Source organism: Homo sapiens, chromosome 6 (genome assembly GCF_000001405.40).
Source record: "Homo sapiens chromosome 6, GRCh38.p14 Primary Assembly".
Taxonomy (NCBI): Eukaryota; Metazoa; Chordata; class Mammalia; order Primates; family Hominidae; genus Homo; species Homo sapiens.
The window spans coordinates 170,513,721-170,745,979 of record NC_000006.12 but is presented as its reverse complement, the minus strand read 5'-3'; the positions used below and the strand labels follow the sequence as shown (position 1 = coordinate 170,745,979).

Sequence of the window (232,259 nt, the reverse complement as noted above, 5' to 3'; positions counted from 1 at the left end):
GATCCCAATTTTGTTACAACATCGAAAGCATCATAATCAGGAGCAAGTCGAACATATGCCTTGTTCTCTTTATCAGGACAAATCAGGGTGGTGACCTTGGCCACATCACTGTCATAGAGCTTCTTCACAGCCTGTCTGATCTGGTGCTTGTTGGCTTTAACATCCACAGTGAACACAAGCGTGTTGTTTTCTTCTATCTTCTTCCGGCCGACTCAGTGGTCAGCGGAAACTTGATGATAGCATAGTGGCCAAGCTTGTTTCTCCTGGGGGTGCTCTTCCGAGGATATCTGGGCTGCCTCCGGAGTCGCAGTGTCTTGGGCCGCCTGAAGGTGGGTGACATGCGGATCTTCTTTTTTGCGTGTGGCTGCGGACACCTTTCAACACTGCCTTCTTGGCCTTTAAAACCTTCACTTTGGCTTCGGCTTTAGGAGGAGCAGGAGCTTCCTTCGCTTTCGGTGCCGTCTTGTGAAAAGCGAAAAACATTATTTCAAAAATAATTTGTCTACAGTAAATCTGCCTAAGAATAGTTTCCAAAGTACTTTTGGTAATTTTTAACCTTAAAGTTAAGCTAAGTAAAAGATTTGCATTAAATATCTAGACCATTTATAAATAAGATACAATACTAAAACATTAATTACTGAACATAAATAATTCAAGTTTATATACTTTTGGCTTCCTGTTTTTACAGAGAGACTAAAGATATTTTGGCCCGTTAATAAACATGTTTTTTTCTGCCACACTGAGGAATTGTATTATGAGGAAACACATCCCTCTAGATGTTGGGAGATGGTATATTCATACATTTTCTAACCTACTATAGAATGCTAATATATGACAGTTTATAACTGTCTACTTCCTAGTTTTCTCTGGAAAATAAAAGATTACTAAGTATTAAAATTATAATCAATATATGTAAATAAAACTACTAGAAATAATAGAATAACTAGAAACAACTCTATGCAAAGCATGCAAGAAAAGTAGGGCATGTTTCGCAAGTAAAGTAGGTTGCATTTTTTATAAGGAAAACCATACAGAAGATACAAATAAAAAGAGATACCTAACCTTCCCTGTGTTATATTTGTATGGGTAAAATGTTATGTTTTCAGAAATTATATAAAATTCCTGGAAGTTTGTCAATGTCCTCCTTATCCATGCTATGTGCCACTATAGAGTAATGAGTCATAATTCCAATTATTACTTTAAATGTTGTGCCAGGCACAGTGGCTCATGCCTATAATCCCAGCACTTTAGGAGGCTGAGGCAGGTGGATCACAAGGTCAGGAGATCCAGACCATCCTGGCTAACTCGGTGAATCTCCATCTCTATTAAAAATATAAAAAATTAGCCGGGCGTGATGGCAGGCACCTGTAGTCCCAGCTACTCGGGAGGCTGAGGCAGGAGAATGGCGTGAACCCAGGAGACAGAGCTTGCAGTGAGCCGAGATCGCACCGCTGCACTCCAGCCTGGGCGACAGAGCAAGACTCTGTCTCTAAATAAATAAATAAATAAATGTTGTCTGCCACAGAAAAAATCGAATATTTTGGTAGAAACCCCGTCTCTACCAAAAATACAAAAATTAGATGGGCATGACGGCATGTGCCTGTAGTCCCAGGTAATCAGGAGGCTGAGGAGGGAGGATCGTTTGCACCCAGGAGGTAGAGGTTGCAGTGAGCTGACATTGCACCTTTGCACTCCAGCCTGGGCGACAGAGCCAGACCCTGTCTCAAAAAAAAATTTTTTAAAGGAAAACTATAGCCATTGAGAGTTATCAGATTCTAGTCTTGTTTCTTGTTTCTGGGCTATTTTTACCTCTTTGTAAACTGGATCCTGCCATCTGATGAATTTTGTCCCACAATGATACTTGGGGAACAAGAAGCCAAGTATTGTCTCTCCTACTAATGTATCTATTGTCAGTTAATTTGAAGGTCTCCAACCCTGGAACAAAGTTAGAAGAGGAAGGTTCTACTCCCCAAAATGCATAACCAAATTGTGCTACATTCATGTAATGGAATACTATTTAGCCATAGAAAGGAACAAGATATCAACACACACAAAGACATGAGTGAATCTTGCATGCACATTGCTAAGTGGAAGAAGACAGTCTGAGGAGGATACACACAGTGTGACCTCATTTAATGAGACACTGGGGAAGGCAAACTACACAGATGGGAAGCCATTGGCTCCATGGGGTGGGGGTTTGAGGCATTCCATATGATACTTTAATAGTGGGATATCTGCCACAATGCATTTGTCGAAATATGCAGAATTTTACAGCCAAATGGTTAAAGCAAACTCTATTCAAATTAAATCAAATTACTCAGGATGTGGAGTATCCCAGGACAGAATACATCATGTGAAAAAGAATTTATGCTACAAATTACGATGGTTTGGATGTGGTTTGTCCCCACAAAAACTCATGTTGAAATTTGACTCCCACTGCGTCAGTGTGGGGCGGTGGGGCCTAGTGGACGGTGTTTGGGTCATGGGGACGGATCCCTCATGAATAGATTAATGTCCTCCATGGGGGTGAGTGAGTTCTGTTCTCACAGGAATAGATAATTCCTGCAGGAGCAGGTAATTAAAAAGAGTCTGGCTTCCTTGGCTTCCCTCTTGCTTTCACTTCTGCTATGTGATCTCTGGTGCACCCCTTGCTCCCCTTCCACTTTCCACCATGAGGTGAAAAAGACTGAGGCCCCGCCAGATGCAACTGCCCAATCTCAGACATTCCAGCCACCAGTATTGTGAACCAAATGAAACTGTTTTACTTATAAATTACGCAGCCTCAGGTATTCTGTTACAGAAGCACAAAATGGACTAAGACACAAATCTAGGTAAAAACTTTGAAAATGAATAGAATCTGTAGGCTGAAGGCACATGAACTATACTTCATTATTGGATTCCATTTTATAAAGTTCTTTCCAACAGAAGTAATTGTGAACAATTGTAAAACCACAGTGTCTGTATCTGGAGTAAAACAATGACTTACATAAGTCGCAGATGGTGGGAACCAGCTTTCTCACTGTTGAAGTGGGAGGTTACAAATTAGCAAGACGAGAAGGCTAGAATGATTCCTGTGATAGTAGATCAGAGGTGGAGACATCAACGTAAACTTATGCTTAGTTTAATATAGATACACACAGTTCTACATAGAAAACTTTATAATTAGGTGTGTGTAGGTAGGTTAGACACGCACATATGCTTCCTAGCATTGCTAATGAGGGACAAGATACAATGTGCATTCAGCAGCCACATGTAAGTTTTCCCACCATTCTGAAAGGAATCAGGCTCTTTGAAGAAATGTCTGATACTAGAACTGGGACAGTAAATATAGGAGCCAGGATAATCTGGAAGTATCAGAAAGTAAGTACTAAAAAAATTAAAATATATCAAACAAAAATAAAAGCCAATAAAAACAGCTACCGATGGCCAACACAGGAAGGAATTGTGCAACATAATGCTATAGTGTCGAATAATAACTAAAGCTTAAAGTAATTATCTAGGTGTCTGTATTTGTATACCTAGGTGAATAAGCAAATGGAGTTGCATAGAAATCTCCTTTGCAAAAGAATTCCAAATAACTGATGTAGACACTCAGCCATCAAGAAGGTGGAGCCAACTCCTCACTCCGTAAGTGTGGGCTCTGCATAGTGACTTGCTCCAAAAGAACACATGCAGTATGGACAAGGAGGAAAAATAACTTCACAGTGGAGAAATCTGACAAACAGTAGCTCTGCCAAATGATCCAAGTGAACATCAAAGCTGACAGTTCACCTTGAGAACATGAAGTGACAATGGGGGACATTCTACAAAAATCCTGACCAATCCTCCTCAGTGCTATGAAGGTCATCATGAGATGGAAAGCCTGACACACTGTCACAGCCAGGAAGAGCCTATGTGATGACTACATGTCATGCGGGATCCTGGATGGGATCCTGGGTCAGAGTAAGATAGAACTAAGGGAATCCAAATGAAATATGAACTTTAGTTAATAACAGTCTATCAGTATTGGTTCATTAACTGTGGCAAATTATGTAAGATATTAATAAGCCATGTGAGACACACTGATAGAATATGTTAATAAGAGAGGAAACTAGGTTGCGGCTACATGGGAAATCTCTGCTTTTTTTTTTTTTTTGACGATTTCTGTGTAAGTAAAAAAAAGACGTAAAATAAAACTTTATTTAAAACACTTTTTTAACACTTCCTTGTTTAATTATTTATACCATGAATTACTAGTAATTGACACTGTTAACTAGTCCTGTTTTTTAAAATAAGAGCAATTATGACACAAAAAATTAAACAGTGCAGACTGATATATAAATCAAAACAAATGTCCTTTACATGTTTTCTGTTACAGTAGTAACAATATGTGTAAACTTAATTATCATATTTTTTTCTTGTGCTGTGGTTGTGTCCTGGGTTCATTCTCTAAAATGCTGTTCACCTTAGACCAGGAAAAATATTAACCATACAGACTCTGTTTCAAGTCATAGCTGAATATTTTCAAAAGAGTGACTTTGTAAAAACATGTTCCAATGGCAAATTGATTCATTGTGATGGGATCAATTATTCCAAAGACTTCTTGTCTTTATTTTGTTCCCATGCCTACCTTTTAGCCATAATACAACAGAATCAAATATTGGCCACTGGGAAAAAATATTCAAAGAAAGAAAGAATGTGAACGGAACTTATGACCATGATGATTCAATGTTTTACCACAATGCTTTCTAAAACAAAAGAGTCTAAAAGGATATTCAAAGTCAATTTCCTCAGCGAGGATTTGCAGAAAATGAGGAAACTAGAAAAACAAAAATGGCAGGACATTCTACGGGTGATTTTAAATGTTGCTATGTTTTATGGGAAAAAATACTTTACCTTTTAAAGAATCACAAAGAATTATTGGAAACCCAAACTCTGGAATGTTTGCAAATTTAGTTGAGCTTCTATGTAATTATGTCTATATAGGTAGCCATGAAGTTGATGATTTCTTAAAAATCTGTGCCTTATTTGTGTAATAAAAGACACAATGAATAATTAATACTCATAGGAACACTTATGAAGGGAAAATAAATCTTGGGGACTCAAAATCACTAAGCTAAAGGGAAAAGTCAAGCTGGGAACTGCTTAGGGCAAACCCGCCTCCCATTCTATCCAAAGACACCCGTCTGATCACCTAGATAAATGCATACCTGATTGCCTCACGTGGAAAGGGTAATCAGCAATGCAAAAGAATGAAACCATTTGTCTCTTACCTACCTGTGACCTGGAAGCCCCCTGTCTGGCCTTCTCACCTTTCTGGACTGAACCAATGTACATCTTACACATATTGATTGATCTCTCGTGTCTCCCTAAAGTGTATAAAACCAAGCTGTGCCCCGACCACCTTGGGCCCATGTTGTCAGGATCTCCTGAGGAGGCATCACAGGTGCACATCCTCAAGATTGGCAAAATAAACTTTCTAAAAAATCTGAGAGCTGTCTCAGATTTTCAGGGTTCACACATGTAATGTAAGATGTCAAAGTTTATAAAAGGGATGTTATTCTATCTACTATTAGAAATATGCTGTCAATTAACCTTAAACTTTCTCAACAAAATAAAAAATGATGAGATACAAATAATGTATCTAAGCTTAAATAGTGTTGCAGGTTTTAATATGCCTACTTTTCAATTTTTCAATACTATCTTTACTAATTTAACACTGTAAGAAAAATGAGTAATTAAAACATGAATAAAAGTGTTTACAGGGGATGCACATGTTTCCTCCAGCCTCTGCCTATACCCAACTTTCATCCCAACTGTCCTGATGGTGGCTCTAAGCATTTCTCCTTTCTCTATACCAAGATCTCTCCCCAGAAACAAACCCAAATCTTACTATATGTTATGGCACGCTATGATGATGAGCAGCGATGAGCAGCCGAAGCCTCAAGGAAGGGATGCTTTTGTAAAACAAGACTTGTGGAATATAACATGTGAAAGTAAAGCCCACGGCAGAGCTCCCTCCTCAGCACACGGGGAGCAGACAGGATGTTTTTCCTCACCTTCCTCAATGGCCTGCAGCCACGTCTCCCCAGGTCAGTCTTAAGGACAACGAAACTCTGGTCTTCACTGTGGACACGCCACACTACCAGGTGCTCCAAAGCCATGGTGACCCACCCTCGGGTGGGTCCTGAGGAGAACAAAGCTCTGGTTCTAATCCTAACCCTAACCCTGTCCCAAGACTTTGACCCTGAACCTAAACCCTGATCCCTACCCTGGTCCCTAATTCTGACCCTGACTTTGATCTCGACCCTGACCATGACCCCACCTCTAACCATACTTCTGGCCCTGACTCTGACCCAGATCCTAATCCTATCCCTAACCCTATTATTATCTTTACAATCTATGTCTAATCTTACCCTCTAGTGCTAAATAGCTGTACCCAAAAGCACTTTTAAATTATTTAACTTCTTTTCCTTGAATTCTCTAAGGACATCCTAAAGGAGATGTCAATATGTATTTTGCATTCCCTCTGAGTGGTATGGCTTCAGATAAGAAGTTCTAATACTTTTCAAGACATAAAAAGTTTGGAGGGTGACAGCACTGGGTTGTTAGGGATGCATGTTGGCATTCGTGGTAGTCATAGGTGCTGTTCTCCAGATATTTTCAGTTCATATTTTATGAATGCATTCTGACTGTTCCATCCCGCCTACTTACATTTTCACATGGCCACATGACTTTTTTTTTGCCAATGGAGGTGAGAAGAAATAACATGTGACTTTTTCAGGAGAAATCTCCAAGAAACAGAGTTCTATTCCGCATACTTTTTTCTCTTTTCTATAGCAATGGGGATCTTATTGATTGTCCCTCCTTCCGTCTGGATCCCTGTGTTAGGATGACACAGCACAGAGCTACCTCTCACCTGACCCATGATGAAATGTAAATAAATGAGGAAGAAGATTTTTGAGCCACTGAAATTTGGAGGTTGTTTGTCACCACAGTTTAACCTAGCCCCCATTTACTGATGCACGGCTGAAGAATGAGTCCGAACTGGATCTGGACAAGACATGTGAAGAGCGCTCCAGGCTGAGTAAAATTCAAGTGTTGTCTCAAAGATAACACTGAGCACGATATGTTATTGGGGTGGGTGTGGGATAAATAAGGTATATCAGGTGAGAATAACAAGAAACTCAACTTTAAAAGACGGTGCCGATTTGGAAGACACCAAATTGGAAGACAGCAGGAGCTGCCCCATAATACCAGTAAAGTGAGAAGCAGAGATAAACTAGTCCTAGACAGCTGACTCATGTTGGGGGCAGCCCACTCACAGTGGCCCTGACCCAACTCTGACTAGAGGCCACTTGCTCTCAACACCAGGGTGCTCAATGGCCCGTCCTGGTACTCTGCTCTACACTGGTTGTAGGAAGGAATCTACAGGTTGAAATAAGGAGATCATTTCCCTGAGGTTCCGAAGCTCATATTTACTCACCATTTGTTGTTTACTGCTAATATTGAGCACTGTCAGTAAAATACATAAAACCCTTTGCCAATCCAGGAAGTGAAAATGACACTTTACTGTTTTAGTTTGCATTTCTCTGCTTACAAGTGGATTACACACATTTTCATGTGCTGTTGGCTACTTATTCATTCATAAAACATACTAAGTGCTGGCTCTTTTTCATGTCCTTTATCAAGTTTGGATCATGTCATTTGCTATTTTCTTTCTGATGTAAACTCTCAAAGTCTGAAGGGTATTGTCTTTTCCTGACACATATGTTGTAAATAATTTTCTGGCTTACATTTTGACTTTTAATTTCATTCACGATGTTTTTAATGAATAATTTTAATTATTATGAATGCAAGTTAAAATAATTCTTTCATTGTGGTTTCTGACATGTCATGCCAATAAGGGTCTTCTCCTCCAAGAGCACAGAAATATTTGCCAATACTGTCCTTAAAATCGGTCACAGTTTCATTTTTTATATATGCATTTTACTTCAATTGGGGCTTCATTTTACTGAATGCCCTATTTGAAGCAAGTTTCTCAGTTAATTCTTTTCTCAAAGGGCTAAGTATGGTAGATTGCAAACATAAGTGGCCACATAATGCTCTCACCTCCTTTGCCTCCTCTCCCAGGAGGAGATAGCATCCATCTTTCCACTCCTTAATCTGGGCTTGGCCGTGTGACTTGCACTGGCCAATGGGATATTAACAAGTCTGATGTGCACAGAGGCTGTAGAATGTGCACGGGGGCTTGGTCTCTCTTGCTGCCCTAGAGACCAGCTGCCCCACGAAGGAACCAGAGCCAACCTGCTGCTTCCTGGAGGAAGACAGTCCCTCTGTCCCTCTGTCTCTGCCAACCAGTTAACCTGCTGCTTCCTGGAGGAAGACAGTCCCTCTGTCCCTCTGTCTCTGCCAACCAGTTAACCTGCTGCTTCCTGGAGGAAGACAGTCACTCTGTCTCTGCCAACCCAGCTGACCGCAGACATGCAGGTCTGCTCAGGTAAGACCAGCACAGTCCCTGCCCTGTGAGCCAAACCAAATGGTCCAGCCACAGAATCGTGAGCAAATAAGTGATGCTTAAGTCACTAAGATTTGGGCAAAAGCTGAGCATTTATCCCAATCCCAATACTGTTTGTCCTTCTGTCTATCTGTCTGTTCTTCCCTGCTCATTTAAAATGCCCCCACTGCATCTAGTACATTTTTATAGGATCAGGGATCTGCTCTTGGATTAATATTGTGTTCCCACCTCGAGGCAGCTTTGTAAGCTTCTGAGCACTTCCCAATTCCGGGTGACTTCAGGCGCTGGGAGGCCTGTGCATCAGCTGCTGCTGTCTGTAGCTGACTTCCTTCACCCCTCTGCTGTCCTCAGCTCCTTCACCCCTGGGCCTCAGGAAATCAATGTCATGCTGACATCACTCTAGATCTAAAAGTTGGGTTCTTGGACCAGGCGTGGTGGCTCACACCTGTAATCCCAGCACTTTGGGAGGCCGAGGCGGGTGGATCACAAGGTCAGGAGATCAAGACGATTCTGGCTAACATGGTGAAACCCCGTCTCTACTAAAAATACAAAAAAATTAGCCGGGTGTGGTGGCGGGCGCCTGTAGTCCCAGCTACTCAGGAGGCTGAGGCAGGAGAATGGCGTGAACCTGGGAGGTGGAGCTTGCAGTGAGCCAAGATCACACCACTGCACTCCAGAATGGGAGAGAGAGTGAGACTTTCTCAAAAAAAAAAAAAAAAACTTAGGTTCTTGGATGTTCGGGAAAGGGGGTTCTTTATCTAGGATCCTTGAAGCGCCCCCAAGGGCATCTTCTCAAAGTTGGATGTGTGCATTTTCCTGAGAGGAAAGCTTTCCCACATTATACAGCTTCTGAAAGGGTTGCTTGACCCACCACAGATGTGAAGCTGAGGCTGAAGGAGACTGATGTGGTTTCTCCTCAGTTTCTCTGTGCGGCACCAGGTGGCAGCAGAGGTCAGCAAGGCAAACCCGAGCCCGGGGATGCGGAGTGGGGGCAGCTACGTCCTCTCTTGAGCTACAGCAGATTCACTCTGTTCTGTTTCATTGTTGCTTAGTTTGCGTTTTGTTTCTCCAACTTTGTGCCTCATCAGGAAAAGCTTTGGATCACAATTCCCAGTGCTGAAGAAAAGGCCAAACTCTGGAAAAAATTTTGAATATTTTGAGCCAAATGTGAGGACCACAACCTGTGAGAACGGAAAATAAATCCTGGGACCCCAGACTCACTAAGCCAAAGGGAAAAGCCAAGCTGGGAACTGGCTTATGCAAACCTGCTTCCCATCTGGTTCCTAAATAAGATAGCTATTACACAAAGATAAAAAAGCTACATCCCTGCCTCTACCTCCATCGCATGTAAAATGTGTATTCAGTGAACACTGACCAAAGACAGAAGAATGCAACCATTTGCCTCTGATTTACCCACACCCATTTTTTCCACTTCTTCCCCTTTCCCCAATACCCGCACTTTTCCCCTTTACTTACTGAGGCCCCCAGACAATCTTTGGGAAAAGCACGGACCACAGTTTTTCCTGTGGTTCTCTGTTCTTTTCTCAGGTGTGTCCTTAACCTTGCAAATAGATTTCTTGAAATGATTGACACTCACCTTGGTTGTGTTCTTTGATCAGCGCCTGTGACGCAGCTTCAGGAGGTCCTGAGAACGTGTGCACAGTTTAGTCGGCAGAAACTTAGGGAAACGTAAGACCACCATCAGTACGTAGGAGTTGTGCATTGGTTTGGTCTGGAAGGAGGAAAATTCAAAGTAATGGGGCTTACAGGTCATAGATAGATTCAAAGATTTTCTGATTGTCAATTGATTGAAAGAATTATTATCTACAGACCTGCTATCAATAGAAAGGAGAGTCTGGGTTAAGATAAGAGACTGTGGAGACCAGGGTTCTTATTATGTAGATGAAGTTTCATAGGTGGCCACCCTTAGAGAAAATAGATGGCAAATGTTTCCTGTTCAGACCCATAGAAGGTGCTAGACTCTCAGCCAATGTCTTCAGGATCAGAGAAAGACCTGGAAAGGGAAGGGATTCTCTACAGAATGTAAATGTCCCCCACAAGAGACAGCTTGGCAGGGCCATTTCAAAGTATGTCAAAGAAATATATTTTGAGGTAAAATATTGATTTCACGGCCTCTGTCTGTCATGTGATGCTGCACTGGAGTCAGGTTGGAATTTGGTATCTTATTGCTAGAGAGCCTTGTCAGTCTTCAGATCTCTGTTTTAATGTTGGTTCTGGTCAGTTCTGCCCAAATTCCAAAGGGAGGAGGGTACAATGAGGCCTGTCCAGCCCCCACTCCTCCTCATCACGGCCTGAACTAGTTCTTCAGGTTTCTCTGGAATCCCTTTGGCCCAGAGGCGGGGTCCACGCAATCGGCTGTGGGGCTTAGAATTTTATTCTTGGTTTACGGAAGCTTTAGGGAGGTGCTCTGAGACCCGAAACTAGACTCGACTTTAACAGACACAGACGACCCTGAAGGTGAGACTGTCTGCTGGTGGGATGCTGGGCGAGTTGCTTAATGTCCCTGAGCTGCTATTTGCTAACTGTGAAGTGGGATCCTGGTCCCTGACAGGCAAGATTGTGGCACACGGAGAGCTGGTGCACGTGGGCGGCTGTCCCCTAAACTCGCGTCCCTTCTTTTTAATCATACCCCACTGGCTGCACCTACACCTCCTCCCAGGCACACACCGAAGAGGATGAGCTCTGGTCCTCGAACCTCTTGTCTGCTCCCACCAGGCAGATTCTCTGTTCCCCGTGCCCAGGCAGCAGTGGTGGACACCAGCATCCCGGAATGGTGTAGAAAGGCTGACCCCGTCATAGCCAAAGCCTGGGGTCTCCTGTTTCCCTCCTCCTCCTCCCCACTCCTCCCCCAACCCCTCCCTCCTCCACTTACCCCCATCCCCTGCATAATGGGTTTCTAGCTGCCTCCTCTGCCTGCCCAAACAGGACAGGCAGGAAAAACTGGCTTGGTTCTGAGTAGGCAGTTTCAGGGCCTTAAGGAGAAATTCATCGGCCATTAATCAGGACCTTCCCTCCGGGGAGTTGGCAGCTTCAGGTGTGGTCTCTGGAAACAAGCCCCATAAATTATTATCAGAGAACCTCTGTCTTGGGTGGCAGAGGCAGCCTGGTTGGGGTGGGCACCCCGGCTACGGAAAGGAGCAGCTCCCTCCACTTTCCTTCCGGCTGCATGTGGAGAGGCTCGAGCGGGGCACAGTCCATGACGAGATATTAATCTTGTGTTTGGATTTTTCCTTTTTTTTAATAAAGAAGAAAGATAAGGTATTGTGCTCATCTTGTAAAAATCAAGCACACAGTACATCAGTCTATTCTACAAAGAAACACAACCTAAGCAAAGATTTGTTATAGGCAGTGGCCAGTTACAGAAACAGTAGGACTTGCATTAGGGGTTTTGTATGGGAAAGAAAGGGAGTCAGACACAGACGTGATGGTGGAGACAGGGGCAGGAAGACAGAGCAGCTGACACTTCCAGAAATAGCTGGCCAGAGGCCAGCAGGAGGGAAACACCGACCCGAGGAAAGAGAGACGGGGATTGGGAGAGAAATTCAGAAAAGACTGAGGCACGCACACAGACAGACACACCCACCCACACACAGATACGGATTCAAAGAGACACGCACACTCTGAGTTTCTGAGAGTAAGCCACTGTCAGTTCCTGGGGTGAGCCACCAGCCACATGGACACAATTTCCTCTTTTTGGTAAGTTCTTTGACCTGTCTGAACCCCCTACTTAATTACCTATAAAATGAGTCATTGCAAGGATGACAAAGACGCTCTCCTTGACCAAACTCCATTCAGGCTCCTTTGAGCCTTCTCCTTGATGAAGCCTCATCCTTGGCCTGCTGAGCTCAGTGCTAGCAAGGAATGCTGCTAAGGTCCTTAGTGAGAATCTTCCCCACCCTTGCTAACTAACCAAGCTCCTTTCAACAACTTTTCATCACCTCCCTCACCCTGCTCATTGGCTATCCCCACTTGTCTCTGTTGTATTGAGAGTTGAATTCAGTCTCTCTCTCTCCTCTTGCAATAGTTTTTTTTTTTTTTTTAAGAGACAGGGCCTTGCTCTGTCAACCAGGTTGGAGTGCAGTAGCACAATCACAGCTCACAGCAGCCTCAAACTCCTAGGCTCAAAGGATCCTCCCACCTCAGCCTCCTGCGTAGTTGGGACTACAGGTGTGTGCCACTGCACCAAATAATTTTTTAAAACATTGTAGAGATGGGGTCCTGCTTTGTTGCCAAGGCTGGTTTTGAAGTCCTGGCTTCAAGTGATCCTCCCACCTGGGCCTCCAAAGGTACTGGGATTACAGGCATGAGCCAACCTATCAGCCTGGTAATCACGTAAAACAGACGCATAGACCAGTGGAACAGAATAGAGAACCCAGATATAAATCCACACATTTACAGCCAGCTCATCTTCAGCAAAGGCACCAACAACATACGAGCGAAAGGACGGTCTCTTCCATAAGTGGTGCAGGGGAAACTAGATAAAGATATGCAGAAGAATGAAACTAGACCCATCTCTCTTACCATACACAGAAATCAAATAAAAATGGATTAAAGGTAAAACTGAGACCTGAAAGTATAAAACTACTGGAAGAAAACATTAGGGAAGTGCTCCAGGACATTGTTCTCAGCAAAGACTTTTTCAGTAGGACCCCAAAAGCACAGGCAACCAAAGCAAAAACAGACAAGTGAAATCACACCAAGCTAAGAACCCTCTGCAGATCAAAGGAAAAAGTCAACAAACTGAAGAGACAACCCACAGAATGGGAGAAAATACTTGCAAGCTACCCACCTGACAAGGGATTCATAACCAGGAGCTCAAACAATAGCAAACAATTAATCGAATTTTAAAATGGGCAAGAGACCTGAGTAGACATTTCTCAAAAGAAGATGTACAAATGGCCAGCAGGTACATGAAAAAATGCTCAACATCACTAATCATCAGAGAAACGCAAATAAAAAACTGCAATGAGGTCTTATCTCACCTCAGTTAAAATGGCTTTCGTCAAAAACGCAGGGAATAAGGGATGCTAGCGAGGATGTGGAGAAAGGGAGACCCTCACACACTGTTGTGGGAACATTGATTAGTACAACCACTATGGAAAACAGATGGAGGCTCCTCAAAAAACTAAAAGGGGCCGGGCCCGGTGGCTCACGCCTGTGGTCCCAGCACTTTGGGAGGCCAAAGCAGGGGGATCACAAGGTCAGGAGTTTGAGACCAGCCTGGCCAACATGATGAAACCCCATCTCTACTAAAAATATAAAAAATTAGCCAGGCGTGGTGGTGCGACCCTGTAATCCCAGCTACTTGGGAGACTGAGGCAGGAGAATCACTGGAACACAGGAGGTGGAGATTGCGGTGAGCGGAGAGTGCACCATTGCACTCCAGCCTGGGTGACAGAGCAAGACTCCACCTTAAAAAATAAATAAATAAATAAAAGTTGGCCGGGCGCGGTGTCTCACACCTGTAATCCCAGCACTTTGGGAGGTGGAGGCGGGCGGATCACAAGGTCAGGAGATCGAGACCATCCTGGCCAACATGGTGAAATCCCGTCTCTACTAAAATACAAAAAATTAGCTGGGCGTGGTGGTGCGCACCTATAAATCCCAGCTACTCGGGAGGCTGAGGCAGGGGAATCGCTTAAACACAGGAACCCGGGAGGCAGAGGTTGCAGTGAGCCAAGATCACACCACTGCACACCAGCCTAGTGACAGAGCAAGACTCCATCTCCAAAAACAAACAAACAAACAAAAAACACCTAAAAGTAAAACTGCTGTATGATCCAGTAATTTCACTAACTGGGCATATAGTCAAAAGAAACAAAATCAATATATCGTAAAGACATCTGCACTCTCATGTTTACTGCGGGACTACTCACAATCGCCAAAATACGGAATCAGCCTCTGAGTTCATCAGCGGATGATGGATAAACAGAACGTGGTGTGGATACACAGTGGAATATTCTTCAGCCATACAGAGGAATGACAGCCTGTTATTTGTACAAGACGGAACTAGGGATCATTATGTTAAGTGAAATAAGCCAAGCACAGAAAGACAAACATTGAATGTTCTCACCCACCTACTAAAAAAGTAGCTCTCGTGAAGACAGAGGGTAGATGCGTGGTTACCAGAGGTGGGGAAATGTAGCGGGGAGAGGGGGAGAAAGAGAAGTTGATTAAAGGGTACAAATACGTGGTTTGATAGAAGGAATAAGACGGGCCGGGTGCGGTGGCTCACGCCTGTAATCCCAGCACTTTGGGAGGCCGAGGTGGGCGGATCACGAGGTCAGAAGATCGAGACCATCCTGGCTAACACGGTGAAACCCCGTCTCTACTAAAAATACAAAAAATTAGCCGGGCGTGGTGGCGGGCGCCTGTAGTCCCAGCTACTCGGGAGGCTGAGGCAGGAGAATGGCGTGAACCCGGGAGGCGGAGCTTGCAGTGAGCCGAGATCGCGCCACCGCACTCCAGCCTGGGCGACAGAGTGAGACTCCGTCTCAAAAAAAAAAAAAAAAAAAAAAAAAAAAAAGAAGGAATAAGACCTAGTGTTACATAGATCATAGTTGACAATTGCCTACTGTATATTTCAAAATAGCTAGGAGAGAAGAATCGGAACGGTTCTAGCATAAAGCAAAAACAAATATTTAAGGCGATAGATATTCCAAGTAGGCTGATTTGATTTTCACAATTATATAAATGCATTAAACTATCACATGTACCCTGAAACTATGTACATCTATTATGCATCAATAAAAAAGAAAAAAGAAACAAGAACTTAGATTTTAAACTCAGCACTCTCCTAGTGGGCTCCTTAAAAATATTTTTGTTTGGGAGGACAAAGTAGGAGGATTCCTTGAGCCCGGGAGCTTGAGGCTGCAGTGAGATCGTGCCACTGCACTCCAGCCTGAGCGACAGAGAGATACACTGGCTCTAAATATAAATAATATAAATATATATTTATGGAATAAATAAATGAATAAAATATCTTTGCATGCTGGTGAGCCCAGGGTACAGTCCGCCCTTGGCAGCTCGGTGACACAGCCAAGGCAGCTGAACAATCCTCGCCCACTAGACAGTGGAGGTCGCCCTCCAGAGGACCTTATCAGATGTACGTGCAAAGCAGTTTTCAAGACAGTTTTCTATTCAGAGTGTGGTTTGGCCGTTCAGGGAGAGAGATCACAAAGGAAAACCACCTTTAGGAAAGCAGGTGAGAAAGGTGTAAGTTCCCAGGCTTGGGGGTCCTGGCCCAGCCTAGCTGTGGGCAACCCCGGGAAGGCTGAGCCCCGCAGGCTGTATGGACAAAGCATCTCGCTTTCCACACTGGCCACAGGTCTATCCCTGGCAGTAAACAGGTCACAGGTGGGCAGCAGGTCTAACACCTGTAGCGAAAGAACGCAGGAGAGGAACTGAGGCTCTGCTACCAGCAGATGCTCCAAGCACATCCCACGGGGAGGACCATGCACAACTCAGCTGGCCACAACCAGGAAAAGGGTGTCCAGGGCCTCAGAGCTGCTTCAGTGGGGCCATTTCCAGGCTCCCAAGCAGTAATGTGGGTGCCCTCTCAAGAACAGAAGCGGAACAGCCTAACGCTAATGTTTGGGAAGAAGAGAACAGTGATCCCCCTGGTTACCTCCCATCTCTCTCTGCAGTTCTCATGCATCTGTGCACACACGCTCACACACACATATGTCCATCAATCCACTCACAATGTTTGACTTAAAGCAGAAACCATATAAAGGGCAGGATAAGGAGAAAAGACGAAAGGAACTGAAAAGATGCAAACAGCCACTAACACGCCAATTTGCACCTTGCACAGGGCCTGGGAAGTAATGACACGGCTTCTCGTTATGCATCAATGATCTCATGTTTTCATTTTAACAAACACCCTAATACAAAAATAGGCTTTATAGGGAGGAGAGAAAATATGTTTTATAGGGAGGAGAGAAAAGCCATTCTGAAGAGCTGGATAGGTTGCCTTTGGCCCACATGGAGTCAGCCCCCTGCCCACGCCACCAGGCTCACGTTCAGGGCCCTGGCTGGAGAAACCTGAGCTGCAGGACCCGCTGCCCACCAATGCAGAAGAGAAGGCAGTATGCTTTTTGCATTGGGTGGAACAAAAACAGAAGAAATGGGAATTTGGTGAGAAATAAGGGAGGTGGTCCTCAGAATCTGCAGAGCAGTGGCTTCCAAACTCTGTGATGCAACCCCAGCCAGAAAAACACTTTACATCATGGCTGAGGGCACATACATGCACGCACATATGCACAATACAGGAAATCTGGAATACAGAAAGCCCTGGAATTCCTAAATAACATCCTGCCCACATGGGAATTCTGCCCTAGCTGATGGCTTCTCCGAGGCCTAGGCCCAAATCCACACCTGCTGTTTAGCCCAGAGCCAAGCCTAGGAGTGTAGGGTCCCCTATGCATGGGTGTCCAACCCCATCCCTGTCCGGAATAGCACGGGTGCTTCTCGGTGCCACAAATGTTGGTGGCGGCTGGGGAGGAGTGGTTCCTCCAAGGCTCCATGCCTGCCTCCACCACTGAGGCCAGCACGGTGGGACTGGGCTAGGGAGACAGGCAGGCTGGCCTACCCACTGAAGGAGCCAGTCTGCTTCCACCTAGTCAGCAGCTCCAGGGAGCGCATCTCCCTCCAGGAAGGGCAGGAGGCCAAGAGGAGCTGGAAAGGTGGGCATTTGATATCATGAGGTATAAAGAGAGCTCCTAGGGGTCCCAGACATCAACTAATAAAAGCACCTCAGAAGTTCATAGATGGGGAAATAGCTGTGTGAATATACCGTGTTATCCAAGTCATGCGGAGAGGAAGGGCTCGAACCCATGGCTACTACTCCCCACCCCCGTCCTCCTCCTCCTCTTTCCATTAAGTTTTTGTGATTATGAAAGTAGCTTACATTTGGTGTAGAAAATATGGAACATATGGAAAAATTTAAAAAGACTCAGGCAAAGGGTCATGTGTCACTTATGACCAGAGGCCCTTGCTCTTTATTAACAGATGGAAATGTTTTCTTCCAAATTGTGCTGCACGTTTTTGGCGAGAGCATGGGGCTGTGCGGCGTCCCCTCCCTGGTGCCCACCTGTGCCCTGCACACTGGCCTGCACTGTGGTGATCTCGCTTGGCCCCCACCTGATTCCCGACATACAGCAGAGGAAGCTTAGGCTCAGGTGGAACAGCCTCAACTGATTCTGTCCCTGAACTTCCGTACACAGCCCTGGAGTCGTCTTAGAGCCATGATTTATTTAACTGTTCTTTCATTTTACAGAACATAAAATGTATTGTTTCCAACTTTTTTCCTATGGTAAATAATACTAAAGTACATATCTCTGTGCATGAATCTTTTTGTATATGTTGGAATATCCTTAAGATAAGGCCCCAGAACTAAAAGTACCCTGTCAAAAGGTGAGCATTTCCGGTTCCCCTGCTGTGCTTTGCTGCGTTGTTCTCTCCTGCTGCAACGTTCTCACTCCACAATCCTGGGGCAGGGAGGGGAGGCCCAGCTGAGTTTGGATCATAATCCTGAAAGACACAATCCCAAGCACCATAATGTGGAATGTTGAAATCCCTAAAGATCAAAATCCCTCAAGTCTAAAATCCCTGATATTTCAGATGACCACAGCTACAGGGCTAGGTGCACACAATTAGTAACCGTAGCGATATACGTGTACACGTTTCTCTTTTGACTTATTTCTTTATGGTCTGTCTTCTTATAACTGCTACACCCATGCCGCCGTCGTTAGTTACCTCAGTGTTTATGCAAAAATACCTGTTATCATTGCCTATTTTATTGTGTAAAGTGGCCTATGAAATGTTCTGTTGTGTTTTTATGTTTCTCAAATACATACCTTTTAAAAATGTAAATAAATAACATCGACATTATTTTTTCCAGATTTATACTTTTGGGATTTTGATCTTTGGGATTTCAGGATGAGGTATTCGGAGCTGTGTCTTTGGGGATGATGACTGGCTCCTGTGCCGTCCCACCCATCTTTGCGGCATGGGACCTTGGCATCCCCACCTCGGCCCTGGCTCTACCTGACCTCACAATGGACCAGGCCAACTCAGTCAATGTGGAGGCAGCATCAGGTAGACCTGGGGCTGAAACTCAACACTGGTGTTCACCTTGACCTAGCTTCTCTGAGCCTCAAGTTCCTCATCCGGACACCAGTGGGGTTAGGGGCTGAGGCACATCAGCACTAAGCAGGAGAGCTCATCGTTGCCATGCATCAGCTGTGGCTCTAGAGCCGAGACGCTCCCAGCCGTGTAGGCTTCCCAGCAGTGCAGGCCCCTCTCTAGAGCTGAGATGCTCCCGGCAGTGCAGGCCCCTCTCTAGAGCCGAGACGCTCCCAGCCGTGTAGGCCCCTCTAGAGCCAAGACGCTGCAGGGTTAATCAGGGCTGCCCAACAGTCCATCCCCTCTTCTCTCTCTGAAATCAAGAAACATTCCGAATTCCAAAATGCAACTGGTCCCAAGTGTTTCAGTTAAGGGACTGTGGCCCTGTGTAATGCCAGGCAGTGACAAGGACTGTGACTGGGAGCCATCGTAAGTCGATGCTGAATGCCAAAGGGAGGAAAGGAGGCAGCGGTCCTTAAAGGGCCCACTGAGCTCAGATCCCACGCCTGAGCCTCCGCCTCTCCGTGCAGTCCCGGAGATGGCACACAGCCTTCTGCACGAACCGCAATGAGCTGGGCTCCCTCATCACCGCTAGGAGCACTCTGAGAAAGCAGGGCCATTCCACGGGGTTCTGCAGGAGAACGGCGAAGGGTGCTGTTCAACCTGCTCAGTCAGTTGCTAGGTGAGGAGAATTTAGTATTCATAAGTGAAAATTTCTAAGTTACTGGAATTAATTATGGGGTTTGATTCTACATCATCCAGAAAAGCCTGGATGCCACACAGACTCAATGCTGAAAGCTCCCAGTGCACCTGCACAAACACACCCACACATGCACCCATATCATATACACACGTGCAAACATGTTCACATTCACACTCACTCCTACATACTCGGATCATATACACATTTGTGCACACGTGTTCATATTCACACTCCTACACACCCAGATCATACACACATACACACACTTGTGCATACACATTCATGCTCACTCCCACACACCCAGATCATATACACACTCGTGCACACAAGCTCACATTCACAATCACTCATACCCAGATCATACACACACTTATGCACACATTCACACTCACTCATACATACACAGATCATATACATACTTGCGCATACGTGTTCGTATTCACACTCCTACACACCCAGATCATACACACATACACACACTTGTGCATACACATTCATGCTCACTCCTACACACCCAGATCATATATACACTCGTGCACACATGTTCACATTCATGCTCACTCATACACACCGATTGTACACTCGTGCACACATTCACACTCATACACACCCAAATCATATATTCATGCACACATGTTCACATTCATGCTCACTCATACACACCCAGATCATATATACACTCGTGCACACATTCACACTCATACACACCCAAATCATACTCACATTCATGCACACATGTTCACTCATGCTCACTCATACACACCCAGATCATATATACACTCGTGCACACATGTTCACATTCACTCATACACAGCCCAAAATATACACATTAATGCACACAATACATATTCATACTTGCACACACCCAAATCATATACCCACTCACACACACATGTTCACATTCACACTCATACACACTCAGATCATAAATACATATGTACACATTCACATTCATACCCCCAAATCATACGCACACTAGTGTATACATGTACACACTCACACACACAAATCATACACACTCATACACACAGTCATACACACTCACACATACCCCCAAATCATACACACACTCATGCACACCGTCACACATATAATCCAAACACACAAAAATATATGCATGCGCTCATACACAATCTCACACATACATATACAGCCATGTGGGATTTTTCTGCCATTTTCAGAAATGTAAATTTTGTAGTTCCTGCTTTTTAAAGACTATAAATTATTTTTAATTTACCTTCATTCTCAATTTTGTTTGTTATAAGTAGCTTGATTGTCATACAGCATCCAACGACGCATATTTCCTTTATTTTTTTTGAGATGGAGTCTTGCTCTGTCACCCAGGCTGGAGTGCAGGGGTGCGATCTCGGCTCACTGCAACCTCTGCCTCCCGGGTTCAAGTGATTCTCCTGCCTCAGCCTCCCGAGTAGCTGGGATTACAGATGCCCATCACCACGCCCAGCTAATTTTTGTATTCTTAGTAGAGACGGGGTTTCACCATGTTGGCTAGGCTGGTCTTGAACTCCTGACCTCATGATCCACCTGCCTCGGCCTCCCAAAGTGCTGGGATTACAGGTGCGAGCCACCGTGCTCTGCATATTTTCATGTTAAAAATGTTTTATTTAAAAAAAAAAAAAAGATGTCCAGAAGAGTTGCAAAGACAGTACTGCAACTTCCCACAGACCCGTTCACCAGCTTCCTCTCACTTGAGCATCTTACACAGCAATGATGCACGTGTAGAAACTGCGACACTCACACGGGTGCCATCTCAGCAGCTCACGGTGTAGAAACTGCGACACTCACACGGGTGCCATCTCAGCAGCTCACGGTGTGGAAACTGCGACACTCACACGGGTGCCGTCTCAGCAGCTCACGGTGTGGAAACTGCGACACTCACGCGGGTGCCGTCTCAGCAGCTCACGGTGTGGAAACTGCGACACTCACGCGGGTGCCGTCTCAGCAGCTCACGGTGTGGAAACTGCGACACTCACGCGGGTGCCGTCTCAGCAGCTCACGGTGTGGAAACTGCGACACTCACGCGGGTGCCGTCTCAGCAGCTCACGGTGTGGAAACTGCGACACTCACGCGGGTGCCGTCTCAGCAGCTCACGGTGTGGAAACTGCGACACTCACGCGGGTGCCGTCTCAGCAGCTCACGGTGTGGAAACTGCGACACTCACGCGGGTGCCGTCTCAGCAGCTCACGGTGTGGAAACTGCGACACTCACGCGGGTGCCGTCTCAGCAGCTCACGGTGTGGAAACTGCGACACTCACGCGGGTGCCGTCTCAGCAGCTCACGGTGTGGAAACTGCGACACTCACGCGGGTGCCGTCTCAGCAGCTCACGGTGTGGAAACTGCGACACTCACGCGGGTGCCATCTCAGCAGCTCACGCCCAGGACCCCAGAGGCTGCACTGGCCCTCACGCCTCCTTAGTCCCCTGCACCGGTGACCCTTTCCTGGCCTGTCTTCGTTTCACTGCCTTGACAGCTTTGCAGAGTGCTGCTCAGGTATTCTGCAAGATGCCCCTCAATTGGTGTGTGTGTGATGTTCTCTCTGATTACATTGGAACTGTGCGTTTGCGGAAGAACACGGCGGAGGTGGAGCGCTCTTCTCATCACGTGCTCTCAGGGGCCACGATGTCAACATGCCTCATCACTGGTGGTCTGGACCTTGATCACACGGCCAAGGTGAGGCCTGCCAGGTCTCCCCACGGGAGAGTGACTGTTTTCCTCTCCATGTCCTGCTGGTTAAGAGTGAGTCATGAAGTCCAGCATGAGCTCCAACTCCCACAGGAAGGAGCATCAAAGAATTTGGGCACCGCGGTAATTACTGAACATTTAGGGGAGACACTTTGACAGTATACAAATATCTTCTTTCTCCTTAAACTTTGCACAGGAATTTTAGCATTCCTCAGGGGAGCTTGCCTGCAGCACTGATGGTGATTTTCTTTTTTTTCTTTTCTTTTCTTTCTTTCTTTCTTTTTTTTGAGACAGAGTTTTGCTCTTATTGCCCAGGCTGGAGTGCAGTGGCACAATCTCAGCTCACTGCAACCTCCCGGGTTCAAGCGATTCTCCTGCCTCAGCCTCCCAAGTAGCTGAGATTACAGGCATGTGTCACCAGGCCCAGCTAATTTTGTATTTTTTTGTAGAGACAGGGTTTCACCATGTTGCCTAGGCTGGTCTCGAACTCCTGACCTCAGGTGATCCACCTGCCTCAGCCTCCCGAAGTGTTGAGATTACAGGCACGAGCCACTGTGCCCAGCCTGATGGTGATTTTCCCTATTTACTCCACATTTCTTGTTTGGAATTTGTTCCAAGAAAGGCCTGTCCCTTTCAGTTTTTTGTTTTGTTTTGTTTTTGAGACAGAGTCTTGCTCTGTCACCCCAGCTGGAGTGCATTGGCGTGATCTTGGCTCACTGCAAGCTCCACCTCCTGGGCTCACACCATTCTCCTGCCTCAGCCTCCCGAGTAGCTGGGACTACAGGCGCTCGCCACCTCGCCCGGCTACCCTTTCAGTTTTAATTTATTCAATAATTTATTTATATGCTTACAAATCCATGGACATTCATTTTATTCTTTGGGGCATAATCCGATTTGTGTGTGTGTGTGTGTATGTCTGTGTGAGTGTGTGTGCACTCAAATCATTGTAGCTGTGGCCACTGGGAGCTCTTACATTTTGGGTTCCATGCCCTTTTGAAATGCCCACAGCTTTTTAAAAATTTTATTTTTGAGCATTTTCTTACTTCCTGGGACTACAAGATGCTCCAGGTTCATCTTGTATTTTCTCTCCCACATCCCAATTATCAGCCATTTCTCCAGGGAGACTTGGCTCCTTTTATTGAAGATGAAATTTAGAAACTAACATCTGGGCATGGAATGTGCTTGCTGCTACTGGGGTGTCCCCTCTCAAAGGACAAACCCAGGATCTACAGATGTGTGTGCTAAGCCATGTATGCACACGCATGTGTGTGTGTATATATTTAACCTATCTGTATATATGTATTATGTAAACATGAGTTCCTGCTGGCATATCTGACTATAACTGACCACCTCAGGGTCCATTCTGATCTGTATATATGTATCATGTAAACACGACTTCCTACTGGCATATCTGACTGTAACCGACCACCTCAGGGTCCATTCTGATCTGTATATATGTATCATGTAAACATGATTTCCTACTGGCATATCTGACTATAACTGACCACCTCAGGGTTCATTCCGATCTGTATATAAGTATCATGTAAACACGAGTTCCTGCTGGCATATCTGACTGTAACCGACCACCTCAGGGTCCATTCTGATCTGTATATATGTATCATGTAAACACGAGTTCCTGCTGGCATATCTGACTATAACCGACCACCTCAGGGTCCATTCTGATCTGTATATATGTATCATGTAAACATGAGTTCCTACTGGCATATCTGACTATAACTGACCACCTCAGGGTCCATTCTGATCTGTATGTATGTATCATGTAAACACGAGTTCCTACTGGCATATCTGACTATAACTGACCACCTCAGGGTCCATTCCGATCTGTATATAAGTATCATGTAAACACGAGTTCCTGCTGGCATATCTGACTGTAACCGACCACCTCAGGGTCCATTCTGATCTGTATATATGTATCATGTAAACACGAGTTCCTGCTGGCATATCTGACTATAACTGACCACCTCAGGGTCCATTCTGATCTGTATATATGTATAATATATATTATATATGGACCTCAGGGTCCATTCTGATCTGCATATATGTATAATATATATTATATATGGACCTCAGGGTCCATTCTGATCTGTATATATGTATCATGTAAACATGAGTTCCTGCTGGCATATCTGTCTATAACCGACCACCTTAGGGTCCATTCTGATCTGTATATATGTATAATATATATTATATATGGACCTCAGGGTCCCCGCTGGCTTTTCCATGACTTCCTTATCCAGCTGTGAGAACCCTGACTCTTACTACTGTATTGACTTATTTGTGAAACCTTAGTATATATAAAAGTAGTTTCAAAGTTGCTAACATGTATTGCTGTGGGAAACAATTTTACCAATTGGAGTTTAGTGCTTAGATATGCAGAGTTATTTGATTCTTTCCAGAATCTAATCAAAACACTGTTTTTGGACTTACCCAGGTCAGCTCCTTTCTGCCCACTCTTTCAGCGCAGGCGTGTCCTGCTGTGGAACACACTCTGGGATTCCTGTGTGGGTCTGTACCCATCCTGTACCCGTCAGGACCCCCGGGCCCTGACTCTTGATGTTGTTCTTGCTCCTCTTGTTGATCTTGTTGTTCCCACAGTGAGGTCCAGTCCTGTGGGGTTTGACAAGCACAGCATCACGTACCCAACTCTGTAGAGCCACACAGAAGACTTTCATCCCTCAAAAATGGCCCCAGTTCGGCCCCTCGGTAGTAAACTCCTCTCCCCTCACTCACCCACTGGCAAATACTGATCTGTTTCTGTCCCGATAATTGTGTCTTTCCATATACACAAAAGTGAAGTCTGAGGGTGAGGCCCATGGCCTTGGGAAGCAGGCATAAGTTGGCGGGGGTGGGCATACAGGGTCACCGCGGAAGAAGATCCATGCTGCCCACACAGCCACATGTGGGACAGGGCAGGACCAGCCCCCCAAGCTGTGAACCTCGCCCGAGGCTATGCCCCACTCTGGAGCAGAACGGCCTCTGCAGAGCTTCCACCATGCACATAGGCTGTGCACAGCCAGGCCAGGAAGGGGAGGGCCCCTGTCTGCAGAGACAGGCCCATCCTGGACAGGAGGGAACAGCATTCCAGGCAGATCCGCCACTGGCTGCTGTTCCCAGAGTGGCTGTGTCCCCTCTGCAGCGTCCATGCCCAGCCGGCCTCCCCTGCCTCCCTCTGCAGCTGTCCACGCCCAGCCAGCCTCCCTGCCTCCCTCTGCAGCTGTCGCTCTCCACCCTCCTCTCCTTTCTTCTCTCCATCCCCCCTCCATCCCCGTCTCCTTTCTCCTCTCCATCCCCCTCTCCATCCCCCTCTCCATCTCCCTCTCCTTTCTCCTCTCTAGCCCCCTCTCCTTTCTCCTCTCTATCCCCCTCTCCTTTCTCCCTCTCCATCCCCCTCTCCTTTCTCCTCTCCATCCCCCTCTCCTTTCTCCCTCTCCATCCCCCTCTCCTTTCTTCATGGCTCTTTCCCTTTCCTGCCACAACTGAACTGAGTGCAGGTGATTTTCGCTGCCTGCTGGCTTTATTCAGCTTCAACTTCTTGACTTTAAAGGTGGATGCAGGAAATGTGTGTCTTGTGTCACACATGGAAATGTTGCTGAAATAAGTTACTCTTCACTGATGTGGCCTCGAGGGTTTTCTGCTGGGTTTCTGGACCTTGTAAGCAAAGCAGACCCTCACCCGACTGACCTCCTGGCTGTGACGATGTGTGTTTCTATCCCACACAGGGAGGGTGTTTATGGTCTGAAGTGAGGCCTCTCATTAACTCCTCAAGAGTCGATTGAAGCACAATTTATTAGAGCCCAGAAATCATGGCAATCCATTCCCACAAGCACACAGCACAGCTAAACCAGCTCCAAGGAGGGTCCGAGTGTCCACAACTGCACCCCAGGCCCATTGTGCCTGCCGCTGGAGAGTGTGGGGCCCCTTGGCCCCTAAAGGTTTGCTGAGAAGTCACTGACATGAGACAGATGGATTAATAGGAGAAACAGTATGCAAATTTATGTGATGTGTACATATAAGAACCTTTAGAACGAAGACCCAACGATGGGGGAAATTGTCCATTTTTATGTTTAGGTTTAATAACGTATGAACAGTCCTCTAAAAAAAGGATTGGACACAAAGGGCTTGATCTAATGTGAATAGACTGAGTGGGAACCCAGCAAGGTCTGTCTAGATTTGTCTTCATCTCTGAGCATTTTCTTCTCTGGACGTGGGGCAGGGCCCTCTCTGGAATGACAGTCTCATGACCTACAGTCAAACAAGGGATGTTGGATCATTTCTCTCTAGTCAGCTCTTATATAGAAAGGTAGACGGAAAACTGAGTAATATTTTTAGGTTTTCTGACCAGCTTTGGGGAGAAGGGGTTCTGATTTCTGTGACCGGCCTTGGGGAAAAAGAGAGTCTGGTTTCTACAGTGCCTTCGGGGAGAATGAGACTGAGAGACAGGAGGGCAGGAGAAGGTCAGAGACAACTTTTGCTTCTGAGGCTGCTGCTGAGGACTTCATTTTGGGGCGTTGTTTTCTGAGCCCCAACAGAAGGAAGGAAGCCTCTCCCTCCAGGGGTCAGTCCTGGGCCTCAAGGGCACCCTCGAAGCAGGCAGCTCAGCTCACAGAGCTCCCCTCGGCCATGTCCTCCACCTGCCCTTCCTTGGTCCAGCACCTCACCTGCACACACCTGTCTGGAGAGTCCCCAAGGTTGGAGAGCTGCTGAGTCAGCTGGGCCGAGCACACAGCGCAACACTTCCTTGTGCCTCCTAACCAGGATGGGTGACACCAGCCCATTTTATGGATGGGACAAGAAGAAGCTGGGCTGACAAGCCCAACATAGTGGAGCCAGCAACAGGCTTTTACTCTCCTCTCTGTCTCTTTGTCTCTCTCCCCCACCGCACCTCCATCCGCTCCATTCTCCTCTCTTCACATCAGCTTCCCAGACAATATTCTTGGTTTCTGTGGCTCCCAAACTGAAGCTTCCCCACAGTGGCTGCAACTATCCAGACCTGGGGCCACACTTGGGCCTCCAGGCAGGGGATCTAGTGATCACATTCTGGTCATGTCATCAGGCCAACTTGGCTGAGCTCTGCCCTCCTTATCTCTCCTCTCCCCTCGAGCCCTCACCCTGGTTACCTGCACAAGTAAACTTGCCCCTAACTGACCCCCTTTTCTCCATCCATGTCCCTCAATACAACACTAACTCTGGCAAAAAAGACCAGCCTGGCCAGGTGCGGTGGCTCACGCCTGTAATCCCAGCACTTTGGGAGGCCGAGGCGGGCAGATCACAAGGTCAGGACATCAAGACCATCCTGGCTAACACGGTGAAACCCCGTCTCTACTAAAAATACAAAAAATTAGCTGGGCATGGTGGCAGGCACCTGTAGTCCCAGCTACGCGCGAGGCTGAGGCAGGAGAATGGCGTGAACCCGGGAGGCGGTGCTTGCAGTGAGCCGAGATCGCGCCACTGCACTCCAGCCTGGGCGACAGCGAGACTCCGTCTCAAAAAAAAAAAAAAAAAAAGACCAGCCTGAAGCAGAGATTGGGTCCCAGCCTGGCTCTGCCTGGCCCTCTGCTCCCGCTTCACCTCACAGACAGAACGCTGCCCTGTGGAGGGGTCCCCGGACCCTTTGGTGGGTGCCAAGCGGGTATGGAGGCCAAGGCCTGAGTGGTGAGAATAGTCCAGGGGCTAGCGCTGCGTGGGGAGGGCGAGCTCAGAGAGCAGGGGAGCCTGACCCTGCAGGTCAAGACTTCTGTCTGAGAGAAATGAAAAGCTGGGGATTTTAAGCAAAGGAATGCCTTGACCCAACCCTCACAACTTACATAATAATTAACTTAAAAGGAATCATAAGTTTAAACAGAAAATCTATATAACAGGTTTACAGTTTAATTTAAAAACTATAATAGGTTTATAGTTTTTAAATTAAAATTTTAAATATAGTGGTTTATAAAACTTTGAGAAGAAACCATAAAATCCCTATGAATGCTGCAAAAGTCACTGTTGAGAGAATGAAAACACAAGACATAGAGTTGGAGAAAATATTTGTGAATCTCATATCTGGCAAAGGAATTGTATCTAGAATACATAAAGAACTCTCAAAATCCAACAGTAAAAACACCAAATAATCCAGTTACAAACCGGGGAAGGATTTGAACAGATGCGTCACCAAGCAAGGGATATGGATGGGAAATAAGCTTCCATCAGCCACCAGGGAGATGCAAATTACAGCCACTAGGAAACGCTTTTCATTCATTCCGGGATGGCTGAAATGTAAGCACGGAAAATGCTGGGTGCCCGCAAGAACGCGGAGCAGCAGGCACTCATTCCCGATTAGCGGGAGCGCAAAGCGAAGGGGCGGCCTGCGGTGTTTTCCTGTAAAGTTGGGCACACGCTTCCCACATGACTCAGCAATTGCACTTCTGGGTATGTACCCGAGAGAAACAAAAGCTTATGTTCACACAAAAACCTACAACGCAAATGCACAAACAGCTCTATCCAACAACCATCCCACCCTGGAAGCAACCCAAACACGCTTCAGCGGCACAGGCGCCTCCACGCGGAACCCCACGCGGCGCTCAGCACGGACGAGGAGGGAGCCGCGCACGCGCGGTCGGCTCGGCGAGGAGCCGGTCTCCAAGTGCCGCCAGGTGCGGGATTTCCTCTGCAAAAGACAAACCACAGGGAGAGCTGCCGGGGCTGGGTCGGGGAGTGTGACTGTGAACGGAGTTCTGGGGGTGATGTAACTGTTCTGTATCCACAGTGTTGCTACATGAATCTATAAATGTGTTAAACTCATAGAACTGTACACCAAAAAATAGCAGTTTTGCTGAATGTTAATTCAGAAATGAAATTAAAATTTTAAATTAACAACAAGCAACTTTACAAGAGAAAAAAAAAAAACCTCATTTCCTCCCCACAAAGCCACCTCATGAGCCTGGGTGGTGCCTAGCCAGTCCTGCTGCTGAACCTGCTCTGACCTGGCCTAAGGGTAGGACTCGAGGCTGGGAGCCAAGGGCCAACCACAGGACAGGCAGCAAGACCCGCTTCGCTGGTCTGTCACACACACCGCACCAAGTCTGTGCTCAGGATAAACCGGGGCACACTCTGAGCTGGGCCTGTCTCCGGCTTCAACCAAAAAGCCTGAGCTCTGGCAGGTGAAGGACCAGACGTTTCTGTGGGGCTATGGACTTGTCTGGGAGGCAGCCACCTCTAAGCCACCCAGGATGGTTTCGGTTGTGTTTGGATGGAGTTCTGAGTTTTGCCAGTTAAAATTCCCCCTTCAGGAGCTCTCTATGGGGTTAAAGTGCAAGATTTGGGGTAGAAAAATGACAAGTCAGAGGACTGGAAGGAACATTATGGACTGTCCTCCCTTCTGCCTGAAGAGATGGGGAGACTCTCCCAGGCCATGTGGAAGACCTCACAGGGGGACCAACTGCTGCCTTTCAGCCTGGCCGAGGGAAGAGCCCCTGACTCAGCCTCCGCAGGAGGAGGTGGGCTGGAACCAAGTTTCCCTGCATCAATCCAGGCACTCCAACATGGGATAGTGAGCCAGCTTGGGGGACAGCAGCTGTCTAAACAGGAGCATGCAACCCCCGTGCTGAGAGTTCCCCAGGGTCACGACTACCCAGAGTCAGAGCTGCCCAGGGTCACAGCTACTCGAGGTCAGAGCTGCCCCAGATCAGGGCTGCCCAAGGTCAGAGCTGTCCTGGGTCAGAGCTGCCCATGGTCAGAGCTGTCCTGGGCATCAGAGGCGCAGAGGTGGGAAGGGCTGGCTTCAGGTGGGAGTTATAGGTGGGAGTTATGCTACAAAGGGTCTTGAAGGCCAGTGTTGTTGACAGGGTAGGGTGCCTGGGTAATAGCAGAGGAAGAAAAAGGCTTAGAGTTGGAGGGAAAAACATGAACTGGAGTTGGGGGAGTGCACCTTCCCCCTCAGAGACCACAAAGCCTCCCCAGGGCTGGGCTGTGGCTGCTGGAGCTCCCAGACCATGCCAAGTGTCAGAGCCTGGGCAAGACCCTCTGGGGCAGCCCGGAACCACCAGAGGTCAGAGCTGGAGGAGGCTCAGCTGGGGCCCTTGCACCAGGCAGGAGGCCCAGAAAAGAGACAGTGCTCTTGAACTGCAGGAAGGCAGCTCCGTAGAGAGGCAAATCTCACTCCAGCTCGGGCAATACTCAACTACACGGACGTGGATGCTCTCAAGGGGGCTTTGGGGCATGTGGTGTCGGCATTGGACCCAAATATGGGCTCAAAGCTTTCCTTTACCATATTCCTTCTACATTTTTCTTGCAGATTGAGAAGGGATAGGGAGGAGTTTAGGGAAGTGAGTGAAGCAGGAAGATGTTGACCAAGGGAAGTTAATTCCATAAAGAGGAGGATGAGGGGACAGAAAGGCAGGAGGAAGAGGAGGAGGAGAATCTTCGCACAGGGGGTGTCAGCTGATGGGGGCAGCATGGGTGCCCACGGAGCCCTTTAGGGGTCGTTGGTTGTGTGCAGAGAGGCCACAGCAGGCGAGGCAGGCAGTGTCTACCACCCCCAAGGAGACACCAAGAATCCCTGTCCTTAGGAAGTCCCCTCTTCCTCCTCTTGAGTCTCATCTCGGAAAGAGGGAGCTGTCAGTCAGAGCTCAGGCCAAACACTGGGGCTAATAGGGGTGAGAGCAGGGACCTGTGGGGTCCTCACCGCTGTCCCCTTCTCACCTTTCTGGCTCAGGCCAGGCTCAGCCCCCAGTGGTCTATTGTCTTTCTATCTGTCATCTATCTACCTACCCACCTATCTAACCATGCCATCTATTTCATCTATTTTTATCTATCAACCATCTATCTACCTACCTACCTTTCCATCTATCATCTAGTTCATCTATTGCTATCTATTATCTAATTTGCCTATCAAGTATCTATCCATCATCTATTTCTATCATCTATCCATCACCTGTTACCTATCACCCATATACCACCTATCCCTATCTATCATCTATCTAGCCAGCAATCCACCCATCATCTACTTCATCTATTTCTACCCGTCTCCCACCCCCTCTCCCCACCCCTCACCAGAGAGTATGCAAGCACGACCACGTCAACAGGCCCTGAAGTCACAGGTTCACACAGCACGTTTTCTGCTCCATCACGTGTATGGGGCAGGGGGCAGCAGAGCTGGGGGAGAAGAGATAAAGGAATTATGTCAAACAGGGACTGTCTTGTCTGCCCCAAGGGCCTTTCCTCATCTATAAAGCAGATTTTTCTTGTAGAGCACGACGAGAGCTGTGAAATGGGAGTGAGGGGTGAGGCAGGCCATGGGGCCTTCCACAGGTGGGCAAGATGGTTGTCTCTGGGGAACCAGCTGGCCAGAGGGGGCCAAGTGCCAACCGGTCTGGATGAGAGCAAAGCAGCAGGCAGAAGGTTACAGAGGCAAGTGTCGGCACCAGGGGTGAATGCTGGGATTTTTCAAATCCAAGAGGCATTTCAAGTAAGGGGAAAACCTCCCCCGGGGCTGGGCTGAGAAGCTAGTCGGGTGATGGGATGAGTGAGAATGACAAGTTGCGTCTGATTGTCCTGGAGACCTGGCTGAGAACTCTGTGTGAGTCTCTTAGGTAGACGGTTACACTTGTTTTCAGTGAGAGTCAGTTTCCATAGAGAACTGCATGGTAGTCACCAAGAACCGAGGGGGCCCAGGAATGCCCCAGCAGTGGTCTGGAAGGGCTTGTGGGGCTGGGCAGGAGGTGGGTGGGGACCGGGTGCAGGCAGAGGGAATTCAAGGGTACAGAGGCAGAGAGATGGTGCCGCCTGGGGAACGCAGCGCACCCAGGACAGAACAGGCCTGAGGGCCACACACACTCACAGCGGCTTCCCAGAGTGTTTGTTTTCTATGCACCAAGATGCTCCCCCAAACCCTCTGCAGCCTGTTCCCTGCCTTGGGGGTCCTGAGGGCCACCCTTCGGGTATGGGGTTCAGGTCGCTATTCCTTTCTCGATGCCCCTGGTGTGTCCATGGGATGAGCTGACTGGCCCACCTAGTGGGAGCCTGTGCACCACGGTTCGTGTGGCCCAGGGGAGGAGGTTTTGCCTTTCCTGGACCCCACTTTATGAAAGGAAAGCCTGAACCCCTGGGCCGGCTAGGGGAGTGAGCTAGGGTGGAGGGCAGTGCTGGTCATGGAGGGCAGTGTCCAGCCCTCTGCTCACCAGCTCCAAGAGTGATTCTGGAAACGGAGCCCAGTCCCTGGGCCCAAACCTTTGCCTCTGCCCTTCTTTCTCTCTACAAATTAGAGGCCACATCCCTGGCCGCTGAAGCCTTGTACCCTGACCCACTGTCTGAACCTGATGGAGTCTAAATGCAGTGAGCGGGTGCCAGCCTTCCCTGGAGCTCTGCAGAGGCAAGGAGGGGGTGGATGGAAAGACGGGAGTCCCTCCCCTTAGGTGAGGGGGGGAACTAGGGCCCGGGGAGATGCCCAGGCCTGGCGGCCGGCGCACGCGGGTTCTCTGTGGCCAGCAGGCGGCGCTGCAGGAGAGGAGATGCCCAGGCCAGGCGGCCGGCGCACGCGGGTTCTCTGTGGCCAGCAGGCGGCGCTGCAGGAGAGGAGATGCCCAGGCCTGGCGGCCGGCGCACGCGGGTTCTCTGTGGCCAGCAGGCGGCGCTGCAGGAGAGGAGATGCCCAGGCCTGGCGGCCGGCGCACGCGGGTTCTCTGTGGCCAGCAGGCGGCGCTGCAGGAGAGGAGATGCCCAGGCCTGGCGGCCGGCGCACGCGGGTTCTCTGTGGCCAGCAGGCGGCGCTGCAGGAGAGGAGATGCCCAGGCCTGGCGGCCGGCGCACGCGGGTTCTCTGTGGCCAGCAGGCGGCGCTGCAGGAGAGGAGATGCCCAGGCCTGGCGGCCGGCGCACGCGGGTTCTCTGTGGCCAGCAGGCGGCGCTGCAGGAGAGGAGATGCCCAGGCCTGGCGGCCGGCGCACGTGGGTTCTCTGTGGCCAGCAGGCGGCGCTGCAGGAGGGGAGATGCCCAGGCCTGGCGGCTGGCGCACGTGGGCTCTCTGTGGCCAGCAGGCGGCGCTGCCGGAGAGCTCAGGAGCAGGGGCCTGGGCCTGCTCCGGGGGGATCCGCCCACCCCACCACAGCGGCCTCTCCTGAGGTTCCCTAGTGGCCGCGAAGGGTGGGCTCAGGGTGAGGGGTCAGGCCACACCAGTGGGTGCAGGGATGGCTGCGGCCACGGGAGGGCGTCCAGGGAGGAGGCCGGAGCTCAGGCCCACTCTGCACACCCAGCCCGCCACCTCCCCCGGCTCTCTCTTCCTTCGTGCACATTCTGGGGCTCATGCTTCTGCTGTGGTCCCATTTAGCCAACCTGGCCAGCCTTTCATGCCTGCTTCATGGGTGAGACGTGGAGGCCAGGTCAGCCGCAGAGCCCGGGGCACACGCCGCAGCCAGCACAGCAGCAGGTGGGCGTCTGCGGCCGGGGCCAGCGCGGGGCCCACTGGGCCTCGGAGGGGCCTCCCTGCCGACTCTGCCCCCGTCCTGTGGCCGTAAGTCCACCCGGAGCGCTCGATCTTCCGTCCACCAGGCCAGGGATGCACGCAGAGTAAGGATGTGTGTGTCTACGCATGTGGGGGTGTGGGTGTGACGGGGTGTGTGCTGTGTGAGAACGTGTGTGTAGTGTTCACATGTCCTCTGTGCGTGAGTCCCTGTGTGTGATGTTGTGTTCTCGGTGTGAGTTCATGGGTGTGACGGGGTGTGCTGTGTGAGAACGTGTGTGTAGTGTCCACATGTCCTCTGTGCGTGAGTCCCTGTGTGTGATGTTGTGTTCTCAGTGTGAGTTCATATGTGTGACAGGGTGTGCTGTGTGAGAACGTGTGTGTAGTGTTCACATGTCCTCTATGTGTGAGTCCCTGTGTGTGATGTTGTGTTCTCGGTGTGAGTTCATGGGTGTGACGGGGTGTGTGCTGTGTGAGAACATGTGTGTAGTGTTCATATGCCCTCTATGTGTGAGTCCCTATGTGTGATGCCCGTGTTCTCAGTGTGAGTTCATATGTGTGACAGGGTGTGCTGTGTGAGAACATGTGTGTAGTGTTCATATGTTCTCGGTGTGAGTTCATGTGTGTGACGGGGTGTGCTGTGTGAGAACCTGTGTGCAGTGAGATCTTCCCCAAAGGTAGGTCAAAGCTGGGGGCCCTTTCATTTGCCAGGATCTAACCCAGCTACTCAGGAGGCTGAGGCAGGAGGATCACTTTAGGCCAGGATTTTGAGAGCAGCCTGGACAATATAGTGAGACCCTGTCTCTACAAAAAAATTTTAAAAATTAGCCGAATGTGGTGGGGCATGCCTGTAGTCCCGGCTACTCCGGAGGCTGAGGTGGGAGGATTGCTTGAGCCCAGGAGTTTGAGGTTATAGTGAGTAGTGATGGCATCCCTGCCCTCTATCCTGGACGACAGACCAAGAGTCCAGCCCTAAAAAAAAAATTTAATTAAAAATTTTTAAATCTTTAAAAATTAAAAATCTTAAATTTTTCTTTAAGATTTATAAGAGGACTCAGTAAAGGCTGTGCTGGCAATAACATCAAACTACTGAATTCTTTGACAACTCCTTGGAGATTATTATTTTGCATGACATAACTAAACATCTTAATGATTGACTTAATTACTTAGATGTCAGTCTGTATGTTTTTGGTGTCGTAAGTACAAAGCTTAGAACTGTTACTTTTAGGGCCAGGAGCAGTGGCTAACGCCTGTAATCACAACACTTTGGGAGGCTCAGTCAGGCGGATCACCTGAGGTCAGGAGTTTGAAACCAGCCTGCCCAACATGGTGAAACCCCATCTCTACTAAAAATACAAAAATTAGCCAGGCATGGTGGCAGGCACCTGTAATCCCAGCTACTTGGGAGGCTGAGGCAGGAGAATCTCTTGAACCCAGGAGGTGGAGCTTGCAGCGAGCCGAGATTGTGCCATTGCACTCCAGACTGGGTGACAAGAGCGAAACTCCGTCTCAAAAAAGAAAAAAAAAATTACTTTTAAAACCAAGTACTAGCTCATCTCTAAGTAATACTATTTAAGTAGGCAAAAGCCCCTGGAGGTCGCCTGAACTTTTTATACTCTTAGCTGAGGGGACAGAACAGAAATGATATGACATTTACAGAAACCCCTATGTGGCCTGGCCTCATTGGAATTTTTTCTATTAGTTAAATAAAGACCATTTGTTTCTATTGATTAAAAACAAAATTATTCATATAATGGGTTCAAGAAAACAAATTATTTCCCTAATGGACAGTGTAGGTCAGGACTAGAAGCAAACAAGGATCTTCTATCCCTCACACATCTCAACACTCAAGCAAAAACTCAAAGAAAACAATGATACTGACGGCCACGTCATGCACCGTGCTCACACAGGATGCCAAGAGGCTTAATATGTGTTCCTTACCTGGACCCTTTTCACTGGATCAGAAACACGGATGTCTTAGTCTGATAGGCATCCTCTGCTAATGCATTTTAAATGATTGAATCAATAATTTGATGGGCCACTTTTTATAAGATGCTACGATACCCTATGAAGCACTATTAAAATATTCATTTTTCTGCACACCAGATGCGGGCCAATTGTTCATAACCAATATTGGTTCTCTGGCAAAAGGAGCAAAGGCAGCCCTCTAAGATATTCCTCACTGATATTCCATTTTTCAGTGGGTAGGGAGACATGAGTAGGAAGCAAATCTGGGTCCCTGCACCCACGATCTTGGTGCCATCAAAGTGCCGCTGCTGGCAGGTTCCTGGGCACCATCTGAGACCAACCCCACTGTGAGGTTGAAGGAGGCTGATCAGAACAGTGGTCCTCCACCTCCTCCCTGACATCTTGGGAAGATGACTTCCCAAGTCATCTTCTATTTATGTGGTCTTATTCCCATAACTGGGGCCAGATGATCCCACCCTGGGAAGACTGGGGAAATTCCCAGAATGCTGACCTGAAAGTCCAATTTTCCCAATGTTTCTACTGTTCCCATGTCAAAAGTCTTTGGGCAAAATCTCCCAGGCTTGAGAGATTTCAATCCAGCCTGGATCACCTCTCCACTTCCTCCATCCCAGAGTGAAATTAAAAATCCCATCTGCTGTCAATGAGGAGTCCCTTCAGGCCCTAAAGTTTAGGAAGAGGAATCCCTATCTTGTCTTCTTCACTGTCATCCCAGCACATCAGTTACTTAAAACAACCCAATTTCAAGAACTGATAGACCTTCATTTCTGGACACACCAAAAACAAGCAAATTCCAGAGGATCAGCTTCAGGGTGGCAGAATGGAAGGAGTAAAAGCCAACCACGGGGCCAGGTGCAGTGGCTCACGCCTGTAATCCCAGCACTTTGGGAGGCTGAGGTGGGCAGGTCACCTGAGGTCAGGAGTTCAAGACCAGCCTGGTCAACATGGTGAAACCCCGTCTCTATTAAAAACACAAAATATTAGCCAGGCATGGTGGCGGGCGCTGGTAGTCCCAGCTACTCGGGAGGCTGAGGCTGGAGAATCACTTGAACCCAGGAGGCGGAGATTGTGGTGAGCCAAGATTGCACCACTGCACTCCAGCCTGGGTGGCGAGTGAAACTCCATCTGAAATAACAACAACAAAAAGCCAACCATGGGATCTGTGGCACAGCTCTCACTTCACCATTAGCTCAGCCAGGACTGGCAAGGGAGTGCCGACTGGAGAATCTTATCCTCTGTTCCTTAGCTGTTTAGATGTATAAAGCCTGAGGGCTTTGCACCTAATTAGGGTTTCAGAGCTTTGTTTTTCTCTCATCTAATTACATTTGCCCTGTGGGGAAGAGCCTCTGTCCAGGAGGCATTGCTCTCTGAAAATCTGTCTCAGCCCAACAACAGGTGCGAGAAGGTGAGCAGCTCCTCTCCCCACCAATGCGGTGAGATGCTGAGCCAGGCCCTGGCTTCTTCTTCCTCCTCTCCTTTCATTATCTCTAACTCCAGTGTCAGCCCTCAAGCAGTCCCCTGCTTTGTCACCCCTGGCAAGGTGGGGAATGTTCTCTTAACCTGCAGCTTTCTCCTTCAGGAACAAAGCGCAGCCTCTTAGCAGCTAGCAATCAACTCCTGTGCTCGGGGCCTTCCAGCCAGACCTTCTGCAGTGCACCCTGGTAGGGGGTAAATTATCCTGAGCTTGGAAAATGTGACTGAAATCACCTCCGACAGAGGGAAATGGGTTTTCATAAAAGACGTTTCCTCACCTTCGGTTGCAACTCAATTCAACTGACCATTTCCCACCCTGGATCTCAAAAGAAATTTCTGCTTTGCTTCTGGGTATGAGCCTGGGTGATAATGAAAGGTACTTAGGAAGCCAGGCCTATTGAAGCAGCGTAGCCCTCAGAGGGGCATGGCTGACTTGGCTAAGAGTAGGACAGGGTGTGGGGTTGAGGAATCCATGGGGACTCAGGGCATCCTGTCGCAGACACAGGAGCTGACCCAGCCACAGGGTCACAGGACAGCCTGTGTCACCACAGTCTCTGTGCAGAGTCCAGAGTTCACAAATGAGATAAATGGACATTTGCTGGCTGGGGTAACTCAGCATCTATTCACCCTATTTCTGGGAAAAGCCTCAATTTACATGTGGGAATGGACCACCCCCTTATTGTTATAGGAGTTATTAAGAAATTATTTTAGGCAGATAGAGAGGAAAAGAGGTCCTTGGGAAGTTTTTGTTTCTTTTAAAGCAGATCCAGAAACCTTTCTTGTCTAACAGGAGAGCGCCAGCTCTAAGAGCCACTGGCAAGCTTTGATATGCAAACGCAGGCCACTGGAAACTGAGTCCACCCAAACATGGAGATTCCAGGTTTCTTCCTTGCCCCAACAGGTGGCTGGCAACATGGCCGCCCCCACATATCCCCACGTGTGTAGAACATCATGGCGCCCTGCATTTGCATCTTAAAAGGCTAGACTGTGAGGGCCAGCTTTTTCGCAGGCTATGTGAATGACCTGCCTGGTCAAACCAATCCTCTGAGCCCTATGCAAGCCAGCACCGCCTCCTCCAGCCTCCTCATATAACTAGCTGATTACACCACACACACGCCCTCCCCCCACATCCCTTCTCCCCACTGGGGTTTTCTCTCTGTTCAAATCCCCTCTCCCTCTGTCTCTGTACTGGGGAGCTGTTTTCTTCTTCCTTCCTTCTTGTATATTAAACTTTTCGCTCCTTAAAACCACTCCAGGTGTGTCTGTGTCATTTTATCCAAGTGTGTGCTAGACCAAGAACCCTGGTGCTCCTCCAGTCATCTGAGCCATATCATTATCTCATTCTGTTTTTGATGGCACTAACCACCAGCATACCCTGCTCCATCAGAACACTCATCCTCCTGAGCTCTGTGAATGGCTCAGGATGCACAAGTGAGAGAAAAATGTAGCCAAGTGAGGAGGCAGAGAGAAACTGCCTCCTGGTAACACAGTGTGCGCCCCTGGATCAAGCCATGCCTGAAGGCAGTTTATTCTGAACTTTTACAATAAGTGCTCTTTTTGTTTAAATCACTTTGGATTGGGTTTTTTGTTCACTTGTAAGCAAAAGCACACTATGATAAAAGGGGATACAAGACAAGTATCACAAATCCAGAAATGAGAAGGTCCCAACCCCAGAGCCCAGGCCAGTCAGGGAAGTGAAGAAACAGCATCTGAGATGCCTATGCCCAGTATCCAGGGGCTAGGTCCATGGCCTTTGAGCCTTAAGATGCAGGAGATCCCTGTGGGGAACTTCACAACAGCGTAGATTCCCACTCATTCCCACAGCCAATTCTCATCCTTCAGTCTGGAAGGGGAACCAGAGGTTTGGTTTTTAACCAATATCCAGGCAATTTGGAAGCAGATAACACAGAGAATACTTTGAGAAACACTTCCCTACACTCTGAGCTGGGAGTTAAAGGACAGGGTTCCAGTCTCTGCGGTGAGGCAGTGGCAAGAGCTCCGTGGGCGGGAAGAATATTAGGCCAGAGCTTAGAACAGGACTGCAGAAGCAAGCATGGAATGGAAGCACATCTGGTGATCTGTGACATACAACGAGCCTGCAGATCACAGGCAATGATTTTTGGAAACTCATCACACAGTAGTTTGAAGCAGCAGGAACGATTTCATCCAAAGTGCCATGAGAACACTTCCGAGTCTACAAATGCTTTCATAGGTCAATCTAAGCTGTTCCTCCCAACCAACCTGTCTGGCAATTAGAAATTAGGAAATTAAAACTCAGAGTGTCTAAATAGCATGCACAAAGCCACACAGCTCACTGGTTCAGTAGCCTAGACCTGGGTCCCAGTCTGTCTGACACCAAACCCCACACTTTTCAAATAATTCTCCCTTCCACTGGGGGAAGGGCTGGGTCTCAGGAAAGGTCTAAGGGACACACAGTGTGGGGATCAGTGAGACCCTACTCAGCAGGCCCAGATGAGGGAAGGGGGTGCTCCATCTGACTGCACAGGAAGGCAAGGCCATTTTAACTTTGCAGCATCTTCAACTCATCTGGCTCAAGAAATCCCAGCCCAGCTTGGGGATGGAGAGTGGAGGAAGACAGGGGCACCCTTGCAAGTGAAGACTAAGCTCTGACTTTTTTTTTTTTTATCTTACCCAAATTCCCTATCTAAAGGGTCTGGGGAGTGATGTCCTACAAACCATAAATTCTCATCAGATGGATTTTATTTAACCCTATATATTGTGACTTACTTTCCAACCTGACTCTGTCATAACATTATGAGACAAGGAAGAAAATCAAAATATTTTACCCCAAAACATAGGCTTTTTTGTCCATATCTTGAAATGGCCCTGCAAAGCTGTCCTTTGTGGGGGAAAATTTGTATCTGTAAAGAATCTCTATTAACATAGCTAGATATTTTTCTTCCAGGCCCTCCCAATCCTAAAGAGATTAACTGAAAGTCTAGCACTTTGTTTTTTTTTTGTTTGAGACGGAGTCTCAGTCTGTCGCCCAGGCTGGAGTGCAGTGACATGATCTCGGCTCACTGCAACCTCTGCCTCCCGGGTTCAAGCGATTCTCCTGCTTCAGCCTCCTGAGTAGCTGGGACTACAGACGCCCGCCACCACACACAGCTAATTTTTATATTTTTAGTAGAAATGAGGTTTCACCACATTGGCCAGGATGGTCTCAAACTCCTGCCCTTGTGATCCACACCCACCTGGGCCTCCCAAAGTGCTGAGATTACAGGCGTGAGCCACCGTGCCTGGCCAAGTCTAGCACCTTTTAAAGATCTGAATAGGAAACATTTGCCATCTATTGTCTCTGAGGACAGCCTCTATAAGACTTCAAAAGAACCTTGGTCTCCACCATCTTTTATCTTAACTTGAAAATTTCCTTTCTATGGATCCCAGGTCTTTAGACAAACTCACTGAAATTTACCTATAGCCTGGAAGCGCCCCTCTCCTCCTGCTTTGGTCCCACCTTTCTGGACCAAACCAGTGTATTTCTTAAATGTACTTGATCGATGTCTCATGCCTTTCTAAAATGCATAAAACCAAGCTGTACCCCGACCACCTTGGACACATGTTCTCAGGACCTCCTGAGGGCTATGGCAAGGGCCGTGGTCACTCATATTTGGCTCAGAATACATCTCTTCAAATATTTTACTGAGTTTGACTCTTTTCGTCTACAGGAGCAATGGAAATGATTTTCTTTGATCACAGTGTCAGCTCCTGACATTGGGTTGCGCCCATCTGTGCTGCGGACTCTTCCCTCGGAATGAGAGAGGGAGATGGCTCCCAGTGTGGTTGGAAGTCACCCCGCCCCACAACAACACAGTGCAACAGGCCCCAGCTTCACACCCATTCAGTTCAGGACAAGTTTTTTGGAGCATCTACTCTGGGCCAGGCCCGTAGGATACTAAGATGAAATAGAGACAGTTCCTGCCTTTGAAGGGTGGTGATTTACCGGTGGGGAGAAAGGAAGAGGCCCATGAAAAGTCGTGTCTGTAGAAGGTAAGAAGGGGCACAACCGCCATGGCAGGGGAGTCACAAAGGAGAAGCATTCAGCCTGCCGAGAGGTCCCAGGACTTCCCTGGAGGATCAGTCCCCAAACTGACTGTGACAGGGAGCAATACCCAGATAACAGCAGAGGCCCAGAATAAGAAAGAGTCTGTGAGTGGGCAGAATTCCCTCCAGGGTCATGAGGGGAGCTGACTTCCGATTAGGGCATTTCATCCTTCTCTGAAATGCAGCTGAGAACTGGTCAGCCTCACTCCCTTGCTGAGACCAATAGCAATCCCTGATGATCTTGCCACAGGTCCAGCAGGTGCCCCATCCACACTTTGTCCCCAGCCCCTACCAGGAAGCTCCAAACACCTACCTGAGGGGCCAACTCTGATTCCCAAGGAGGTGACACCTCCTGCCCCTTGTTGATAGAACATTGATAAGGAAATAGGACTGAGTTTTAAGCTTCTTTCCATGTCAAATATTTAAAGGCAATATAATGTTCACGTTTAAATAATATTTCATGTGTAATTAAACAATCCCTTATTGTTAAATAGATGGGTTCCAATTTTGAACTGCTATAATCTGTGTATGTGTCCTTGATTAAATCCTTAAGAGAAATCCCTAGAAACATTATCTTAGGGTCAAATGGCTTGGATATTCTGTAAACTGCTGATAATTATGGGAAATTGCCTTCCAGGAAGGTTATAACAATTTGCCTGATCCCCAGCAGCAACAGACTTTACAAAGTACTCAGTATCTAATATTTAACTTTGATAAAGATAAGCTTCTCCCTTCTTTTTCACTTAAAATGCTGTGTCCCACCTCACTTTTCAGTGTCTCTTCACACTGACAAGACGGTTGGCTAATACTTCAGAGCTTGCAGAGCATCTTTATACACTTTTAATCCTCCTAACAACCATGAGAGATGGAGCTTACTATTATCATCCGTGTTTGCAAATGAGGCCCTGAGAAGTTGAGTGATTTCTGTAAGGTCTCAGAGCCAATAGACACTGGTAATGAAATAAAATGCAAGGCCCCTTATCTTTGGAGCCCAGTGTTCCTTCCACATAGGTGGTTCTCCACCCAGGCTGCCCAGGAGAATGTGGAATCTCCAGCAGTTCTGACTTAACTGGCCTGGTGTGGATGTCTGTGATGGGTGAACATTCCCAGACCCTTTTAAGAATGTGATAGAAGTGGTAGACCCACTTCCCAGAAAAAGGGACGCACAACAAAATAATTGTCCTGAGTGGGTCTGACAGAATCAAGTGAACCCTTTAAATCTGGATCTAGAGGTCAGAGACTGAGAATGTCAGAGATGCAAAAGAGATTCAGTGCAAGAGAAATCCTCCTACTGGTTTTGAAGATAGATGTTGGCACCCTGTGTCAACAACCTGAGAGTGGCCTTGAGTTGCTGGGAGCACCCCAGACTGACAAACAGCAAGAAGAATATGGGGACCTCAGTCCTACAACCACAGGAACTGAATTCTACTGACAACCAGTGAGCTTGCAAAGAGGACTTGGAGCCCCAGATGAGAAGCAACCCTGGCTACCCCGATCTCAACCCTGTGAGATCCTAAACAGACAATCCAGCCATGCAACACCCAAACTTCTGACCTATAGAAACCCTGAGATAATAAATGGGCATTGCTCTAAATCACCAAGTTTGTGGTAATTTGTTACACAGCCATAGGAAGTGAATCGACCTGATGTATCTGAGCACCTGCTAGGTTATCATTAAGATTACTCTTCAAAGGTAAAAATTATTTTTCAAAATGTTTCTGCCCTACCTTCTGTGAGCATCTGGTGATGTATGGACCACACACATAAAGGTAGACTGTGTTTAGGTGGGCATGGTGGTGCATACCTGTGGTCCCAGCTACTCAGGAGGCTGAAAGAGGAGGATCACTAGGGCCCAGGAGTTCAAGGCTGCAGTGAAGCTGTGATTGAGCCATTGCACTCAAACTTGGGCAACAGAGAAAGACACCAGCTCTAAAAAAAAAAAAAAAAAAAAAAAAAAAAACTGCTGAATGCTATAAATAAGATTGGAACTTGCTCTGCTTTTACAAGACCACTGTTAGATGACCACTGACAAGAAGACTGTGAGCTGGTCTCTGTAGGAAGCAGGGGCCTGGGCAGCTCTGGGGGCACAGGAGACAGGCCTGGGGCAGAGACACCTCAGGGCATTTTCAGAAGACAGCCAAAGCAGCCATTCCAGCTTGCCCAGGTAGATGGCAAGTCAATGGGAAATGATTCCAGGAAGGTAGGGAAAGATGGAATTCTGGAGAGCATTGGACCTCAGATTGGGAGTCTGAACATCTTTCCATATACATCAGGAAGTCATGGAAAATTCACAGACTGGAGTGACTTTGGCAAAGGTGGGATTTAGGAAGACTGATCAAGGCACGGGATAGACCCATGGATGAATGGCCTTCTGGTCAGTTTGTCCCTGTGGTTTTCTATGCTGAGGAGGTGGGAATGTGCTGGGTGAGTCAGCTGTGGATTTGTGTCCCTGCCTCACCTCACTCCCCACTGTCGTGGATTTGTCGGCTCATCTGTAGTGCGCTCCCTGAAGAAACACTCAGTTCACTCAGCTTGTTTCTAACCCAAAATACTCTGCAGGGCCCATCCTCTCGTCTTTGCCTGGGGATGCCAGACCACGCACTGCGGATGCCTTCCACCTTAGCACTAGTGGGCTAAATGATGACTGCCTTGCTGTCCCAACACCACCCATCAAAGGGAAGACATCACCACTGGGGTCAGTACAGCCCAAGTGACAAACTCTATTCCCTCCTTTCTCTCCATCCCATGGACCCTTGATTTGCTAAGTGGGAAGACACTTTCTCGTGGTTCAACATCACCTAATCTGCACAATTGCTTCTGCAGGCTAACTCAGCCAGAAACCCTGGATATCTGGGCAAAAGTGCATATAACTTTTAAAAGGATTACTACTGCTTTTAATATTCCCTCTGTCTTGAGTCAGACCACCACCAAGATCAGAGTTAATATCATATATCAAAGTCCTGCCATCAGCCTGTAGGATTTATTACTAGCATCTGTCCACTTCAGAGCTATGGGAACCAATGGAATTGGATCTAAGGTTTTGAGTTGGCTCTTGTGCATGGAAATTTGATGCAAACACTCTAATTTATTGGCCCTAAAGGGCTTTGGCAAGTCATTTTGGCAAGTCACCCACTGAACACAGAGTGAAATTTGCAGAGGTTTCCCCTCTGCTCGAACAGTGGTGTTCTCAGCACGTACAGGGAAGTTCTGCCCCCTTCCAGCCAGGTGAGCTAGGGGATTTTGCCTACCCTTTCTGAACCTCAGTTTTCTCATCCATAAGATGGGAATAAAAACATGGTCCTGGATGCATGTCTCATGCTAGGCACTGAGGCAGGGTACTCTCTCCCCTGAATGCCTTGCTATTGATGCATCACCAGTAAGGCATGCATTCATTGCACAGAAACTTAGGCATATGCCTACCAACATGCCCGATGTTGTGTGAGGCCTGACCGCTGTGAGGATGGACTTCCATCTGTGTGAATGGATTCATGAGACGAGCCCTCACTCTCAGGACTGAGGGCATTGGTGCTCTAACTTGTCTGAATATGGAATCAGCTGGAGAGATTCTGTAAATTACCAGTCCCATTCCACCCCTGAGATCCTGATTTCATGGTCTTATTTCATTGCAGCCTGGTCGTTGGGATGTTTAAAACTCTCCCTAGGAATTCCAATGTGCAGCCAAGTTTGCAACTACACGGAGCCAGGTTAGTGGTGCGGTCAGCATGGTGATAATTGGGCTCATGAACCCATGACCTCAGCTTCATCAGGAGACCCACTGTAAGTACTGGCCCAACAGGAGGGAAAGGAGCTGAGTCAGATGATACCACTGAGGGGCATGAGCAAATGAAAAAACAGGAACCCAGCCATGAAGCTCGGCCTGAGTGTTGGAGATGCCACTATAGAGACCCTGGTCTTAGCAATCCAGACTTTTCCCCAGCAGAAGGGAGAGGTGAAGATTATCCTGGCTGGGACTGTGTAAGGCCTTTGAAGGTTGACCATCCATCTCACCCTGCTGTTTCCCTCCTTCCCTGCAGAACAGCCGTTCACCTGAATGTTCCAGGCTTTTGGTTAACAACCCCTGGTCTTTTGTACCCATTCACACTCAAAATCAGGGGGAATTCTTTGAAATGGTTAAAATGCAAAAGTGAAATTTAGAAGCCCTATGAATGAAACAACAATCCAACAAAAAATTCCCAACACTTTAAGCAAATGCTTTTCTGGCAGAGCCTTCAAATTGCTACTGTCCCACTATCTTCTGGAATCGTGTGTGTGTGTGTGTGTGTGTGTGTGTGTGTGTGTGTGTGTAGAGCAACAGGTGAAGCAGCAACCATAAGGTAGCCTACTTCAGGTCTGGCACCTGTTTTCACTGCTGTCATGCCCTCTTCACTGAGATCCTGACTTAAATATGTACACATGTGAATGCTGATTTCTTAGCATGAATTTTAACTCAGCTGCTGCTCGAGCATCAATGATTCCCAATTCCCATCAGAGTGAATGGCCCCTTCCTGGTCTCTGCAGTCAGCCCTCTGAAGCTGCTCAGCTGCACCCCTGGGAGCTGAGGGGCCAACTCTGACTCCCAAGAAGGTGACCTCTGTCTCCCTTCCAGGGCCAGAGATGCAATATCACACACACACTGCCTTTGGAATGTGTGATTAAGCTTTTGGCTGCCAGTAGCCTGACAGCTTCCAGCAGCTTTGTCTGCCACCGTGTCCACTTCTCTGTGCCAAAGTCACTGAAACAAAGGGACTGCAGATGTTGCTGTGAAGTCCTTCCAATTCTCCAGGACAGAGGAAAGCACTACATTGGGTGGGGGGTGGAGTGGGGATGATGGACTGTGGGAAACCTGCATGATGGGCGTGAAACAATAAAAATGAAGCTGATTTTCTTCATAGCACTTGCTGCCATAGAGATACATTTGTTTCTGTGACCCTCTCACTGGAATGTAAACTCCCTGAAAGCAAGGACTTGGCTTATTGCTGTATCCCAAGAGCCTGACACAGTGCCTGGCACATGGTAGACACTCAATAGATGTTTGAGATAGGGAGGGAGGGAGGCAGAAAGGGAGGGAGGCAGAAAGGGAGGGAAGGAAGGAGCAAGGAAGGAAGGAAGGAAGGAAGGAAGGGAGGGAGGGAGGGAGGGAGGGAGGGAGGGAGGGACATAGACAGTGGATTTGGATAGACTTGGCTTTAATCCTTTCTGTAGCAATTCTAGCTGTGTAAAAATACGCGAGTGAGTCATTTATTTTCTTTGAGTCTCTTTCTTCATCATAGTACCAATTAACAGGGCTGGGGTAAAGAGTGATACATGTAAGGTTGCTAGCACTATTGGCAATCAAAACATGAGAGCTACTTATTTACATTGTGAGTATTGCTACTACTGATATTATCATTTCTGGACATTACTAATGATGTGAGCACTGGCCTTTCATCAGAGATTACTGGATAAGGAACATTTACCGTCTTGTCTCTGCTCATTGTGCTAAAGTTCCTTCTTTATCCAACAACACTTTCTCCTGTTTTCCCAATTTAGTGAAAGGATTAATCTTTTCACTCTCATTCTTCCTGTTTTGTTTCCCATAATATGGGTCCCATCCTTCCTCATGAGATGGGTATCTCAGCAATTGAGCCCACCCCACCCACATATTTGACCCTGATCCAAGACCCTCATTTCTGGGAATGAACCCCAGATCAGCCATGATAGAGGATAGCCTGGTTTTATCTTTTTGCTTCTGAGCAGGATCCAACAATTCTCATAAAATTTTCCCCAGCCTGTTCAGTGGAATTGTCAAAGCATCATTTTCAAAAAGTGAAAACATGATTCTTATATAAGTCTATAGGGAGTGTGTATAAAGATCTGTTTACTTCACAAAAGAAAGAACCAGAGGATGGTAAAACTGTTTGAAAAGAGAATTGGAAGGAGAAAGATTTGGATAGACCATCAGAAACAGCATGCTGACATAAGTTTGCTAATTTGGAAACCTCACTCATTAATGTCCTGTGGAGCAATAAAATCTTTTTACAGGACAAAAATCATTTGTATCTCTACCAGACAAAAATTAACATGTAACTTGGCAGAGTCTGGGCCCTAATCAATAGTAAATAGTAAGTCAAACAAAAGTACCTTCCCTTAGAGAGTTAAAAAAAGCTTTGGTGGTTTGTTAGGCAACCTTCCAGTATGGCATTAGAAAGACGTGCAGTCATCCTATTTTTACTTCCAAGTTTGGGATACTTTTTTTTTTGAGATGGAATTTTGCTCTTGTTGGCCAGGCTGGAATGCAGTGGCATGATCTCACCTCACTGCAACCTCCACCTCCCTGGTCCAAGCAATTCTCCTGCCTCAGCCTTCCCAGCAGCTGGGATTACAGGTACACACCACCACGCCTGGCTAATTTTTGTATTTTTTAATAGACACAGGATTTTACCACGTTGGCCAGGCTGGTCTCAAACTCCTGACCTCAAGTGATCCGCCCACCTTGGCCTCTCAAAGTGCTGTGATTACAGGCATGAGCCACCATGCCCGGCCAAGTTCAGGATACATTTTTAAAACAAAATTGGTCCCCCTCAGCCTGGTGGATGTCCCTGCAGAATTTAAAAATACTATTATGTTCTAGATGTCTGATGCTGTCAATTCTCAATGGCCAGAAGAGGGCATCTGCCCAGATCAGTTCAGGTGTCTATCCCTGGTCTGATCGCCTGTGCCCAGGGTAGCGTATCAGGTACACGGTGCTGTTTCTTCCCTGCTATTGGTAGAACAGCTTTTCCAAGAAGGGGATAGGCTGGAATGGAAGAAAAGAGTCCAAAGAGGAAGGAACCACAACAGAAAGAGAATTGCTTTCCTTTCAGTTGTGGGAGCACCAGCTTAATGCCTCTTTTCCACATTTGCCCAGCAGAGGAAATGTTTGGGCCGAATGACAGAAAACCTAGGGTAGCCTTTTTGGTGCCTCCTGACAATCACAGAAGCAGGCTGGGATCCTACCCAGGTATGGCAGAGCAAGTGAGCCCACCTAGGTGGGAATCCTTACCCTCCTAATCCTGCAGGTTCACTTCACAATCTTGTGTAGACCTTAAACCGTTGTTTAGACAGTTATATGAAATGGGGTATTTTCTAGAGAAAAGGACAGTGAATGGGGATATGGGGATTTTTTTTTTTTTTTGAGACAGAGTCTCACTCTGTCGCCTAGGCTGGAGTACAGCCATGCTCCCAAGCCATGCTTCCTGTATGGCCTGTGGAACATAGAGTCAATTAAACATCTTTCTTTTTTTTTTTTTTTTTTTTTTTTTGAGATGGAGTCTCGCTCTGTCACTCAGGCTGGAGTGCAGTGGTGTGATCTTGGCTCAATGCAACCTCCACCTCCAGGGTTCAAGCAATCCTCCTGCCTCAGCCTCCTGAGCAGCTAGGATTACAGGTGTGTGTGTGTGTGTGTGTGTGTGTGTGTGTGTGTGTGTGTGTGTGTTTAGTAGACACGGGGTTTCACCATGTTGGCCAGGCTGGTCTCTAACTCCCGACCTCGTGGTCTGCCCACCTCGGCCTCCCAAAGTGCTAGGATTATAGGCATGAGCCACCGCGCCCGGCCCACCTCTTTTCTTTATAAGTTACCCGGTTTCAGGTAGTTCTTCATAGCAATGCAGACTAATACAACTACTTTGAGTCTCACCTTTCCTTATTTGGAAAAATATTTCCATTGAAGTGTTATGGTGAAGATTCAATACAATTAAATGATATAACATATGTAAAGGGCTTAGCAATAACCCAATGGCTAATAAGCAGCCAAGGAGTGGTAGCTCTCAGTATAGTCAGCCTCTAAGAAGAGAGCAAATGTTTATTTTCAAGAAGAATTATGCAGAAAGGGCCACTTTCAGTCTACCATCCCCCCAGATTCCTTGAAGGCAGGATGATGTGAGCAGCAAGGGAAGAAAGGGGAGTGGGCACGAAATACTACAGAACCTGCAGGGAATGAAGTCCCTCTGTCTGTGTGTGCCTATATCAATAACTTAAACTTACACATTCATGAGATGCACTGTGTTTATTAGGATGTACATGTGTCCCTAAGAATCTGAGAGCTCCTGAGAGACAGAGACGGTGTCTTACTCATCTGCTCTCCCCAGGTCCTCGCTTACTACCTGGCACTTATTGGGTAATAAATGTCTGTTGAATGCATGGAAAAAGAAAGGTAGGAAAGGTGTGAAGGAGAAGATGGAGGTCATGACCAGTAGAAATCTCAGCTGTTCTGCCTGGGCTCCATGTCATCTCCCTGCTATTAGGCCCATCAGAATGTAAGCACAAATGCCTAGAGAATGACAAGCTTCTTTGGGACTCTGCTGACTAGACATGACATAAGACTGGACAGCTCCTGGGGAACTTCCAAGAGCTGGCTCCAGGCAGTGACTAATCCTAGGAGCTGCTGGCTTGGCTGCCTCTCTCCCTTCCTTATTTCCAAGATTGGTCACCTCCTGCTCTGAAATAGCAATTGATTTTCAGACATGAGTTGATAGAACCATGATTTTCTAATACTGTTCCAAAGAGGCTAAAGTACCTCTGAGGAGCAGTGCAGGCTAGGATCAAACTCTCCCTACCTTCCACTCCACTCCCTACCTTGCCCCTCCACCTCTGCCCACTTTCTATTTCTTCAGGCACAGCAGCTTCTACCTTATGGATTACAAATTCTGATCATCCATCTATGGTTGCATTAGGAAAAGAGTACTGCTACTTTCATTTTCTTTTCTAACCACTGCCCTAGAAGAATAACACCTCACATTCTCTGGTAGACTGAAGCCTGCAGCTGCAAGGATGCTCAGAAAACCAGACTTCTATTCATTGGCCACTTGCTGCACGCTCTGTCCCTCGATCCTTGCAACGTACCTTTGAGGTAGGCACAAAAATCCCCATTTACAAGTGAGAAAACCAAGGCAAAAGAGGTTCAGTTTATTTCAGGCTCAAATGTGCTTCCAATAGCTTATAGCCTCTACAGCTAGTGTTTGAACCCAGGTCTGAAACAAATAGGATTGACAAGGGGAGGGAAAAGAGGAACAGAAATTCTTTTCTATAAGACAATTGTTTATGCAGCCAGGATTTCTTAAAATCCAGTTTGTGCCTACGGACATAATCTTTGAATTTGCTTTGTTTCTCGATGAATAACTTGGAAGCTATTCAAATAACTTGGAAGCTTCCTTTAAAAGGAACATCAGGAGGTGATTTTTGACTAACCCTAGGTGTCCTTTCTGAGCCAAATAGATTTTCAAATAAGAAAATGAGAGGACATGAGCTTGAGGAAAATGATAGGCATTCCAACCTCATCCGCTTGCTGACGACCTCCACGTGATTTCAACAATGATTTCAAATATTTCACTTTTTAAGTCAGTGTGACTTAAGTATGAAATTGCCTCTCCCTAAAGCTCCCCTAAGGCCTAAACAGTCGTCATTACCATAGCTGTGACAGGGAGACTGTTGAATTTATAATCTATTGGCCATTCACAGCATAGCGTATAAACCTAGCTCATGATTTCTTTGCAATAGAAGTGTACTTTTTCATCACATTCCCTTCACAACTTACTCACCAGATCAGACTTTGAGCTCTCCTCCTGGCTTAGCCTGGATCGTTTGAAATGGTCATCCATCCTTTGGCCCCAATACCTAAACTAAGGTCTATGAACAATAAGATGATTTTCTTCAGTGGGACTTTTTTGTTTAATATAATATTAGATATTTCCCCTGATACAGGGCTCAATCTTTTTCTTTTTAAAGCAATATTTCTCAAAGTACTTTTCACAGAACTTAAGTTTCATTAAGCACTTCACTAAAAGAAAAGTCTGTGATCTAATAAATTTGGAAAATATTGAGAATTAGAGCCCCCTCTTAGATATGTACTGTAGCTACTCAGCTTGTTACAGATGAAGTAAACATTGTAATATTCACCCAGCTTTTGAGTGATGTCTATTAACGTCACCCAAATGAGTATTCCATGGAATGCACTTTGCAAAAACCTATTATTCAAGAAAATTCTGGAGCATGAAAGCTATTAACGATAAACCCATTCACAAAATCACACCAAATATCTAAAATCATGTTTAAAATCTCCTAGAAATGGGTTGAATTGCCCACTTCAGAGACAAAGTGATTCTTCTGTAATAACGAGTTTTGTTTAGTGAGTACTTATTATCTCATTGAATCCTGAGGACTACCTCACAAGGTAAGTATAGCTCTTTTCATTACACATGACAAACAAGGCTCAGAGAGGTTAAGTAACTTGCTCAAGATCACAAAACTGCAGAGTGACAAAACTAGAATTTTGAATCTAAGCTCAAAGGGTCACCAAACCAAATTTGGGTCCACCCACCCAGCCTATCAAAGTCAAGCACTGATATCGGCATTGCTGAGACAGAAGTTGAGGAATTTATTGCAGGCAGCAAGCAAGGAGTATCAGGCAGCTAATCCTTAAGGCCTAATCTCCCTGATGGCTTATGTGTAAGGGTTTTTAAAGGTGGGAAGGCAGAGGTTGCAGGCAAGGTCATACCATACATGGAGGCTACATATTGGTTTGGCCAAAAAAGGCAAAATATCTCAAAGTGAGGGCCCACAGGATAGGTGACCATTAGATGAATTCAAAGATTTTCTGATTTGAGACCAGGTGCAGTGGTTCACACCTGTAATCTCAGCGCTTTGGGAGGCCAAGGTGGGTGGATAACTTGAGGCCAGGAGTTTGAGACCAGCCAGACCAACATGGCAAAACACCATCTCTACTAAAAATACAAAAATTATCTGGGCATGGTGGTGTGCACCTGTAATCCCAGCTACTCAGGAGGCTGAAGCATGAGAATCGTTTGAACGTGGGAGGCAGAGGGTTCAGTGAGCTGAGATCGTGCCACTGCACTCCAGGCTGGGCAGCAGAGTGAGACTCTGTCTCAAACAAACAAACAAAAACCCAAAGATTTTCTGATTTGTGATTGGTTAAGTTTTGGCTACAAACTTGGGGTCAGCAGAAAGGAATGTTCTGCTCTGGCCTGTGGGTGTGACTTCCTCCAGGTCCCTCAGGAAGAAATTTAGAACAAAGAACAGTTGTGAGTGTTCAGTCCTCAGTTCCTCCTTATCTGAGATCTACGAGCCAACAGGTGGTATTTTCCATTTAGCGGGGTCTGGGTTTCTACAGAACAACTCAGGGACATATGTTAAGATGTTATCTCTAGTTTCTATAGGGAAACAAACATTTTGTGGCTCTAATTTTCTTTTTTTTTTAATTATACTTTAAGTTTTAGGGTACATGTGCACAACGTGCAGGTCTGTTACGTATGTATACATGTACCATGTTGGTGTGCTGCACCCATTAACTCGTCATTTAAGATTAGTTTGTGGCTCTAATTTTCTTGACTATTGTTTTAAGCTATTATTACCTTCTTACTTATCAGGGTGCTCATCTACTTCTTGAGGCTAGCCAGGTGGCTGGAATTTTCCTTGGAGGGACTCAAGAGTTTCCTTTATTTTTCATGCCTTAAATGGGTCTGTTCTCCCTCTTCAAAGCTCAAGCTCTTAAGGACTATGCTATTGTTAGATTTTTCGTATTGGAGCAGTCCTTCCCTCCTACTCAAGAACACCCCTTCTTCAGACAGCCTGGCTGGGTCTTCATCCTGGGAGAGCTCATGAAACACAAACCAGATCTTGGCCCTCACGTGTGTCTAGGCAGAGCTGAGCCTGGGCAACACCAAGCGTGCCCCCGATTTTGCATGCCCCAGCCAATTCAGAGTCAAGATCCACGCTCAGCTCCTTCCCTGCAAAGTGCTAATGATGAAGGATGGGGATCAAGTCAGCAAACTCCAGAAATGGTCTTAGACTAGGAGTCAAGCCTTGAGATCCTATTACACACCAGATTCATTCCCTGATTAGAGCTGCTGAATTCTTTTACTCTCACTGCACTCATGCTAAAGTTTCTTTCCTCCAGCCTCGTAACCCCAGAGGAGGCTGAGCCATGATACCCATTGTCTAGCAATAAATATTTAAGGAGCCCCTGAGATATGTCAGGCACCATCGCAGGTGCTGGGACAAGTGAATGTGACCAGGAAAGTCCCTCCCCTCTCAGAGGTTCTTTTCAAGTTGGAGGACAGCAAATACAGAAATATAGAGTCTAACATAACAACAGGGAGTAATAAACACTTTGAAGAAAAATAAAGTGGAATAAGAGGGTAGGGTTGCCATAGGGTTCTCTGGGCAGTCTTCTATGGAAAGGCCACTTGTTGGGGCAGAGAAAAAAAAGATGTCTGAAAGGAGGACTACCGGCCCCCCATAAGTGCGCTCCGGTCCATGCACAGGGCAATGGGCATGTAATTTCCTATGATTAAGACCTACAGTATGTACAATATTACTGCAACAGACACTGAGACTGACTTAGCATTGTTTCATAGCATCCGAGTTGCTCTGTTGGAGGAAAGTGCATGTGATGGGCATTCATTTGCTTCCGCCATCAGACAGATTCTCTACCTTTGTCTTTCCTACAAGATTCCCTAGGAAGGCAGGGCTCAGTGGCTCATGCCTGTAAGCCCAGCAATTTGGGAGTCTGAGGCAGTCAGATCACAAGGTCAGGAGTTCAAGACCAGCTTGGCCAACACGGTGAAACCCCGTCTCTACTAAAAATACAAAAATTAGCTGGGCATGGGGGCACGTGCCTGTAATCCCAGCTACTCAGGAGGCTGAGGCAGGAGAATTGCTTGAACAGAGACCCGGGAGGCAGAGGTTGCAGTGAGCCAAGATCGCACCACTGCACTCCAGCCTGGGCTACAGAGTGAGACTCTGATAAATAAATAATAAATAAATAAATGATTCCCTAGGAAGCTGACTCCCACTGAATGTGCCACTCAGGAGTCCCTGCTCTCTAGATTACAGTTGAGTTTGCTCAATGCAAGGCCCCAGCAGAAATGTTGAAAGTAAGAGCAAATAGATAGTTAACCACTCTTTAAGACAACAATGGATGTATACTTCTCTGGCCTCAGCTCCTGTGGGGAAGCTCCAGTGCCAGTCCCTGGGTGCTTCACCATTTTCCGTTAGTTCCTGAACCTTGTAAACTGACCCTTCACTAAATTCTTCCTAGTTAACCCTTTGAGAATGAAACCATTTCCTGCCAGGACTCTGACAGATACAAAGAACCCACAGCCGACTGCTGGGTGCGCGGCAGACCTAGTGCATGGCTCCACACTGCCATCTTGGGGGCTGGCACAGGCTGGCACTGAGTCTGGGGAAGGGAGCTGGGGCTGGAGGTGTGGAGGGGAAGACCGTGCATAGTTGCTTCCTGATCAGCTCTTTATTCGATTGAGAGTGAGGCAGGGAAGATTAGAGGGAAGCTTACAGTGGAATTCAGGGCTGAGGCTGCTATTCTTTTGCTCCTTGTAACTTCCTACAGTGTTGTCAGCATCCACATACTTCTCTGTGGGGTTGGTCTCAGAGCCAGGTTACCTTGTCTTAGGTCCAGTGGCAGCCTGACTGGCTTGGTGTCCTTGAACAAGTTACCTAACCTCTCCATACCTCAGTCCCTCAGCTGTAAAATTTAAAAAAAAAAAAAAAAGAAGAAGAGTACCTACTGTATAGCATTGATTTGAAGATTGAATGAGCTGGTATTATACAACGTTTAGAAGCAGTGCCTGACATGCAAAAGGCTCTCAACAAATACTATCCTTTACTAATATCCTGTGTGTCTGTATCAGAGCTGGTGGGGTGGAGGGACAGAAAGAAGTGGGAGAAGGTAAAGAGATGGGCAAATGATCTCTAAAGTCTCTCTGGCACTAACACAATTCTTTATTATGTGTTTTGTCTGGCTCTTTATATTGATAGCTGTTCCAGAAGCAATCAATAGCTATTAGTCGGTTTTATTCTTATTTTTCTGTCTGATCTTACAGGGGAGCAAACTGTGGCAAAGCATGAACTTACTTCTCAGAAAATTAACCATTATGTTGGCAATCACTGTGATTATTTGAACTTCAGCGTCTGGACAAATTTAGTCACATGAAATACAGAAGAGAGATTTCTCATGGTTAAAATGAAGCTCTCTTTATTTGCTTCTGCTAATTAAAAAATCAGAGCTAAAGATACTTAAACACTACAGTTAAAATGCCATGGTTGTCTATTGGCTTAATGAATTCTCTTATGAAATCAACTCTAAAATGTTATCCATCATAAATCATGAAACACAATTTTTCTTATTCTCTTTAGAGCTTTACAATTCATCTTAAAGACCAGTGTTTACACTCTCTTCCGTAGGTTGTACAATAACCTTTGGCGAGAAAAAATAAATGTCTGGCTTTCTGACTCATAGGTGTGTTCCCTTTAACAGAAAAAGAAAATATGTCCTCTTTAAAACTGATGATCATTGGTCACCTCAATTTTATTGAAGTTCACTTCTGACCTCTTTAGATGTAGTTCTCTACATAAAACTGCCCAACAGAATTCTCTGTCTGAATGCCTCCTCCACAAACAAAATTTTAAGAACTAAAATCATCATCTTTCCTTCCAAATGTGCTCTCCCTATGTCCCCAGGGCTCTCCATGTGTAGAGCTGAGACCATTTGCCACTCAGTTTCCTCACCCAATTAATTACAAGTCCCAACAATTTTCCGTTGTTTTTTTTTTTTTAGACGGAGTCTTGCTCTGTCACCAGGCTGGTGTGCGGTGGTGCAATCTCAGCTCACTGCAACCTCCACTGCCTGGGTTCAAGCGATTCTCCTGCCTCAGCTTCCCAAGTAGCTGGGATTATAGGTGTGTGCCACTACATCCAGATAATTTTTGTATTTTTAGTAGAGAGGGGATTTCACCATATTGGCCCAGATGATCTCAATCTCTTGACCTCATGATCTGCCCACCTTGGCCTCCCAAAGTGCTGGGATTACAGGCGTGAGCCACCATCCCTGGCCCAGTTTTGCCTTTTTAACATCCCTCAGCTCTTCAAATCCATTTTCTCTTCTCTAACACCTCCCCATTCCCCAGCTCGTAATGAACTCTTAAGTAGATTACTACGATCACCTCCCAAATGGTCTTCCTGGCTCCATCAGCCTTGTGACCTTCAAGTTCATTCTCCACATGGATGTCAGAGTAACTTTCTAAAATGAAAATCTGACCACGTTACTCTCTTGCCTAAATCCGCCTATGGCCGCTGTTAGGATCAAGTCTAAACTCCCGACCCTGGAACATCAGGTCTTTGTGCTCTGTTCAGTGCTTCTCTACCTCACCTGCAACCAACACCACTCCCACATCCATATTCTGCTCACCGTGTATCAACATGAACAGGAGGTGGGTGTTTCAGTCCCCAGGAAGACACTGGGCCTTTTCAATCATCTACTGCTGTGTAATAACCACCCTGCAAACTGACCACATGATTTCATTTTGCAAGGGTTCCTTCCTTGGGCTGTGTTCAGCAAAAGGGTTTACTGAGCTGGCAGGTCCAAGATGGCCTCACTCACAGGACTGGCTGTTGATGGGAGCCTTGATGCTCTTGGGCTCACCCCTTATCCTCCAGTAGGTTAGAGCTTCTTACAGTGGTTTCAGGCAGCATCTGAAGACAGTAAATGCAGAAGCTCCAAGGCTTCTTACATTCTAGCCTGGAAAATCACATCACATTGCTTCCTTCATATTTTTTTGGCAAATCAGGTTGCAAGGCTTGCCCAGATTAGGGTAAAGAGGCAAAGAGGCTCCTTTTCTTTTCTTTTTCTTTTTTTTTTTTTTGAGTCAGAATCTTGCTCTGTTGCCCAGGCTGGAGTGCAGTGGCGCGATCTAGGCTCACTGCAAGCTCTGCCTCCTGGGTTCACGCCATTCCCCTGCCTCAGGCTCCCAAGTAGCTGAGACTACAGGCACCTACCACCACGCCTGGCTAATTTTTTTTTTTTTTTGTATTTTTTGGTAGAGACTGTGTTTCACTGTGTTAGGCAGGATGGTCTCCATCTCCTGACCTCGTGATCTGCCTGCCTTGGCCTCCCAAAGTGCTGGGATTACAGGCGTGAGCCACCGTGCCCGACCAAGAGGCTCCTTTTCTTGATGAAAGGAGTAGTGAAGTCACATTGCATGTCCTTGCAAAGGGACATGCAGACCACATTAGTGAGAATATGTGCCTGTATTTTGCAATCTGTAACATGGGCATAAACTAAATGTTTTCCAAAGGGAATAGGGCAAAACAAAAAGGACCTTGACCACTCCTTTGGCCCTGAATAAATCTAGGAAGCCTAAGAGTATGACTATCCTGAGGTAGAAAGAGGGTCACATGCTGGATAAGAGGTACCTGGGCTCTCCACTTACAAGAAGAGAGCATGGTTACATTTATAATCACCATTCCCAACACGCTGTGAGTGCAGGCAGCTACCAGGAGGAGAACAAAGGAAATAACCAGGACACCCATCTCTAAACCTGTTAATTTAATCACACGGAACACTTCTATTTAAAATTCCCGAGGGTTAAGATGTAAGAATGCTTATCAAGGTAAATGCTGTTCACACTGCTTGGAGTGTCAGGCCTAGATCTCTATCCATCAGAAACAACAATATCAATAACAACAACAGCAACATGATGATGGGGCAATTTCTGAAAAGCACCATGTATTTTATCGATACTTGTCCGTTGCAGAAAATCCAGGTGAATCCAAAGAAGAAATAAATGTCTTCCACAATCCCATAGCCCAGAGCTAACTAACCACTATAAAGAACCCAGCGTGGTTTTAACTAATGGATCAAAAGATGCTCATCAAAAGCTCTGAGCTTTCCTGAGTGCTAACAGGAAACATCTAGCATCACTGGTCTCTCCAAGGCTGCAGGTGTCTTTGCCCATAGTGCCTGTTTTGTGTCAGGGAAAGAATCAACCTGGGAGCCAAGCCCAGGAATCAGGATGACCAAGACATACTGGACAAGGAGGCAACAAACCCATCCAAGGACACTCAAGGACAAATCAAGCAAATGAATTTAAGGGAGACCTGCTCATGGTCTGCTTTGCTGCTCAGCATGGCTGGGAGGCACAGTGGAAGATCATGCATCCTTCCCCTGGGACTCCTCTGCCAGAGCCTGAGAGCTTTCTCCTGCACACAGGCTAGGGGTAGGGCAGTTGGAATTGATCCATGCCTTCTAGCTAGACTGTGGGTCCCCTCAGTCTTGGGCATGGTGACAGCCCAGCATCAGACAGAGGTCAGTATCAAACTAGAAAATTTAATAAATGCTGTCAGATTTGTAGACCCAAGAAAATATAAACTGCCAATCACGGAGGAAAAAAATATCTCAATGATCTTATCTTTATATGATTCCCTTGCTGCCTGGAGATTGACATTTCCTTGGGGATAATCTGGTCATAGGATTGGTGAAGGTGGAAGGGAGGCAACCTCCAAAGGTGGGGCCCTCTGCTCACCTGGGACAGGGAGGGCCTGAGGTAGGTGTCTGTGTGGGCTGGGGAGGAGGATGGGAGCAGTGCTTCTAGATGTTTCCACTTTCTCCTCATTAGATAATAATGAATGGGTGATTTCCCTAGTCACTGCAGTGTGAGGAAATCTACAAAATTAATTTCACAATACACTTTACAGGATAGGTGGAGAAACACATGAAGCACAACTGCAGTGGGTTATAAAAAATGGCCTTTCGAGTTGAGCAGTAAATTCGTTCAAGCAGCCATTCTGAAGGACAAACTGGCTCTGTATTTAAGAGGGGCATTCCAGCACTTCTCTAGCTACTGGGTTGACAATGACTCACCAAAGCCTCTGGTAGCCACCACAGGACGCCCAGAGCACGTTTTAAAGCTGAACACCAAACTGCGGACTTCGGGAGTAAGTGAACTGACTGGTTTTTATTTTGTTTTACTGCTTTTAACATTACAGTGACTGTTACAGGTTCCAGCAGGATAACTGGGTGGAAATGAGTTTGGTTTCACTTAGTCTCTCTAAAGAGAAAGCAAGTTGGTAGACTAATACCTAATAAAAGCAAAGCTGCCAACAATTGAAATTGCCTGGGCTGCTCTGTGTGTCCCACATGCATGGGTGTGGGTGCCAGTGTGTGTGCGTGTGTGCATGCATGTGCATGTGTGTTGGGATAGAGTGGCAAGAAAATGGGAAATAATAAGAATGTTCAGTCCATAGCCCTTCATTATAAAAAGGTGAGCTGTAATAAATACTAGTGCCACATTTAGCCAAAACTTTACTCCAGCCAAAGGTGATATTTTCATGATAACATCCTGTGATTGCTTTGTTCTTCGTCTTTTATGTTCTTCCTAGATGGGCTCAGAACATACAAGAATTAAGTACACATCTTATTTTCCAGTGATAATGCTACCGGCAAATTCTGTTGTTTGTATAAACATCAGCCATGTTTATATAACTAAACTAGTGTTTTGTTTTGTCAATTCAGCAAGAAATTAGACCACATGGTGGCTTAATGCTGCATTGATTTGGCTATCAATTTGTTTTCACTTTTCTGCAAAATATTTAATACATTATTAAATTGAATTATGCTGATGCCACAGTTGTTCTTATCTCAATTGTCTTAAAATTCATTTAATTTTTTTTTCCTTTGGTTTCATTATTCAAATTTTAACTTCAGTTCTCAACATTTTATCTGATGGAAGAGATGGAGTCCATTACTAAGGACTCCATTGTGCTCCATCATGCCAGAGTTGTAAAATAGATCTTTTAAAGGAAATTTACTGTGATTTTTTTCTATTTAAGAGCTTCCTCTCCAGTTGAGCATGTAAGAAAATTATACCAGGAGAATACAGTAAACTCTATGAGGCAAGCTATAAACATGTAGCATTGTGATTAGGGCTGGTTCTCCTTCTAGAGACATGGTAGGATTGCAATTTCATACCATCCTTGAAGTTAGAGAGAGCCACGTGACTCATTTAGCCAATGAACTGTGAGCAGAATGACATGTCACTTCCAGCAGAAGCTTTAAGAATCTGAGAGACATTCATACGTTTTCCATGTGCTGTAGCCTTATACCCAAAGCCTGGGTCCCAAGTGACCATGACAGGCAGAGCTCCCTGTTGAGCCACAGAGATTTAGAGAATGGCTGTTAACACAGCATAATCCAGCCCATCCTGACTAATCTGATATTAACATGTATAATAAAGAATTCTATCAATGCTGAGGGAAGATGATTAGTTAAGGTCCTAGGTTGCAAGTCTCAAAACCTCTTCTAAGGATTGTAGACAGGAAATTAAATGACTTCTAGTCCCTAGAGTTCCCAATCTCCTACCATCCCATCCTAATATGACAGAAGTAATTCCTGAGTTGCTTCTGAAACCAGAGCTTCCCTCAGAACCCTTAGCCTGCCAGATGGCTTCTTGGAGAGCCCTCACTCACTTTTCTCCTTCTGCTATTGCTGCTCATTCATTCCAGCTTTTAAAAATTCATCTTTATCCAGGAACCTCGCTTCTAGAAAAGTCATACAGGTGCTTCCAGGAGGCTACATGGGCACCCATATTTTTCTAGCCACTTTCACTAGACCAATGCAGCAGAGAAGAAAAGCCTCAATAATTATTATGACATGGCATGTTAGGATACCAAGTAAATTGCATTTGTAAAATGTGATTTTCTGTTGGTGTTCACTTCGGCTCTACTGACATTTGGTAAGTATTATTGACTGACTGACTAACTAATGTGGTCATTAGTCTTCATAAAGAAAGGCTCTCTACAAAAACGGAGGGATGCCCTTTTTCTGGCATTTAATACGTAAGAAATTGCCTCCGATAGAAACCAGAGTTGCCTGATTACTATCAGCACAGGAGAAATGTATTAATGTGCCTTTCTAGTAACAGGTTTTTAGAAAGTCAAATATAAACAAATCTGTCTATTTGTGTGTGTGCATGTGGTAGTGGGGAGGGAAGAAAAAAGGAGGGGGAGAGAAAGAGAAATAAGAACCAAGTTTATTATACTGTATTCAGGGGGAAAAAATTTTCCCAAGGTTCTAACAGAAGAGCAAAGTGCCACTGTCAATAGCCTCAGTAGTGTTAGGGTTGCTTTTATGTATTTATTTATTTACTTATTTATTTATTTTTCCTTTTTTTTTCCTTTCTCTTTTTTTCTTCTTTTTTTTTTTTTGGACAGAGTCTCACACTGTCGCCTGGGCTGGAGTGCATTGGCGCAATCTTGACTCACTGCAACTTCTGCCTCCCAGGTTCAAGTGATTCTCCTGCCTCAGCCGCCCAAGTAGCTGGGATTACAGGTGTCTGCCACCGTGCCTAGATAATTTTTTTATATTTTTAGTAGAGATGAGGTTTCACTATGTTGGCCACGCTGGTCTCAAACTCCTGACCTCATGATCCACCCACGTTGGCCTCCCAAAGTGCTGGGATTACAGGCGTGAGCCACCGCCCCTGGCCAGGATTGCTTTTATAGCCAGTCTTCAGGTGCCCACTGTAGGAACAATGTCATTTAGCCCTCGGGATTATTCTGTGCCAAATATGGATAATGACTAATATTCAACACAGATATTCTCAGCTCAGAAGAGCAATTAGCAAATTCATAAATTAAGTGCTTGCTTCCTTTTTAGTCAAATACAAACATTTGTTAAAAGATATTATTTTGCTTTACACTTTTTCTCTCAGAAATAAACAGATGCTTGAATTCCCACAGTGCTGCTTGAGCCTCACACCATGTCATCCTGCCAGGCACCCAGATCCAGTTCTAGAGTTTCACATGATCATGAGTGTTGGTTAATAAGTCACTGTGAACTGGGAGGGGAGATTTTTCAGGAGTGCCACAGGGCTCTCCCTTTAATCACATACACTCCCTGCTTTCATTGGAAAGTGTATAATGATGTCAGAGTGCCCCAGAATGGAGCTAGTTGGAAGACTGCCGTCATAGGGATGCCTTAGTGAATTAATCAGGTTTTAATTTCTGGCTCTCAACTTTGTAGATGTAAAAGTTGATTTATCAATATGTGAGAAAGGATGAATCTTTCTGAAGGTTATGTCATCACACTCACTAAGCACACAGAGAATAATGTCTAGAATCTGAGTGCCATGTTATCAAATTATACTGAGACTCTTGCAGTCACACGGGCTGACATGTAAGCATCGCCATGCCTAGTACAGACTCTCCCTGCAGATGAAATTATATGGGATGCTAAATTATAATCAGAACAATGTTTGGTGAGCCAAAACTACAACAAGGGAAGCTAATTGGATGAATTTATAAAAATATACCTCAGCCAAAATAGCTTAATTCAGTCTCCCTTATCATAAGGATACTCTTGCCTAAAGGGACAGTAATATTAAAGACACTAGGAATAACCTCTGTACTTTGGACAGTAGACCTACATAGCCCATTAGGCCTCAATGAAGTCTTATGCAAGACCAGAAGCCAATTTGCCATTTTAAGGTGATTCTCCATGTTTCTGCTCTAACTGTGCTTCACAATACTCAAGACACTGAATCAGGATGTTTCCTGGAGTGCAGGGAGCTGTCCGTGTTACTGAGCAGTTCTCAGCAACACAAAGATCCTACTGACTCCTCATCAGACTTCTTTCTCACTGGAATTTTACACCTGGGCTGTTAACACCAGGCCAGGTCAAATTCAAAGGAGAGAAAAAAGCTCATTATGAAGGGTAAAATCCAAAACACTGTGCATAAAGATATGTGTGCACAATTTTTATACATAAAGATTTCATAAAGCCAAAGCATCAGGAAATGAAAAGAGATACAGAAAGAAAAATGATGGTAAATGAGACATTAATTTACCCTTCTAATCTCTATCACAGCAAAAAGGTAATTAAAAAATCTATATGAGGACCAAAAAATACACAAAGATTATGTAGCAAAGCCTATAGCCTGAAAAAGTAAACATTGAAATTTGTATGTCCATAAAATGTTTACAAAATTCAGTACATATTACACACCCCACCCTAAAAACATCTAAGCAAAGTAGAGAATGTAGAAATGCTACAGATTATATTCTCTGATTATGACACAACAAAACTAGAAATTACAGCATGGAAATTTAAAAGCTTTCTCTTAAATAATTCTATGTCAAAAAGAAATCCAGGCCAGGTACAGTGGCTCATGCCTGTAATTCCAGTACTTTGGGAGGCCAAGGTGGGCAGGTCACTTGAGGTCAGGAGTTCAAGACCAGCCTCGTCAACATGGCGACACCCTGTCTCTACTAAAAATACAAAAATTAGCTGGGCCTGGTGGCGCATGCCTGTAATCCCAGCTACTTAGGAGGCTGAGGCAGGAGAATTCCTTGAACCCAGAAGGTGGAGGTTGCAGTGAGCTGAGATTGCACCACTGCACTCCAGCCTAGGTGACACAGCAAGACTCTGTCAAAAAAAAAAAAAAAAAGAAATCCAAATAAAATTTCCAGAATATGTGGAAAATAGTGACAATAAAAATATTACACATGTGTAATCCCAGCATTTTGAGATGCCAAGGTGGCAGGATCACTTGAGACCAGGAGTTCGCAACCAGCCTGGACAACATAGGGAGACTCCATCTCCACACAAGCCAAAAAAAAATTTTAAATAGCCAGGTATAGTGGTACTTCTTGTAATCCCATCTACTTGGGAGGCTAAGGTGGGAGAATCACCCAACCTCAGGAGTTCAGGGCTTCAGCAAGCCATGATCATATCACTGCACTCCAGCCTCAGCAACAGAGCAAGATCCTATCTCAAAAAAAAAAAAAAAAAATCACATGTGGGAAATAGCTATAGCACAATAAAAATAAATGTATTAAGTATGAACAACAAAAAAGCTAGTAAAGGTTGAACAACAACTATCCTTAGGAAAGTGGAAATAATGTGTTAATAAATATGAAAGCAGGCTAGGCACAGTGACTCACATCTGTAATCCCAGCACTTTGGGAGGCTGAGGCAGGCAGATCACCTGAGGTCAGGAGTTCCAGACCAGCCTGGCCAACATGGTGAAATCTTGTCTCTCCTACAAATACAAAAACTAGCCAGGCTTGGTTGCGCACTCCTGTAATTCCAGCTACTTGGGAGGCTGAGGCAGGAGAATCTCTTGAACCTGAGAGGCAGAGGTTGCAGTGAGCCAAGATCATGCCACTGCACTCCAACTGGGGCAACAGAGTGACACTCCATCTCAAAATAAATAAATAAGAAAGCAGAAACTAATAAATTAGAAAACAGAAACATAGAACTAATTTATAAATCAAAGCACTATGCCTTGAAAAGAGGGAGAAAAATTGTGAATTAAGGAAGGGAAGAGATGGTTGGAGAGGAGGTGGGAGAAGGCAGAGATAATTGAAGGAGCAAAAGCATCTGGAGAAGCAAAGCCACTGAAAGATGAACAGGGCTCTGAAAGAAATGCTTGATTGCTATCTTTTCAAATGACTGCAGTTCCCAGTGACATCATTTTTCTCCTCCCTGGAAGTCTGAGGGGCAGTTCACTTATCTCCTCCCCTCCCCTACTCCTCACCCCACACTCAAAACCTGTCTATGCTCCTTTCATTCTCATATGACAGATTTCAGATGGCATTCTTATTTCCCTGATTTCTTTTTGAGATAGCTTGCATTTCCCTACTCTATATAAAGCCACCGTTTATCAAATGCCTACATGGACCAAGCAGTCCACAAGGGCTTCACAGACAGTTTTACTAAACTCATGCCAAAACTTTCAGGTTTTATAGATAAAGATCTATACCTTATAGATAAAGGTATCTATAAGGTATAGATAAAGGTAAGGTATCTATACCTTATAGATAAAGAAATTGAAGCTTATAGAGTTTAAGTAATGTTCCCAAAGCCTCGTGGCTAGTAATTCAAACCTAATTTCTGCCTACTCCAAAGTCTATTTTTCCTCATGATACTATACTGCCTCTCCATGGATAAAGACAGAGATCACATATTAATAAAATTTGCACAAAGTCGGCAAATTGTTGAAAGGGAAGGCTAAGATGATTAATAAAATCAAGAGCCAGATGATCTCAACAACCTGAAATAACTGGCTGACAACCAATTTGAATAACTCCCTGCGGGTGAAGTTCAAAGTACTATTTGGGGTTTTTTTTTAAGTTTGGCTGGGTGCAGCGGCTCACGCCTGTAATCCAAGCACTTAGGGAAGCCAAGGTGGGTGGATCATGAAGTCGGGAGTTGAAGACCAGCCCGGTCAACATGGTGAAACCCCATCTCTACTAAAAATAAAAAATTAGCCGGGCCTGCTGGTGGATGCCTGTAGTCCCAGCTACTCGGGAGGCTAAGGCAGGAGAATCGCTTGAACCCAGGAGGTGGAGGTTGCAGGGAGCCGAGATCGCACCACTGCACTCCAGCCTGGGTGACAGGGCGAGATTCCGTCTCAAAAAATAAAATAAAATAAAATAAAAAATAAAAGTTTGATATATTCAGAATCAGGGAGGTCTGTTGGGTGCAGTTCATTTGAAAAATTCCTCAGCATTTTAGTGATCTGTATGGTCCCTCTATCCGTCAGGGTCCTAGCAGGAAATTGTTGCACTCTCAAAGGATTAAGCAGAAAGAGTTTAATGAAGGGTCTCTTTCCAGGGTTAAGGGAACTGCTAGGGTTTGGATATTTGACCACTCCAAACTCATGTTGAAATGTGATCCCCATTGTTGGAGGTGGGGCCTAATGGGAGGTGTTTTGGTCCTGAGTGTGGACCTCTCACGAATGTCTTGGTGCCATCCAAGTGAGTTCTTGCTCGCTCTTTTTTTCTTTTTGAGATGTAGTTTCACTCTTGCTGCCCAGGTTGGAATGTAGTGGTGCGATCTTGGCTCACTGCAACATCCACCTCACGGGTTCAACCCATTCTCCTGTGTCAGCCTCCAGAGTAGCTAGGATTACAGGTACCCACCACTATGCCCAGCTAATTTTTGGTATTTTTAGTAGAGACGGGGTTTCACCATGTTGGCCAGGCTGGTCTCAAACTCCTGACCTCAGGTGATCCACCTGCCTCGGCCTCCCAAAGTGCTGGGATTACAGGCGTAAGCCACCGTGCCTACCTAGTTCTAGCTCTCTTAATTCCCACAAGAGCTGGTTGTTAACAAGAGCCTGGTACAAACCCCTCTCTCTTGCCACGTGATCTCTGCACATGCCAGCTTCCCTTCCCCTTCTGCCATGAGTGGAAACAGACTAAAGCCCTCACCAGAAGCAAATGGTGGCACCATGCTTCTTGCACACCTTCAGAACTGTGAACCAAATAAACCTCTCTTCTTTAAAATTATTCAGCCTCTGGTATTCCTTTATAACAACACACACACACACACACACACACACACACACACACACGCAAAAGCAGACTAAAACAGGAACTAATTAGAAATGGTGATGCACCGAGGGATTGGCACCGAGGCTCCCCAACAGGAACTGAGGCCATGGATAGAAGGACACATTCATGTTATTTTTTTCTAATGGTTAAGTAATTATTTGCTCTTACTCTCAAAATTTCTGCCAAGGCCTCCCATGGACCAAACTCAACTAGAATCTAGGAAGCAGAGAACCTGAGTGTTGCATTCAGCAGAAGTCAGCTTCCTAGGGAATATTGCAGGAAGGGTGAAGGTAGAGAATCTGGTGGGGAAGCAAGCAAATGCCCATCACATGCACTTTCCTCCAACAGAGCGACTCAGATGCTATAAAACTTGCTAACGCAGTCTCAGGGTCTGATCACAGTAACATACAATCCAGGTTTTAATCATCAGAAATCGCAGTCCTATTGTCTTCTGCACAGACCCAAACACACTTGGAGGTCATGTTCAATATGAATACCTCACAGAGAAGGAAATTTACACACGAGAAGTACATCTGCAGAAAGCCAGCTGGCATGTCAACCATTCGAAAACTCAGGGTGTTCGGGATAAAGAAGACTCAGGAAGACAAGTATGAAGCATAATCTGTGACATTATTGATATCTTCCTGATATCAATATTATTGATATCTTCCTGAAGAACATAATTCCTGCCTACCATCAACAAGCATCAATACTTTCTACCAGCTATTCTCAACCCTCATCATCGGAAGAGACAGACACTGACTGTGTCAAAGTATTAGTCCCATCATTCAGCAATTAACTTTAGCTCAATGCTTCAAAAATTCTTCAGGCCCTGTGTAATTTCAGCTATGTACATTAATGATGAGTACCCATACAACCATTCTGTTTCTTATTTTCAGTACCATATTTAATAAATATCAGTTATTCAATACTTTATTTAGACATTTTGTTAGATTATTTTGACCAATGAAGTCTAATCTAAATGTTCTGAGCATGTTCAAAGTAAGCTAGGCTAACCTATAATTTTTGGTGTGCTAAATGCATTTTTAACTTATGATATTTTCAGTTTACGGGGGTTTGTTGGGACATAACTTCATCATACATCAAGGAGCATCTGTATATGGGATATAGTTAAAGCAGTGATCAGAGGAAAATCTATAGCCTTAACACATTTATTAATAAAAGTGTAGGAATTAAATTATCAGCTGAAAACTGTAAAAAGTATATAAAAGAGTAAGCAGAAAGTACAAGAAAGAACCCATAGTAGAAAAAAGTGAAAATTAATAAAATAAGAAGCCAAAAAACAGATCAAATCAGTAAACCAAAAATCTTGTTCTTTAAACAAATCAACAAAGTTGACAAAAAATTAGATCTTTTAATCATGAATAAAAAAAGAGAAAGCACAAAAATGAATAAGGAATGGTGAGAGAAATAACTATTGATAATCAGCAAATAAAAAATCATTAAAAACAATGTTGTTCACATCTATGAAAAACATTGAAAGCTAGAGGGAATGGGTAATTTTCCAGAAAAATACAATTCACCACAATTGACTTCAAAAAAAAAAAAAAGAAGTACAGCACTTATGTGAGCAATTTCCATAGAGAAATACAGTTGTCATGGAATTATAACACACACACAAACACTAGGTTTAGATGTTTTCACAGAGAATTCCACCAAACCTTTAGAAATCAGATCATCCAAAGGCAAATTAACAACCCTCAGCCATTTGAGGCAAAATATTACAATTGAGGCAAGATATACTGTACTGAAAACTTGAGGAAAAAGCAGGAGAGAAAGTTCCTTTGGGAAATTCGAATACTCAAAAGTGCTTACATACAATGAAAAATTTGGAAATCCATAAGCATGGCCAAGGTGGGACACATGCTCAGAAAAGGCCTGAGAAGACACTAATAACTCACCTTTAGTAATTCCTAGGCTCACAGCAAGAAAAAATGAAGGCTAAGGCAGAATTATATATGGCTCCGCTAAGTGTTGAGGGAGCCCCAATACAGAGTCAGTAAGCAAAGTCTGGGAGATGTTTTTCATATTTTTTTCTTTTTTGGCTCCTTGCAGTCAAGGAAATCATTTTTAAATCACTAAATGCTAAATGAACACAAGCTAAAGGAACCGAGCCGCCTTCAAACATCAAACATAAAAAAGAATGCAGATATTACAAAACCAGTTTACAAAAGTTACTAAACAAATAAAAACTACATCCCACAGTGGGTAACAAAAATAACCTTGAAGAAGGGAAAAATTTGGTTTCCAGAATAAACACATTATAATATCCAAAATGTCCAGTTTTCAACAAAAATTAAGAAGCATGCAAATAAACACAAAACTATGGCCCATTTACAGAAGAAATAAATGAGACTCTCCCTGAGTAAGCAGATATTGGAAATATTAGACAAAAACTTTATATAACTGTCTTAAATAAACTTAAAGAGCTAAAGAAACCCAAGAGAATGACATATAAATAAATAAGAAATATGAATTTTTTAAAAGGTACAAAAAAATTCTGAGGCTGAAAAGTACAATAACTAATTAAAAAGTTACTTTTTACTTAGGGTTCCAATAGAAGATTTGAGCAGCTGGAAAAAAGAATCAGTGAACTTGATAGATCAAGTGAAATGATTCAGTCTGAAGAGCAGGAAAATGAAAGAATGACAACAAAAAAGAATAGAGCCTAAAGACCTGTGTAACAACATCAAGAATGCCTACATACAGAATCCTGGTGGGGAGTGAGGGGCAGGAAGACTATTTGAAGAAATGTGTTTGAAAGCTTCCCAAATTTCACTAAAAACAAATATACACATTCAAAAAGCTCAGTGAACTTCATCAAGGAAATATACAAAGATATTCACACCAAGACACACTATGTTTCAAATTGTCAAAAGGCAAAGCGAATGTTTGAAAGCAGCAAGAGAAAGGCAACGCGTCATTTACAAAGGATCCTCAATAAGTTTGACAGCAGATAGTGCATTATAATCCATGGATGTCAGAAGAGCTTAGGAAAAAGGCAATGCATCATTTACAAAGGATCCTCCGTAAGTTTGACAGCAGAGAGCTCATTATAAACCATGGGTGCCAGAAGAGCTTAGAATGACATTTTAAAGTTCTGAAAGAAAAAAACACTGTCAACCAAAAATTCTGTAACTTGGAAGATGCCCCTTCAAGTATTAAGGATAAATTACACATTCCCAGATTAAAAAAAAAGAGAGAGAGAGAAAGAGAAAGAAAGAAAGAAGAGAGAGAAAGAAAGGGAGAGAAAGAAAAAGAAAGAAAGAAAGAAAGAAAGAAAGAAAGAAAGAAAGAAAGAAAGAAAGAAAGAGAAAGAAAGAAAGAAAGAAAGAAAGAAAAAAAGAAAGAAAAAAGAAAGAAAGAAATAAAGAAAGAAAAAGAAAGAAAAGAAAGAAAGAAAAGCAAGCAAGCTTTAAAAGTTCATGTTTGGTAGGCTGTACTTCAAGATACACTTTTAAAAAAAAAGACTCCTTCAGATACAAACTAAAAAACACTAGAAAGTAACTCAAAACCACATAAAGAAATAACTCCAGTAAGGATAACTACATAGGTAAATATAAAAGCAATTATCATATTTTTTGTAAGTCTTTTTAAATATTCTATATGTTTTAAAACAAATGTGTAAAATAATGACTATAAATCTATGTTAATGAAGCATGATGTATAAAGATGTGGTTTGTGAAATTACCAACATAAAGAAATTCATAGGAAACTAAATAATAATAGAGATTTTGTATACTATTGAAGTTGTTTCAATTTACTCTAAATTGTTCCAAATTAAGAATGTTAATTGTAAATCCCCATGGTAACCACTAAGTTAATATCTTTTGAAAATACAGAAAAGGAAAGCAGAGGGTAAACACAGTGATATGCTACAAAATAGCAACTAAACACAAAAGAAGGCGATAATTGAGGAAATTAGGAACAAAGGAGGTATAAGACATACAGAAAACAAAAGCAAAATGGTAGGAGTAAGCCCCTCTTTATCAGTAATTACATTAAATACAAATGAATTAAACTCTCCAATCCAAAGAAAGAGATTGACAGAATGGATTTTTAAAAAATGATCCAACTATATTGTCCACAAGATACTCACTTTAGATCAAAATACACAATGAGTTGAAATGAAAGGATGGGAGAAAATATTCCATGTAAGTAATAACCAAAGGAGATCTGAGGCAAATATACTTATATCAGACAAAATAGACTTTAAGTCAAAAACTGTTACAAAATACAAAGAACAGTATATATTGATTTCAAAATTAAACAAGAAGATATAACAATTATAAATATATGTACACCAACTAACAGGGCTCCAAAATATATAATGTAACCATTGAGAGAATTAAAGGGAGAGACAGACAATTCCACGAAAATTGTTGGGCATTTTAAAACCCAACTTTAATAAAGGACAAAACATCCAGAGCAAATATCAAGGGAGGAATTAGAGGATTTGAATAAAACTATAAGCAATAACTATAGATAACACTTCTCTCAAAAACTGCAGAATACACATTCTTCTCAAGTGAACATGGAACATTCTCCAGCACAGATGATATGTTAGGCCATAAGATAAGCTCAATAAACTTAAAAAGATTGAAATCATGCAAAGTATCTTCACTGACCACAATGGAATGAAATAAGATATCAATAACAAAAGAAAAACTAGAAAATTTACAAATATTTGGAAATTAAACAACACAGTATTTACCAACCAATGAATCAAAGAACAAATCATGAGGGAAATTAGAAAATGTTTAGAGACGATTGAAAACAAAGATATAACAAGATGGGTGTGATATATCAAAAGCAGTGCTCAGAGTTGTAACACCTACATTTTAAAAAAGAAACATGTCAAATCAATAACCAAACTTTACTCAATAAACCATAAAAGGAAGAGCAAACAAAATCCAGAGCTAGCAGAAGGAAGGAAATAAAGATTAGAGCAGAGATAAATGAAATTGAGAATTAAAAAATTATACAGAGATCAACAAAACTAAAAGTTGGTTCTTTTAAAATATCAATAAAATTAATATACTTTTACATAGACTAAGCAAAACATCTCTATTCAGCTGACTTTTTTTTACAAGGGAGCCAACATTATTCAGTGGGGAATAATAGCTTTTTCAACAAAAAGTGCTGGGAATACTGAATATTCATATGCAAAAAAAATGAAGCTGGACCCCTACCTCACATTATATACAAAATCTAGATTGGATCAATAATGTAAATATACGAGTGAAAACCATACATGCTTAGAAGAAAACATGGAAATAAAACATTGCTGTGGATTGGCAATGCATTCTTAGATAATACACCAAAAATACAAGCATGAAACAAACAAATGTAGCCAAAATGTACCAGAATCTGAAAACATGTATTATCTATAAAGAATTAGAGGGGAATTTGGTGAAAGAAATATGGGAGAATGGGATATTGCTCTGTGAATGCTTTTGTGCATAATTGTACATTTTTAATTAAGTTAATCTTTTACACTCTCAAAGTGTGATATTAAGCAAGCAAAGATAAGTTATTACAAGACTCTAAAACGGAATGCAATGAGAAACAAGTGAATCCAAATATATTTCAAATGAATGAATGACATAATCAAACTTAAGGGGAAAATAATAATTAATCTGATTAATTTTTGACTGTTCTCTTATTTCAAATTGACTTTTGAACATACTTTGACTACATACTATTGCTTGAAAAAATAAAATATCTGCAAAAAATTATTAAATCTTCATGATAGGATTTTTTCTTTTTATATTAGTATAAATATAACAATTCTGAAACAAATGTATGTGCATTGTAAGATTAAGCCAATGAGTAAATATTAATATATTTGTATTGCTAGAACCCCAGATTCTCACTGTGAAAGGACAGAGATACAGATATGGAATAAGACAAGGAAAGAAGCAGCCCACTGAGTTACATTAGAATCAGTATTATCAACATAAATATACAATGTGCTCTCTCACATGCTCTTTCCTTCTCTTAAAAAATATATAATATGTACATATTATATATTATATGCATAGACACACGTGTGTCTATACATATCCTACATGTACATATTGAGGATTAACAGGTGCTAGTAGAAAATATTAACTTTCTTTGTATTAACAGGTGTTAGTAGAAAGTAGTAGTAGGTGCTAAGATAAAAGCCATAATTAAACCTCCTGGTGAATGAACACACCATCACCTACAATCTTACCAAAAATAGAATCAAGCACGTGTCCTAGTCAAACCTCTGGATTCAACTGTCATTTGGATAAAATGCAAAGGATAGTGAAAATGTCGATCTTCACTGAGAGTCTAACCAGCAAATTTCACAGTGTGGACATCAAGTGACAAAAATCCCACATTTTTCAACAAATATATTGTATGGGAAAGAAAACTTTGAAAAGAAACGTGTATGTTAGAAGGGATTTTAAAAACACGACAAATGAAAAAAAATGGGCAAGACTAAATCATAGTGTCTTGGAATGCATACATGAAGGACACAGCCGTGAAAATGCAAGGACGCCTCTATTGGAACAGTCATGTTTATCGTCACTTTTCAGGAGAAAGGTGGCTGCAATTGAGGAGAGTCACATGCAGGACTTCAGGGCTGGCAAAGTCCTATATCTTGACTTATGTGATGATTACAGGGATGTTTACAAAAATCAAACTATAAGTTTGTTTTGTGCCATGTTTTGTATTGTGTGTGTGTGTTTTGTTTTTCAACTTAAAAATAAATAAAATCAAAACCAAGGCTTCATTATCAAGTAGCACAAAGTCTCCAATCTATAATCTCCTTTGTCTGGATATCTGCATTTAACTACCATTGTCAGAGCTAATCCTGACAATGCATTCATATTTTTAACACTGAAACACAGTAAACAGGGAAAATTTTGCTCCTCTAAAACAGGGCATCTTCAGGCAATCAGAACAACTCAGAAAGTTTCTGTCTGTTGCATAAAACTCCCCTGTGCAAAGAGTTACACAAAATGCTGTCATAGTAAAGGTAGTTAACTAACGGCACTAATTGTTCTTGGGCAGTGGCCAAGTGGAACTTCAGAGACCTGGCATTGCCAGCCAGAAATCACTTGTCATGGGAATTGTCTCCTGGAATCACTTTGGTTGTCCCAGGGTAACGCAGGGAAAGTGGTTAATGGGTCACTTGGGGGTGGCATCTTCATCAGTAAATCACATTTACTTTCTCCTACTAAGAATTTTATTTTTGGCCATGAAGCCAAAAGTCAGCTCTTAAATAACAAGGGAAGCAAATAATCATTGAATAAAAATAGCAGAAAGAAAAAGCTGTGCAAAGAAATTTATGTTATTAATTTGTTATATATGTAAATTTTTATCATACTTTAAGTTCTAGGGTACATGTGCACAATGTGCAGGAATAAAATTTATGTTTTTAAAATTTATTCTACATTATGAATTCTACATTAGAAAAATAAACCATAGCCTCATCACAGGCACTTAAATACACTGAAGCTGCCAAAACAATCTATCGTTTTGCCTACGTACTTATCAACTTCCTCATAGCAAACTGGGAGAAAAAAGCAATGGAATGAATAAAATGATAGCCACAAAAATCAAGGTGGGAGAAATACTTATTATATGTCCATAAAAAATTTTAATTAATGCAAAGTATTAACACCAATGATTGCAGTAATACAGATCTTACAAATGATAGTTTTAGTCTGAACAGGACTATCCAAAAGTTAATTTTCTATAGTAACAGTTTTTAAGTAAAATATCAATTCCTGAAACACATAAAATGGTCCATGAGTATACAACGAGTGAAAAAAAACAAATTCAGAGCAAAGATAAATTAAGAAGTATCTAATATTCAAACATAGTCAAAGAGAGGGAAATTTCTGGATAATCACTTAAACCCATGGTTAAACATAAATGCACATATGTTAATGTTTACTGAATAACTTATCTGTGCCAAGTGGTGTATTAATGATTCATTTTTATTTTTCACTAAATCTTTTCTCTAAAGTTGGTGTAGCCTGCAACTAAATGCAAGAAATCTGACCTAGGACCTGCACTTCTTACCATTTTGCTCATATTTATTCCCTGTGCATTTTTGTAACATGTATATGTTATATATATAGAAAGAGAGAGAGGCAGAGATGGAAAGTAATTTATGGAGTTTGATGTTATGTCAGGGTAATTACATGATTATATAATTAACAGGTTTCTTTTTAAATCAGCTATATCAATAGAAAAATAAATGTAGGAATCAAGAGACTCATTCTGTCCATCTGTGATAGTTCCATCATGATACTGCATTGTCAAGTCATTGCTCCAAAAATATGGTTTAGCTCAACACTGAGTGACTATAGGAAACCAGAAACCAGGCTGGGCGCTAAAGATGCAAAGATGAATGAGACATCATCTCTGCCGTCCAAAAGCTTACTGTCTAGTGGGAGAGTTACACACGTAAGGACAGTAATCTAATAAGAGCTAATAAGTGAAAACTAAGATAAGTTAATAATACAAGATTACAGGGAAGGTTTCCAAAGTCAATGAGGCCTCAAATGAGTCTTGAAAGTGTGCAAGGATTAACCAAATGAAGAAATGTGTAAGTTTTTCAAACAAAAAGGCACAGCATGAGCAAATGCAAGGAGGCCTAAAATAAAGAGATGTGTAAAGAGGTGTAAGCAGCTTTGTGCTGCTGCCTGATAATTAGAAGAATATCGGGAGTAACAAGAGCTATAGAAGAGAGTCACAATTACGGAAAAATATTTATTAAATTATAAGAAATTTATAGCATAAGGAATAGTAGGACCGTTAAATGTTTTAATAAAGATGATGCTTCTTTTTTTAATATTTATTTTTATTATACTTTAAGTTCTAGGGTACATGTGCACAACGTGCAGGTTACATATGTATACATGTGCCGTGTTGGTGTGCTGCACCCATTAACTCATCATTTACATTAGGTATATCTCCTAATGCTATCCCTCCCCTCTCCCCCCACCCCACAACAGGCCGCGGTGTGTGATATTCCCCTTCCTGTGTCCAAGTGTTCTCATTGTTCAAGTCCCACCTATGAGTGAAAACATGCGGTGTTTGGTTTTTTGTTCTTGAGATAGATGATGCTTTAAATTGACCACTCCAGCTGCATTGTGGGAGGAAAAAAGATTTTAGAACAAGACTAGAAACAGAATAATTAGAAAAATGCAACTACAATGCAGATGAGTGATTATCAAGGTCTGAACTGAATAGTGGAAATAGAGATAAGGAGGCAAATTCAAGATATGTGCGTGACAGTAAAATTAACATGACCTGGTGTTTGATTGACTCTGTAAAGTGAAAGGAAAGGATGAATAATCAACAAATAATATTTATTCTACCAAATGCCTCCATGCCGCTTTGATGACAGGATAATATGTAAGCTTTTCTATATTTCAGAAACTATATGACATGACGAAAAGTAAAAAGGGGATGGGGGTAAGGAGGTATCCTGAATTGACTGAGAAATAAGGAGGTATTCCACAGAGAATATAAATAAACATATACTTAGTGTTCAAGGAATAATAAAAAAGAGAACATCTATGTGTCCACCATACAGGATATGAAATAGAACATTTGCCGGCCATGGTGGCTCACACCTGTAATCCCAGTACTTTGGGAGGCCGAGGTGGGAGGATCACTTAAGCCCAGGACACAGGTTGCAGTGAGCCAAGATCACACTATCGTACTCCAGCCTGGGCCACCATGTCTCAGAAAAATAAAAAAACTAGATGTCTTGGAGGATTGGAAACAAAATAGAACTTTACTAGTGCCTTAGACGCCCATTGGGTGCTCCTTGCCAATTGTGTTCTCCTTTATTTCCTGCTGGATATGACCACTGTCCTTCCATTGCATTGTATGTGTTTTTTAATAGACTTTAATGGTTCTCAAGTGATGCATTATTTAGTTTGGTTCTTTGAAACTTATATAAATGAAATTATTTTGTAGAAGTTCTTTCACCTTTATCAGAAGGTACTTTCACCTTGATTCAATAATAAGTTTGCATATTACAACCTTGTTGAATGTTGGTGTAATTCATCCATTCGTATTGCTATATGATATTCCACTACAAGAATATGTCGGACTTCATTCCTCAGATCTATTGTTGATGAACACTTGAAATTTTTCCAGTTTTTAACCATTACAAACAATGCTGCTATGAACATTCTTTTGTAAATCACCTGGTTCATATGTGCAAGATATCCTCTGGGGTATATATTTAAAAGTAAAATTATTGAGTTATTCAACATTACCATGAAATGCTACACTATTTTTTTTAACAATCCTACCAATTTACACTTCTACCACGAACAGATAAGCATTACCATTGGTCTTCATTTGTAGGAACCATATTTGTCTTTTGCTCTGGGGGCTTTGTTTTGTTTTGCTTTGTTTTTTGCTTAGAAGTGCTTTGGCTATTAGGGATCTTTTTTTGGCTCCATGTGAACTTTAGGATTTTTTTTTAATTTTGTGAGAAATAACGTTGGTAATTTGATGGGAATTGCATTAACTCTATAGATTGTATGGGTGATATGGTCACTTTAGCTATTGATTTTTCTAATCCATGAGCATGGGATGTTTTTCCATTTGTTTATGTCATCTATAATTTCTTTCATTAGTATTTTGTAGTTCTCCTTGTAGAGATCTTTCATTTATATAGTTATGCATTCCTAGGTATTTTTCATGGCTATTGTAAATTCAGTTGAGTTCTTAATTTGGTTCTCAACAAATTAATCTCAACAAACATTCAAACAGCTTGAATGTATTTGGTGTATAGAAATACAACTGATTTTTGTGGCTTGTTTATCCCAAGACTTTACTGAAGTCGTGTATCAAGTCTAGGAGTCTTCTGAAGACTTTAGGGTTTTCTAGGCCTACAGTCATGTCATCAGTGAGCAGAGATCATTTGACTTCTTTTCTAATTTGTATACCTTTTATTTCTTTCTCCTTTCTGATAGTTCTGGCTAGCACTTCCAGTACTGTATTGAATAGGAATGATGAAGGTGAACATCCTTGCTTTTTTCCAGTTTCTAGAAGCAACACTTCTAACTTTTGCCCATCCAGGATGATGTTGGCTGTGGCTTTGTCATAGATGACTCATTTTTTGAGGTATACTCCATCTATACCTATATTGTTGAGGGTTTTTATCATAAACAGATGTTGGATTTTATCAAATGCTTATTCTGCATCTAATGAGATGATCATAGGGTTTTTGTTCTCAGTTCCATTTATGTGGTGAATCATGTTTATTGATTTGTCTATTTTGAACCATTCAAGCACCCCTGGAATAAAGCCCACTTGATCATGATGAATTATCTTTTTGATGTGTTGTTAGCTTCAGTTTGCTAGAATTTTGTTGAGTATTTTTACATCTGTGTTGATCAGGGATAAGGATTTGTAGTTTTCTTTTGTGTTCTTTTTAAAATTTTCCTTGTTAATTTTACTGCACAGTATTATTTTAATGATGAATAAAGTGTTGAGCTGGACATGTGTACCTTGTTCCTCATGTTAGAATGAAACTGTTTAATATGTCATGATTATTTATAATGTTGAGAGTAGTTTTTGTGTATATATTAAGATATTTACATCAGTTCTCTTCTATTCCTAGTTTGTTATTATTACAAATAGTTTCAAATGTGAACAAGTGCTTTTCCCACAGCTATTGAAATAACCATATTTTTTTCTTTTATTCAGTTAATGTGGTTAATTTCATTGTTTGGTTTTCTAATTTTAAACCATACATTCTTGAAATTACTGCACTTAGTCACGATGTATTTTTCTTTGGAGTATATTGTTGGATTATATTTGCAAACATTTTTGTTTAGAATTATTATGTAGTATATTAGTCTGTAATTTCATTTCTTTTAATATCCTTGTATGGTTTTACTATCATGGAGGTACCACCATATAAAACAAGTTGGAAAGTGTTATGTCTTCCCAATTCTCTAAAAATATTCATGTAACATTGGCATTATTTCTTTATTAAATATTTGGTAATATTTCTTTATTAAATATTGCATCCACCTAGCCCTGGAGTTCTTTCTACAGGAAAAAAAAATTTTCTAAATAAAATTTCTACAATGAAAAAAAAACTACTCAGTTTTTCTAGTTTTTTTCTGATCATTTCATAAAAGTAGGTATTTTTCATAGGAACTTGACCATTCCTTATGATTGTCAAATTTATTAATATAAAGTTTCATATTTTATATTTATTTTATCAGATAAATAAAATTATATGTTTTGAAATATATATTCATTGTAAAATAGCCATGTTAAGCTAACATATGCATTACCTTACATGCTTATCTTTTTTTATGAGAACACTTAAAAATCTACTCTTAGCAATTTTGAAGAATACAAGTACATCCCCTATGGAGAACAGTTTGAAGGCTCCTCAAAAAAGTAAAAATAGAGCTACCATGTGGTCCAGCAATCCCACTGCTGCATATATACCCCCCAAAAAAGAAATCAGTATATCGAAGAGATATCTGCACTCCCGTATTTGTTGCAGCACTATTTACAATAGCGAAGTTATGGAGTCAACCTAAGTGTCCATCAACAGATGAATGAATAAAGAAAATGTGGTACTTATATACAATGAAGTATTATTCAGCCATAAAAAGGAATGAGACCCTGTCATTTGCAACAACATAGATGAAACTGGAGGTCATTATGTTAAGTGAAATAAGCCAGGCACAAAAAGACAAATACTATGTGTTATCACTTATATGTGGAATCCAAAAAGCAAACAACTGAACTCATGGAGATAGAGAGTAGAAGGAAGTATACCAGAGGCTGTGAAGGGTAGTGGGGGTTGGGAGAGGTGGGGGATGGTTAATGGGTACAAAAAAAGAAAGATTTAATAAGACCTAGTATTTGATAGCACAACAGGGGGATTGCAGTCTAAAATTCAATTATACATTTAAAAATAACTGAAAGAGTATAATTGGATTGTTTATAACACAAATAATAAATGCTTGAGGGGATGAATATCCAATTTTCCATTATGCACTTATTGTACATTGCATGCCTGTACCAAAATATTTCATGTACCCCATAAATGTATACACCTGCTATGTACCCACAAAAATTAAATTTAAAAACAATACATTGTTATCCACTATAGTCACCATATTGCACAATAGATCTGTTGAATTCATTCCTCCTGTACAATGCAATTTTGTACCCTTTGACCAACATCTACCCAATCCTCCTGGTAACCATCATTCTACTCTGTACTTCTATGTGTTCAGCCTTCTTAGACCTCCACATACAAGTGAGATTATGCAGTATCTGGCTTTCTGTGCCTGGATTATTTTACTCAGTATAATGTCCTCCCGGTTCATTCATGTTGTCACAAATGATACTTTTTTTATTTTTTAAGGTTGTATACTATTCTATTGTGTATGTGTACCACATTTTCTTCATCCACTCATGTGTCGATGGATACTTAAGTTAATTCCACATCTTGGCTGTTGTGAATAATGCTACAATAAATATGGGAGTACAGATAACTCATTGACACACTGATTTGATATCTTTTTAATATATGCCCAGAAATAGCATTACTGAATCATATGGTAATTCTATTTTTACAGAATCACTTATACTGTCTTTTACAATGGCTGAAATAGTTTACATTCTCAACAATTACAAGGTTTTCCTTTTCTCCACATCCTCTCCAACACTTGGTATCTTCTGCCTTTTCTGTAACAGCCATTCTAACGGATGTGAAATGGCATTTTATTGTAGTTTTAATATGCATTTCTCTGATGATCAGTGATAATTAGCATTTTTATATATCTGTTGGCCATTTGTATGTCTTCTTTTGAGAAATGTCTATTTAGATCCTTTGTCAATTTTTCATTAGGGTTCCTTGTTTTCTTATTATTGTGTTGTTTGAGTTCCTAAGATATTTTGGACATTAGCCTCTTATCAAATGTATAGTTTGCAGATAATTCCTCCCATTTTGTAGGTTATCACTTCACTCTGTTGACTTTCTTTTGCTGTGCAGAAGCTTTTTAGGTTGATGCTATTCCATTTGTGTTTTGTTGCTTTTCTTGCCTGTGCTTTAGAGTCATATCATAAAATATTATTGCCCAGACCAATGTCTTGGAGTTATTCCCCTGTTTTCTTCTAGGAGTTCTATAGTGCTAGGTCTTACATTTAAGTCTAACTTATTTTGAATTTATATTTTTATATGGTATGAAATAAGGGCCTAAGATCAATCTTGTGGACATTCAGTTTTCTCAACACCATTTTTTGAAGAGACTGTTCTTTCCCCATGTGTGTTCCTGGCACCTTTGTTGAAAGTCAATTGACTATAATATGTAGATTTATTTATGGGCTCTTTATTCTGTGTAATTGGTCTATGTGTCTGCGTTTATGCCAGTACCATGGTGTTTCGATTGCTATAGCTATGTAGTATAATTTGAAGTCAGGTAATGTGATATCTCCTGCCTTGCTTTTTTCGATCAAGATTATTTTGGCTTTTCAGAGTTTTTTGTGATTCCATACAGATTTGAGAGTTGTTTTTCTATTTCTGTGGGAAAATGTCATAGGAATTTTGATAGAGATTGCATTCAATATGTACATCACTTTGGATAGTATGGACATTTCAAACATATTACTTTTTCCAATCCATGAACATGAGATATCTTTCCATTTATTTGTGGCTTCTTCAATTGTTTTCATCAATGTTTTGTAGTTTTCAGTGTAAAGATCATTCACCTCTTTGTTTAAATTTACATCTAAGTATTTTTTGTTGCTATTATAAATAGGATTGTTTTCTTGATTTCTTTTTTTGTATAGTTTGTTGTTGATGTGTAGAAATGCTACTGAATTTTGTATGTTCACATTGTATCCTGCAACTTTACTAAATTCATTTATGAATTCTAAATTTTTTGGCAGAGTTATTGGTGTTTTCTATATATAAGATCATGTCAACTGCAAACAGAAACAATTTAACTTCTTCCTTTCCAATTTTCATGCCTTTTATTTCTTTCTTTTGCCTAATTGCTCTGGCTAGGACATCCAGTACTATGTTGAATAGAAGTTCTGAGAGTGGGCACCCTTGTATGAAGTTTTCCACAACATCTCTTATCTTTTTATTAGCTATATATTAATAACGGATGTTTCTTCTTCATCAGGAGTTTGAAAAATATGTCTTTTCTCTATATTGTTCTTAATCAGTCTTCCTAGAAGTATTTCAATTTCAAAAAGTAGCAACAACTGTGGGAGTTCAGTCAGGCTGGTGGGAAAAATTTTAAAGATAGTTATAAGAAATCGACACAAACCTTCATGGAAGGCTGGGGGTGTTGTATAGCTTCAGTAATAGATCTGAATGAAGGCGGCCTAATCCTTCCTTGAGTAAATAGCTTAAAGTAGGTGCAAAGGAATGTAAGGGAGTTTATCTAAATAACTTGTTTACTCATGTGGTCCTGAAGCCAACCTTTGATCATTCACAGGCAGGATGGCTCTCTCTCGGGGGAGGGTGACCAGGTTAATTACCCTCTATTTGTGTTGACTAAAAGCCCCTGTCATTTAATGTTTTTTCAATAAATGCTGGCAGGGCTAGCTAGTCAGGGCTCGTGGCTGCCAGAACTCTTTCTGTGCACGGCCCAGCCCCCTAGCGGCTCTTTCACTGAATAATTGGTGTCTGAGTACATTATTCATCCCTCGTGCAGCTGGGGTCTGCAGGACAGACCCCCACAAACAACAATTTGCAAAAGCAAACTTCCCTGTTTTGTTTTTTTCCCAAGATGATAAATTAGAGGCTTTTAGTGTGCCTCGGCCACTTAGAAATAGCAAGAGAGTGCACAAAGGTCAACTCTGTGAGCTCTAAGTCAAGAAGGAAAATGGGAATCCACCAGAATCATGAAGGACATCATAGATCCCAAGAAGGAGAATGTGAGCAAACAGTCAACATGACAGCAACCAGCTTATAAAAGTGAGCGAAGTCCTAGTATGTGAGAGAGGCAGAGAGCCTCCCTCTGTAACTGACATTTTCACTGTGAATCTGAGCAACCCCAGCCAAGTTGTTGCATTTTGTTTCTCCCAAGGCCTGGAGTCAACATGGGGAGAGGCTTGGAGATGCTGTGAAGCAAAGACACTGGGAACAGCTGCAGACATTTTCCCAGACCAGGAAGTAAGAGCAAGATGCCATTTTCAATCTGGATGCATGCAAAGTCAGCTTTTTTTTTTCTTTTTGTGACCCAGCAGAATGCCTGCACAGGCATTTTAGTCTCAGGCCAAAGATTGGAACAACTGCTTTGGGGCTTGGTAGGGACCTTCACAGCCATATTGTGGGAAACACCTCAGCAGTATGTGCTGGAATTGTGCTTTCCCCCATCGCAGCCTCGGGGCAACAGAAAAGCTGCTACAGCTGTAATTTCTCCCAGGTGATGAAACTTGCAGCCAGGGCAAGCTTGGAGACCTACAACCAGTCTGCAGGTGTCATTGCTGGGTGCCCCAGCCTGTTCCCCTGAGAATGTGATACAGCAGGGCTTTCTCTGCTTCACCCCCAGGCAGAAATTCAGGCATTGGAGCACCTGTCTACCTGGACCAGCATCCTGAGCTACCCCACCGTTTGTAAACATAGGTTGTGGTGCAGTGGGGCCCTCTCCAGTCTATGGCCAGGCAGATTTCCAGGTATGTGGAGTACCCACTTGACTGGATCAGCAGCCTGAGCTTCCCCAACCTTCCTGTGCTGAGATTATAGTGCAGTGAGGCCCTCTCATCTCCACACATAGGCAGACCTCCAAGCAATTAGAGCACCTGCTCCTATGGAGAACTTAAATTTACAAGAAAAAAAAAAACCATCAAAAATTGGCCAAAGGACATGAACAGACAATTCTCAAAAGAAGACATGGATGTGGCCAACAAACATATGAAAAAAAGCTCAAATCACTGATCATTAGAGAAATGCAACTCAAAACCACAATGAGATACTATCTCAAACCAGTCTTAATGGTGATTATCAAAAACTCCAGAAACAACAGTTGCTGGTAAGGCTGTGGAGAAATAGGAATGTTTTTACACTGTTTGTGGGAATGTAAATTAGTTCATTCACTGTGGAAGGCAGTGTGAAAATTCCTCAAAGATCTAGAACCAGAAATGCCATTTGCCCCAGAAATCCCTTTACTGGATATATGCCCAAAGGAATATAAATCATTCTATTATAAAGATACATGCACAGGGCTGGGTGCAGTGGCTCACACCTGTAATCCCAGCACTTTGGGAGGCCAAGGCGGGTGGATCACCTGAGGACAGGAGTTTGAGACCAGCCTAGCCAACATGGGGAAACTCCATCTCTACTAAAAATACAAAAATTAGCCAGGTATAGTGGTGCACACCTGTAATACCAGCTACTTTGGAGGCTGAGGCAGGAGAATCGCTGGAACCCAGGAGGCAGAGGTCAAAGTGAGCCAAGATCATACCATTGCACTCCAGCCTGGGCAACAAGAGCAAAACTCCATCTCAAAAAAATATATATATATACATATACATACATATATATACACATATATATACATATATACAGATATTATATATGTAAATGTATATATATGTGTATATATATACACACATATATATACACATATATATACATATTATAACTACATATATATACACACACACATACATATACATGCACACATATGTTTATTGCAGCACTATTTACGATAGAAAATACATGGAATCAACCCAAATGCCCATCAATGATATATTGGATAAAGAAAATGTGATATATATTCACCATGGAATACTATGCAGCCATTAAAATAAATGAGATCATGTTCTTTGCAGGGACATGGATGAAGCTGGAAGCCATCACCCTCAGCAAACTAACACAGGAACAGAAAACCAAACACCACATGTTCTCAGTCGTAAGAGGGAGTTGAACAATGAGAGCAAACACATGGATACATGGAGGGGAACACCACACACCAGGGCCTCTCAGGGGGACAGGGGGTAGGAGACCATCAGGACAAACACGTGGGTACATGGAGGGGAACAACACACACCAGGACCTCTCAGGGGGACAGGGGGTAGGAGACCATCAGGACAAACACGTGGGTACATGGAGGGGAACAACACACACCAGGGCCTCTCAGGGGGACAGGGGGTAGGAGACCATCAGGACAAACACGTGGGTACATGGAGGGGAACAACACACACCAGGACCTCTCAGGGGGACAGGGGGTAGGAGACCATCAGGACAAACACGTGGGTACATGGAGGGGAACAACACACACCAGGGCCTCTCAGGGGGACAGGGGGTAGGAGACCATCAGGACAAACACGTGGATACATGGAGGGGAACAACACACACCAGGGCCTCTCAGGGGGACAGGGGTAGGAGACCATCAGGACAAACACGTGGGTACATGGAGGGGAACAACACACACCAGGACCTCTCAGGGGGACAGGGGGTAGGAGACCATCAGGACAAACACGTGGGTACATGGAGGGGAACAACACACACCAGGACCTCTCAGGGGGACAGGGGGTAGGAGACCATCAGGACAAACACGTGGGTACATGGAGGGGAACAACACACACCAGGGCCTCTCAGGGGGACAGGGGGTAGGAGACCATCAGGACAAACACGTGGGTATATGGAGGGGAACAACACACACCAGGGCCTCTCAGGGGGACGGGGGGTAGGAGACCATCAGGACAAACACGTGGATACATGGAGGGGAACAACACACACCAGGGCCTCTCAGGGGGACAGGGGTAGGAGACCATCAGGACAAACACGTGGATACATGGAGGGGAACAACACACACCAGGACCTCTCAGGGGGACAGGGGGTAGGAGACCATCAGGACAAACACGTGGGTACATGGAGGGGAACAACACACACCAGGGCCTCTCAGGGGGACAGGGGTAGGAGACCATCAGGACAAACACGTGGGTACATGGAGGGGAACAACACACACCAGGGCCTCTCAGGGGGACAGGGGGTAGGAGACCATCAGGACAAACACGTGGATACATGGAGGGGAACAACACACACCAGGGCCTCTCAGGGGGACAGGGGGTAGGAGACCATCAGGACAAACACGTGGATACATGGAGGGGAACAACACACACCAGGGCCTCTCAGGGGGACAGGGGGTAGGAGACCATCAGGACAAACACGTGGATACATGGAGGGGAACAACACACACCAGGGCCTCTCAGGGGGACAGGGGTAGGAGACCATCAGGACAAACACGTGGGTACATGGAGGGGAACAACACACACCAGGGCCTCTCAGGGGGACAGGGGGTAGGAGACCATCAGGACAAACACGTGGATACATGGAGGGGAACAACACACACCAGTGCCTCTCATGGGGACAGGGGGTAGGAGACCATCAGGACAAACACGTGGATACATGGAGGGGAACAACACACACCAGGACCTCTCAGGGGGACAGGGGGTAGGAGACCATCAGGACAAACACGTGGATACATGGAGGGGAACAACACACACCAGGGCCTCTCAGGGGGACAGGGGGTAGGAGACCATCAGGACAAACACGTGGATACATGGAGGGGAACAACACACACCAGGGCCTCTCAGCGGGACAGGGGGTAGGAGACCATCAGGACAAACACGTGGGTACATGGAGGGGAACAACACACACCAGGGCCTCTCAGGGGGACAGGGGGTAGGAGACCATCAGGACAAACACGTGGATACATGGAGGGGAACAACACACACCAGGGCGTCTCAGCGGGACAGGGGGTAGGAGACCATCAGGACAAACACGTGGGTACATGGAGGGGAACAACACACACCAGGGCCTCTCAGGGGGACAGGGGGTAGGAGACCATCAGGACAAACACGTGAGTACATGGAGGGGAACAACACACACCAGGGCCTCTCAGGGGGACAGGGGTAGGAGACCATCAGGACAAACACGTGGGTACATGGAGGGGAACAACACACACCAGGGCCTCTCAGGGGGACAGGGGGTAGGAGACCATCAGGACAAACACGTGGGTACATGGAGGGGAACAACACACACCAGGGCCTCTCAGCGGGACAGGGGGTAGGAGACCATCAGGACAAACACGTGGGTACATGGAGGGGAACAACACACACCAGGGCCTCTCAGCGGGACAGGGGGTAGGAGACCATCAGGACAAACACGTGGATACATGGAGGGGAACAACACACACCAGGGCCTCTCAGCGGGACAGGGGGTAGGAGACCATCAGGACAAACACGTGGATACATGGAGGGGAACAACACACACCAGGGCCTCTCAGGGGGACAGGGGGTAGGAGACCATCAGGACAAACACGTGGATACATGGAGGGGAACAACACACACCAGGGCCTCTCAGGGGGACAGGGGGTAGGAGACCATCAGGACAAACACGTGGATACATGGAGGGGAACAACACACACCAGGGCCTCTCAGGGGGACAGGGGGTAGGAGACCATCAGGACAAACACGTGGATACATGGAGGGGAACAACACACACCAGGGCCTCTCAGGGGGACAGGGGGTAGGAGACCATCAGGACAAACACGTGGATACATGGAGGGGAACGACACACACCAGGGCCTCTCAGGGGGACAGGGGGTAGGAGACCATCAGGACAAACACGTGGATACATGGAGGGGAACAACACACACCAGGGCCTCTCAGCGGGACAGGGGGTAGGAGACCATCAGGACAAACACGTGGGTACATGGAGGGGAACAACACACACCAGGGCCTCTCAGGGGGACAGGGGGTAGGAGACCATCAAGACAAACACGTGGATACATGGAGGGGAACAACACACACCAGGGCCTCTCAGGGGGACAGGGGGTAGGAGACCATCAAGACAAACACGTGGGTACATGGAGGGGAACAACACACACCAGGGCCTCTCAGGGGGACAGGGGGTAGGAGACCATCAAGACAAACACGTGGGTACATGGAGGGGAACAACACACACCAGGGCCTCTCAGGGGGACAGGGGGTAGGAGACCATCAAGACAAACACGTGGGTACATGGAGGGGAACAACACACACCAGGGCGTCTCAGCGGGACAGGGGGTAGGAGACCATCAGGACAAACATGTGGGTACATGGAGGGGAACAACACACACCAGGGCCTCTCAGGGGGACAGGGGGTAGGAGACCATCAAGACAAACACGTGGATACATGGAGGGGAACAACACACACCAGGGCCTCTCAGCGGGACAGGGGGTAGGAGACCATCAGGACAAACATGTGGATACATGGAGGGGAACAACACACACCAGGGCCTCTCAGGGGGACAGGGGGTAGGAGACCATGAGGACAAACACGTGGGTACATGGAGGGGAACAACACACACCAGGGCCTCTCAGGGGGACAGGGGGTAGGAGACCATCAGGACAAACACGTGGGTACATGGAGGGGAACAACACACACCAGGGCCTCTCAGGGGGACAGGGGGTAGGAGACCATCAGGACAAACACGTGGATGCATGGAGGGGAACAACACACACCAGGGCCTCTCAGCGGGACAGGGGGTAGGAGACCATCAGGACAAACACGTGGGTACATGGAGGGGAACAACACACACCAGGGCCTCTCAGGGGGACAGGGGGTAGGAGACCATCAGGACAAACACGTGGGTACATGGAGGGTAACAACACACACCAGGGCCTCTCAGGGGGACAGGGGGTAGGAGACCATCAGGACAAACACGTGGGTACATGGAGGGGAACAACACACACCAGGGCCTCTCAGGGGGACAGGGGGTAGGAGACCATCAGGACAAACACGTGGGTACATGGAGGGGAACAACACACACCAGGGCCTCTCAGGGGGACAGGGGGTAGGAGACCATCAGGACAAACACGTGGATACATGGAGGGGAACAACACACACCAGGGCCTCTCAGGGGGACAGGGGGTAGGAGACCATCACATGGAGGGGAACAACACACACCAGGGCCTCTCAGCGGGACAGGGGGTAGGAGACCATCAGGACAAACACGTGGGTACATGGAGGGGAACAACACACACCAGGGCCTCTCAGCGGGACGGGGGGTAGGAGACCATCAGGACAAACACGTGGGTACATGGAGGGGAACAACACACACCAGGGCCTCTCAGGGGGACAGGGGGTAGGAGACCATCAGGACAAACACGTGGGTACATGGAGGGGAACAACACACACCAGGGCCTCTCAGGGGGACAGGGGGTAGGAGACCATCAGGACAAACACGTGGATGCATGGAGGGGAACAACACACACCAGGACCTCTCAGGGGGACAGGGGGTAGGAGACCATCAGGACAAACACGTGGATACATGGAGGGGAACAACACACACCAGGGCCTCTCAGGGGGACAGGGGGTAGGAGACCATCAAGACAAACACGTGGATACATGGAGGGGAACAACACACACCAGGGCCTCTCAGGGGGACAGGGGGTAGGAGACCATCAAGACAAACACGTGGGTACATGGAGGGGAACACACACACCAGGGCCTCTCAGGGGGACAGGGGGTAGGAGACCATCAAGACAAACACGTGGGTACATGGAGGGGAACAACACACACCAGGGCCTCTCAGGGGGACAGGGGTAGGAGACCATCAGGACAAACACGTGGGTACATGGAGGGGAACAACACACACCAGGACCTCTCAGGGGGACAGGGGGTAGGAGACCATCAGGACAAACACGTGGGTACATGGAGGGGAACAACACACACCAGGGCCTCTCAGGGGGACAGGGGGTAGGAGACCATCAGGACAAACACGTGGGTACATGGAGGGGAACAACACACACCAGGACCTCTCAGGGGGACAGGGGGTAGGAGACCATCAGGACAAACACGTGGGTACATGGAGGGGAACAACACACACCAGGGCCTCTCAGGGGGACAGGGGGTAGGAGACCATCAGGACAAACACGTGGGTACATGGAGGGGAACAACACACACCAGGACCTCTCAGGGGGACGGGGGGTAGGAGACCATCAGGACAAACACGTGGGTACATGGAGGGGAACAACACACACCAGGGCCTCTCAGGGGGACAGGGGGTAGGAGACCATCAGGACAAACACGTGGATACATGGAGGGGAACAACACACACCAGGGCCTCTCAGGGGGACAGGGGGTAGGAGACCATCAGGACAAACACGTGGATACATGGAGGGGAACAACACACACCAGGGCCTCTCAGCGGGACAGGGGGTAGGAGACCATCAAGACAAACACGTGGATACATGGAGGGGAACAACACACACCAGGGCCTCTCAGGGGGACAGGGGGTAGGAGACCATCAGGACAAACACGTGGGTACATGGAGGGGAACAACACACACCAGGGCCTCTCAGCGGGACAGGGGGTAGGAGACCATCAGGACAAACACGTGGATACATGGAGGGGAACAACACACACCAGGGCCTCTCAGGGGGACAGGGGGTAGGAGACCATCAGGACAAATAGCTAATGCATGCAGGGCCTCATACCTAGGTGATGGGTTGATGGGTGCAGCAAACCACCATGGCACACATTTACCTATGTATCAAACCTACACTTTCTGCACGTGTATCCCAGAACATAAAATAAAATTTAAAAAATATATACACTGATTCATGATCTCCTTTCTCTCCTTCTGAAACACTCTTTAAAACTTTTTAGCATTTCCCCCTCTGTCTTCCATGTCTCCTAACTACATGTTTCTTATTTTCCATGTCTTTATTCCTGTGTTCATTTTGGATAGCCCCTTCTGACCTATATTACAGTTTACTAGTTCACTCTTCAACTGCTTCTAACATACTAATATTCTGTTAAAACCATTCATTTGGGTTTAAATTTCAATTATGTTATTCTCTATGGACATTCTATTTGTTTTCTTTTAATCTTCTTGGCCATTCTCTAGAGTTTCCTGTTCCATTATGATATTTTTAATTTTTTGTTTTACTTTAAACATACTAAATATAGTTATTTTATTTTATTTTCTGTATCTGATACTTTCAATAACTGCAGTCTTTGCTAGTCTTTTTTCTGTGCTCTTGCTCATAGTTTTTTTCATTTGTTTTCATGATTAGAAAAACAGAGAGAGAAGAAGGAGAGTAAAGGGAGGAGGAGGAGGAGAAAAGAAGAAAGCAGAGAAGAAGGGACAGAGAAAAAAAGGAAGTTGGTTCTAACGTTTCTCTAACAACTGGCTTCAGTGAAACACTCCCACCTTGTGGATTTTTAGGTTATTGAAATTAACCAGTCTTCTGGGTGCAGCACACCAACATGGCACATGTATACATATGTAACAAACCTGCACTTTGTGCACATGTACCCTAAAACTTAAAGTATAATAAAAAATAAAATAAAAAGCTACACAAATTTAAAAAAAAAGAAATCAACCTAATTCCTAGATTACCACCTCTTGATTCAAATGCTTTAAATCTAGGCTTTTCATCTGAGTCTTTCTTTTTAGTTATTCTGTTTACCTTCAAAACACTCCTGCTTTGAATCATTCAAAATCTACCTCCCTCCCTCTGTTTGACTACCATCAATTTTTTTGCTCATTCCTAATGCATTAATCTATTAGCTGTGAATATCCAAAAACCCTCATTTCACTGAATCTTTGACAGACCCCTTTGCATCCTCTTGTTCTTCTAATTATTTCCTCAGAAACTTTATGTTCTCTTTTCTTTACAAGCATGTCATAGTTTATATATAATGTGTGTATTGTTTTTATATATACCTATATATAGCCTCTTTTTAAAAGCACTATACCCCATGCTTTGAAATATATTCTAAAATCAGGTAGCATGAAAATGGAAACATAACATACTAAAACATATGGGATGCAACAAAAGCAGTTATAAGAGGGACATTTATAGCAATAAATGCCTACATCAAAAAAGAAAAAAAAGATCTCAAATAAGCAACCTAATATTATGCCTAAAGGAGCGAGAAAATTAGAGAACAATACAAGCCCAAAGATAGCAGAAGGAAACAAATAACAAAGATCAGAGCAGAAATAATATAATAGAAACTGAAAATTTCAATAAAAATAAGAATTGTTTTTTGAAAAGATAAACAAAATTAACAAATTCTTACATAGACTAAGAAAAAAGAAAACAAACTCATAAGTGAAAGAAGAGACATTACAACTGATACCACAGAAGTTAAAAAATCATAACATACTACTATAAACAATTATTCACCAGCAAATTAGATAACCTAGAAGAAATTGATAAACTCGTACCAAAACTGAATCATGAAGAATTCAAAATTTAGAAGAAATCATGAATAAGGAAATTAAATCACCAATGAAAGGTCTCTCATAAAAGAAAGACCCAGGATTGAATGGCTTGGTGGCTGAATTCCAACAAACACTTAGATGATTAACACCAATCCTTCCCAAACTCTTCCAAAAAAAATGAAGAAGAGGAATACTTCCAAATTCATTTTTCAAAACCAGCATTACCCTGATACCAAAACCAGAGAAGGACACTATAATAAAAATAAATTGCAGACCAATACTCCTGATGAACTTGGATGGAAAAACCTTCAGCCAAATATTAGCAAATATTATTTTTAAAAAAACACAGCAAAAAAATTCACCATGCTTAAGTGGGATTCATCCCTGGGAAGCTTATTAGTCTTATTTGATTCGTGTAATCAGAAAATTTCTATGTCTAGTGAAGAGAAATGAGAGCAATAGAGACTCATAGCACCTCAACAAATGTCCAGGCTTGAGCCAGTTAACAAATACAAGTCCTTCAAATACAAAAAAGACTGTGAAAGAAAATAGAACAGATCAATGAAACTAAGAATTTGTTCTTTGAAAAGATAAAACTGACAAACCATTAGCTAGACTAGAAAAATGAGAGAATACTCAAAGCAATAAAATCAGAAATGAAAGAGGAAATATTGCAACTAATACCACAGAAATACAGAGGATCATAAGGGGCCACTATAAACAATTACAAGCCAACAAATTGGATAACCTAGAAAAAGCAGATAAATTTCTAGAAAAATGCAACTTACCTAGAGAAAGTCAAGAAGAAAGATAAAATCTGAACAGAACAATACTGAGTATGGAGAGTATATCAATAATAAAACATCTCCCATCAAAGAACATCCCAGGACCAGAAAACTTCATTGCTGAATTCTAACATTTTAAAAAATAATAATACAATCTTTCTGAAATTCTTCCAAAAACTTGAAGGAGAAAGAGTATTTCCAAACTCATTTTAAAAGATCAGCATTATTGTTTTTTTTTAAAGTGATGTTCCCCTTCCTGTGTCCATGTGTTCTCATTGTCCAATTCCCACCTATGAGTGAGAACATGCGGTGTTTGGTTTTTTGTCCTTGTGATTGTTTGCTGAGAATGATGGTTTCCAGCTTCATCCATGTCCCTACAAAGGACATGAACTCATCATTTTTTATGGCTGCATAGTATTCCATGGTGTATATGTGCCACGTTTTCTTAATCCAGTCTATCATTGTTGGACATTTGGATTGGTTCCAAGTCTTTGCTATTGTGAATAGTGCCACAGTAAACATACGTGTGCATGTGTCTTTATAGCAGCATGATTTATAGTCCTTTGGGTATATACCCAGTAATGGGATGGCTGGGTCAAATGGTATTTCTAGTTCTAGATCCCTGCGGAATCACCACACTGTCTTCCACAATGGTTGAACTAGTTTACAGTCCCACCAACAGTGTAAAAATGTTCCTATTTCTCCACATCCTCTCCAGCACCTGTTGTTTCCTGACTTTTTAATGATGGCCATTCTAACTGGTGTAAGATGGTATCTCATTGTGGTTTTGATTTGCATTTCTCTGATGGCCAGTGATAGTGAGCATTTTTTCATGTGTTTTTTGGCTGCATAAATGTCTTCTTTTGAGAAGTGTCTGTTCATATCCTTTGCCCACTTTTTGATGGGGTTGTTTGTTTTTTTCTTGTAAATTTGTTTGGGTTCATTGTAGATTCCGGATATTAGCACTGGGGCCTGTTGTGGGGTGGGGGGAGGGGGGAGGGATAGCATTAGGAGATATACCTAATGTTAAATGATGAGTTAATGGGTGCAGCACACCAGCATGGCACATGTATACATATGTAACTAACCTGTACGTTGTGCACATGTATCCTAAAACTTAAAGTATAATTTAAAAAATAAATAAATAAAAATAAAAATAAAAAGGCAAACAAGGACACTATAAGAAAAGTATGGGCCAACCAATATCCCTGATGAACACAGATACAAAAGTCCTCAAAAAAAAGTACTAGCAAACAGAATTTAACAACATATTAGGAGAACATTTACCATGATAAAGTGGATTTATCCTCCAGATGTTTCAGCAAACACAAATCAAATGTGATAAACCACATTAACAGAATGAAGGATAAAAAAATAGCTATCTCTATATATGCAGAAAAAGCATTTGACTAAATTCAAAATCCTCTCATGACTAAACCTCTCAACAAATTGGGCATAGAAGGCATGTACCTTAACACAAAACAGGACATATATAACAAGCTCACAGCTCACATCATACCCAACAATGAAAAAGTAAAATCTTTTCTGCTAAGATCAAAAACAAGACAAGGATATTTATTCTCACTACTTCTATTCAACTTATTTCTGGAAGTCCTAGCCAGAGCAATTAAGCCAAATAAAGAAATAAAATATTCAAATTGAAAAGGAAGAAGTAAAATTGTCTCTGTTTGATGACATATTATATATAGGAAACCCTAAAAACTCCACCAAAAAGCTATTAGAAATGATAAATGAATTCAATAAAATTTCAGAATTCAAAATCAATGTACAAAACTCAGTAGTTTCTTTACACTCACAACAAACTATATGACAAAAATAAAGAAATCAATCTCATTCACAGTAACATCAAAAAAAACGTATTTTTTTTGTTTAGGAGCACATTTAGGATAGTACTTAGGAGTACATTTAACCAAGGAGGTGAAAGATCTGTATTCTGAACACTATAAAACATTGATGAAAAATTGTAGATGACACAAATACATGGAAAGATATTTTATGTTCATGGGTAGGAAGAATTAATATTCTTAAAATGTCCTTACTGCCCAAAGCGATTTATAGGTTTAATGCAATATTTATCAAAATTTCAATGTCATTCTTCACAGAAATAGAAAAAACAATTTGAAAATTTATATGGAACCACAAAGGATCCTGAATAACTAAAGGACTCTTGAGCAATAAGAACAAAGCTGAAGGCCTCACAATCTGACTTCAAAACATATTACAGGAAAAGAACAAAAGAAGGAAGAAGAGGGTAGAGGAGAAGTGCAGCAAGGGTGGAGGGAGGTGCCCACGCTGGGTCGGAGGAGCAGGAGGAGTATGGAGGGAAGACTCCTGGGTGGCATGGAGCTCTTGCACCTCTAGGCACTGCCCAGCCCTGTGTCAGCCAGGGCTGAACCCCCACAGGATAAGGAAGCCTGTGTGTGTACCAACAATCAAAGCTACATCTGTGACACAACAGGACACTGCTATGGGCAGTCTCAGTGTTGTAACTACTACTATGAACATTGGTGGTTCTGGCTGGCATGGACCATCACCATCATCCTGAGCTGCTGCTGTGTCTGCCACCACAGCCAAGCCAGCCCTCAAGTCCAGCAGTAGCAACATGAAATCAACCTGACTGCCTATCCAGAAGCCCGCAATTACTCAGTGCTACCATTTTATTTCACCAAACTATTTATTACCTTCTTATGAGGAAGTGGTGAACTAACCTCCACCTGTTTCCCTCCCTGTCTGTCCATTGTGGATGAGCTCTGAGCCCTGTTTTCCTGTGAAGATTCTTTGAATTGCAGCCATTCTATTCACATGAACTCTCACATCTGGAGCACAGATGGCCCTCTCAAGGTAATTTATTGTATGCATTGACTGTTTACCAAACAAATGTCTTACTATGTACTCAGGTATATTCAGCAGCATTGTCGACTGCAGTCCCCTATGCTTGCCAGAAGATACTGTATTCAAAGTAGAAGTTTCACAGTGATGAGTAATCACTGCAATTTTCCCATTGCTCCATGGACTCTCGGAGGCCGGTGTTCTGTTCCCTGTAAATAGAGATGTACTCTGAACCTTTCTGCCTCTCTCAGCTGTTCCTAGTCCTTGGTATCAGCCCCTGGAGATGTCCACAACCACTTAGGACAAAAGGCAAAAGTGGAATTTCAGACAAAACTTTGATAGGATCTTCAGTGATAAACTTGGACTAACTGTGGCCCAGGTATCAGCACTCCCAAGAATTGCCAGGAGGAAGCTTTGGCAGACACCACAGGTATGGCAAGGCCTATCTCCCTCTGCTGAATCCAACAGGGGCAAGCAAGCTGGCATGTGGCTTGAGGTGACCCGAATATGTCAGCACCCCTCAGATGTCTTTCTTTGCACTTTTGAAAAAAATCTCAGAATTTGCTGGCAACATGGCCAAATAGGAACAGCTCCAGTCTGCAGCTCCCAGTGAGATCAATGCAGAATGCAGGTGATTTCTGCATTTCCAACTGAGGTACCTGGTTCATCTCACTGGGACTGGTTGGACAGTGGGTGCAGCCCACGGAGGGTGAGCCAAAGCAGAATGGGGCGTTGCCTCACCCAAGAAGTGCAAGGGGTTGGGGGAATTCCCTCCCCTAGCCAAGGGAAGCCCCGAGGGACTGTACCATGAGGAACGGTGCACTCCACCCAGAAACTATGCTTTTCTCATGGTCTTCACAATCCACAGACCAGGAGATTCCCTCCAGTGCCTCTGCCACCAAGGCCCTAGGTTTCAAGCACAAAACTAGGCAGCTGTTTGGGCAGACACCGAGCTAGCTGCAGGAGGTTTTTTTTTTTTATGCCACAGTGGCAACTGGAATGCCAACAAGACAGAACCATTCTCTCTCCTGGAAAGGGGGCTGAAGCCAGGGAGCCAAGTGGTCTGGCTCGGCGGGTCCCACCCCTACAGAGCCCAGCAAGCTAAGATCCACTGGCTTGAAATTCTTGCACAGCAGTCTGAGGTTGACCTAGGACACTAGAGCTTGGTGGGGGGAGGGGCTTCCACATTGCCAAGGCTTGAGTAGGCAGTTTTACCCCCACTGTGTAAACAAAGCCACCAGAAAGTTTGAACTGGGTGGAGCCCACCACAACTCAGCAAGGCCACAGCAGCCAGACTGCCTCTCTAGATTTCTCCTCTCTGGGCAAGGCATCTCTGAAAAAAGGGCAGCAGCCCCAGTCAGAGACCTATAGATAAAACCCCCATCTCCCTGGAACAGAGCACCTAGGGGAAAGGGCGGCTGTGGGCACAGCTTCAGCAGACTTAAAGCATCTTTGAAAAGCCTGATGGCTCTGAAGAGAGCAGCAGATCTCCCAGCACAGTATTCGAGCTCTGATAAGGGTCAGACTGCCTCCTCAAGTGGGTCCCTGACCCCCGTGTATCCTGACTGGGAGACACCTCCCAGTAGGTGCCAACAGGCACCTCATACAGGAGAGCTCTGGCTGGCATCTGGTGGGTGCCCCTCTGGGACAAAACTTCCAGAGGAAGAAACAGGCAGCAATCTTGGCTGTTCTCCAGCCTCTGCTGGTGATACCCAGGCAAACAGGGTCTAGAGTAGACCTAGGGCAAACCCCAACAGACCTGCAGCAGAGGGGCCTGACTGTTAGAAGGAAAACTAACAAACAAAAAGGAATAGCATCAACATCAACAAAAAGGACAGCCACTCAGTGACCCCATCAGAAGGTCACCAACATCAGAAACCACAGGTAGATAAATCCATGAAGATGGAGAGAAACCAGAGCAAAAAGGCTGAAAATTCCAAAAACCAGAACGCCTCTTCTCCTCCAAAGGATCACAACTCCTCACCAGCAAGGGAACAAAAGAAAACTGGACAGAGAATGAGTTTGACGAATTGAGAGAAGTAGGTTTCAGAAGGTAGGTAATAACAAACTCCTCCAAGCTAAAGGAGCATGTCCTAACCCAATGTAAGGAAGCTAAGGACCTGGAAAAAAGGTTAGACCACTTGCTAACTAGAATAACCAGTTTAGAGAAGAACATAAATGACCTGATGGAGCTGAAAAACACGCCATGAGAACTTCATGCAGCATGCACAAGGATCAAGCACTGATTCGGTCAAGCGGAAGAAAGATATCAGAGACTGAATATCAACTTAATGAAATAAATCAAGAAGACAAGATTAGAGAAAAAAGAATGAAAAGAAATGAACAAAGCCTCCAAGAAATATGGGACTATGTGAAACGACCAAATCTACGTTTGATTGCTGTACCTGAAAGTGATGGGGAGAATGGAACCAAGTTAGAAAACACTCTTTGGGATATTATCCAGGAGAACTTCCCTAACCTAGCAAGGCAGGCCAATATTCAAATTCAGAAATATGGAGAACATCACAAAGACACTCCTCAAGAAAAGCAACCCCAAGACACATAGTCATCAGATTGAGCAAGGTTGAAATGAAGGAAAAAATGTTAAGGGCAGCCAGAGAGAAAGGTCAGGTTACCCACAAAGGGAAGCCCATCAGACTAACAGCAGATCTATCAGCAGAAACTCTACAAGCCAGAAGAGAATGGGGGCCAATATTCAACATTCTTAAAGAAAAGAATTTTCCACCCAGGATTTCATATCCAGCCAAACTAAGCTTCATAAGTGAAGGAGAAATAAAATCCTTTACAGACAAGCAAATGCTGAGAGATTTTGTCACCACCAGGCCTGCCTTAAAGGAGCTCCTGAAGGAAGCACTAAACATGGAAAGGAACAACTGGTATCAGCCACTGCAAAAACATACCAAATTGTAAAGACCATTGACACTATGAAGAAACTGCATTAACTAACAGCAAAATAACCAGCTAGCATCGTAATGACAGGATCAAATTCACACATAACAATATCAACCTTAAATGTAAATGGGCTAAATGCTCCAATTAAAAAACACAGACTGGCAAATTGGCTAAAGAGTCAAGACCCATCAGTGTTCTGTATTCAGGAGACCCATCTCACGTGCAAAGACACAAATAGGCTCAAAATAAAGGGATGGAGGAATACTTACCAAGCAAATGGAAGGCAAAAAAAAAGCAGGGGTTGCAATCCTAGTCTCTGATAAAACAGACTTTAAACCAACAAAGATCAAAAGAGACAAATAAGGGCATTGCATAATGGTAAAAGGATCAATGCAACAAGAAGAGCTAATTATCCTAAATATATATGCACCCAACACAGGAGCACCCAGATGCATAAAGTAAGCTCTTAGAGACTTAAAAAGAGACTTAGACCCTCACACAATAATAGTGGGAGACTTTAACACCCCACTGTCAATACTAGACAGATCAACGAAACAGAAAGTTAACAAGGATATCCAGGACTTGAACTCAGCTCTGGACCAAGTGGATCCAATAGACAGCTACAGAACTCTCCACCCCAAATCAACAGAATATACATTCTTCTCAGCACCACATTGCACTTATTCTAAAATTGACCACATATTTGGAAGTAAAACACTCCTCAGCAAATGCAAAAAAAAAATGGGAATCATAACAGTCTCTCAGATCGCAGTGCAATTAAATTAGAACTCAGGATTAAGAAACTGACTCAAACCCACACAACTACATGTAAACTGAACAGCCTGCTCCTGAACAACTACTGGGTAAATAAAGATATTAAGGCAGAAATAAATAAGTTATTTGAAACCAATGAGAACAAAGACATAACATACCAGAATCTCTGGTACACAATTATAGCAGTGTGTAGAGGGAAATTTATAGCACTAAATGCCCACAAGAGAAAGCAGGAAAGATCTAAAATTGACACCCTAACATCTCAATTAAAAGAACTCAAGAGGCAGGAGCATACAAAAAGCTAGCAGAGGACAATAAATAACTAAGATCAGAGCAGAACTGAAGGAGATAGAGACACAAAAAAACCTTCAAAAAAAAATCAATGAATCCAGGAGCTGGTTTTTTGAAAATATCAATAAAATAGATAGACCACTAGCCAGACTCATAAAGAAGAAAACAGAGAAGAATCAAACAGATGCAATAAAAAATGATAAAGGAGATACCACCACTGATCCCACAGAAATACAAACTACTATCAGAGAATACTATAAACACCTCTACACAAACTAGAAAATCTAGAAGAAATGGACAAATTCCTGGACACATACGCCCTCCCAAGACTAAACCAGGAAGAAGTTGAATCCCTGAATAGACCAATAACAAGGTCTGAAATTGTGGCAGTAATTAATAGCCTACCAACCAAAAAACAATCCAGGACCAGATGGATTCACAGCCGAATTCTACCAGAGGTACAAAGAGGAGTTGGTACCATTCCTTCTGAAACTATTTCAAACAACAGAAAAAGAGAGAATCCTCCCTAACTCATTTTATGAGGCCAGAATAATTCTGGTACCAAAATTTGGCAGAGACACACACAAAAAAAAGAAAATTTCAAGCCAATATCCCTGATGAACATCGATGCAAAAATCCTCAATAAAATACTGGCAAACCAAATCCAGCAGCACATCAAAAGCTTGTCCACCACAATCAAGTCGGCTTCATCCCTGGGTTACAAGGCTAGTTCAACATATGCAAATCAATAAACATAATTCATCATATAAATAGAACCAATGGCAAAAACCACATGCTTCTCTCAATAGATGCAGAAAAGGCCTTCGACAAAATTCAGCAGCCCTTCATGCTAAAAACTCTCAATAAACTAGGTACTGATGGAACATATCTCAAAATAATAATACCTATTTATGAAAAACCCACAGCCAATACTGAATGGTGAAAAACTGGAAGCATTCCCTTTGAAAACCAGCACAAGACAAGGATGCCCTATCTCACCACTCCTATTCAACGTAGTATTGGAAGTTCTGGCCAGGGCAATCAGGCAAGAGAAAGAAATTGTCTCTGTTTGCAGATGACATGATTGTGTATTTAGAAAACCCCATGGTCTCAGCCCAAAATCTTCTTAAGCTAATAAGCAACTTCAGAAAAGTCTCAGGATACAAAATCAATGTGCAAAAATCAAGCATTCCTATATGCAAAAAACAGACAAACAGAGAGCTAAATCATGAGTGAACTCTCCCATTCACAATTGCTACTATGAGAATAAAATACCTAGGAATCCAACTTACAAGGGATGTGAAGGACCTCTTCAAGGAGAACTACAAACCACTGCTCAAGGAAATAAGAGAGGACACAAACAAATGGAAAAACATTCCATGCTCATGGATAGGAAGAATCAATATCATGAAAATGGACATACTGCCCAAAGTTTTTATAGACTCAATGCTATCCCCATCAAGCTACCACTGACTTTGTTCACAGAATTGGAAAAAACTACTTTAAATTTCATATGGAACCAAAAATGAGCCCGCAGAGCTAGGACAGTCCTAAGCAAGTAGAACAAATCTGGAGGCATCACGCTGTCTGACTTCAAACTATACTACAAGCCTTCAGTAACCAAAACAGCATGGTACTGGTACCAAAACAGATATGTAGACCAATGGAACAGAACAGAGGCCTCAGAAATAACGCCACACATCTACAACTATCTGATCTTTGACAAACCTGACAAAAACAAGCAATGGGGAAACGATTCCCTTTTTAATAAATGGTGTTGGGAAAACTGGCTAGCCATATGCAGAAAACTGAACCTGGATCCCTTCCTTACACCTTACACAAAAATTAGCTCACGATGTATTAAAGACTTAAACATAAGATCTAAAACCATAAAAAACCCTAGAAGAAAACCTAGGCAATATCATTCAGTACATAGGCATGGACAAAAACTTCATGACTAAAACACCAAAAGCAATTGCAACAAAAACCAAAATAGACAAATGGGATCTAATTAAACTAAAGAGCTCCTGCACAGCAAAAGAAACTATCATCAGAGTGAACAGGCAACCTACAGAATGGGTGAAAATTTTTGCAATCTATCCATCTGACAAAGGGCTAATATCCAGAATCTACAAAGAACTTAAACAATTTACAAGAAAATAACAAACAAACCCATCAGTGGGTAAAGGATATGAACTGACATTTCTCTAAAGAAGACATTTATGCAGCCAACAAACATATGAAAAAAAGCTCATCATCACTGGTCATCAGAGAAATGCATATCAATACCACAATGAGATACCATCTCACGCCAGATAGAATGGCGATCATTAAAAAGTCAGGAAACAACAGATGCTGGAAAGGATGTGGAGAAATAAGAATGCTTTTACACTGTTGGTGGGAGTGTAAATTAGTTCAACCATTGTGGAAGACAGTGTGGTGATTCCTCAAGGTTCTAGAACTAGAAATATGATTTGACCCAGCAATCGCATTACTGGGTATATATCCAAAGGATTATAAATCATTCTACCATAAAGACACATGCATACATATGTTTATTGTGGCACTGTTCACAATAGCAAAGACTTGGAACCAACCAAAATGCCCATTCAATGATAGACTGCATAAAGAAAATGTGGCACATATACACCATGGAATACTATGCAGCCATAAAGAAGGATGAGTTCATATCCTTTTCAGGGACATGGATGAAGCTGGAAACCATCATTCTCAGCAAACTAATCCAAGAACAGAAAACCAAACACCCGATGTTCTCACTCATAAATGGGAGTTGAACAATGAGAACACATGGACAGAGGGAGGGGAACACAACACACCGGGGCCTGTCTGGGGGTAGGGGCTGGGGGAAGGTTAGCATTGGGTTAAATACCTAATGTAGATGATGGGTTGATGGGTGCAGCAAACCACCATGGCACGTGTATACCTATGTAACAATCCTGCATGTTCTGCACTTGTACCCCAGAACTTAAAATATAATTTAAAAAAAAATCTCAAACAACTCACTGAAGTGTCTCAAAGCTGAACAAGTTTTACCAAAATGAATCCTTCTCAGTTAACTGATCAAATGGATGAATCCTGACCCTCTGAAGTCTCTTTCCTGAGTTAGAGCAGGGAACTGCTCTGAGTGTTAACTGTTGGATTCACTGCAGTGTCCTACAATATTTTACAAGAAGATGAAAAGGCAACCTGCAGACCTAGGCTTGATTCCCAAGTCACAGTCTGACCCCTGCTACAGGAGGTTACCCTCCTCAGGAAGAGATAGAAATAGGGAATTTGAAGGAATAGTGAGGGGACCAGGGAGATTTGATTGAGTCTGGTTTCCAGGTGAATTAAAAGGAAGGGTGTCATCCAGGGTTTGTTGCTACAGTCAAAAGAATAAATAAATCAATGAAGAAATACCTTCATTGTCTGTGGTTTTCATGCAGATATACTCATGGAGGTTGTATCTCTCCAAAAACAGACAAATCCAAGGCTGTGAACAAGCATCCGCATTTGAATTCCATTAAACCAAAATCTATGTTGAACGAAGTGAAGTCTGTACACAGCATTGCAAATGTGAACACATTCCTGTGTGAGGCACATCACCATTTGTCAGTTATTGTGAATATGTGTATTTTTAAGCAATAAGATGCAGCTGGTCAGTTTTCTGGGCAATCTTGGCGATGCATTTCCTGTGCTGTGGTTGTTCTCTAACCACTGTGAGAAACCCAAATAAAAATCGATCCCCCCCCAAAACAAATACGTATCACAAAACCATAGTAATCAAAACAACATGACACTTGCACAAAAACAGACACATTGACCAGGGGAACAGAATAAGGAACCCAGAAATAAACTCATGCATTTATGACCAATAAATTTTTGACAAAGGTGCCCAGAAAACGTAATGAAGAATAGACATTTGTTTCAATAAATGGTGTTAAGAAAACTAGATATCCACATGCAGAAGAACATGAATGTGTATGGTGTGTATCCTTATCTCACACCATACACAAAAATCAATTCAAAATGGATTAAAGGTTTAAACATAAAACTGTAAAACTACTAGATGAAAACATAGGGGAAAAGTTCCACAATGTTGGTTTGGTCAAAGATTTCTTGGATATAACCCCCAAAGCACAGGCAACAAAAGCAAAAATATATGGGATTGCATCAAACTAAAAAGCTTCTGCACAGCAAAGGAAACAATATGGTGAAGAGACAACCTACAAGTTGTGAGAAAATATTTGCAGAGCATACATCTGATGAAAGGCTAATCTCCAAATATATAAGGGACTCAACTCAATATCAAGAAAACAAATAACCAAGTCAAAAAATGGGCAAGGTCCTAAATAGACATTTCTCAAAAAAAATACAAATGACTAACATAAAAAAAGTTTGTCATCCTAATTATCAGGGAAATGCAAATTAAAATGACAGTGAGATGCCACTTCATACCTGTTAGAATGGCTACTATCAAAATGATAAAAGATAACAAGTGTTGAAGAGGATACAGAGAAAAGGGAACCCTCGTACACTGTTGGTGGAAATGTAAATTAATACTATTATGAAAAATAGATAAAAGTTACTCAAAAAACTAAAACTAGAATTACTATATGATCCAGCAATCCCACTTCCTTGTATATATCCAAAGGAATTTAAGTCAATATGCTGAAGAGATATCTCCAGGCTCATGTTCATTGCAGCATTATTCACAATACCCAAATATGAAATCAACACAGGTGTCTATCAACTGACAAATGGATGAAGAAAATGTAGTGAATATATACAATGGAATACTACTCAGCCTTAATAGGAAGGAAAACCTGATATATGTGACAACATGAATTAACCCAGAAGATATCACGCTAAGTGAAATAAGCCAGGCACGAAAAGACAAATATCACATGATCTCACTGATATGTGGAATCTGAAAAAGTTGAATTCATAGAAGTAGAGAATGGAATGGTGATTATCAGAGGCTAGGAGTTGGGGGTAGACATGGAAAAGGTAGATGTTGATAAAAGGGTTCAAAGTTTCAGTTAGACAAAGTTTCAGTGAACTATTGCACGGAATGGTGACTGTAATAAATAACAAGGTATTGTATGTTTCAAAATGACTAACAGAGTAGATTTTAAATGTTTTCACCACAAAAAAGATATGTATGTCAATAAGATAGACCTAATCTTTCCACAATTTAAACATGTATCAAAACATTACATTGTACCCCATAGATACAATTATTATTTGTCAATTTAAAATTTTTCACTAATTTATATTGTTATTGTTGCACCAACTCCTTTCCACCAGGCAGATTCTCATAAAGACTATTTTCTCTCTTACATGAAGCATTTCCTACACACCTCTTAATCACGGTAGCATTGACATCATTCCACCAGATTCTATCTCCAGTGTTAAAATAATCAAGAACCCAGAAATCTCCACCAGGGGGCAACCAATGCGTATCAAAGTTTCCCACTTTCCTTTAGATTTACTTATGGGTAACTTATGGGAAAAAATACTTAAGTACTTCCCTTTTTAAAGAAAAAAATTATATGAATTCTACAAAATTATGGCAGAAAATTTAAGAAGAGCAGATGCTTCCCAACTCATTCTAAAGGGCCAGCATTACCCTGATTCTGAAATGAAAAAGCTTTACAAAATCCAAGATCCATTCCTGACTAAAGATAAAAGAAATTTTCAGCAAACTGTGAATACAGAAAACTTTCTCAGCCTGTTAAAGAGTACCTATGAAAAAAATTATAGCTAACATTATACTTAATGATGAAATATTTAATATATTTCATAACAGGAACAAGTCAAAGATGTCTGCTCTAACTAATTCTACTCAGCATTCAACAAAATGAATATAGTGAATTCATACTAGAATTTTAAAAGCAAATGTCTTTATTCACTGACAACATAATCATCTATAAAGAAAATCCTACATAACCTATAAAAAACTGATGGAACTAATAAGTTTTGCAAGTTTACAGGATATAATGTCAAACAAAGATCTATTATGTGCCCATAAGCTAAGAATAAACAATTGTAAATTGAAATAAAAATGTCACTTAAAAGGGCATCAGAAATATAAAACTTAGAGATAAATATAAAGTACATATGCATAAAGTACCTGTTCACCAAAAACTACAAAACATTGCTGAAAGAAATTAAATGGGCATAATATAGATGTAGAGATGTGTTGAATTTATGACTCATTTTGAACAAGGAATATATTCATCATATATTCATCAGATAAGAATTATGTTACAGGTCTAATAACATTCAAATCAATACATAATGTCTCATAGTTCCTGAATCTAAAATATCAAAGAAAGAAACATAAAGCCATATCATGTTTAACGAGAAGGGCTTATTGTATCATTTATGAGATCTTCTTGTAAATCACTAGCTGTTTGCATACTCTCTTTATTGCTGCCTTCATCTCCTTATTCCTGAATGTATAGACAACTGGATTCAGAAAAGGAGTGAGAACTGCATCAAAAATAGCCAGAAACTTGTCCATCTGTGAATTAGGGTGTGGCCATGTATACACAAACATGGGTGGACCAAAGAACAAAAGGACCGCTGTGCTGTGAGCTGAAAGAGTGGAAAGGGCCTTGGATGAACCACCTGAGGAATGTTTCCAAACAGTAAACAGGATGAAGATGTAGGAGATTAGAAGTATGAAGAAAGTACCCACACAGATAAACCCACTGTTAACAGTGACCATGAACTGCAATCTGTAGGTGTCGGTACAGGCTAGTCTGAGAAGCTGAGGAAGGTCACAGTAGAAGCTGTCCAACACATTAGGGCCACAGAAGGGTAAATTAACAAGAAATGCCAGTTGGAACAGGGAGTGACTGACACCAAGGGTCCAGGCAACAGCCAGAAATGAAAGGCACATTCTTGGGCTCATAATGGTCAGATAGTGGAGGGGCTTAATAGGGCCACATAACTGTCAAAGGCCATGGCTATGAGCAGCACCATCTCCACACCACCAATGACGTGGATGAAGAAGATTTGAGCGATGCAGCCTCCAAAGGAGATGACTTTGCGCTTTCTGAACAGGTCATAAATCATCTTGGGAGAAGTGACAGAGCAGGCTCCTAAGTCAATGAAGGAGAGACTGGCCAGTAGAAAGTACATGGGGGAGTGTAAGTGAGGGTCAGTGGTCACAGAAAACACAATGAGGATGTTTCCAGTAATGCTTGCCACATAGAGCACAGAGGAAAACACTAGGAGGAGGAGCTGGATCTCCCATGAATGAGTGAGTCCCAGAAACAAAAACTCAGATACCACTGAGTGATTCTCTCCATCCATTGGTCCAGCCAACTGGGCTGTGGCTAAAATTATGAGAACTAAGAAAATGGGGAGGAAATTGTGATTATGAAGATAATAATATGTACTAAAATCAATATTGCAATGTCACTATGAATAAATAGTATACAGTTATTCTGTTCCTCACATATTAAAAACAAAAAATCAACATAATATTATCACAACATGTGAGCTGCAACCTGATTTAAACCCATCATCAATACTTTCAGTGTAATGTCTGATCTAAAATTAACAGATTAGGTAAGAACAAGATTCCTGACTATCCATGAAATTCATCAGGTGTTTAAATGACCTGCGATATTAACTATTCCTCATTTCCAACATATTCCATTTGTACTTATACATATTCTTATAATTTCCTTCCCTTCCCAGTTTGTAGCCACAATTCTCTGACAGAAAGTAGACATAAGAGGAAAACATGATTAACAGATGGATTATCACCTGCAGTAAGAGGTGCCTGGGACGGACTTAGTTGAGGTAGGCTGTGGATTGAGACAGAATATAGAGACTGGGGTATGTGAAATCGGAAAGCCCACAACTGTAGCAGAACAGAGTAAGTGGACTTTCACAAGAAATAGAATCACCACCATTATCTACCACATTTTCTCATGCTCACTGCTATTTAAGTGCCTCAGTTTCTATACAATCTTTCACAATTACGAAGCCCTAAATGGCTTCCCATCCTGCAGTGATTTCATAAGGAGCCTATGCCACCTGTCATGTAAGGCTTTTTCCATGCCTAATAAATATGTTTTGGAGGGATTTCACCAGAGTTTTTGCTAAGATGCATAAAATGGCCACAGAGGTTGTGAGAAATCTCTGCAGTTTCTCTTTGTCTATACACATGAAAGTATTGAAGACCAGCACTTGGATTAGTTAAGATAATGTTTTAATTCATCGCTGTCTCCTCCTCCCCTTGGTACCAGCTTTTATGTTCATTGCATTCCCCATCCTTTTAAGTACTCAGTACCTCCTGCATGGTAACCTATTCTGATATTTGATATTATCATGCTTAATTTGACTGAATCCATTTGGATATTTTATCTTTAAGAAATTTGTAGTTTTATACTTTTAATTTATGATAAAATTAGATTAATATCAAACATTAACAAGTGACTTTTAGGAAGGTATATGAGCTTTCTTATTGACTTCAAACTATAAAGTACAAACTGTGACACTAGAAATTTAGTCCTTTAACACATGTTGTATTTATATGTGAAGTGGAGGGTGAGCAGAAAACAGTGTTATATTTCTCTGTGTCCAGATGGATACTCACCTCAATGATTTTCCTATAGTAGAAAGTAGTTCCTGAAAACACTTAATAGAGATTATTTTAGAAGTTGCTGAGGTACAAATAAAACTGCTATGCTGACATCATACTTTTTTGCACCAACAACTCCAGTTCTTCTGACACAAAGGACCATCTTCCTAGTGCCATAATTTATCTTAGACCCCAAAACTCACAGAGGCACACATCATATCTCTAATACTTGCTCACCACCACTGGCATGAGTCTCTCTCTATCCTCTTCTACGTGAAGTGATTATACTGTCACCTCTGGAGCTAACTGTCCACAGTCTCAAGATGCACACTTTTTACAACCAGAAGCCTATGGACTGGGTGAGGGAGCAGAAACAGCCACAGGTACTGCCCATCAGGGTAATGTAAGTCAGCATGCAAACAACTGATCAGATGAACATGAATAGCAAGGTGCTGAGGCACTGGGAAGAGGGACCGGAAAACTCTATAATTGTTGAAAAAGACTCAAGCCCTTGGGAAGGGAAATGCCTACGAAATTATATAAAGACCATTTTATCCAAGTTGGTCATCATTCAGATGAAAACCATGAGGCCCAGAAAAGTAAACTGAGTTTCCAGAATTCACACAATTGATAGAATAGGAACCAGAATTCAGGCCTCTTGCTTCCTATTCCAGAAAGACAAATTGCAATAATAATCAAATAATATGAGCAATCATCCAGTAAAAATAATCTAGTAAAAACAGCAAAACTCAAAAGAGTGATTTTTCCTGGTTAAGACCAAAACTAACCATAGATTGCTATACATAGTATCTATTATAAATACTGAATTATATAGCAGCCTGACAATAAATACATAAAATGTGTACACAAAGATTATTGAACCTGTACAATACAGTAGTAAATAGTAGCTTTATATTTGCAAAGTGACTGATCATTACTATCAGAATTTGTACCCATTCTTCATATTTTGTTGGTCATATAACCAGTTACTACAACTGCAAAAACAACCTAAGGTCATGTTTCTGTGAAGTCCATCCTTTTGGTCTTTAAATTTTATTATCCTCAAAGGTCAATTATGATCTCAATCTTTTCTTGTAATTTTACTGACAATTCTCCTTCACACTGATTTGTTCTTTCTCTAATTCCTGTAAATAGAAAGAACCAAAAAAAGTTGAAAAAACATGTATTGTACATATAACAAACAATCATATGTGGTATACAATATATATCAAATGAGTATTAAGATAAACATTCAAAGAGTTTTAAAGAAAAAAGTGTTATAGATATTGGAGGGCAGAAGAGACGATTGCCATTAAGAACAGGTGGAGGAGGTTATGCCAAGGACATTGACCTGACCCTTTAGGAATTAGTGAAAATTGAATAGGAGAAGAATGAGGTATACAATGTGTGAAAAATACCTAAATTGATATAACAGGAGGAGACCTTTTCATATCAATTATCATTACTTCTGTGTATATAACCATATTAGATACCCACAAATGAATAGAAAGTGGATAGTTCTTGATTGACAAGTAAGACTAATAATCCCAGATCATAGTAAGGTCTTAACTTCAAGTCAATAATCTTTATTACTTATGGTTCATTCCTCTCCCTCATGTTTTCCAATAATTTTAAAATGCATAATTAAAACAATTCTCATTTAAAAACATAGTAGCCATGACTAATGATCTTCCAGTGGGAAGGTACTAAGACTTTACAACATGTTTCTTGCTGGGGATAAGACAGCCTACAGCCAGCATTCAACTCATTTTTCTAAAGTCTATGGATCAATTTGAAATACAGAAAAAGTAGAACAGAGATAAAGTTAAAACAAGATTAAAAATATGGGAAGAATGGGAGAAAGGGGAGATTAGAAGATATGAACAATGATTTAAAAATAAAAGAGCCTCAAAGGAGAAGAGAAACTGCTAAGCAAGACTAAGGTAGGATGAAATACAGTAGTCTCTGTTTCTGAGAACACAGGTTAAAAAGAACATACATAAAATAAATTTATCACCTTTAATACACTCATTCAAGGATGCTACTGAGTTTGACTTTGGGAATTTCTCACCTTTAACACACTCATCTGGGGATGCTACGGACTTTGACATTGGGTTGCATTTAAAGGGGGAGAGAAAGGGCAGTTGCTTCTATTATCTGCCCTTTTGGACTCACAGAGTTTCTTTGAAAAGCACAGATGATAATAAATGGAAATATTGCCTTTTATACTATACAATAATATACACATGCAATTCACTGGAAAAAGTATACTCGTTACTATGATTTGAGGATACTACCATATACTAATCAAGAGAAACACATGTACAGAACAAAGAAGCCACATGAAATTTTTACTAGTGTGTGTTTTCCTTGTGTTCTACCACCCCAGGAGCAGCTTCTGCTACTGAAGATCACAGTAGAGTTATTTCCAAAAGTTGTGGGTCTGCAGGGTGGACTTATCACATAGCTGTTTGCCAAAATTCAAAAGTCCAGAAACCATTTCCAAATTTTCACCTCTTTTATCTTCAAATCCTAAAACTATGAAAATTCACAAACTTAGCTCCATATATTATGGTAGAAAGGTTAATAATTTGGACTTTGAGGTTGACCAGGCCTGATTTTTGAATAAATTCACAAACTTACCTCCATACATTATGGTAGAAAGGTCAATAATCTGGACTTTGAGGTCGACCAGGCCTGATTTTTGGATCCAGGCTGCAACACTCACTTGCTGTGTTAATGTAACAAAGTTCCTAGACCATGCTGAGCTTCAGTTTACTAGTTATTGAATTAGGGATATAGCGTTCGAAGGAAGAAGTTCTAGTATTTGATTGCACAGCAGAGAAATTATAGTTATTGAACTGGGGATATGTAGATAGACATAATAAATTTTAGTATTCAATTATACAATGGAGAAATCATAGGGAACAATAATTTATTATATATTCTAAAATAGCTAGCAGAGAAAAATTATAATGTTCCCAACACAAAGAAAAGATAAATATTCGAGGTGATGAATATCCAAATTACTCTGATTTGATCATTACACATTGTATACATGTATCAAAAATATCACATGTACCCCAAAACATGTACAACTATGATACATCAATAAAAAACAACAAAAAAACCAAAAGAATAGAAATCAAAAATAAATACATAAATACATAAAATAGGGATAATAATACCTCCCTTGTTTGCTTGCTCCCTTGCTCCATTTGTAAGAAATAAGTGATATAATATAGGTAAAAATACTTAACCTCATACCTACCACATAGTATAGCACAATAAACGTTATTTATTATAATCTGAGGCCTACCTACATAAGTGACTTTCAAGTATAGAAAATTATTTCTCAAATTTTAAATACTCCCTGATTCTCAGGTATGGTAATTAGACCTGGCTTTAGGTAAAGCTCTCATGTCTACACTTGGATTTAATCACTTAAGTATATTTCCCAGCGCCCCCCCCAAAAAAAATTGCTCCTAGGTGGACACACTAATCAAAGACTTCCTGAGAAATGCAGGAAGAAGTTTTGTCCTCTGACCACGCTACGCCCTTTCCTTGATGGTAAGCCCCATAATCTAAAGCCATAAGTTTCAATTCCTCACATAAAAAGAAAAAAAATGTCTTTTATGACCACTTCAGATAACACTGGATATTTCCCTTGTCATTAGGAATGAGAAATGGGAGGAAGGTAAACTTGTAGACAGGAGAATTGGTAGATGCTTGAAAGGATTTCTGAAAACTGTGCCTATCCAGGTGTACAAATGTGTTGACCAGCCAAGGCAAAGCAGTCAAACCATACAATACCTTATCCTCAGGAAAATGGACTTTTCTCCCAAATTGCCTTTTTCATGAAAAATATAAAATTCTCCAGTTTCAACCTCATGTTAAATTTCACATGTGAAGAAAACAGTCATGCACATCAGAAAATTAAATGGCGAGTCAAGACCAAATTCCTAGTCACAGTTATGTTCTGTTTCCAGTATTACCTTCTCACTTATTCATTTTGTTAAAGTGGAGCCAAAATAGAAGTGGGTGTCACACATCAAGAAAGACTGAAGTCGTACAAAGCCGATCCTTATCCAACGTGCATTAAAATATGCATCAGGCATGTGTGATGCATATAGTAGAAGTGGAACAAATCAGGCCAGGTGCAGTGGCTCACGCCTGTCAGCCCAGCACTTTGGGAGGCCAAAGCAAGCAAATCGCTTGAGATCAGCAGTTCAAGAAGTGTAACAAATCCTCTACAATATAAGTAGAGTGAAAAGAGATAGCTACAGTGATGAGGGAAGGCACTATAGTGATGTGGCATTTGAGTATAGCCATAAAAGAGGATAAATATTACAATACATGAATATAGGGTCTAAAGAAGTCTTTTCAAGTAGATTGTAAAATATTTCAAAAATGGTAAGTTTGGTGTATGTTGAAGCATACAGATTGTCTACATCCTAAAAATCATTTTGGTGAATAAAGGAAAATAAGAAAGGTAGTCAATATTCATTTGTTGCCTATCATTAGAAACTTCTCAAAGGTATATGAGAATTATTAAATAAATTTAGGAAGCCAGTGAAGGTATGGGTCCTGGGAATTGAGGATGAAGCCAGTAATTAGGGAAGATGCCCCATCTATAAGTGTGATGTATCAAATGGAGGAAAAGAAAAACGGAGGGAAGGAGTTCCCTTAAGAGAAGATTGAAATAGAGCAGACTTGGGGGGCTACACAGAGGAACTGGGACTACACAGTTCCAGCTTTAAGGCTATAGAAACAGAAATAGAAATACTGGTAAGTAAAAACCCAAAGGATTGGTGACTTATCACAGCTGGAGTGAATACGAAGGAGCATGAACTCAAAGAAAATATCAAGATTTAAGCAAGAATAAATAGGACAATGGTAGGTCCATTTTTAGAAATTAGAAAGTTGAACATAAAATATGTCAGGGTGGAGAAAATAATCACGTGTATTTTAAGCAAATAAGAGTATTAGATATTGAGATGCTCAGGTGAAAACATATGACAGGATATATGGGGGAAAAGTACGAATTCAACATGTAATTGTATAGTAATCCATATAAAAATAATAGACGGATGTGTAAGAGTGCATAAGGTCCCTGAAGGAAATAATACACAGGAAAAAAAGATTAAAAAGCAAAGACCCAACTATAGAAACTATCCACATTGATTATGTAAAGTAGGAAAAGGAATCAATAAACTAGACAGAACATCACAGAGGTAGGAGGACAAGTGCTGGCCTAGAGGAGCCAACACAGAAGCAGGTATCAAGAATAAAGGAGGAGAAGAGAGAACAAAGAGAGAGAGAAGAGAACTTCTGTGGCAGAAGATCAAGTGGGATGGTAGAATAAAGGAGAAGAAATACAAGAAAATTGAAATAAAATTTACAGAAATGTTCTACATTGTCAGTGGGCAGTTTTGACCTGGCACATTGTTGGCACACATTATAAATGTCAAATGTATTAATGAATGAATGAATGGATAATATAATGAATGTGATGGAGTTGTCAAAAGCTGAATTAATTAAAAGTCCCCACGAGAGGTTAGATGACAAAATTTTCAGAAACTTTCCATGCCACTCTGTTGTGACATCAACAGTGCTGGACCCTTGAAATCAAACCAAAAGGATTCCACCATGAGAATGAAAAGGGCTGAGAAGGGGAATGCTGGGTGACACAGAAGGTGACAAAGGGCGAAAGGTTTCTAGGCATTTGATAGACTGATGGACGTCCGCGCTGACCATAAGGCACAGGCCACACAGGAAGGAAAATGAGACCCAACGCGAAGAAAAGTAGGGCTAAACAGTCGGGAAAATGTGGGAAGAAGGATGAATAGTCATACGATCAACTCAGATTCCTCCCTGACATTCTTCTACAGCTTTATTCTCGTCCTTTGGGAGCCGAGATGTTCATTTTCCTACATTCTTAGCTGCCTACACACGGCGACTTTTCTCCACGGTGCCTGATCCCTGCTGCATCCTCCTTCTCTAGTGGCAACAGCAAATGGCCACACAGAAGGCAGACATTGCACCCAACTGAGGAGAATGTAATTCACTCATTGCCAGTCACAGACCTTGGCTCACCGATTTACTAAGTATAGATTTTATTTCTATCCCTCACCTACCTGTTTTGCCAAGGGAACTAAGAAAAGAGCATCATCAAAAATTCAGATAGGTATAGTTCTCACAAGATGAACCAGATCCAGTACGGCATCACTGCAGACATACACACAGAGCTGCATAAAACAGGAAGAGAGCTGCTAATCACAGCCCCAGAGGGTAGTGGCCAAAGTGATGCCTTGGAGATCCGAGAATGCCAGACTGAGATCACACGGCCTGGGGAATTACCGCCTATGGTCATTTTGGTTTTCCCGGGATAGCCAAGCCCAGAAACTGTTAATTGGGTGAAATAAAGCATATTTGATTTTCTTATGACAAAAAAAGCCTTTTGCCATTGTCTACAGATGATACTTTAAATCTTTATTTTATGACTAAAGGTGAATTCCAGAGCAACATTAAATGTTGTCCCTTTAAATTTTTAATCATTTACATAACGATTACCATAATATTCAATTTAAACATAAAATGTAATTGAAAGTATGAGATTAATATGTGGACATGAAATCATATAATATTCCATGGAAAAAACAGAATGTATAAGGCAAAGAGGTTTAAAGTAACATCAAAACTAACGCTCACTATACAAATTCTATGAAATCCTCATAATTACACTGTGAAGCAGGTGTTGTTAGAGCCACATAATCTCAAACAAATTATTTATTATCTAAAATTACATAGATATTAAAAGGTTAGGCCATATATGAATTTAGGATTCTCTCAAAAATTTTTTCTCTTTCTCCTACATCAAACTTCCCTAAATTATAGAAAAGTCACAATGTTACCAAACATATTCACAAAACACATATAATCTTGAATCCAAATTTCAGTTACAGCAGAAAAAATAAAACTCTAGATCAATCTCAATCGTGTAAATAAATTCAGATTTCCAATCTAAGAGTCTCAATTTGACATACTTCTTTCTCTCTCTTCTTTCAAACCAGGAGAAATATAAATATGAGCCACAACCTTACAAAAGCTAGAAAATATTTACAATTCCACACAACAACACATGAAGAAAACCTTCTGGACATCAAAAGTTTAAACCAGTCAAGACTGAACACCAAGATAAAGTGCATGCCTCTGAAGAGCTTGAGCTAGTCAAGAAGCCCAGAAATCCCTAAAAGAGGTGTGTATACTGAGGACTGAGGATCAAAACCTGTGATCTTTACTTGGAACAGAAATATTGCAGCATGTGAACCCTCCACAGAGTGACAGAGGGAAAGGAGTTTAAAGGGAAACATGCAAATGTATCACCTTTGGAATAATTAGGACACGTGTGTGGTGTAATGAAAGAAGGCAAAAAGATGGGGAAGAAGCCAGACAGATGGCAATTTTCATTCTATTATGAAAAGAAAAGGATAAGTCACAAGTCACATGATGAAATTAACAACTATGAATCCACTCTAAGCCATAGTCAATCCTATAGCCTAGGAGTCATTCTAACAGATGAGAGTGTTTTGGCGACAAGATTCCAAAACTCGTCTGCCTTCCATCATACTTACTACCCCCAGCTCCTCCTCCACAATATCCTTTCACAAGTATCTAGAATATTCAAAGACTAATAATATTATATAATTATTTATAATAATTGTATTACAAAAATAAAACTTGATGACCTTTATAAAAATACTAGAAGAAAAAGGGAAAATTACATAAGGTACAGAACATACAAATTATACCATGAAGCAGTAAAAAATAGGATCAAATTTTCTATGTTTTTTAAAAATATGCCTTCTCTAAAATGTTTTCTCTCTGAAATGATATTTAGAAGACATAATTGAAAATAAATACAAAATAAAGTGATAAAAAATAATCTGGCAAAATTCAGGATGTAATGAGTAAAGACAACCATGAAAGAAATGAAGATCAATAAAAGCAGGAAAAAAAGTGGGAAGTGGAGAGAATAATGCTGCTAAAAACACAGATAAGAATATAAATGACAGGCTTAAATATATCCTGAGCAAAACAAAATAGAAAACACAAGAAGGTGAAATGTAACATTAAAGTCAGGTCCAACAAATGAGAAATTAGTGTGAAAGAGCTCACAATATCTGGTTAAAAAATTCAAAGATAAAAGAAAACTTTTCTGAAATGAAGAAAACATTGAATCTAATGGTTAAAGGGCTTATCTTTATCCAGAAAAAATATGTTATAGTATGACCATATCAAGGCAGATGCAACTGAATTTACCGGACTTCACAAACACAAAATAAACAACCCACAAAAAAAAAAAAAAAAATAGAGTCCCCATGAGGCTTTAATGAAGACAACTATTAGAGGCCAGGCGCAGGGGCTAACACCTACAGTCCCAACACTTTGAAAGGCCAAGGCAGGAGAATCACTTGAGCCCAGGAGTTCAAGATAAGACCAGCCTGGGCAACATAGCAAGACCCCATCTCTATCAGAAAAACTTAAAAAAGAAAACTATCCACTAAAAATGAATAGAGATAACATGATACAAGTGAGCATTCTGAAGCCTAATATCAAAATGTTCTGGGGTTTGCGGTTAAAGAACAGAATGCAAATGTTACAAACCATAACTGTATAAAGACTAATTATATTCATAACAAAAATAAGAAGAGAAAGATAGTAGAAATATATTCTGGTCCATTCAACTTTCACAGTGGGAGAGAATCAACAAATTATGTTATGGGTGATTAAATATTATTTTAAAAGATAAAGGTCATTATTAGAAAAATTAAAAATAACAAAATCAAATAAAGTTGAATCACGACGGTGGGAGAGGAAAGTGGGTTAAAGGGGTAAAGTGGAACTATATTAAAAGAGTCAATGGAGAGCACCCTTGGAAATAACACAAAAATTAAAGAACTAAATATAATTTATACAGCACATAACTAAAATAAACTATAAATCTTCAAATTAAAAGAAAATATGTACATACAAAATATCACATAGAGAGAAATATTAATACCATAAAAATATTAAAATAAAAGCATAAAATTAATTCATTTATTTACCCTATTAGTATTTTTTGAACACCTACGTGCCAGGTATTGTGCTGGATGCCAGTAAGATATAGTTCCTGCATCTTGGAGTTTTCGTGGAGGAGACAGAGATTAATCAAACAATCACACAAATGTAAAATTGCAACCATAAAAATTACTCTGAAATACAATGAAAATTACTATAAGAGAGGGATTTGATGTGAGTCAGAGAAGTTTCCCCTAAGAAAGCAACACTGAAGCTGAGATCTAAAGGGTAAACAGCAGTTAACTGAGTGGAGAACAAAGGTTTTCCTGCAGGGGGAACAATCTGCTCCCCGAGGCCAGAGTGGGGCCTTGGGAGTTGTGCCTGAAACCACATTGTGAGGAAGTGAGGGGAAGCATTGTGCAGATAATGCTGAAATAAGTAGTGGAAGATGCTTCCTAAGAGAATGAGAAATCCAAGACTACTAAGCAGAAGAATGATTTGACCAGATTTCACATTTGTAAATATCACTATGGTTACAATGTATAGAATGGATTTTAAGGAATTCAAATTGGATACAGGTGAGTCAATTAGAAAGCAACATGCTTGCCAAGGCAAGAAATTTGATTACTTAAACTAGATATGGGAGTTTTGGAAATAAGTAGATAAATTTGTCATATATTTGAGATAATAAATCACCATGACTTGATGGTAGACTTAGTTGGAGATGCCCTCACTAATGCACCATCTAATGCTTCAAGTCTAATAATTATTCAATTCCTCCAGAGCCACCAATCCAATGGTTCTACCATATTTATGCTGTCATTCACTTTACTGATATCCTTCTTACCTTACCTCTTTTCCCACTTTATATTCCATGATCAATACCTTGCTCCCTCGTAATGATTGTACTCACTCTTCCAAACAACAATCCTGATAAATCCTACTCTCTGCCTTCTACATCTTGATACAACACAGCTATATGTGGCTAGATAAAACAATCACACTGACAATCATCCTATACTTTCTGAATCCATCACTCTTCTACTTTTTCAGATCTTTTCTTTCTCCCTCATCCTTACCATGTAATGAACTCATTTTGCATGTCAAGGGCTAAAAGTTGAATATTTTAAAAGTTCTCATTTTCCCACTACTATATAAACCAACAAATATCTTTAGTCTGCATTCACAAATAACATAACAAATGAGCTCTTCATATTTCTATCTGTGGTGAATTAAGATGACTAGAAATTTTGTGGCACCATCCCGTTGAAAACGTGGGGACATATTCTTTCTCCTTGAACCTGGGTGGGCTCTTTGACTGCTTTGACCAATAAAATACAGTGAAAGTAAAACTTCCAGTTTTGATGTCCAGATGTTAAAAGCCTTGAAGCTTCCATTTCTACATCTTGGAACCAACGTGTGTGGGTGCAGAGTCAGTATCGAAGAATTCTGCTTATTCTGCTTGCATTAGTCCATTTTCATGCTGCTGATAAAGACATATCCAAGACCGGGTAATTTATGAATAAAAAGAGTTTCATGGAATCACAGTTCCATGTGGATGGGGAGGCCTCACAATCATGGCAGAAGGTGAAAAGTGTGCATTACATGGGAGCAGACAAGAGACAATGAGAGCTGAGTGAAAGGGGAAGCCCCTTGTAAAGTCATCAGCTCTCATGAGACTTATTCACGACCATAAGAACAGTATGGGGGAGCCACCCCATCATTCAATTATCTCTCACCAGGTCCCTCCACAACACATGGGAATTATGGGAGCTACATTTCAAGATGAGATTTGGGAAAGGACACAGCCAAACCACCTCATTCTGCCTCTGGCACCTCCCAAATCTCATGTCCTCACATTTCAAAACCAATCATGCCTTCCCAATAGTCCCCAAAAGTCTTAACTCACTTCAGCATTAACTCAAAAGTTGGCAGTCCAAAGTCTCACCTGAGACAGGGCAAGTCTCTTCCACATATAAACCTGTAAAATCAAAAGCAATTTAGTTATTTTCTAGATAAGATAGGAGTACAGGCATTGGGTAAATGCAGCCGTTCCAAATGGTAAAATTTACCCAAAACAAAGGGACTAAAGGCTCCAAGCAAGTCTGAAATCCAGTGGGACAGTCAAATCTTAAAGCTCCAAAATGATCTCCTTTGACTCTATGTCTCACATCCAGGTCATACTCATGCAAGTGGTGGGTTCCCATGGTCTCAGGCAGCTCCACCCCTGTGGTTTTGCAGGGCAGAGCCTTCCTCCCGGTTGCTTTCACAGGCTGGCATTGTATGCAGCTTTTCCAGGCACACAGTGCAAGCTGTCGGTGGATCTACCATTCCGGGGTCTGGAGGACAGCAGCCCTCTTCTCATAGCTCCACTAGGCAGTACCCTAGTGGGCTCTGTGTTGGGGGCTTCAACCCCACATTTCCATTCCCCACTGCCTTAGCAGAGGTTCTCCATGAAGACCTCACCCCTGCAGCAAACTTCTGTCTGGAGATCCAGGCATTTCCATACATTCTCTGAAATCTAGGTGGAGGTTCCCATACCTCGATTCTGGACTTCTGTGAATCCACAGGCTCAACACCACATGGAAGCTGCCAAAGCTTGAGGCTTGCACCCTCTGAAGCCATGGCCTGAGCTGTACCTTGACCCCTTTTAGCTGTGGCTGGAGCAGCTGGGACACAGAGCACCAAGTCCCTAGGCTGTACACAGGCAAACAGCAGAGGGGCCCTGGGCCCAGCCTATGAAACCATTTTTTCCTCCTAGGCCTCTGGGTGTGTGATGGAAGGGGCTGCCACAAAGATCTCTGACATGGCCTGAAGACTTAGCGATTAACATTTGGCTCCTTGTTACTTATGCAAATTTCTGCAGCCAGCTTGAATTTCTCCTCAGAAAATGGATTTTTCTTTTCTATCACAGTGTCGTGCTACAAATTTTCTGAACGTTTATGCTCTGTTTTCCTGTTAAAACTGAGTGCTTTTAACACACCCAAGTCACTCTTGAATGATTTGCTGCTTAGAAATTTCTTCTGCCAGATACCCTAACTCATCTCCCTCAAGTTCAAAGTTCCACAAATCTCTAGGGCAGGGACAAAATGCTGCCAGTCTCTCTCGATAGCAAGAGACACCTTTACTCCAGTTCCCATTGAGTTCCTCATCTCCATCTGAGACCATCTCAGCCTGGATTTCATTGTCTATATCATTATTTGACATTTTAGTCAAAGCCATTCAACAAGTCTCTAGGAAGTTCCAAACTTTCCCACATTTTCCTGTCGTTTTCTGAGCCCTCCAAACTGTTTCAACCCCTGCCTGTTACCCAGTTCCAAAGTCGCTTCCACATTTTTGGGTTATCTTTACAACAGCACCCCACTCTACCAGTACCAATGTACTGTATTAGTCTGTTTTCATGCTGCTGATAAAGACATACCTGAGACTGAGTGATTTATAAAGAAAAAGACACTTAATGGACTCACATTTCCAGGTGGATGGGGAGGCCTCACAATCATGGTGGAAGGCAAAAGGCACATCTCTACATGATGGCAGACAAGACAGAATGAGAGCTGAGTGAAAGGGGAACCCCCTTATAAAATCATCAGCTCTTGTGAGACTTATTCAAGACCACGAGAACAGTATGGGGGAAATACTCCTGTGATTCAGTTATCTCCCGTTGGATCCCTCCCACAAGACACGGAAATTATGGGAGCTACAATTCAAGATGAGATTTGGGTGGGGACACAGCCAAACCATATTGCTGCTGAATAGATCATGTAGACAGGCTCTCAAACTACACGGAGAGCAAGAGAGGCCCACCTTACCACAACATTTCATCCAATCCACTAATAAAACAGGCACATCACTGAAGCCACCTTCAACTCTCCAGACTACCCAGCTGCCAGCTGAATACCACAGATGGCTACAGTTAATACCACACGGAGCAGAATCATGTAGCTAAGCCCTGCTTGCACTAATACAAGTCCACAATTTTTTTTAAGTTTGTTGTTTTAAGCTGCGAAGTTTTGAGGTGGTTTGTGGTACGTGGAATAAGATGTCACTCTAATATAATATAAACTTAAACTATGTGGCATTGGCTTTGGAATCAGACAATGGATAGAACCCAGAAGGATTTCACAAAGACTGTTAGTGAAAAGTGAACAGACTTCAAGGAAAATGACAGCAAAACCTGTAAAAGCATTCTGGGAACTGACAGTAAACACTGAATGGTCCTTAAGGAGACTGAAAACTTGAAAGAGCTTAAGAAGTCTACTGGAAAGGGCTTTAAGGATAATGAGAAAAAATCATCAGTGGAGACTGAGGAAAACGCACCAAAGTCGTATTCTGATGGGAGAGTTAGAAAACGCTTGCCTGGAATGATATAAAAAATAGGAAAAATACTGAAAAAGTTTGTGGATCTGGCTGGGGAGATTTTTGGTGTCAACTAAAGAAAAAAATTAAGCTTTTAAGAAATTAAAGTTAGATTTATTTAGGGGTCTGAGAACAAGAGACTGAGGATTACAGCCTAGGAGAAGTCTTTCAGAGAGGTTCTGTCAGACTGCTCTGGTGAAGGTCTTTAGCCCACAGTTTATATGCAGGCTGTACATATACACCATGGAATACTATGCCGCCATTAAAAAATGATATCATGTCTTTTGCTGGAATGTGGATGGACCTTCTATTATCCTTAGCAAACTAATGCAGGAACAGAAAACCAAATACAGCATACTCTCAGTTATAAGTGGGAGCTAAATGATGAGAACTAATGAACACAAAGAATAAAACAGACCCTGGGGTCTACTTGAGGGTGGAGGGTGAGAAAAGGAAGAGAAGCAGAAAAGATAACTATTGGGTACTAGGTTTAATACCTGGGTGATGAAATAATCTGTACAATAACCCCCTGTGACACCAGTTTACCTATGTAACAAATGCCCCTAAACTTAAAATAAAAGTTAAAAAAAAAGAAAATTAAAATCTCCTTATCATCTACCTGGTAATATGAAAAACACAAATCTTTCATTCATTCCTTTCAACTGATGAGGAAAATGAGGCATCGGGAGTTAGTAAAAGTCCACATTGAGATATGAGACCCACCACTGGCTGGACACAGTGGCTCACACCTGTAATCCCAGCACTTTGGGAGGCCGATGCTGGTGGATCACCTAAGGTCAGGAGTTCGGGACCAGGCTGGCCAACATGGTGAAACCCCCATCTCTACTAAAAATACAAAAATTAGCTGGGTGTGGTGGCAGGCACCTGTAATACCAGCTACTAGGGAGGCTGAGGCAGGAGAATCGCTTGAACCCAGGAGGTGGAGTTTACAGTGAGCCAAAATCACACCATTGCACTCCAGCCTGGGCAACAAGAGCAAGACTCTGTCGGGGAAAAAAAAAAAAAAAAAAAAACCACCACCATCATTTTGCAAGTGTTACCACTATTGTGTGTTAATATTGTAGAAGTATTCCTAATTATGATTTCTTTGTATTCCTAATTGTAATAGCTTTGTATTTGAAAAATTATTGATTCATACTCTATATGTTATTATTTTGTATGCGATGACAACAGAATATATTATCATGCTCCTTTTGTGAATCTCATTCATAATATAAAGTATAAATTTGTGATTTTGCTTTAATTTGAAATATTAATTTCAAATATGTTATCACAATTTGATACAAACTATTGACAGTAAATCTGTGGATTAAGTAATGTCTTAGTAGGTATTGGGAAAATTTGAAACTAGTAACATGGAGGACTATTGTCATTGTTTATTTCAAAGCCAGTTAAAATTCTGCAAAGCAGCGTACATAAAAATAATTTCAAGAAATTTATAAAATACCGAGATTATGGTGTATAAACAACTTTAGATTCTTTGTTTAAGAAATTCTGCCAGTTTGTAATATATGCTTCATTCAATGCAGCTAAGGGCTGTACCTGGCTAATAGTAGGCACCTAATATTTGTTGAAAAGGAATACTGAGTAGCTGGGACCTCCTGAGTAGCTGGGACCACACACATTTAACCTGTATTTATAAAATTACTGTTTAGAGAATAACATTTGATGGAATCATGCTTTTACTTTGTGCTTATGACTCAATTGTTTGTACTGACATTAACATCCCAAATCCTTAGCATGGCCTACAAGGCCCTGAGCAATGTGGCACCTGCTGAAGCCTGCTGCCTCATTTAATAACTCTTTGTCTCTTTCCCAGATCCAGCCACTCTAACATTTTTTAGCTCCTGGACCAAGACAAGCTCTTCCCAGAACCTGACCTTTGTACCTGTTCTTTATTCCTGGAGTATTTTTCCCCTGACAAATTACTTATCATCTATCATAATTCAGGTTAAATGGCACTAACTCAGGGAAGGCTTCCCTAACTGCCTCCCTTCTCCAACCAAATTAGGAACAATTATATGGCCACATAGTATCGAATCAAGTTTATAATTTTAAAATAATTGGGAGATTTTGTTGTTTAACACTTGTTTTCACTATAAGACTGTAATTACATGCAAGTAAGAACCATGCCTGTTTGTTCACTCCTGCCACAGTCAGAATAGTGCCTGGAATATGCAGTAAGGGCTGAACAAGCACTAAATAAATGAACAAGTGAATAAATGGATATTGTCTCATTTTTAGAACAGAGTACTGAATGGATCATGAACACTATCTGGTATGTCACGTAGGTAATTTACAAGGGCTACACTTTCAGCTCAGATTTACCTTTTCCTGGATACAGGTCTTGATAGGTCTCTTGATGTCATTTCACTTCAGATTCTTCTTTAGAAAACTTGGACAATAGCATTTGCTGTCTTGTCCAAATTGTTACTAAGAATCAAGAGAGATATCTGACATGAAATGACATTGGAAAACATTAAACACCATTGAAATAATGCTAGCCAATATGGTTATTATTAGAAACCAATTACATTTTCAACTTAAAAATAGTAATACTTATTGCAGACTCAAATGTGCTTATTCTAAAACAAGTAAATGTTTGCCTATGGTCTGAGATTCTAATCCACGGAGTTCATTCTAATCCACATTCAACACTATCATGTACCAGTGGGCCTCATAACCCACCTAGCCCTGTGATTTTTCAGGTTCACTTTTCTAAACTTGTGAATTAAATATTTATTTTCTTAGTTCAGAAGAGGAAAAAAACTCTTGTAATTGTTGCCCATTTCAGGAGAAATCTTGCATATGAAAACAAGAGATAAATATACACAACTGAGGGCTGTGGTTTAAACAAAATCTTGAGAATGTTTTTTGACCTTATACATTTGTGCTTTAGTATAACAAAATGATATAGACAAAGGTAACTTTTAATAGAACCAGTCACTAAATTAAAAAAATGACAAATTCTTCTGCTTAGCTAAGCAACAGAGAAGGTAAAATACTAATTCAATTCATCAATTTAAGCAATACTCATTAAGAGCCAAGTATGTGCTTACTGAATAAGCTGCTAAGGTTTGGTGGTTACAGAGTGTGCGGTGAAATGATGTCTACATCACAGTCCAACATTCACAGAGTTTAAAAGCCTACCAAGAATCAAGACAGACACAAATACCTAACATAGACGTTTGTATATGATAAGAGAGCCAGAGTACAATTTAGGAGAAGAAATTGTATGGAAGGAAGGTTCATTTCCATTAGACCAGAAAAGACAGCACATTTGAAGGCCTGAATAAGAAATATTCTGGATAAGATACTGTGGCTGCTACCAGAATGGCTCTTGATGATCTCTACCTCTTGGTATTTATACCCTTATATAATCTCTTTCCTATAGTGTAAGCTGGTCCCAGGTACTTGTTTCTATTGAATAGAATAGAACAAAAGAAATGAGATGCCACTTCTGAGATTAGATTATAAGATACTGTGAATTTCTTCTTGTGCCCTCTCCCTCTCTCTCTTTCTCTTGCCCTCTCATTTGAATGAAGCCAACTGGCATGCTGTCAGTGGCCCAGTGTAAGTCCTGTTACAAGAAATTGATGATTACCTGTAGCCAACCCTAAGTGAAGAACTGAGGTCCTCAGTCCTACAAATGGAGAGAAACTGAATCTAGCTAAGAACCATGTGAGTGAGCTGGGAAGAAGATCCACCCTCAGTTGAAATTTAAGATGACATATTGAGCAGACATACTGAGACACACTGAAAGTAAGAGAGCAGGAGGAAACAAAACCAGGGTCATACAAAGAACACAACTGATTTTGAGATTCTCACATAAGTATTACACCTTCAGTGAGCACGTGTACTAGAAATTTAAAAAATAAATAAAATAAACCTTCAAAGTGAGCTAGCAAATAAATTTCCCTATGGTCTCAGCTCTGAGTGGAGAGAGAAAATGTTCCCTGTGGAGTTTATAGCCAGAATCCAGCTCTCAAACAGGTTTCAGCCTGAACTCACACAATCTGTGTGGCTTCCAAATTTGCAAGCTGAGAATTTAATTCAAAGTGGTCTCAGGTTGATAGCAGTCCAAAATGCTAGGTAGGAAAAAAAATCCTCTCTGGACAAATAAATCATCAAAGCAAGCTCATAAGAGCAGGTTTCAAAGGTCATGAGCTTCTAACACACACACAAAAATCACACACACAAAATGGGGGTAGCAGCAACATGGGTAGCATATTCAAACTTGAAAAGACTTTAAATATTTGTATTATTAGATGTAGATTATGAAACACATATTTTAATGTGGTTAATTTTTTTAAGGAATCAAAACTATGAGTAAAGACCAAGAAAATTGTGCTGGATGGCCACTTCCACCATGGCTCCCCTCCTATTTAAGTCTGGGTACTGTGTCACCCGAAGTCTTCAGGCACATTGTTCCAGGTTTGGGTTTGCCTATGAAAGAAACTCATGAGAGCTGGAAGTGAGGAGTGAAGAGGAGGTCTTCACATAAAGCAGGCTTAAGGATTAGACATAGCAGGTTTGACAGATGTGATGGCTTGCAGAATCCTTTATGAGCTCCCACTGTCCATCTGGATAAGATTTACAGACCTTTCAGAAATTCCTATAAGCTTGGGTTCTGTGCCCACACTCTAGACTGTCAGGCTAAGATCTCTGATATAAAACAGACCTCTTCTGATTTTTGTCTAGCTGCTTTTCTAATATCTATTCACCAAGCTCTTCCAATAATAGCATAAGGCCCTAATTAATATTAAACTTTTATCATTATAATACATAGGATGTCTTCTGTTTTCCTGATCAAATTCTGACTACTATTAAAATATAAAGAATTGTCCAGAAATATATAAAAAAAGAATCACACATTGATCTTCTTTAAATGAAAATATAACAATTGTATGGACTAGGATGATTACAGTTGTTCAGTTCTGACTGTTATTTGAAGAAAAAAGCAATAAGAAGCCTCAGCAACTTAACAGAAGGAGCTGCCATTTACTAGGAGAAAAGATTGTGGATGAGAGTGTAGCAAAGGTCAGAATTCTGTGAAGCTTGAGATGTTTATTATAATGAATTATCTTTTATACTCACTACAATTTCCTAACAATTTTGGGGTTTATATTTTTGAAAGAGATATACCTTTAATTTTCTTTCTTTGTACTATTGTTAGGTAACTTTGATGTGCAGATTATACTACAGTGAAAGTTGCCAATGACAAGGCAAAGTCACTTACATCAGACCCAAAGCAAAGTGGAGCCGGGTCATGAAAAAGGGGATCTTGTGTGTCTGTCCACGATAAGCACTATCACAAGGACTTTCTATAAACTCACAAGAAATTTCTGCCCACCCAGCACACTCTGTTTGTCCAGCTCATCCTGTAGGTGTCTCTATAATAGGACCTATCATAAAAAATTCCTCAAGACTGCAGCATTTCAGATAAGCCACCCTCACAAGAACACTTGCCTAGCAATGGCTGTTTCTGCCAGTAAGTTAACACCAGCTCCTGCATCAGACCCTGTGACCAATGATGTTTGTTTCAAAACAGCTTGCATGGACTTCTTTTTGTCTTTACATATTTTCCTTACCTCAACCTCTTGGGATGCACCTATGATTGATCATAGCACAAATATCTCAGATTATAATCCTTGTTTATTTCCAAATAAATTTATTTCTTTGGAGATCCACTTTTTCTGTTATTATACATTGACATTGTTATTATGAAATTGGTTGGGTGATGTGTCTTATTTTCTTGTCTCCAGAAGAATTTCTGTAACAGTGCAATTAAACGTTCTTTGCATGTTTGCTAGAACTCACCTGTAAAATTGTCTGAGCAACCAAAGCCTGGTTTTTGTGTTTAGTTTTTCTTTTGTGATTGGGGAGGGGGGTTTATCGTACTGATTCAAGGTGTGAAGGTAACATCATTTTGATTTTATACATCTTCTTCAGTCCATTTAAGCATGTTACATAGCGTTGTTTGTTCTTTTCATGATATTCTTTACAGTAGTCTCCTAAATGTTCCCTCTGCTTCTGCCATGAGCCCCTACAATCTATTTCAACTCAGAAGCTATAGAGTTTGTTTAAAACATGTAACATATTATGCCACCTTTCTTACTGTAAAACATCCCATGGTTTCTCGTAGTATTTATAGTAAAAGTGAAATTTTTATGATGGCTTGAGAAACTTTTCCCATTAGATGCCCAAGTGCTGGTCTGGTCTGATCTTCTCATCTTCCCTTGGGTGATTCTGTGGCAGTCACACTAGCCTCCTTGCTGCTCCACAAAAACTCCAGCATGATCCTACTTCAGGATATTTGCCATTGTTACTGCATCTGCCTGGAACCTTTTCTCCCATATAAACATAGAGATTGCTCTTGCCTGTCCTTCAAGTCTATTCTTAAATGTCCCATTCTCTGTGAAGCTTTCCTGCCCACCCTATTTAAATTACAGACTTCACTCCCAATTCCCCATCTACTTTAAGAGTCTTCCTTTATCATTCCTTGACAAACTGTAAATATACATGTTCACTTTTTTATCGTCTGTCTCCAAATACTGGAATGTTAAGTTCTGTAATGTCAGATATTTCTGTTTGGTTCACTGGTGTATTCTTAAAGCATGTTACATACTAGGTATACTCAATGAATATTTGTTGAATAAATATCACATTGGGCTTATTCCAGAAATTCAAGCTTGTTTCAATAGTTAGAGCAATCTACAAATGTAATTCATTACATTAACTAATTAAAGGAGCTAAATCACATCACCACCACAATAATGCAGAAAACCACATTTGATACAACTCAATATTCATGTCTGCCTAACAAACATCTCATGATACTAGGAAAAGAGGAAGGGATATATTATTTTCATGTATAAAGCACTAACCATTGTAGCATGCCAATATACTCAAAATTCAATGAAATTCCTATCAAAATCTTAGCATTCCTCTTAGTCCTCAACAAAGCATTTCTAAAATGTGTATAGAAGACCAAAGGGCCAAAAGAGTCAACTTCTGAAGAAGCGCAAAAAGAAAGTTGAGGAAATCTTAAAACATGTTATTGAGCTTAAAGTTGCAAAAATAAACTCATGTACCATAATTCATGAGTAGAAAAATAGACTAGTGGAATAACATAAAAATAAAAACAATGCTTACATAAAATGTTGTAACTGATTTGGATGTCATTAGAAATCAGTAAGTAAATAGATGGACAATGTAATGAAAGATGCTAGGCAAATAATGTGGTAGGGAGAATAATGGCCCTCAAAGATGCCCATGCCTAACCCTGGAACCTGTGAATATGTTACACTGAATGCAATAAAGGCTTATCAGATGTGATTAAGGATGCAAACCGAGATGGAGAGATCTTCCTGGGTTACCCAGATGGGCCCAGTCTAATCACATGAGTTCTTAAAAATGGAGAACCTTTCTTAGCTGAGTCCAGAGAGAGATGTGACAATGAAAGAATGGTCAGAGAAATGTGACATTGCCAGCTTTAAAAAGAGAGAGGAGAGGCAATGAGAAAAGGAATGCTGATGTTCTCTAGAAGATAGAAAAGGCCAGGATATGGATTCTACCCTAGCCACCATAAAGAAACATGCCTGTCGACAACTTGATTTTAGTTCACTAAAATTCATGCCTGATTTCTGACTTGTGTACACTGTAAGATGACAAGTTTGTGTTATTTTAGGTCACTTAGTTTGTAGAAATTTGTTACAGCAGTAATAGAACAAGTGGTTATCCATATGAGGCAAATTAGATTGGATACCTATCTCCAATAGAAATCAATTCAAGGTGAATTCCAGGAAAATACTTAAAACATTTAGATTAAAAATAAATGAGAATTTTTGTTACTTTTGGTAGGTCATAGAACCAAGAAAAACAAACATTAAGGAGGAAAAATGAACATATGACTACATCAAAATATAAAGCTTCTCTATTTGGAAGATATCATAAGGTGACAAATCATAAACTGTAATATTTACAACATATATATAAGTGAATAAATATACATTTAGAATATATATGAACTCCCAAAAATCAACAGGAAAAATAAGACATAGAACAAGCAAAATGCATAAACAAAAGAAGGCAAAACAAAAATAATGACTCATAATTATATGAAAAGAAGCTCATCTTCATAGATGAGCAGATAAATGCAAATTAAAACCACCCTGAGATGCTTTTTACATCCATGAGCCTGATAAAAGTTAGAGTCTAAAAGTAATAATTAACAAAGATGGGAAGTAACAGAAAATCTTGTCCATTACTGGTTAAAGTATAAACTGATACAGCTACTTTATAGAATATTACATTATAGAATAAAGTTGTGAGTATGTATATGCAGTGACTCAGCATATTCATTGCTAGTATGTACTCAAGAGAAACTTACAGGAGTGGACTAGGAAGTAAATACAAAATGATTACAACATTGTTTGTTATATCAAAAAATAAAAAAGACACCCAATTTTCCAGCAAAAAAAAATAAGTAAAAATAAATCCTGGTGTATTCTAACAATGGAATAATATATAGCCATTAAAATAAATCAACCATTACTGTACATATGAATGTAAGTATCAGCAAAACATATTGTTTAGTGAAAAACTAAGAAGCTGAAGAAGAATATATACAATATGGTTACATTTATATGAAGTCCAAAAACTTGCAAAATAATGTATTTAGAAATAGATTCACATGTGAGAAAACTAGAAGAAAATTAATGAAAGGATAAGAGGGATAGCAGTAATTCTGAGTAGTTGAGGGAATTTCAATTGGAAAAAAATAATATCATATTCTTTAAGTCAGGTAGTGGGTATTAGCATTTGTTTTACCATCGTTCTTTATTCTTATAGCTACACTATATATTTTCAATGTATTTAATGTATTTTTTGCATAATTAAATATTATGCAATAAAAATGAGAAAACAAAAAAGTAGAAAATGATAAATTACAATAAAGAAATGGAGAAAAAATTATAATCTAGTTGAGTAATGGTATATTACATAGCTATTTTCTTAAGTAGATGTATGTACATGATGTATGCACGATTGTACATACATGTTCTTAATTATATATAAATATATATGTACATATTTTTAATATAAAATACTAAACAAAGTACACCAAAATATTAGCTCCTATGTTAGTGAGATAATGTTTTGTTTTTTTGTATTTTAAGTTTTACATAGTAGGTGTATTTTTCTGTTTTCATACTGCTATAAATAACTGCCCAAGACTGGGTAATTTATAAAGGAAAGAAGTTTAATTGGCTCACAGTTCAGCACAGCTTGGGAGGCCTCAGGAAATCTACAATCATGGCGGAAGACAAAGAGGAAGCAAGCCAGCTTCTTCGCAAGGCAGCATGAAGAAGTGCCGAGCAAAGGGGAAAGAATCCCTTATAAAACCATCAAATCTCGTGAGAACTCACTATCACAAGAACAGCACAGGGGAAACTGCCCCCATGATTCAATTACCTCCACCTGGTCTCTCCCTTGACCTGTGGGGATTATGGGGGCTATGGGGATTACAATTCAAGACGAGATTCAGGTGGGGATACAAAGCCTAACCATATCAGTAGGCATGTATTGAATTTTAAACTCAGAGAAAAATACTAGTGTTTTTATAGGATTCTTACTAAAGAAAAACCAGAAAGTAGTAAACCATCTACGCTAAGACATAAAATTCAGTTGTTTAGTTACAAGATAGAATGTGGCCTTGTAAGAAAGCAAATTAACTTCTAACATACAAAGCCTTAGAGAAGATTCAAGTGACTGACGGATCTTAAACAGAGCTATTATTACAACTCGAACTGCAGTAAAATATCCTCAGCAACATAGATGTGTGTGTTTCACTAGTCAGAGCAATACAAATTTAATGAAACTCCATTGGTGGTGTTTTTAATCAGACAATTTCTGAAGATGTCCTGGCTTATTCACAGATGCAAGCCAAATCTCTAGAAGAGTACCATAATAAGAAAAAAAAGAATACAGGCAATTGAGAGCTGTTCCAAAGTTTAGGGAGTTTTTGTAAGGAATTAATAAATAAAAATGTTCTTGAAAGACAGAAATTAATATGCAGTTCATACTGCCAGAATTGCAGGCAATTTATCAAAGTCCCCTAATCCTCCAAAATCGCTATTTTTTTTTTTGACACACACTTTACAGTACAGAAGAAAATGTCTCCGGCAATAAATCACAAAGTTAAAATTACCTAGTCTACAATTAACTACACAGTGATGGTAAATCATTTTCTACCAAAAGAAAGAAATGTCTTGTCTATTCAGGTTCTGCTCTACTTAAAAGTTTTCCTTGTTGGCGAGCAAGTGGTTAGAAAATCATATTTTATACGTACATTCAGCTTAACTATCATTCAGCTCAGGAAGATGACTCAGGGCCTTATCCATACCTTCAAGTTTGCTCTTAGCAAGTAATTGTTTCAGTATCTATATCAAAAATGGCTTAAGCCTGCAACATGTTTCTGAATGATTAACAAGGTGATAGTCAGTTCTTCATTGAATCCTGGATGCTTTATTTTTCTTAATAAGAGGAATTCATATGGATCAGCTAGAAAAAAATTAAGAGGAAAATCACATGGAAAGTTATATATTATATATCTATTATATATAATATTATATATCTATTATATATAATATTATATATCTATTATATATTATATATTGTATATCTATTACATATATAATATTATATATGTATTATATATATTATATATTATATATCTATTATATATATAATATTATATATTATATATCATTTCCAAATTCCCCAGCGTTCATATTTGTCAGTGCAAGTAAAGAGCCTTAGTGCTGATGAGGTTTGAGGTATGACCATTTGGCCAGAATTTATGAACTCTACATGTCGCTTGATGTGTGCTTCAGGGTACACTTTTTTTTTTTTTTTTTTGAGACGGAGTCTTGCTCTGTCGCCCAGGCTGGAGTGCAGCGGTGCGATCTCAGCTCACCGCAAGCTCCGTCTCCCGGGTTCACGCCATTCTCCTGCCTGAGCCTCCTGAGTAGCTGGGACTACAGGCGCCCGCCACTATGCCCTGCTAATTTTTTGTATTTTTAGTACAGACGGGGTTTCACCGTGTTAGCCAGGATGGTCTCGATCTCCTGACCTCGTGATCCACCCGCCTCGGCCTCCCAAAGTGCTGGAATTACAGGTGTGAGCCACCACGCCCGGCCAGGGTACACTTTTAAGCAGAGACACTACTTTGAAGGTCATAAAAAATATAATAAGAGATAAGGCTAATTTCCTTTAATAATAATAAAATCCTTTAATAAAAATATAAAGGAATAATATAATAATTTTCTTTAATAAAATATAAAAAGAGATAAGGCTAATTTCCTTTAATAAAATATAGTAACTACATACCAACAGAATTCCAAAAAAAGAAATGGAGAGGAAGGGAGCATGGGTCATTAATCTTGTCAAAAATATAAAATTATATACGAGGAATTTTTAGAAACTGTTTTCCTTGTCTGCGGCCATTGTGCTGCTGCTACACAACTACCGCAAGCAGCCCTTCACGCCCTCCTCCCAGTACAAAGCTAATTGACTTGTGAGAAATGTTAAGCTTGGAAGAGTCAGCATCGCTGCACTTATTTTTTATTCTACTCTGACATTAGAATAATCCTTGAGTGGGGGAAAGGTTAAAAACCCCCCTGGATAAGTGTTACTAATTAATGATGATTGTTTTAAACAATGTTTGGATAATTTTTCCTTGTCCCTTGACATAAACTTGATAAATAACTGAGAAGTGAGAAGGAGATTAGTGGGTTGATTAAATTCCATTCAGGTACTTAAAGTTAGCTCCAAAAATTTAGCTATTTGTAAATTGTCATGCATTGTTAATGTATAAGAGATGTAGATTTCATTTATCTTTGGTGGAGCGAGATGAAGCAGTGAATCATTGAAGACTGAAAGAAAGAAAAAGGTCTTTTCCCTTTTCTTTAAGAAGCATCATTAGTTAAAAACATGTTAGTTGATACCAGAGAACTATATTTAAAGGGACAGCAATAAGCAAATTGATTACTCTGGTGATTATTGGAGTGACATTGCCTTTTAGTTGTACTTTCACAAAAATTCACAATATTTGCCAAAGTCAAGTTATCCATTACACTATTAATTTGTCATTCTTTTGTTTATATAGTCAATATCTCTATTGACCTGCCAGTGTCTCCGCCGGTTGAAAGCGCGTGTCTGCGTCGGGTTCTGTTGGAGTGCGTTCGGTGTGCCGTGGGTCCGCGCTGCTTCCACCCAACTTCCTGTTAGGTAAGAGGCGCGTGAGGCTCCTGTGCCGGGGGCGGTGCTGCTCCCGAGTCGGCGCGCGGCGGGGACGCGAGTCCGTAGGTGCTGGCGGGAGCGAGAGTGGGGTGGGGACCCTCGCGAGCCCGCACTCCGCCTCTGGGTAGCAGCCTCTTCGGCCCCACACGGCGTGACGCGCGCTCGGGCTCCGCGTTCGCGTCGAGGCAGAGGCGTAGTAGGGGTCGGGCCCAGGGCTGGAGGGGCCGGGACCGGGCGGGGTGCCGCCCTGGACACCGCGCCGGCAGCTGTTCCGCGCGGGTTCATGTCATTCCTATTTTCAACCTGTCCTGCTCCGCACCTGAGATGATTTATAAATTCGGTACCTTTGGGACAGGCGTGGATGACATCCCATAATTTACTTCGTTATTAATTTCTAAATGTAATACATACCACTCTCTAAAAGTATTTTTTAATTTGAAATATATTTGTATATATGTACATATATATTTATTTATTTCTGAATTTTGTCTCCAGTACATATAATGAGGCTTGTAAAGTGGATAAGTGTTCAGGACATAGGTGGATTTTGCTTTTAAGTAGTAAAGACTTAATTGGTGACTTACTGGGGCTATTTGATAAGGTTTTTTTTTTTTTTTTTAATGAACATTAAAAACAGTGAAATTGTATTTCCGGATTTCATTAGCTTCATTTATATCTTAATTGGTGAAAACTGTAAGTTAATAACTCATTTTTATTTCCTTTGGAGATTCTTAAGTTTGTGCTACCAATGATTATTTCCAAAAAAAGGCACACTTCTGGTTTTCCCAGAACTAATGCTAGCTTCTCAATCTTTTGAGTTTACTTGATATTAATGTTTGACCTCAAATCATGTCACATTTTTGAAGAAAACTTTCCCTTAGCCAGTGGAACATAAACCACCCTGGAGTTCATGTAGAGGAGGGGTTCAAATGCCTCTGATAGTGTCGTGTTAAAACTCATGGCCAAACCCAAGGTCACATAGCTTTCTTTCCATGTTTTCCTCTAGAATTTGTATAGTTTTGTCATTATAAAATGGGTCTTGTCCTAGACCCCAAGAATAGGTTTTTGGATTTCACATGGGAAAGACCTTTTGGCAAGTCACAGAGTATAGTGAAGTTAAGATAGTTTATTAGCGACTACTCAGCTACATAGCAGGGCGTCCTCAGAAAGCAAGAGGAGGAATGCACCTGTTGTAAACATATAATTTTTTTTTTGAGACAGAGTTTCTCTCCTGTCACAATGGCATGATCTCGGCTCACTGCGACCTCTGCTTCCTGGGTTCAAGGATTCTCCTGCCTCAGCCTCCCAAGTAGCTGGGATTACAGGTGCATGCCAATATACCCGGCTAATTTTTTTGTATTTTTGGTAGAGACTGGGCTTCACCATGTTGGTCAGGCTGGTCTGGAACTCCTGGCCTCAAGTGATCTGCCTGCCTCGGCTTCCCAAAGTGCTGGGATAACAGGCATGAGCCACCCAGCGCCCGGGCTTAACGTTTGTTTATATAGGTTATTAAGAATCAGTTTGTGACAGGCCATTAGTATTGTTACTTCTCTTTGTTACTGTCGATTTTAACAACAATTTATGTGTGTACTATTACCTTTAAAGTAAAACTTATTTTTAAACTAAGAATGCTTTTTGTTCTTAAAGTTCTGGGACATTTAAATAAGTTTCGTGTCTTTATTAACTTGTTCCCACAATCATAAATATTTTATAACCAAAAGTGCTCAACCCCCTAAATATATAATCCAACAAATTTAACGTGTGTGTGTGTGTGTGTGACAGAGAGAGAGAGAGAGAGAGAGAGAGAGAGAGACAGGGTCTCACTCTGTCGCCCAGGCTGGAGTGCAGTGGTGCGATCATGGCTGGCTCATTGCAGCCTCAAACTTCTGGACTCAAGCAATCCTCCCACTTCAGCCTCCTGGGTAGCTGGGACTACAGGTACGTGCAAGCATGCCATCTAATTTTTTTTTTTTTTTTTTTTTGTAGACACAAGGGTCTTGCTATTTGCCCAAGCTGGTCTTGAACTCCTGATCTCAAGTGATCCACCCGCCTTGGCCCTTCATGTGGAAAATTAGAAACCAAAATCCCCTGTGAATCCAGCGCACTCGAGGTTCATTCTCCACACCCAAGGCGAGGCAGCCACAGGGCCAAGCTGCGGTCTTGGAACAGAAATGTAGCGTCAGGAAAGCAATTAGAACACCCGCCACACTGATAATAACCTCCGTAGTACTAATAACACTGCATCTGTGATGCTAGTGTTAGCACCCGTCGTATGCAGAGAGCACACCCGTCGGGGTAGCTGCCTTCCACATCCAACCCCGGGAACGTGGATGTGTCCCTCAGTGCGCACATAACGCTTGGAACTCGGAGATGACATTGTCACCTAACGCTACACCCGTCACACTCATATAATCCCTGGAACACGCATGTGTCCCTCAGAGCACACACGTAACCCCTGGAACGCCCGTGACACAGTCAGACTCACGCCACACCCGTCACACTCATATAACCCCCGGAACACGCATGTATCTCTCAGAGCGTACATACCGCCCGGGATGCAGACATGGCCTTTGCAGCCCACACGAGAGGGTCTGCAGCTCTGAGGATGGAACCTTCCGGCTCTCGCTGGGGCGCTGAGTTGACAGCCTCTGCTGGGCTGGGTTTGGGCTGGATTTGGCCTCTGTCATGAAACTTCATGGTGTTGTCTCTGCCTTACTGACGTGGTATTGCCACGGTTGTTTTAAAAAGTAGTTTACTTCCCAATAATGTCATACTTCTGGGAAACTTGCAACAGCACTTAGTATGCCTTCTCCTTTATCTCCAGTTCCCCAGCTGTTATTGCTGTGCCAGATTTGCAGCTTCACAAAAAATACCCCCGTGTGTTTCACCAAAACCAGGAATACTCCTCCAGGTGATCCCCAAATAACCCCCAATTTAGGAAATACATGGTTTCTATGTGAAAGTCCACTCCACAGACCTATTTCACTTCACTCCCTGCCCTAGGTGGGAGAAAAATGTCTATTTCCATGCGGGCCCAATTTTCCTTCTCGGGAACTGTTCCTGAGACTCAGTTTTCTGTTTTTGTTTTTGTTTTTTTTTGACGGAGTCTCCCTCTGTGACCCAGGCTGGAGTGCAATGGCGCCATCTCTGCTCATTGCAACCTCTGCCTCCCATGTTCAAGATATTCTTCTGTGTCAGCTTCCCGATTAGCTGTAATTACAGGCACCTACCACCACACCCGGCTAATTTTCTGTATTTTTAGTAGAGATGGGGTTTCACCATGTTGGCCAGGCTAGTCTTGAACTCCTGACCTCAGGTGATCCATTCGCCTCGGCATCCCAGAGTGCTGGGATTACAGGCGTGAGCCACTGCATCCGGCCGACTCTCAGTTTTCACAGCCTTAACAGATGTAAAGAGCAGAGATGACTCCAAGCTGGGTCTGCCCAGCGTTTCCTCCTAAACGTGTGCAGATCCTGTGTTCCTGGCAGGAGCATCCTGGCCTGGTGCCACGCTCTCCTCACTGCAGCCCACTTGGAGGGGCACCCATCCATCCCACCACCACTGGCGATCTCACTTGGAAATGGCAAATATTCATTTACAATCACAAATTTCATCCTGTCAAGCTCCGCATTTCACTTTGCCAGTGGTTTTCCCTGGCCTTAGAACCGTGGACTCCAGACCCCGAGTTCTCCTGCCTGCTGCCCTCTCCCATCCAGTCTGCTACAGCTGCCTGCAGTCCCACTCATGGGGACATGGACTCCCAGGTGTCTTGGGGATTTTATGTGGGTTCCCCCAACCCATTCACCCAGTGCTGACCGTAGTTTTTTAAGGCTTTTTCTAGATAAGTCCTTCAAGTCACAGCAGTTACGATATCTAAAAGTAGAAAAGTTAATGTTGATTTTCTAAAGACAAAAAAATAATTCATTATTAGATCGTCTGTGAGATGACCCTCAATTTTTTTATCTTTTTTTTGAGGATAGAGTCTCCCTATGTTACCCAGGCTAGAGTGCAGTGGCACGACCTTGGCTCACCACAGTCTCCACCTCTCGGGTTCAAGCGATTCTCCTGTCTCAGTCTCCTGAGTAGCTGGGACTACAGGCACCTGCCACCATGGCTGGCTATTTTTTGCAGTTTTAGTGGAGATGGGGTTTCACCATGTTTGCCAGGCTGGTCTTGATCCCCTGACCTTCAGTGATCTGCCTGCCTTGGCCTCCCAAAGTGCTGGGATTACAGGCGTGAGCCACCATGCCCAGCTGCCCTCAATTTATAAATCAAGGAAATACTAGTTCTCTGGAACCAAAGTTCATGTTTGAAATAATTAGGAAAGAAAAATAAAATCTCATTGCTGAAAGAAAGGCAAATAGCACAATTGATTATTGAAATTGCAGAAGAGGGCTGGGTGCAGTAGAGTAGATGTATGACATTTTTATTGCAGAATGAATGATGATTGGGGCATCTTAAGAGGAATTCTAGGGTGTTTCTTTCTGCATAGGTACCTCTTCTCCCACCTACCCACAATTGACAAGTGCCCATCCACTCCAGCACTAGAGATGCTACTAATATGTGAATTTTTGGTGGTACCTCCAGGTGAGGCTTCCCAGACTTTCCCTTTTCCAGGAGCTTCCCCCTCCTGTTCATGTCTAGCTATCTATCTACTCTAACAGAGCCCACTATCCTGTGTCTTTCCCAGAAATAGGGAACAGTTAATTGGAAACCATAAGAAATGATATGTGTGTAGATGAAAACTTTACAACTTACACAAATAATCACTCAAAATCATCCTTACACTAAAAATGCAAAACTGTACCATTTCTAGAAGAAACTATAGAAGAAAAGCTATGTGCCTTTGGGTTTGGTAATGAATTTTAACAAATGACACAAAAGGTTGATATACACAGAAGAAATGACAATGTGGATTTCTTAATATTTAAAGTTTATACTCTGGAAGAGACCTTGTTAAGAGAACAAAAAGACAAGCCACATATTGAAGAAAATATTTGCAAAATACAGATCTGAGAAAGAATTTGTATTCAAAATATATAAAAAAATCTTAAAACTAAACAATAAGTTAAACAACCCAATTGAAAATGCACACAGATCTGAACAGAACCTCACCAAAGAAGATCTACAGATGGCAAGTAAACATACAAAAAGATGCTCAACATACTAGAGAACCGAAAACCACAGTGAGATAGCACAGCTGGTGTATAGCTCTTAGAACTGCTAAACTACAAAATGACAAATTGCTGGAGGAAAAACAAGAACTCTTTTCATTGCCGGTGGAACACAGTGTATAAGACCAAAATATGCCACCCCAAAATATAATGGTAGGAAACCAGAATATGCCACCACAAAATATGTCCCTTTGGCTTAAGAATTATTCCAAGCTGATTATTTTGAAAAAAAAAAAAATGCTAACGAAGTTGTGAAAACAGAGTAGAAGTTACACTTGTGTAAGGAAAATTTACATCTATAAAGGAAATCACCATTTAAAAGCTACCTCTCTCGACAACAAGAAGAGAAGGATAACTAAATCACTAAAGAGTCTTATCAATGGAGAATGCGTGGACTTAAGTCTGTATAACAAACCTTACCCTTGTCTAATGTGCTTTTGCTGGTTAACTCCCCACTCACCACTGCACCTCAAATCTTCTTTCTTTAAGTTGAAGATAGTATTTATGCTTGAACTGAAAGCCACCTGTTGGAGATTTACTCATTTTTCCCTGAGTATCTCCCATGTATCCATAAGGTATACGTGTTTTTAAACTTTTCTGTTTTTCTCATTTTAATCTGTCAGTTTTTACAGAGGGTCCCATCTAAGAATTCCAAAAACATAGAAAATTTTTTTCCTCCCCATTACAAGTTGGGCAGTTTTTTCTAAAGCTAAACAAGTCTCACCTTACAATCCAAAAATCACATTCCTAAGTATTTTGACAACTACTTTGATGTTATTTCCAAACAAAAGCTACCATGCAATTATTTACAGAAGCCCTATTCATAATGACCAAAGGAAAAAAAAGGAATCAGAAAGTCTTACAATAGATGACTGTGTGGGACTCCACTCAGACATCAAAAGTTGTTATAAAGATTATTTAAATGAAAACATTTGAGATACTGAAGATAAAGGAAGAAATCTTACCAGAACTTACTTTATCCAATTAAAGCCAAGGTCACAGAAAAATACAGCTGCCATTAACCCCATCCAAGGAGTTTCTTGCGAATTCAGCTGCCATGGAGACAGCGTACCCTTTCCCATTAGCAATGATAAATGAAAATGAAATCCTAAGCTCCCAACTGACTGAACAGACCCACTCTTGGCTGAGGGGACCCAAGAGTAACTTTCAAAACTGAGTTCTCAGCTTGGCCAGCATGGGATGATGGGAGTCAGATACACCTTGTTATACCCTCTCCTTTGCTAACCATGATGAGGCTTTCTTCCCTAAGGATTTAACAGAAACCAGCCCTTGAAAAAGACTCCACCACTGATATCAACCAACTGCCTGAAGCCGCCTCTCCTTTCTTGCCTGATAAGAGACCACCCATGACGGAGAGGTTCTGGCCAGCGTACAGAGGATGCACAGAGTGAGTTTTCATGTCCTCTGCTTCACCTTTTAGTGTTAGGGGGCTGAAAACTCCATCCTGGGATCATGCTAACACTGCCAATTTTTGTACATGGGACCCATGAAGGAGCAAGACACTCAATTGCGCATGCACGCATTTCTCCTTTCATAAATATTCATGACTCCTCCTAGAGCTTATTAAATATGTGTATTTGGCCATGCCACTCAGCATAAATTACTGTTTCCTTTAACTCACATTTGAAAATGTCTGTTTCTGGCTTCTGGCTGGAGGCTATACTTCCTAGCCTGTCAGAAGAACTACCCTGCAGGCTGTAACCCTTTATAGGAAATAAATCTCTCATTGGACGCAGTGGCTCATGCCTGTACTCCCAGCACTTTGGGATGCTGAGGTGGGTGGATCATCTAACAGCAGGAGTTGGAGACCAGCCTGGCCAACATGGTGAAACCCTGTCTCTACTAGAAGTACAAAAAATTAGCTGGGCATGGTGGTATGCATCTATAATCTCAGCTAATTGGGAGGCTGAGGCAGGAGAGTCACTTGAACCTGGGAGGTGGAGGTTGCAGTGAGCCAAGATCATGCCATTGCACTCCAGCCTGGGCAACAAGAGTAAAACTCCGTCTCAAAAAAAAAGAATAAAGAAACATAAAAATAAAGAAATCTTTCCTTTCCAAATATATGAACTTCATCACTCTTCAGTTGACAGCATTAAAACGTTCAAAAAGACCTTCCATACTATCCCACAGAAGCCCTAGAAATTGTCATTTTGTTAATCATTTTGGATGCCCGAGAACTTGTAATCAAATGAGTAGAAATGTTGGTACCCCATCTGTGGCTCTCATCCTCCCAGTTCTCAGGAGTTTATATAAGCCTAAATCTGAAAAGGTCTCATCACATAAGGACCCTTGTCTCTTTTTCTGTTGCCTTTATCCACTGGCTCTGGCAACAGGGGTCTTTCTTTCTCCTTGGCTATCTTTGGATATAGGGGCTCCGTCTTCTGTGCCACCTTAGGGAATGCCTTTTGCATGCATGGCTAAGTCATTAAAAAGCCTAAAGTTTGAGTAACATCAAAATGTGAGTACTCTCTGAAGCTGGGTTGGAATCTCAGTCTTCTTTGTCTAGAAGGTAACTCTCAGGCTAGAAGTTTCTTATCCTAGCTTTGGTTTTGAGGCCTCTCTGTTCTCCTCTTGGGTTGGAACTTATTCCTGGATTTTGTTTCATGGTGTCTCTTCCCCTTCCATCAGATCTTGATCTTGCTCCTTTCATGGGAACTTCTCAGTTGACTAAAATCTCCCTTCCCAAACCTCCGCTGACTATGTGTTCCACCAATAAGGAACTAATCCTGTCTACTTCCTTTCCTGTTTGCATGACTTTACTAAGAATTATTTAGAACTTTAATGGCTCCTTTGAGAAAACTTTTATCTCTCAAATTGCCTCTGTTTAGACGTTTCCTTTCCCAGTTGAGTCTCTCAACTCCCTATAATCACTGAAACTTTAGGCACCCCCCTCCAAGCCTTGGAGGCTCTCAACGTGCTCAAGAATCTACAAAAGCAAACACTTGAGCCTGAAAAATAAAATAGAAAAATAATTTTAATTCTCAGCCTTCATAAGATTGTATGTCAAGACAAAAGAAAATCTTAAAAATCTCCAAAAATATTAGTGAGAAAAAAGCTTTAGCCCTCATATGAAGAAGACGAAAACTTGTTCCATTTTCCAGAAACAGTTATAATACAAATATAAAATGGGGCAAAGGCAAAAACTAAGTCTTCCATATAAACTAGTGAATTTTGTGTTATTGTAACCACATTAGGGTTCTCCAGAAAGGCAGAATCAATAGGATATATGTAGATAGATAGATGAGAGAAGACTCATTAGGGGAATTGGTTGACATAATTATGGAGGCTGAGAAGTTCCACGATAGGCTGTCTCCAAGTTGGAGAACAGGGAAAGCTGGTAGCATGGCTCAGTCCATGTCCAAAGGACTCAGAATCAGGGAAGCCAATGGTGTAACTCTAAAGCTCCGATGTCAAGGGCAGGGGAGGAAGGATATTTCAGTTTCAGAAGGAGATAATTCACCTTTCCTCTTCCTTGTTGTTCTATCTGGGCTCTCAATCAATTGGATGGTGCCTGTATTAGTCCACTTTTATACTGCTATGAAAAAATACCTGAGTCTGAGCAATTTATAAAGAAAAAAGAGGTTTGGGCTGGGCACAGTGGCTCAGGCCTGTAATCCCAGCACTTTGGGAGGCTAAGGCGGGAGGATCATGAGGTCAGGAGATTGAGACCATCCTGGCTAACACAGTGAAACCCCGTCTCTACAAAAAATACAAAAAATTAGCCAGGGGTGGTGGCAGGCACCTGTAGTCCCAGCTACTCGGGAGGCTGAGGCAGGAGAATGGCGTGAACCCAGGAGGCAGAGCTTGCAGTGAGCCAAGATCACGCCACTGCACTCCAGCCTGGGAGACAGAGCCAGACTCCATCTCAAAAAAAAAAAAAAAAAAAAAAAAAAAAAAAAAGAACAAAGAGGTTTAATGGGCTGGCAGTTCCATATGGCTGGAGGGGCCTCACAATCATGGCAAAAGAGGAAGCAAAGAGTCCTTCTTCACATGGCAGCTGTAAGGAGAAGTGCTGAGCAAAAGGGGAAAAGCCCCTTGTAGAACCATCAGAGCATCAGAGCTCACTCACTATCATGAGAACAGCATGGCAGTAACCACCACCATGATTCAATCACCTACCACAGGGTCCATCCCTCAACATGTAGGGATTATAGGAACTACAATTCAAGATGAGATTTGGGTGGGGACACAGCCAAACCATATCAGTGCCTATCTACATTGGGTCAGGGTGGATCTTCCTTATCTCAGTGTCTTGCAGAAACACCCTCACACTTGTGCCCAGAAATTGTGCTTTTCCAGCTATGTTAGTATCTCTTAATCAATCAAGCAGATGTCTAAAATTAACCATCAGAATATTTATGCCTGATTCATGGCTAATATTTCAGGATGAAAGCTATGAGACCTCTATTTGTGTTTGTATGTATATTAATGTATGTTATGTATATGTGATTTTTCTTCACTCCAGAGAGCATTGCAAAATTCACTTATAAAATCTTCTAAAAGTGCTCTATTCTAACTTGGCTTGGAAAAAAAACCAAGCATTTATAAATAAATATTCCCCAAACTCCAATAAATATAGGAACTGATCCAAATGTTTTTCAAGTTAACACAATTTCGATAAAACTTAGTTAAATAAGAGTAATTTTATATTTTTGGTGTAATAAAACAACTATGTCTTCAGAGTTATCACTATTAAATATAAAACAAATTTCTATTCTGCTTGAGTTCTACTCAAATAAGCTAATATTATACTTACTAGATCCTTAAAATCTTAAAGCTTATAGATTTGATTCTAATTGTCATTCTTATTAAAAGCATTATTTCAATAATAATTTTTTACAGTAAATCTGCCTAATAATAGTTTCCAAAATACTTTTGGTAATTTTTAACCTTAAAGTTAAGCTAAGTAAAAGATTTGCATTCAATATCTAGATCATTTTAAATAAGATACGATACTAAAACATTAATTACTGAACATAAGTAATTCAAGTTTATATACTTTTGGCTTCTTGTTTTTACAGAGAGAGTAAAGATATTTTGGCCCGTTAATAAACGTATTTTTGTCTACCACACTGAGAAATTGTACAATGAGGAAACACATCCCTCTAGATGTTGGGAGATGGTATACTCATACATTTTCTAATCTACTATAGAATGCTAATGTATGACAGTTTAAAATTGTCTTCTTCCTAGTTTCTCTGGAAAATAGAGATTACTAAGTATTAAAAACTAGAAGCAACTCTATGAAAAGTATGCAAAAAGCAGGGCATGTTTTGCAGGTAAAGTAGGATGTATTTTTTATAAGAAAAACCATACAAAATATAAAATAAAAAGAGATACCTAACCTTCCCTGGGTTATATTTGTATGGATAAAATGTTATGTTTTCAGAAATTGTATAAAATTACTGGAAATTTGTCAATGTCCTCCTTATCCATGCTATGTGCCGGTATACTGTTTTGAGTCATAATTTCAATTATTATTTTAAACGTTGTATGCCACCAAAAAAATCGAATATCCTTGTCAGTTGTGGTATAATGAACTCTCATCTGACCTTTCATCACAGCCATTTCATACTCTTTGGCATTTAGATACTATTTCCCCCTGATACTTTCCTGAAAGCTCCTGCAATCAGCTACAGGTCAGAATGTTTGTCTCCAACACAGGACTCGCTCTGAGACTCACGAAAAAGCCTATGACAGGTACTCTGGTTGTAGGCTTCTGATGATATTGCTTAAATAACTTTAAGACCATACACTTGACTCAGTGAAGATCTCCAGAAGTCTGGTTGAGAAATCGATGGGTTCGTGACACTGCTAACCCAAGATCCAGCAAGACTGGAATTGATTACATGGCACTGAATGAAGTGATGAAAATTGATTATAATTTTATAGCTTTTTTGGAGTACTGCTGGTTCTTTAATGTTCTAGTTTCTGGATTTAAGAAATCTCTTTCTCTTAAGCTAACTATAACTCACAAAAATTTAGTAGATTATACTTTTGTAAACAGAAATGAGGCTGGGTGGGGAAAAAAAAAAAATCTTTTTTTCCCTGCCTGATTTCTCCAGAATTTTGAAAATCTTACTGAATACTCTTATTTTCATGACAATATAGTTGTTAGCAGAAGTCCAATAAGCATCTGTTCACCTTATAGCAAGACATAATTGGAAACTTTGATTATATTATCAGGCTTTTACTGGAATATCATATTTAGGAATAGTATACCTGAGATCAGTTATGACCAGCAATTTTAAGGAACTAAGGCTGACTTTTATGAAGCCAATGCTTACAAAGCACTTTGAGAAAAGCCAGCCTGGTACCTACATTACACGGTTCACAGCCTTACAGGTTAGTAAAGAAGGTAATTTCCTGCTAGGCCCAGGAATTTGGGGATATTTTGGGGGCGTCAAGAAGAGAGGAATTCACATAAAGCTACAATGACTGCAGCTGAAATTTGAAAGTATGTTCTTGGCTTGGCTTTTAGCCTCAATAAGGCCTTTAAAAGTCCAATCTGAGATTCTGTATGAAAACTTCCAGCGAAGAAGCTTGAAAGCACCTACGTGGTCACCTCCTGTTCTTGCTGCACTTACATAAATACTCAGGCAAAATCTAACGAAACTAGACTTATTTTTAAAACAAGAATAATCTCACATTGATTATCTATGATCAAAAATGATGGTTACTACAGAGAGAAATTTTATGTTTCAATGGAAAACTATAACTCAGCCGTGCATGGTGGCATAAGCCTATAATTCCAGCACTTTTGGAGGCCAGGAGTTCAAAACCCCACCTCTACTAAAACTGCAAAAATTAGCTGGGCATGATGGCATGTGCCTGTAGTCCCAGCTAATCAGGAGGCTGAGGAGGGAGGTTCGCTTCCACCCAGGAGGTAGAGGTTGCAGTGAGCTGGGATTGCACCATTGCACTCCAGCCTGGGCGACAGAGCCAGACTCTGTCTCAAAAAAAAATTTTTTTAAAAAGGAAAACTATAGCCCTTGTGGGTTATCAGATTCTAGTCTTGTTTCTCGTTTTGGGCTATTTTCACCTCTTTGTAAACTAGATCCTGCCATCTGATGAATTTTGTCCCACAATGATACTTGTGGAATAAGAAGCCAAGTATTGCCTCTCCTACTAATGTATCTATTGTCAGTTAATTTGAAGGTCTCCAACCCTGGAACAAAGTTAGAAGAGGAAGGTTTTGCTCCCTAAAATGCATAACCAAATTGTGGTACATTCATGCAATGGAATACTATTTAGCCATAGAAAGGAACAAGCTATCAACTCACACAAAGACATGAGTGAATCTTGCATGCACATTACTGAGTGGAAGAAGACAGTCTGAGGAGAACACACACAGTGTGACCTCATTTAATGAGATTCTGGAGAAGGCAAACTGCACAGATGGGAATGCCATTGGCTGCATGGGGTGGGGATTTGAAGCATTCCATATGATTCTTTAATAATGGATACCTGCAACTATGCATTTGTCAAAACACACGGAATTTTACAGCAAAATGGGTAAATCAAACTCTATTCAAATTAAATTAAAATATTCAGGATGTGGAGTATCCCAGCACAGAATACATCATGTGAAAAAGAATTTAACTATGCTACAAATTACTAAGGTTTCGATGTGGTTTGTCCCTGCAAAATCTCATGTTGAAATTTGACCCCCAATGTGGCAGTGTGGGGAGGTGGGGCCTAGTGGAAGGTGTTTGGGTCATGGGATGGATCCTTCATGAATAGATTATTGTCCTCCACAGAGGTGAGTGAGTTCTGCTCTCACAGGAATGGATTAATTCCTGCAAGAGTAGGTAGTTAAAAAGAGTCTGACTTCCTTGGCTTCACTGTTGCTTTTGCTCTTGCTATGTGATCTCTGGTGCACTCCCTTGCTCCCCTTCCACTTTCCACCATGAGGTGAAAAAGACTGAGGCCCCACCAGATGCCTCTGCCCAATCTCAGACATTCCAACCACCAGTATTGTGAACCAAATGAACGTTTTTTACTTATAAATTACCCAGCCTCAGGTATTCTGTTACAGAAGCACAAAATGGGCTTATTTAAAACATTGTTATATTTTTGAACACTTCCTTGTTTAATTATTTATACCATGAATTACTAGTAATTTACACTGTTAAATAGTCCTGTCTTTTAAATAAGAGCATTTATGACACAAAAAATTAAACAATACAGACTGATATATAAATCAAAACAAATGCTCTTTACATGTTTTATGTTACAGTAGTAACACATATGTGTAAACTTATTTATCAGATTTTTTTCTTGTGCTGTGGTTGTGGTTCATTCTCTAAAATGCTGTTCACCTTAGAACAGGAAAAAAATAATCTTACAGACTCTCTTTCAATTCATGGCTAAATATTTTCAGAAGAGTGACGTAAAAATATGTTCCAATGGCAAATTGATTCATTGTGACTGGATCACTTATTCAAAAGACCTCTTGTCTTTATTTTGTTCTCATGCCTACCTTTTACCCATAATACAACAGAATCAAATATTGGCCACTGGGAAAAAATATTCAAAGAAAGAAAGAATGTGAACAGAACTTGTGACCATTATGATTCAATGTTTCACCACAATGCTTTCTAAAACAGAAGAGTGTAAAAGGATATTCAGAGTCAATTTCCTCAGCGAGGCTTTGCAGAAAATGAGGAAACTAGAGAAACAAAAATGGCAGGACATTCTACAGGTGATTTTAGATGTTGCTTTGTTAAAATATTTTAGCTTCTAAAGAATCACAAAGAATTATTAGAAACCCAAACTCTGGAATGTTTCCAAATTTAGTTGAACTTCAGTGTAATTATGTGTATATAACTAGTCATGAAATTGATGTTTTTTAAAAAATCTGTGCCTTATTTTTGTAATAAAATACACAATGAATAATTAATGCTCATAGGAAACCATGTTAGACCTTACAAAAGAAAAATCAATCTTGGGGACCCAAAATCACTAAGCTAAAGGGAAAAGTCAAGCTGGGAACTGCTGAGGGCAAACCTGCCTCCCATTCTATCCAAAGCCACCTGTCTGCTCATAAATGCATATCTGATTGCCTCATTTGGAGAGGGTAATCAGCAGCTCAAAAGAATGAAACCATTGGTCTCTTTTCTACCTATGACCTGGAAGCCCCCTGTTTGGCCTTCTCTTCAAGTTGTCTCACCTTTCTGGACTGAACCAACGTACATCTTTCACATATTGATTGATGTCTCATGTCACCCTAGAATATATAAAACCAAGCTGTGCCCCAACCACCTTGGGCACATGTTGTCAGGACCTCCTGAGGATGCATCACAGGCACGCATCCTCCAACTTGGCAAAATAAACTTTCTAAAAAATCTGAGACCTGGCCGGGCACGGTGGCTCATGCCTTTAAATCCCAGCACTTTGGGAGGCCGAGGCAGGCGGATCACCTGAGGTTGGGAGTTCGAGACCAGCCTGACCAACATGAAGAAACCCTGTCTGTACTAAAAATACAAAAATTTGCCGGGTGTGGTGGCACATGCCTTTAATCCCAGCTACTGGGGAAGCTGAGGTAGGAGAATTACTTGAAACCAGGAGGCAGAAGTTGCAGTGAGCCAAGGTCGCACCAATGCACTCCAGTTTCGGCGAAGAAGCAAGACTCTGTCTCAAAAAAAAAAAAAAAGGGAGAAAGAAAAGAAAAATCATAATTGTGAAGAATATAATTTCTATTCCTTTGTATGTTGGATTTAAGTATTCAAAACACAACTAAAGTGTAAAAGTCTTCTGTGGGTTTCTCCAAAGCACCTCTTTCTTTTCTTTCTTTTCTCTGTTTGTCTTTCTTTCTCCTTCCTTCCTTCCTTCCTCCCTTTGCTTCCCTTCCTTTTTCTTCCCTTTCCTTTTCCTTTTCCTTCCTTCCTTCTTTCCTTTCTTCCTTTCTTCCTTCCTTTCTTCCTTTCTTCCTTTCTTTATTTGAGACAGGTTCTCACTCTCTTGCCCAGGCTGGAGTGTCAGGGTACAATCATAGCTCACTGCAGGTTGGTACTTCTGTGCTCAGGCAATCCTCCCACTTCTGCTTCTTGAGTAGCTGGCATTAAACACTCCTGCCACCATGCTCTGCTAATTTTTTTTCTGCAGAGACAGGGTCTCTCCATGTTGTCCAGGCTGCTCTGAAACTTCTGGGCTCAAGCGATCCTCCCACCTTAGCCTCTGGTAGGATCCGGGACCCCTCTTAAGGAGGCCTGACCCTAGCCACCATCCCTCCTTGGCAGAGCCTTCACAGGATGTGAGATCACTCAGGCCAGCACACTTGCATGAGACCAGCTTCAGTTGGGAACTGAGTTTGGTCAGAAAGTCGAAGCGTTTGGTTCCTTTGTTGCTTTTAGCTCAAGTAATCCCTGGGCTATTTGCTCACTGTCATTACCTCTGCCTGCCACACATTAAGGACCCCAGTGCCACATTGATGAATAAGCTGAGAGTGTGTTTTGTGGTGGATGATGGGGTATTTGCTTTCTTGGAAACTCTTCCCACTTTTGTACTGTCCATTATGGGCACTCTGGGATAAATCCTGGAGATCCCTAAGGGCCCCAGCAATGGAAAATGCTCTGCTGAACCATGGGACCTGGACAGTTTATTAACATCTTCCACCTAAGAGCCCTCAGCTCTAAATGAATGCACTAATACCCCATATACTTCATGGGATTTACAATGTTTGTCCCCTGCCACAGCTGGTACTGCTGCAGTAGATTTATGCTGCACAAATGCTGTGAGCCTTCTGCCTGGGGAACCCCCACAAAAGTTCCCAACAGGAGTCTGTGGACCATTGCCAGCAGGGATGATAGGATTACTTCTAGTAAGGTCTAGTTTAAATTTAAAAGGGATACAAGTACAAACAGGAGTCACTGATTCAGATTACAATGTGGAAATTCAAATTGTTATATCCACTTCTGTTCCCTGGAAAGCAGAGCCAGGAGAGCTTATAGCACAGCTCCTGATTGTGCCGTATGTAGAAATACGGAAAAGTTAAATTAAACGAACAGGAGGATTTGAAAGCACAAATAAACAAGGCAAAGAAGCTTATTGGGTAAATCAAATTACTGATAAACATCTTACCTGTGAAATAACTATTCAGGGAAAGAAATTTAAAGGTTTGGTAGATACAGGAGCAGACATTTCAATCATTTCTCTACAGCACTGGCTGTTTGCGTGGCCAATTCCACCCGCTCAATTTAACATAGTTGGAGTTGGTAAAGCCCCTGAAGTATATCAAAGTAGTTATATTTTGCATTGTGAAGGCCCGATGGACAACCTGGGACTATTCAACCAATTATAACTTCTGTACCTACAAATTTATGGGGAAGAGATTTATTACAACAATGGGGAGCACAAGTTCTAATTCCAGAACAATTATATAGCCCTCAAAGTCAACATATGATGCATGAAATGGGGCATGTCCCTGGTATGGGACTAGGAAAAAAATTGCAAGGTTTGAAGGAACCGCTTCAAGCGTAAAGACAAAGTTCCCGCCAAGGTGTAGGATATCATTTTTGATGGCGGCCACTGTTAAGCCTCCAGAACCTACACCTTTAAAATGCTTAACAGATAAGCCAATTTGGATAGAACAATGGCCGCTAAGTAAAGAGAAACTGGAGGCTTTAGAGGAATTAGTTACTGAACAATTAGAAAATGGGCACATAGCGCCAGCATTTTCCCCTTGGAATTCTCCAGTTTTCATAATTAAGAAAAAATCGGGTAAATGGAGAATGTTAACTGACTTAATAGCTATCAATTCAGTTATACAACCTATGGGAGCATTACAGCCTCCTGGATTGCCTTCTCCTGCTATAATTCCAAAAAATTGGCCTTTAATTGTCACAGATTTAAAGGACTGTTTCTTTACTATCACTTTAGCTAAGCAAGACTGTGAATGGTTTACATTTATAATTCCTGCAGTAAACAACTTGCAGCCTGCTAAGCATTTTCATTGTTTCACAGATGGGTCTAGTAATGGTAAAGCTTCTTATTCTGGCTCAAAAGTTAAAGTTTTCCAGACACCCTATACTTCAGCTCTAACAGCAGAGCTTGTAGCTGTAATTGAGGTATTGACTGCTTTTAATATGTCTATTAATATGATTTCTGATTCTTCATACGTGGTTCATTCCACACAGTTAGTTGAAAATGCTCAGTTACAATTTCAAACAGATGACACTAATGACTTTATTTACCCAGTTGCAAACAGCAGTTAGGAGTAGAATGCACCCTTTTTACATCACTCACATTAGGGCTCATACACCTCTTCCAGGACCTTTGACTGAAGGGAATCAAATGGCTGATCACCTAGTTGCTAAAGCAATATCTACTGCTAGACATTTTCACAATTTAACCCATGTTAATGCCTCTGGTCTGAAACACAGATACAGCATTACCTGGAAAGAAGCTAAAGTTATGATCCAGTGATGCCCAACTTGCCAAATGGTGCATTCCTCATCTTTTGCAGGAGGAGTTAATCCTCGAGGATTGGAACCTAATTATCTTTGGCAAATGGATGTCACACGTTACATGTATGTGTGCACACCTTTTCTCACTTTGCATAACAAAAGGTTGGGAAATAGGTAAAATAATAACTTGGGGTAGAGGTTATGCTTGTGTTTCTCCAGGCCAAAATCAAGAGCTGATTTGGATACCATCAAGATACCTGAAACCTTATCATGAGCCAGATGCTGAGGAAGAGATTCCAGGAGGATCCTGAGGACCCCCTGGTTGCAGCCATCTCAAGACTGATGCTGAGGAGGACCCCAACTGTCACGAGCAACACCCATCAAACACAGCCACCCACTTGGGGACAGATCAAGAAGCTGTCACAGTTGGCAGAAGAAAACCTGAGGAAAGCAGGACAACCAGTCACAGTGAGTAATTTAATGGTAGCTATGACAGCGGTGATCACCATTGCCATGAGTATTCCTTCAACAAGTGCTGACACAGAGAACAACTGTACTTATTGGGCATAGTTATCAATCTTGGCTGGCAATAATGCCTGGATGTAATCACTCTATGACACACTTACACATGCTTTCTGATCTCAGTATTTACCATAATAAATCTGCTCCTATAATTAAGGCATACTGCCCTCAAAAACCTATTTGTAAACAGGATTGGACCCAGTTAGAAAAAATGAATGTACTTGTTTAGGAAGACTGCATTGCAGAACAGGCAGAGGTGCTGCACAATGCTTCCTATGGAATCATTATTGATTGGTCCCCTAAGGGGATGTTTGGCTTGAATTGCACCTCTCAGTCTGCATGCCACAGCCACACTATGTTCAGCTGGTCTGAACAAAATGGTCAGATGGTAGAAATGATAAGACATGGCAAGAGTTCCTATCATCTGGAACCATGGCGGTATAGTGGCACCTCAACCTCAAATGATATGGCCCACTCTAGGAGCTTAAATAAGGATTTGTGGAAATTATTAATAGCTCTTAATTAGATCAAAATTTGGGAAGGAATTTAAAAAGCATCTAGAAGGACACTCTACAAGCTTGTTTTTGGATATTGCAAAATTAAAAGAACAAATAAAGCATCCTAGGCACACCTGACCTTAATGCCAGGAAAAGGAGTGCTTAAAGGAGCTGCAGACAGATAAGCAGCTAGCAACCCATTAAAATGGATGAAAACACTTGGAAGCTCTGTGATTTCGATGATGATTGTGCTTTTAATCTATGTTGTTTTTGTATAGTCTGCAGATGCGGATCCTGACTCCTGCAAGAAGTAGCTCACCGTGACAAAACTGCCTTTGCTTTTATCACTTTGCAAATCAAAGAAGGGGGACACGTTGGGACTAGGCCCCCAAAATCTGGCCATAAATTGGCCGCAAAACTGGCCATAAACAAAATCTCTGCAGCACTGTGACATGTTTGTGATGGTCATGACACCCATGCTGGAAGATTGTGGGTTTATCGGAATGAGGGCAAGGAACACCTGTACCACCCAGGGCGGAAAACCACTTAAAGGTGTTCTTAAACCACAAAAAATAGCATGAGCGATCTGTCCCTTAAGGACATGCTCCTGCTGCAGATAACTAGCCAGACCCATCCCTTTATTTCGGCCCATCCCTTTGTTTCCCATAAGGAATACTTTTAGTTAATCTATAATCTATAGACACACTGCTTATCACTGGCTTGCTGTCAATAAATATGTGGGTAAATCTGTTTGAGGCTTTCAGCTCTGAAGGCTGTGAGACCCCTGATTTCTCACTCCACACCTCTATAATTCTGTGTGAGTGTCTTTAATTCCTCTAGTGCCACTGGGTTAGGGTCTCCCCAGCCAAGCTGGTTTCGGCAATAACCAACTTTTGATTTTATTACTTTCTCTGTTTTTTGGGTCTTCCATTTATTTCCACCCTAATCTCTGCTATTTTCTACTTTCTGCTTGATTTAGATTGTTTGCATTTCCTTTTTCATTTCTAATGGTAGAAGTTTAGATTATTGAACTAAAATCTTTCTTTTTAAATATAGGTGTTTACAGCTGTAAATTTCCTTTTCAACACTGTCCTGTGTCCCATAAATTTTGACATGGTGTATTTTCATTAATCTCTACATATTTTCTAATTTCCCCTGTGATTTCCTTTTTATCCCATAGGTTATTTTGTTTCATTACTACTTATTTGTGAATTTCTCACATTTTCTTCTTTTATGGATTTCTAATTTCATTTTATTGTGGTTGGAAGACATACTTTGTATGACTTCAGTCCTTTTAAACTTATTGAGACTTGTTTTAGGGCCTAACACATGGTCTATCCTAGAGAATCTTTCATGTGTATTTGAAGAATATATATTGTGCAGTTGTTGGATGCAGTATTATACAGATGTCTGCTAGGTCTATTTGGTTCATAGTGTTAAGTCTTCTATTTTTTGTTGATCTTCTGCCTAGATCTGTTCATTATTGAAAGTGGGATATTAAAGTCTCCAACATTTATTGTTGACCTGTGTATTTCTCTTTTTAAGTTAGTTTTTGTTTCATTTACTTTGGTGCTCTACTGTCAGAGGTATATATGTTTATAATTGTTATGTCTTCCTGATACATTGACCCTTTGATTATAAAATGTCTTTGTCTCTAATAATTCGTGCATTAAAGTCTATTTTGTCTGGTGTTTATATAGCCACTTCAGCTGTCTTTGGGTACTGTTTGCAGAGTATATTTATTTCCATCCCCTTTCTTTCAACCTATTTGTTTTCCTGAATGTAAAGCAGGTCTCCTCATATAATTGGAGAATGGTTGCTGTTTCTGTCTGTGTTTTGTGTTTTAATCCATTTTGCCAATCTCTGCCTTTTTTATTAGAATGTTTAATTCATTTACATTTAATTACTGATATGGTAGGATTTGTGCCTGTCATTTTGCTCTTTATTTTCTGTATGTTTCAAGTCATTTTGCTCTCCATTATTGCTTTCTTTACTGTTAGATATTTTTAAGTGCCATTTTATTTATTTGTTTCTTTTACTCTATTTTCTTAGTGACTGCCTTTCAATTAACATTTAATTTCAGTTATCATCTTAATTTAAAACAATCTAGTTCAGATTAATACCAACTTAATTCAAATCATACACAAAAACTTTACTCCAATATAGCTCTATTCCCATCCCTCTTATTTGTGGTATTACCATCATGCAAATTAAATTTTCATATAACATTGTCAAAACATTTTTATTGGTATTGTTTCCTGCAGTTGTCCTTTAAATCAGAGAGAATGAGTTACAAGCAAACAAAAATACATTTATACTATCATTTTTATATACCTATGTAGTTACTTTTAACCGTGCTCTTTTTTCTTCTGTAGATTCAAGTTATGTGTAATGTTCTTTTATTTCAGCCTGAAAGAGGAGGCCCTTTAGTATTTCTCATAAGGCAGATCTATGAATGACAGATTATCTCAGTGTTATTTGTTTATTATTAATTTGGGAATATCTCATTTTTTTTTTATTTTTCTTCTTTGGTTTTTGAAGGCTAGTTTAGCTGGATATACAATTCTTAGTTGGCATGCTTCTCCACCCCACTGCCTTCCCAAGTATGTCATTCTGCAGCATTTTGTTCTCTGTGAGTTTTTTACAAGAAGCCAGCTGTTAATCTTACTGATGATCTCTTATACAAGATGAATTGTTTTTCTCTTGGTGCTTTCAGGATTCTCTCTCTCTTTTTTGGCAGTTTGACTATGATGTGTCTAGGTATGGACCTCTTTAAAAAGTATGAGTAGGATACACTTAAACTTTTTAAAATATATAAATTTTAATCAAATGAAAAGCTTAATGGAAAATTTTGGCTATTATTTCTCCAAATAGCCTTTCTGCCTTTTTTCCCCCTTGTTCTCTCCTCTGGGACTTCCAGATTTGTTTGATGGTATCCCACAGATTTCTAAGGCTCTGTTCATTTCTCTTTATTCTTTTTTCTTTCTGCTCCTCTGATTGGGTAATCTCAATGTACCTATCATCAAGTTTGCTGTTTCTTTCTTTTGCAATCTCTAATCTGCTGTTGAGTGCCTCTAGCGAATTTTGTATTTCAGTTTTGTAATTTTCAACTCTAGCATTTCTTACTTGGTTCTTCTAATTCTTATCTCTTCATTAGTATTCTCTATTTGGTGAGATATTCTTATACATTCCTTTAGTCTTTAGAAATGGTTTCCTTTAGTTCTCTGAACATATTTATAATAGCTAATTTAAAATCTTTGCCTAGGAAGGATAACATCTGGGCCTCCTCATGGAGAATTTCCATTGACTTCTTTATTTTCCTGTTGGGAACAAGCCCCCCAAAATCTGGCCATAAACTGGCCCCAAAACTGGCCATAAACAAAATCTCTGCAGCACTGTGACATGTTCCTGATGGCCATAACACCCAGGCTGGAAGGCTCTGGGTTTACCGGAATGAGGGCAAGGAACACCTGGTCCGCCCAGGGCGGAAAACTGCTTAAAGGCATTCTTAAGCCACAAACAATAGCATGAGCGATCTGTGCCTTAAGGACATGCTCCTGTTGCAGTTAACTAGCCCAACCTATTCCTTTAATTCGGCACATCCCTTCGTTTCCCATAAGGGATACTTTTAGTTAACTTAATATCTATAGAAACAATACCAATGACTGGCTTGCTGTTAATAAATATGTGGGTAAATCTCTGTTTGGAGCTCTCAGCACTGAAGGCTGTGAGACCCCTGATTTCCCACTTCACACCTCTATATTTGTGTGTGTGTGTCTTTAATATCCCCTAGTGCCACTGGGTTAGGGTCTCCCCGATCGAGCTGGTCTCAGAATTTCCTCTGCATGGGCTTTTGTTTCTTTGTGTATCTCATATTTTTGCTCAAAACTGAATATTTTAAAGACTAGGATGTGGTAACTGTAAGCCAGACCCTTCCCTCTCAAGGGTTTTGTTGTTGTTGCTGTTGAATTTTTTAGTGACTTTCCCTGACTAATTCTATGAAGTCTGTATTCTTTGTCATGTGTCTTTCAGTCTTTGCTTAGTGTGCTGAGTGGTCAGCTAATGATTAGATAGAGATTTCCTTAAATGCCTTGAACCTATGTCTCCCAGCCTTTGTAGAGTGGCTTTGTATGTGCTGGGACACATCTTCAACACTCTGGCAGTCCAAGTCTGCTTTAGCCTTCACTTTCTGATGGCACAGAACCCCAGAGTCAAATGTAAAACATTACAGCTGCCTCAGGTCTTTCATGGCCACGCACAAAGCCCTGCCCCTGTGTAGCTGTCTAGATTTCTGGAATATATCAGAGCTTTTCAAAGCCTTCTTTGAACATATCATTCCCCAGGATTTCTTTTTTTCATTTTTAAAAATTGTGGTAAAATACACATAACATAAAATTTATCATCTTAACCATTTTTATGTGTACAATTCAGTACTATTAAGTCCAGTAAGTCCTCATTTATCATGGATAGATTCTTGGAAACTGTGACTTTAAGCAACACTACTGGTAATAAAACCAATTTGCCATGGGATGATTGATATAAACAAGAGTTAAGTTCTTGTAACATATTTCTGGTCACAAAAACATCAACAAACGTCTAAATAAAGACCCCAAATATTTCTCATTTTAAACATTGAAATAAATGTGAGCTATACATTTAAGAAAGATTGATAAAAACAAGATAATTTTTTTTGGAGATGGAGTCTTGCTCTGTTGCCCAGGCTGGAGTGCAGCGGTGCGATCTCGGCTCACTGCAACCTCCACCTCCCAAGTTCAAGTGATTCTCCTGCCTCAGCCTCCCAAGTAGCTGGGAGTACAGGTGCGCACCACCATGCCTGGCTATTTTTTGTATTTTTAGTAGAGACAGGGTTTCACCATGTTGGTCAGGCTATCTGCAGCTTTTAACAATTGAGTAACACATACTCCTATGAACAAAATTTGGAGCACATTTGGTTCTCTCTACCCGATTTCTCCAGAATTTGGAAACTGTAAGTATTCTTAACTTATGACAATACAGTTATTTGCATAAGTGCACTAATAATCTGTTTTCATTTGTAACAGGACACAATTGGGGAAACTGGTTGTTTACCAATGCTTTTACTTGACTTACGGAGCCAATTAAACCCCCTTGGAAAAACCGTCCTCATAACTTTGTCTACACAGCTCCTGTACAGGGTTCCTGACCTGTGGTAAGTAAAGAATGTCACTTTCTGACAGGCCCAGGAGCCTCAAGTTTATCTTGGAACCTCAAGAGGAGAGGATCACCAAACTCACAGGTATTTGATGGCACAAATCCATGGCTGGGCTCAGCTTTTAAAAAGTCTTATCTGAAATACCCTCTATGGAACAAAGTTCCATCAAAGCCAATTTAAAAGCCAATGTTAAAAAATAATTATTCTTGCTGCACTGTATACAAATAATTCGGCCAAATATAATAAGGCAAACCTATCATGATTTGTCTTTAGTATAAATGGGAAACTAGAGACTGGAAAACTATAGTCCACCAGTTGTTAGATTCTAGTCTTGCCTAATGTTTTTCAATTTTTATCATTTTCTACAGTTTGGACCAAATTCTAATTTTTGTGGGCTACAAGTCTTCAAAATAATGTTTTCAATTTTTTTCCTTCTTTTTTTCCCCATTTTTCCTAATTTGGAGTCACTTAAAACTAAGCTGTCACTAAACTAAGTCACTTAAAACTAACTTTCGTGAAGCCCTGTGAACTGAAGTAGACAACTTAAACTTCAGAAGAAAATAATGGGAACCTATTTACATACATAAGCCACTTTCATACCTGCTTACTGATGTATGGACTTCAGAGTAATGTGGCCTAGATCAATTTTCCAAGATTGTTCTTATTGTTCTCCCTTCCTCCCCAAATTTTCTCTTGATAGGATATTAGACTTCACAACCTTCTAAAAATGAGCTTTCCTAATAACTCAGGACCTACCCTTCTAGGAAAAAACCATCCTAGCCATGAGAGAGCAGATAAAACCTGGGAACAGAAACTTATTTTCTTCAAAAATGCTTTCTCCAAAATATTTTAAAAAAGAAAAGGGGGGAAATGTGAAAGGAAATTACCTTGGAATCCCATAATCACTAAGCTAATGGGAAAAGTCAAGCTGGGAACTGCTTAGGGCAAACCTGCTTCCCATTCCATTCAGTCATCCCTCTGCTCACTGAGATAAATGCATGTCTGACTGCCTCTTTTAGAAAGGTGAATCAGAAACTCAAAAGAGTGCAACCATTTGTCTCTCACCTACCTGTGACCTGGAAGCCCCTCCCCACTTCGAGTTGTCCCATTTTTTCTTTGAGTTGTCCCACCTTTCCTGACCAATATTCATTTTACATATGTTGATTGATGTCTTATATCTCCCTAAAATGTATAAAACCACCCTGTGCTCTGACTATCTTAGGTACATGTCGTCAGGACCTCCTGAGGCTGTCATAATCGTGTGTCCTTGACCTTCGCAAGATAAATTTTCTAAATTAACTGAGACCTGTCTCCAATTTTTGGGGTTCATACAGGTTAAATTGTAAAAGATCTGTGTCAGAGGAGGAAGTCCATTCAGAGGGTTGGGGGGCCTTATTTTATTTTTGGTTTATAGGATTCTGACCCTTTTTATTATTTCAAGTTGGCAATGAAAAAAACAGCAAAAGTATATAGGACTAAGGATTCTAGGCTGGGTACAGTAATTCACACCTATAATCCCAGCACTTTGGGAGGCCAAGGTGGGAGGATTGCTTAAGCCCAGGAGTTTGAGGCCAACCGGGGCAACATATGAGACCTCGTCTCAAAGAAAAAAAAAATATGTAGAAAACTAGAGAGGATAAATTAAAATTCCAATAAGAAAAATATATTAACCTGGAAACCTACAGGAAATGGGTGATTGCCTAATAAAAATACACATGAACAAAAGGAATCCTAAAATAAGAAACATACAAATAGGCCAGTTAGTATAGAAAAGCTTGGAATGATGCTTAGACATCTCTCACTGGAAAAGACCCCAGGGACATACAGATTCAGAGTTAAGTTTTAACTGAACTTGGTTAAATTTGTTGACCTTCAGCAAATCCTGATTTTATTTAAAATGGTCAAGGCCTAGTTGAGGGAAGGGGAAAGAAGTGATTTTCTTCAATTACTTTTACGGTATAATTTCTGTGAAAGGAAAATAAAACTCAGGACCACAAAATCACTAAACCAAAGGGTAAAGTCAAGCTGGAAACTATGTCAGGCAAACCTGCCTCCCATTCTATTCCTAAATAAGATAGCTGCCAAGATAAGAGGCTACGTACCTCCCTTAAAATTTGCCCACAAGGAAATTCCTTGTGGATAAAGGACAGACAGAACTCAAAGTTATCCCTTTAAGGTGCGCCTGAGACAAATGCATATCTAATTGCTTCCCCTCCCCTATTGTTTACGTAAAAATGATAATTCACTGAGCCAGACTAAATTGTGTATTCAGTGGAAGGCTGATCAAGGACTCAAAAAAATGCGATCTTTTGCCTCTTATCTACTCATGACCTGGAAGCCCTCACCTCAAGTCCCGCTTTACCTGACTAAAGTACATCTTACACATACTGATTGATGTCTCATGTCTCCCTAACATGTATAAAAGCAAGCTGTACCCTGACCACCAAGGGCACATGGTCATCAGGGCCTTCTGAGGCTGTGTCACGGGTGCAACCTTAATCTTGGTGAAATAAACTTTCTAAATTGATGGATGCCGGATGTGGTGGCTCATGCCTGTAATCCCAGCACTTTGGGAAGCTGAGACGGACAGATCAACTGAGGTCAGGAATTCGAGACAAGCCTGGCCAACATGGTGAAACTCTGTCTCTACCAAAGATACGAAAATTAGCTGGTTGTATTGGCACACACCTATAATTCCAGCTGCTCAGGAGGCTGAGGCAAGAGGATCGCTTGCCTGGGAGGCGAAGGTTGCAGTGAGCCGAGATCATGCCACTGCACTCCTCCAGCCTGGGTGACAGAGCAAGATGCCATCTCAAAAAAGAAAAAAAAAAATTGATGGAGAGTTAACTTTTGGTTTACAATGTAAATGTTTATTTAAAAACAGACATTATTTTATGTACCATTACAAATATACTGCTACCCAGCTGCTCGGGAGGCTGAGGCAGGAGAATGCTTGAACTCGGGAGGCGGAGGTTGCAGTGAGCCGAGATCGCACCATTGCTCTCCAGCCTGGGCGACAGAGCGAGACTCCATCTCAAATAAAACAAAAACAAACAAATATACTGCCAACTAAACTGTGATTTTGTCAAAAATAAATGTTGTTGATGACTTTACTTCCATTAAAGCCACTGTAGTAGCCAAGGGAAAGCTTCCTTTTTGTCCTCTGAAGGTTCACTGAAAAGTCAACTGACAAAAGGCACATTAATTGGAGAAAGGGCATACAAATTTATTAACATGCACATGGGGGAGAACCAGAGTGATTTTGCTGAAGCCCCAAATGGGGTTCAGAAACTTATATACCATCTTGAGGTTACAGAATGGGGGTTTGGATTGTGGCATAACAGGTTATGCGGGTGGAGACCTGGCTGACAACCACGGTCTTGTTATGTAAATGAAACCTCCTAAGTAGAACTCCTTAAAGAGAACAGGTGGTACATGTTTCTTTCAGACCTTTGCAAACCAACAGTAAAATTCTAAACCCTCCAACCGACTGATGGACCCTCTGCTTGCCCAAGGGCATTCTGAAGTTAACCTGAAAAACTAGTTCAGGCAATGATGGGAAGTGGGGGTTGGCCATGCCTCATTATACACTCCTCCCTTGGAATTCAGGTACAGCAAGCCAGCACTAACATTAAAACAGAGACCTTAAGACTGACAGAAAAGACTCTTCTGCAGAGGCTTCTTCATTACTCTCAGGCACACAGGATTCTTGGTTTCCGCTGTAGGGTCCTCACTTTACCTGTTCAACCTTCATTTGTCTTTCACTGCCTACTCTTGGTTAGCACTCGGCCAGCGCACAGGTTTCCCACACCCTGAGGTGGACACCAGCAGGGAAGGTTTGCGGGAGGGCTCTGCCTCCCTGGCGGCCACCCGCAGGCCCACAGCAAGACATGTGCAGAGGTGAGCGGAGCGCCGTCACCAGCTGCCACTCTCCCAAAGACCAGAACCATCCCAGAGCACCCGGAGGCACCAGGAAAGCGGCTCGGAGGCAGAGGCGCCAGGGGCGGGGCTGATGCCGAGAGGTTTCCTCTGCCCCGTTCCCTCGCATTGGTCCTGCAACCGCTCCCGTCAGACGCGTTTCCGCCTCCTGTCCTCCGGAAAGGTGCCCGCCTCTTGCCTTCCGGCCCGGCGCCCGATTTCCGCCTTCCGACCCAGCTGTGGGCTGCGCCCCACGCCAGCCCGCGCCCCGCATGGCTGCCGCCGGGGCCAGGCCTGTGGAGCTGGGCTTCGCCGAGTCGGCGCCGGCGTGGCGACTGCGCAGCGAGCAGTTCCCCAGCAAGGTGGGCGGGCGGCCGGCATGGCTGGGCGCGGCCGGGCTGCCGGGGCCCCAGGCCCTGGCCTGCGAGCTGTGCGGCCGCCCGCTCTCCTTCCTGCTGCAGGTGTATGCGCCGCTGCCTGGCCGCCCGGACGCCTTCCACCGCTGCATCTTCCTCTTCTGCTGCCGCGAGCAGCCGTGCTGTGCCGGCCTGCGAGGTGAGCCGCCAAACGGGGTCGGGACGGGGCCATGCCTCCGACGCGTGCGCGGCGTTAATTCCGGGAGCGACCAGGGGGACGGCGGCAAGCACCGCTGCCGCCCCAGCCTCAGAGCTCCCTCTCCGCGCTGCCCCAGGAGCACCTTCTCCCGGGCCCTTCCAGGATGTGCTCATTTTTGCTACATAAGCTTCTAACTGTGCCCACGCGCATTGGTAACCCCCAGCTTTTAATCAGTGGGTACCAGGTATGGTGTTAATTCAGATAATAGAAATTGTCTTGGAAAGATGGATCCCAGTAGCTTTTTCGTATTTTTGGCAGTCGTTCTTAACGATCAGTCTTATTAATTTGATTAACTCAAACCACCTCTAGGAGGCAACTCAGTTGCGTGTACCGGACGAAATCTAGTTTCTGGATTTTAAAAGCTTATTCCTGAAAGCAAAAACTTTCATTTCTTTTTTGTTGTTGTTATTTTCAGTTTTACGTGCAGAGGATAAAATATGTGAATTGCTGTTTTGTTTGAAGATAAAACTTTTCTCTGTATTCTTTTTTAGTTTTTAGGAATCAACTACCCAGGAAAAACGATTTTTACTCATATGAGCCACCTTCTGAGAATCCTCCCCCAGAAACAGGAGAATCAGTGTGTCTCCAGCTTAAGTCTGGTGCTCATCTCTGCAGGGTTTGTGGCTGTTTAGGCCCCAAAACGTGCTCCAGATGCCACAAAGCATATTACTGCAGCAAGGAGCATCAGACCCTAGACTGGAGATTGGGACATAAGCAGGCTTGTGCACAACCAGGTGGGTAATCTTTTTTTTAAGTCTCAGTTCAGTTTCATCGCCTTTGTCAACCCAGATATTTCCAGGACAACTTTAAAGGTAAAATTAGGAAAGGTATAGTACTTTAAAATTTTTCATGCCTGGAACACCTTTGTAAAAAAAAAAAAAAGGCTGTGAAGTCTGAATCACTGAATAATGTCACCATATAGGCATTTAATTTATGACCCTTTATCTAAAATGCCAGAACTATAGGGAATATAGTACTTTAGAGACAGCAAATTATTAGACTGTCTTCAAAACTAAATGATTACTAATAGTGCTGTCCTTTTTGTTTCAGATCATCTGGACCATATAATTCCAGACCACAACTTCCTTTTTCCAGAATTTGAAATTGTAATAGAAACAGAAGATGAGATTATGCCTGAGGTTGTGGAAAAGGAAGATTACTCAGAGATTATAGGGAGCATGGGTAAGCAGTTTCAGGACTTCATTCATTAAGTGGTTAAACATAATACTTGGAAGAAAGGGCTCCATGTGCCTAGAAGAGAGGTACTGAGAGGAAGACTCACTTTGGAGGCTGTAGCATACAATTTTCAGATATTGCCTCAGGTAAAAATATACTTCCTGGACTTTGTTTTCTGACACATAAGAGGTGTGTTCTGCTCCCTGTAAAGACAAGGGTGGGTATCCAGATGGTCCCATGAGTAGGGCTGCACAAGATGCTGGAGGCTTGGTAAGTTCCTCTGGGTCGCAGATCGGTTTCTCGGGTCGGGATAGTGTGAGTGCCTAGCACAGTGTCGGGCACGCAGAAGGGCCCCTTAAAAGTTTCTCTTTCATCTGGCCAGTTTTAGATACACAATTTTGTCAGTTTACTTACAGTGCATACTCTTGGGTAGTACTTGTGCTGACCAAGTATCTTAGAGGCTTATTTTATTATAGTAGCCAACATTTATCCAGCACTTACCTTATATAAAGGGCTGTTTGTGCATGAGCTCATTAAAATCGTGACAGCAGACCAATGAGTGAGAAACTGCCCCATTTTGAAGGTGAGGAAATTGAGGTTCTGGGTATAACTTTCTTTGGTCACATAATATTAAATTTTACAATTTGAGCCTTGAGCCATACACAAAACCACCACAAAATTAGATTTATAGACTCAAAATGAAAACATCAGCTTACTGGTTTGTAGTTCATACCAGTCATACATTCCAAAACATGTTTTGAGTCTTACTCTGTGCCTGACCTTGTGCTTGATAACAGGGATATAATGGGAAGCAACACTCCAGTGGTCAGATGCTCACAGTCTTATGGAGGAGCCCAAATAATATCTGGGGAAGTTAAAGTCCATATAATGACTGATAAGAGTACAATACAGGTGCCATGGGAACACGTGACATCACTGAAGACTGCCTGGAAGGGGCCGCGCGTGTGTTCATGCCTATACGATAAACATGATACATAATGAAAATGCTTATCTTTAGGAGAAAGGAGAGCCTAGAGTAGCAGGATCAAGGATGAAAGCTGGACTTCAAATATGCCTTGTTAGTGTAAATGTGACTGTGGAACTGTATGAGTATTTTAAGATTATGGAGTAAAGTAAGTTTTAAAAAGCAGTCCCTAATCATCAAAAGTAAAAAACTCTTGATGTAGTCATATAACCACACTAAGAACTCTTCCAGGTGACTTCAAAACATAGGACAGTACATCTCTAGTAGAATATGCCCTGAGAATGAAAAGAATGTAACAGTGTTAGTATTTTGAATAAACATGTTATTACTAGACTGTTGCTTTTATTTTGAGATGGTTGTGTGTGTATTGGGGGGAAAGGAAACGAGTAATTATGTTGGTGTTACTGAGAACTGAGATGTTGGGCGTAGGAGGAAGATAATGTTGATTGTGTCTACGTACCATTTCTCTCTAAAAGGAACTCCAGGCTCTTTGGAGAGGTGGTTGATTCCAGAACTAGGTCAGGAAACGTTCATATAATGTGGGAACATGGTCATATCAAAGATTAAGGATAAGGATTACTAGGGCCATGTCAGAACTCAAGCAACATGAAAAGGCTCCTGCTTGCAAAAGATGGACAGTTTGAACATCCACAAGGACGCTAACTGCATCAGATATGTTTAATGGGTTCAAAATGATACTTTAAAAAAACTCAGTAATCATCTTTATAGGATACTTGGGAACAGACTCATTTTCAAATTGGTAAATAAAAGGAAAGAGTTTGCCTTCGAGGGGTACATAACTTAATTATGAATGAAGTGATATGTGTGGAATTTACTTCAGAGTAATGGAGGTGGAAGTGGCAGAGAAAGGAAACACTGGACTTGATAGTGTTGAAACTGATTAATGATATGTGGCGGTTCATTATAGTATTTCCACTTTTCTGTATGTCCAAAATTTTCTAAAATAAAAGGAGAATTGAATAGAAAAATGCTTCCTGGAGGTAGCTGTGTCTTACCTGAGACTTGGCAGGAGGCAGTAGGGCCTGAGGGAACAGCATTTACAGTGTCCTAACGGTTATACTGAAACTTTCCACGTATACTTGATGGAACATCAATCTGAAGGCATCCTACACTTCCTCCATCAGACCTGATGGTGCAAGTGAACACCATCAGTGCCTTTCCAGTTTCATCAAAGCAGTTATTTTAGCTTCTCTGACCCAAGGTATATCAGTTCTATTTTAACGTACATTACAAAGACTAATGGTTATACTTAGAGACACGGGTCTGTTGGGGACAGCAGTGGCTTAGGGTGGCTGTAATCCCAGGAAGGAATGTGGAGAAGGAAATGAACATTTTTTTTTTTGAGACGGAGTCTCACTCTGTCGCCCAGGCTGGAGTGCAATGTCACCATCTCGGTTCACTGCAGCCTCTGCCTCCCAGGTTCAAGTGACTCTCCTGCCTCAGCCTCCCGAGTAGCTGGGATTACAGGCACCTACCACCACGTCTGGCTAATTTTTATATTTTTAGTAGATACGGGATTTCACCATGTTGGCCAGGCTGGTCTTGAACTCCTGACCTCAGGTGATCTGCCCGCCTCGGCCTCCCAAAGTACTGGGATTACAGGCGTGAGCCACTGCTCCAGGCCAGAAATGAACACTTGATGACTGAGTGAGTGAGCCTACCAGCTGAGGATACTAATGATAAGGGCTCACATTTGTTGGGTGTCCTGTGATGTGCTGGGCAGTCCTAAGCCCTTGACCATTCTGTTATTTTGAAGCTTTAAGGAGATGCACTAAATGGAAGTCCATATAATAGAGTTGGATGGAGTACCTGGAAATTCAGATGGTCCAACTTGAATGAGTGAATAAATAGGGAAAGCTATCTGATTAAAAGTGGGTCCCCTCTCCATGTGTGAATTGTCAAGTTGTGGGGATTACTCCTGTTTTTCATAATAGTTACGTTGATTTTTCAGGTGAAGCACTTGAGGAAGAACTGGATTCCATGGCAAAACATGAATCCAGGGAAGATAAAATTTTTCAGAAGTTTAAAACTCAGATAGCCCTTGAACCAGAACAGGTAAAGTGGAGCTCATAGCTCCTCATCGTGTTCTCTTCAGGCCATGTTTTATGAGTATAATCTGTAAGAAATAACTTCATAGTAACATTAGTCTGTTCCTTAGGAGCCTATAAAAGCAGGCTTTTGTTATCTTGTTAGAGGAGTTCCTCACACAGATGGGCCATGTAGAAAGGTGTTTTGCAGTGCTGATCCATTTAATAGTTACTAAAAGACTAAAGGTTATACTGTTTATCATACAGGGTTCATTTTCTAAAGCAAGCATCAGGGATGGGAGATGAATGAGATGTTGCCTAAGGTACATGAGGTTTAGGCACCATTGGCCCCCCCGCCAGAAAGAAAAAAGGTTATTTTTGCCCATTTCCAACAGGTAACTTTGGCTTGTAAAATGTGACATGTTAACATTTTTCTCCTTAACCTCCCCTACCATAAACGTAAATCACGAAAGAAAACTAAACTCCCATAAACCAGTCACTGGTTCAAATAAATACACAGGAAGAATAGATCTAGGTCTTAAACACTAAGGCAGTTTTTAGCAATGCATATGCTTTTAGACAAAATACAGAAAACCACTCAGTTGCTGTAGGAAGCTTATTACAGTGAAATTTACTTATGTTTGTAGTAGTTTTCAAAACACTATGTTTCACTTGGTATTTGTCCCTCCTAAAATTTTTTAACTATGAAGGTAGGCACAGACTCTGGGCAGAATTCTGCAATTAGAGCAGAGGCTCATTCTTAGTCCCTTCACAATATATTCATAGGATTAAGTTGCCAACATTAGGTAGTAAAAGCATCATCTGGGAGATATATTTTGATGCCCTCTGAGTCAGATAAACTGAAATAATCACTTTGAGGTGATTGAGAAGGCATTAGTGGCACACTGGTACAGCCAGGTCTGATGGGGGAACTGTGACATGCCTTTTGGGTCAGTGCTACATCAAGAGTAGGAACATTCATGGAGTAGATAGCATGTTACCATTGGCAACTTATAGGTAAGGTATTGATTATTTGAACATGATCTTCATTGATTTTAGATTCTTAGATATGGCAGAGGTATTGCCCCCATCTGGATTTCTGGTGAAAATATTCCTCAAGAAAAGGATATTCCAGATTGCCCCTGTGGTGCCAAGAGAATATTGGAATTCCAGGTATGACCTTAAATAAGGACCATTTAGTGTGTAATCACCATGATTGTTTTTAAACATTAAAAACTTCACCAAGGTAATTTGTGCACATGGGTCAACATGGCAGTATGGAAGGGTACCCTATAATGAAAATCATCAGTTTCCTGCCTCACCTTGGGGCTAGTTCCCTGGAAGGAACTGTCTTGTTTTTTTCTGTTTCCTAGTTTTCAGACACGGTCTATTGACTGACTTCTGTGACAATGAGGATATCTACACTGCTCTCCACCTCCAGTGTGGTTATGTCATTATTATTAGTGCCTCTGTTAACTTTTGTTATTTTAAATAATGTATACCTTCCTTTCTTGTTCTAGTAATTAAAGTCTTTGACTATATACTTTATGAGAGGAGTCTTTACTGTTTAATCTTGGTTTGTGGATTTGTTAGAAAAAATGGATATAAGCATTAAAGATAAATGTCCTTCCCTGCCCAAAAGGATTTGTTAGCATCAAAATCCATTTGGGTAGGGTGGAAATGCTCTTGAGCTATGGATTCACTAACCTTACCAAAGTCATAGCTAATATTGGTTTGTTTCTTTGGGTAAAAAAGGAATTATGAGGACCATACACAAAACTCTGCTTGGTTCTTAGTGCCAAAGCTCTCAATGTCCAAATTGAGGTGACAGGATTTGTATAAAGTGATTCCATATCAGGTGGCTATTCTGCCTATTCACTCTTTGAGTTAGACTACTTCTAAGATTCCTCTCTGGTCTCTATAACTACATTGATAGATGTCCTTTCTGTATTCATTACTAGTAATTAGTGTTTCTTGAGTCAAGAGTAACAACATCTGCAATGATACAAAGTAAAAGTTGCCCAAATAGAAGCCTCAGCCCTTTTGAGTGGCATATTAGTAATGAAAATAATTCATTAACAGCCACTTGTGAACTTCTTTCTCAAATGGAAAAGACCAAACAGAAGGTGAGAGGGGCTTTGAAGTCATAAGGAAGTTTTAGATTGTTAAACATGTTAATTGTATAATGTCTATAATCCTGCTTTGTAGTATGAGGATTGAAAGACCAAGATCCCTATAATCATCCTGGCTGAGAAGGTCTCGTGCTCCCTGCTGTGAAGCAGCTTTCTAACTGTGTGTCACCCTCTTCTCAGGTCATGCCTCAGCTCCTAAACTACCTGAAGGCTGACAGACTGGGCAAGAGCATTGACTGGGGCATCCTGGCTGTCTTCACCTGTGCTGAGAGCTGCAGCTTGGGTACTGGCTATACAGAAGAATTTGTGTGGAAGCAGGATGTAACAGATACACCGTAAAGGCATCTTAAAGCCTTGAAAAATGTTAATAATCTTTTATACCTTGCAATTCCATTTCTGGGATTTTATCCTAAGGAAATACTTATACCAAAAATAGAGGTGCAGAGATGTTGACAGATTGCTTACACAGTGTCTACTTATTAGTGAAACAAAAGTGTCCAGTGACAGGGAATTAAATAAATTTTGGTACATCCACAGAGGAAGGCTACACAGTCTTAATTATAACACCTATATTGACAACAGACATACCATTATAGGTGGTATTCATGGTATGATCCTATTCTTGTAAAAATATTTGTATGTATGCACAGAAATCTGCAAAGATGTACACTTAGTGAACTGGTTACCAACGAATGGTGGGACTAACTAAAATGGTCTTTTTACTTATATGTGCATTTCTTTTTATAATAAAAATGGGTTATATGCCTAATGAAGTCAAACCATCTCACTCTGAGCATTTCCCACCCTAGGTTTTTAAAACACAAAAATACTTAGGTAAAACTCCCAACAAACTTGTCTGATCATTAGCTGATTATCACAGGCTCTAGTATGTACTGGAAGCCCAGAATATTTGAGAAATACCAAACCTCAGGTTGGTGAGTATGATGAACAGGAAACCCAGTAATTCTGAAGCAGCAGTATCACAGTTGGCAGGATGAGGAACAACAGTGGCTTTGTGATCACAGAACTGGAATTTAAAGAGGCTGGACCTTCAGAACTGATCTTGGTCAGCCAGCGGCCCTGCTTACAGATGAGACACTGAAAGGCAAAAGGCGATGGTCTTCCCTTTCCGTGTCAGCATTGTATACAGGTTCCCTATCGCACATACAAGGGTTATGGAATGTAAGCCAAAATAAGGGTCTGGCCTAGGAGGCAGCAGCCTGAGGAAAGGAAGGCCCTGAAGTCAGTTTTCAAAGGGCTGACCCTTGGCCTATTATGTTTCTGATACATCTGTTTAAGCAAGCGGCTCCTAAGACTACACTAAGGTTTCTTCCATCCCCTAGCAGCTCACAGTTGACAATTCCCAGTTCTCTCAGCACCAGTGATGCCTGCCCTTAAGACACATTGCTGTTGATCAGTGCTTGAATACTGACGGCTAATTCTGATAAATTTCTCAGGCTTATTTCCTTAATCTACATTGGCTCACATTGTCCCCTAACACATCCCTGTTAACTGAAATGCATTGCCACCATAAATCCTCACGTTTTCATAGGTAACATCACTTGCTAATGTAATTGTCTACTTGGCTATTTTATTTGTAATTTAAAAAGTTCTGTCCTAGTAGTCCATATTATATAAGTATACATATGCAATTTGTATTAATTGTATAAGATAGTTATACATAGCACCATATGGGAAACTGCAGTATGGAGTTTCTCCCATGGGGAGGTTATCAGCTACTTAAGAGCTAGAGGATACTAGTTTCGAACCTGGGATGGCTAAATCTATGAAAATCACCTATAACTATGGTGTCACAGCCCTGTGGCTACTGGAGTAAGTTGTCATCAACTAGTGACAAGAGCTGGTCGCAACACTTAGTAGGAAGCACAGTGGCATAAGGAAACCTGGACTAGTGGGGCCTTTATATCTAAAATTATGTATTATTCCTTATAGGCAGAATCTGTAAGTACGTTATGACTGCTAATGACTTTTAAAGCAAACATGTTAACGATCTTTCTATGGTAAAAACTGTTATTTGGGGACATCACCAGATGATGTGGACATTCTTGCAGGTATTTTGGCATACCCAGGCAAGCTGTCATTGGTGTATATTCCAGTTAACCTCTGGAGATGATCGTAACAGTTTACAGGGCCTTTCCATTTGGGATGGATATATCAAGAGGGAGACAAACTGGTCCAAATCACCAGAAAGAAAATCTCACAGCACCGACTTGGCATCTGTGTTAAAAAATAGCAACTATATTTAAAATAAACTGTACAACATAAAAAATTTAAATTAAAAAATGCATTAAGCAAGTTGCCTTTAGAAATGTGAAGACATTTTAAAACACTACAAGATAATGAGCAAGTCTCACCTACATAATCATGGCTCCACAGACGGTGCCAGTCCATGCATCCACCATTTCTCAACACCTACAAAGTTTTAAGATCTGCTTGGTTCAGATACTGTCCAGCCACAGCAGCTCCCTCTGCTGTAGAGAGCAGCATATTCAGCTTTGCCTTTTTATTTCAGATACTGAATATCCTTTGGCAATTTCAGATATCACAGCAAAAAAAAAAAAAGTTCCAAGTGTTTTTGGCAATCATATTGGTGATAGTGTTTTTGTTACTCTTAAGAATGTTATGGTGGAGGTGGGAGGATGGCTTGAGCCTAAGAGTTCAAGAACAGCCTGGGCAACAGTTGAGTGACTTTGTCTCTACAAAAATTAAAAAAAATTAGCTGGGTGTGTTGGTGTGCACCCGTAGTCCTGGCTAGCTACTCCAGAGGCTGAGGTGGATCACTTGAGCCCAGGAGTTTGAGACTGCAGCAAACCATGATTGTGCCACTGCACTCCAGCCTGGGCAACAGAGACCGTGTCTCAAAAAAAATTGCACATATAACAGATAAAGTAATGATAAAGTAAATACGTAAAGTAAATGAGTAATTATGGGACATTCTAATTCCTCATCCCCTATGTCTTTAAGAATTAAAAATTCTCAGTGTAGAAGGAAGAGTGTAATACAGAATTGGTTAAATAAAAACCCTATAAGCTTTGAATTTGAATTGGATATACAATTGGTAAAATAACCCTATGAGCTTTGAATTGGACATATTAATATGAACTCATTTTATCTTGAAAACTTAAAAGGGGAAAGTATTCTGCTATATGGAGCACAACACTTTATAAAAGTATTCAAATTAATAAATGAAAAAGAAATGAAATGACTAAAATGTCATTTTGCAACCCACTAATGAATTAATAGATCTAGGAATTACACAGCAGCTTCCAATTTGCAGGAAATACAGAGAATAGGGAAACTACACCATGAATTTCCAACTAGCAAACCCCAGACTATGAGAAGCTCTACACACTAAATGGCCTGTAAATTGGAAAGAAAAGAGATGGACGAGGAACTTCAATTATCTTTAAATGCGTGAGAGTCAGGATAATAGTCACTGCTTGAGGGAAGCCAGAAGTGTGTGTCTGGATAGGACCATAAGGAGGGGCTTCTAGGACAGGCAGCAAAATTGTTTCTTGACCTTGTTGGTGGCTGCAAGGGTGTCTGCCTTTGTATAATACATTATGCTACACATTTGTTAGATTTCCTGTATATGTAGCTACAACTCTAAGAGATGTTTTTTTTAAGTTATATACATTAAAGTCCTAGGCACTGATAGGAAAAATAAATGTTGGAAAGGAAAACATAAAATTACTATTTACAGATGATTACATGCCTAGAACTTTCAATGCAATCAACTAAATCAGCAGTAATAGGAGTTCAGTAAACTCGGAATAAGAAAAATATTATCAACAATAACTTTTAAAGTGTTAGGAAAAACTTCCAGTAATAAAACAGAAATGATACTATACTTAGGAATTAAGGAAGTAATACTTATGAAATATAAAAGCCCTGTGTGAAAAAAAGTACAAAACTTTACTGAGGAACATAAGACCTACATACATGAAGAGATACTTCTTTCTTAGATAGGAGATAATATTGGAATGATGTCTTTCCAATTAATCCATACATTATTGGCATCACTAATGATTGGAAAATGCAAGAAAAGGGCATTTCATGCACCGTTCTCTTTGGACTGCAATCTGGTATCAACTGATTAAAACTCAGAATGTATAGTCTTTAGTTCCTCTTCTAGGAAAGTTTACTACATGAATACCTGCACTCATCCGAAAAATACACATACAAGGATGTTCCCTGCAGCGCTGTTGATGATATTGAAAAACTAGAGGTCATGTAAATGACCATAATTACAGGAATAGCTCAGTAAGTGAAGGTACCTAAGAAGAGTATCCTAGATTCCCAATCATGGAAATAGGTTTATGATATATTGACTGAAAAAAGGGAAAGCTATAAAATTGAATGTATTATTTCTTTTTTCCAAAAATGGGATCAAATGCCATGCCCAGAAGATAGACAGAACAGGGCTTAGAAGATACCCACTAATCTGGTCGTTATCTTGGGGAAAGAGGCAGAAGAGAAAGGAAGGAAGGACCTCCCCTTTCTGATTTTATTCCTGAGTCAGCTGAAGATGTACTTTTACAATTAAAAACAACAAACCACTCTAACAATAAAACCTAAGAACCCACAAATGTCCACCTGATAGTCCATGAGAAAAAAACTGCAAAACAAGCAAAAAAAAGTTACTGCAGAGAGTTGGCAGCCTGTGGATAGGGCACCAGCTTCTACACCTGAAGGACTCACTCATTTTTACCACTTACTAGCTGTGTAACCTCAGCCAAGTCCCTCAGCTGGGGCTTCCTTATCTCCTCACCTCCAACAGAGGAACAAAACGTAACTGAAGCTTTGTGAGGATTCCAGGCATTGTATGCAAAATACCTAGAAAACAGGAGTTGCTCAATATATGGAAGGTTCTCAGATCATTAATCTGTTTTCATTGCAGCATACAATGAAATACTGACTGAAGCAAACACCAAAATGGTTTCAGGCATTATATCTAAAATACAACTTTGTAGAAAACAGTATGATCACATGACTCTTACAAGGTATAACAACAATCTAACACTTTTATAAACTGCATTTATTGTACAGAGTACTCTGAAGAAAGAAAAAAATATGTACAGCCATTCATTTTCATTAACACATATATTCTGTCCTGCAATACTGGAGAGGTGGAATGTGTCTGGCACAGAAATAACCCCTAGGAGTTATAAATTAGAAAAACAACACTTTTAAAAAAGATTTTTACTTTTCTGGTAGAAATATAAAAACTGTGGTTCATGGGGAAAAACATTAAAATTAAAAAGTCCAATCAATTATAGAGGTGGCTTTAACACTTAAAGTTTTCTCCCTCAAACCAACTTGTCAACAGCAGTGTTTAAAATCTACATATAAATAAATGGGCAGCGCTGCCCAGATAGCAGCACGGTATGAGCAACTCACAGTCACGCTGCGCGGTGTTCTCAGTGCACAAATAATGCCCCTTCCCGGCATCCCGCGGTGGGCACTTACAGAAGGGCATCACCTGGTGCCACACCCTGCAACTCAACATCCATCTTCTCACAACACCACCATTTAAAGGTACCAAAACAAACTGATTTGTTTAAAAAAAAAAAAAGAAGGGGGTGGGGGAGGCAAGGGTACATGAGAGCCATTACGTCGTCTTCCTGAATCCCTTTAGAATAGGGTAGATGTTTTCAAATGCTTCATAAATTTCTGCTCTGACTTTAGCACCTAAGAAGACAAGTTGGAGTAGAGATGAGAGACTGAAATGGCACTTCTTAACATATTAAGATGGTAAAATTCTTACCTTAAAGCTGCAAGCACAATTCTCACCATACCCAGTCAGATTAAGGCACAGGCATGAAAACATTAATAGTGGAATCCCTTGTCACAATCTTATTTTTGTTTATAAAACAATACTTTTAAAAAATCATCTTAGTGACTCCAGCGTCTCATTCTATAGCTCAAGAGGCATGTATTCACACTTCTCTCCTTGGTCCTGAACCAGGCCATAAACCAAGCAGGACGGCAATGATAACAACTGAATCTTCTTCTCTGAATTGCTGCCTTCAACTAGACTCATTTCTGAATCTTCCTTTCTTGTCTCATAATCATATTGCTGAGGAATCCTAAAGCTTCAGATAACTAATTCCAAGTGAAAACGCCATCTTTTGTTCAATGCAATGCTCACCTCCTCACTGTAAATGGAAGTCTGCTTGCAGAGCTGTGGTCAGACTTCCCTGCTCTCACTGTGCCTTTAGTGGGCACGTTTCTCATCAGACTTTGGGTGGGAGGCCTTTGTACAAGAAGCTAGCCCACTGTCCGAACACTGAAATTTCTTTTCAGCACTGAGAAAATGCCATACTCAAAACACTTACAAACTTTCAGATACTACTTCCTGTTACAACTTACCTGTTAATACAACTTTTCCAGAAACAAAAATAAGGAGAACAATTCTGGGTTTGATCATTCTGTAGATTAAACCAGGAAATAACTCTGGCTCATAACTAGAAGGAAAATTGCAAAAAGTTTAGAAATCAAGAGCTTTGTGTGCTTTTAGATAAAATGAGGACCTGTACAAGGAAAAATACTGAATAAACAAACTAGTCAAGAGGTAAAACACAGTTCTTCAAGCAGCATCAAAGGATAGAATAGAATAATTAAAGCAAGTGAGGCCGACTTGTAGTCGTCAGTTGATAACCACTGGATGGAAGGCTATTTGTCCTCCTATCACTTTACCCTATTTCTATTGAATCTGGATTTTCTGATTTAAGAAAAAGAGCCCTGTAGTTATGTCTGCAGTCTCTATATCATTAGATATAATGATATCTAATGCAGATAATAATCCTTTACTTTTACAGTCCTAATAATTACTATTACAGTCCTAATAATCATTTACTTCTAAGATCCAATACTGACAGTTTAACTTTTAATCATATCTTACCTCCTTAAATTGAAATATTCTCTAGCTGACAATTGTGGTCAGGAAATTTAATCAAACTTATATACTAGCCTGAGAATTAACCTATACCTGATTAAGCTGTCTGACTGAATGGACTATTGGTATATATTCTTTTTTTTTTTGAGACGGAGTCTTGCTGTGTCGCCCAGGCTGGAGTACAGTGGCACGATCTTGGCTCACTGCAACCTCCATCTCCTGGGTTCGAATGATTGTCCTGCCTCAGCCTCCCATGTAACTGGGATTACAGGCATGCACCACCATGTCCAGCTAATTTTTGTATTTTTAGTAAAGACGAGGTTTCACCATGTTGGCCAGGCTGGTCTTGAACTCCTGAACTCAACTGATCTGCCTGCCTCGGCCTCCCAAAATGCTGGGATTACAGGTGTGAGCCACCAGGCCAGGCCTGGTACATATTCTTCTAAGCCTAGTAATCTCATTTTTCTCAGTTCGGAGAGACTGAAAACAGGATGCCTCTGTTTCTGTGTGTCTGACCTAAGACAAAATTCAGGACAGGCTTCTCTGAGGAAGAGTGGAATGGGTAGACATATGGAACTCAAGTGGGAGCTTCCTAGGTGAAAAGGGAAATGAGCATACTAGGCATAAAAGTGGCAAGTGCAAAGGCCTAGGGCAGGAGGAACCAAGTGAGCCCCAGGGGCACACAGAACTAATGTGCCTGTGAACAGACACCAGAAGACCATGAGATGAAGCAGTGAGGTGGGCAGGGCTGCCTGCCTGTGAGTCTTCACCTGCAAGTAGCAGGGAAGATAATTAGAAAGTTGTTCCTATCGCTCAACTTCACACTTTGCTGGTAGATCTGACACAATGTTGACTAAAAGAGAAGATCCAAACTGGGAAAAAAAATTGATACAAGGTTAGGGTCAATTCATGCATTCCAAGTGTATTCAGCAATAAAACGATAAAACATACAGAAGTAGAATCAAATTCATTCCAGTAAAGGGGAGTTATGGGTACCGCAAAGTGATAAGGGAAGCAGAGGCTGGTGAGGGTGATAAATATGACTGAGAACATCAGGAAGACAATGCAAGAATACATACAACTATAACCATGTCAACTGTTCTCATATACTGAATATTTTGCATGTGTTTTATTCTGAACAATGTTTAGATTATAAATGAACTGTTGCCAATAACAATCATAATACATTTCAGACTTACCTACTAAATTGTTGGTGGGTGAGCACAAGGCCTTCTAACCTTATAGGAAACTTCACATCACAGCTCCCCACCATATTCTGAATCTTGAAGTCCAAGAACTTAGCTGGAAAACCCAACTTCTGTACAACTCTAGCATATTTTCTTGCTGCCAGTCTGGACTGTTCTTCACTAGGGAAAGGAAAAAAGTGAGTTATTCATACTCAGAGCCAGCTAAAATACTTATTTAGACTAATAACTTATAAAAAGTCCAAAACAGTAAACTAATAAAGTGTAAACTGGTCAGCCTTCTTGCAATAGGAGAAAAGACTGACAGGCATTCACAATTCCTTATAAAGTATTCCTGGATCCTTGACAGAAAACTGTAGGCCTGCCAAAATGACCTTTCAATCCGCCAAATTATTGTAGCCCTAGATTTTATGGATGTGAATTATCACCATCATCAGTCATCACTATTTCTGTATTTTAGCCCATGCATTTCTACTGAGAGGAAAACTAACAAACTTCATTTTGATCAGAAAATGTTGATGAGATTTATTATTGAACAATGTATTCACTAATTCTATCCTCTTTTATACCAAGACTCATCATGAATAGACATTCCTATGTCATTTGTTGAATAAACTACGACTTAGCAGTTCAGAGCTTACATAAGAAAAGCAGAATGTGGGCCAGGCATGGTGGCTCACGCCTCTAATCCCAAGCACTTTGGGAGGCCAAGGCGGATAGCTCACCTGAGGTCAAGAGTTCGAGACCAGCTTGGTCAACATGGTGAAACCCTATCTCTACTAAAAATACAAAAATTAGCTGGGCATGGTGCCAGGCACCTGCAATCCCAGCTACTTGGGAGGCTGAGGCAGGAGAATCACTTGAACCTGGGAGGTGGAGGTTGCAGTGAGCCAAGATTGTGCCACTGCACTCCAGCCTAGGTGACTCCACCAAAAAAAAAAAAAAAAAAAAAAAAAAAGAAAAGGAAAGAAAGAAAGAAGAGAAAAAAAGAAAAAATAAAAGAGAAAAAGGCAGGCAGGCAGGTCGGGCACGGTGGCTCACACCTGTAATCCCAACACTTTGGGAGGCTGAGGCAGGCGGATCATGAGGTCAGGAGATTGAGACCATCCTGGCTAACACAGTGAAACCCCATCTCTACTAAAAATACAAAAATTAGCCAGGCATGGTGGTGGGCACCTGTAGTCTCTGCTACTCGGGAGGCTGAGGCAAGAGAATGGCGTGAACCCAGGAGGCGGAGCTTGCAGTGAGCCGAGATCATGCCACTGCACTCCAGCCTGGGCGCAGAGCGAGACTCCATCTCAAAAACAACAACAACAACAAAAAAGAATGTGAAAATATTACCATAAAGAGACTATCAGGTGCAGGGGATCAGGAAGAACAAAAATCAAGCATATATATATATGCTACGCTTTTAAATTTCAGGTAAATGTATTGGTGGTTTCTTGTCTTGATGAAATAGTCATCCAACTACATATACAATATTCAGTTTTCAGATGCTCTGGGACAAAAAGGCTAAATGCTGCATGAAAAGCTTGCCTTGATAAACCAAAAGTTTCTGATGTTCCATGCAGGGGAAAACAAGCAAACAAAAACGCTCTTAATTAAAGAGGTTACTACTGCATGTTGTGGCCAAGGGGAAGTGAAAGGCAAGAACACATCCTTGTCCTGCATTCTGAAAAACCTCGGAGATCAGGAGCCAGAATGTCCACACCAATGGCATTCCCATCACTGAAAGACAATTTCAAACTTCAGAATAAGCAAAAATATCCACAGCCCCCTTCTATGTGTTGATACCTCCAAGTACATTTAATACTCTTTCATTTAAAAAGTTTTAGTTTATTTGTTCAGTTCATTTATGAAGCTAATGTCACTAATTTTCCCCCTAGTTTTTGACTTCTACCAAGTATATAAGCTCTGTTTAGAACAGTCAGGGCCGCAGAGTACTAACCTTCAGACAGGATCACTTCAGATGGAGAATATAGGCAATGACATTTTATAACAAGGGTGCATTCCTTAAGATCTGCACAACTCAAACACTATTAATGAAAGCTAGTTCCAGTGAGAAGGCAGGTTTCTGCAGCCAACACATGTGATGCTGTCACGCTGCCAGGCCCAATAAGGTCTGCAAAGCCCTTACACCATTAGCTTAGAAGTGTTTTAATTCTTGATCAATTTTTTCTTCCATTTCAAGATGTATTTGTGTTATTTACAACATTTTTCACATAAAGGGAATTTTATTAATAGTTCTGATGTTGTATTACATCTTACCTAATTTTTTTCTTTTTTCTGGAGAAAGTGTCTTGTTCTGTCTCCCATGCTGGAGTACAGTAGCATGATCTCAGCTCACTGCAACCTCCACCTCCCGGATTTAAGCGATTCTCGTGCTTCAGCCTCCCAAGTAGCTGGGACTACAGACATCCACTACCACGCCTGGCTAATTTTTGTATTTTTAGTAGAGATGGAGTTTCACCATGTTGGTCAGGCTGGTCTCGAACTCCTGGCCTCAAGTGATTTGCCCGCCTTGGTGAGACACCACGCCTGCCCATATCTAATTTTTAAGAAAATGAAATCACTGCTATCTAACATTAATAGAATCAAATAATAAATAAATAAATAAAAATAATTAATAGAATCATATTAAAATGGTTTTTATAAGAAAGCAATAATAACATGTTAAAGTGCTAACCTAATAACCTAAAAACAATGAGATATCACCTTTTCATTCATAACCCATAGACCAGAAGAATGAATTTCTTACGGCTACCTCTTGGCTCCTGTGCACACCATTTTCCCAGAACTGAAAATCAGTGCCGTGGTTCGTGGCTCTCTTATCCTCATGATTACCGCAGCAAACCGCTACAATGGTCAGAGAGAATCATTAGTGAGGTCATGCCAAACTGCTCAATGTTGTTAGGCGAACCACCCATTGACAAAAAAATCACAACTGGTAGGAAGGACATAGTACATCTAGTTATCAAAATATTTGTTCTGTATTTCTGTATATCTGTAAAGGATTTGCATACACCACATGTAACAAATATTCCTTTGCATAAGGAGCAGAAAATAATCAATTGTGACTAAGTTATACCAAATCTGTATGTTCTTTCACATGAGCATTCCATCAAGAGAAATGTTTGCAAAATTTGGTTATGTTCTCAATAAATACAAGTGCTTCTGTTTCTACTTTATATTTGCTGCTTATCATGACTATAGCTTCTCTGATACATTTTGTTTTATTAATATGAATTTTGAGGCAAATAAACCAATAAACCTTTTCTACCTTAATGGAATTAATAAATCAGATTACAAGCCTATCAATACGTAATGAAGTAAAATCATGCTTTCAATTGGTCTTTAGAAACAATATTAATGTATTAAACACATAAATGCAAATTAGGAAAAAAACACAGTTTTAACTTTTATTTTCTGCTTTTTATGCTTGAAACATGTTAATTCTTTCAGAAAATTTTCTTGCTAAGGTGGTAACTCAAGGGGAAAATATTTCAACTGTGGGTTGAATTAATGGCCTCAGTTATTAGGTACATGATAAAAAGCAAATAATTACTTTGAAACAACTTAAATATTTTAATACATTTAATTATACAATAAAAACCTACATGTTTCTAATTAAGACGACTCTTTGACAAACTAGATTGCTTTAACAATTTTATTTTTTTATTTTATTAATTTTTTTTTTTAGAGACAAGAGTCTCACTTTGTTGCCCAGACTGGAGTGCAGTGGTGCAATCATGGCTCACTGCAGCCTCGAATTCCTGAGCTCAAGAGATCCTTCTGTCTTGGCCTCCCAAGTAGCTGGGATTATAGGTGTGTGCCACCAACCCCAGATAATTTTTTAAATTTTCTGATGAAACAAGGCCTTGCTATGTTGCCCAGGCTCGTCTTGAACTGTTGGCCTCAAGTGATCCTCCCACCTTGGCCTCCCAAAGTGCTGGAATTACAGGTCTGAGTCACCATGCCTGGCTTTTAACAATTTTAGTTTAAAACCTGCTCTATGTCTTCCCTGTGATTTTATCAACATCTAAAAAAGCTAGCAGTATATAGTAGTTTATATACGTCCCAGGAAAAGCCTAGCTATTTTGAATTTCCAGAATTTCCTCTACTATTTTTATTGGTTAAATATCACTTAAGAACGTAAAGTAATAAAATTATGTATTCAACTAAATGTGATTATAATAGATGAAAGATTAATTCTTAGAATGCTACATGTCATACAGACTCATTATGAGTGGTTAAAAGGTGATTTTCAGACCCTTAGCTGTCTTTCAGATCTCAGGCATTATGTTTCAGGGATTTTAAAATGCACCCTAAGTCCATTACTTAACATTTCTCTCAACCCAGCTAATGTTTATCCAAATTACTTTGCCTACTATAGCTGGCTAACATCATCCCTATACATATACAAAATTCTTCACATGATCCCAATACAATACATATATAACTTAGCTTATTTTATAGACTGCTGTACTCCCAGGGATTCTTATATCACAGACACTCAATAAAAGATACAAAACAATGCACATTTTACTTTAGATCTTCATTTTATTGGTGTCAAGGAATAAGCATAACACAAACTCTTTGATATACAGATTTTTTTTTTGAGGCGGAGTCTCGCTCTGTTGCCAGGCTGGAATGCAATGGCGCAATCTCCGCTCACTGCAACCTCTGCCTCCCAGGATCAAGTGATTCTCCTGCCTCAGCCTCCCAAGTAGCCGGGATTACAGGCGCATGCCACCACTCCCGGCAAATTTTTGTATTTTTAGTAGAGACGGGGTTTCACTATGTTGGCCAGGATGGTCTTGAACTCCTGACCTCAGATGATCCGCCCACCTCGGCCTCCCAAAGTGCTGGGATTACACGTGTGAGCCACCAAGCCCGGCCAATTTTTTTTTTTTTTTTAAGAGACAGGGTCTTGCCATGTTGCCTGGGCTGGTGGTGAACTCCTAGGTTCAAGAAATTCTCCTTCCTCAGCCTCCCAAAGTGCTGGGATTACAGGCATTAGCCACTGTGCCTGGCCTGATCTACAGACATTTGTTTTATAGCGTGAAATACATTAAAATATAGAGACACGGCAGAGGAGACAAAAAAGAAAAAAAAAAGAAATACATTAAAATAGATCTAACCTTGGGATTATATTCGGCGTTTCGGGCACGAAGTGCAATGGTCTTTAGGTCAAGTTTACAACCAAGATTCACTGTGGATACAATATTTCTGTAAGAGATTTAAAAAGAAAACACGACTATTTAAATTACTTAAGTTTCATTGGATGAGGCGTTAGAAATTATGCAGACATCTGATTATTTCAACCAGGCTTTACTTTTTTTTAATTGCTCACATTTATTGTTTAACAAGTATCATGCACATGTTGAGCATTTTATATAGATTATTCCATTTAATACATATAACGCACTGAGGTAGAAGTTACCAGTATTCCCACATTTGGATAAATAAGCTGAGGCTTAAAGGTAGAGTGCAACTTGCTCAGGACGCAATGGCTCCCAAGTGGAGGAGCCAGGATTTGAGTCTGTCTGTCTCCAGAGCCTGCCCTTAGCCTTCTCACAGACAAACTCAATTCTCATCTGTGAGCTCTGAAAAGCTACCACCACCACCCTATTCCTAAGTAACTATTTATAATGAAAACAAGCAGGCATGAACTGCCCAGTTCTCTCAAAGTAAGTATCTTTTGAAAAACAAGAGCTAAGTGTCTTTAGCAAAAAAAAAAGGCAAAACCCTGCTTTCTCTTCTAATTAACTCTCAGTAAATAAGGATAAATGGAGCCATCTGGGTCCACTGACCCTTTTCATTTCTCAGTGTTCTTAAATCACTTAACGAATAACTTATACAAGGATAAAGATATACTAAAAAGCAACTCTATTAGAAATTTTAATAAAAATTTAAACAACAAACCCACATTTTCATTATACATTTTTCTGCTTATGAAAGTATATATAGTTGAAATGGGCAATGCCCTTTGAATGCAATTAACTGCTCAACAACTGTCTCGCATGGACCTGGAAATCACCATCCCAAGAATATCGAGTCCAGATTTCAAATACATAGGTTCAAATACAATAGGTTTCAGCTCATTGTTGCTTCTGGTTCTTTTTCTTGTACAGTCTATGATACACAACTGTAAAGCCAATTAGGTTGATCCACACAATGAATGTTTTCATTTCCATATCATCTATTTCCTTCCAATCACCCTTGTATACACACCTGCCTTTAGCATTTGTCCACTTATGAACTATACCAAGTAGATTTTAGTATATCTATCACAACTTTAGTCACATAATTGTTAAATGTATTCTTATATATTTTCATTAATTAAATATTTACCTTAATCCCTCTTAAGCCTACAAGATGGAGAGGGCACTGAACTACCACCCGGGAGGGTTCTTAGTAGATAGTGGAAATTCAGGAATGTGGATGACTGGATGCTCTGGGGAGTATCAGAACAGCAAAGGCACTCGCAAGAAACAAACACCTGACTGTACTGTTTATAATTTATTATTTAAATCAGAAATGCAAACTTAAATATTCCTGGGAGTCAGACAAGCATGCTGGACACATGGGAGTGGTATAGACAAGGGTGAGCTAAAAAGGGCTCTCTCTAAAATCACTAAAATTACTTTGTTTTTAAAATTGTGTGTGGGGTCAAACAAAATTGTGGAGGCAAGATTTAGGTCTTTGGGTGAAAGTCAGCATCCACGATTACACACCACTTAGTTCCAAAAATGATGAGAGATAGCTTATAAACAACAACCATATATGTAACAAGGTGAATAAATGCAAATAGGAAATACTAGATCTAAAGGGAGTATGAAGGAGGAAGGTATCTGTACAAGAAAACTGAGGAGATGCAGAGACTGCAAGTAACCTTTTAATTTGGTCATAAGCTTTCTAAAATGAAAAGCTATACACTTCTTATTGACTGGAATTATTTGGAAATATTTGCTGGTTTTTCAGGAAGATGAAATTATTTCCTACCCCTACTACACTGTTACATATAGAACCCACTTCATTTAGGTAGAAAAATCCATTTATGACAAAAACAGTCGTCTTCATTTTGTGGGAAGGACACAGACCTTCAAAGATTTATATGCAGCACCCATAGTAAAAACAAAAAACAAGAACTACCAGAAATTATACTGATATTGTGACTAAAGACCTAAAATAGCATAAGGGAAAGAGACTACCTAACATTGTGATTTAGCGATATCAGATACAGGGAAATGTCTATAATATAATAATAACGACAGTGAAAGTCAGATTAAATTTTATTGGCTCAGGTATGTAAACACAAATGACCACATTTCTAAACCTGTTAAGAGCCTTTTACTGAGGACACTGACTAAGATAGCTTTGCTTCCCTTTCCCAAATGTGAGATAAAGCAAATTTTGATACACAATTACCGTTAGTGCCACTCCCTCCCTTAATAAAAGGATCCATCTGAAAACAGAGCAGGAACATAACTCAAAGGGACTCCTAAGTGGGAGGAAACATAAAACACGAAGTACTCACTGCAGCTGCGGTACAATCCCAGAACTCTCCGAAGCTGGCGTGGCAGGAGTGATGGGGGTCATGGGAGTCATGGGGGAGGGATACAGTGGAGTGGTGCCCGGCAAGGGTGCAGTTGTGAGAGTCTGTGAGTGGAAGAGCTGTGGTGCCTGGCCTGAGGTTCCCTGTGTTGCCTGCTGGGACGTTGACTGCTGAACGGCTGCAGCTGCCACTGCCTGTTGCTGCTGCTGCTGCTGCTGCTGCTGCTGCTGCTGCTGCTGCTGCTGCTGCTGCTGCTGTTGCTGTTGCTGCTGCTGCTGCTGCTGCTGCTGTTGTTGTTGCTGCTGCTGCCTTTGTTGCTCTTCCAAAATAGACAGACTATTGGTGTTCTGAATAGGCTGTGGGGTCAGTCCAGTGCCATAAGGCATCATTGGACTAAAGATAGGGATTCCGGGAGTCATGGCACCCTGTGGAAAGCAAGGAGAAAAACAGGTTAGGCTGGCTGCTGCTAAGTGTTTGTGGAACTTTCTTGGTGGAACAGCAGGTCAGGTGTGCAAAGACAGATGCCTTCGGAGAATAATGGGGTTATTAAACATTAATTACGGAAGAACCAGCTATTCTTATACACATTGCTTTCTTCTTTAATACCACACAGTGGATAAACATGAAGAAAAATGGATAAACTGAACTTCGGAAAAATTAAAAACTTCTGTTCTTTGAAAGACACCATTGAGAAAATTAAAAGGCAGGCCAGACTGGGAAAAAAATAACTATAATACATACATCTGAGAAAGGACTGGTAAACAGAATAATAAAGAGCTCTGACAACTCCATAAAAGAAGATCAACAAATAAAATAATAAAAAAGGGCAAAAGATGTGAAGGACATATTACAAATGAAGATACAGGCATACCTCGGAGATACTACAGGTTAGGTTCCAGACCATCTCAATAAAGCAAGCGGCATCAATTTTTTGGTTTCCCAGTGCCTACAAAAGTTATGTTAGCACTAAAGTCTATTAAGTGTGCAATAGCATTATGTCTAATAATATGTATATAACTTAATTTAAAAATGCTTTATTGCTAAAAATGCTAACAATCATGTGAGCCTGCAGCAAATCATAATCTTTTTGCTGACAGAGGATCTTGCCTCGATGTTGATGGCTGCTGACTGATCAGGGTGGTAGCTGTGGCAATTTCTTAAAATAAGACTGACGAAGTTTGCCACACTGACTGACTCTTCCTTTCACTGAAGATGTCTCTGTAGCATATGATACTATTTGACAGCATTTTACCCACACTAGAACTTATTTCAAAATTGGAGTCAATCCTCTCAAACCCTGCTGCTGCTTTATCAACTAAGTTTATGTAATATTCTAAAGTCATCAGTTCTTCACCAGGAGTCAATTCTATCTCAAGAAACCACTTTCTTTGCTTACTCACAAGAAGCAACTCCTCATCTGTTCAGGTTTTATCAAAAAATTGCAGCAATTCAGTCACATCTTCAGGTTCACTTCTAATTCTAGTTCACTTGCTATTTCCACTACACCTGCAGTAACTTCCAGCACTGAAGTCTAGAACCTCTCAAAGTCATCCACGAGGGTTGGAATCAACCTCTTCCAAACTCTTATTCATGTTGATATTTCACCCTCCTCCCATGAATCATGAACATTCTTAATGGCATCTAGAATGGTGAATCTTTTTCAGAAGGTTTTCAATTCACTTTGCCCAGATTCATCAGAGGAATCACTATCTATGGCAGCTACAGCATATGTCCCTCCCTGCTTCCTTTCTTTGAGACAGGGTCTCCATTGTAGCCTTTAACTTCTGGACTCAAGTGACCCTCCCGCCTCAGCCTCCCAAGTAGCTGGGACTACAGGCACATGCCACCATGACCAGCTAATTAAAAAAAAATTTTTTTTTGTAGCAACAGGGACTTGTTTTGTTACCCAGGTTGGTCTTGAGCTCCTAGCTTTGAGTGATCCTTCCACCTTGGCCTCCCAAAGTACTGAGATTACAAGCATGAGCCACCATGCCCTGCTGTATTTCTTAAATAGTAAGAATTGAAAGTTGAAATTACTCCTTGATCCATGGGCTGAAGAATGGATATATTATTTAAGCAGGCATGAAAACAATATTAATCTCCTTGTTCTTCTCCATCAGAGCTTGTGGACAACTAGTTACACTGTCAGTGAGTAATATTTTGAAATTAAACTTTTTTTCTGAGCAGATCTCAAAGAGCTTAAAATATCCAGTAAATCATGCTGTAAACAGACGTGCTCTCATCAGGTTTTGTTGTTCTGTTTACTGAGGACAGGCAGAGTAGATTTAGCGTAATTCTTAAGGCTCTATGGTTTTAGAGCAGAACATGAGCATTGGCTTCAATTTAAACTCACCAGCTCTATTAGCCCCTAACTAGTCAGCCAGTCCTCTGAAGCTTTGAGGCTAGGCACTGATTTCTCCTCTCTAGCTATAAAAGTCCTAGATAGCATCTTCTTCCAGTAGAAGGCTGTTTCATCTACATTAAAAATCTATTATTTAGTATAGTCACCTTCATCAATTATCTCAGCTAGATCTTCCAGATAACTTGCTGCTTCATGTTGCATTTTTATGTTGTGGAGAAGGCCTCTCTCCTTAAAGCTCTGAATAAACCTCTGCTAGTTTCAAAACTTTCTTCTACAGCTTCCTCTCCGCTCTCAGCCTTTACAGAATTGAAGAGAGTTAAGGCCTTGCTCTGTATTACACTTTGGCTTAAGGGGATGTGTGGGTGGTATGATCTTCTATCCAGACCATTCAAACTTTCTCCATATAAGCAATAAGGCTGTTTTGCTTTCTTATCACTTGTGGGTTTACTGGAGTAGCACTTCTAATTTCCTTTAAGAACTTTTCCCTTGCATTCACAACTTGGCTAACTATTTGGTGCAAGAGGCCTAGCTTTTAGCCTGTCTCAGCTTTCAACATGCCTTCTTCACTAAGTATAATCATTTATAGCTTTTGGTTTCAAATGAGAGATGTGCAGCTCTTCCCTTCATCTGAACACTTAATTAAAAGTCACTGTAAGGTTATTAATTAGCCTAATTTCCATATTGTTGTGTCTCAAGGAATAGGGAAGACCAAGCAGAGGGAGAGAGATGGGGGAATGGTTGGTCACGCTGCAGACATTTATCAATTAAGTTCCTGTATTATACAGGTGCAGTTTATGGCATTCAATAATAATTACAATAGTAACATCAAAGATCACTGATCACAATAACAGATAATAATGAAAAGGTTTGACTAGGCACAGTGGCTCATGCCTGTAATCCCAACACTTTGGGAGGCCAAGGCGGATGGATCACTTGCAGCCAGTAGTTTGACACCAGCATGGTGAAACTCCGTCTCCACTAAAAATACAAAATTTAGCTGGGTGTGGTGGCGCATGCCTGTAATCCCAGCTACTTGGGAGGCTGAGGCAGGAGAATCGCTTGAACACGGGAGATGGAGTTTGCAGTGAGCCAAGACTGCACCACTGCACTCCAGCCTGGGCAACAGAGTGACTGAAAAAAAAAATTAAAAAAAAAATACAAAAAAAAAGAAAAAAAAAAGTTTGATAACAATAACGGATAATAATGAAAAAGTTTGAAATCCTGCAAAAATTACCAAAATCTAACCCCAAGACATGAAGTGAGTACACACTTTTGGAAAAATAATGCCAACAGACTTGCTGGGTACAGGTTTACCACAACCTTCAATTTGTCAAACATGCAGTAAAGTGAAGTGCAGTAAAGTGAGGTGGGCCTGTGTATGAGTGGCTGACAAGCACTTGCCAAGGTGCTCAGAAACATTAGTAATCAGGCAAATAAAAATCAAAACCACAATAAGATACTACTAAGCAATCACTAGAGTGAAAGTAAAAAGACTGACAGCAGAAAGTGTTGGTGAGGATGTGGAGCAACTTAAATCTCTTATGCTGCAAAACAATACAGCCACTTCAAAAAACAGTTTGGCAGTTTCTTATAAAGTTATACATATACCAATATAGGACCTAGCAATCCTACTCCTAAGTATTTACCCATGAGAAGTAAAAACAGTGCATTCAAAGTCTACACAAATGTTTACAGTGCTTTTATTCGCAATAGCTCCAAACTGGAAAGACCCCAAATGTGAGCAACTGGAGAATGGATGAACTGTGGAACATCCAAACAATGGAGTGATACTTAGCTATACAATGGATTAACTACTGATATACAAACAGTACACTGGGCTAAGAAGTCAGACATACACAAAAAAGCATACACTCTGATTCCATCTATATGAAATTCTAGAATAGACAAAACTAATCTTCAGCATTGAAAAGCAGATGCAGTAGTTACCTGGGGCCAGCAGAGTGACTATAAAGGGGAAGAAGGGACTTTTTAAGGTAACTGAAATGTTCTGTAATTTATACATTATATATAATTATCAAAACAGACACTTAAAATGAGTTTTTTTGTATGTATATTTCAACAAAAGTTATTGATTTTTTTTTTTTTTTTTTTTTTTTTGAGACAGAGTCTCGCTCTGTCTCCCAGGCTGGAGTGCAGTGGCACGACCTCTGCTCACTGCAACCTCCACCTCCCGGGTTCAAGCAATTCTCCTTGCCTCAGCCTCCCGAGTAGCTGGGATTACAGGCACCCGCCACAACACCTGGCTAATTTTTGTATATTTTGTAGAGATGAGGTTTCACCACGTTGGCCAGGCTGGTCTCGAACTCCTGACCTCAGGTGATCCGCCCACCTTGGCCTCCCAAAGTGCTGGGATTACAGGCGTGAGCCACTGCACCCAGGCTGAAAAATTTTTAAAGTAGATGGGTGGTTGAGAGCTTGAAATGTAAAAGGGGAAAAATAAAACTAGAAAATAATTTGGTGAGGGTGATTTTCAAAATCAAAGACCCTATATAGTCATTTGGAACATTCTCATAAGTGTTTATCAAAAGATTAGGTGTTTCATAAATATATAACTTAGCTTCCAGACTTCCCAAATAAACACCATTGTGCCTATTCAAAGCCTAATAGAACTTCTCAACAAAATAAGGCTTAAAAAACATATTAAACCATTTTCAAAAACAGATCATTAAATGCCCTTCCTTGCCTTTTGATACCATCTCTTGCAGTTCAGATTTCCGCCCTCCCTATTCTCTCCCTCCTGCTATATTACCTGAGGGGAGGCCAAGCCCTGAGCGTAAGGTGGCAGGCTGTTGTTCTGATCCATGATGTTCACTTTCTTCTTGGCAAACCAGAAACCCTTGCGCTGGAACTCGTCTCACTATTCAATTTTTTCCTAGAGCATCTCCAGCACACTCTTCTCAGCAACTTCCTCAATTCCTTGGGTTATCTTCACACGCCAAGAAACAGTGATGCTGCTTTGGAAAAAAGTCTAAAGTTTAATTTAAGGATCCAGGTAACCTGTACAGTCCTATAAGCCAGTTCTATGGCTATACAAAACACAAACATGAAAACCAATGAAGCTATTTTGGAATACATTTGTTTTTACCTTATAATCCTAAAGTTTTATTCCTTCCATGTTTCCGGCGATTGCATGTAAAATCGCCAACAAAACAAAAATCATTTTGTTACATGTTTAAATAATCGGAAAATGCTCAAAATCGAGCTGTCATAACCAGCATTAAAAACTTTTGAGGAAAAACACCTAGAGAAAAATAATTCCTAAGCAAAATGTAATATCAGAGCAGAATATTCACTAAGCACTGTATACACAGCACTGTTAGGCAAAGTTTAGATCTTTAAATATTCCAATTTTACATCCTCTACAATGTCTTGGGCAAAAAATTAAGTAAATATCAAATTCAATCCAATATACTTCAGAGTGATCATTTATCAAGCTCCTACTGTAATGAAACTGTTAAAAAAAAAAAAGCCGCACAAAGATAAAGCCCTGAATTTTTATAAATGTAATAACCTTACCTCTTTAGAACACATTAATGCAAACTGTGCCTGTTATCTGACTTTTCTTAAATCATCATCGCTTTACTCACTACACATCTGAAATGAGTTTATAACAACATATTCTCACATAGAACTTAGAGGTCTCAAAGTTACAAATTATATGTCCAAAGATCCTTCAGGCATATGCACTTCAAGCATGTGCTGGTACAGAACAGACACTCAGATATTTGCTGAATGTATGAAAGACTCTGACGATCACTTTGAAAGGGCAAAGGCCCCCAAAGACTATCTATCCTACATACTCATCACTGAAAAACAGACCAAAAAAGAAAGCAAGCTCTGCTTCTGGAAATAAATATATCAGAGATATTTTTTAAAATATACTTTTTTTTTGACAGTTATCCTATAATAACAATAACAGAAGTCCTGCAGATGAGGATATAAAGATAGGAGGATATAGTCCTTGGCATCAAAGTGTTCAATATGAAGGGTATGCAAATAACTACTGTAAAACATAGTATTATAACAGCAGGTATGGTCTAAGCTAAGTTCCTTGAATGCAGAAACCAGCCTACATGTCTTTGTGATCTCTGCATCTAGCACTATGCCTGGAATACAGTATGTGATCATGAATGAGCCCATATACACCCCTGGAAGAGAAGACAATATAGACTAACAGCCAATCACTGTGAAGAGAGCGCAGTGTTTTCACAAAGCAGGGACCATCTAACTTGGGTCTCACAAGGTGAGTAGGAATTTACACATCAGGGCTTCAGACAAAAGAGAAATCAAGCAGAAAGAGACAGATTGAAAAAGCATGCAGTATGCAGGCAACAAGCTTAGTATGACTGTATAGAAGGTCACTGCAGCAGATGAGACAGCACATATTGGTGGGCTCATACTATCAGGAGTTTTCAATGTTATTGCATAGGCAATAATAACAGTTATGGAATTTCGGAAGTGCAGTATGAACAGATCTAATTTGGCAAGACTAGATGAATTTGAGAGGAGTAAAACTGGAGGACGGAAGTTTCGTTTCAGGAATCTAAGGTTGAGGCAAGAGATAATGACGGCAGGATTTAAAGCCATTATAAGTATGATTAGAGATTTATCCAGGACCTTCGGTGGCTTCAGGCCACTTTTTGCAAGTAAGTCTACAGAAGAAACCGCACAGTGATTACTGCACTAATTTATCCTCAGAAAAGAGTTGTTTGCTGGGTATCTTCATCTCCTGGAAATTGAAACATCAAATCCGATATTTTTTGGAGGCAATCAAATTAATTCTGCATAGCCTTCTAGTGTCTGTATAACTAAATGAAGCACAGTCTTTTCACAGAAAAGTCTACCTAGAGATTTGGAAAACCATGATGGCCTGAACCGAGAGACGGGAGACCCTGCAAATAAAGTGGTGTGTATTATATCTTAAGCGCTACCGTGCCCGCTGTCTCAGGCTTCTGACAAAATATTTAAGTCTCAATGTTGGCAGCAAAACAGGCGGGCACAGATCTGGGTGAATCTGCTTCTAACATGGAGAAGAAGCGGATGGCAGGACAGGGCAGGGTAAACTTAGGGTCTTCGATGCAAGGGACTGTCCTGTCCCGCCTGCCGCCGCCCAGCCAGCCAGTAGTACCCTGAGCCCCACAATCGTACGATGGGAAGCTGCCTGCGAAACACAGCAGAGTAGGGCACCAGGCGGGAGTGGCGGCCGAGTGGCCGTTACAGGCCGGAACGGCGGCAGCACGAAAGGGAGGAACGTCCCCCGAGGGGCCTGCACGCGCGCCAATTCCTAGTCTCTTCCCCACCATTGCCCCCAGGCCTCAGTGCAGTGGTGGCCTTCGCCCGAACCGTCAGAAAAGAGTACAATCTGTTACCTGGGTCACTGCAAAGATCACTATGGGCCAGCGGAAGCGAAGTTAAACAGCCGGCGGCCCAGGCGCCCGCCACAGCGAACCTGCCCGACCTCACTGAACCCCTGGCGCGCGTTGATAATGTCACTTCCGCCAGTTCTGCCCTCGGCTTCAGCGAGTTGCTCCCACTAGGGCCGAGGCCATGAGAAGTGTGAGCATAGGTCACTTCCTGTGTTTCCATAGGTAAGGAGGGGCGAAGCTCTTGAGGAGTTCCGGGGCGGGGCCGCCGTGCCACAGCCATCTCTAATTGGCCCTTGCTGGACGTAGGAAAGATCGATTTTTAAATGGCGTGTGTGTGTATATGTGTGAGTGTGTTTTGTTGTTGTTGTTGTTGTTGTTTAAAGCAACTAGCGGCGTTACCTTCGACAAGTTACCTGACCTCTCCCCCGCATTTTTTTTCTGTAAAATTGAATAATGATAACAGTGCTTACCCTTGGGCTGTCGGGAGATTGACAGAGATTGACAGAATCAGTGCCTGAGCAGTGCTTGGCACTCAGTAAGCGCGTCCTCCTTACCTGTCAGCAAGAACGCTAGCTGATCTTCAAGCGTGTAGAATGACAAGGAACACTAAGCAAAACAAACAGCTTGTGTTTACACATGCATTTATATTCAGTTCTGCCACTCCCAGTTCATGCACTGTTGTCACATGGCTCTTTCCGCAGTTGTTTCTTAGTGGGACTTCAGCACGCCTTGATTTTCCCTTCTGTAGTTCATTGTGGCGTAATCATATGTTATACTGCTTGTTTTCTTTGTACTTTTTATTATCAGTGAGGTTGTGAGCTCTTTAAGGATAGGAAATGTTATATACATTTTTTATTAGCCAGGACAATTAACGTTCCCACCGTTATTCGAGTTGCCGTTGCGCCATAGTTCTGACAATTTTTTTGTATGGTCAGACTTAAATTTTTGTCCATTGGGGTGAATTCCAATGTTTTCTTCGAGGGGGAAAAAAACAAAAAACAAACAAAAAAAACCCTTTACATCCCTGTCAGCGCTTTTTGGAATGGGCGGGATTCAACTACCAAAGGGACAAGCCGCCGTGCAGCCCTCCAGGAGCAACGACTAGCGTGAGATAGAGAGGCCGGGAGCGAACTTCAGGAGAAGCCGGAAGTGGCGTAACGTCCGGTCAAGGCAGCCATCTCGCCGTGAGACAGCAAGTGTCGGATCCGCAGGCGCAGCCGTGCGATGTTGTCCTCTACAGCCATGTATTCGGCTCCTGGCAGAGACTTGGGGATGGAACCGCACAGAGCCGCGGGCCCTTTGCAGCTGCGATTTTCGCCCTACGTTTTCAACGGAGGGTAAAAACCCCAGAGAGCTGCGGCTTTCACTTTCGCCCTTCCCCCATCTGCTGAAGCCTATTTAGGAGTCACCGCCGTGATGGCGCTGCCCCGGGCTCCTGCAGGCCTCAGAACCCTGAGCTGAGGGGGTCCGCACAAGGCCGGTCTCCCTGCCGTCCTCTCATGCCCTGTGTTTCCCTCTTCAGGCTCGCTTTGCTCAAGTTTACTTGGTGATTGCGATACAGCCTTGGTTTTTAGGGTTTCCCATTACAGTCATGTCATTTGAGTTTTTATGTGGACCGCCACTCCGTGCTCCTTGCTGCTGTAAGACAGTAAAGTAGAAATTGAAACATAGCCTCTGCTCTGTGGAAGACCATTAAAACTGGACCTCATGTACACGTTTCTTATGCCAGCCGGCGAGGGTAGAGGGTTAGCGTCTGAAACTTAAAAGTTAGGGTTGTTTGGTCTGTGTTGTTAGATGCATAGCTGGGTTGGTAGCCGAGATGTCTAATTGTAGCCGCCTGATTTCTGTTATTTCTAATTGTAGCAGTTTAATCATTTTGTTTTATTTCAAATAGAAGGTGGGATTGGCTGAGCAAACTTAGTTTCATAGATAAGTGCTTTTTTTTTTTAACGTTTAGCTTAAGTTCAGGAAAACAAAATACTCAGAAGATGGACCTTTTAGTATGTGTGTTCTTGTATGTTATGTTCAAGTTTTGGTTTTTATTTTAATTACCAGCTTTATCTTGAGTAGTATAATTTTCCGTGGTGGCACGCCAGAGATTTAGGGTTATAGAAAGATGCTCTGTTTAAGACTCTTGACAGGGAAGAGCTGTAAATTGAAACAGTGGTTATAGTTACCAATCAAGCCTTGTACATTAAAATATACACACGCAATTTGAACGAACCGATGGTTCTTAAAACAGAAAATATTGGCTGGGCAGTGTGGCTCGCACCTGTAATCCCAGGACTTTGGGAAGCCAAGGCAGGAGGATCATCGCTTGAGGCCAGGAGTTGAAGACCAGCCTGCGCAGCATAGCAAGACCCCATCTCTACAAAAATAAATTTTAAAAACAAAGCAAAAATGTTAATTGGTTCCTCATAAATTTGAAATATAAATGCACATTTTGGGAGTGTGTTAGAAAGATAACGAAAGTCTGATTTTAGCCTTGGTTCTGCCACTAAAGGACACTTTGGGTACTTCTGAACTTCTTGAACCTAAATTTCCTTATCTTCCTTAGTAGCTTCATAGTTTTTGGTGAGAATCAAGAGAGATGCATTTTGTAAATTGCAAGCTGTCATCTTATTTAATCCTCATGAAAAGTGAATGTTAGATGATATTAGCATCCTAGGGTTATATTAGACGTTAAACTGTCAGGGTCAGAGAGCTGGTGTGAAGTTGAGCCAGGACTTAATTCATAGCTATTTCACCACTGAGTTTATGGATGCTTTTCCATTATACACCTTAACACTTCCTGTGATGACTAATTAAGTTGTATATTGTAGGGAGGGTTATTGGACCCGTTTCGTAAGGCTATTCTCTATAAATAAGAATTTTCAGTGTTCAGTATGCCCTACTCGTTACTCACTTTTTAATCCCTTGTAATCCAGTTTAAGCCATTACTGCCCTAAAAATTACTTAGATCTTTCTGATTACTTTTTCTCAGTCATTGTTCTTTTTCTTTAGTGTTTACTGCAGCTGGCTCTCAGGCAGCCTTCGCTTCCGCAAAATGAGGCCTCATTCTCTTTTCCTACTCTGTCTTTAAATGTAGTTAAGTCATTAGCCGCCTTGTTTATCGCTCAGCACTCTTTCATGTCTCATTGCTGGGAGGATTACTCCCAAATCTGGTTTTCCAGTTCTGCCTCTCATGAGTCCCTCGATTCGGCTTCTTCAGTAAAACATTTTTAACTGGTTTTTCTGCTCTCAGGGCAACTCAAGACAGCTAGCAAAACAAAAAGCAAGCTAATTATTCCCCTTCATCTCCTCTTCTCCTTTCTTCTTATTTTTTGAGACAGAGTCTCACTCTGTCACCCAGGCCGGAGTGCAGCGGTGCGATCTCAGCTCACTGCAACCTCCAACTCCTGGGTTCACGCATTTCTGCCTCAGCCTCCCGAGTAGCTGGGATTACAGGTGCCTGCCACCACGCCTGGCTAATTTTTGTATTTTTAGTAGAGATGGGTTTCACCATGTTGGCCAGGCTGGTCTCGAACTCCTGATCTCAGGCAATTGACCCCCCCCCCCCCCCTCAGCCTCCCAAAGTGTTGGGATTACAGGTGTGAGCCACCGTGCCCGGCCTCCTCTCCTTTAAAATACTTATAATTATGCCATCATTCTGTTCATCTAAGTTCTAAATCTTGGATGTCATAATTGGTTTTCCCAGTTCCTAAAACATTTGCGTAGATATAAAAATTTGTCTATTTTGTGTGTTTGTGATGATTTTGGATTTACTGTTCACCCTGCTACCTTACTATTGCATTAGTAGTATTAGAACAGTGTTTCTGTCCCATTTCACATACTATGTTATTGTCAGAGCAGTCTTCCTAAAACCCCACTTTGTAAATGGAACTTTTCTCTCTCTTGCATTCCTTTTTTAAAGACCAGGTCTCACTCTAATGCCCAGGCACGATCATAGCTCACTGCAGCCTTGAACACCTGGGCTCAAGCAGTCCTCCCACCTCAGCCTCTTGAGTAGTTACAACTACAGATCATTCTTGCTCAGAATACCTTCATGATTTCTTGCTAAAATTCCAAAATCTTTAGCTTGGCATTTGGGATTTTCTACAGTAGGAACCCTGTCCATCACATAAACCTTAACGTCACTACATGTGCTTATGCAAAAAGGGCTGCCTGAATGAGTTGCTTGAATGTATGTACTATTTGAATAATTACCTGTTTGCCATTGCTTGCTGTTTATATTACCTGGAATGCCATCCTTTTCTTCTTGAGAGCTTTAGCACAAATCCCTCCTCAGTAAAAATAGTGGCTTAAGTTTCCTGAGTGCTTACGTCTGTGAGGCACCATGCCTTTAATTTCCACTATTGCATTGAAGCAGTGGTTATAGTTATCAGTCAAGCCTTGTACATTAAAATATACACACCCAAATATATATACACACCTTGTGACACAGGTACTGTTATCATCAACTTGCATTTGGAGGATTTGTCCAAGATCACATACCTAGTAAGTAGCAAGAGTGGGTCTCTGTCTCATGTAATTCCAGAGCCCAGGTGCTTAGTCATACTCCAGTGCCATAGCACTTATAGCTAACACTTACTAGAGGACCAGTTACATGTCAGGGACTGCTATAAGGGCTTACATATTTGATCCTTTGAACACCCTAATGAGGTAGCAACTGCAGTGATCTCTGTTGTATATATGATGAAATTGACGCTTTGAGAAGTAACTTACCCACAGTCTCATATCTGCGAAACGGGAAAGCCAGAATTAGAACCCAGGCGGTCTGCTTTTGGAATTCTACTGTAAGTCTCTTTGATAAGCTGTCAAATTGTACAGCCACAGAGGGAAAAATTTACTGTTTGTCCATCTATTTGTCATTATATAAGGGATTGGGTATAAAGAAATAAGCATTATATAGGCGTTATATAAGGACTTGGATATAAAGAAATGAAGCAAGAAAAAAAAATCTCATCTTCTCTAAACTCATAGAGCTTGCGTTGTAGTACCACTGTCTATACCTGATCCTCAAGGGCACAGATGTGGTATTTAGTTGTTCTGTATTAGTAGTACCTTGCGCGAGTAAGTATTTAATGTGTTGGTGATGATAATTCATTGGCTTTTCTGTTAACTCCTGCCAAGGAGACTTTGCCCTGATTTAGGCTTATTAATAATTTTTTTTTCCCAGACAACTCGTAGCCAGGCGTTCATTCTCTTCCCGCTCATCTTTCCTCTTCCCATTTGAATCATGTTTTTGTTGACATCTAGAGTATTTTATCCCATTATGTACTATGGAGCATTCTTCTATTTGTAGGGATAGGATTACCACCCTGGAGAATTAATTTTTTTCTTTTTTCCTCAGTACTATACTGGCAATTGCTGGAGAAGATTTTGCAATTGTTGCTTCTGATACTCGATTGAGTGAAGGGTTTTCAATTCATACGCGGGATAGCCCCAAATGTTACAAATTGTAAGTAAATATTTCTAAAGACATTTCACAATGCCTTTGTAATGATTTGATGTTGTGAGAGTTTCTACTTCTAAATGATTTGTTTCATGAGTTTTTAAGTTGCTGTTGGGAGCATTTTTATTAGAAAACCATTTTCTAAGTTAATGTTTCCTAATAATTTAATGTGCAGTCTTAATAATATTTGCTGTATTCAGGGTACCAAAAGTGCTTTCGGTAACCTAAATGTGTTCACCCCAGCATTTTACCATGAAAAATTTCCTGCTGTGTCTTAACATGGTGGAAGGCCAGAGAAAGAAAGAAGAGCAAGCGAACCCACTGCTGTGATAATGTCCATTCATGAAAGCTGAGCCCTAGGACCTAAACACCTGGTCCCAACTCCCAGTACCATCACAATGGCAATTAAATTTCAACATGAGTTTTGAAGGGAATATTCAAACCACAGCACCATTAATCCATTAAATGATATTTTTTTTAAATCTGCCTCCCCACACTTTTTTTTTTTACCTGAAACATTCGTTTTAGAAATATCCTAAGCAATTATGTCCACAGCTCAGTTTTAATAGGCTAGCTATGTTTTTCCTAAAACATGAAAATAAAGCCAAAACTTAAAAAAACAAAAAGCCTGCATAAATACTGAATACATACTGCAGATTGGCAGTGGTCTGTATTTACCAGTTTTGGAAATGCTTATAAATGGTCATGAATTCCTGGGTTAATTAAACTTGAATTGTAATAGGAATGGGACTTACGAGGTTTAGGTCCTTTGGATGGACCCTCCTTGTATTGTAGGAAGTAGGTACAGAAGAAAAGATACGTTGTCTTTCCTGCTCCTAGGGATGGCCCACATCTTAAAAAGCAATGAAGTTTGTTTTCGTCTTCCCAGTTCTGTTTCTCTCCACTTGCATCTTTTGATACCCCCTTTCTGCTTTCTGTTTATGGTGCTCTTGTGTTACCTTTTTTTCTCCTCAAGGACGACACTTGTACAACTTGAAAGTAGTAAATATTAGAAATAAGATTTTAAAACAACTTTATGGATACCATCCTTGTACTAGCTTTTACTCATCTTTTAAATATTGCTTTAGTTACGTTTGCTGGTGAAGTGAGCACTTTTTTTTTTTTTTTTTGTGAAACACGTCAGATATAGAGATAGAGAATAAGAACAATGCAGCATTAACGAATGCCTGTATATATCCCTCATCCCACGTCCTGTGGGTCTGACCTAGAACTAAGCTTGCCTCTTCCAAACCTGTTTCAGACTGTATTCTTTGCATGAAAACTCCCATTCCTTTGATGCACCTGGATATTTGGGAAAAGCATCTTGAAGTTCTAAGATTTCTGTCTTTCCCTGTTGGTATTGTCAACCAATCTTGTCAGTAAAGGCAGTAAAGCCTTATAGGGGATTGGACGTCTTCACCTTAGTGCAGTGAGGTTGATGGTAGGCATAGATCAGGTGATGTTAGTGATGACCCTAGAGGTGTCAGCTGCTCTCCTAGTAGGACAGGTATGGTTTGTGCGAGTCATTCGTAAGTTTCCAAGAGGAATTGTGTGGCCTCTGCAAAATATTGTTTAGGTTTCTTTATAGATTCATATCAAGATCTAGGAATTAATTTTTGAAATACACGGTTGAATTTGTATGTCTATACCAAATTTTAATCCTCTCCATACAGATGGACATTTAGGTTTTGTTTTGTTTTGGGGTGCTATTTAAATGAGTACTCACTGGTGAGTCTAGAGCATCCCTTTGCATACTTGGATAAGTATATTAACAAGATGGATTTCTAGCAATAGAATTGGTGAGAGTGGTGTGTATTTAAATTTTTAATAAATACCACCAAATTGCCCATCTAACAGGTTAATCAGTTTATACTGTTTCCACAACCTCACCAGCATTTAGTTAGTTAGGCATTTTTAGCCAGTATAATTGGTTGAAATAGTCTCTTTTTGAGATTTGGATTTCTGAGTAACATAGAGGCTCTTATGTTTATGGTGACTTAATGTCTCTTTTTTCTGTGACTTGTCTGTTCATAGAAGTTACCCATCTTTCCTTTATGTTATTGCTTTCCTTATTTGTAAGAATTTTTATAGAATTAAAATTAGACTTTGGGGGTAGATGCTACTAATATATTTTCTTAGGGTTTTAAAAAGCTATTCTTAAATTTCCCTGTAGAATTTTATGTAGTCAAATTTATGAAATTTTTCTGTGTGGCCCTTGGATTGTGTTGTTTAAATCTACCTTCACGAGGCTGGGTGCAGTGGTTCACACCTGTAATCCCAGCACTTTGGAGGCCAAGGCAGGTGGATTACCTGAGGTCAGGAGTTTGAGACCAGCCTGGCCAACATGGTGAAACCCCATCTGTACTAAAAATACAAAAATCAGCTGGGTGTGGTGGCGGGTGCCTGTAATCCCAGATACTTGGGAGGCTGAGGCAGGGGAATTGCTTGAACCCAGGAGGCGGAAGTTGCAGTGAGCCAAGATTGCGCCACTGCATTCCAGCCTGGGTGACAAGAGCGAAACTCCGTCTCAAAAATCAGTCAATTAACCTACCTACGTATCTTCCTCAGCCCAAGATAGTAAAAAAAATTCACCCATGATTTATTTAGTCCATTCATAGTCGCATTTTTAAAGTCTTTGATCCACCTGTAATTCATCTGGAATAAGGGGTAAGATGGAATACAGACCCCTCCTCCCCAGAAGGGTGACTGTTTGTCCCATTACCATTTAGGGAATAGTGGGAATCAGAATTTTAAATTTAAAATTGCCGAAGATATGTTTTGCTCTACTATCTAACCAGCTCAGTTTTCTGAAATGTGCTTTTTACAGAACAGACAAAACAGTCATTGGATGCAGCGGTTTTCATGGAGACTGTCTTACGCTGACAAAGATTATTGAAGCAAGACTAAAGGTAGATGCTTTTGTACATTTCTACACTATTTTAAATTAATAGTAATTCATTAAATTCTTTTAAGCCTACAGCATGACTGTTGGTCAGATAGCTAGAGAGTCACTAGGTTAGTAGATGAATTACAAATGTATGCTAGAAATGAAATGATATCATTAATGCAGGGTCATTAAAGTAGCATAATGTGAAACAGCAGCACATTCCATTTGTTAAAGTCTTGTATCATATGAAGGGTTCTCTACCCTTTTAGAAGGAGCCTGGGAGGAGTTCTTCTTCTGAAGATACTCTTCCCTCAAAAACAAAGCAAATCAATTTCTGTGGCAGGAGAGAGCCCAGGAAAGATTTGACACAGGAGCTTGGTTTGCATCACCATCAGTTGACAAGCTTTTCCTCTTTACAGTGCTGTGCTCTTAGTTGGCAGGATGCATGAGTAGAAATACGAAAGAATGAATAAGCTGGGAGCTTGGATGGGAGGCACAACATGCACCATTAACGTCTGTCACCTGACCAGCTTCAGTTGATAGCCAGCTGCCAGAAGTCAGGGGTGATCACATTCTGTTTTGCCTATTCATGAATAACACTTGAGATTATTTACACTTATGAGTGGTTACTGGAGTATATAGTATATTTATTTAACTGACACATGCTTTTTGAATGTGTAGAAAGGATTTCACTCAGTATTTATCAATTGTTAATGCTTTTTTAGAAACTTACATTGAAAGCCATAGTGACTTACATTTATTGGCATATTTATATGATAATTCCTAATGCTTATTTTATAAATGGGAGTTAGAAGACAAAAGTAAACATGATATTGTTAATAAAACAAGGAATGGTGAATTCTACATAATACACACCCCTTCCTGAAGTTTTTCTCTCATACTTTATTAGGTGGTGAAGTAAATAAATGTTGGTGCTTGGTTTCGAAATGAAATGGAATGAAATTTTTTTTTTTTTTTTTGAGACAGAGTTTCACTCTTGTTGCCCAGGCTGGAGTGCAATGGCATGATCTTGGCTCACTGCAACCTCTGCCTCCTGGGTTCAAGTGATTATCCTGCCACAGCCTCCCGAGTAGCTGAGATTACAGGCACCTGTCACCACCCCTGTCTAATTTTTGTATTTTAGTAGAGACGGGGTTTCACCATGTTGGCCAGGCTGGTCTCGAACCCCTGACTTCAGGTGATCCACCCATCTCGGCCTCCCAAAGTGCTGGGATTACAGGCCAGCAGTGAGCCACTGTGCCCGGCCTATGAATAATTTTTTATAGTTTTTATCTTGGAAAGGCATTCCTCTATAAAAAACTTACCTGTTACTTGTAGTTCATTTCTAATCATTTTTCAGTGTTTTGACTGTCATTATTTAATTTTACGGTGCTAGTTAGATATCTATCTGTCTATTTATTTAGAGACAGCGTCTCACTTTGTTGCACAGGCTGGAGTACAGTGGCGCCATTGTAGCTCACTGTAGCCTTCATCTCCTGGGCTCAAACATTCTCCCGCCTCAGTTGGGATTACAGGTGTGAGCCACTATGCCTGGCCATTAAGTTTCTCATTAGAGATGTTTGCTATGTGGTTAACAAAAATTGGTGATCTTGAATTCATTTTATGTTTATAATTTTTGTGAAGTTTCTCTACCAGTGGGTAATGTAGGGCTCGCAAAGGTATAGTAAAGCTAGGATTTGCAGTCACTGTATTGTCATGCTAAGACCCTGTTTTGGATGCTTGTGTTCTCTACTGTAGATGTTTTAAGGATCACGACCACTGCTGTGTATTAAAATCATGCAGAGTAAGGGTGCTGCCCTGTGTCTTCTGTTCTCACAGAGATCTGCTCCACAAAGAGAGGGACTTACATCTAGGTTTGATCAGGGATTGCCGTAATTTTTCTGTAAAGGACCAGATAGTAAATATTTACAGCTTTATGGGCCTCATTTGATCTGCTTCTGTAGTGAAAAAGCAGCCACGGACAATATTCATAGCAATAGGGAGTAGGCTGGATTTGGCCCCTGAGCCAAACTACAGGGGTAGTTTGTTGACCCCTGGTCTATATGCAGAGTGAGGGAGAGAGATGGATTTAAACCCATCTTCCTTAGGCCACTTCATGTGCCCTTTCATACACATTAGCTCTTGGATTAGCAGTACCTGAGATAAGGGTGGTATGGAAAATAGAGTCTAAACCAGAGAGCTGAGGGCAAACTTGGCATTCCTTCCCTTAAAATTTTATGTTAGTAATACTGTGTTGGTTGATCATGAAGGAAATAGGCATGCTTTCCCCTTCCACTGTGGTATGCATTTATTTATTCACTTTATACTGTTGATTGTTCTAGTCTATAATGGCCTCTGCCTCTACATGCCTGTGACTTTTATCAATAATTGCAGATGTATAAGCATTCCAATAATAAGGCCATGACTACGGGGGCAATTGCTGCAATGCTGTCTACAATCCTGTATTCAAGGCGCTTCTTTCCATACTATGTTTACAACATCATCGGTGGACTTGATGAAGAAGGTAGAATTCCTTCTTTCTGGAAAATGGTGGGGGGGAGGAGTTATTATTCCCTAGATGTGTGTATCCATCTAGAGTTGAAAAGAACCATAAATACCATCTGACACAATTCTCATTTCATTTCTGATAATGAAAGTGATGAAGAAACTGAAGCTAATGTATGACCTCCAAAGGCACATTGAAGCTCTAATAGTGAATGTTGAGCAGCCAGTTATTTTGCTATTTTCTCAGGAACTTGCATGAGTTAGTAGTAAATAATTAGGCATTTTTATCTTATAGAAAGAAATCGGACCTAGAAAGCTTGACCTAAATGTGATTCTGAGTATTGAAAATTTTTTTATTAACAAATACACTTCAAAAAAGTTCTTTAACGGTTCTAGAAGTCATTTGGGGTAATTAATAATAAGCATCTACTCCAGTGTTTTCAGAACTTTTTGAAACACCTCTCTGATTTTGTCAGAGTCAGACCAGGATTCCCTGAGAATATTAAGTCTTGTTACTTAATATTCCATCCCATTTTTGTTCCAGAGCTGCATTACGCCACATGGGCACCAATGTTTTCCATCCAAATGTTCCAATCCATTTGTTCTCATTTGCAATCCAAATGTTCTCATTTGGATTGGCTTTTGGTTGCATCTAAAAATCAAATACAAGTACAGTGTCCCAGGACAGATCTTTGTCACTTAGAGTAGTCCATTGACACAGATGGATAAGTAGTCCATCTGTGTCATTTAGAGTAGTCCATTGAGATAAGAAGTTACAGAAGTGTCTAGATGAGGATATCATTGGAGTAAGCCCATCTTCTGTGTTCCTTCTGGCTGAACCTGTGGCTGAAGTTGCCCTAAAAGTAGGGGCAGAGGAATTCCTGTAAGGGACTGCCCCGAACCTAGTTGGGGTTCCAGAACACTAAATCTCAGGGTAATCAGTCAAAAGCATTTAGTGCTGCAGCAGTCCTCTCAGCAGACAGCAGGAAAAGATGTGTCCAAGGTGAGGGAGTTGATTTGAGTGTTGAAGGAATTTGGTTCAGGGCCAGGGATAGTTTCTGTGTGTTTAGCAACAGGGGTAATTTCTCAGTGTTTCAAGCAATAGCCTAAACAACATTGTCAGCGCCTGGGAATGTTCAAGGCAGGCCTTGGCTTGGGTCAGAGCCTCCAGGGGAATACATGCGGCTGGCCACATCACAGAACATCTCAGTTGGACACAGAAAGAAAGCAAGGGGACTGGGGACCCTAAATCCTGTGAGGGAAAATTCTAAGAGGAAAGGGTCAAGCTTCATTTCAGCGCCCTGCCTCTCGGTTGTTGACTCCTATCGCTTTCTGTTCCATGAGCGTTTTCTTTGCGTGCGCTATCTCTGACTCTTAACATCCGCCCCCATACACAGCCTTGGGGAACATTCTGATCATTTTACCTGCCATGGTTTAGGCGTAGACAAATTAGGTTGACACAATTTCTTTTTAAGGCTTTCAACCTTACTTGAAAACCAAGAGAAAAAGTAAAGTGTAGAAATAGTAAAAATAGAAATGAATTACCTTTAACATGGGTAATTAGAGTCTAGCTACAAATTAATTTGCCTAACTTAGCAAGCTGGATGCTTCTGGTGTCTTTTTTGACTTACATTATGCCTGGCTTTAATGTCAGATTAATAGATTCAGATTTTAGCAACATTAAAAATAGCTGAGCTGCCATTGAATTTCAGCAGGCCAGACAGCATCCTTTGAGTTTTTCCGAGAGTTAGAGAGTCTAATCTGGGAAAGCTGATACCTACTAAGCAGCAGACCTAAGATTCAGGTTTGGCTTTTGTTTCACTTCAGAGCCCTGTTCTTTGATTTCCATGTAACAGTGTTGCTAGTTTTGGTGACAACCTCAGGTGTCTCTAGAACTGTCTTTCTAAGCTTGTCTGTCTGGTTGGCTTTTAAGTGTTCTTTAAACTAATTTTTATTTTATAGAGGAATTTGTGTGAATAATAAAGCAGTCCTCTATCTTTTTTTTCCATTGCCCTAAGACAGTTTTCAGCTCTTTTACCTGTATTTCCTGGTACTTACCTCCATTTTCCAAAACTCTGTATTTGTACTGCACTCTTTTGAGATATCTTTTGGTGTTTTGTTCTGGTAGATGATGGTTCTTAGCTCTTTTGTGTCCTCTTCCTCATTAGCATCCTCCTTTAACACATTACACTTTTGGTAACATAGACCTTTAATGTTTTTATTATGACCAGATAGATATTGATCTTTGTTGCGCCAAGTAGCATGCATTAATATTTTCTTTCTTGTGTAACTCGTTTTTATTTTTTTCTTAAGTTAACTATCTCTAATTGGCTCAGATTTCTTTAAACTTTTTGTCAGTTCCTTGTACATTCTCTGAGTACAATTCATCTGGTTGTCAGACCTCACATACTAGGTGGATCCCTTTTCCCCTTGCTCCAGGATGGACCACTGCCATCCTGAGATTCCCCCACATCCTGTGTTCTCCTCTTTCTTGATTTATTTCCTTATTTTAGAGGCTTACCTCCTAAAAGATTTCTGAAAAAAACAAAACGGGACCTTTTTGAGACTTTGCTTTTAGGATCTTTTCTTTACCCTGGTGTTCTGAAATTGTATAGTGATGTTCCTTGCCTAGAGTTTCTTATTTGTTTTATCCTCTTTCTCCACCTTCTTTCCTCTCCTCCTCCCCTACCCCTCTGCACCTTCTCCACAACCACCTGGATTATGACCCGGTACTTTATTTTTGACTCCCCATGTTATCCATGTCTGTCTTTTTTGTTCTACTTTATGAAGATTTCCTTAATTTTAGCTTTTCATCCTTTACTGATTGCTTTTATTTCTGGTGTCATTAATTTCCAAGAGCTTGTACTTATTTTTTGTCTTTTTAAAAAAAATCCTGTTTACTTTCTTTGCAGTTTTCTGTATTTCATCAGAATGTTTTTTTTTTCATGTTATGTGTTCATTTTTGGCCTCTGTCTTCTATGTTAGAGGCTTCCTTCAAATCTCTGATTTTTTTTTTTTTTTTTTTTTTTTTGCTGTCCATTCACATTGAAGAGTCTTGTACCAAAATTTGATTATGAAAGTCCTTGTTGACATGGCTTGTCAACTGACAGCCGTTAACTGGGTGCTTAAGTAAGCAGCATTTTCTTCAGATGAAGAATTTCTTTAATCTTTTTTCCTGAGGTGAGGTGGGACTACAGGAAGAGAAGCCCGGTTGGCAGCTTTTTAGGCCTCAGAGGAGGAAGGGGGCTGAAGGTCTGTGTTTTGTTTACATCAACTTTCCATTTCATGTGTTTTGCTCCTACCCTTTGCCACTCTAGAGCCTGGTCCCCTAAGTCCAGAGCCTCTGCTAATGTCTCAGGAGACTTCCTTTACTGTCTTCTGTGTTGGTGGATGCAGGGACCTGGAGAGCAGTGCTCCATATTGAAACCTTCAGGACAGCAAGGTCCACAGCTCTTTCCCTTGGTGTCAACCGCTGTCTGCACTAACCTCTCTGTCTTTAATCTCTTAGCTGCTCTCATGCCTTTTAAAAATTTTTCTCCCAAATTAAAAGTGGCTTTAGTTTTTCTGTAGTGAAAACAATCAGTACATGTTTATACATACACTCATGCAGTTTTATGTAAGTAGGACTTTGGTATCTGTTTTTCTGTAACTATACATTATGTATTATCAAGGAGATCTAAGCTATATGCATAATGATTTTTGTATTTAATTAACAAAAAATTTTTTTGTCTTCTGTTTTTGCTGCTGTAATACATAGCATCATTTACCTAACCAGTCCTCTAAAGGGCATTTTGGCTTCCTGTTTTCTTAATATAAACACTATGATGAACATCCTTGTACATACATTTTTGTGTACTTCCCCAATTATGCTTGTCTTGCTAGAATAAACTTCGAGTAGTTGAAGTATTGGGTCAGATAAATTTTTTTTTGTATTTTGTTGAGTATACTCTTTCTGAAGGATACGCCAGTACCCTGAGTACCCGATTTTATATAACCTTCCCAGTATTAGAATTAACACATTTTGAAACATCTTTTTGCCTATTGAACAGTTTATTATTTTCATTTATATATATTCTTGGGCATGTTTTCATATGTTTATTGACTTTATAAATTTCCTCTTTGGAGACTGATTCATATATTAACTGTTGCCCATTTCCTTATTTGCAGGTTAGTTTTCTTCTTACTGATTTTCAAGAACTACATTCGACTGTGTCAAATGTCTGTGATATTATAGATACTCCCAAGAGTGTTATTTGTCTCTTTTGGGTGGTGCCTTTTGCTACACAGAAATTGCTGTGTTTCATACAGTCTAATCTGTCAATCATTTCTTTATGACATTCAGTTTCTTGCCTTGTTAGAAAAACTTCTCCCATCCAAAGCTTAGCTGTATTTCTTTTAAGACTTGTCTGATTTTATTTTTTACATTGAAATGATTGTGCTTTTTGGATTTTACTTTGATGAGGAAAAGCACTTTGTAATCAAGATTCATGCCATTCTACATTTATTTTTGTTTTTATTTATTGATTTTTGCTGTTTTATACTGATTTTACTAGTGTCTCTCTTGCTTCTTCTAGGGGGTCTTTAAAGCTGTGTTCTTGGACATAGCCCACCCTTTCTTTGGTTTATTTTTTTAAATTTGTTGTGTGTGGTTTTCTGAGATTGGTTCCATCCTTGGGTAAAGCTTTTGGGCCTCAGTTTACTTGTGGCCTGTCATCCTCATGAGAGATACAATCATTTTTCTGCCTTTACACCTTACATCTCTTTCTTTTTTTGTATATTGAGGTTAGTGGATTGCCTGCTGTGATCTCATGTCTTGTCCCAAGCTTGCTTCCAGCAAAAATACTTCCCAGTTTCTTAGGTGACCTCAGATGGTGCCTTCTCCACCAGAGAATTCAGTTTACACAATCCTTTTTCTTTTTTTGAGACCAAGTCTCGCTCTGTTGCCCAGGCTGGAGTGCAGTGGCATGATCTCGGCTCACCACAACCTCCGCCTCCTGGGTTCAAGCGATTCTCCTGCCTCAGCCTCCCAAGTAGTTGGGAATAGAGGCACGTGCCACCATGCTCAGCTAATTTTTGTATTTTTAGTAGAGATGGGGTTTCACTGTGTTGGCCAGGCTGATCTCGAACTCCTGACCTCGTGATCGGCCCACCTCAGCCTCCCAGAGTGCTGGGATTACAGGCGTGAGCCACCGCGCCTGGCCAAGTTTACGCAGTTCTATAGTAGAAAACATACAAAGCTAACAGTGGCAGTTGTACATGGTTAGTAAGGAGATTGTCCCTATATCACATCTCCCAGGGTACTGAGTTCTGGTATATAATGTGTTTTCTAAATCAGTTATGTTTTTAAAAAATCATACCTTGTAAATGACTCGTGATTTCTCATACCCAGAACACGGTTGTTTTTAACAGGCCTTTTTAACGATTGTAGAATCACCTGTGTTCTTTGTAACAAACTCAAATAAGATAGAAGCACATGAATTAATTCCCTTCTTTTCTTGCCTCTAATTCAGAGCTCAAAGATGACCAGCCACAGTTACTTATCTTTCCAGACTTTTTTGTGCTTGTACAAATAGTTTTCTTATTCTTTTAAACAAAAGCAGTATCGTATTTTACAGGTTACAGAATTCTCTTCGTTTTACTGTGTCTTGCGGATGTGTCCCTTGGACCTGTCTATATACATAAGTCGTGCTTTCCTTCAAGTTCTCCTCTTCGTTAGCTTAGGAGAGCCAAGAAATAAAGACTTTCTTACAAATGACTGTTTGAGTTTGGCTGATGTGTCCTACAGAAACCTCACCATCTCTCTCTGTGTTCTCCCTACTCTCTTACGGGTCCTTACCTACTACCATGGCTTGGATTATTTTTGTGTATTCTCATGGCTTCCAACTGTTTTACATCTGCAGTGGTTAATTCTCTTGTCATCTTTACCTGAAGATCATAAAAATGCCTTTCTCCCTCTTACCCACCCTTTCTGTGTTACTCAATATTGTATTTTAACTCCCAAGCCTACAGTTTACCCTTGAACAACACACCAACACGGGGATTGGGGCTGTCTGCTGGGTGGCACCTGTGCAATGGTGACTGGGTTCTGGCTGTCACATGTGCAACAGTGTGTGTGCTGCAGCTGTCACCAGTGCAACAGTGGCTGTGTTCCAACTGTTCCCTGAAGTTTTAGCCAAGGTGATAGTCCGTTTTGTGTCACGTTTTGACCTGATTTATTTTTGCGATGATTTGGGATTGTGATTGGATACCATCCTTATGAATACTGTTTTCTTCTTTAAGGAAAGGGGGCTGTATACAGCTTTGATCCAGTAGGGTCTTACCAGAGAGACTCCTTCAAGGCTGGAGGCTCAGCAAGTGCCATGCTACAGCCCCTGCTTGACAACCAGGTAATGATACTGTGTCCAGGTAATGATACTATGTCCAACTTGTCATGGTGTTCAGTTGAAGTGCCTTCCTCCAAGTTCTCCTCTTCATTAGCTTAGGAGAGCCAAGATATAAAGACTTTCTTATAAATTACTGTTTGAGTTTGGCAGACGTGTCCTACAGAAACCTCATGGTCTCTCTCTGTGTTCTGCCTACTCTCTTGTGGGTCCTTACCTACTCCCATGGTTTTGATTGTTTTCCTGTATTCTCATGGCTTCCAACTCTTTTATGTCTGTAGTGGCTAATTCTCTTGCTGTCTTTACCTGAAGATCATAAAAATGCCTTTTTCCCTCTTACCCCCCCTTTCTGTGTTACCCAATACTGTACTTGAACTCCCAAGCATACAGTTGAGCCTTGAACAACACGGGGATTGGGGCGCCAGTTCCCCGAGCACTGGAAAATCCACATATAACTTTCGACTCCAAGAAAACTTACAAATAAGCCTACTGTTGACTGGAAGCCTTGCCAATAATGTAAACTGTGGATTATCACGTATTTTACATATGTATTATGTGCTGTATTCTTATGATAAATAAACTACAGGAAAGAGAATGTTATTAAGAAAATTATAGGAAGAGAAAATACATTTACAATACTGTATTTGTTGATACTGTAAGTTTACATCATCTGTTTACAAGGAGAATCATCTGTCTGGAGTGGTGGACAACCACAGCTGCAGACCTCAATCTACAGTACATATCAAGCAATTCAGCTTTTTCTTGTGATGTCATAACTTTCCCTGCTTCTTGGGGAGCAGTTCCAGCATCACTAATAGTGCTTTGTTTGGGCCACTTGTTATTTAAGGTTTATAATAATCGCACTAAACACAATGAAAAACAAAGGAGAACATTGAGAGATCACTTTAACTTTTTATAATCAGTTTATGTGTATTTTATGGTAGTAAATGATAAAATAGCTAGTATCTACATATAGTTTATACATTTGTGGCATACCTTTCTCTTAATTTTTAAGGTATTTTTAGGCTACTTGGCTCATCTGAGTTTTTCAAAGTGTTGCGAGTCTCCAAAAACTTCTCAGTGTGTTTACTGAAAATTTATGTGTCAGTGGGCCTGAGTGGTTGAAAACGGTGTTATTCAAAGGCCGCCTGTATTTCTAATTCGTCCCTCTTTGTGATTACTGCTGGCTAAATTCAGACCTACATTATTAGATTATTGGATTTATTTCCTAACATCCTTTCTGCCTACAAGTTTACTTCCCTAATTCCTCCTGCTCAGTTTTCTGAAGGATGTCATATATAGCTACTCCTCTGCTTATTGCTTATTGACCTCATCTCCTGTCACCCCACTACACCCAGACCCTAACTCTGCTTTTCTCAGAAAAGATGTGCTTTTCCTAACTCCGTCCCACATCTTCAGTCTGGAATGTTCTGTGCTCTTCAGTGTAGCCTTCAGCGCTCACCTACTTAAAAGTCCTTTCTGCTGAAGCCTGTCTTCTTCTAGGAGACTTAGTGGACATCTGTTGGGGCTCTCCTGGCTCTTATTTTCTTCTTAGTTATAGCAATTCTCTGATCACTTTGCTTGCATACGTCCACCTCTCCGGGTCATGTGCTTCTCAAGAGTGGGAGCTTTGCCAGGGAATCGTTGTCAGATTTCTGATGTGTGTAATTCATCCAGGTCTGGAAGGGTCTTTATTCAGTCTGAAGGACATTTTAATTTTGTGTAGTATTTTCATCACAAATCCTCGTACACATGAGGGTATTGGAAGAAACTTGAACCTTTCCTTTGTGCTCACTGTCACATGACATCTCACCCAAGTTTCATGTCCCACCAGGTTGGTTTTAAGAACATGCAGAATGTGGAGCATGTTCCGCTGTCCTTGGACAGAGCCATGCGGCTGGTGAAAGATGTCTTCATTTCTGCGGCTGAGAGAGATGTGTACACTGGGGACGCACTCCGGATCTGCATAGTGACCAAAGAGGGCATCAGGGAGGAAACTGTTTCCTTAAGGAAGGACTGATCTGTGTGCTCTTATCACCAATCAGTTCAGACCTGGTTGATTTTGTACTTTGGAACTGTACCTTGGATGGTTTTGTTTATTAAAAGAGAAACCTGAAGTACTCATTTTGCTATAACTTGTCTTCTCTAAGCAGGACAGATATAGGAAGTAGAATTTCTTTTAATTTTCTTCATTTTTCCCACCCTTTTCTATTTTTCTGAGATTTTTTTTTTTTTTTTTTTTTTTTTTTTGCATTTTAAGTAATGAAAACAGGTCATGTTAATTTTCCCTTACACTAATGAGGTAGGAATTTCTCTGTAAAAGTTGACCTTTTGAGCAAACTTATCTTATGAAGAGGGCTCTGGTGTTTACGCAGCCAGCTTGCCTGAAGGGACCTTTAAACCATCCAGAAGGGAGAGTATTTACTAGGGTTTTATTAAGACTCTAATGGTTATAAATGAAATATCTTAAGATTTTTCACTTCTGGGACTGTTAAGCCATCTGGAATAGCTATTTTGGAGAAAAATCTTCAACCAAAATAAAACTGTAAAAAAAAAAAAATAGGCCTTTATACAAGCTGTAGCCAGAAATCTGGGATAATTTTTACAAGCACTTTAGTAATGTTATAATTGAGACCTAAGTTTTGATAGAGCCAAAATTTTTTAGATCTATTAAATACATTTTAACTCCATTATAATATTTGAGTAATTTTCTTGTTATTGAACAAGTCAAATTATATGTAACATGGGAGTTATTGTATGCTTTGTACCAGAACAACCTGTGGTATAAATGGAATTTTACTAAGTTAGTGGTTAATCTTAGATACCACTTTTGTTTATTTTGCCTTTTATAAATAATTCAAATTATCGAAAGCTGCTAGTAGATACACATTGTAAACATTTATTGCACAAACATCAATACTGTCACTCACTATCCCAGGCATTGGGGACACAGTGGTAACACCTGGTTCATCTCTTAACAGTGTCTGTATGAGGATTCTCCAAAGACTCAGAACCAATAGGATATGTTTGTATATAGAGAGAGATGAGAAAGGGTTTATTAAAGAAATTGGCTCACTCAGTTATTGAGACTGAGAATTCCCATGCCTGGCTGTCTGCAAGCTGGGGAGCCAGAGAAACTGGCAGCATGGCTCAGTCCAAGTCTGAAGGCCTCACAACCAGGGAAGCTGATGGTATAACCCTTGAAGTCCTGAAAATAAGGAGTTGGGTGTGAGGGGTTGCTAATCAAGTCCCTGGCTCGAGGAGAAAGACAGTGAATTATTTGCCTTTGCCTTTTGGTTCTATCTGGGCTCCATTCAGTTGGATGGTGCCTGCTCACACAGGCTGATCTGCACTCAGTCCACAAACTCCTAGGCCAGTCTCCGGAAACATCCTCACAGACAAACCCAGAAGTAATGCTTTACCTGCTGTCTTGATATCCTTTAATCCAGTCAAGTTGACACCTAAAATTAACTATCCCAATGTCCCAACTAAAAACTGTAGAGTATCCCAATTTCAAATCTACATTTTTTCTTCTTTATATACACTAGGTATATTCTTATTCTAAAGGATTTCCCATTTTGGAATTTTCTGTTTATATAAAGTTGTGTATCTAGGATTTTCTATAAGGTTCTCACCTCCCAAGGTGTATAGGGAAGTTCTACAAATTGAGTAATGATTGATGGCACATAATTAGTGTTCCATGATGTTTTTTTACAACCTTCAGCTAACATTGTTTTAATCCAGTATTGCTGTAGACTTTGAACATGGTCTTAGTTTTGGAGTGAACACGACTTAGTCCAGAATGTGTTTGGCATATGGCTCCTAGAGCTAACCTGGCTACTAGTTATTTGGGTAGTTTTATAGATCATTCAGGCACATTCCTTGTGTGAAAAGAAAACCTTTGATAAACATTAGAAGTATGATTCATTCTTAAGAGTTAGGCTTGAAGATTCCAGTGAGAAGCTGCTGATGTAGAGACTTTCTCTTCATTACTGCCTGCAAGGGGATTGGAAGTATCTGGTAATATTACAAGTGATTGATGGAAAACTGCTTGAGAGGTTGGCCATGACTCCATTTATACACACAGAATGCACGTAGATGTTTGGATTTGTCTTAATTATCCGACAGATGGCATAAATACTTTCCGGCAGTCTGCTCAGTGGGGCTGTGCTGACTTGGGAGGTTAGAAACAAACTGAGCCCGTGACTGCCAGGTACCACTCGTGTCTCCATATTTCCCATGCAGCAATAGCTCCTGCTGTAGTCACAGTGACTTTGCAAGCCTACCCAAGGGGAATGTAGACAATTTAGTAGGAAAATAATATTTCTTACCAAAATGTCTTGGCCAAGCACAGTGGCTTACGCCTGTAATCCTAATACTTTAGGAGGCTGAGGTGGGGAAATCACATGAGCCCAGGAATTTGAGACCAGCCTGTGCAGCATGGCCAAACCCCCTCTCTACAAAAAATGAGCCAGGGATGGTGGCACATGCCTGTAGTCGTAGTTACTCAAGAGGCTGAACTGGAAGAATCACTTGAGCCCAGGAGGTCAAGGCTGCAGTGAGCTGTGGTTGTGCCACTGCACTCCAGCCTGGGTGATAGAGCAAGACCCTGTCTCAAAAAAAAAAAAAAAAAAAGGCATAATTATTACCCTGATAGGTTTCCTTTTTCTGCCTTTCTGTACCTGTTACCTGGGTGAGCACTTAATGGCCCAAAAGTGTATTAACATGCTTTCTGATTCTAGGTCTCTCATTCCTTGTATTTGTGAATTTCAAACTGTAACTGGAAGATTCCCTGTATCAGAATTACGTAGAGCACTTGTTCAAAATGAACTCCTAGGTTCAATAGACCTATTGTCCCAGTCTCTGAGCTAGAAATCCCAGGTGATTCTTATGCATACACAATTTGAGAACTTCTTTAACTCCTCATCAGACAGGTTCAATCAGAGAAGCCCTAGGAGACATAAAAAGATTTATTACAGAGTTCGGCCTCACATAAGAAGAGCTGATTAGATGATCTATATAAGCCTGTTTCTGTTTGGTGCTAGGAGCCTAAAACCCATAGCACAGGCTGTCAAAGGGGCGATGGTGCAAAAGGAGGAGGGTCAACAGACTGGATTGTGACCTGGGACCATGGGGGACACCTGTGGCAGTCCCACTACCTTAGAACTTTCACTTAGTGATCAGGTACTGGCCTCCTTTTTCATGGCTAGACATGCACCTGGCCCAAGAGCTTGGGAGAAGTTGCAGAAGGGCCTGACAGGAGCTTAAGGAGCTGGGACCCCATATGCAGCCCATGCCGCCAGGTGAGTCAGCAGGTAAAGAACACGCGTGAGCGGTGACAGCCCATCATGCTCTGCTCAGCAGCACAAGAGCAGATGGCTGCTGCCTCACTGCACCTTCTGCATCTTAGGCTCCTTTCTCTGAGTGCAAACCCACCAGAGCTGTTCAGTACCCATCGGTGGTCTTCATTACTGCACGAAGTCCAAGTCTTTCTCCGCTTTGTGAAATTAATTCAAACTTAAAGCTGTTGGAACTTCAAATTATTCTGAGCCTTGAAAGACATGTGGCTATGCAGAGCCTGAGTTATGCGGCATGCAGGCGCAACTTCTGCCTTTTCCCCTGTAAACAAGACAAAAAGGCACCAGACATAAGACCCCTCAAATCACTACTCCTCCGCACAGAGTAATAAAGTAATCTTGGAATGAGCAGCAATCTATAACCAATCAAATTGCTGTGGCGAATGCACTGGTCTTGTATGGAAAATGTGATCCTGCTAAAATTTCTAAGTGAAACCTTAACTTCTCCACTTTGAAACATTAACCTTACTGGTTTAGAGTCAGTGTTTCCAGGTGGCCATTCTCAAGCTCTGCACTCGAATTAACCCTCTACTTAATCATATTTTCTAAATCTCATTATTTAAGGTTGATAGTTTTCAGATCCCTCCACGCCATCCTCGCCTCCCCCACCCAACTCCCTACCTCTTCAACATACTTCTTTAACTAGCTGGGCTGCTTTGTTAAGTGGGTGTGATATTCTCATTCTTCAGTGATTCAGCTAACATTGTCTGACTTTGTGTACTGTCCCCTTGAACTTTATAAATCATACTCTTAAAGTCCAGATCAAGTTTTATTTTCTCTATTGAGATTTTCCCAACTTTTCTAGATTTTATGAATTTCTTCTGAGCGTCTATTAACTTGATACTTGTAGTTTATATTAAATATGAATGCAATTGTTTGCTGTTATTTCTTAAATATTGCCCCTCCCATTTACTTTTCTTATATATCCATTATACGAAGTCTGAACACATAGGAGGCACCTAAAACCTATAAAGAGACATGGAACTTGTTTAAAGGACCCAGGAGTGATCCGTTTGTTAGTGTTGATTGAAAATCCATCCTGCTGCCTACTTCTGGTTGTGAGAGAAACATTAAATCTGTGAGCAGTGCAAACTTCTTTCCATCCCTCCTCTGGAGTTCCTAGCAGCAGGCCTGGGTCTAAACGTGGGAAGGAGCTTCAAATCTTTTATTTCAAGTTGTCACTTCTATGGAGGGGTAGTAGCTCTGTCCATGGGCAATTTGGAATGTTGGAGGAGCCTGAAGGCAAGTGGAGTTAGGAATACAAGTGTCTCACCCTTGAGTTCCGCTCAGCAGAATGAAGAGTATGGGTGCACTGCTTCACCCACAGGATTGCGCTGATTTATCTGTTGACATACTGTGCTAGTTTTCTCCCTAGACCGGGAGGACCGATAGTGTATGTGGGTGCATTTCAAGGCAGCCACTTTGTATGGCCACTATGTCCAATGAAAGGAGAGGCCTGTGGCCCCACTCTTGTCATGAGCACCCTCCCAGCCAGGCTCGGTGTCTTGTGCCTCCTCCGCCAGACAGAGCTTCATGTGCATCTGCTCCACTCTTGAATGAGTTTAGCTGCCAATTTGCTCTCCCTTGTCTGAATGGCTCCTGGAGCTTGTGAATCATCTTTGAAAAATATTTCTATAATGGGAAAATATTTTAAAAACAGCATGGGGCGTGAGCAGATGTCCACAGGGCTGATTGTTAGAAAGTATAGGTGATCGAAAGTGTGATCCTCCCACTTTGTCCTCAAGCTGACCAATGGCCTGACCTCTTCTGCAGTGAGAAGCTGCTGGAGAGTTGGCTGAGGGTCAGGAAATCAAGGGACCTTCATTCTTCAATGAAAGCCAGGCTCCACATCACCCTCCAAGAGGCCGCCAGATGGCAGTGTTGACTCATCCAGCCTCTGTGAGAACCACAGTTTTCTAATGCTCAGAAAACTGCTACCACAGTTTTCCAGTGCACAGACTTTACTGAGTGACTAGGAAGGGGCCTTGAGCCTAATCATTAATCCTGTTTTATAACCTGGAAGGAGGTACACCTTGTTGCTGTCCTAAATCTCAGCTATTCCTCAGATCAAAGCGGAAAGGACAGAAGGAGATAAACCCAGCAAAATTGGTAGTAACCTATGCTGGAGGTGTGCAAAATTGGTAGTAACCTATGCTGGAGGTGTCCTAGGTGTATGCAGGGGTTGGGAGGTGGGTGGGTGGGGGAGAGGGAAAGGGGGAGAGAGAGAGAGAGAGAGAGAGACAGGGAGAGAGAGAGAAAGAAGAAGAAGGAGGAGGAGGAGGAGAGAAGGGAGCAGGGGACTGGTTGTGGTTTGGAGAGACAAAAATCAGAACACAGAATTTTTTTGGAGCTATATACTTTCATAAACAAGGAAACTAATGGACAGAGAATACATTAAAGTGCTCTGTGCAGGCTGCTGACTAGTGGCAGAACAGATTAAGACTCAGTGTTTAGTTTTTCTACTTCTCTCTCTCTCTCTGGGTTTCAGTGTTTAGTTTTTCTGCTTCTCTCTCTCTCTCTCTTTCTGGGTTTTCTTTGTTTTGTGCTATCAAGTTCTTCTTATTTCTTTTACTTCAATAAATTTCTTTCAAATGAATCTAAATGTTATGATCTAAGGACACAAGTTGATAAATGCAATTAAGATTCTTGGTTGAAGATTTTGTGTAGGTGGTATTAGTAGAAAGTATCCACAAAGTCATGGAGCAAAATCTCAGATTTACAAAGTTCTAGGTCTGCCTTGGCCTTCCAAAGTGTTGGAATTACAGGCATGAGCCCCTGTGTCTAGCCTTATATTGACATTTTTCACTTGCATTTTAGAATTGATTGTTGAGAACCCCTTGAGTGACCTAGGTCAAGAGACTGCTGATCTGTCTGTGATGGGTTTGATATTTTTTTCTCCTCACCAAAAATGCTAAGAACATTCATTTACAAAACTGGAGACATTGGTAAGCTCTTACCTTTCTCATCCTGTGGGACTGCACCAGCCTGTCTTACTGCTTCCTGGGAGGTTCTATGCACAAATTCTCTGGGACCTTCTCAGGTTAGGCAAGACCTCCAGAAGACCTACCAGCTATCTTGCTCCTGAAGTTCAAGGCTCTGAAAGCCTTAAATGTCATGAAGCATGAAGCATTTCCAGGAAATTTGTGGTTTTCTCTTGAAACTTCCCAAAGAGAACTTTTTCTGAAAACTGTTTACAGCAATTTGATGGAGACCAGCATTTCCGAGGGCCCAGAGGAAGGATCAGAGAACAAGGACAGTGACAGGGGGATTTGGTCATGAGAGTCAGAGGCCCGTGTGATTTGCAATACTCCTTTCTGGAAGCTCTAACGAATATGAATAATCAAAGATGCCATTACTGCATAACAAGAGCATTGGACACTAAAATATAACTTTTCCGAGAAATTGAAATTTGCTTATTTATGTTGTTTATTTAGGGGTATGGTCAGGGTATTTTATTCAGACACTTAGTGTGCTCAATTTATTCATTTTTTCAACAGTATTTCTGGAGCTCCTATTATGTTCTAGGCACTATAAAGACACATGCACACGTATGTTTATTGCGGTACTATTCACAATAGCAAAGACTTGGAACCAACCCAAATGTCCATCAGTGATAGACTGGATTAAGAAAATGTGGCACATATACACCATGGAATACTATGCAGCCATAAAAAATGATGAGTTCATGTCCTTCGTAGGGACATGGATGAAGCTGGAAACCATCATTCTCAGTAAACTATCGCAAGGACAGGAAACCAAACAATGCATGTTCTCACTCATAGGTGGGAATTGAACAATGAGAATTGTTCAATTGTTCAATTGGCAATGCAGGGCCTGGGAAGGAGCTTCCTGCAGGCCGAACAGAAACAAAATGACACTTCCCTCCATTCTAAGCCAAATAACCTAGTGGTTCCTGTATGTGCCTCAGAGTGAAATTGAAATCCTAACCCTGAAGTCATTTTGTAGAGGCCTTAAGCTTCTTGTTGTGAGATGTTTCCTGGTTCCCTTCAGAAAAGGGCTCTGACAGGGTTTAGCAGAACTATTGATGGACGACTTGGCATGAGTACATCTGGATACATCAGAACTTTGTCACAAGAGTGGTGTTTTAGTTTTAAATTCCTTAAATAACCAATAATTGGGACATGGTTAAGTAATTTATGAAATGTTCACTACATGAAATATTTTCTGGCCATTAAAAGTGGTGGCCATGAAGACCTGGCAGCAACATGTCAGAATATTAACGCAGAATGCTAAATGAAAATCAAGAGTCCAGAATTGTACACAATGACTGCAGGTGTGTGAAAACATGAAAATGCAGACGAAGAACATCCAAATTAATGTAGTGGACTGGCCCCCTATAAATGAACCAGTGGACTGGTTCATTTTATTGACCATTTTAGGACAAGACTTTATACATTTGGAATTCTATATTTAATAGCACCCCTTGAATTTTTGCATGATTTTAAAAGACCAACCAAACTTCTTATAATACTTAAGTTTGATTGTGGCTGCAATCTAGCAATCAATTTAATGAAAAATATCTAACTGGAAACTTTGAGTTGATAAAAAATCTGTTTGATAGATTATTTCACTTTTAAATAGCCTGTTGCTATCAATAGATACATCTGATCATCTCCTAATTAGTAAATAATGAAGACTGTTGTTTTCATAAGTATTAATAAGCCACAGATATTCTGGGATGGGTTGCTGGCAGGAGGAAGATGTTGACTTGCTAACTGAGGAGTATGAACCCGGTCAGTGCTGCTTCTGTACATAAAGACTGTTAGTTTAGATGATGGCCTCACCAAAATAATATTCTGATTTGTCTGCTTGATTATGAAGGTGCACAATTAGCAAGAAAAATCTGAGACTTTTTAGACAGACGTATACAAAACCTCTGGGTTGTCTTGAGAAAACCCAGAAAACCGACTTCTCTCAGGCTTCATGAAGGGGAAAAGGTGTTTTAACCTTTAGCACATGTTACAAAAATCTAATACGGCAAAAGATATTGAGAAGTGGAGAGTTTCACTAAAAATTATTGGGCTAATAAATGCTTAGAGCCAATATGTACACACAACACACACACACACACACACACACACACACACACACAAAGGAAAAAGCTAATGGAAAACAACTAAGCCCTATTTTATTCCGTTGGAAGCCGTGAGCAATGCCAAGTGTCCACACTTAAAAATGAGATACAAACACGTTTTCTCTCATGTTTTTCACAAATTTGAAGGAAACAATTATCAGTCAAGACTTGTCAGAAGATTTGGTATAAATTTAAGGGCATATTTACTTTCTCTTGTCACTTTAACAAGTTTATGTTGTCCCGTGTCCCTTATAAATCTGCTAGAAAAATAAGTTTGGAATTTCAAAGTAGAAAAACCTTGGAAATAAGATCTTCAGTGGCTTGAAGTTTACACCCAGTCTGGAGCTAGGGCCTCCACATGCATCAGCACATCTCATTCTTGTGTGAAAATTTTTAAATTGATATGTAGTATTTGTACATATTTACAGGGTACATGTGATATTTTGTTATTGCATAATGATCAAGTCAGGGTATTTGGGGTGTTCAGCACCTTGAGTTCATCACCTTTCTATGTGTTGGGAACATTCCAAGTCCTGTCTTCTAGCTATTTTGAAATATGCAAATATTGTTGTTAACTGTAGTCACCCTACTCTACTGTCGAACAACAGATCTCACTCCTTCCATCTAACTGTCTGTTTGTACCCATTAATCAACCTCTCTTTCTCCTCTCCCCCACACATACCACCTTCCCACCCTCTGCTAGCGACCGTTCTACCTTCTACTCAGCACATCTCATTCTGACTCTTCCATCTGATGTGAGCAAGTCTGTCCTGAATTAGAGCTGTTTTCTAGAGGGCAAGATCTTATCTTTGTTTATTATTTAAAGTGTCCAGCACGCTTTGATTTATTACTAAGCACGAGCTATTTTTTACTTGAATTTCTATAATGCTTTGTTATTCATTCGTGTTTTTTATTATGGAAATGTCAAATAAGCCCCTTGTATATTTCACCCACCACTATTCATGGTAATCTTATTATCGTTGTTTATTTTGAAGTAAATCCTATAATTTTATTAGTAAATATTTTAGTGCTCCTAAAAGATAATGATCGCATTTAAAAATATAATCACAGTATCACAATTGTACCTTTAAAAATTAACTATAATCCCTCAACATTCAATATGCAGTCCATGTTCAAATTTCCTTGATTGTCTCATAAATGTCTATTAACATGTCATTCAAATCTGGAAACAAGCCTTTTTATCTCTCTCTCTCTCTCTTTCCTTGAAATTTACATGTTGAAGAATCCAAGTCGTTTGTCATGCAGAATCTTCCACATTCTAGATATAAATGATTGCATTCCTGTAGGTTCTGTCCTGTCTTTTCCTATAAATTGGCAGTTAAATTTAGAGGCTTGATTAGATTATGTTCAATTTTTCATCAATAAAGCAACTTATGTTCATATAAATCTTATCATTGCTTAGATGAACAAATTAGACCTGTTTCTTTTTCTTTTCTTTTCTTTTTGAGAGAAGGTCTCCCTCTGTTGCCCAGGCTGGAGTGCAGTGGTATAATCATGTCTCACCGTAGTCTCTACGTCCCTGGGCTCAGTGGTCCTCTCACCTTAGCCTCCTTAGTAGCTGGAACTACAGGTGTGTGCCACTATACCTGGCTAATTTTTGTACTTTTGGTAGAGACAGAGTTTCACCATGTTGCCCAGGCTGGCCTGAAACTCCTGGGCTCTAGGGATCCACCCCCCTCAGCCTCTCAAAGTGCTGGGTTTATAGGCATGAACCACAGCACCTGGCCCAGACCTGTTTGTATTGGTTAAATGATAATGTACTAGAGGAGAAATCTTTTTTGTGATATGACATATCTCAAAGTATCATTGATTTTTGAGTTTGTGTCAATATGAGATAAACTTTAGTTTCTAAAAATAGCCACAAACTTTCTTTAGATCACAGAATCACAGATTCCACTTGGGCAGGACTTGAGCCTCTCACTCATGTAGGGCCCCTTTCCACCTTCCTGGAGGTATGGTCACCTGTCCTTTGCGTGACCAAGTCGGGATGAGGAGTTAGTTACACGCAGACAGGCCACTGGTAAGTCTCTCACAGTATTCCAGCTTTTCCTTCAAGGCATTTTTCTTCTAGGGTTGTTGTCTATTTTGTTGTTGTTGTTGCCTGTTTGTAACAGGTTTCTATTCTATCGTGTTACCCTGCTCTGTGTTAATAATATAAATACCTAACAAATTTTCTAGACTATCTAGCCCTTTAACTGAGGGTTTTTTTTTCTTTTTCTTCTGATTCTTTTTACAGCTAAGCCCCTATACTTAACACTCTCTTTTCTCTGCTCCTGATGGTTAACACCTTGATTTACATACTTTATTCAAGGGATAATAGTAATACTGTATTGCTATTAGTCTCAGTCACCTCTGTGTCATCTTTCCTACTGCTGTGTTGAGACTATTTTGGGGAGTGTGCCTCAGCGACAGCTGTGAGCCACATTTAACCCACCAGCTGAAGTCTTGCAAAGTGCCCTTCATGTTCCCGCGTGTACAGATGGCTCTGCCTGATACTAATGGCAGCAGCAGGGTAAATGTGACTGAGGCGTCTTCTGGGGAGGCTCAGGTGGTCCAGGTTCCCTTTTAGAAACTTCAGAGTCAAGCTATTCGTAGTGGTGACTCTTGTACGCTCCAGCTGCCTGGCCTGTTCCCTACCCATGGGGGCTCAGATCCCTGATGGCCTTAAAAGGAGAGGGCTTGAGAAAAATGCCACCCTGAGTCAGGGTGTGGGCTGCACAGGCCAGCAGCTTGTCTCTGAGAGTGATGCCAAGGGAGTGGTTTGCAGGAGAGAGAGAGGGTTCTCCAAGATATCAGCCTCAAAATAGCCTGGCCATCCTGAACTTCCCTTAATAGCCTGCCACAGATCAATCACCCACAATCTAGGGAAAGCCTTTGTAAGCCTATTTGGACATTATGCTTGTGCTGCCTTGAAGAGCAATTGAATTCCACCTATTATTCTGAGGCATAAGATATTTTTCCGTCCTATTTTCCTAAAACTAAAGCTATCTCTAAGTTTTGAGAGTATCCTCTTGCCTCTGTGGCCTGGGAATGGTGGAATGTGATGAGAGTGACAGGGTGGCAGCTGCACCCAGGATGCTGACTCGGTGTCACTGTCGGCTTCAGTTGATGTGGCCACCACACGTTAACCACGTGACATCAGTTTCTGGGCAGAAGTTAAGTGTCTTGCCTTCTGCAGTAGATTTTATCTCTAAGAATTGTCCAGAAAAGGAAAAGCCTGTTTATCTCAATTTCCTCTGTGATTATATTCCAAAATAAGCTTCCATAGGAAAAACATTCTATGCAAGTGTGGCAGATGGCCTGGGCTAGGCCACAGCGATTCTCCCTTCCTTTAGAGAAGTACAGCCGTGTCAAGTGTGTGTCCCCGAGGATTGCATTAAGGAAGACTTTAAGAAGAGTTATAGATTGGAAGGGAATTTATGTGATTTTTCCCTCCAGAATGCATCTGAGCAGGGCTCACTCAGCAGGTGGATGACTTGGGGCCTCAGAGAAACCCTGGGTTTTCCAAGGAGCCCTGAATGTTTATAAGACATCAGGTTAGAACAGGAGTCCAGGGGCGATATGTTAGAAAACCTAACAAGAACTGGACATTTACAAGAAGTCAGGTGTAAGGACTGAGGAGACGTGGTTTCTTTACTTTTGCAGAACAGCTGTGCAGCCAGTCCCTGGGATGGGCTCCTGTCCGGGGCTGCGCACTCACAGGCTGCCAGAGTGAGCAATGGAAAGGCAGGTTAGGCTTCTCCCCATGCTACTCAGGCCGCTGTGCTCCACCACAGCCTACGGGAGGCAGCCAAGCTCCTCTGCTACGTGTACTGTCAGAGGCTGGTCACCTCCCCTCACTTTTAAGGGTCTCTGACCCTCACTTTTCTGGCAACAGCAAGTTGCTTATCGTTGCCCAAAGATACTGAAGTGGTTGTAGGCTCTGGAATCCAAAAGACAGAGAATCAGGCCTACCCCATCTCTTCCTGTCTGTGTGGCCTCAGGCAGTTAGTGGAAGTCCGTAGGCCTTGCTCCCTCACTTATGAAATGTGGATGATAGTACCTTCCTCATAGGCACCCAGTGAAGAGTACATGAGATAATGTTTGTAAAGCTCTTGTTCCAGTGCCTAACACAGTACGTCCTCAGTGAATCACAGTTATTCCTGTTATGCCTTACAGGCTATTTTCCCAGCGGGGACCCACAACCCCTCCATGCACCCCTAGCTCCCATATGCCTGGAAACTCACATTCATCTTTCAAACGTGAGTCAAGTTTTGACTCAAGTGTGCCTCTCTGTGAAGCTGCCTCTGATCCCGTCCCCCGCCTTCTTTTTCTCTGTCCATTTCCATTTCTTATGACTGCATAGTATTCCATAGTGTATATGTACCACATTTTCTTTATCTAATCCACTGTTGATAGGCACCTAGGTTGATTCCATGTCTTTGCTATTGTCAGTAGTGCTGTGATGAATGTGTGTGTGCATGTCTTTTTTTCTTTTTGAGACAGAGTTTCGCTCTTGTTGCCCAGGCTGGAGTGCAATGATGTGCAAACTCTGCCTCCTGGGTTCAAGCAATTCTTCTGCCTCAGCCTCCTGAGTAGCTGGGATTACAAGCATGCGCTACCACACCTGGCTAATTTTGTATTTTTAGTAGAGACAAGGTTTCTCCATGTTGGTCAGGCTGGTCTCAAACTCCCAACCTCAGGTCATCCTCCAACTTCGGCCTCCCAACGTGCTGGGATTACAGGCGTGGGCCACTGTGCCCAGTGCATGTGTCTTTTTGGTAGAATGAATTGTTTTCATTTGGATATATACCCAGTAGTGGGATTGCTGGGCCAAATTGTAGTGCTGTTTTAACTTTTTCAAGAACTCTTCAAACTGCTTTCTATAGTGGCTGAACTAATTAACCTTCCCACCAACAGTGTATAATTATTCCTTTTTCTCCACAGCATCACAGCATCTGTTGTTTTTTGACTGTTTAGTAATAGCCATTTTGACTGGTGTGAGATGGTATCTCATTGTGGTTTTGATTTGCATTTCTCTGATGATTAGTGATATGGAGCATTTTTTTGCGTTTGTTGGCTGCATGTCTGTCTTCTTTTGAGGAGCGTCTTTTCATGTCTTTTGCCCATTTTTTAATGGGGTTGTTTTTTGCTTGTTCATTTGTTTAAGTTCCTTGTAGGTTCTGGATATTAGACCTTTGTCAGATGTGTGTTTTTTGAATATTTTCTCCCATTCCGTAGGTTGTCTGTTTACTCTGTTGATAGTTTCTTTTGCTGTGCAGAAGCCCTTTAATTATGTCCCACTTGTCAATTTTTGTTTTTGTTGAAATTGCTTTTGAGGACTGAATTACAAGTTCTTTCCTAAGGCTAATGTCTAGAATGGTTTTTCCTAGGTTTTCTTCTAGGATTCTTAACAGTTTGAGGTCTTACATTTAAATCTTTAATCCACATGAACTAATTTTTGTATACGGTGAAAGGTAGGAATCCAGTTTCATTCTTCTGTGTATGACTAGACAGCGAACCCAGCACCATTTATTGTTTAGAGAGCCCTTTCCCCATTGCTTATTTTTGTTGACTTTGTTGAAGATCAGATGGCTGTAGGTGTGTGGCTTTATTTCTGGGTTCTGTATTCTGTTCCATTAGTCTATGTGTCTGTTTTTGTACCAGTGCCAAGTTATTTTGGCTACTGTAGTATTATAGTATAGTTTGAAGTCGGATAATGTGATGCCTCTGGCTGTGTTCTTCTTGCTTAATATTGCTTTGGCTATTTGGATTTTTTTTTGTTCCATATGAATCTTACAGTAGTTTTTTCTAGTTATTTGAAAAATGACATTGGTAGTTTGATAGGAATAGCATTGAATCTGTAGATTACTTTGGGCAGTATGGCCAGATTAATGATACTGATTCTTCCAGTCCATGGGTAGGGAATGTTTTTCCATTTGTTTGTATCATCTATGATTCCTTTCAGCAGTGTTTTGTAGTTCTTCTTGTAGAGATCTTTCACCTCCTAGTTAGATGTATTCCTAGGTATTTTATTTTCTTTGTGGCTGTTGTAAATGAGATCATGTTCTTGATTTGGTTCTCAGCTTGAATGTTATTGGTGTATAAAAATGCTACTGATTTTTATACATTGACTTTGTATTCTACAACCTTACTGAAATTGTTTATCAATTCTAGGAGCCTTTTGGTGGAGTATTTAGGGTTTTCTAGGTATAGAAACATATCATCTGCTAAGAGAGATAATTTGACTTCTTTTTTTCCTATTTGTATGTCTTTTATTTTTTTCTCTTGCCTGACAGCTTTGGCTACCACTTCCAGTACTATGCTGAATAGGAGTGGTGAGAGTGAGCATCCTTATCTTGTTCCAGTTCTCAAGGGGAATGGTTCTAGTTTTTTGGCTATTCAGTGTGTTGTTAGCTGTGGGTTTATCATAGACAGCTCTTGTTATTTTGAAGGGTGTTCCTTTGATACCTAGTTTCTTGCGGGTTTTTATCATGAAGGGATGTTGGATTTTATTGAAAGCTTTTTCTGTGTCTGTGGAGATGATCATATGGTTTTTGTTTCTAATTCTGTTTATGTGGTGAATCAGATTTATTGATTTGTGTGTGTTGAACCAATCTTGCCTCCCAGGAATAAAGCCTAATTAATCATGATGAGTTAACTTTTCGATGTGCTGTTGGATTCAGTTTGCTAGTATTTTGTTGAGAATTTTTGCACGTATGTTCATCGGGGATATTGGCCTGCAGTTTTATTTTTTTTGTTGTTGATGTGTCTTTATTAGGTTTTGGTATCAGAGTGATACTAACTTTGTAGAATGAGTTAGGGAGAAGTCCCTCCTCCTAGATTTTTGGGAACACTTTCAGTAGAATTGGTACTAGCTCTCCTTTGCACATCTGGTAGAATTCAGCTGTGAATCCATCTGGTCTGGGGCTTTTTTGTTTGATAGGTTTTAAAATTATGGATTCAATTTTGGAACTTAATATTGGTCTGTTCAGGGTTTCAATTTCTCCCTGATTCGATCTTAAGAGATTTTGTGTTTCCAGGAATTTATCTATTTTTTTTTCTAGATTTTCTAGCTTGTGTGCATAGAGGTATTCATAATAGTCTCTGAGGATCTTTTGTATTTCTGTGGGATTGGTTGTGTAACGTCACCTTTGTCATTTCTGATTGTGCCTATTTGGATCTTCTCTCCTTTTTTCTTTGTTAACCTAGCTAGTGGTCTATCAGTCTTGTTTATCCTTTCAAACAACAAACTTTTGGTTTAGTTGACTCTTTGTATGGATATTTCGGTCTCAATTTCATCCTGTTCTTCTCTGATTCTAGTTATTTCTTTTCTTCTTCTAGCATTGGGGTTAGTTTGTTCTTGTTTTTATAGTTCCTCTAGGTGTCATGTTAAATTGTTAATTTGAGATCTTTCTAACTTTTTGAGGTAGACGTTTAGCACTGCAAATATTCGTCTTAACACTGCTTTTGCTACATCCCAGAGATTTTAGTATGTTGTGTCTCTGCTTTTATTTATTTCAAAGACTTTTCTGGTGTTTGCCTTAATTTCATTGTTTACCCAAGAGTCATTCAGGATAGAGTTGTTTGATTTCTATGCAATTGTGTGGCTTTGAGAGGTCTTCTTAGTATTGACTTCTATTTTTATTCTACTGTGGTCTGTGTGTATGGTTGGTATAATTTTGATTTTTTTGAATTTATTGAGACTTGCTTTATGGCCAAGAATATAGTTGATCTTGCAGTATGTTTGGTGTGCAAGATGAAAAGAATGTATATTGTGGGTTGATAGGTGTATTCTGTAGATGTCTATTAGGTCCAATTGGTCAGGTGTTGTATTTAAGTCCAGAATTTCTTGGTTAGTTTTCTGCCTCTATGATCTGTCTAATGCTGATAGTGGGGTGTTGAAGTCCCCCACTATTATTGTGTGGCTGTCTAGAAGTACTTGTTTTATGAATCCTGTTGAATTGAACTCTTTATCATTATGTAATGGCCCTTCTTTGTTCTTTTTTACTGTTTGGCTTAAGGTCTACTTTATCTGATATAAGAATAGTGATCCCTAATCTTTTTTGTTTTCCATTTGCATGGTAGGTTTTTCTCTAACCCTGTACTTTGATCCTATGGGTGTTGTTACATGTGAGATGGGTCTCTTGAAGATAGCAGATAGATGGGTCTTGTTTTTTAATCCAACTTTCCACTCTGTGTCTTTTGAGTGGGTGTTTAGACCATTTACATTCAACACGAATATTAATATATGAGGTTTTAATCATGTTGTGAAGTTCTTAGCTGGTTGCTTTGTAGTTTCTATTGTGTGGGTGCTCTGTAGGATCTGTAGGCTGTGTACTTCAGTGTGCTTTTGTGGTAGCCAGTATCATTCTATTGCTTCCATGTTTAGACCTCCTTTAAGGATCTCTTGTAAGTCTGGTTTAGCGGTAATGAATTCTCTTAGCACTTGCTGGTTGGGAAAATATTTTATTTCTTTTAGCTGAGTTTGGTGGGATATGAAATTCTTGGTTGGACTTTCTTTTCTTTAAGAATCCTGAAAATAGGCCCCCAATCTCTCCTGGCTTGTGAGGTTTCTGCCGAAAAGTCCACTGTTAGCTTGATAGTGTTCCCATTGTATGTGATTTGACTTTTTTCTGTAGCTATCTTTAAGATTTTTTCTTTAGAGTTGACCTTGGACAGTCTCATGACTCTCTATGCCTTGGTGATATTTGTTTTGTATAGTCTCTCACAGGTGTTCTCTGGATTTCTTGTATCTGCATGTCTACTTCTCCAGCAAGAATACGGAAATTTTCTTGAATGATTCCCTCAAATATGTTTTCCAGATTATTTACTTTTTATCCTCTCTCAGGAATGCCAATAGTTTATAAGTTTGGTCTATTTGCATAATCTCTTAGTTCTTGAAGATGTTGTTCATCTTTAAAAATTCTCTTTTCTTTATTTTCGTATGACTGGGTTAGTTCAAAAGACTGGTCTTCAAGCTCTGCAATTCTTTCTTCTGCTTGGTCCAGTCTATTGATAAAACTTTCAATTGTATTTTTAAAATTTCTTAAGTGAGTTTTCAATTCCAGAAGGTCTAATTGATTTCCCCCTTTGGAAGATGTTTGTCTCTTTCTTCATTTCGTGGATTGCTTTGAAAGTTTCTTTGTGTTGATTTTCAACCTTGTCTTAGATTTCATTCAGCTTCCTTGCAATCCATGCTTTGAATTCTTTATGTGTCATTTTTGAGTTTCCATTTTGGTTATAGATCATTGCTGGAAAGCTAGTTCAATTCTTTGGTGGAATCACTATATTCAAATTTTTCATGGTGTCATAATTCTTGTGCTGGTTCCTTCTCATCTGGAGATGTTGACACTTCTAATTTTTGTGAATATTTTCATCCAGGATTCTTATCTTTTTCTTTCTTTTACTATAGTAGTATTATTAGTTTTCTTTCCTTTTCCCTTTACCCCCTCCCTAGGGGTGCAACTGTAGAGAATGCTGGGTAGGGTCTTTTGGCTTTATTTCTATAGCCCTGTGCACTTCTTTCAGCTTTTATATTGGGCTGTGCAGTTCGACCTACAATCCAGTAGATGGCACTTATAGGTAAGAGCCAGCAGCAGCCAACGTGGCTGGGTCTATACTTGATCCTTCTTTAGTGGCCGAAGCTTACCGTTGCCTCAGGCAATGGGGTGATTCTGGATTGCACAGTGGTCTGAGCTCCCTGCTCAGCCCTAGGGGGTGGAATGGGGGCCACAGTGGGCAGGCCTGGACTGGGCAGGTCTGCCTACAGGTCCACCAATGGCAAGCACAAGCATCCTTTTACTTTCAATCTCCCTGTATCATTGTATTTGAAGTGAGTTTCTTATAAACAGTGTATATTTGGGTCATGCTTTAATTCACTCTGCCAATCTCTTCCTTTTAACTGGTTTATTTAGAGCACTTACATTTAATGAAATTGTTGATACATTAGGTCTGAAGTTGCCATCTTTTTTTAAATTTTCTGCTATTTCCCTCTGTTTTGTTTTTCTGTTATCCCTACCTTCCTATATATTTCTTGAATATTTTTGTTTTACAATTCCACTTTGATTTATGTATTGCACTGTTTAGTTTATCTCTTGGTATCGCTTTTCTACTTATTACACAAAACACGGTCTATCTGTGTTAGCATTTTACCAGCTCCCGTGAAAAGTAGGAAAAAAGGTGACCTCCTTTATGTCACCTCACCCTCCTCATTTATAATTTAATAATCATAAATATTTGATATTAATAATATGTTTAATGTAATTGTCTGAAATATTTCCTCCATGTGTATTTACAACCACATCAGTTAGGGTTATAATTTTTGCTTCAACTATCAAACATAATTTAGAATATTCAAGAGGAGAAGGAAAATGTATTTTTTAATCTATATTTTTACTATTTTCCTTGTTCTTTCTTTTTTCCTAATGATTGAGAACATGTCTCAGAGCGTCTGAGGAATGTGAGATATGAATTTTTTTTTTGAGAGAGACAGGGCCTTACTCTGTCACCCACACTGTAGTGGAGTACAGTGGCATGATCATAACTTATTACAGCCTTGAACTCATGGGCTCAAGTGGTCCTCCTGCCCCAGCCTCCTGCGTAACCAGGACTACAGACATGCACCGTCATGTCAAGTAATTTTTAAATCAATCTTTCCTTCTTTTCTTTTTTTCTTTCTTTCGTGGAGACAGGATCTTGATCTTACTGTGTTGCCCAGGGCGGTCTTGAACTCCCATTCTCAAGTGACCCTCTCACCTCAGCCTCCGAAAGTGCTAGGATTATAGGCATGAAACACCATGCCTGGCCTGATATGGAAAATGTATCAGACGCAGAGAGACATAAACATGAGACTCTAATCATGTCCTCTGCAGCCATACCTGGGGGCAAGTTTTTAAAGGCATTTTGATTTTTTTTCCCTTTCTTCTAGTTTCCAGGCTAGCTGATAAATTACCTAAAATGTTACCACAAGTTGCACAATGTAACTCTCATCCATAATCTTCATGTTCATGGAATTTGTGATACAAAGAAAAATGTATAGCCAACCAATCACTTTTGTTATTTTAATAAAGCAAAGTAAATTATTGGTAAACAACTTAAGGACTGCACTTCTTTTTTGCTTTTACAAACCACTTGTAGTTACTGTTAATTGGAGCATGGATCAAGGCAACTTGCATGAGTCTCCTGGGCTTCAGTCCTCAGCTTCAGCCCAGATAAACTCTCTACTTATATTAATTTTGCCTCAGTTTTTTTCCTTTAGGTTAACATGATCCAAGATTCTTTCTTTTATTAGTTCTTATCTGTTTAGAAAACTTCCCTTAGCCATTATTTTAGAGGAGGTCGGCTGGCAACAAATTCTCTTACACTGTTCTTTCATCTGAAAATATCTTCAAGTCCCCTTCATTCACCTTTATATTTTCTCTGAATAAATAATCCTGGGTTGACAATTCTTTTGTTTGAGCACTTGAAAAATGTTGTTACTTCCTTCTGGCTCCCTGGTTTCTGATGAGAAATTCCGTATCATTCAAATTGTTTTCCCTTATAGGTAGATGTTATTTCTCTCATTGCTTTCAATATTTTTTCTTTGTCTTTAGTTTTCAAAAGTTTAGTTATAGCATGCTTTGGCATGGATTTCTTTGGGTTTATCCTATTTGGAGTTCACTCAACATTTTGAATCTGTAGATTTATGTCTTTTGCCAGATTTAGAAAATATTCATCCACTATTTGTTTGACTACTTTTTAAGTCATGCCCTCTTTCTCCTCTCTCTGGGACTCCAATAACATAAATGTTAGACCTTTGATTGTGATCCTGTAGGTCTCCAAGGCTCTGTTTATTTCTTTCTGCAGTTCAGATTAGGTAATTTCTTTTTTTATTTTATTTTATTTCCCTGTTTTAATTCCCTGTTCACCAATTCTTTCCTCTGTCCCCTCCATTCTGCTGTTGAGTCCATCTACTGAGTTTTAAAAACCTTTGTTGTTATTGCATGTCTCAGTTCTAAAATTTCCATTCAGTTATTCTTAATATCCTCTAATTATTTGCTGGAACTTTCTATTTTTCTAATATATTTCAAGTGTTTTTGTATTGCTTGTTGAAGTTTTTTTATTTATTTTTATTTTATTTTATGTATTTATTTTTTTGAGACAGAGTCTTGCCCAGTCACCCAGGCTGGAGTGCAGTGTCGTGATCTCGGCTCACTGCAATCTCCACCTCCTGGGTTCAAGTGATTCTCGTCTCAGCCTCCTGAGTAGCACGTGCCACTATGCCTGGCTAATTTTTGTATTTTTAGTAGAGATGGGGTTTCACCATGTTGGCCAGGCTGGTCTTGAACTCCTGACCTCAAGTGATCTGCCCGCCTTGGCCTCCCAAAGTACTGGGATTACAGCTGTGAGCCACCATGCCCAGCCTGAAGTGTTTTTATGATGGTTGGTCTAAAATCGTTGTCATATAATAATTAATATATCTGCCAGTGTTAGCAGTCCTTGTTGTTTCACTCTCCCATCAACATGTGACATTGTCAGAGTTTTATTAAAGCCATTTTGCTAGGTGTACAGTAATATTACATTGTGGTTTCAATTTGTATTTCCCTAATGACTAATTATGTTTTAAATCATTTTTATAATGGGTCATTTGTTTTCTTATTATTATACCTTCATTGGTTTTTAAAAAGCTTCCTAGCACCTAAAACACTCCTTACCATGGCAGGTAAGGCCCTGTATGATATAACCCCTGCCTATCTTTTCAGCTTCATCTTTCACTTAAGTACTGTCCATATAGCTTGATACTCTACTGAAACAAGTTATAATATCATAATAGACCTCCTTCGTATTCTCACTCCCAAATCTGTAATTCTACCTGCACCTTTTGCTCTTTATTCCATCCAGATAAAACTGGAGAAGGTCTCCCCTACTAACAAAAATCAAACCCTTCACAGGAGATTTTGATCCCATTCCCTCTCATGGGGTCATTGTCTAGAACTTCTTTCTTTTCCTTTCTGTTGTGTGCTATTGATCTTTCATTAGTATTTAATCATCCTCACCAGTAACTAATATGCTTTATTACCTCCCAT

General features: G+C 41.2%; 3 protein-coding genes, 1 long non-coding RNA gene and 3 pseudogenes across 12 annotated transcripts, besides 6 other annotated features; 3 read left to right on the top strand and 4 right to left on the bottom strand.

The window, feature by feature from the left end:
• On the bottom strand, nucleotides 1–473 carry RPL23AP47 (ribosomal protein L23a pseudogene 47; annotated as a pseudogene).
• Nucleotides 17,484–133,314, bottom strand: LOC101929692 (uncharacterized). Its single transcript, NR_171670.1, has 5 exons — nucleotides 133,280–133,314; nucleotides 131,445–131,656; nucleotides 31,095–31,196; nucleotides 24,495–24,674; nucleotides 17,484–18,049 (listed from the first exon to the last, which is right to left on the bottom strand). It is a non-coding gene; the product is annotated as an uncharacterized LOC101929692 (long non-coding RNA).
• WBP1LP8 (WBP1L pseudogene 8) lies at nucleotides 94,462–94,968 on the top strand (annotated as a pseudogene).
• Nucleotides 105,437–106,374, bottom strand: OR4F7P (olfactory receptor family 4 subfamily F member 7 pseudogene; annotated as a pseudogene).
• PDCD2 (programmed cell death 2) lies at nucleotides 161,343–170,685 on the top strand. Of its 8 annotated transcripts, NM_001199462.2 has the most exons (7): nucleotides 161,343–161,488; nucleotides 161,588–161,681; nucleotides 162,233–162,475; nucleotides 162,792–162,923; nucleotides 165,875–165,978; nucleotides 167,010–167,123; nucleotides 168,263–170,685. In NM_001199462.2, exons 1-7 carry the CDS (start codon nucleotides 161,399–161,401, stop codon nucleotides 168,419–168,421), a joined length of 936 nt encoding a protein of 311 aa, NP_001186391.1. In that variant the 5' UTR covers nucleotides 161,343–161,398; the 3' UTR covers nucleotides 168,422–170,685. The 8 variants fall into 8 exon arrangements, with proteins under 8 accessions (NP_001186391.1, NP_002589.2, NP_001350584.1 ...); NM_002598.4 differs by having other exon boundaries at nucleotides 161,343–161,681; NM_001363655.2 differs by lacking the exon at nucleotides 168,263–170,685 and adding an exon at nucleotides 167,324–167,498 and having other exon boundaries at nucleotides 161,343–161,681.
• Nucleotides 161,374–161,613: a silencer, noted in NCBI's record as "silent region_17802". NCBI's record gives its function as "represses an Ori minimal core promoter by ATAC-STARR-seq in GM12878 lymphoblastoid cells {active_cell/tissue: GM12878}" and the evidence as "EXISTENCE:reporter gene assay evidence [ECO:0000049][PMID:35858748]".
• Nucleotides 173,121–191,611, bottom strand: TBP (TATA-box binding protein). 2 transcript variants are annotated; one of them, NM_003194.5, is made up of 8 exons: nucleotides 191,517–191,611; nucleotides 188,897–189,098; nucleotides 183,747–184,189; nucleotides 181,348–181,435; nucleotides 178,971–179,062; nucleotides 176,201–176,368; nucleotides 174,476–174,570; nucleotides 173,121–173,794 (listed from the first exon to the last, which is right to left on the bottom strand). In NM_003194.5, the coding sequence occupies exons 2-8, from the start codon at nucleotides 188,948–188,950 to the stop codon at nucleotides 173,715–173,717; spliced, it is 1,020 nt and encodes a 339-aa protein (NP_003185.1). In that variant the 5' UTR covers nucleotides 188,951–189,098; nucleotides 191,517–191,611; the 3' UTR covers nucleotides 173,121–173,714. The 2 variants fall into 2 exon arrangements, with proteins under 2 accessions (NP_003185.1, NP_001165556.1); NM_001172085.2 differs by lacking the exon at nucleotides 188,897–189,098.
• Nucleotides 183,959–184,072: a repeat instability region, noted in NCBI's record as "repeat instability region; expansion of the (CAG/CAA)n trinucleotide repeat is associated with spinocerebellar ataxia type 17". NCBI's record gives the evidence for it as "EXISTENCE:polymerase chain reaction evidence [ECO:0000082][PMID:10484774, PMID:11448935]".
• Nucleotides 183,959–184,073: a biological region, named in NCBI's record as "TATA-box binding protein repeat instability region".
• Nucleotides 183,963–184,073: a tandem repeat.
• Nucleotides 191,341–191,730: an enhancer, noted in NCBI's record as "active region_25468". NCBI's record gives its function as "activates an Ori minimal core promoter by ATAC-STARR-seq in GM12878 lymphoblastoid cells {active_cell/tissue: GM12878}" and the evidence as "EXISTENCE:reporter gene assay evidence [ECO:0000049][PMID:35858748]".
• Nucleotides 192,541–192,920: an enhancer, noted in NCBI's record as "active region_25467". NCBI's record gives its function as "activates an Ori minimal core promoter by ATAC-STARR-seq in GM12878 lymphoblastoid cells {active_cell/tissue: GM12878}" and the evidence as "EXISTENCE:reporter gene assay evidence [ECO:0000049][PMID:35858748]".
• PSMB1 (proteasome 20S subunit beta 1) lies at nucleotides 192,673–210,860 on the top strand. The gene is made up of 6 exons (NM_002793.4): nucleotides 192,673–192,850; nucleotides 196,867–196,974; nucleotides 199,796–199,877; nucleotides 202,250–202,379; nucleotides 208,640–208,746; nucleotides 210,575–210,860. Exons 1-6 carry the CDS (start codon nucleotides 192,738–192,740, stop codon nucleotides 210,758–210,760), a joined length of 726 nt encoding a protein of 241 aa, NP_002784.1. The 5' UTR covers nucleotides 192,673–192,737; the 3' UTR covers nucleotides 210,761–210,860.
• Nucleotides 210,861–232,259: the final 21,399 nt, after the last annotated feature.

Bases quoted from the DNA above. Each gene is read 5' to 3' on its own strand.
- PDCD2 (NM_002598.4), top strand. From the start codon at position 161,399: ATGGCTGCCGCCGGGGCCAGGCCTGTGGAGCTGGGCTTCGCCGAGTCG. The intron at 162,476-162,791 runs GTGGGTAATCTT...TTTTTGTTTCAG, and splicing joins GCAGGCTTGTGCACAACCAG to ATCATCTGGACCATATAATT. The intron at 165,979-167,009 runs GTAAAGTGGAGC...CATTGATTTTAG, and splicing joins TAGCCCTTGAACCAGAACAG to ATTCTTAGATATGGCAGAGG.
- TBP (NM_003194.5), bottom strand. From the start codon at position 188,950: ATGGATCAGAACAACAGCCTGCCACCTTACGCTCAGGGCTTGGCCTCC. The intron at 179,063-181,347 runs GTTAGATCTATT...TGACCATTGTAG, and splicing joins ACGCCGAATATAATCCCAAG to CGGTTTGCTGCGGTAATCAT. The intron at 173,795-174,475 runs GTAAGTTGTAAC...TTGTCTTCTTAG, and splicing joins TGGAAAAGTTGTATTAACAG to GTGCTAAAGTCAGAGCAGAA.
- PSMB1 (NM_002793.4), top strand. From the start codon at position 192,738: ATGTTGTCCTCTACAGCCATGTATTCGGCTCCTGGCAGAGACTTGGGG. The intron at 202,380-208,639 runs GTAGAATTCCTT...TTCTTCTTTAAG, and splicing joins CGGTGGACTTGATGAAGAAG to GAAAGGGGGCTGTATACAGC. The intron at 208,747-210,574 runs GTAATGATACTG...ATGTCCCACCAG, and splicing joins AGCCCCTGCTTGACAACCAG to GTTGGTTTTAAGAACATGCA.